General features: G+C 43.1%; 7 protein-coding genes, 2 long non-coding RNA genes and 2 pseudogenes across 22 annotated transcripts; 5 read left to right on the top strand and 6 right to left on the bottom strand.

Moving 5' to 3' along the window:
• Positions 1 to 26399: 26399 nt before the first annotated feature.
• PROCR (protein C receptor) lies at positions 26400 to 49339 on the bottom strand. Of its 3 annotated transcripts, none has more exons than XM_072800715.1 (5): positions 49006 to 49339; positions 30338 to 30486; positions 27992 to 28243; positions 27304 to 27582; positions 26400 to 27057 (listed from the first exon to the last, which is right to left on the bottom strand). In XM_072800715.1, the coding sequence occupies exons 2-5, from the start codon at positions 30414 to 30416 to the stop codon at positions 26942 to 26944; spliced, it is 726 nt and encodes a 241-aa protein (XP_072656816.1). In that variant the 5' UTR covers positions 30417 to 30486; positions 49006 to 49339; the 3' UTR covers positions 26400 to 26941. The 3 variants fall into 3 exon arrangements, with proteins under 3 accessions (XP_072656816.1, XP_072656817.1, XP_072656818.1); XM_072800716.1 differs by lacking the exon at positions 49006 to 49339 and adding an exon at positions 30688 to 30770; XM_072800717.1 differs by lacking the exon at positions 49006 to 49339 and adding an exon at positions 30607 to 30690.
• On the top strand, positions 48522 to 77503 carry EDEM2 (ER degradation enhancing alpha-mannosidase like protein 2). The gene is made up of 11 exons (XM_072800714.1): positions 48522 to 48726; positions 48922 to 49032; positions 50856 to 50895; positions 54549 to 54654; positions 60755 to 60880; positions 63386 to 63597; positions 65348 to 65489; positions 66771 to 66895; positions 71866 to 72010; positions 74960 to 75081; positions 76945 to 77503. Exons 1-11 carry the CDS (start codon positions 48620 to 48622, stop codon positions 77440 to 77442), a joined length of 1734 nt encoding a protein of 577 aa, XP_072656815.1. The 5' UTR covers positions 48522 to 48619; the 3' UTR covers positions 77443 to 77503.
• Positions 77504 to 84754: 7251 nt separating this feature from the next.
• LOC140618350 (uncharacterized) lies at positions 84755 to 100535 on the top strand. Its single transcript, XR_012018507.1, has 3 exons — positions 84755 to 84789; positions 89771 to 89871; positions 100405 to 100535. It is a non-coding gene; the product is annotated as an uncharacterized lncRNA (long non-coding RNA).
• On the top strand, positions 86638 to 87953 carry LOC140618347 (large ribosomal subunit protein eL21). Its single transcript, XM_072800652.1, has one exon. It carries the CDS (start codon positions 87407 to 87409, stop codon positions 87887 to 87889), a length of 483 nt encoding a protein of 160 aa, XP_072656753.1. The 5' UTR covers positions 86638 to 87406; the 3' UTR covers positions 87890 to 87953.
• Positions 88211 to 104497, bottom strand: LOC140618349 (uncharacterized). Its single transcript, XR_012018506.1, has 3 exons — positions 104361 to 104497; positions 94405 to 94916; positions 88211 to 88967 (listed from the first exon to the last, which is right to left on the bottom strand). It is a non-coding gene; the product is annotated as an uncharacterized lncRNA (long non-coding RNA).
• Positions 104498 to 104626: 129 nt separating this feature from the next.
• TRPC4AP (transient receptor potential cation channel subfamily C member 4 associated protein) lies at positions 104627 to 173714 on the top strand. Of its 2 annotated transcripts, none has more exons than XM_072800645.1 (19): positions 104627 to 105018; positions 117950 to 118078; positions 121366 to 121482; positions 128005 to 128062; positions 130297 to 130352; positions 132773 to 132901; positions 139422 to 139629; positions 146663 to 146848; positions 158017 to 158183; positions 162240 to 162371; positions 164356 to 164414; positions 166394 to 166495; positions 167576 to 167659; positions 168627 to 168717; positions 169737 to 169877; positions 170607 to 170715; positions 171342 to 171454; positions 172388 to 172594; positions 172805 to 173714. In XM_072800645.1, exons 1-19 carry the CDS (start codon positions 104851 to 104853, stop codon positions 172940 to 172942), a joined length of 2394 nt encoding a protein of 797 aa, XP_072656746.1. In that variant the 5' UTR covers positions 104627 to 104850; the 3' UTR covers positions 172943 to 173714. The 2 variants fall into 2 exon arrangements, with proteins under 2 accessions (XP_072656746.1, XP_072656744.1); XM_072800643.1 differs by having other exon boundaries at positions 104819 to 105018; positions 158041 to 158183.
• LOC140618851 (small ribosomal subunit protein uS14-like) lies at positions 128869 to 129530 on the bottom strand (annotated as a pseudogene).
• On the bottom strand, positions 173678 to 214380 carry MYH7B (myosin heavy chain 7B). 7 transcript variants are annotated; one of them, XM_072800636.1, is made up of 43 exons: positions 214249 to 214380; positions 212457 to 212571; positions 196429 to 196593; positions 195030 to 195136; positions 194705 to 194848; positions 194129 to 194285; positions 193797 to 193824; positions 192658 to 192754; positions 190425 to 190448; positions 190158 to 190250; positions 189969 to 190032; positions 188920 to 189018; positions 188316 to 188419; positions 188038 to 188176; positions 187616 to 187734; positions 187375 to 187524; positions 187044 to 187214; positions 185643 to 185822; positions 185422 to 185554; positions 185258 to 185334; positions 184741 to 184828; positions 184423 to 184540; positions 182738 to 182861; positions 182496 to 182632; positions 181549 to 181804; positions 180440 to 180682; positions 179699 to 179875; positions 179448 to 179593; positions 179015 to 179105; positions 178546 to 178935; positions 177790 to 177916; positions 177578 to 177696; positions 177290 to 177486; positions 176810 to 177159; positions 176519 to 176643; positions 176288 to 176403; positions 175433 to 175829; positions 175227 to 175352; positions 174955 to 175125; positions 174766 to 174870; positions 174588 to 174683; positions 173983 to 174120; positions 173678 to 173901 (listed from the first exon to the last, which is right to left on the bottom strand). In XM_072800636.1, exons 3-43 carry the CDS (start codon positions 196517 to 196519, stop codon positions 173890 to 173892), a joined length of 5826 nt encoding a protein of 1941 aa, XP_072656737.1. In that variant the 5' UTR covers positions 196520 to 196593; positions 212457 to 212571; positions 214249 to 214380; the 3' UTR covers positions 173678 to 173889. The 7 variants fall into 7 exon arrangements, with proteins under 7 accessions (XP_072656737.1, XP_072656738.1, XP_072656740.1 ...); XM_072800637.1 differs by having other exon boundaries at positions 214239 to 214298; XM_072800639.1 differs by lacking the exons at positions 212457 to 212571; positions 214249 to 214380 and adding an exon at positions 196838 to 196861.
• On the top strand, positions 214316 to 240773 carry GSS (glutathione synthetase). 3 transcript variants are annotated; one of them, XM_072800649.1, is made up of 13 exons: positions 214316 to 214421; positions 217293 to 217427; positions 222701 to 222846; positions 225513 to 225588; positions 225877 to 226016; positions 226701 to 226817; positions 230251 to 230331; positions 230432 to 230509; positions 233125 to 233191; positions 236547 to 236741; positions 237243 to 237324; positions 239059 to 239248; positions 240224 to 240773. In XM_072800649.1, exons 2-13 carry the CDS (start codon positions 217299 to 217301, stop codon positions 240345 to 240347), a joined length of 1425 nt encoding a protein of 474 aa, XP_072656750.1. In that variant the 5' UTR covers positions 214316 to 214421; positions 217293 to 217298; the 3' UTR covers positions 240348 to 240773. The 3 variants fall into 3 exon arrangements, with proteins under 3 accessions (XP_072656750.1, XP_072656751.1, XP_072656752.1); XM_072800650.1 differs by having other exon boundaries at positions 214392 to 214659; XM_072800651.1 differs by lacking the exon at positions 214316 to 214421 and adding an exon at positions 214832 to 214970.
• Positions 232000 to 232769, bottom strand: LOC140618348 (ubiquitin-conjugating enzyme E2 N-like; annotated as a pseudogene).
• Positions 240774 to 241196: 423 nt separating the features above from the next.
• ACSS2 (acyl-CoA synthetase short chain family member 2) lies at positions 241197 to 285773 on the bottom strand. 3 transcript variants are annotated; one of them, XM_072800646.1, is made up of 19 exons: positions 285506 to 285773; positions 280030 to 280225; positions 255467 to 255558; positions 255168 to 255271; positions 254835 to 254907; positions 254476 to 254551; positions 254202 to 254316; positions 253314 to 253352; positions 248534 to 248671; positions 247419 to 247589; positions 246980 to 247113; positions 246654 to 246786; positions 246516 to 246572; positions 246248 to 246328; positions 245011 to 245119; positions 243411 to 243479; positions 242896 to 243072; positions 242220 to 242294; positions 241197 to 242074 (listed from the first exon to the last, which is right to left on the bottom strand). In XM_072800646.1, exons 1-19 carry the CDS (start codon positions 285681 to 285683, stop codon positions 241947 to 241949), a joined length of 2145 nt encoding a protein of 714 aa, XP_072656747.1. In that variant the 5' UTR covers positions 285684 to 285773; the 3' UTR covers positions 241197 to 241946. The 3 variants fall into 3 exon arrangements, with proteins under 3 accessions (XP_072656747.1, XP_072656749.1, XP_072656748.1); XM_072800648.1 differs by lacking the exon at positions 285506 to 285773 and adding an exon at positions 284987 to 285005; XM_072800647.1 differs by lacking the exon at positions 253314 to 253352.
• Positions 285774 to 286424: the final 651 nt, after the last annotated feature.

The raw sequence follows: 286424 nt of genomic DNA, 5'->3' as shown, positions 1-286424 counted from the left end.
GACGCCCTGGGTAACCGAGGCGGGGGAGGGCGGTGGCCCCGGAGGAGAGAGTCTGGGAGGGTGGTCTTGAAAGGAGGGCAGGGGTGGGGGCGGGGATTGAGGAATAGATTTGAGGGGTGTTTGGGGGGAGCAGCCCGGGGAGACATTAGGTGAAATTAAGGTGAAGCTCAATCTCTCACCGCCCCCCTCAGTTGGAGAGAGATCAACTAGTTGGGAAGATCATCTTTCATCCAAAACAACCCATATGTATTGAACACTTTCTATATATACGTAGGGCTCTGGGCTACTTGGGACTTAAAAAAAAAAAAAAAGGCTGATTTCCTGAACTGTAGAGGTTTATAGCTTGGTGAGAAAACATAAGTGCAAAGAAACACAAGGGCAGCAAACACCAAGTGTCTAAAAGGATACAAGCAGGTGCTCCAGGGGTCAGGAGACATGTGATGGGGGACAGGGAAGTCAGGACAGGTGTTACCAATGGGGTGGAGGGACTCTAGCCAGGCCTTGAGGAAAGGCTGGATTTAAATAAGTAAAAGGGAATGGTGAGGGCCTGTCAGGTAGGAGGATGACCCTGTTCGGGATGTGTCTGGGGCAGTAGATAATTTCCCTGGAGCACAGGGATCCTATAGGAAAGTGCTAGGGAAGTCAAGGAAGTAGAAGACTATGAATTCTAGGATAATGAATTTGGGAAGAAAAATGGGGCTGGCGGTGGTTGAAGGCTTTTTAAAACAGGATGGTGGGGATCCCTCTGTGGCTCAGTGGTTTAGCACCTGCCTTCCACCCAGGGTGTGATCCTGGAGTCTCCGGATTGAGCCGTACGTACATCAGGATCCCTGCATGGAGCGTGCTTCTCCCTCTGCCTGTGTCTCTGCCTCTCTCTGTGTGTTTTTCATGCATAAATAAATTAACATCTTTAAAATAAAAAAATTAATTAACATCTTTAAAAGAAAGAAAGAAAGAAAAAGAAAGATGGTGTGTGGAAAATGGTGCTTTGTGGTTACCTGGTCATTTGGAGACGTGGAAAGGGAAGAAGCTTTAGAATCAGACCTATGTTCAAATATTGGCTCTGTTCCATTTTTACAAAGTGATGCTGATATTACTCCATAAGGTTGCTCTAAAGATGATGTGCTTGGTATTTAATAAATGTCCCTAAATATTAGTGCCCTTTTCAGTGTACAGAATAATGACCAGAGGAAGCAGAGAAATGAGTTGGGGATGACTACAATAGTTTAGATATAAAGAAATAATGATGACAGTAATAATTAACATTTATTAAATGCCTAGTATATACCAAACATTGGGCTAAGCCCTTTACTGTGTTATAGCTCACTTAATCCTCATAAACAAACCCTATGAAACAATACTATTATTACCTCCAATCTAGAATAAGGAGGTAGAGGCTCTGAATAAGTGCCAAATTTGCATAATTCATAAGTGGGAGAGCGGAAAGCAATCTGACCTCAGAACACATTTTTTCTAGGATAGAATGGGGGAAGAGATTTAAGAGATACTGGACCAAAAAGGAGGAAAGGAGTTTGGAGTGATGACAAGTCCAGGAAGATGGTAGTGTCTTCACAGAAATGGAGGTATCATAAGGAGAAAGATGGCAAAGAGTTTTAGGCTTGCTGAGACTGAGGCAACCATAAGATCCCTGAGATGGGTATAGGAATGAGTTCAGATGAGAGTGGAGAATGGATATTTTAGAAACCTCAAAGTCAATATGATAGTTGAAACTGAAAGATTGGAGAAAAAAAAGCAAAAGGCTGCAGACCCTGTGTTGAGACATATATATTCAGTCTAAAGAGTGCTCAAGACTGAGCAACTGGGGTTGTGGAGTATAAGGGAACAGGGAGGAGCCTTTCAAGGAGATGAAGAGGGCTTGGCAGTATCAGGGAAATCACAGAGATTGAAGACTGCATACACACCATTGACTTTCCTGCTCGCAGTCTAGCAGGGAGATAGGGACATAACTAGGCATGTGATTTCATGCTAAATTATGACAGAGATGGGAAGGAAGTGTTATGGAAACATTAAAGAAAGAGCAACAAATTACTCAACGTTGGAATCTTTGGGAGAGGGTACATTTCAGGAGGAAATACTACATTCATACTGGATATCAAGGATGGTAGACATGGGTGGCAGTAGGTAATTAATGATAAAGAAGGAAGAGATTGGTATAAGCAAATGGATGCTTATAGAATGTAATCCTGGGATCCCTGGGTGGCGCAGCGGTTTGGCGCCTGCCTTTGGCCCAGGGCGCGATCCTGGAGACCCGGGATCGAATCCCACGTCGGGCTCCCGGTGCATGGAGCCTGCTTCTCCCTCTGCCTGTGTCTCTGTCTCTCTCTCTCTCTGTGTGTGTGACTATCATTCATAAAAAAAAAAAAAAAAAAAAAGAATGTAATCCTAAGATAGCTTAAGATAGGTCTTTAGTAGAAAAGGTCTAGAGACCATTGTGAAACCAGACCAAGAGGAGGTTTAGAGGCTTCAGAGTAACACTGTAAGATGGACTACTTGGGCACTGACTGCTCTTTTTCCTTTTCTCATGGAAAAGGCACAGGACTTAGAGTCAAATACCAGGATTCAGTATTGGCTGTCAGCAGTTTGTAGTGCACCTTTGGGCAAGTCATTTAATCTCTTTAAGCCTCAGTTTCCTCATTTGTAAAGTAAAACTAGTGACCCTTCCCTCTCCGCTTTATTAGGAGGACTCCACAAATGGTTGGGATTCACTTTGTAAACTATATAGTTAACTGAGCAGATGTTAGGAGAAACTTAGATCTTGATCATTTTGTCAGGATGCATTATACCAGTACCAGAGCTTGCCATAGGGAAACTAGGTTCCTTCTCTCTTCACCTCCCATCTTATTTCTTTATTCAACACATATTTATTAAGTATCTTTTGGGTGCTAGCTGAGCTGGGGATATAAAGATTAGGTTACAGTTGCCTTTTTTAGAAAGATAGTCAACTGGGGAGATAGACACTTATATAGATAGCAAGAAGATAGCATGATATGTGTATAAGAGAAAAGAAAAGTATGATGAAAATAAAGAGGAGGGAACAGCTAGTTGTCTAGAGATGGCAGGAGGTGAGATGGGCCTTGGATGACCAGAAATTTGCTATTATAGAGTGCAAAAGGAACTGTATACCCAAAGGCACAGAGATCTATATCTATATATCTATATCTACATCTATAAGCCATGGTAAGGAGTTTGGGCTTTATGTTCTAGGCTAGCAATTCTCAGAGTGTGGTTGAAAACTTTTCAGGGGGTCTGTGAGATCAAAACTATTTTCCTAACAATACTAAGCATTGTTTGTCTTTTTAACTCTCATTCCCTCATGAGTGGACTGTGTGGTTTTCCTGAGGCTACAGAACAAATTGCAGAGGTAGACATGAGACTAAAACTACTTTCTAGTAAGTCAGATGGTAAACAGCTTTTCAAAAATATAAAGAACTACCACTCTTGGGACACCTGGGTGGCTCAATGGTTTGAGTGTCTGCCTTTAGCTTAGGGCGTGATCCCAGGATCTGGGATGTAGTCCCACATCTGGCTCCCTGCATGGAGCCTGCTTCTCCCTCTGCCTGTGTCTCTGCCTCTCTCTCTCTCTCTCTCTCTCTCTCTCTCTCTGTGTGTGTCTCTCATGAATAAATAAACCTTTTTTAAAAAAAAGAACTACCACTCTTCTCACTAATTTTTTTTTGTTTTGGAAATCAGCTATTTTTCATAAAAGTGTTATTTATGTCAACCGTTTGTTACTGTTATTGTTATTTTATTTTTAAGATTTTATTTATTTACTCATAGAGACAGAGAGAGAGAGGCAGAGACACAGGCAGAGGGAGAAGCAGGCTCCACGCAAAGAGCCGACATGGGACTCGATCCAGGGTCTCCAGGATCACGCCCTGGGCTGCAGGTGGCGCTAAACCGGGGCTACCCCTGTTATTGTTATTTTAAATGAATTAATATGTATATTTAAACATTTCTCAGCTTTGATTCCTAGTGTGGTAATGATCAATAGATTTAATTCACATAAACACAAGCTCTTTGGAGTCCTCAATAATTTTTAAGAGTGTAAAGGTAATCCTGAGACTAAAAGGTTTGAAAGCTCTGTTCTGGACCTCACCAAAGGGTTTTGAATAAAGGAGTGATATGATAACATTTCACCAAATTGTCCAACAGATATTTATTAAACACCCTGATGTGCCTGGAATGATTTGAGGTGCCAGGATAGAGCAGTAAATAAATCAAATCAAGCTCTCTGCTTTCACAGAACTACATTATACTAGTGTGACAGACAACAAACAAAATAATTAATATATAGTATATTAGATACTATATATTAGATACTAATAATTAATATATAGTATATTAGATACTATATATTAGATACTAATAATTAATATATAGTATATTAGATATTAGTAACTGTTGAGAAAAGCAGGGAACTAAGATATGAAAGCTGACAGGTGTGTGTGTGTGTGTGTGTGTGTGTGTGTGATTTTTGGATAGAGTGGCCAGGGAAAGTCTCAGTAAGTAAGAGGGTTTTCAATAAAGGCCCGAGGAATAAGAGAGTGGACTATGCAGGTAAGTGGGAGAAATGAACTCAGGCAGAGAGAACAGCAAGGGGAAAAGTTCTGAAGCAAGAGCATGCCTAGCAAGTTTGAGGAACAACATGGAGACCAGTGTGGTTGGAGTGGAAGAAGGACGAGAGTACTAGGAGATGAAGGTTATGAAAAGGAGGGTACATTACTTGAAATTAAAAAAAAAAACAATGGAAGGTTTTGAGAACAGAAGAGACATCTTCTGACTTACCTTTAAGAGAATCACTTTGGTTGCTGCACTGAGAGCGGGTTGAAAGGCCACAAGTAGAAGAGCTAACTGGCAGTCATTGCAATAGTCTTGATGCGGGATGATGGTGGCTTGGACCAGGGTCCAAGTGGGGATGGGAAATGTAGCTGGATTCTCGATAGATTTTGAAAGTTGAGTTGACAGAATGTGGCAACGGATGGATATGAGGTATGAGGAAAAATGACACCAAACATTTGAGTAACTGGAAGAGAGGAGTTGCTATTATCTGACACAAAGAAGACTGCAGGAGGGACAGGTTTGAAGAGAACTATCAAGAGCTTGGTTTTGGACACATGAAATGGGACATTTCTATTATACACTCAAGCGGATGTGGCAAGTAGGGGGTCATATGTGGGTCTGACTTCAGGAAAGAGGTCTAGACTGGAATATGGACTTGAGGGTTCTCAGAATAAAGATAGTATTTTTTTGTATATTTTTTATTGGAGTTCAATATGCCAACATATAGCATAACCCCAGTGCTCATCCCATCAAGTGCCCCCCTCAGTGCCCATCACCCAGTCACCCCATCCCCCTGCCCACCTCCCCTTCCACTACCCCTTGTTCGTTTCCCAGAGTTAGGTGTCTCTCATGGTCTGTCACCCTCACTGATATTTTCACTCATTTTCTCTCCTTTCCCCTTTATTCCCTTTCACTATTTTTTATATTCCCCAAATGAAGGAGGCCATGTAATGTTTGTCCTTCTCCGATTGACTTACGTCACTCAGCATAATACCTCTAGTTTTGGGGATTCCTGGGTGGCTCAGTGGTTTAGCGCCTGCCTTTGGCCCAGGGGCGATCCTGGAGTCCCGGGATCGAGTCCCGCGTCGCGCTCCTTGCGTGGAGCCTGCTTCTCCCTCCTCCTGTGTCTCTGCCTGCCTCTCTCTCTATGTCTATCATAAATAAATAAATATTTTTAAAAAATACCCTCTAGTTTTATCCACGTTGAAGCAAATGGTGGGTATTTGTCATTTCTAATGACTGAGTAATATTCCATTGTATATATGGACCACATCTTCTTTATCCATTCATCTTTTGTTGGACACCTCGGCTCCTTCCACAGTTTGGCTTTTATGGACATTACTGCTATGAACATTGGGGTGCAGGTGTCATGCCATTTCACTGCATCTGTATCTTTGGGGTAAATCCCCGGCAGTGCAATTGCTGGGTCATAGGGCAGACTTATTTTTAACTCTTTGAGGAAGCTCCACACAGTTTTCCAGAGTGGCTGCACCATTTCACATTCCCACCAACAGTGTAAGAGGGTTCCCTTTTCTCCGCATCCTCTCCAACATTTGTGGTTTCCTGCCTTGTTAATGTTCCCCATTCTCACTGGTGTGAGGTGGCATCTCATTGTGGTTTTGATTTGTATTTCCCTGATGGCAAGTGATGCAAAGCATTTTCTCATGTGCTTGTTGGCCATGTCTATGATGGAAAAATATTCCATACTCATGGATTGGAAGAATTAATATTGTGAAAATGTCAATGCTACCCAGGGCAATTTACACTTTAATGCAATCCCTATCAAAATACCATGGACTTTCTTTCTTTTTTTTTTTTTTTACCATGGACTTTCTTCAGACAGTTGGAAAAAATAATCTTAAGATTTGTGTGGAATCAGAAAAGATCCTGAATAGCCAGGGGAATATTGAAAAAGCAAACCAGAGCTGGGGGCATCACAATGCTGGATTTCAAGTTGTACTACAAAGCTGTGATCATCAAGACAGTATGGTACTGGCACAAAAACAGACACATAGATCAATGGAACAGAATAGAAACCCAGAAATGGGCCCTCAACTCAGGTTCAACTAATATTTGACAAAGCAGGAAAGACTATCCACTGGAAAAAGACAGTCTCTTCAATAAATGGTGCTGGGAAAATTGGACATCCACATGCAGAAGAATGAACCTAGACCACTCTCTTGTACCATACACAAAGATAAACTCAAAATGGATGAAAGATCTAAATGTGAGACAAGAATCCATCAAAATCCTAGAGGAGAACACAGGCAACATCCTTTTTGAACTTGGCCACAGCAACTTCTTGCAAGATACATCTATGAAGGCAAGGGAAACAAAAGCAAAAATGAATTATTGGGACTTAATCAAGATAAAAGCTTCTGCACAGCAAAAGAATCAGTCAACAAAACCAAAAGACAACCTACAGAATGGGAGAAGATATTTGCAAATGACATGTCAGGTAAAGGGCTAGTATCCATGATCTATAAAGAACTTATTAAACTCAACAGCAAAGAAACAATCCAACCATGAAATGGGCAAAAGACATGAACAGAAATTTCACTAAAGATAGTATTTAAAAGCTGAGGGATCAGAAGCAATTACCCAGGAAATGAGTGTTCTGGTGACTACATCCTGGGGGCAATTCTAATATGTCGAGGTTGGGAAAATGAAGAGGAATCAAAAAGACACTGAGAAGGAACAGGCAAAAAAAGAAAACCAGAATTGTGAAAAATCTTGGAGACCAAGTGAAGAAAGTGTTTTTTTTTTAAATTTTTATTTATTTATGATAGTCACACACACACACACACAGAGTCAGAGACACAGGCAGAGGAAGAAGCAGGCTCCATGCACCAAGAGCCCGACGTGGGATTAGATCCTGGGTCTCCCGGATCACGCCCTGGGCCAAATGCAGGTGCCAAACCACTGTGCCACCCAGGGATCCCAAGAAAGTGTTTTAAGGAGAAGAGAGTAATCAACTGTACTAAATGCTGCTTACAGATTGAAACATGAAGATTAAGAAATGGTAATTGGATTGACCAATGGTGAGCTATTGGCAATTTTGAGATGAGCAATTTCGGTGACTTGTAGGGGTCAAAAATCTGGAGTAAATTCAAGGGGTAAATTCACAGTAAAGGAATTGAAAAAGTTGAGTACAAACATCCTTCGCAAGGAATTTTGCTACAAAGGGAAGGAGAACATGTGGCAGCTGGAGGAGGAGTAGAGTCAGAAGAGGGTTGTTTTTGTTTGTTTTTGTGATGGCTGAGAAACTGGCTGAGAAAGATCCAGGAGAGAGGGGGAATCGCTGCTGCAGGAGAGACTGGAGAATTGCAGAAGCGAAGTCCATGAGTATGCAAGTGTACAAGTGGAGAGGTTGACTATAAGTTAGGAGAATTCATCCACAGTAAGAGGGGTGGAAGAGGGCCTTTAGGAGTATAAATTTGATACCAGTGTGGCGTAGGGATTAGAGGGGAACTTGCATTTGTTGGTTACTTACTTTTTATCCAGCATGTGGGGGATATTTTCCTCACAACAGTCCTCATGTATGAGGGAGGTGAATTATAAAGCTGTTGCAACAAGGCAAGAAAAGTTGAGGATTGAACTAATGTTCCTGAAGTCCAAGACACCGTGTTCTTTATGGTCCAGTGGAATTTTGTTTCTAGATCACATTAGTGATATCAGAATGCCTTCTACTCAATGACAAAGATTCTTTGCTTGACCAAACTTTCATCAGGCTTCTAAACCTCCTAGGCCCATCTGTGCACTTGTAAAAATATAGTCTTAGTAAGAACTTTGCTAACTCAATTTATCCAGAACCCCTCCCCCTTCAATATTCTGGTCACCTTGATATCTGATCAGGTCCCTCATCCTCTACCATCTCCCAGATGATGTCTGATCACCCTGGCCTGTCTTTAGCAAGAATCCTGTTAGGTCTGCTTAGCAGAATCCTCCTTATCCCTGATGTTTCTTCTTAGTAATTTTCCATCACCTGATCCCCACCCTGCTCCTTGACTATAAATCCCCCCTTTGCTCATGCTATATTCATATTTGAGCCTAATTTCTCTCCCCCACTGCAAAATTCTATTGCAGTGGACCCTATACCTATGATGATACTCCCTCTCCCACAAATAAAGTTTTCCCTGTGTCATTGAATTTTTTTTCTTTAACACTGGGTATGAAGAAACTAAACTGCTAGGCCAACCATAGGGTAGAGATCGCTGCTTCTCATAAGGCAGGAAACAGTTGAGCAAGAGTCTGCAGCACTGGTCAACCCTTGGTGTTGGAGTGCCCTACACGTGAAGCCAGACAAATTTCCCCAAGAGATAAAGACAAAAAGAAAATACAGGAATAAAAAAAAAGTGAACTTCTCATTTGGGATCTGAAAGGAAATACAGACATGAGGGTGGAGAGCACTATCCAGCTCAAGCAGTCTCCTTGGCTTCTCTCCTTCCTCTGAATTCCCACTATGGCAGCTAATATGTAATGAGGGCCCATTACTCACAACACAATTTATCTAGGTTACATCACTTAATCCTCACAACTGTCCTATGACGTGGATTCTAAGGAAGAGGTAAAAAGAAAACTGGTTAACCCAATGACACACCCAGAAAACAGGAAAACTAAGGAAAAATCCCAAACGTCTGACACAAGAGTTTATGTCTGTAACTCCTTGTACATTTGCTTATTCATTAATTATGTCAAAGATTCTATAAACATTACTAAGCAGCCATTCTGGAAGGTACTGGGGTGAGTAAGACAGTGTTCAGGTAAAAGAGCTAAGACTTGAGCACATATAAGATGTGACAAATAACCACAACACATTACAAATGTCATACAGGATTTCAGAAGAGGGCGAGGTTGCTCTGGCTGGGGAAAATCACAGAACTCAAGGAAGGCTTCACAAAGGAAGTAGCACTTGAGATGAGCTTATACAAGCAGATAATGTTTTAAAACTAATTGGTTTTCTTTTTAATATTTATTTATTAGAGAGAGAGAGGGAGCTTGCGAACAGGAGTTGGGGGAGGGGCAGAGGGACAGAGAAAATCAGCAGACTCCATGCCCAGCATGGAGCCTGACTCCGGTCTTGATCTCACAACCCTGAGATCACTACCTGAGTCAAAACCGAAAGTCAGACCCTTAACCACCTGAGCCACCCAGGCACCCCTAAACTAATTTTTTTGTCTGCAATATACACCGCACATTACCACGCATAAACAATGGAAGACCGTGTAAAGTTTCAGCTGTCAGAGATGGGAAGGTAAAGGCACAGAGGAAGGAAAGAGTCTGATTGTTCAGGATGCAAGGAAGGCCCAGTTCAATTTCCCACCTCTGTCTCAAAATCCAGTCTCAAGTCCAATGACTTAGGGGTATTTTCCCCTTACAAATGTATTCAGAATGATATACATTCAGTGAAACGCTGTGAGGCCATTTTTTAAAAAATGAATTACTTTATGAACTGATGGGAAATTATTTCCAAAATGTAATATTAAATGAGAAAAAAAAAAAAAAAAAAAAAGCCAGGTGCAGAATCCAGTGTAGAGCATGCCATTATTTGTGTGATAATGGGGAACAAATGTGTGTATGTGCGCTCTTGCCTGTTTACATGTAAAATATGGAAGGATACCCAAGGGCACTGATCACGGTAATTGCCTTCCTGGAGGGGAACTATGTGTCTGGAGGGCAAGATAATAGGGAAATTTGTCGCTGTCTACATTCTTGTGTCCTTTGACTTTTTAACCATGTGGATGTTTTACTTATTGAAAAATCAACAAATATGAGTTGAACTTTTAAAAAAGTAAGTATAATAGGGGCACCTCGGTAGCTCAGTGATTAAGTGTCTGCCTTTGGCTCAGATTGCGATCCCGAGGTCCTGGGATCGAGTCCTGTATCGGGCTCCCCAAAGGGAGGCTGCTTCTCCCTCTGCCTATGTCTCTGCCTCTCTCTCTGTGACTCTCATGAAGAAATAAATAAAATCTTAAAAAAAAACAAAAAAGTAAGTGTAATAGTCTCTAAAGGCCATTCTCTGAAAAGAGGGCATATATTATAATATGAAGGTAGAAATTAAAGCGATTCACTTAGGTGAGCAGTTTCAAGACTTCAGGACCTGATCTGCATGGCAAAAATTTTATATATATATAAACATATATATAAACATATATATATATATATCTCAAATAAACAAACAACAAAATAGGTCATATATTTACTATTAATTTTCTTAACATAAGACAGCTCTTAGAAACCAGTAAGAGAAGAGCCTATAACCCAGTTAAAAAATGGCAAAGGATAAAAATGTGCTTGATGTTAACAAAATATAAACGGAGTTATACTCTATTTTTTTAATGACCAACCTCATTTGTTTTTTTTTTTTTCTCATTTGTAATTAAAGAAAGGCAAATGAGAACAATGAGCTCTAGCTTTCTCACCAACAAGACTGCAAATATCAAAAAATTGAATGTTACAAAGTGTTAATGAGGGTATAATAAAAGTACCTTTGGAAGGGATATAAATTGGTACGCTTTCTTTGGAGTGCAAATTAGCAATGCCTGACGACCTTGAAAATGAGCATACCTTTTGGCCCATCAATTCTAATTTTGAGAATTGATCCCAGATAGATAATCCTCATACATATACAAGGACAAATGTACAAAATTATTCATTGCATCGGTTTTTGTAATCACAAGAGATCAAAATCACCCTAAATATTTTCCAATTGGAGAACCTGCTGCATCTAAACAGAGGATACTAGGTAGGTGTTGAAAAGAACAATGTGGATCCCTATTGCTGTTGTGACAAGATGATCTTAATTTAGCCCCTCATTATCTCTTATTTGGATAACAGGAATAGCTTCTCCACAGGTCTCACCACTTTCATCTTGTCCCCTTGCAGGACCTGCTACATAATTGGCGAGGCCCAGTGCAAAACGAAAATGCAGGGCCCTTGATTAACCAAAATGCTAAGAATTCCAGGAGAGTGACAGCAGAGCATTGGAACAAGGATGGGGGCCCTTCTAAGAGTGAGCCCCTGGCTGACTGCCGAGGTCAAGCACCACTTCAACACTGGCCACAAACATGCATGCTGCTCTTTCTGCCTAAACCAGCTTTCCACTACCCTCTCTTTTTCTAACTGATGCACTGTCTGCTTGTCAAGAAATAATTCAAATGTGACCTGCTTTGAGGTTTCCTTGACCCCTCTTACCCAAGACTCTCTTTCTTCATTGCTCCCCCAGCTCTTGCACAGAGCCTTATTCACTCTTCCTTAACAATGAATCACCACTATTTGTTTAAAAGTCTCTCCCCAAGCTTCTCCAGAGCTTGGCCTGTGGCTTATGATTTTGTGGTAACCCCAGCACCTCACCCATTAGCACATGGGGTTTGAGAGAATGAATGAATGGGAGTGGATAAATTTGGGTGGGTGCACTAAAAAATCAGTCACATCGCTTCCCAGTTACACCTTACCTGCATGTTGCTAAATCTGTCTGGACTCTAATCTCCCTGAGGGCAGCAGGCCCTGATGGCTGGCTCTTGCTTCTAAGAGTCATAATATAGTTTAAAGATGGTCCTCTGGAGTGATGGCAGTTGCCTGAGCCTGAAAGCCCTTGGAGGATCCCCCAAAGCGCCCACACCTACCTCTGAATCTCCTTATACAAGTTCAGGTATTTAAAATGGGGATCTATAAATAGAAAAAATAAAATAATAAATAAAATAAAATAAAATAAAATAAAATAAAATAAAATAAAATAAAATCGGGGTCTGATTTCATCAGGGCCAGCTGGCTCCATTAGTCAGTTCCAGGTTCCAAGAAACTGATAGTTTTAGATTGTCCCTAATCCTTTGCAAATCTGGCTTTCAAATGGAGGGATGCAATATCCCTATGATATATGAAGATTTTCCAAGAGGTAGTTATGCACTGGTACTTTTTTTTTTTTAAGATTTTATTTATTTATTTATGAGAGTCACAGAGAGAGAGGCAGAGGCATAAGCAGGAGAAGCAGGCTCCCTGTGGGAAGCTTGATGCAGGACTCTACCCCAGGACCCTGGGATCAAGACCTGAACCAAAGCAGATGCTCAACCACTGAGCCACCCAGGTGCCCCTGCACTGGTACTTTCAAGGGAATTAATTTCCATATCTTCAACTTCCATATGTACTCTACCTGAGGAAGTTCCTTGGAATGAGGCTCAAAGCTGGCTTCTCCTCCCCCCACCCACTTTTTTTTTTAAAGATTTTATTTATTTATTTATTTATTTATTTATTTATTTATTTGAGAGAAAGATTGTGTGTGACCATGAGTAGGGGAAGGGGCAGAGGGAGAAGTGGGCTCCCTGCTGAGTGGGGAGCTCACTGGCTACTGTGGAGCTCGATCCCAGGACCTGGGATCTGACCTGAGCCGAACCAGATGCTTAACTAACTGAGCCACCCAGGTGCCCCACAGGCTTTTCCTTCCTAACTGTAGTTCTACTAGTTTTCACAAGAAAGGTATATTCCTGGCCCATCCTGAATCTTAATACAGTACATTGCCTGAGGCAATAAAAAAAATCCTGGAGGTAACAAAGGGACTTTTAAAAATATCAGTTTCAGGGTACCTGAATGGCTTAGTAAGTTAAGCGTCTGCCTTCAGCTCAGACGAGGAGTCCTCGGCCCCTCCCTCAGTTTGTGTGTGTACGCTCTATCTCTCTCAAATAAATAAATAAATAAATAAATAAGTAAAATCTTTAAAAATATATCAGTTTCAGGAAAACATCTTGTAATTATAGGGTGACATCATTTATCAAAATTATTTTGGGTGGTATGTGAAAAAAAAGAGTGTGAGGACTACTTGTCCAAGGCAACACTACAGTGGCCTCTGGAGTGTTTTCTAGGAGATCCTGAAACTCCAGGCCTCTGAAACTGGGCCTCGATTTCACCAGGCCAGCCAGGTAAATAACTCCTATTGATTTGATCATAACTTTCACCACACAGTTGGTAGTCTACCTCTTGAAACACACTCTCCTCTTGGCTTTGGGATTATCACACTCTCCTCATCTTCCTCCCTACCTCTCTGGCTCCTCATCCCAAGCTTCCTGGTCTCGTTCCATCCCCTCCAACTGAACTTTTAAATCTAGGAGTTCCTCATGGCAGTGATAAGACTTCTTACCTCCTGTTCTTTTCTTCCTAAGAGATTTCACCCATTACCACAGTTTTTTTTTTTTAAGATTTATTTATTTATTCATGAGAGACACATACAGAGAGAGAGAGGCAGAAACACAGGCAGAGGGAGAAGCAGGCTCCATGCAGGGACCCCGACGTGGGACTCGATCCCGAAGGCAGGTGGTAAACCGCGGAGCCACCCAGGGATCCCCCATTACCACAGTTTTAAATACCATTTGCTTATTCCACATCTATACCTGAATGTCTCACAGGGTTTCCAAACTAAAAAAGGCCAAAGGCAAGCTCATGTTCTTCTCCCTCCCCCCCCTTTTTTAAGATTGTATTTATTTATTTATTTATTTATTTATTTATTTATTTATTTATTTGAGAGAGAGAGAGAGCAAGCGCATGAGTGGGAGGAGGGGCAGAGGGAGAGGGAGAGGACTCCCGCTGAGGAAGGAGCCCAAAGCAGGGCTGGATCCTAGGACCCTGGGATCATGACCTGAGCTGAGGGCAGATACTTAACCAACTGAGCCACCCAGGCATCCCCCCCCAAGCTCATGTCTTCCCATGCAAAATCCCATCTGCCCAGTTGGTGCCAAAGGCCTGAGAGGCATCCCAGATACCTCCAAGCCAATGAATAATCTACTCCTATGGATTACACTTCATGCCAGATTTCCCTGATCCTCCAGACGAGGCTACACACCCCTAGTCTACACTCCACTACAGCACCTCCTATTTCATGGTGCTTATCCAAATTGTAATTACATAATTATTTGTGTAATTATATCTCCCCCCCTACATCATAAGCTCCATATGCACAAGGATCATGTCTGTCTTTTTTCTTTTTCTGGCACATGATAAGATCTCAATAAACATTTTAAGTTAACAAATGTAAACAAACTCTCAGATTGGGACACAACTGTGTGATTGTCCTGGCAGTTTAGCACCTAATGCTGTGTGCACTGTAGGGGGCAGCAGAGTATAGGTAATGGAGAAAGTTCAGGCCTCCATAGGAAAAAAAGTAACTGGATACATCACTTAACCTTTCTGAGACTTTATTTCCTTCTCGGAAATCAGAGTTAATTATCTTTTTCTTGGACCAAAAGAGATAAGTAGATATCAAAGGGCTTTAGTGCTGTTCTAAGAGAAGGGAATGTTATTAGACTCAGTTATGATAAATATTTGTTGAATAAATGGAGGCAAAGAAAGAGGATCTTATTTACACTGTGGAACAGATGTGAGCAGAGACTTGACAGGTTCAGAAGGGAGAAAATGAAAGCTCAAGAAGACACTGGCTTACATCCAGAGCCAGCCAGAGGCAAAGCTGTGAAGTCAGCACAGTGTGTTCTTGGCGCGCTCTCAGCTCTGCTCCCGGATCGCTGTCCTCCCGCTGCCCGCTTCAGCCTCTCGTGCCCGGTGGCTGTGCTGGCCTGCAGGACTTTCTTTCCCTTCCCTCCTATCAGAGCACATCTGTCCTGAGTCCTGACCCCTCAGAGGCCTGCTCACTGCCATCTGCAATGACAGCTAGGTAACACAGTGAGTAGATCCTACTAAAGTGCTAACGGCAGGTAGTATGTTATTTTACCACTCCCAGTAATAGGAGGTGGATGTTCCTGAGACAGAAACATAAGTGGCTGATGATAAAACTTCAAGTTCTATGGAATCAGATGAAATGAAAAGTTAACAGGGATTATGGCAGGACTTAATCTTGGGCTCAAGAAAAGTAATTCTACAGATACAGAACCTGTTAGATGTGACTTGATAGTAATAGGAGGAGAAAAACTTTAAAAATTCATATATATATATACATATATATTTATATAAATTAATTGTAATTTACATTAGTAAAACTTACTTTTTGGTGTAGAATTCTGTGAGTTTTGACAAATACAGTCATATAACCACCACAACCAAAATACAAGATAGTCCATCATTCCCTAAAGATGTCCATGTGGTACCCTTTGGGAGTCAAGACCTTCTCCTGCCCTGAAGTCCTGCAACACTAATGTGTTCCCTATCCCTATGGTCCAATTTATCAGGTGTTCCTTGTATGAATTTCACTTTAATGTTGCATTTAAAAATTCTGTCTAACCTAAGGTGACAAGGATTTTTCTCTTTTGCTATCTTCTAAAAGTTTCATAGGTTCACGTTGAGGTCTATATCCATTTCAACTGAATTTTTATTTTTTATTTATTTTTAAATATTTTATTTAAATTCAATTTGCCAACATGTAGTATACCAACTGAATTTTTATTATTTTTTATTTTTTTCCCAACTGAATTTTTAAAATAGAAAATATGAGGACGAAAATGTCAAGGTTTACATTTTTGCATAAGAATGTCCAGTTACTCCAGCATCATTTATTGAAAAGACAATAATTCCCCATTGCACTTTTGTAAAATAATCAATTGGCCATATTTGTGCCAATCTATTTCTGGACTCTATTCTGTTCTATTGATCCATGTGTCTACCCTTTTGCCAATACCACACTCTCTTTATTAGTGTATAAGTGTAGTAAGTCTTGAAATCAGATAGGGTGAGTTCTCTACTTTTCCAAAACTGTTTTAGCTTTCTAGTTCTTTTGCATTTCCGTATACATTTTAGAATAAACTTATTGATATCTATTAAAAAAAACTCTGCTGGGATTTCATCTGGGGCTGTTTTGAATCTGTATTCCAATTTGGAGAGAATTGACATCCTAACAAAAACTGAACCATGTTCAATTAATAGAATAAATTGAGTAATAGAACAATTAATTATGTTCTATTACTCCATTTATTTAGGTCTTCCTTGATTTCCTTCATTGGTATTTTATAGTTATCAGCATAAAGATCCATCATATATTTTGTTATATTTATCCCTACGTATTTCATTACTTTGGTGCAGTTATAAATTATATTGTTTATTTTTTTATTTTTTTAATTTATTTTTTAAAAGATTTTATTTACTTATTCATGAGAGACAGAGAGGAGGCAGAGACATAGGCAGAGGGAGAGGCAGGCTCCATGCCTGGATCGCGCCGCGGGACTCGATCCTAGGACTCCAGGATCACACCCTGGGCCAAAGGCAGGCGCTGAACCGCTGAGCCACCCAGGGATCCCACATTCACTGATTTTTGATTGTTGCAATTTGGGACCAGTAAACTAGGGTGAAACCATAGGCAAGTCAGGAGAACAAAGGAGAGGAATGGTACTTTACAGAGAAAAGAGGAGGAAGTTGGGAGGGATTACTTTGAAGGAAAGTCCATTTGAGCAAAGTGAGAGTTCAGGGTGGTGATGGCTTCTCATTGGGGGAGTTGTGGCAGTTTCTTATTGGCCTGGTTATTCTTGGGCCAGGAGAAAATCTTCCAGCCTCTTGCCTGGAGCAGTAGAGCAGGCTTTCTCTTGCTGGGAATGCAAGATCTGTTTCTTCACGTTAGGATCCGCAATGGACAGTGTTGGTAATGGGTGAGTGCTCCCCCTGCTGGCCTCCCGGTCCATTTTTAAAAATAAATAAATTTGGGCAGCCCGGGTGGCTCAGCGGTTTAGCACCGCCTTCCGCCCAGAGTGTGATCCTGGAGACCCAGGATCGAGTCTCGCGTCGGGCTCCCTGCATGGAGCCTGCTTCTCCCTCTGCCTGTGTCTCTGCCTCTCTCTCTGTCTCTCGTGAATAAATAAATAGGATCTTTAAAAATAAATAAATATTTATTTATTATTTACTATAAATTTATTTATTTGTTTGTTTTATTTTTAAAATATTTTATTTATTTATTCATGAGAAACACAGAGAAGCAGACATAGGCCGAGTGAGAAGTAGGATCCCCGCCGGGAGGCCGATACAGGACTCCATCTGGGACCCTGGGATCACGCCCAGAACCGAAGGCAGTAGCTCAACCGCTAAACCACTCAGGCATCCCTATTTACTTATTTTTAAAGACTCCTTTTTTTTTTTTTTTTTTAATTTTAGAGGGAGAGAGTGAATGAGCAGGGGAGAGAGGCGGAGGGGGTGTGTGTGGAGAGAACCTAAGCAGACTGCGCACTGAGCATAGAGCCCTACCTGGGGATGGATCTCATAACCCAGAGATCAGGGCCTGAGCCAGAACCAAGAGTAAGACCCCGTTAGCCCACAGAATCACCCAGGTGACCCCCCTCCACCCCCTCCCATCATTTTGAATGAGATTTCCTTCATTCAGTTTCACAAGATTGGCCAGGAAATGAGAATAACATCTGCCCTTCTTTCCCGATGAACTTGTTGGGTGGATCAGCCAAATTTTTAACGAGATAATAGAATAAAAATATTTCTATAACTTTTCTAAACTTTTCTAAAACTGCATATAAAACTTTTTCTAAAAACTTTTTCTAAAATTGCAAGTGAAGGATTAGTAGTAGTAAGAACCTGAGATAGGATGAAATAACTTCCTTTCTCAAAAGTCTTTAGTTCATTCATTAATCTAGCCATTTGTTGTCTATCTTCTAAATCCCTGTGGCTGTTCTAGATATTAAGAATATGAAGTTGAACAAAGGTATTATTTCCCTAGACAAAGAAATGGATAACCTATAGTTAGCCTATATAATTAAGTATAACTTCTTAGCCTGCCATTTTTTTAAGATTTTATTTATTTATTAATAAGAGACAGAGAGAGAGAGAGAGAGAGAGAGAGAGAAGCAGGCTCCATGCAGGGAGCCCAATGTGGGACTCGATCCTGGGTCTCCAGGATCACACCCTGGGCTGAAGGCAGCGCTAAACCGCTGAGCCACCCGGGCTGCCCTCAGCCTACCATTCTTAATCTGATACCCAAGTGTTTCATCTCATCTCCCACATTTTCTTCCATAAACTTATTTCAGAGCAGCCCCATCAGACCATTTACCATTCCCCAAATATACAGTGTACTTTCACCCCTTGGACTTTGTGCAAGAACCCACTCATTATTCACTTACTGAACAAAGATGTACTGGGCTCTTTCCTTGAGTTAGGTATTATGCTCAGTGTCAGGAACATGTTAATAAATAAGATATTATTCTTCCCTCAAAGATCTTAGCCTAAGAGGGAGAAACCATCTTTCTCCTTTCCACCTAGTAAAATTCTCTTTCTTCAAGGCCCAAATGAAATATATGACCTCTCTGCAGCTTTCCCTGATCCTTTCCCTCAATACATAGCTCATAATTACTTTGTACCTTTTTCATTTCTTGTACATATCTTCCTCTAGACCATAAGCTCCTGGGCAGGGATCATGTTTTACCCCTTTCTGCATCCCTGAGAGCAGTTAGAACGCTTTGCATCAAATTAAGCCCCAGCAACAGTTAGCTGTATTGGGTACAAAACTCTAAACCTCAGGCTGCCTGACAGGAGGCATAAAATCAAAAGATAAACATTAAACTGAATTACAAGGTAGAGGAACACAGAAATACAAGCCACACAGAAGGAGATTTTTAGAATACACTGCAGAGCCACTTGTTTATATTTATTCCAGATTTGTTTAATTCTTGTGTAAACTCCAACATGACCTCCAGGAGTCTGTCAGGGGACAGGCCTAAGCCAAATATTCTGAGGTTATTCCGAGAACAAGGGCACTTTTAGGACACTTCTAGTTGCCCAAGTGCCAGCAGTCTGGACTTAGGGACTTAGAATCCTGGTTATCAGAGCAGGAAGGTATCTTAGAAATTACACATTCCCTTTCAGAAAGGAGCACTGACTTATCAACCAAGGTCGCACAGCTATGAACAAACATTCACATGGATAAGCATGAGCACATGAGCTTTCTTTCTTTCTTTTTTTTTTTATGATAGTCACACACAGAGAGAGAGAGAGAGAGGCAGAGACACAGGCAGAGGGAGAAGCATGCTCCATGCACCGGGACCCCGATGCGGGACTCGATCCCAGGTCCCCAGGATCGCGCCCTGGGCCAAAGGCAGGCGCCAAACCGCTGCGCCACCCAGGGATCCCCGCACATGAGCTTTCTATTCACTCTATTCACTCTCTATTTCTATTCTATTTCTATTCCGTGTTGTAGAATATCCTGGACATGAGGATCATACTTCTGGCCCTAAAGGGTCAAGACATACTCAGCCTACTGTTCTCCTGACTTTACCTCTCCTGCTTTTGGATATGGATATGAGCTTTCCAGAGAATCCCGTTACTCCTCCTTCAACTTGGGCCTCCTGCCCCCTCCCAGGGCATGGGGTCACAGGAATAGCTCAGGAACATGTTAGAAGTCCCAGGCTCTAGTTCCAGCTCTTGTTCATGGGTATGCTACTTGGTCCTTCCCAGCTTCAATTTTGCCATCAGGACAAGGGTGTTCAGGTCTAATATTTGATCATTTACCTCCTATTCCTCCCTGTGGACACAGTGGAAGGTCCATCACACTGTGGACTAATCTAACTCCAGAGGCTCTCTCACTCTCTCTTTCTAATAATTATTAGCATTTTTAGATGGCTGCTGATCTAAGCAGGTATTGTTTTCTTTCTTCATATTCAAGATTGTTTTCTTGTTACCCCTTTGTAATATTTTTATTGAAATGTAATTCATATGTCATAAAATTCATTCAAAGTATACAATTCAGTGGGTTTTTAAAAAGATTTATTTATTTATTTGTGTGAGAGAGAGCAAGCAGGGGGGAGGGGCAAAGGGAGAGGGAGAGAGAATCCCAAGCAGACTCCCCACTGAGCATGGAACTCAAGATGTGGGGCTCGATTCCATGACCCTGAGATCATGACCTGAGCTGAAACCGAGAGTCAGACACTCAACTGACTGAGCCACCCAGGTGCCCCTCAATTCAGTGTGTGTTTTTTTAAACTAAATTCAGAACTGTGCATCCATCACCACAATGTAAGTTTAGGATATTCTCATAACTCCAAAAAAGAAACTGTGTATCCTTTAGTCATGACTCTCATTCACCACTCCATTCCCCCAGCATTAGGCACTGCTAATCTACTTTCTGGATCTATGGATTGCCTCTTCTGGAAATTTCATGTAAGTGGAACATACAAGACAAGGTTCTTTGTGGTTGCTTTCTTCTTTGGTTTATAATGTTTTCAAGGTTCATTCATATTGTAACATATATTAGTACTTCATTCATTTTCAGGCAACATAATATTCTGTTGTACACACATACCATACCATTTTGTTTATCCATCCATCAATTAATAGACACTTGGATTGTTTTCACATTTTTCTGTTATGAATAATGCTGCTGTGAACATTCAAATACAAGTATATTTATAGACATCTGTGTCCTATTCTCTTGAGTATGAGAGTGGAACTGCTGAGTCTTATGGTAACTCTCTGATGAATTTTTAGGAACTGTCAAATGTATTCCAAAATGGCTACACCATTTGTACATTCCCACCAGCACTGTATGAGGGTTCTACTTTTTCCACATCCTTGTCAACACTTGTTACTATTGTCTGTCTTTTTTATTATAGCCATTCTGGATGGTGTGAATTAGTATCTCATTGCAATTTTGATTTGCATTTCCTTAATGATTAATAATGTTGAGCATCTTTTCATGTGCTTATTGCCCACTAGTATATCTTTGAGGAGTGTCAATTCAAATCCTTTGCCTATTTGTAATTGGGTTATTTGTCTTTTCATTGCTGTGTTGTAAGAGTCCTTTCTATATTTTGGATACTAGATCCTTATGAGATATGTAATTTACAAATATTTTCTTCTATCTTGTGGAGTGCCTTTTCACTTTATTAATAGTGCCCTGGGAAGCACAAAAGTATTTTATTTTGGTGAAGTCCAATTCATCTATTTTTCTTTCTTTTGTTGTTTGTGCTTTTTGTAACACAGCTAAGAAACTATTGCTTAATCTAAGACAAATATTTACACTTATGGATTTTTTACAGATTTTATTTTTAAGCAATCTCTACATCAAATGTGGAGGTTGAAGTCACTAACCGAAGAACAAGGGTTGCATGCTCTACCAACTGAGCCAGCTGGGTGTCCCAAGAATGTTATGGCTTTGGATCATATATTTAGGTCTTTGATCCATTTTTTAAAAGATTTTATTTATTCATTAGAAACACACACAGAGAGAGAGGCAGAGACATAGGCAGAGGGAGAAGCAGGCTCCATGCAGGGAGCCCGATGTGGGACTTGATCCCAGGACTCTGGGATCACACCCTGAGCCAGAGGCAGACGCTCAAACCACTGAGCCACCTAGGCATCCCAAGGCATCCCATTTTTTTCTTTGATCCATTTTTTAAAAAGTATTTTATTTATTTATTCATAGGGACACAGAAAGAGAATGAGAGGCAGAAGACACAGGCAGGGGGAGAAGCAGGCTCCATGCAAGAGCCTGATGTGGGACTCAATTCAGAGTCTCCAGGATCACGCCCTGAGCTGCAGGCGGCGCTAAACCGCTGCGCCACTGGGGCTACCCTCTTTGATCCATTTTTTTAAAAATATTTTATTTATTTGAGAGAAACAGGGAGAGAGTGAGAGAGTGAGCATAAACAGAGGAGGGGCAGAGGGAGAAGCAGGCTCCCCTCTCTTTTATTTTTTAAAGTAGGCCCCAGGGGTGTCAGGGTGGCTCAGTTAAGTGTCTGACTTTGGTTCAGGTCATGATCTTGGAGTCCTGGGATGTAGCCCTGCACTGGGCTCCCCACTCAGCGAGGGCCCTGCTTTTCCCTCTGTCCCTGATGCTCGCCCTGCCTGTGTTCACTCTCAATCTCTCTAATAAATAAGTAAAATCTTTGAAAAAAAAATAGGCTCCATACCTAGTGTAGAACCCAACATGGGGCTTGAATTCATGATCCTAAGATGAAGAATCAGATGTTTAATTAACTGAGCCACTCAGGTGCCCCTAGAATTCTCTTTTAAATTTCATTATTGGATTGTCCATTGCTAGTGCATAGAAATACAGTTGATTTTTAAAATTTTATTTATTTATTTATTCATGAGAGAGACAGAGAGAGAGACAGAGACACAGGCAGAGGGAGAAGCAGGCTCCATGCAGGGAGCCAGACATGGGACTTGATCCTGGATCTCCAGGATCACGGCCTGGGCCGAAGGTGGCGCTAAACTGCTGAGCCACCCAGGCTGCCCTACAGTTGATTTTTATATATTGATATTGATTTCTGCAACCTTACTAAACTGGTCTATCAGATCTAATAAACAAGGTTTTTTCTTGTGTAGATTCTTTAGGATTTTCTATATACAAGATCATGTCATTTCTGAATAGGTATACCTTCACTTTCTTCTTTCCAATCCAGATGCCTTTTATTTCTTTTCCTTGCCTGAGTCATCAGGCTAGAATCTCAAATATAATACATGTTGAAATTAAGTAGAAAAAGGAGAAATCCTTGTCTTGTTTCTGATTCTAGGGGGGAAAGTTTCAATATTTCATCAAGTATGATGTTAGCTGTGGGATTTTATTTTATTTTACTTTAAAGACCTTATTTATTTATTCATGAGAGACAGAGAAAGAGGCAGAAACATAGGCAGAGGAAGAAGCAGGCTCCCTGCGGGAAGCCTGGTGCAGTACTCGATCCCAGGACCCCAGGACCATGACCTGAGCCAAAGGCAGACGCTGAATCACTGAGCCACCCAGGTGCCCCAGCTATGGGATTTTAGGTAACTTTTATCAGGTTGAACAAGTTCCTCTATATTCCTAGTTTGTTGAGTGCTGTTATCATGATAAAGTATTGGATTTTATCAAATGCTTGTTCTGCATCTATTGAGATGATTGTATGGGTTTTGCCATTATTTTATTTATATGGTGTATTATACTAATTAACTTTCATATGTTGAACTAACTTGGCATCCCTGAGATAAATCTCACTTGATCAGTGTATAATCATTTTTATGTATTGCTAGGATTTAGTTAAGGATTTGTCTTCTGAGGTCTCTTTGTGGTTTTAGTGTCAAGATAAAACTGACTTCATAGAATGGCCTGGAAAGTATTTCTTCCTCTTTTATTTTTTGGAAGAGTTTATCAAGGATCGATGTTAATTCTCCTTTAAATGTAGTGGAATTCCCTAGTGAAGTAATTTGGGCCTGGGCTTTTCTTTGTAGGAAGTTCTAAAATGACTAATTCAATTTCTTTATTTATTACATATTTATTTAGAGTTTCTATTTCTTCTGCATCTGTGTCAAGCACTGTCTAGGAACTTGTTCATTTCATCCCAGTTATCTAATTTGCTAGGCATATAGTTGTTCGTAGTATTCCTTATAACCATTTTTATTTTTCTAATGTAATTTCTGTAACATTTTTGTAATTTGATCTCATTTTTTTAATCAGCAAGTCTACCTAAAGTCTTGATAATTTTATTGATCTTTTCAACAAAAAAGGTTTTATTGATTTTCTTTATTGTTTTTCTAGTCTCTATTTTATTTATTTTCTCTAATACTTATTATTTCCCTTTCTCTGCTTGATTAAGGTTTGGATTACTCCTCTTTTTCTGCCTTCTTTAGGTGGAAAGTAAGATTATTGACTTGAGATACTTCTTTTTAATATAGGTACTTACAGCTATACATTGCCCCCTAATCTTGCTACATCTCATAAAGTTTCCCTTTTCCCCTCTTGCGGCTAAGGCAAGGGCAACATGATTTAGGCTTGGTCATTTGGATGTTCCCACCAAGACTTTGAATCTTGAATAAATAGTATAAAAACACAGGGGACAGAGTAGAATTCATTTAGGATAGCAGCATGCAGTGGTGAGGGAGGTAGTGGTTCCAGCTGTGGTCTCCTTACCTAAACCATTCCTGTGCTGTGACTTTGGCTGAGATTCCTGGTTCTATTTTCTGAGCTTGATTAGCTAGCCTTCCTATCAAACTGAGGATTACTTGATAACCTCCCGATATGTTTATTTCTTTTTTAAGTTGGCAGAATTGGTTTTCATTGATGGAAACTAAGAATCTTGGCATACTGTTGTGATAAGGGTTGGGGAGAAGGAGAAAGCATAGGTCTTTCACTTTTCTCTTTGTAAAACTTTCTTTGTAAATTTCTGTGTTGTATTGCTTCTGTTATTTAAAAAGATGCTTTTTAAAATTGATAATCTAAAGCACAAGTGGGTGAAGGAAAGTGGTAGGATATAAAATTTGAAACTTTGGATGAGGCCAGATTGTACAAAGCCTTGAATATCATTTTGCGGATTCTTAATTTAGCTCACTAAGTATTGTGGAATTCACAAGGCAGAACAATGATGACATGATCAAATCTATGTTTGTTTGTTTGTTTATTGCCATGTAGATGAATAAGAACTCAGAGAAGTTAGAGACCAGGAGAATAGTTAGGAGGAGGCCACTGCCATAGTCCACGTACAAGATTGAGAAATTTTCTCAATCGAGAGAGAGAGAAAAAGAAAGGAAGAAAGAAAGAAAGATTGTCAGTCACAGGTTGGGTTTTCCAGAAGCAGATAGACAGTTTGAGGTAGAAGATACTAACTAGGAAAAGGAAGTAGGATTGAATAGAGGGAGAAGTCAAACTGAAATGTACATCTGACAGAGATCCAGCTTACCTGACAAGGAGCTCTGGAGTGAATACTGCTTATCAGAATTGTCCTGCAGTGGGCCAGAATGGCTGAACCTCTACACCCTTGCTTTCCTCAGTCACCAGATGAGGACAGCCCCAGGAGGAACATGACCTCCCGCAGGACTGTTCCCTGCAGGTGAGGCAGACACTAAAGGAAATGAAGCAGCTGGAGGCTATCTGCTGCCTCAACTCCCTGTAGTAAAATGGCTAGTCTTTCTTTGAAGGTAGAACCTCATGGTACACCCTCATGCCTGCCACAGAGAAAGAGACGAGTGACCATATCTTGAAAAAAAGCAAGACTGTGGAAATAGAGTATTCTAAAGATACTATATTCTGTAAGTGGGGATGAAGAGGGAGTAAATACAGGTTAACACTGAGGTCTCTACACTAATATGATTTGATAGTAATTCTGTTTAACTGATAGTAGACATAGAGGAGAGAGAATAGGTTTGGGGAGAAAGATAAGGAATCTAATTTAGAACATGTTGACTCAGAAATGTCTGCAAAATATTAAGGTGGAGATGATTTTCAAGAATCAATGCAAATGTGGGGGTCTGGAGGTCAGCAGCAGGTGCTACATTTATTGAGCATACATGTTATATTATTTGTGTATTTTTATTTCATACTCATAATGTCTCTATGAGGTAGGTGCTATTTTTATTATACCATTTTTGTATATTTTATTATACCCTTTGTTTATGAGGAAACTGAGACTTGAGGAAGTTAAATGCCTGACTCAAAGACGTAAAACTCATGTCTGATGACAAAATGCCTGCTTTCAAAGACAGGATTATACTGCTTCCCCATGAAAAACACAGATAGATGGCATATGAAGCCATGGGAATTAGTAGGTCATCCACAAAGGGTACAATTTAAATGGGAACAAGAAAAGCCAAAAAATGGAATTCTAAGGAAGCCACATTTCCAAGGTGAATTGAGTAAGACGACAAAGGCAAAAGGATCTACTGAGTGGCCAGAACAGTTTCTAAAAATTAGAAGTATGGTATCTCAGAAGTTAGGGTAAGAAAAGAGTTCTAGTCCACAAAGGGAAATGTTGCATATATCAGGTGGGATGAAGAGTTTACAATTGAAGGTCATTGATGATCTTAGAGCAGTTTATAGGGAAGTCAGGCTGTAGTGGTTTAGGAGTGAGCTAGAGCTGAGGAAGTAGAAGCAAAAGGTATAGGCTAATTTTCCAGAAGTTTTGCAAAGTAGAGGGGGAAAAAATAATGCCATATACATAAGTAAGGAATTTATTAATAATATTATTAAGTAATTGATAATTCTCTGTTCCCATATTATTTCTATTTTACACGTTCACCATTTCTCTGGATATCTCTGTCTACCTCTATTATACCAGCATCCCTTTCCAAGTCTGCCATGCCTGGAAGCATTGAATGTTGTTTATTTTGGTTGTGGATAGACTTCTTGTATTTATTAGGTGGTTTGAATGTCTCAGGTGATTCTGCCTTTGAAAGATGGGCCATAGACCTCCTCCACCCCCACCCAACTCCATCATCTGTTTTCCACAAAGATAAGAATTCGCTTCTCAGACCAATTCAGCAAAGCATGCAACTTCAACTCTGTCTACCTAACTTCCTCCCTCTCCTTCCCCGCCCCCAAATTCTTGGTGGGCAGATCAGGGAGAGGAGCTGCCACTCCAAACCTTCTGGGATATAACGTCCCAGATGGGGAATCTCTTTGGTTTTGCAGTAAGCTGAGATCTTTCCTTGCCAGCCTCATCAGTCCAGCTCTTTCTCAGAGGGGGCTGGAGAGTGATCAACACCGCCGTCCACCTGTGCACAGGAAGATGCCTACAGCCACACCAACGATGATGAAACTGCCCACCAGGACACCCAGGACCAGAGAGGTGTAGGAGCGTCCTGTTTGGCTCCCTGCAGAACATGCACAGAGTTAGCCTGAAGAAATACCTCTGAGATTCTTGTCCATGGTTTGAGTCAAACCCTAAAGGATTTCTACCCAAGGAAGAGGGCTAGTTCTCTTAAGTGACATAAGCTGTATATACTCTGTCTCAAACCCCCAGCCTTGGGCCTCCTGTTGCTCAAGGTATCCATCCTTTAGGTCTATCCATTTGCATGGAACCCACTCAATACACAGGCCCATTCCTGATCCCGTCATACCTTTTGAGTTTTTTGAAGCATTGTGTTCCTGCACGTACTGGACACAGGTGTCTTGCAGGAATTCTCGCAGTTCGTACCGAGTACGATTGTAGGAGTTGAGCTGATGCAGAGTGTAGGTGACCACTCTGGAGGGTACCTGGGGCCCTGCCACCCATAAGGCTTTCTCTGGCTGGAAACTCACAAAGGCGCTCTCATTCACAGCCACTTCAAAGAAGACGTGGGCTGGAGAGCCCTCAGGAGGCAGCTCACAGCCCAGGGAGCAGCGAATGGTCAGAGGAACTGTGGATGGGGAATTCAGGGTGAGAGTGCTGCGTAGGAAGGGCGCCAGGTGTGGGAGGAAGTCCACCAAAATGGGGTTTAGGGTGGATCAGGGACAGGGTCTAGCAACAGGTCAACCCCGAGGCCATGCAAGAAGAGGGCCTGACAGAGGGCCCGCAACTTGGGACACTCACTCCTCTTCAGGCTCCCACCCTGCGATCAGCGAAGGCAGGTGCCTGACACCTGGGCTCCTCAGAGCGGGCCAACCCACGAGGCGCCAGGCTATCCAAGAGACCCTCCTGGAACCCCGCCCCTTACATAAGGCCCCGCCCCGTTTCCCCAAGGCCCGCCCTCATCGAGTCCCTCCCACAGGCCTCCCCGCCCCTCGCCCGGGCCGCCCCCGCCCCCTCCGCGCGCGAGCGCCGCTCACAGTTCACGCGCCGCTCCTGGTGCACCAGCCGCACCAGCAGGTTGAACTCGTCCAGGTAGGTCTTCAGGCGGCGCTCTCTGCGCGCCCAGCTCTCGGGCTCCTCCAAGGGCTGCAGCTGGAGGATCGTGACGTTGGTGCCCTGGCCTTCCAGCACGTGCGTCGTTAGTCCCCCCAGCGACGCGTTGCCCCGGTGCCACACTTGATAGGGGTCGCGGAAGTAGGAGATCTGCAGCATGTGGAGGTTCCGAGGGCCTGAGGATAGGTGTCAGCGCGTCAGGCCTTGGGCTGGCGTGAAGCTCAGATAATAATCCCCTACCAAAGGCGGCCGCCCACCTTCTCGGCCATTCATGAACTATAAAGTGTTCTTCCACCCATCCTCCCATAACCCTGTCAGGAGAGCAGGACAGGGATTATTATCTCCGTTTTACAGATAAGGAAACTGAGGCTGGAAAGAGCAGAAGCCATTTGCCCCAGGGTAATCCAGTCAGTGGAAGAGCCACCCCGATCTTTCTCACCCCTAACTACCCCCATTTCCGGTTGGTCAACAAATCCTGACCTACAATAAAATCCCATTCCATCTCCTGTTCTCTCCTGTCCTCCGCCACTGCCTTACTTCAGGCCTCATGGGTTCTCATCTGGCCTGGGGTAGTAACGTCCTTCCTCATCCCTCTGCCCTCATTGTCAGTTTCACTCCTTCCAATCTGACCTCCATCTTCTCCCAGAAATAAGATTATGCCCTTCTCCTACTTAAAATGCTCCAGTGACACACTCCCCTATCACTAGTAATAGTAATAATAGCTGTTAAGTACTTATTATGAGCCAAACACTGTACCTACACACATTATTATCTTATTTGTGCTTTCCTCCCATTAGCTTAATGCAGTGGCTACTGTTATTAACCTCAGTCCGTAAGGGAGCAGGCTAAAATGTTTAGCAGAACCAAGGTTTGAGCACAGGCTGTGTGAGTCCAGCACTTTTAACCACTCAGCCATATTGTCTCCGCATAGGAGAGCTGTCCGCAGAATGACATCCAAAGCCTTTAGCTTGGCATTTGAGGCTGCAGGAGACCAGGTCCCATCCGCCTTCTCTGGCCTCTTCCTGTCCTTCGATATAGTAAAGTACTTGGAGTTCCTCATGCTGCCTTTTGGTTAAAATCAATAGCATGTCAGGGTTGCTCTGCCTCCAGGCAAACTTCTATTCGTGCTTTAAGACCCCATTCTGTTGCCCTCTCCTTGGAGAAGTTTTCCTAATGCCTCTCCTCTTTACCTTCCCAGATACAGTGGGTCTGTTTCAATGATTCCAGATTCCACATAACTGTCTCAAAATACACAGACTATTCCAGGCTCCCCTAGGCTATAGAATCATGTCTGATTATCTCTGCCTTCTACCCCTATTAAAGGCCTGGCACAGGATTGATGCCTCGAGAATCCATGAGGGAATGAGTCTGGCGTTGTCATTCTGTGTGTGCATGTGTGTGTTTGTGTGTGTGTATGTGTGTGCCTTGTCCTTTGTTTGCATATGAAAATTTATGCTCTCTGTCTGCAGATGTGAATAAGCAGATCTGCGTGGGTAACCCTAGATAAGGTTCTTAACTGCCCTGTGCCCAATTTCCTCACCTCTAAAATGGAGAGAATCATACTGCCCACCGTAGTAGAGATATCTTGGGGGTTAGATGAGTCAGTGCATGTATTAATGGTAGTGAGCGCTCCCAGAATACTGGTGAATTGCTCCCTTTTCACCAGTATGGGAAGACTGGAGCAGGAAGGGGAAGAGGACGTGGGTCCCTGTGCCATCACAGGGCAGGGCAATAATTCCTTTCTTTGCTTATACAGCTACCTGTGAGTTCTCCCATGGACCATGGCTTCTCTTCCCCAGACTTTCCCCCGCTGCCTGCCACCCGTCTTCCACCTTCTCTGATCTATTTTGCCTTGCTTCCCTCAGCCCTAGCCTCTCGGGTGGCTTCCCATTCCTTCCACCTGTCATCTCTTCCCAGAGTCTCTTCCCGTCTTCCCTGGACTCAGCAAATCCACATCACCCTCAGCACTCCCTCTCCAGACTCATCCCCTCTTCGCAGGGCTAATCCTCTTGCACTTTTTACCCGTCCCTTCCCATTTCTCCAGTCCTGTTTCCCCAGCCTCTTCCATCACCCCCCTCCCCAGGCCAAACTGTATCTCCTCACCTTGGCTTTGGGACACAAATCAGTCCCCAGGACCCTTCCTGCCCTATAGAGAGATCAGGCTGGCTGCAGGCACCAGCACTGCAGAAATATTCCTCTGGTCCTCCCCCTGTACCCAGGCTGCGAGTCTCCAGAACCATCCTGAGGAAGGAGATGTGCCCCTGACTCACCATCTGAGGCTTCCTGGCTACAAAAGGCCCAGCTGGGCAGGAGCAGCAGACACAGCAGTGGCAGCAATGTTGTCAACATCCTGGCGCTGAGGTTCTTACCCCACCTGGGATCCTGACTCGGCAGGCAGGGGGCTCAGGCTGGCTGCAGCCTAGAGGGGAAAGAAGTAAGGACTGTCTGGAAGGGGAGGAGGCTGAAAGGAGGAGGCTGGAAGGTGGCCAGGGGATAGGAGGAGGAAGAGGGCGGCAGGCTTATAAAGTGTTATTCCTACCCTGTCTCATTTCCTACTAGGGGGCTGGCCTCCCTCTTGCCCTTCCCCTGCCCCACCCTGCATCGGCCCTCATGCCCAGACCTGCTTTTCCCTTTTCTCTGGGCCTCTTCCAACAGGGAGCGGAAAAAGGGGGAGTCAAGTTCAGAGAGAAGTTCTGCCCTCGCTGAGTCAGGGGGGTGGGGCATCTGCTTTCAACTTAGAGTGGACTCTAGGGTGTAGATAGAGATCAGCAGGTTACTGATGAGGAAACTGAGGCCCAGAGAGGTGCAGAGACTTTCCCAAAGGAAGTTTATATGTCATGGTGGTAACAGATGGGGATTAGAGTTTAGTTTACCAGCATGCTGGCTACATTTTATCAGGATTTTAAGTAAATAGTAATTACACAATCAGGGATCTTACTCTCAGAAATACATAGTTACAAAATGAGTATAAAACAGCTCACTACAGTGCTGTTTGTAGTAGGAGAGAATTATGAACAATCTAAATCTCATCAGTGGATTTGTCACTTAAAGCAATATTTTTCAATCTGAGGTCACAATCTACTACTGGATAATGAAAACAGTTTAGCGGGGGTTTTGTTTTTGTTTTTATGAAATAGAACAATAAGGATTTTCAGTACCTCGTCTTGGATCAGAGTAAGCATTATTTCATGAAATATTTGTTCAGTTGTATACATGTGTGTTTCAGTTTTGTGCTTGTATGTTTCTGTGATGGATTTTGAACAGCAGTTTAAAATGTATTTCTTACTCTGGGAAGCAAGTGGGAAAATTTGGAAGTCACCCCCTGAAACTATGGTAATCCATATTGTGAATACTATAAAGTAGTTTAAAAAAAAAACCTCCCCTCCCTAATCTCCACTCTATTTTCATATTAATATTACCTGAAATTATATTATTTGTTCATGTACATGTTTATTATCTGAATGTCCCAGCAGAATATGAGCCCCAAGAGGTTGTCCATCTTGTTTGCTACTGTGCTTAGAATAGATCACATAATAAATAATAATAAATATAAATAATAATATCAGCTAACAGGTGACTGAATGAGATAGTTAAGATATGCATAAATCTCTAAGAGTAAGTTGCAGGATATTAGGTACATTAGGTTTAGAACCATTTATTTGTCAACCACATACATGACAGCTAAACAACCTATTTCTTTATGAGAGTAAAAGAATCTGAAAGGATGTACATCAAATATAGCAGTGATTTATCTCTAGTGATTTATTATCAGAGAGGAGCCTGAGGTTAAAAGTATATACGTGTGTATGTGTAGGGGGTGTTTGTGTGTGTGCACATCTGTATATGTGTGTATATGAGTGTGTGTATGCATGTGTATGTGCAAGTATGCATGTATATATGTGCAGTGTGTAAACATGTGTGTGCATACATGTCTAAATGTGTATGTAGGTGCTGTGTGTATGTGTTAGGGATGGCAATTCTGTGGAAGGCCTTTTCAGTCTATTTTGTGAAGGGTTTTATCACTCTATCTGTATTGTTTGAAAATTTTGCACCTAAAATGTGATGATATAGCTTATGTTGAATTAAAAATAAAAGTTTAAGTAATAAATTATGGTGGAAGAAGGTGGCATATCATCTGAGTTGATGTACTGACATGAGACATTGATAAGTGAGAAAGGGAAGTGTGGAATGATGCACAAGTATAATTCCATCTAGTTTTGGCTTAAAAGCTTACTTCCGTCCAAGTAATACATATAATTCCATTTTCATATTTTAAAAAAATCTATGTGTATATCTGTGTATTGGTATTTACATAGGAAGAATACGGGGTGGGGGTGCTCTCAATAGAGATTAGCTTTGGGAAATGGGATTGGGTAAAGGGCTGAGGTGGGAGTTTTACCTTCTTTGTTTTATACACTGTTCCTTGGGGGAAGAGTTGATGTCATAGTGGAATCAGGGCAAACCCTAGTCACATATCAGGCTCCCATTCTCTGAACCGAATATATGCAATTGTCCATGCTCACCTCTCGATCATTTTCGACGAGCTTAGAAATAACCAAGTCAGCTTGCCAAAATGGTCTAGTCGAAAGAAACATGGTGGGCCTTGTTTTCCTGGACTGGGACTCAGGAAAAGTAGATGGCCTTAAAATCACTGCCAGTTATACTGTCTTGGCTTTTACTAAAACAATTATTATAAAACATTCCATATTTGAAGAAGTTTTTTCATGCCTAAAGAATTTTATCACAAACATATTTGTCCTCACTACCCAACAGAAGAAATAAAATATTCTCTCATTGCCCCATCACCAAAGAAACCATTAATCAGAATTCACTAATTCTCATTTCCTTATTTCTGGATACTATATTACATGTGCATATATCCTTATACAATATGTAATGGTGGTTTGCATATTTTGAGCTTTGTATAAATAACATTGAAGTGCACTTATTCCTCCGCAACTTACTTTTTTCACCTAATATATTAATACAATTCATCCAAGTTGTTATATGTAGGTCCATTAATTTTCCCTGCTTTATGATGCCATCTTATGAATATACCACAATGTATTTATCCATTCTTCTGTTACAGTTTTTTCCCCATTTTTTGCTATTACAAAGTGTTGGTAATGACTTTCTTGTATGTTTTTTCTTTTCTTTTCTTTTAAAGATTTTATTTATTCATGAAAGACACACAGAGAGAGAGGCAGAGACATAAGCAGAGAGAGAAGCAAGCTCCCTGCAGGGAGCCTGATGTGGGACTTGATCTCAGGACTCCAGGATCATGCCCTGGGCTGAAGGCAGGCGCTCAACCGCTGAGCCACCCAGGTGTCCCTTGTGCATGTCTTCTTGGGCATATATAGGAGAGTTTTTGTAGGTGCAAACATGGGAGTAGAATTGCTGAGTCATAGGTATATTCATATTTAATTTTACTAAAAATTGCCAAAATGTTTTACAAAATGGTTGGGCCAATTTACATTCCCAAGAGCGCACAAGGATTTCCCTCACTCCATATCCTTGCCAACCCTTGGTATTGTCATATGGTTGGGTGTAAAATGGCACTTCATTTTGGTTTTACTGTGCTTTATCTGATTCCTAGTGAGTTTGCATATTTTTGCTTCTTTGAGACCCTGGAGGATGCCTTGGGATGGAGAGTAATAAAGTATATGATTGAACCTATTTATTTATTTATTTATTTATTTATTTGAACCAATTTAGAATTGAGTGCTGTCCCTCTGATCTATGCAGGTATGGCCTGCATCACTGGGGTTAACATGGTCCACACCACCATCCACAGAGCTAATCACGGACAGGTCTTTTCCACCAAGCTCAGATCTGTCACAGACAGAAATGACAACAAAATAGTTACATCCCAAGCACCCTCCATACATACCAGTACCCCAAAAATCAAAGAGTAGAGGTAACGATTATTATTATAGCCAACATTTATAGTGGACCAGGAACTGTGTTAAGCTCTTTACATAAATAATGTCACTTTATATGCCAGTCCTTCAAAGTAGGTTTCATTAATATCACCGTTTTACTAATAAACTGAGGCTCTAAGAGTGTGACTTACCTAAGGTCACGCAGCAAAAACTAAAATATGAACCCATGTTTCTCTGATGCCAAAGTTTGTGAATTCAACCACCACATTAGTGTCTCAAAAGTTTTCGGGGAATCACTCTCCATCAATACATTTTTTGGGGGATCCCTGGGTGGCTCAGCGGTTTAGCGTCAGCCTTCGGCCCGGGGCGTGATCCTAGAGTCCCGGGATCGAGTCCCACATCAGGCTCCCTGCATGGAGCCTGCTTCTCCCTCTGCCTGTGTCTGCCTCTCTCTCTCTGTGTGTGTCTCTCATGAATAAATAAATAAAATCTTTAAAAAAAATACATTTTTTAACACATACTTCCAACACTCCTGAATATTTATGTTATATACAATATAAAACATGCCAAAAATTCATACTGGGTGCTAGGCCTTTATCGTTTTCTCTGGGGCAGATAGCACCAGGCTCATTGTCTCCATGTTGCAGAGGAGATAACTCACGTCCAGAAAGGCTAAGTAACTTGCCCACCGTCACACATCGTGAAAGCGCAGAGGAGGGATTTGAACTCCAAAACAAAGAGGTACGGGTTTGGGTACAGGGAATGTGAAGAGAGTGTTGGGGGTGCAGAAGCTGGTGAGTGGGGCCAGCTTGAGGGCATCCCCCTTTCCCCTTCGACACTCAGGGTTGGGATGGGGAAGGGAAAAGACAGGTTGTAGAGTCAGAGCCTATACTAGGCAAGGCCTGGGTAGGCAAGGGGCAGAAAATCACAAAGCAGAGTGGGCATAGGGCCAGCAGCTAGATTTGACTGAGATCTAAAGAATGAAGGTCCTACTGAACAGAGAGATGTGAAGGAAGCCAGTGGTAGCATTTCCCACTCCGGAGAGTACATGCCACAGGAAGATAAGGGAGACAGGAAACTGAGTGGGGGCCACTGCGGGTGCAGCCCCAGTGGGTGACGAAAGGCTGGGTTGAGCCAGGGACTGGCGGTGTGCCCAGCTTGACCTCAGAAGCCCAGACCTCTCCCTCCCCTGTTAGCTACTGGACACAGGCAGTTTAACCAACCAGACCCAACTGATAACAACAGAGTGTGGTCCTTTCAGAGATCACCACCTGCTTAGGATTGGAATAGTAACATGTATTGAGAGCTTACAAATATGCTAGGTGCTGTATGAAGTAAGCAGAATATATACGTTTTGTTTTCACTAGGGCTCTGTGAAAAGTATAAAGAAATAGCCATTATTCGCATGCATTTTATAGATGAGGATACAGAGGCAATGAACGGACCGGACCGTCTGTTAGTTAAAGAAAGCATGTTTGGCTCATGACCCAAACATGCTTTCTTAACTAGTAGACCATCCTATAAGGATAAATGAAGTGACTCATTACCAAGTGCCAGAACACAGTATGTATTCAGTAGGTGGGAGAGATTTGGAAAGGGCTTGGCTTGGGTGGGGCAGCAAGCAGAAGTGACCCTGCAGCGGGAAGTGACCCTGAAGCAGGGCAGTTGACGTTAGGTATAATTCTGAAGGAGAGACAAGGAATAGATATGAATCTTCCTTAAAATTTTCCCCTGTAGACACTGACACACCCCAATTTAGGGAAGATGAAAAGAACCCTGTAACGTCAGAGTGATTCTAGCTCTTGCTGCCCCAGCAAGTGGTGGGAGCCTGGTATTCCTGGCTCAGCTCCTGTCTATCTTTCCAGCCTTATCTTTCCATGTACTCCAGTCTCAGCCAAATCTGCTCCTCCTGATTTCCTGAACAGAGAGCACACAAATATTTTTTCACTTTTTAAATCTCCTTTTTAGATAAACAGAAGTTCCTAATTTTTAAGATGGTCAATGTTATAAATCTTTTCCATTAGTTCATGTTTTTTCTGCCTTGTTTAAGAAATCCTTCTCTAAGGAGGATTTGGGTACAGGGAGTGTGAAGAAAGTATTAGGGGTGCAGAAGCTGATGAGTGGGGCCAGCTTGAGGGGCATCCCCCTTTCCCCTCTGGGATCATGAAAATGTTCTCCAGTTTATCTTCAAAAGCTTTATAGTTTTATCTTTTACCTTTAGGCGTACGATGTGAAGTACAGGTCAAGATTAGTTTCTTTTATGTGAATATCCAAGTTTCCCGACGGCACTTGTTAGAAATCTGCCCTTCCTCAATGATCGGCAGTGATATGTCTGACTTACAGTAAATGTGTTTATTCTGTTTCAATAGCCTATTTTTCTCTTCCTGCACCAGTGTTATGTTATCCTAATTAGTATAACTTTATAATAATACATCTTCATAGCCTGCAAATCAAGTCTCCCCACTTTGTTCCTCAAGAGTGTTTTGGCTGTGTTATGTTGAATTTCTATACATAAATTTTAGAATCACTTTATCATGTTGATAGGATTTTAGTTGGTATCATGTTAATGGGTTGGGGGTCTTCACAATGTCTTCACAATGTCTTCACAATGTTCACATCCAGTGCATTTATTTATATTTTCTTCGGTGACTCTCGGAGTTTTATAAGTTTATCTCTAGACATCTTGCCCACACTTTGATAGATTCACCCCCCCAGCCTTTCATATTTTAAAATGTTATTGAAAATAGTATTTAAAGAAATGCCATGGGGGCACCTGTGTGGCTCAGTGGTTGAGCGTCTGCCTTTGGCTCAGGTCATGATCCTGGGGTCCTGGGATCCAGTCCTACATTGGGCTTCCTGCAGGGAGCCGGCTTCTCCCTCTGCCTATATCTCTGCTTTTCTTTCTGTGTCTCTCATGAATAAATAAATTACATCTTTAAAAAAATAAATAAAAGAAATACCATGTTCTAATGGCTTATTGCTGGTATAGAAATATGATCATTTTATTGCATTGATTTTGTATCTAGAAACTTTAATAAACTCTCATATTTATCCCACTAATTGTAGATTCTTTCGAATTTTATGTGTGCATAGTCCTATCACTAGTAGATAGTGACTTTTATTTTTTCCTTTTTAATTTTTAGAGTTTCTTTTTATGGAGGGCAAGGGAGAGAGGGAGAGAGAGAATCCCAAGCACGCTCCATGCCCAGCGCAGTGCCTGATGTGGGGCTCAATCTCACAATCCTGAGATCCTAACTTGAAATTAAGAGTTAGATGCTCACTTGCCATCAGGGAAATACAAATCAAAACCACAATGAGATACCACCTCACACCAGTGAGAATGGGGAACATTAACAAGGCAGGAAACCACAACTGTTGGAGAGGATGCGGAGAAAAGGGAACCCTCTTACACTGTTGGTGGGAATGTGAACTGGTGCAGCCACTCTGGAAAACTGTGTGGAGGTTCCTCAAAGAGTTAAAAATAAGTCTGCCCTACGACCCAGCAATTGCACTGCTGGGGATTTACCCCAAAGATACAGATGCAATGAAACGCCGGGACACCTGCATCCCGATGTTTCTAGCAGCAATGTCCACAATAGCCAAACTGTGGAAGGAGCCTCGGTGTCCATCGAAAGATGAATGGATAAAGAAGATGTGGTCTAGGTATACAAGGGAACATTACTCAGCCATTAGAAACGACAAATATCCACCATTTGCTTCGACGTGGATGGAACTGGAGGGTATTATGTTGAGGGAAATAAGTCAATCGGAGAAGGACAAACATTATATGGTCTCATTCATTTGGGGAATATAAATAATGGTGAAAGGGAATAGAGGAGAAGGGAGAAGAAATGGGTAGGAAATATCAGAAAGGGAGACAGAACATTGAAGACTCCTAACTCTGGGAAGCGAACTAGGGGTGGTAGAAGGGGAGGAGGGCGGGGGTGGGGGTGACTGGGTGGCGGGCAGTGAGGGGGGCACTTGACAGGATGAGCTCTGGGTGTTATTCTGTATGTTGACAAATTGAACACCAATAAAAAACAAAATTATTATTTAAAAAAAATAAGAGTTAGATGCTTAATTGACTGAGGCACCCAGGTACTCCTAGAGTTTCTTTTTCTTAACTTATTGTTCTGGCTACAGCCTCTAGTACAACGTGAATATAAATTATTTTTTCAAGTATTCTTATGATTTTCCTGGTTTAAAAAGGAAAGCTTTCACCTTTTACCAAGATAATGTTTTCTGTATTTTTTTTTATAGGTACCCTTTACTGGATTAAGTAAGATTCCTTTTATTCCTAGTTTACTAAGTTTTTATCATAAATGTTTCAAGTTTTTCAAATCCTTTATCATAATCTAATGAAATGATCATGCAAGTTTCTATCTTTAACTTGTTAATGTGGCAAATGCATTAATTAAGTTTCTAGTGTTAAACTAGCCTTTGCATTAGTGAGATAAGAAACAACTTCTTTATGAGGTATTATCCTTTTTATGTATATTCTACTCTTTAGTTGTTTTTCTCCAGACTTCTCCAAATTCTCCCCGTTCCTTCAAAGCCCTGCTGTGACACCACCTCCTTCAACCTTCCCAGGTGCTAGAAATGATCTCTTATTCTTCATTCAAAACCAATAGTACTTTGTCTCCCGTTATAGCTACATTGTCACTTTCTAAATTCTTTTCTTTAAGATTTATTTATTTATTCATTCAGAATAAGAGAGAGAGAGAGAGAGAAGTGGGCTCCATGCAGGGACTCGATCCAGGGTGTCCAGGATCACGCCCTGGGCTGCAGGCAGCGCTAAACCGCAGCGCCACCGGGGCTGCCCACATTGTCACTTTCTATCTCTTGTCTTCTCCCCTTGACTATAAATCCTGGAAAGCATCGTTGTGCTCTCTTCTCAGCTTATTCCCTCCTTCCAGGACCCAGAACAGAGGTGGTATGAGTGTGACATAGGATGAGGACATGGGCTCAGGTAAAGCTGCCTGGGCTTGTATCTCAGCTTTGCCACTTGCCAGCTGTTAGATTTAGGGGACACCACTTGGCCTCTCTATCAGCAAAAGAGGAAGAATAATAGTACCTGCTTCACAGAGTTGTTGTGAGAAGGAAATGAGCTAGTATAAGTGAATTAGTATAGCTCTGGGCACATATTATTTATGTTAGCTTACTATGTAGTCATTGCCACTACTCACTATGCTTTGGTTGCTCTGAGCCTCTCACAAGTTATTTCTCAAAGCTTCTGTGAGCCATCTTCTCTTATTCCTCTATTTCCTCTAATGTGGTTCACATGCTGCTTCATTCTTTTATTCAATGGGCATTTATTGAGCACTTACTGTGTGCTAGGACCTGGGACATATAAGACCCCCACTCAGGAAGAAGACTATCAAGTAGGATATATATATATATATACATATATATATATATATATACAAGAAATAATAATACAGTAGGATAAGTACTAAGGGAGGTAGATACTGGGGCTGAGAAGTATTGGCATCATCTAAGTTATGAGAGTAGGGTCCTCTGATTTAGCCTGGGGGTCAGAGATGACTTCTCAGAGGAGACAATACCTAAACTGGTCCTACAAAACAAGTGAGTGGTGGGAGTGGGGAAAGGGCAGAAAGTATGGGGAAAAGTTGTTTCAGAGAGAGGGAGAATAAGGTGCAAATAATATAACATGAAAGGAGAAATAATATGATATGCTCGAGACACTGGTACTTAAGGATGGCCGAAACAGAACAAGTGTTGAGGAGGCAGATGTGATGTGAAGAGGTAGGCTAGAGTCTAATGAAGGTCTTTCCTACTATATTGAGGAACTGAGACTTTAACTTGAGGTGATTCTCATCCCCTTCTTTGTCCCCCCAACACCTATTAGAGTAGGTGCTACATACTTCCCTAACTTCTGCTCTTCATTGCCCTTAATTATTTCCATAATATTTGTCTGTTTAAGCATCTGTCCGCCACACCAAAAGCTGTAGGAGGGCAAGAAATGTGTTTTAACATTACTGCATCACCAGGCTAGCAGAGTAATTGGCACATACTAAGTCCTCAATAGATGTTTATTGGATAAATGAACAAATAAATAAGACATCCAGGGAAGGAGAGAAAATTGTAACTCGCAAAATGCCTGGCACATAATTGGCCCTTAGAAAATTATCTAATCGGGATCCCTGGGTGGCGCAGGCCCAGGGCGTGATCCTGGAGACCTGGGATCAAATCCCACGTCGGGCTCCCGGTGCATGGAGCCTGTTTCTCCCTCTGCCTGTGTCTCTGCCTCTCTCTCTCACTGTGTGCCTATCATAAAAAATTTTTTTAAAAAAGAAAATTATCTAATCTTTTTTGGGGGTGCCTGGGTGGTTCAATTAGTTGAGTGTCCGACTCTTGATTTCATCTCAGGTCATGATCTCAGGGTCATGAATCAAGCCCGGCATTAGCTCCCTGACTAGCAGGGAGTCTGCTTGAGGTTCTCTCCCTCTCCCTCTGCCACTCCCCACCCCCATCTTTTTCAAATAAATAAATCTTTAAAAAATGAATAAATATTTTTAAAAAGAAAATTATCTAACCTTTTTTGTGCCTCAGATTTCTCTTCTGGAAAATGGGGATAAAATAGAAATTATCTCAAAGGGGTATCATGGGTCTGTGAATTGCTTAATCGCAGATCTTATATTTAGAGTCAAGGATAATTCTCAGTATGTTAAAAATATCATTCTCATACAAATAGACAGTGAGCATGGGTCAAAGTTTCATTTAGCTCATTAATAAAGTGACTAGCAGGTTGACAAACCCAGTTCAAAAGAGAATATAAAAGCTGAAGGTTTTATAGTCAATGAAAAAGAAAAACATTGAAAAAATGAGGTTGCTAAATTATATACAAAATGGATTAATGTCTTATAGGATACTAAAACCATAGCCTATAGGATTGTCTTCACTATAGACAGAAAAGGAAATCATCACAACTTATTGCTTTACAGAATTGTAAAATGTCTGGGCTCTAATCAATTGTGTAAATAATGTTAAACTTCTCTTTAGGAGTGTCTCTAAGTAGACTTGCCAGTCAGTGCTTTATTATGACATTAAAAGGTGACACAAGGGTGTTAGCTGGCCAAGTGGGTAGAGCATGCAACTCTTGAACTCCAGGTTGTGAGTTCAAGCCCCATGTTGGGTATAGAGATTACTTAAAAATAAAATCTTCAGGAATGCTCGGTTGGCTCAGCAGTTGAGCATCTGCCTTCGGCTCAGGGTGTGATCCCGGGTCCCGGGTCCCAAGCCTGCATCACGCTCCCTGTGAGGAGCCTACTTCTTCCTCTGTCTATGTCTCTGCCTCTCTCTGTGTCTCTCATGAATACATAAATAAAATCTTAAAAAAAATAAAATATTTTTTATAAGTCACACAGTCATCTTTTTATTTCAGTGACATGTTTAAGATAGTTTTTCTTAACACTAATACGTTCAATTTAATAAATGCTATTGTCATTAAGATTCTCAATAAATGTTTGCTGAAAAGATTTTCATTTGATTAGACTTTTCCCTTCTCTCCAGAAGCAGAGTTTGGGGCCTATAGAGAAGGTTGGCTGAGGGTGGGAACACTGCAGGATACTTATGCTCTTCCCTCCCTCAACCTGGGGTAGTATCTGAGTGATTCTGTATCACCAAAGGGCAGAGAGAAGTGCCTGCTTTGGACATCAGTAGAGGAGATACCTCCCCCCATAAGGACATATTTTATTTGAAAGAACTGGATATTTCCAAAAGGCAGTGAAGTAGACACCATGGAAAAATCAGAAATGTGTTGAACCACTATCCATTTATTTTTCCCATTTTTTTTAGTTTAAAAAATTGTGGTAAAATACATATAACATAAAATCTACTCTTAAACCATTTTAAGGGTACAGTTCAGGAACGTTAAGTGCAGTCACATTGTGCAACCATTACAACCATCCATCTCCAGAACTCTTCATCTTGCAGAACTGAAACTCTGTACCTATTAAACCATAATCCATTCTCCTCGTCCCAAGCCCCTGGCAACTACCCTTCTACTTTCTGTCTATGCATTTGACTACTCTAGGTGCCTCATATAGGTGGTATCATGCTATATTTGTTCTTTTGTAGTTGGCTTATTTAACTTAGCATAGTGTCCTCAAAGTTCATCCATGTTGTAGCATCTGTCAGATTTTCCTTCCTTTTAAAGGGTGAATAATATTCCATTGTATTTATATCACATGCTGTTTATCCATTTGTGGGTCAGAGGACACTTGCACCACTTTCACCTTTTGCCTATTGCCTCCGTTAATTTTACAGTGTAGGATTATTTTTGTTTTAAATTGCACATGAAGGATGGATACCATTTTCAAGGCTTGGGATATCAAAGATTATAATCCGGCCCAGGACCTGGGGCTGACTGGATTATGAGACCATCTGCAGTCACTTCTTGATTCTAAACTTTTGTCTAAATACACCCAGGATGGCAAGGTTTCTGTAGGCAAATTTAGCCATAAGCCTGAGTTTACTTGGAACATGAGCACTGTAAAACATGTTCTGGGGCTCTGACCAAGGAATCACTGTTTTAAATGCATGGACATGCTGGATAGAGTGGAAATTCAAACATTTCTAAAAAGCAACAGATGGAAAATTTCCCAGGGATAAACCAGTTATTTCTTGGCAGTCCCAAAGTATGTAGTGTACAAGCTCTTCCCTGGGAGTCAGGAGAATCTGCTTGAACCGCATGGCCCCCAGATGCTAGAAAAGGAATTCCCAGATGCTTCCTTGCTAAAAGTAGTCAAGAGAACTGGGTGCCTTGACTTCCAGCTTCAGGGAATTGAATTTTTTACTCTGACTTTTCAGCAGAAAGAAAGGGAATGTTGAATGTAGAATCATATGAAGCTAAAGCCAGAGGACATTGCAGAAGTCAATCAAATCTCTGTTTTTTATTCTGAATTGGCCTTTTATCTATACATCTGTCATTAATTTCATCATAGACTGGGGCCAAATCTTAGTTCTTCCATTCATTCAATTTTTAAAACCTGTTTCCATTTTTTTAAAACCTGATAATTATGATAATAACACTGTCTCAGAGGATTGCAGTGAGGATTCATGGTATTAATACATGCACAGTACTAAGAACAGTGCCTGGAAGATAGTAAATTACTATATGAAATAATTCACCAGAGAACTACTTGCTATTGTCAATATATTTTGGCCATTTTCTTATTAGCATTCTTATGGTTATTATTCAGTTGGAAAATAGTCAAATTTCATTTAGAGTGTTGTCCTATAGTTTTATTCTGCTATGATTATTTCTGGGGGGAAATTCTGCAGTTGATATGTGTGGAATTTTGTCTTCCAATTTGTTTTTGCAATAACTCTGCATGAATCTGTTAATATTTTCCTTGTGTTGAGAGGCAGTTTCATTCTCTCACTTTCCAGATATGGAAACTGAATTGCCACAGGGGAAAACAACTTACCCAAGATCACATAGGAATAATGGCTAAACTAGTAATAGAACTAAGGGCTTCTTACCACTAATCAAAAGCTCATTCTGCTTGGCACAGAGACCAAGAACATTCACCTTGGGGATTGATACAATCTGAGCATCCTCAAACTCATTCACCCACAGGAAGACTTGAACACTCTATGATTCCAGATATTTTCCAATTGGCATTTTTCCTTTTTATCGAAATTGCAAGCACTTCAAGAGAAAGGACTGTGACCTGACTACTTTGGAATTTTCATTGTGCATGAATTTTCATTGTCATGCACTGTCCTTCAAACTCCTGAGGACAGAAACTATTGCCTATAATATCTTGGATTAATAAGGGCAGATGCTCTGATACTATATATAGAATACCTGGAAGACTCCAACAAAAGACTGCTAAAACTGATAAATTCAGTAAAGTCGCAGGATACAAAATCAATGTACAGAAATCTGTTGCATTTCTGTCACCAATAATGAAGCAGCAGAAAGAAACATTAAGGAATCAAACCCATTTAAAATTGCACCCAAGACAATAAGATACGTAAGAATAAACCTAACCAAAAAGGTGAAGGACCTGTATTCTGAAAACTATAAAACGCTGATGAAAGAAATTGAAGAGGACACAAAGAAATGGAAAGACATTTCATGCTTATGGGTTGGAAGAACAAATATTGTTAAACTGTCTATATTACCCAAAGCAATCTACACATTAATGCAATCCCTATCAAAATACCAACAACATTTTTCACAGAACTAGAACAAACAACCCTAAAATTTGTATGGAACCAGAAAAGACCCTGAATAGCCAAAGCAATCTTGAAAAAGAAATGCAAAGCTGGAGGCATCACAATTCTAGACTTCAAGCTATACTACAAAGCTGTAGTAATCAAAACAGTATGGTTCTAGCACAAAAACAGACATGTAGATCAATGGAACAGAATGGAAAACCCAGAAATGGACCTATAACTATATGGTCAATTAATCTTCAAAAAAAGTAGGAGACAATATCCAATGGGTAAAAGAATGTCTCCTTAAGAAACTGGACAGCGACATGCTTTCTTACAGTGTAAGAAATTAAGAGTAAAAAAAATTAAAAGTAAATCAAAATGGATTACAGGCAATAATTCTTTTTTAAGTAGACTGTATGGGAAAACTGGACAACAATATGCAAAAGAATGAAACTGGACCACATTCTTACTCCTATGGTGTAAGAAATTAAGATTATATTCAAAATGGAATACAGGCAATAACTTTTTTTTTTTAAAGTAGACTGTATGCCCAGTGTAGGGCTTGAACTCATGACTCCCAGAACAATAAGAATCACATGCTCTACTGACTGAGCCAACCAGGTGCCCCAGGCAGTGACTTTTTTGACATCAGCCATAGATATGTCTCCTGAGGCAAGGGAAACAAAAATAAACAATTGGGACTACATCAAAATAAAAGGCTTCTGTACAGTGTATACATATATACTATCATATAATATATATGGTATAATATAATAATAAAATGGGATATTGCTCAGCTATAACAAAGAATGAAATCTTGCCACTTGCAACAACATGGATGCAGCTAGAGTATTCTGCTAAGTGAAATAAGGCAGAGAAGACAAATACCATATGATTTCACTCATATGTAGGATTTAAGAAGCAAAACAAACGAGCAAAGGGGGGGAAAGGGGGGGGTGGTAAACCTAAAAACAGATTCTGAAATATAAAGAACTGATGGTTCCCTTAAGAGAAGTGGGTGAGGGGTTGAGTGAAATAGGTGATGGCGATTAAGAAGAGCACTTGTGATAAGCATCAGGTGTTGTATAGAAGTGTTGAATCACGGGGATCCCTGGGTGGCGCAGCGGTTTGGCGCCTGCCTTTGGCCCAGGGATCGAATCCCACGTCAGGCTCCCGGTGCATGGAGCCTGCTTCTCCCTCTGCCTATGTCTCTGCCTCTCTCTCTCTCTCTGTATGACTATCATAAATAAATTAAAAAAAAATAGAAGTGTTGAATCACTATATTGTACAGCTGAAGCTAATATTAAACTGTACATTAACTGTAATTTAAACAAAAACTTAAAAAGAAACATATGGGAAAAATAGGGGCAGTGTTCAATAAATGGAACTAATAAAGATATCCTTCCTTGTTTTTAAAGAGAAATAGAGGGGCAGGGAAGAAATTAATATGTGCCAGTCACTGTCCTGAGAAATTTCACTTCTATCCCATTTAATCCCCAAAATCTTTTAAGGCATTGTCAATTTCCATTTTTTGATCAGGAAATTAAGGTTCAGACAAGTTAGGCAACTTACTCTGAATCTCTTCACAATAAATGTTCAAGTTTGACACTTCTCTGGTGGACTATAACCTTCTAGAATCCAGTAAGATAATCACAGAGTAATAGGTAAGTCAGGAAGGAAGAGTCCTAATGCTTTCCAGAGACGTTTTTTCTCATGAGGGAGAAAATCAGCCACATAAATTGTGATAATATAAGTCATGGTTGTATTTTTCTGTATTTTTCTACAGTGTAGAAAATGCATATTTTCATCAAGCTAGAAAAAGAAAGGAAAATTATGAGTAGTTCAAACTTGCTCATAAAAATAAGAACTAGCATTACCAAATCCAGCAACCTGCCCCCTGCAAAAAAAAAGACCCCATCTTATCCACACTAGAATTTTGAATAAGAAACAGAAAAATCAGCTATAGGATGTATATGGGGAAGGATGATGAGGCCTCGGTAACTTTTATAGCACAGAAAAGCTCAGACCTAGAAAATGCTTAGTATGTGTGCTAGCCTGGAAAATAACCCCTAAAGATAATTCATTAGGTCCTAATCCCTGGAATTTGTACATGTCATACCATTCGGAAAAGGGGTTTTTGCAGATGTGATTGAGTTAAGGATCTTGAGATGGGGGGCAGTTATCTTGTATTACTCAGGTGGCGCCTAAAGGCGATCACAAGTGTCCTTATAAGAGACAAAGGGAGGGCATAGTGAGACACATCTACAGAGGAGAAGGCAGTGATGTGAAGGTGGAGGCAGAGATGGGAGTGCTATGGCTGCAGGCTAAAGAATACAGCAACTTTCTCTTCTCTAGGAGAAGCTGGAGAGAAAAGAAACATTCTTCCCTTGAGCCTCCAGAGGGAATGTAGCCCTGCCAACATCTTGATTTTGGCCCAGTGAAACTGATTTCAGACTTCTGGCCTCCAGAACTGAGAGAAAATCAATTTCTGTTGCTTTAAGCCACCAAGTTTGTGGTAATTTGTTACAGTAGTCACAAGAAATTAACGCAGCGCTCCTGTGCTGTTATCCAAGTCTTAGTTTACTATTGTCTCCTTTCCCTACCATCTGGCACTTCCAAGAAGAGTTTCCAAAAACATCTTTTTTTAAAAAAAATGTTTCCTCTGCCAGGCCCTATGACAAGCAATTTATATACAATAGCTCACTAAATCCTTATAATCCTATTAAGGAGGTACTAATATTATTCCTATTTTGCAGATGAGCAAAATGACACTCAGAAGAAAAACTGGTGGAACCATATTCTTAATAGGTTATGGAGCTAGTATTCCAACACAGGTTTGCTCAATATAAAGCCTGCACTTTATTTTTTAAAAAGATTTATTTGTGGGGGATCCCTGGGTGGCTCAGCGGTTTAACACCTACCTTCAGCCCAGGGCGTAGTCCTGGAGTCCGGGGATTAAGTCCCACCTAAGGCTCCCTGCATGGAGCCTGCTTCTCCCTCTGCCTGTGTCTCTGCCTCTCTCTCTCTCTGTGTCTCTCATGAATAAATAAATACATTTTTTTTAAAAAAGATTTATTTGTTTGAGAGACAGATTGTGAAAGAATGGGGAGAGGCAGAGGGAGAGACTGAATCGTCAAGCAGACTCCACACTGAGCACAGAGACTGCCGCTCAGTCTCAGGACCTGATTGTGACCTGAGCCACAACCAGGAGTCCGATGCTTAACAGCTGAGCCACCCAGTGCCCCTAAAGCCCGCACTTTAAATATCTATGCTGTACTACCTCAAGCTAAGGTTAAGTCAGAGTTTTAATTTTCATATCAATTGATGGTATTTTGGGACGTCTATCTGAGGGATATTTTCACCAAAGGAGATTAAACTCACCTTCATTCCAGTCTGAGGAACTTAGCTGCCATTTCTATCTGACTTTCCAGCAAAAAGGATGGCTAATCCTATATAGAAAGCTCTAGTTAAAATGATCTCAGATATCCATTTGCCCAAACTCCTCGTTTTTTAGGTGAGGAACTCTGGTCCAGATAAGAAGAGGGTCTTGCCCATGATTACACAGAGAGGCTTAAGTGGTAAAGTTGAAATTAAAGTCCAGATCTCACTTCAAACCCAGGATTGATTCTACTGCACATCACACTGCCCGCAAACTCATGGGTGTTTCTATGAGCTAAAGTGCTGACCAAACTTTGGGACTTGACAAAAGGAAAATGGAAAAATGGGTTTCAAACTTTCCCAAAGCTATAGTGCTCCAGGGTCTTCATTCTCATCTGGGATACTCTACAGGGCTGCAACCACTGAGATGGTCAAGGGGATTGGGAGGGGGAAACTTCTGCGCTTGGATGGAGACTGAAGGCACCATTATGAGGTGTCCTTATCCCCAATGCGAGGACAGGAAGGGCAAGAATTCATTAATTCCTAGAACTGAAAGGGATTTCTGGAAATCTCTGAGGTAGCAGCTTTGGACAAGTAAATGGAAATAAGTTGTACCTCACAGAATCATCAGGGAACTTGCCTTGGGAAATTTCATATGCCTAATAATGGTGAAGTCGGAACATTATTTCATCCAGTTTTTACATAGGGGCACTCAACAAATACTGAGTCCCTGCTGTCCTCTGTCTTTATGCTTACACGGAAAAAAAATAATGCATTTAAAGTGTTCAATACAGTCTTAGTACACAATAAGTGCTCAACAAATGCGGTTACTAAAACATTAATTAATAATAGTATCTGTAGTAGCCACTATCTTTCAGCCACGTTAATTTTCCACTTCAGAGACTGTAAGTCCCAAGATGCTCTTTGCCTGGCTTCTGCCTCCCATTATATTCTGGGACTTGTAGTCCGGAAGTGGGTGACTGATTCCTCAGCGCGCAGGCGCAGTGGCACGGATTCCCGGAACAACCGGCAGAGGCTCCCAGGATGAGCGGGTGGCGGTGGCTGCTGCTGCAGCGGCGGCGCTGACAGGACACGAGCTCTATGCCTTTCCGGCTGCTGGTCCCGCTCGGCCTCCTGTGCGCGCTGCTGCCCCTGCACTATGGTGCACCAGGCCCGGATGGCACCGCGCCCGACCCCGCTCACTACAGGTGAAGGGGGTCAGGCTCCTCGCCCTTGCAGAGTTGGGGAAGGGGAAGCGCAGACCCGGTCCCTTTCCTTACTCTCGGTCCCAGGACCCCCACCCTGATTTGCTCGGACCCCGCCACTGGGCTCAGGTGGTGCTTCCCACTTTCCGCCCTATTTCTTGTCCTTTCCCTTGCCTTATTTCTTGTACCCCGCACCAGGGAGCGAGTCAAGGCCATGTTCTACCACGCCTACGACAGCTACCTGGAGAATGCCTTTCCCTACGACGAGCTGCGACCTCTCACCTGTGACGGGCACGACACCTGGGGCAGGTAGTGCGAGTGGAGGAGCAAGGGGGCGGCTGGGGTGTGGCAGTCCGGTGCTAGGCGGGCGGGTCTGATGGGGCTGGTGGCTTCACGGTCTCCTCGCCAGTTCCGGAAAAGCTCCCAGCGGGGGTGAGGCCGCGTTCCTTCCAATTCAGGCCAGCACCGCCAGGATCCACCCAGCCTCCTGGAAAGTTGGATCCCACCGAGGAAAAAGCCTGGGTTAGGCTGGTGGACTGGACCTCTGGGCTCCAACCACGACAATAACAGGCGCCAGCAGTGGGGACTTGGACAAATGGACAAATCTCTGGAGCCCTAGGCTATCGAGGAAGGGCTCCAAGAAGTCAGAAGACCCAACCCCTTCATTTTATAATTGGGCAGACAGGCCCAGGAGGGGGTGTAACTCTTCCAAAATTGAAACTTAAGATCATTTGTTGTTAGTGTAACTGAAACACACTCACATTATTGACTGCTTCTTGAGATTTCAGCTCAAAATGTCACCTGAGCATCAGCTTCCTTAACTACCCACCCCCTACAGGTCACTGTCACAAATCACCTTATTTACTTACTTGCTTATTTATTTTCACTTCGCACTCTATCATTTTCACTTGAATGCTAGTTTGTCTTTCTCACCTCCCCTAGAATAAAAATTTATGAGATGGAATTCTCTGTCTTGTTCCTTGCTGAGCAAAGAATCATTGCATTTAGCTGAGGCTGACATTGATTAAACACTGTGCCAAACATTTTACTTGTGTCTTCTCATTTAATTCTCTTATCACCCCTAGGAGTTAAGTGCTTAAGTGCTGTTTTTCCCATATAACAAATGCGTATGCTGAGGACTGGAGAAGTTAAAATTTGTGTTGGTTTTCTTTTTTTTAAGCCAAAAAAAAAAAAAAAAAAAAAAGCAAATAGCTAGTTGAAGCAGTACAAAATCATATGCAATAAAGTCTCTCCCATGCTTTAGAATTCTAACCACTGTTGACTTTCTTGTGTATCCTCCCCAAAATATTTTCAGTTTATGCCATCATATAAGTAGGTATATGTGTATTTTTTAAATTAACTTTTTAAAGGCATAACTTACGTATAATAAAATGAACCCATTTAAAGCATATTGTAACCACTGTCACAGTCAAGATAGAGTACATTTCTGTCATGCTAAAAAGTTCTCTTGTGCCTTTTTACAATTAATCCTTCTGCTACCACTGGCCCAAACTGCTTGTCTGCTGTCTATATGACTCTTTGAAAATGCATTTAGAAACATACCCCAATGCCTATTCTATTTCTTGTCTTTTTCATTTAACTATATAATTTGAATATTTTAACATTAGCCTGTAGAACTCTTGATAACAACTTTTTTGACAACTTAATGGTTTTGTACTGTTTAAGTATACTATAATTTAGATAATCATTCTTCAAAACTGGTGTATGTTTGGGTTATTCCTAGCTTTTTTGCTATTCTGCACAATACAGCCATGAGGATTCTCAAACATACGGCTCTGTACACATTGTGATAAATTCTTAGATGTGGAAAAACTTGTGTCCTTGGCTATACTCTTATACTGCCTCCCTATGGCAGAAAAGAATGTTAGTGGATATAGGAGATGTGGTTCACCACAGAAGAGGTAAATCAGCCAATCCTCCCAGGTACATTAAACGGGTCAAAACTTCTTGGCAATTTTCACTATGGCTTCTCTGTTGTGACCGGAAGCTGGGATGGACAGAGGTATCACTGTGCCTCACTTAACTAGTTTTGGGGCACCTGATCTGGGGCAGCCTTAATATCTTGTGTTTGGTTTTCTTACTAAGCAGCTGGGATTTCTGTCCTTTTACAGTTTTTCTCTGACGCTAATTGATGCCCTCGACACTTTGCTGGTAAGTGTCTTGATGATTCCTTTTCCTCATCACCATTGTGTAATCAAGATCCTTCCTCTTTTGGCAGCTTGACTGTGGGTGAAAAACAAATTCTTCGCCTAGTCCTTTTATTTTCATCTCAGGATTCTGAACCATGAGTTTCTGGTTGCCCAGCCAGACAGAGGAAAAGGATGAGTAAATTCCAAATGTACTCAGGATCATTTACTCAGCAGACATTTATAGAGGACCTGTTATGAACACAGCACTGTGATAGGCCTGTATAACTTGTGGGCAATACAGAGACTTTGAGACCCTCCTTGTTTCAGAGGCTTATATTCTTTATTTTATTTTTAAACTTTATTTATTTATTCATGACACACACACACACACACACACACACAGACATAGGCAAAGGGAGAAGCAGACTCCATGCAGAGCCCGATGTGGGACTCGATCCCAGGACCCTGGGATCACACTCTGGGCTGAAGAGGCACTAAAGTTCTGAGCCACCCCGGCATCCCAGAGGCTTACATTCTAATTGGATATGTTCAGTGAAAAAAAAAATAGTAGCAGTAATTAGTTAGTATGTTATGTGGAGGCTTGTGATAAGCACTTTATAAATGTAATCTAGTTTAATCCTTCCAACAATTCCATGAAGTATGTTCCTTTACTCCTTAGCATGGGGAAATCTGATGCTTAGAAAGGTAAAATGGGTTGGCCGGGATCCACAGCTATGAAATGGCAGGGCTAAGACTTGAGCTTAATTCTGTATGACTCCAAGTCTTAACTCTCCTCCTTAAAAAGGTCACAAGAGAGAATTTAACAACTTTCTTCCTACTTTACTCTTTCTGGTTGTTTGTCACCCCTTCTCACTTTTATATATTAACAGCACTTACATGATTGTGATCACCTTGTAGATACAGTTTTGCTTTTTCTAAAAATGTTAATTTGTATGTACTTGTCCATCAGATATTTATTAAGGGCCCCCTGTATGCCAAGCACAGCGCTCAGCCCTGGAGTTATAGTGACAAGTTAAAATAGACATGGTCCCTGCTTTCCTGGAGTCTATGACTTTAGTGAGGGAGACAAAGAATCAATGAATAACCCTTAAGGACATATAATTACAAACTGAGGTGAGTGCTCCAAGGGAAGGGAACGTGGTTCTGTAAGTGGACATATAACAAAAGAAGCGGACCTAGACTGAGGAGGTCAGGGAAGACTTCCCTAAGGCTGTGAAATGACACTTCAAGTTGAGATCCGAAGGAGAAGCCAGTGTCGACTAGGGAAGTGGGAGAGGACAGAGGGTTCCAGGCAGAGAGAACAGCCGGCCTGCACGAGGGCCTCCTGGCAGGAGAGGCATGCCGTGCTGGGACTTCAGCAATAAGGCTGACACAGTGAATTGCAGACGCAGTGAATTGAAGGAGGGCCAATGTGTCTGGGATATGGAGAAGGAAATGCAGGAAGCAAAGTGGAGCTGGGGGCTTTGTGGGGTGCCAGATGATGGAAGCCCTTGTTCACTATGTTAAGGGTTTTGATTTCTAATTTGAGAGCAATGGAAAGCCTGAAACATTTTAAGTAGAGGGCAGGAAATGCAGAGATTTCTGTGTTGAGAAGATCACTAAGTGCAGCATGGAGAGATTTGTGTAATCATTCAGTGAGCATTCAGTTGAGTAATCGCTTCATAGACTGTGCTTGGCACCCTGGGGGAAGGCAGGAATGAGTGATGCTCCTTCCCAGGCAAAGATTCTCTGAACATAGCAAGCAATTGATGCCCTAAGAGTTGTGGGGGTAAAATTACTGGAGTCTTTTAAAGGATGAAGAGATTCATCTTAGCTGGAGGGACCAAAGGGTTCCTTCCTAGAGAAGTGACATTCGGACAACCAAAGCCAGGTTGGATTTGGAATGGGAAGACATAGGATGGAGGGCTTTCTGGGAGAGGGAGCAACATCTCTGAAGGCAAGAAATTGGAGAATCATGGTACAGTTTTCCTAAAGTAGATGAGGATAGCTTAGATGAAGATGAACAGTGAGAAACATGGTCAGAAAGGTAGGTTGAGGGGCATCTGAGTGGCTCTGTTGGTTCAGCACCTGCCTTCAGCTCAGGTCATGATCCCAGGGTCCTGGGATCTAGCCCTGTGTCAGGCTCCCTGCTCAGTAGGGAGTCTACTTCTTTCTCTCCCTCTGTCCCTCCCCCTGCTTGTGCTTTCTCTCTCTCTCTCTCTCTCATAAATAAATAAATAAATAAATAAATAAATAAATAAATAAATAAATAAATAAAATCTTTAACAAAGGAGAAAAAAGAAAAGTAGATTGAGTCCAAATCACTGAGTGGCTTGACTGCTGAGATAGTCAGGATTGTTTTGGATCCAAGTACCAGAGACCCAGTTCAAACTGATAGAGACAAGAAGGGAATTTACTGAGTCAAATAACTAAAAAGTCCAGGTAAGGGCTGGCCTCAGACTCAGCTGGATCCAGGCATACCAACAATGTCTTCAGGAATTTCTGTCTCTTATCTCTGCCTTCTTTGTTGGCTGTGTTCTCGGGCTCTCCTTATGTTGGCAGAGTAGCCAACTGTAGCTCCAGATTTACTTACCACTCAGTAACCTGTGTATGTGGGTAGAATCAGCCCTTTTGCATTAATTCCAGGAACTAAGTCTCATTGATCTGTCTTGGGTCGCACACTTATTCCTGAACCAGTCACTGGCCGAGGAATATAGTACAGTGGTCCAGATCAATTGCCTATTCTTGCAGCTGAGGGGGTAGGATCAGCCTCTGCCAAATTGCAGGAGCGACTGTGGAAGAAGAGTGATTCCTCAAGGGAGAATTAGGGTACTATATCAGAGTAAAAGGTGTCAGAATCGCATTTGGCTGATGGTTTAAATGAAAAGAGTTTAGTTTCCTCAAGTGAAAGCAAGTCTAGAGGTAATTTATAGTGTGGGGTTGGCTGTTCAACTGTGCCATCAGAGACCCGAGCTCTTTGTATGTTTCCGTTTTACCATCAGTAGAGTATTGGCTTTCATTTTCATGCTTAATACCTCAAGCTCTAAAATGGCTGCCACAGCTCCAGAAATCAAGTTTGCTTTCAAGGTAGAAAGAAGAGTAAACACCATGCCAGCAGTGTCTGTCCTTTTTTATTAGGAAAATAGAAGCTTTCCCAGAAGTGCCCCCACTAGACTTATCAAGGCTTAGCATTGGCTAGTAACACAGTCACCTCTAGCAGCAAAGAAGGCTGAGAAAGCAAGTATCCGGATTTCTAGCCTCTACAGTGGTAGGCTACCAGGGTAAAGGAGATTGGAAATCAGTGTTGGGCCAACCAACCTGCAGTGTTTTCCACAAGGATGAATGTGATCAGAGAAATTTAAAAACAACAGATACTACTGCATGTTGAGCTAGGATTTCTTCATGTGGTCTGCAGTCTATATTGTTTCCATTAAATAGGTACATAGTGACTCTTGAAGTGGTACCTAAGAATTTAACCAATCTCTTGGTATAGGGTTTCCGTGATTTCTAGATCTTAGTGTTTCCTTCTCCTGTCACCAGTTCTAGGACAGAAACTGTAGGTCTTAAGTTGATTAAGTGAGGGCCACACCAGTATAGGATCTCAGACTTGGTCCAACATCTTTGGTGCCTTCAAGCCTGAGAAAACCTCACTGTCAACTCTCTCTTCCCTTCCAGATTTTGGGGAATGTCTCAGAATTCCAAAGAGTGGTTGAAGTGCTCCAGGACAATGTAGACTTTGATATTGATGTGAATGCCTCTGTGTTTGAAACCAACATCCGAGGTAAGTGCCTTTGGAAGAAGAGAGAGTGTAGAGTTTTGCCTCTTTGTAAATGAAGAGGTGGTAAGTAGGATCTCAAGGGTTGACCCAGCCAGGGCACTTGACCCAAACTGGTGACTGACAGAGATCTTCTTCCCCCCTGGACAGTGGGGTGTAGAGGTCTCAGGATCCCCCATCAGTTTTGTACATTGAGCAGGGGACAGAGAATAGACTAGAAAGAGATTTACCAAAGAGACTCCCATATTTAACATATATTGGTGCGAGGCTTATAGCCATTAAAACAAGAAGGATGTAACCCTTGCCTTCTTGGAACTTATTGTTTAAGAAGTGCTATCCAGGGGATCCCTGGGTGGCTCAATGGTTGAGCGCCTGCCTTCCGCCCAGGGCGTGATCCTGGAGTCCCAGGATCGAGTCCCACATTGGGCTCCCTGCATGGAGCCTGCTTCTCCCTCTGCCTGTGTCTCTGCCTCTCTCTCTCTCTCTCTGTGTCTCTCATGAATAAATAAATAAAATCTAAAAAAAACTTAAAAAAAAAAAAAAAAGGAAGTGCTATCCAACAGAACTTTCTATGATGCTGAAAATATTTTGTATTCATGTTGTCCAGTGTTGTATCTACTAGCCACAGATGGCTATTGGACGTTTAAAATGTGTATACTGCAACTAAAGAACTGAATTAAAAAATATATATTTCATTTATTTATTCACAAGAGGCACAGAGAGAAAAGCAGAGACATAGGCAGAAGGAGAAGCAGGCTCCCTGCGGGGAGCCTAATGTGGGACTTGATCCTAGCACCCCAGGATCATGCCCTGAGCTGAAGGCACTCAACCACTGAGCCACCCAGGCATCCCAAGAACTGAATTTTTAATTTCATTTAATCTTAATGAATTTAAATTTAAATAGTGACAAGTAGGGGCTCCTGTGTTAAGCAGTCAGTTAAGCATCTGGCTCAGGTCATATTCTCAAGGTCATGAGATTGAGCCCTACATCATGCTTTGCACTCAGCAGGGAGTCTACTTAAGGCTCACCCTCTTCCCCTCCCCCACTCTTAAAATAAATAAATCTTTTACAAAAAGAAATAGTGACATGTGGTTCATAATTAGTACATTACACAGTGCAAGTCTCAGGCATTATTTTCCAAAGCTGGCTGTCCATCAGAACCACTTGTGACCTTTTAAAAAGTTGAAATGTCTAGGTTCCACTCTAAACCTAATGAGTTGGGATTTCTGGGTTGGGTCCTAGCATCAATATTTTTAGCAGGTTTCCAGTGACTCTTATGAAGCTAGTACAACCCTTATTTTCAGTGAACCCTGAGACCACCAGTGGCTTAACAAACTGTCACTTCTGGAGGCCAAGTTCTATTTTTCTCCTTTATTCTGCATGTGTTTTGCAATGAAACTTGTATTGCAGATATGTGATAACATTTTTACAAAGATTAGGGAGCAGAAGGACAGCATGATATAAAATCCTGGTTTTAGGATCAGACCGGAGTTTGAGGCTTTGCTCAGTGCTGTGTTTCACAGCTTCTGAGCCCAGTTTATCATCTGTGGGTTAAGATTCCCTTACACCTTTGTTGCTGATATGAATAAAATTATACCAGCTTTCTTTTGGTTGGCATTTGACCAGGATCTTTTTCTACTCTTCTGCTTCCAATCTTTCTGTATTTTTATGATCAGATAAATCTTTTGTAAATTGCATATTATATTTGTCTATCCATTCTGACAATCTTTTAACTGAAGTATTTAATCCATTTACATTTATTATAATTAGGTATTTGCATTCATTTCTGTGGTATTGTTTTGTGCTATTTGTCCCATCTTCTCTGTGTTCTTTTTCACTCTCCATTTTTGGTACCTTCTTCAGATTGATTTTTTTAATTCCATTTTTCTTTGATTAATGTAGAAATTATGCTCAGTATCTATCTTTTTAAGTAGTTTTCCTGGAAAAATTGACAAACATAACAAAGTTTAGAGTTAATGAAAATCTTTATTGTCCTGAATAATACCAAATCTGGTTCTGAGGATATACTGACCTGTATGCTATAGTTATGTATTTTAGTTTTTTGTTTTAAGCCCTTCATACATTATTGCTTTCTATATACAGTTGAGGTTTTGGATTTACTCATGTATTTGCCACTTCTTTGACCATCTTTCCTTCCTGTGTCTCAGACTTTACATCTATGATCCCTTTCCTTCTACCTGAAGTACTTTCTTTAGAATGTCCTCTAGTGCAGGTGTGCTCTTGGCAGATTTTCTCAGCATTTGTTTGTATGAAATGTCTTTATCTCACTGTCTTTTTGGGGTCTGTATGATTCTAAGTTGATGGGATTTTCTCTTAGCACACCAAAGAAATCTTTCCATTGTCTTCTCATTTTGTTGTCATTTTTAAGAAGTAATCTGTCAATCTAACTGTTACTATCTTGCAGATGACCAGTTTTTTTCCTCTTTTTTAAAATTTAAATTCAATTTACCAACATATAGTCTAATACCCAGTGCTCATCCCATCAAGTGGCCTCCTTAGTGTTTATCACCCAGTTACCCCAACCCGCCATCCACCTCCCCTTCCACAACCCTTTGTTTCCCACAGTTAGGAGTCTTTCATTTTTTGTCTCCCTCTCAAATTTTTCCCACTCAGTTCTCCTCCTTTCCCTTATAATACCTTTCACTAATTCTTATATTCCATGTATGAATGAAACCACATGATGATTGTCCTACTCCAATTGACTTATTTCACTTAGCATAATACCCTCCAGTTCCATCCATGTCAAAGCAAATAGTGGGTATTCATCTTTTCTGATGGCTGAGTAATATTCCATTGTATATATATACCACATCTTCTTTATCCATTCATTTGTTGAAGGACATCTTGGCTCCTTCCACAGTTTGACTATTTTGGACATTGCCACCACAAATGTTGGGGTGCAGGTGTCCCGGCGTTTCACTACATCGGTATCTTTGGGGTAAATATCCAGTAGTGCAATTTTTTTTTTTTTTTTTTTTTTTTTAATTTTTATTTATTTATGATAGTCACAGAGAGAGAGAGAGAGGCGCAGAGACACAGGCAGAGGGAGAAGCAGGCTCCATGCACCGGGAGCCCGATGCGGGATCCGATCCCGGGTCTCCAGGATCGCGCCCTGGGCCAAAGGCAGGCGCCAAACCGCTGCGCCACCCAGGGATCCTCCAGTAGTGCAATTGCTGGGTCATAGGGTAGCTCTATTTTTAACTTCTTGAGGAACCTCCACACTGTTTTCCAGAGTGGCTATACCAGTTCACATTTCTACCAACCGTGCAAGAGGGTTCCCCTTACTCCACATCATCTCCAACATTTGTTGTTTCCTGTCTTGTTAATTTTAGCCATTCTCACTGGTGTGAGTTGGTATCTCATTGCGGTTTTAATCTGTATTTCCCTGATGGCAAGTGATGTGGAGCATTTTTTTATGTACTTGTTGGCTATGTATATGTCTTCTTTGGAGAAATGTCTGTTTATGTCTTTTGCCCATTTCGTGACTGGATTGTTTGTTTCTTGGGTGTTGAGTTTGATAAGTTCTTTATAGATCTTGGATACTAGCTCTTTATCTGATATGTCATTTGCAAATATCTTCTCCCATTCTGTAGGTTGTCTTTTAGTTTTGTTGACTGTTTATTGTTTTTGGTTTTTGTTTTTGTTTGCTGTGCAGAAGCTTTTTATCTTGATTAAGTCCCAATAGTTCATTTTTGTTTTTGTTTCCTTGCCTTCGTAGATGTATCTTGCAAGAAGTTGGTGTGGCCAAGTTCAAAAAGGGTGCTGCCTGTGTTCTCCTCTAGGATTTTGATGGAATCTTGTCTCACATTTAGATCTTTCAACCATTTTGAGTTATCTTTATGTGTAGTGTAAGAGAATGATCCAGTTTCATTCTTTTGCATGTGGCTTCCCAATTTTCCCAACACCATTTATTAAAGAGACTGTCCTTTTTCCAGTGGATATTCTTTCCTTCTTTGTTGAATATTAGTTGACCATAGAGTTGAGGGTCCATTTCTGGGTTCTCTATTCTGTTCCATTGATCTATGTGTCTGTTTTTGTGCCACAACCATACTGTTTTGATCACAGCTTTGTAATACAGCTTGAAATCAGGCATTATAATGCCCCCAGCATTGGTTTTCGTTTTCAATATTCTTCTGGCTATTCGGGGTCTTTTCTGATTCCATACATATTTTAAGATTATTTGTTTCAACTCTGTGAAGAAAGTCCATGGTATTTTGATAGGGATTTAATTGAACATGTAAATTTCCCTGGATAGCATAGACATTTTCACAATATTTATTCTTCCAATCCATGAGCATGGAATGCTTGCTGCCCCCTCCTTTTAAAATCTTTTCGTTATGGAAGTTTTCAAAAATATATAAAAATAGAGAAAATAATATAATAAACTAGATATACTCATCACCCAGTTTCAACAATCATTATTATGTAGACTCTGCTCTTAAGCTCTTTTTTTTTCCCTTGGTGTTCTGCAGTTTTACTGTGGTATGCACAGATGTGGATTTATTTTTATTATCTTCTTGGGATTCCTGGATCTGAGAATCTGTGTCATTCACTAGTTTTTGAAAGTTCATAGCTATTTTCTTTTTAAGTATTGCCTCCCCCGCATTTTCTCCCTCTTCTCTTTTTAGAACTCCTGCCAGATAGATGTTGCACCTTCTTACTGTATCCTTCAAATCTCTTTGGTATATTTTAAAAATAATTTTGTCTCTTTATATTGCATTTTGAGTAATTGTTTATGGACTCTGTCTTCAAATCCACTAATACTCTCTTCAGATATATCTTATTTGCTATTAAACCTATCTATGTAATTTTTAATTCCAGTTATTATATTTTTCACTTTTAGAAATTCCATTTGGTTCTTTTATAAATAGGCTCGGTCATTTTTATAATTTCTTGCTACTGACTCATCTATTCCAAGTCTTTTATTTCTTTACATTTCCACATAATTATTTTGTAATCTGTGTCTGATGGTTCCAATATTTGATGTATTGATGTCTTGTTCTGCTATCATTTTTGCTGGTTTGTACTCCTAATGCTTTGTTTTTTTCATATGTTTTGTGATTTATGTAGATTTTAATGTACACTCATTACCCAGGCTTTATCTCTGGGCTCCTTTGGGGTCTAGATTGAAGGTGGGTTCTTCCAGGTAGAGTTTTGGCTTACTTTTGCCATTTGGCTAGAGGCACTACTTACCAAAAACTGCTTTATGCTAAAGGTTTGAGTTTTCCTAGACTACTCAATGTGAATTCAGGCATAAAACTTAGTATCATCCTGTAGTTACTAATTCTTAAGGAAATTTGCTCCCCTCTCCCCCTTCTTTTTACTTGTCATCAGGATTTGAGGCATGTGACTTTCCTTACTATATGCCAGAGGAGGTGTATAGGGTTTATTTTGAATCCTCCTTACACAGATTATACGATTCTTTCAGATCCCAACTTAATGGAGGTATCTTTTATCAGACTTTCCACTTTAGGCCGGTTCTGCCTTTGTTTCTTATTCCCCCTCTGACAGGAGGAAGGAGAAACTGAGGCTCAAGGTCACCAGTTTTTTTCAGTGAGAGGACCCTTCAGGATACCTGTATAGCCATGTTTCCAGATACAGAATATTTATGTCTTTTATAAGTTTTCAATATTGTGTCATATATTCAAAAAGATGCATTAATATAATGAAGAAAATAACTACTCTTCCCTCCAGCCCCCAGGTCTTGGAGGGATTGGGTGACCAAGTGGAGTAAGCATGGGCTTTGGACTCAGACAGACCTGGCTCTACCACCTACTTGATAGATGACCCAGGGCAAGTCACTTGGCATCTCTGAACCTCAGTATCTTCACTTGAAGAGGGGACAGTAGTACCTAGTGCTTACAATAGGAATGAAAATCAAATGATAGCCATTGTTCTCATGACTCACCAAGAGAAAAAAGTTTTGTAAACTTAACACTGTACCAATATATGGGATTAAGGGACTCTTTCACTAGGTGGCTCTGGCCCCTTCCCAGCAGCCACCCAACAGAGTATGGAGGTTTAATATACACCAGGGAGACTGGTCTTTGGGACTCTGACACTTGTGTTTTGTACTCTCTGTAGTGGTAGGAGGACTTCTGTCGGCCCACTTGCTATCAAAGAAGGCTGGGGTAGAAGTGGAAGCCGGATGGCCCTGCTCTGGACCTCTCCTGAGGATGGCAGAGGAGGCAGCCCGAAAACTCCTCCCAGGTAAAACCCACTCTGACATAGGGGAGAAAGGAAGTCTAGTAGGTTCTGCTTCTCTTGCTGGAGACAAGAGTGGCAGTGCTGAGTTATTTTCAGCTGTTCCTTAGCCAAGCATTCGCTATTTCCACCTCTGGCCACCCACCATAGAAATTAGGAGAGTTCTGGGCATTTTGAAGGCTTGCTGGGACCCTGGCCCAAGATGGATGAGCTGACCTCATTACTGTTGGCAGGGTGCCATTGAAGGCCAGCCTAGTGAGTGGAAGGCTCTTGATCTTACTTGAATAAGCCATTTTGCATCCTCCCAGGCCCACACACTGCTGGAATAAAAGGGTTCCAGAGAAGAGCCTCAATCTGTGCATTATTAGGAGCCCCTGTTCTGGACTAGCCCATGTCTTGACCAAGCCACTCTTCTCTCCCTGGTTCAATTTCCCTATCTATCAAAAGGGGAATCATGATTCCTGTTTGCCTTGCACATTGGCTTTTGGAGAGGCATAAAATGAGGTCAGAAAGAAGAAAGTGCTTTGGAGAACCTCAAACACAACTGAAAAGCAAGGGATTTGTTTTGTAGCTAAGCAGTGTCCAAGGCTGCAGGCCAAGCCTCAGTGGGTCTGGTGGGGCAGTAGCTGAGCTCAGCTGCATCAGCTGGATGCTGCATTCTCTTCAGGGCGTGGTGGAGACTCTGGGGCTGTTCACACCCAAACACATCACCCTAGGCTTTTTTTTTTTTTTTTAATTCATGAGAGACACAGAGAGAAAGGCAGAGACACAGGCAGAGGGAGAAGCAGGCCACCCACAGGGAGCCTGATATGAGACTCGATCCCAGGACTCTGGGATCACGTGCAGCCACTGAGCTACCCAGGTGCCCTTCACCCGAAGCTTTTACCAACATCTCAGCCATCACAGTTCTCCTTTTCTGGAGGAGAGTGGAGGAAAATGAGCGAGCCAGGTTCAGATCCACTCATGGCTTACGGCTCATAGCCTGAGTATCTCCTTACAAACATCATATCCTGTGTGATTCATCTGTATAGCACACTGCTTGGTTGCCTCCCCCCCTCTTTTTTTTTTGGTTATTAAAAATCATTTTGTATTGAGAAATATACATATTAGAAAGTACATAATGGAGCAAGCCCCAGTGTGTCTGCCACTCAGGTGAAGAAATAGAGTTTTGTCACTCTCTGTCCTTTTAACACTGTCTGACTTTTCTGAAATATTTCTTTAAGCCCTGTGGTTATGATTTGTATTCTCCTTGCTTGTCACTTGTGCCTGCCACATAGCAAGTTTGTCACTGACAATCAAGTGGCTGGACCTTGCAGTTCTTGGAAGTTTTGATAACTTTGTTCACAGTTTGGTGACGCACAGGCTGCTCTGGGGTTATTTGACCTTTTGGCCTAGAGAGGAAATCTCTGCCTCTGGCTATTTGTATAATTCCTTGCCTTGAATCAGAAGGCACCAGGGTGGAATGGGCAGAGCATAACAGAGTGGGCGCGTGGCAGGCATTCCCGTCCTTGCTCTGTTTGGCTCTCTCTGTATGACCTTTGAGTCACTTCCTTACAGACATGACTTTTCCTACCTATAAATTGGGGATTGGACCACTTCAGTAGTTTAGCGATTTTTATCCTTTAAAAATATTATAATAGTTTACCCCCTAAACTATTTAAAGCAGGGATCTCAAACTACCTCTTTTGGGACTGCTTAGAGTCTGCAGATAAGTTTCATTTGGTCATAATTGTGTTTGGAAAAGTATATGAGGGGGATTGGACAAAGGTGGTCAAAGACACAAACTTCCAGTTATAAATAAGTACTGGGGCTGTAACATACAACGTGATGACCATGGCTAACACTGCTATATGATATATTTGAAAGTTGCTGAGAGAGTAGATCCTAAAAGTTCCCATCACAAGGAAAAAAACAATTTTTTTCTCATTCTATCTATATGAGTTGATGGGTGTTAACTTACCGTGTTCATCATCTCACCATGTAGGTAAGTCAGGTCCTTATGCTGTACACCTTAAATTCATGCTGTGCTGTATGTCAGCGATATCTCAGTAAAACTCAAATTAAAAATAGTCACATGTATGAATGGCTTCTAACAGGGCATGCTCTTCGGTGTACCACAAGCCCCACCACTTCCTATGGCTTAAATCCTGTGTGCTTCACACTATTACCTGCCTGGCCTCTGAAGGCATCATGTAAAATACATAAAAGTGGAGCTTCTGTAGCTAAAGTGGACATGTTAGGTGTGGCATCCTAGAGCATAGCCCACTGCTTTCCTCCTCATCATGGGCAGGAGCCCGAGGGTCACATTTTGACCAGTGCTTGACAACATCTGGGTTAGTTGGCCACTAAGGACCTATAGTCATGGCATCTATCCTTTCCTGGCTCAGTGTCTAGCAGATCACCTAGGAGATAAAGAAGAGAGTGCTAGCTAAGGCCTCAGGTTTGGGCCTGTGTTGAACTATCCCTATATCCCTACTCCTGTGTGTGGGTCATTATTTTGTGATTATTCAGCATTTCAGACCCCCACTGGCATGCCATATGGAACGGTGAACTTGCTTCATGGTGTGAACCCAGGAGAAACCCCTGTCACCTGTACAGCAGGCATCGGGACCTTCATTGTGGAATTTGCCACCCTGAGCAGCCTCACGGGTGACCCCGTGTTCGAAGATGTGGCCAGAGTGGCCCTCATGCGCCTCTGGGAGAGCCGGTCGGATATTGGGCTGGTAGGTCGGCTGCCTCCCTTTCTGTCTGAGTCAAGTCAGGCACCTTAGCCCCTGCTTGTAAGACTCATGGCTCCTAGCAAGAAGTTGCAGTCCAGCCAAAGGATATTTAGGATGACCTCAGCAGTGGTCCAGGACTTAGCAGCAGGACACTGAAAGTCAACCAAGCCTCCAATTCAAGTTTTGGTGCAGGGTAAGAAAGCATGAGAGAGAGCATATTCTCTAGCAGGGAAAGGGGGCTCTGGTGAGGTTTGATTCCTTGAGCTACTCTGATTTCTAGGAAGTGGGTCAAATGCTTTATGCCCATGACTCAACATGGCAACCTTAGATCACCAGCCCATCTGGCCCTCACTTTTACTATTTATGTTTGTTAAACTATGTTTCTTAGAATCCTAATGCTGAGAGGTGTTGAATGGCTGGCTGTTCTATTAAAAAAGTAATTCCTAGTCAATGAAGTTTGAGGGATACTGCATATTGCAGTTGACCCTTGAGAAATGTGGTTTTGAACTGCATGGGTTCACTATACACAAATTTTTTACAATGCAGTACTATAAACATATTTTCTCTTCTATATGATCTTCATAATAACATTTTCTTTTCTCTGGCTTACTTTATTATAAGAATATACTACATAATACATATAACATACAAATATGTGTTGACTGTTTATGTCATCAATAAAGCTTGCACTCAAGAACAGGCTATTAGTAATTAAGTTTTTGGACAGTCAGAAGTTATCTACAGATTTTCGACTGTGTGGGGCTCAGCATCCCAGTCCGTCTATTGTGCAAGGGTCAACTGTAGTGTCTTTTTTTGGAGAGTCATAATGAACTTGGATAGGTTAAATGTTATGAAATCCAGTGGTAAATAAATCTATTCAACTTTGCTTGACTCAACATTTTCTAAACTTATTTGACCCCAGAGTTTCCCTTTCTTCTCCAATACCTATTATCCCATGGAAATTGAACACACTTTGAGCCAGATGATCTCTAAGGTTGGTTTCAGCTCTTAAATCAGATAATACAGTGAAACTAACAATAACTGAGCCAGAGCTGTCCAGGAAATAGCACTAGATTTAGTCAGAATTGGATTTGACCCCTGGCCTTGCTATATCGAAACTGTGTGACCTTGGACAAGTCACTCAACCTCTCTGATCCTCAGCTACTGGAGCAATGATGTTGATGTATTAATAGTTCCTTTGGTGAGTCATTATGACTTGGAAAGACTGAGTTGTCTGAAAGTGATTCAGGCAGGGACACATTTTATGCAAGTCTGCTTCTAAGCTTGAAGAGTAAAACCTGTATGAGGAATCCTTGAAAATCTCTCAATAAGATACCACTCTGGAGACCTATAGTAACTCCCTTGGTAGGTCTAACACAAGTAGATTTTTCTCACTGGAACCGCAGTAGACTCCATATTTTCTCAGCCCTTACCATTTCACTGGCCTGTCTTCTGACAGTGTCTCTTTCCCTCTGGGCCTTCTCTGGTATCTGGAGCCTGCTCTGCTTGCCTTAAGCTGGAAGTTCTAGGACTTAATGCTACTTGGAGCAGTTCTCAATCAGTGACTGATACTGATGAGAATTTGTGGCCTCCCAACCCCACACCCGATAGCTTACCTGTCTCCCTTGAGCACTAGGGTGCCTGCCTTGTATTTGACTGGCTAGTCAGGGGTATGAGGAGATGCCTATTTGGTCTTGAGCCCTCTTTTCGGACTCTCTCTCTCTCTCTCGATCTCTCTCCTTCTCCCTCCCAGGTTGGCAACCATATTGATGTACTCACCGGAAAGTGGGTGGCACAGGACTCAGGCATCGGGGCTGGTGTGGACTCCTACTTTGAGTACCTGGTGAAAGGAGCCATTTTGCTTCAGGATAAGAAACTCATGGCCATGTTCCTAGGTAAAAAGGGTGGGGTAAGGAGGCTTTTGCCAAGACTTTTTCTCATTGACATGTGGTTTATTTATAAACTTTCAATTGCTCCCAAGTGCCTACAGAATCAGTTCTGAGTACCTCAGTCTTCATTCAGAGCCAGCATGGACTTGCACTGCCTACTTGATGTTCATTATACCTCTTAAGGCCTTCCTGCAATAACCAAATGAACTATGCTGTGCTCTCTGTGTGTGGCCCTGTATTTCTTATTTCCTGGCCATTGCACATGTGTTTCCTTTGCCTAGAAAACCTCTTTTCCTGTCTTCATGTCTCCGAATTTTATTCACCCAGTAGAATTGTCACCTTGACCACAAAGTAGCTTGATCCCTCCTTAGAATTTAGGGCCTCTGCACCTTTTGTGCAGTCAGCTAACATCCACAGTTAACAGCTCTTCCTACTGAATACAGTGTCCATGCCTTATTCATTTTATTCTTCCCATAGTGCTTTGCATGAAGTAGGTAGTTGATTAATGTCTATTGAATAAAAGCATTTTACCCTTCAGGCCCTTGGACACTAACAGTAATGAAATTGAGGAATTTCTGGGTACTTAATAATAGTTATTATTATAGATACCATGCATTTATTCAGCAGATGTTTATTGAGTATGTTGATATGTCAAGTGCCATGCCAAGTGCCAAACATGGACTATTTTATTTAATCCTTACAACACTGTTTGAGATTGTCTTATTTATTTGCATGTGTATTTGGTACTTCACTTAGATGATAATTTATTGTGCATGTTTGTTATGCACTATCCTAGTGTTAAGGACTCTGCAGTGAACAAAACAAAGTCTTGGCCTTCATGGATTTATAATCTAGGGAGAGGTATAAGTCCAAGTTCCCACTTGAATGGAAGTGCCCTGGGACCTACATTTTGTCTTGTTTGCCACCCTCTAGGTACCTTGTCCCTAGCAGATGTGCAGTGAATATTGTTGAGTGAATGGATGAGTGAATAATCCCATGAGGTGTATACCATTACTTTCCCCACTTTAGAGATAATAAGACTGAGGCTTAAAAAGGAAAACCTTACCCAAGGTCACAGCTAGCAAGTGGTAAAGCTGGAGTTGGAATTTGAGTCTGGAAGTTTGGCTCTAGAACCCATGCCCCTTCTTCTGTGCCTTGTTTCTTCCTAGTCTCTTTGAAGCTACACCGTCATATGGTCTTTCAAAAGTTTAAGTCCGTGTTTCTCTTGTCAAGACCTGCCTTTCGTCTCTATAATCACTGATGTGTCTTATTGCATCTCCTCTACAGAATATAACAAAGCCATTCGGAATTACACTCGCTTCGATGACTGGTACCTGTGGGTGCAGATGTACAAGGGAACTGTGTCCATGCCAGTCTTCCAGTCCCTAGAGGCCTACTGGCCTGGTCTTCAGGTAGGAATGATCAGAGGGGTGGACATTCTTCTCTGGAACTGACAAAGCAGGCTCATTCTGATATATAAGTCAAATAAGGTATTTCAATTGCTTGAGTACTTGGGTTGGAGACAAAAGAGAGACAGAGTGAATCAGACAGACTTAAGATTCTGCCAAGCTGAATTTTCCAAAGGGAGCTTTAAGGTGTCAGGAACTGAGCTTCCAGTTTGCTGTGAAATGTGATACCAGTTAAAATAAACTAGAAAGTGTCTTTCAAGGCTGGGCAGTAACATCCATTGGCAACAACTGTTTGTCCACTGGACATTTCTGTCAAATCTCCTCATTCTTGACAGTAGGCCTGAGAAAGGGCCTGAAAGCAGCTGGGGCCACTCTGCAGGCTGTCATTATTGTTTTCCATTACATGATGAGATGGAGTCACAGCTGGGAGGGCGGGATCTTGGAGCCCATCTAACCAGCCCCCTATGTATACCACAATATTTTTATAAGCCAGTTTCTTTTTTTTTTATTTTAAGAAAAGGTAATATCGTATAGATGGTGGTAAATTTTAAAAGCACACAAAGGAATACAGTAAAAAATAAATCTTGGGCCCCCATCCTGAGACACCCCCCCCAGTCCAGCTCCTATTACCATTTTTCTGTATATTTTCTAGAAATCCATGTGCATAAACATATGCATATTTATATCTACATTTTTTTCTTTATGTAGATAGGAATATGTCATGTACTTTTTCACTAAATATGTCTTAGAGATCATTCTTTATTGATACATATAGGTCAGTTTTACTTTTTTAACAGATGCATATATTCCATTAAATTGATATACTGCAATTCATGTAACTAGTCCTACATTGTGTATTTTTAGCCAGCCTACTTATCTTACAGATGGGGAAATAGGCTCAGAGAAAACTTGTTGACAATATTTAAATATTGGTCCAGCTCTTCTAAGATATTCAAGTTTTATTGGTTGAGTGCCCACTAAAAGAATTGAAGAACTATGGAGTCCCTTATGTGTTTTTAATCTTATGAGTTTAAATAGTTGTATACCATTCCTTTTTCTCCTCAAACTCATATTTTCATTCTCCTCCTCCAATAGGATTTTATCCTAATTGTTATATTTTTTGCTGGATAAATTTTATGGACACCCTCTTATGTCTGTGTAATAAAATTCCTGTGTACCTAGAAATTTAAAATAACTTTAAATTTTCCTGTGACCGTATGCTCTGAGTATTAAATTTGTTTTCTTCTTGGTTATCATTAGTATGTAAATGATTAAAGCAACATTAATAGCTTATAGTTTTCAATAAATAAGAAACACAAAGGCAATTTAATCAGAAATACATTTCTTAATGAGATTTGGAGAACTTTTTTATTTTTAAGTTGTTTGTATATTTGTGTGTGAATAATACATATTGCTAAAATGGGACATGGTTATGTATCAAAAGTTTTATTCTTGTTTTGATTTTTTAGATGTCGGTGCTGAGGAGACTTATGCACATAAATAAGTAGATTTTGATTATTACAGTGTCATTACATTTTTTTTTTTTTAAGAGCATGAGGAAAGGAGAGGGAAGGGAGTAGGGAGAGGGAGAGAGAATCTTAAGCAGGCTCCATGCCTAATGTGGAGCTGGCGGGGTTCCATGTCATGACCTGAGCCAAAATCAAGAGTTGGACACTTAACCGACTAAGCTATCCAGGTACCCATCATTTGGTTCTTTATAATCATTGACTTAATAGATTGAACTGTATAAAACTGCCAGTATTCCACTCTTTGACCTACAAAAATGGCAATACTATACATACAGTTCATTCTTTATGTAATGAAAATCTTGTAATCTGTTATCAGAAATCATTTGTAATGATCCCTTTGCTGGCAATTTGTCCAGTTCCTCTTCCAGTTTTTTGAAGGCATAGTATTAGAAACCATCTGATATGCAAAAGAATTTATTATGCAGTGGTTAGAGTCATTCCTTTTTTCCAATAACTACACCTAAATGTAGTTAATTTAAATGTAACCTAGTTAGGTGCTCAGGAAGTCCTTATTCCCCAGAACAATGTTCCACAGGAAGGTTAGAGATTGCTGGTGGGTACACTTTGCAGGCAATAAAATGGCAGAAGGATAACTGTGAAAGAAACCATGAAAATAGATAGCTTGCCTTTGTGTTACAAGCATTTTTTTTCAGGCAGATCCAGTTCAGGAAAGTAGAGGATCTGGAAATCTATTGCCTTGAAACTATTTGTGACTACATTACTCTTGGGAAACTTTGTACAACTCAGACATATCATTGATCACACCCTTTGACCCTGTGAAATTCCATGTCTGTGCATGTTCCCCAAGAAAATAATTCAAGAGGGAAAGATGTGTCATGTATACAGATATTCCTAGCAGCAAAGTTCTTGACAAAGAAAACCTAGAAATGATCCAAATGCCTGAAGAGGTAGTGAATAAGAATTAAGAAAATATGAGTGAATGAAACATACCATTGAACCATAGTGAGAAATTAGAAATGATACTTATTTTTTTTAAGTTTGATTCTTCAAGTAGATTTAACAATAACAAAAATACACATGAAGACATTATGTGTAAACTGATTACAACTGTATAGAGTTTGTACATTAAGGAATAGAAGAAGACAAAGAGTTTGGTTTTGTACATCAAGGAATATAAGACAAAAATATAAATGGCTGATACTGTAAGATTAAGAAAGAGATTGTCTTCTCATTCCTGTATGTTTTAAAAAAAATACTTATATCACTGAATAGAATACAAATTGGAAAGATAGATATCAAAACTATGTTATCTGTGTGGTGAGGTTTAGGTGACTTTTTTATACCTTTATTATTCAAATTTCCTAAAATGAAAATTAAGAAAATAAAAGAGAGGGTGTGATTAGCAAGTGTTTCATCTCCATTGGTGTGGTACTTTTTCCTGACTTGACCAGGGATCATGGATTCATTCTCTGTGAGAGTATAACACAAATAGGGGCACCTGGGTGACTCAGTCAGTTGAACATCTGCCTTTGGCTCAGGTCATGAACCCAGAGTCCTGGGATCAAGCCCAAGCCCCGCGTTGGGCTCCCTGCTCAGCGAGGAGCCTGCTTCTCCCTCTCCCTCTCCCGTCCCCTACTTGTGCTTTCTCTCTGTGTCAAATAAATAAATAAAATCCTTAGAAAAAAAAATATATATACACACATATAACTAAGTTTATTGCACATCTAGCCAGTGCCTTGTAGTCTGGCTGGCACATAGAGGTGATAAATATTTATCAGAGAATAATTTAGGTGCTAGGCACTTTACACACAATTATCACAACACACTCAGGTGAACATTGCTTTATAGATGAAGAAAGGAGGCTCTGATATGTGCAATTTGTTCTTCATTTATTCAACAAATATTTGAATGCCTGCTGTATTCCAGGCCCTGCCCTTGTGCAGTTTATAGAATGAAACACAAAAGAAAAAATTAAGCAGACAAATGCATACAAATGCATAAAATAATAAGTTGCCCTGAAGGATACCAAATGAGAGGCTGAAAAAGAGTGTTGGATGGGGACTTAACTTGGGAAGACCTCTCAGAAGTGTGATACCAAAGCTGGTATCTCACAAATCAGAGATGGGGGATTATGTTCCAGACAGAGGAAATGTCATGTGTGAAGGTCCTGAGACAGGAAAGATTTGGGTGTTTCTCAGAAACAGAGAAGAGTGGTATGGCTGCAGTCTAAAGGAGGGAAGCCCCTGAGAAGCCCTGAGGTCTGGAGTATGTAGTAAGGCAGTCACTCTGGCTGCATCAGGGAGAGTACACTGGAGAGGGACAGGAGGGATGACGAGTGGTTAGAGCAGCTAGAAGACTGTGGGGATGATCCTAACATGAGATGCTGGTGACCAGACCAAGTAATGGTGCTGGAGGTACAGAGAGAGAAATCTTGCTGTTTTAGAAATGGAATTGACAGGAGTTGCTGATGGAACGGATGGGGGTGGGGGAAGGGAGCAGTCAAAGATGACCACCATTTGCTAAGTGCCATTTACAAAGAAGGGTGAGGTGACACTAGGGAGGCAACTTTGTGGGAAAGTGAGGGAGCCAAGAGCTTTGTTTGGGAAATGTTAAGTGTGTCCTATCCACGAGGCACCTGAAGGAGATGTCAAAAAGGTCAGCTATTTCTCTGCAAGCTTATGTTACTATTAATAGCTGTTTAGCAACAGCTGGTAAAATGACAAATGCGTATACTTTCCAACCCAGCAATCCTAATTCTGGACATTTGTCTAACAGGTAAATTTTGCACATATCTGAGGTGACATGTGTACAACGTTATTTACTACACTATTGATCTAACAAATAGCAAAACATCAGAACCCATCCAGCTGGCTGTTACTAAGGAACTAGTTAAATTGTGGTCCAAGCAGTGGAATACGGTGCAACTGTATAAATAGGAGGGGGAGCTTTTTATGCACTTACATGGAAAAATCAAAATCTACTGTTTAATGCATAAAAGAAAGTATAGAACCACATATTTAATAAACTATTTTTTATGTGGGGAAAATAATGTAGTCTCATACATATTTCTGTTTACAAATACAAATTGATTCAGGATATAGGGTAGGAGTGAGACTTAGTAAAATCAACCTTTTTCCTATTCTTAAAATTTTGAACCAGATAGCTGATTTACCTGTTTACTGGTTTAGTAGCCGGTCTTGACTGAGCAGAGACTTTGAATACAAACTAAACTCTGCCCCTCACAGTAACTTAGATGCTTTGTGTTTTGCATCGGAGAGATGAGGTTCAGAGAAGGTAAGTGTCTGGCGCAAGGCCGCACAATGAATAAATGGCTGACTCAGTTTGATCGCAGGCTTTTGTGATGCCAAAGCCTTTGCTGTCTCTTCCCTGAATTGTATGTGGGGTTTGGTAGGTGGAGTTTTTTTTGTATGTGGGTTTTTATGCCTGGTAGCTGCCTGCTTGACAACCACTTCTGTCCTCCAGAGCCTCATTGGGGACATTGACAATGCTATGAGGACCTTCCTCAACTACTACACTGTATGGAAGCAGTTTGGGGGGCTCCCAGAATTCTACAACATTCCTCAGGGATACACAGTAGAGAAGCGAGAGGGCTACCCTCTTCGGCCAGGTAAGCCACATCTCTGGCCCATCACAGCACCTGCAGTCTCTGGTTCTTGGAACCCCAAACCCTCATGTGTCTGTGAGGCTCCATAAATTACAAGTGTTCACAAGCTAATGCTTTTCCCCATCTGATGCTTTCAGTGGCTCTGGATGATTTTATTTATCCATATATTTTCAGATAAGGAAACTGAACCCTGGTGGGTTGAACTGGCTTGTCCAAGACTAAGTATAGGAGGTAGGACGGGAACCTGGGCCTCTTAACTAAATCTTAGGCTCCTTCAAACTCGGGCAACTGAGTGCAAAAGGAAGAGCCAGGTTGACTCCTTTTGGGTTCTTGCCATCAGAATTTCAGAAATGTAGACAAACTTCCTAAGTCACTGGGTCAGGTGAGTTAGGCTTCTGGGGTACAGAGTTTTAGAACTCGGAAATAGGCCTTAGGAATGAATCATCTGGTCTCATCCACCTCCCCAAGTGCAGCTCAGAAATCAAAGCACAGAGAAGGAAGGTATTCCACATTTGATAACTGTCTTAAAGTTCCCTTCCAGCTCTGACCCTCTGATTCACTGCAGGGAAGGTAAACACTGCAAGGAGAAGGGGAAGGGGATGGGGAGCAGAGGAAGGAAGCTTAGTCAGCACACATAGTCATCCCCCACTCTGAAATGGGTTACATTCCTATTGTTGGACTCTTCCCCCCTTCCCACCTGAATGCCTCTGAGCTGTGGGACAGGCCTTCTGGCGCCTTCTGCACATTCTGCCCTCCTCTACCCCACTTCCTTCCTCCTCTAGCTCAAGAGATTGTCCTGGGAGTTTTGGAGGGGGATCAGAAGAGGAAATAAAACAGCAGCTACAAAGAGTGTTAGTCACTTTGATTCCTCAAGGCTACTGTTCTCAGTATTTCTCATGCATTTATTCTCACAGCTTTTTCTTCTAAGAGAAAACTCTCAGAGGTGCCATACCCAGTATTACCAATAGATAAAATGAAGACGGTTTGGGACTAAATGTGGGATGTAGGCTTGTACATTCTCAGAGTTAGAAGGAACCTGAGAGGCCTTCTAATTGCAATTCCCCTGTCATTGCCCTGGCAAGCAGTTATCTGCTCTTGTTCACTTAGCACCAGTGACAGGGAGCTCACTGCTTCCAGAGCACCCTGTTCCATTTGCAGGATAGGCTGGCAGGAGGGCATCAGTGGAAAGTAAGGCAGCACAGCCAGGAATCCAGTAATGCCTTAGTCCAGTCATCCTTCCTACCCCACAGAAATAGTGATTGGCCAGTGTCCTCCTCTGTATGCTCGCTCTGGTATGTGTATCTGATCAGCAGTATTGAGGCACAGTACTTGGCCAAAGGTCTCTGAGGGCCTTTACCTCCCCACCTAAGTCCAAATCTAAGCCTTGGGCTGCCACCCTGTTCTAGAGAGTTGGCTGATATACAAGAAATTAATGCAATGGCAGCAGACATAGGCCCATATCTGAGGAAGAGAAAACAAGATGGCTAGCCCTGGGTGCACTGAGCCAGCCAGGTGCTAGCAGCAGAACAGGAGGCTTCCCCGGAGGACTCTTTTCTTTCTTTGAACATACACAGTGTTCACTTATCAGTAAATGTGCCCCAATCTGTATCTTTGAATATGAGCAGTTAAATTAGCAATTGTCCAGAGACCCATGAGATAAAGGGAGAGAAAGCTTGGAGAGAACTGGGAGACAGCCATAGATCTTTTTTTCCAAAAGTAAGAAATGGAGTTTGCAGTAATAAATCAACAGGAGAAAAGTGCTGATCGAGGTCCAGGAGGAAGCAGGGGAGGAGATTGGGAGGAAAGATTGGTCTAGGGAGGGAAACGTTCTCTCCTCTCTGAGAAAGACAGATGAAGAAATAGAAAAGTCTGTTGAGCTGTACCCTCCCCCCAGTTAGGCCACTCTGGAAGTTATATCTTTCTTTTCCATACTAGCTCTTCAGATATTTGAAAGCAATTAACACATCTTTCTGTTTTCTTTTCTCCAGAATAAACTTTCTCAGCAGATAGACTCCTGTTGGCTAATATTCATCCGAAAGTGGGCCCCATGTCTGAATGCCAGATTCCAATTGTGGTTGTAGAATTGAACAGGGCTATCACTGTGTTCCAGGCCCAGTGAACGGGTGGCTCTTTCTTTGTTAGATTGAAGATTGACTCTTGAATATCTTAACCGTCTTTTTGTCCATCCCATCTCAGAAAGGGCCTCATAATGACAGGCTCTTACTCTTAAGTTTTAGAATTAGGTTAGGCTGTGAGTGACAGAAAGTGAGTAGTAGCTTAATTAAGACAGACATTATGGGCGCCTGGGTGGCTCAGTCAGTTAAGTGTCTGCCTTTGACTCAGGTCATGATCCCGGAGTCCTGGGATCAAGCCTTATGCAGGGCTCCCTGTTTAAGGAGGAGTCTGTTTCTCCCTTTCCCTCTCCCCCTCCCTTCTGCTTATGCATGCTCTCTCCTTCTCTCTCTTTCTCTCTCAAATAAATAAATAAAATCTTTTAAAGAAAAAAGATAGACATTTATTTTTCCTTCACCTCTGGCCGTATATGGCTCTTTATGGTGTCAGGGACCTTAATCCCACACCTGGCTGCTGGGAAGAGTTGTCAGTCTGAACAGTTGTGTGCTTGGCTATAGTTAAGGATTCTGTTACTAAGGAAGAAGGGGGGCACAAATATTGGGAGACAGGGAGTAGCCTTTGCTACCTCCCTGTCCCAGAACCTGACTGCCTCTCTCTCCATTAGGATGGGAGTCTATAGACAGTTTTAATGCTGATCTCCACTAAGCTTCAGGCTTTGGGGATATTGGCTCTGGAAACTCAGCATTGAGGAAGCTGTCCCATATTCCTCCTTGTTGGGGCCTGGTGGATAAGGTATGGAGGGGAGGAGTCTCTCACTGCCCAAAGTGGGCCTTCCCTGCTCAGCTCCTGGATGAGAAGGGTCTGCCTCGGACTTTACAGAACTCATTGAGAGCGCAATGTACCTCTACCGTGCCACGGGGGATCCCACCCTCTTAGAACTCGGAAGAGATGCTGTGGAATCCATTGAAAAAATCAGCAAGGTGGAGTGTGGATTTGCTACAGTAAGTGTTTCCGTGGGCCCAAGAGCTGAGAAATGTCTCCCCCTGCTGCTAAAGAGCCTCTGGAATGTTAGTACTGAAGGGACCTCTGAGATGTACACATGACTTTATTTGACAAGGGTAAATTTTGTGAAAAGTTTTGTGGAAAGGCCTATAAGTTGAATTCTGGAAGGGAAACAGAGTCCCATAGCTGTATATTCAAACCTGGAGGTCCTTAATGAAATAGTCCTAGTAGTTTCACAGATGCTTACTGAATGTCTTTTGTTCGCCAGGTACTATGCTAGACCAAGGGTCCGAGCAATGAAAAAGACCAAGCCCCTGAGCTGACAATTTAGTAGGAAAAACAACGAACATGTATCTGAGAGACAGAAAGAAGGCCAGTATGGTTGGAGTGGAGTGAGCAAGGAGGGAAAGGAAAAGAGAAGTCCCAGAGGGAGGCAAGGGGTAAATCATATAGGTATTGCATTTTGTTCTGCTGAAAATGAGAAGCCTTGGTAGGATTGACTGCAGAGCAGTGACATGATCTGCCTTGTGTTTTAGAAAGATCACTCTGGCTGCTCTGTGGAAAAGGGATTGAGAGGGTCAAGGATAAGAGCCATGTCACATCCTTAGAGGGACCCAAGCAGGCAAGCTATAAATAAATCACCATTACAGACATGTAAAAACCAGATGTGTAAGAAAATTGTCTGGAAGAAAATTCACCAAAAAGTGTTTAGAAGATTTTTAGGGTATGGGATTAAAAACAGGTCCCCCCCCGCCAAAAAAAAAAATCCTTTTTCAAAATTTTATAAAGTGGTTATATTCTGTAAGTAGAATATATATACATCTATTTAAAGAAAAGTCCTACTTATGTAGAGGAAAAATAAAGCAATGATATGTTTTAGTGTCTAATATGTTGTATTTTGTGAAAAGCCAAAGTGGATAAGTCCACTGGGGACTTCGTAAGAACATTTGACTTATTTCCATGAAAATGAAAGCCCTCTGGAGCTCTTCCAAGGAAAATGATGGGAATAGGCGTCAGACTCCTTAGCCTTTGACAAATAATCACTCTTGGTACATCAAGTCCATATTTTAGTTCCATTTTTTTGGTGAAAAATAGATGTCCACTGAGTATTCATTTTAAGAGCATGTATTTCTAATTCTGAGATGAGAAAATAAGTGTAAGAAGTAAACTTATTCATCCATGACTATAAACTTAACATGAATTTTTCTTCATAAAGACTTCTAATTAGTTGTTACAGTGGCAAAAACTTGGTAACCACCTCAATGCCCATCAAGGGGGAGTAGTGAAGTAAATGATGCTACATTTTTTACAATGTCATTAAAGGGGATGAACACATCTGTGTATGTCACAACAAAGGTAGGATAAAGGGGAGAGAAATTGTCATGTGGCCTCGGGAGGTTAGGGAGGACCCTGTGATGAGATAGTATCTGAGCAGAGACCTCAAAGCAGTGAGGGAGCAAGCTGTCTGAAGGACAGAGTGCTCCAGGCCCAAAGAACAAGCAACGTGGAGCACCTGGGGTGGGAGTGCGCAGGCTTACCAACGAGGGAACAGCAAGGCCATTGGCTGGACTCTCCAGAACAAGGGAGAGAGCATGGAAGAGGGCAGAGAGAGAGCAAGGGACAGGCCACGAGGACCTGTAAGGACTTTGATTTTTAGTCTGCATTAAGTAGGATGTCCGCAGAGGGTTTTCACTGGAGGAGTGATAGCTGAGACTTAGTCTGTGACTGTACTTTAGGGTTCCAAGCCCTGGGGTTGGTGCTCAGCTGCTCAGTAGCAGGGCAGGAGTTCCTAACGCAGCCCCCTGGCCCTCCCCTTCCTGGGTGATGCTGGTTCTGACTCGCTTCCCTCTTCCTCGCGGCAGATCAAAGATCTGCGAGACCACAAACTGGACAACCGCATGGAGTCTTTCTTCCTGGCCGAGACTGTGAAATACCTCTACCTTCTGTTTGACCCCACCAACTTCATCCACAATAACGGCTCCACCTTCGATACGGTGATAACCCCCTATGGGGAGTGCATCCTGGGCGCAGGGGGTTACATCTTCAACACAGAGGCACACCCCATTGACCCCGCAGCTCTGCACTGCTGCCAGAGGCTGAAGGAAGAGCAGTGGGAAGTGGAAGACTTGATGAGGGAATTCTACTCTCTCAAGCGGAACAGGTCGAGGTTTCAGAAAAAAACGATGAGCTCGGGGCCATGGCAACCTCCAACAGGGGCAGGCACGTTCTCCTCACCTGAAAGCCAAGACCAGATGAGGGAGAAGCCTGCCAAGCAGAAGGTCCCGCTGCTCAGCTGCCCGAGTCAGCCCTTTACTTCCAAGTTGGCATTACTGGGACAGGTTTTCCTGGACTCCTCATAACCACTGGACGATTTTTTTTTCTTTTGTGTTTGAACTATGACAATAAATCTGCTTTTGACAATTGTGTCTTTTTATTTTACATATCAGATTGTCTCAAGAGATTTTGTTAAAGAAAAGATTCATGGCTTTAAAAAAAAAATTGTGAATCTAATTTCTTTTTCTCATACAGGTGGAGAAACAGCTAAACCCAAAGTCAGTCCACTCAACAGATACCAGGGGTTGATGGTTGGATCTCTCTTCCTTTCAAGGCTCCCCTCTTCCAGTATTTTGGGGGAGGGCCTTGTTATGAATGTGTTTATCATACTCTTACCCCAGCTGGTGTTTCTGCCCTTTAGCAAGAACCAGTCTTGTACACACTCACCAGCCCTCGCGCCAGCACAGGCATCCAGTGTGGAGGAGGCGAGGTTTTTATTCTTGGGAAAACTAAATTCTAGCAGAGAGAAATAAATTAGTAGATAGTGTAAAATCACATTGTGGCAAGTGCCATAAATATAATAGGATATATGCTAGAAAATAATGGGGAGAGGTAGTCTCCGTTAGGGTAGGCAAGGATGGCCTCTGTAGAAGTGAGTTTTCAAACATTTAATTATGAAAAATTGACAATAAACAAGTGTGGAGAACAGAATAACCCCTAATCCACGCTAGACCATCTTATCCATAAGTATTTCAGAATGAACCTCCAAAACACACCATAAAAATCAACAATTGTTTCTTAATAATCTCTGAGTCTCTATGTTCAATTTTTTTATTGTTTTACAGTTTGTTTGGATCAGGATCCAAACAGGATACATGTATTTGCAATCAGATGATCCATTTTTGAATTTTCTTCTGGTCTATAGGTGTTCTCTTATTTTTTAAAAAATGAGTTTTGTTGAGACATAATTTACATATAATAGATTGCACCCAGTTCATACATTTTCATGTTTTGGCAAACTTAGACACCCATATAATCACGACCACAATCAAGATACAGAGGAGGGCTCTCCCACAGACTTTTCTGGGATGATGGAATGTTCTAAAAGAACAATTAGAATTATTGTACTATCCCATAGAGTAGGCACTTCGTGTGCCTGTTGAACTCTAGAAATGTGGCTCTATGAGTGAGGAACTGAATTTATTAATTTTTAGCAAACTTTATGTTTTAGAAGTTATAGGCTCACATCAGTCTTAAGCAGAATGTATAGAGATTTCCTATGTACCCATTGCCCCCATGCCTGCATAGCCTCCCCCATTACGGACATCTCCTACCAGAATGGAAAATTGTTACAATCAATGATCCCGCACTGGCACATCATTATCATCCAGAGTCCATAGTTTACCTTAAAGTTCACTCTTGGTGGTGTAACATTCCTGGGTTTTGACAAATGTGTAATGACATGTATTCACCATTATAGTATACAGAGTAGATTCCCAGCCCTAATTTTCTCTGTGCTTTTTCCCTATTCACTCCTTTCTCCCCCCAACTCCTCGCAACCACTGATCTTTTTACTGTCTCCGTAGTTTTGCCTTTTCCAAAATATCCTGTAGTAGTATGTAGCCTTTTCAGATTGGCTTCTTTCACTTAGTAATATGCATTTAGGTTTCTTCCATGTCTCTTAGTGGTTTGATAGCTTGTTTCTTTTTAGAACATTGTCTGGATGTACCAGTTTATTAAACCATTCACCTACTGAAGCATCCTGGATGCTTCCAAGGTTTGGCAAATTATGAATAAGCTGCTGTAAACGTCTGTGTGCAGGTTTTGCATGGATGTAAATTTTCAACCCCTGTAGATAATTATCAAGGAACATAACTGTTGGATCATATGGTAAGAGTATGTTTAGTTTTGTAAGAAACCACCAGACTCTCTTCCAAAGGGGCTGTGCCATTTTGCAGTCCCTCCAGTAATGTATGACAGCATTTCTGTTTCTCCACATTCATACCAGAATTTGGCATTGTTAGTATTTTGAATTTGATTGAATTCAAATTCATTTGAATTTGATTCTGATTGGTATGTGGTAGTATCTCTTTGTTCTAGTTTGCATTTGCCTGATAACACATGATGTGGAGCTTGTTTTCATATGTTTTTTTTTGTTGTTTGTTTTTGCCAACTATGCATCTTCTTTGGTGAGGTATCTGTTAAGGTCTTTGGCCTGTCTTTTAATCAAGTTTATTATTACTCAGCTTTAAGAGTTCTTTGCATATTCTGGATAAAAGTTCTTTATCATATATGTCTTGCAAATACTTTGTCTGTGGCTTGTCCTTTCATTCTCTTGAACTACCTCTTATTTTTATTGAAATTCATTTGTTGAAGGAACCACATTGTTAGTCCTACAGAATTTCTTTCTTTTTTTTTTTTTTTCAGAATTTCTGAAATAAAGAGTTTTGCTAATTGCATCCCTGTGCTGGTCTCTGATATGTATCTCTGGGTTTTGTTTTTGTCTTCTTTTTCTTTTTTCTTGGTAAATTGATATTAAGACCTGGAGCCTTCATCAGATTCAGATTTTTAAAATTTTGTTTTTATTTTGCAAGAATGGTTCATAAGTGGTGTTGTATACTTCAGTTCAGTCAGGGGCACATATGTTTGATTGTCTTTATAACAGTTTTTTTTTTTTTTACTTTTTTCTGTTCAAGTATAATTACTATAGAGTGTTATATTAGTTTCACGTGTACAATATGATTCAACAATTCTATACATTTCTCAGTGTTCATCAAAATAAGCATACTCCTATATATTTTTATAAAGTTTTTAATCTTAATAACAGTATAGTTAACAGACAGTGTCATGTTAGTTTCAGTTGTACAATATAACAATTCAACCATTCTATATATTAGTCAGTGCTTATTAAAGTGCACTCCTTAATCCCCATCAGCTATTTCATCCATCACCCCACCCACCTCCTCTCTCGTAACCATCAGTTTGTTCTCTATAGTTAAGAGTCTGTTTCCTGGTTTGTCTTTGCCTCTTTCTCTTTCTTTTTTCCTTTGTTCATTTGTTTTGTTTCTTAAATTCCACACATGAGTGAAATCATAATGGTCTTTATCTTTCTCTGACTGACTCATTTTGCTTAGCATTATATTCTCTAGCTCCATATATATTGTTGCAAATGACAAGATCTCATTATTTTTTATAGCTAAATAATATTGTTTTATATACATATATATCTTATATATATCTCACATCTTTATACATTCATCAATCAATGAACACTTAGCTGCTTCTGTATTTGCTATTGCAAATAGTGCTGCAATAAACATTGGGGTGATTTAGTGTTTTTGTATTTTTTGGGTAAATGCCCAGTAGTACAATTACTAGATCATATAGTAGTTCTGTTTTTAACTTCTGAGGAAACTCCATACTGTTTTCCAGAGTGGCTGTACCAGTTTGCATTCCCACCAGCAGCGTAAGAGGGTTCCCCTTTCTCTATATTCTCACCAACATGTTTCCTGTGTTGTTAATTTTAGCCATTCTGAGGTGTGAGGTGATATCTCATTTTAGTTTTGATTTGTATTTCCTTGGTGATGAGTAATGTTGAGCATCTTTTCATGTGTCTAGGGGCATCTGTATGTCTTCCTCAGAGAAATGTCTGTTCATATCTTCTGCCTGTTTTTTAATTGGATTATTTGGGGTTTTTTTGGTGTTGAGTTGTACAAGTTCTTTATATATTTTTGATACTAAACCTTTATCAGATATGTTGTTTATGAATACCTTCTCCCATTCCATAGGTTTTCTTTCAGTTTTGTTGATTGTTTTGTTTCCTTTGCTGTGCAGGAGCTTTTTATTTTGATGTAGTCCTAATAATTTCTTTTTGCTTTTGTTTCCTTGCCTCAGGACACATATCTAGAAAGAAGTTTCTATGGTTGATGTCAGAAAAATTACTGTCTGTGCTCTCTTCTAGGGTTTTTATGGTTTCATGTCTCACATTTAGGTCCTTAATCCATTTTGAGTTTATTTTTGTGTATGGTATAAGAAAGTGGTCCAGTTTCATTCTTTTGCATGTTGCTGTCCAGTTTTCCCAACGTCTTTTGTTGAAGAGACTGTATTTCCCCAGTGCTTATTATTTCTTCCTTTGTCAAAAATTAATTAACCAGGGCAGCCCGGGTGGCTCGGTTTAGTGCTGCCTTCAGCCCAGGGCATGATCCTGGAGACCCGGGATCAAGTCCCATGTCAGGCTCTCTGTGTGGGGCCTGCTTCTCCCTCTGCCTGTGTCTCTGCCTCTCTCTGTGTCTCTCGTGAATAAATAAATAAAATCTTAAAAAAATTAATTAACCATATAACTGTGGCTTTATTTCTGGGTTTTCTATTCTGTTTCTTGACCTATGTGTCTATTTTTGTGCCAGTACCATACTGTTTTCATTATTACAGCTTTGTAATATAACTTGAAGTCTGGAATTGTAATACCTCCGGTTTTGTTTTCTTTCTTTTTCAAGATTGCTTTGGCTATTCAGGGTCGTTGTGGTTCCATACAAATTTTAGGATTATTTGTTCTAGTTCCATGAAAAATGCTGTTGGGGGATCCCTGGGTGGCGCAGCGGTTTAGCGCCTGCCTTTGGCCCAGGGCGCGATCCTGGAGACCCGGGATCGAATCCCACATCGGGCTCTCGGTGCATGGAGCCTGCTTCTCCCTCTGCCTATGTCTCTGCCTCTCTCTCTCTCTCTCTCTCTCTGTGACTATCATAAATAAATAAAAATAAAAATAAATGTTTTTAAATAAAAAAAATGCTGTTGGTATTTTGATAGGGATTGCATTAAATGTGTAGATTGCTTTGGGTAGTATAGACATTTTACAATATATTTCTTCCAATCCATGAACAAGGGTTGTGTTTTCATTTCTTTTTTTTTTTTTTTTAATTTTTATATTTATGATAGTCACAGAGAGAGAGAGAGAGACGCAGAGACACAGGCAGAGGGAGAAGCAGGCTCCATGCACCGGGAGCCCGATGTGGGATTCGATCCCGGGTCTCCAGGATCGCGCCCTGGGCCAAAGGCAGGCGCTAAACCGCTGCGCCACCCAGGGATCCCTGTTTTCATTTCTTTGTGGCATCTTCAATTTCTTTCATCAGTATATAGTTTTCAGAGTACTGGTCTCTCACCTCTTTGGTTAAGTTTATTCCTAGGTATTTTATTTTTGGTGCAGTTGTAAATGGGATTGTTTTCTTAAGTTCTCTTTCTGCTGCTTCTTATTAGTGTATAGAAATGCAACAGATTTCTGTACATTGATTTTGTATCCTGTGACTTTACTGAATTTATCAGTTCTAGTATTTTTTTGGTGGAGTCTTTAGGGTTTTCTATATACTAGTATATCTGCCAATAGTGAAAGTTTTACTTCTTTACCAATTTGAATGCCTTTTATTTCTTCCTGTTGTCTAATTGCTGTGGCTAGGACTTCCAGTACTATATTGAATAAAACTGGTGAGAGTGGACATCCTTATCTTGCTCCTGACCTGAGGGGGAAATGCTCAATGCTTCACCATTGAGTATGATGTTGGCTGTGTGTTTTTCATATAATGCCTTCATTATGCTGAGATATGTTTCCTCTAAACCTACTTTGTTAAGAGTTTTTAATCATGAATGAATGTTGTACTTTGTCAAATGCTTTTTCTGCATCTACTGTGTTCTCCAAGACAATTCTTAATATGTATAATTTTCTTTCCTCTCCTTTGCTCCACTTGGTTAGTTTCCATTACTGTCTTCCAGGTTGTTAATTTGTTCCTCTGCTTCCTCTAGCCTCCTATTTATGCCATCAAATGTATTTTTTTAAGATTTTATTTTTAAGAGAGTGGTCTAGTTTCATTCTTCTGCATGTGGATGTCCAATTTTCCCAGCACCATTTATTGAAGAGACTGTCTTTCTTCCAGTGGATAGTCTTTCCTTCTTTATCGAATATTAGTTGACCACTCTCTTGCACCATACACAAAGATAAACTCAAAATGGATGAAAGATCTAAATGTGAGACAAAATTCCATCAAAATCTAGAGGAGAACACAGGCAACACCCTTTTTGAATTCAGCCACAGTAACTTCTTACAAGATACATCCACGAAGGCAAAAGAAACAAAAGCAAAATGAACTATTGGGACTTCATCAAGATAAGAAGCTTTTGCACAGCAAAGGATACAGTCAACAAAACTAAAAGACAACCTACAGAATGGGAGAAGATATTTGCAAATGACGTATCAGATAAAGGGCTAGTTTCCAAGATCTATAAAGAATTTATTAAACTCAACACCATAGAAACAAACAATCCAATCATGAAATGGGCAAAAGACATGAACAGAAATCTCACAGAGGAAGACATAGACATGGCCAACATGCACATGAGAAAATGCTCTGCATCACTTGCCATCAGGGAAATACAAATCAAAACCACAATGAGATACCACCTCACACCAGTGAGAATGGGGAAAATTAACAAGGCAGGAAACCAAAAATGTTGGAGAGGATGCGGAGAAAAGGGAACCCTCTTACACTGTTGGTGGGAATGTGAACTGGTGCAGCCACGCTGGAAAACTGTGTGGAGGTTCCTCAAAGAGTTAAAAATAGACCTGCCCTACGACCCAGCAATTGCACTGCTGGGGATTTACCCCAAAGATACAGATGCAATGAAACGCCGGGACACCTGCACCCCGATGTTTCTAGCAGCAATGTCCACAATAGCCAAACTGTGGAAGGAGCCTCGGTGTCCAACGAAAGATGAATGGGTAAAGAAGATGTGGTTTATGTATACAATGGAATATTCCTCAGCCATTAGAAATGACAAATACCCACCATTTGCTTCAACGTGGTTGGAACTGGAGGGTATTATGCTGAGTGAAATGAGTCAATCGGAGAAGGACAAACATTATATGTTCTCATTCATTTGGGGAATATAAATAATAGTGAAAGGGAATAGAAGGGAAGGGAGAAGAAATGGGTAGGAAATATCAGAAAGGGAGACAGAACATAAAGACTCCTAACTCTGGGAAGCGAACTAGGGGTGGTGGAAGGGGAGGAGGGTGAGGGGTGGGGGTAAATGGGTGACGGGCACTGATTGGGGCACTTGACAGGATGAGCTCTGGGTGTTATTCTGTATGTTGGCAAATTGAACACCAATAAAAAATAAATTTATTATTAAAAAAAAACACTGCTAAATAAACCCTGTATGCAGCAGCCTGGAAAGAAAAAAAAAAGATTTTATTTTTAAGTAATCTCCACACTCAATGTGGGCTCAAACTCACAACCCTGAAACCAAGAGTTGCATGCTTCACCAACCGAACCAGCCAGGCACACCCATCATTTATTGTGTTTTTCATCTCTAATTGTTTGTTTTTTTTTCTTTTAATCTCTATGTTAAGGGTCTCATTGATGTCCTCCACTCTTTTCTCAAGTTTGGTGAGTATCCTTATGATCATTACTTTAAATTCTCCCTCAGGCATATTACCTATATTCATTTTGCTTTGGTCTCTTGCTGTGGTTTGGTTCTATTCTTTCATTTGGGAGATATTTCTCTGTCTCCTTATTTTGTCTGACCTTCTGTTAGGAAAGTCAGCTACTTCTCTTGGTCTTAATAGCCTTATAATGAAGTCTTGAAGTACCCTGGAGTGCATTGTCCCCTGTTCCCCAGGGCCTGGCACTTCAGGAGTGTCTACTATATGTGTATGTGCTTACCTGTTAAGTCTTGGCCTCTTTTCCCTTCAATCCAGTTGTCTGCAGAGGCTCTCTTTGCCTATTGTGGACAGTGTTTGGTCCCCAGCAGGAGTGAGGCGCGTGCAGTGGTCTGCTTGGGAGTTGAGACCTTCCCCCACTGCTGCAGGAACCGCGGTCCCACAATACCTGCGTTTTGGGAGATGTGATGTTGGCAAGGTTTGCCTTGGTCTTCAGTGTAGGACTGAGGCAAGCATGACTGGGAAGAGCAGATCGACTGAAGCATTGGCAAGTGGGCTTGGCATAAACAAATTAGGTAGCCAGTGTCTATACTGCACAGGTTCTCACATTGGCTGTTGTTTATGCTGGAGGGTGGGGGAGGGAAACCCACCTGACAGGTTCTTTGTTCGTGGAATCGCCTTGTGATCCCTGGCTTGCCCTCAGATGAGCAAATCATTCTCCCAGCCATATGCCCCTGGCGTTTTTTCAAACTGCTGGTTCCGCGCAATATCTGCTTGGGCTGTTTGTCCTCCTATCTCTTTAAGAGCAGAGACTCTGCTCCCTAAGGCCTCTTGGCTCTCCTACAGCCAAGCCTATGGACTTTTAAAATTCCAAGCTTTCAGTTGATTGGGTTCCTCAGGTTTTCAAAGGCAAATATCTTTTTTTTTTTTTTAAGATTTTATTTATTTATTCATAAGAGACAGAGACAGAGAGAGAGAGAGAGAAAGAAAGAGAGGCAGAGACACAGGCAGAAGGAGAAGCAGGCTCCATGCAGGGAGCCTGATGTGGGACTCGATTCCCCGGATCTCCAGGATCACGCCTGGAAGTCAGCACTAAACCGCTGAGCCACCCAGGCTGCCATTAGAAACGACAAATACCCACCATTTGCTTCGACGTGGGTGGAACTGGAGGGTATTATGCCGAGTGAAATAAGTCAGTCAGAGAAGGACAAACATTATATGGTCTCATTCATTTGGGGAATATAAAAAATAGTGAAAGGGAATAAAGGGGAAAGGAGAGAACATGAGTGGGAAGTATCAGAGAGGGAGACAGAACATGAGAGACTCCTAACTCTGGGAAACGAACAAGGGGTGGTGGAAAGGGAGGTGGGCGGGGGGGTGAGGGTGACTGGGTGACGGGCACTGAGGGGGGCACTTGATGGGATGAGCACTGGGTGTTTTGCTATATGTTGGCAAATTGAACTCCAAAAAAAAAAAAAAAAAGAAAGAAAGAAAAAGAAAAAGAAAAAGAAAAAGAAAAAGAAAAAGAAAAAGAAAAAGAAAAAAAAAAAAGGCAAATATCATGGGGATTTGTCCTCCACATTGGTGTGGCTCACTGGTGTGACAGTATGTTTTCTGCCCTTCTCCATACCACGGTGGATGACTCCAGTCCGTTTCATTCCCAGACTTCATCTTTGCCCTTTCAACCTTCTTAGATGTGGCCTCCTCTCAACCATTTAATTGTGGAGTTTGTTCTGCCAGTCATCAGGTTATTTTCTGGGTTATTTACACTGATGTGAATATTATTAGTTGTATCCCTGGGACAAGGTGAGTTTAAGGACCTCCTACTCTACCATCTTCTCAGGGGACACTTTTTATTACTCTTTTTTTTTTTTTTTCCAAAAACAAATGTTTTCCTTGGTTATTTCTGTCAACTGTATGTTTGTTTTCTGTTGTCCTAATTTGGGCTTTTATTTTATTTCCTCCCTCCTGCTTTTTTCAAGTGATTCTGATTAAGTTGCTTGTTATTCTGGCATAACCTAGTGCATGGGATATCTTCCATTTGCCCCTCTGGATGTACTCTCCCCTCTTCATCCCAAGAGGGTAAATTGTTCTCCATTCTTGCAATCCTTGTATGAACTACATCAATGGGCTGGCTTGTTTGATGTCTGGCTTCCAACCAGAATCACAGTGAGGTGTCCAAGCAGGAGATTGGAGGGAGAGAGTAGAGTGTGGTCAAGACATTTATTTATTCCCCTGTCTCCTTTTTGGCAGGGTTGCTTCAGGCTGGCTAGTTTCTCAGTTGAAGATCACTGTTTTTCTCTCAACTCTTTCTTTTCTTGTTAATGATAACCTTTCTAATTCCCTTGTTCCCTCAAGCTAGGGATGGTAATGACTATGCTATTACTAGCCCCAGATTGCTGAGTTATCCCTTGTGGTTTTCCTATGCTCTACCCATACCTTTATAAATAGTCTTTTTAGTAAATCCTCCTCTAAACTTCCTAATTTGAATGAGTCATCTGTTTTCTCTCAGGCACCTGACTAATACACCTAGAAACCTTTATGACTGGTATATGTTCTTAATTTAAAGTCTAAAGTTAGGCTTCCTTTCGGCCGGAACCGCCATCTTCCAGTAATTCGCCAAAATGACCAACACAAAGGGAAAGAGGAGAGGTACCCGCTATATGTTCTCTAGGCCTTTTAGAAAACATGGAGTTGTTCCTTTGGCCACATACATGCGAATCTATAAGAAAGGTGATATTGTGGACATCAAGGGAATGGGCACTGTTCAAAAAGGAATGCCCCACAAATGTTACCATGGCAAAACTGGAAGGGTCTACAATGTTACTCAGCATGCTGTTGGCATTGTTGTAAACAAACAAGTTAAGGGCAAGATTCTTGCCAAGAGAATTAATGTCCGCATTGAGCATATTAAACACTCAAAGAGCCGAGATAGCTTCCTGAAGCGTGTGAAGGAAAATGATCAGAAAAAGAAGGAAGCCAAAGAGAAAGGTACTTGGGTCCAACTGAAGCGCCAGCCTGCCCCACCCAGAGAAGCACACTTTGTGAGAACCAATGGAAAGGAGCCTGAACTGCTGGAACCCATTCCCTATGAATTCATGGCATGATAACTGTAAAAAAAATAAAAGACCTCACGATTGTAAAAAATAAATAAATAAATAAATAAATAAAGTCTAAAGTTAGGGGTGCCTGAGTGGTTCAGTCAGTTAAGCATCTGCCTTTGGCTCAGGTCATGATCCCAGGATCCTGCTCAGCAGAGGAGTCTGCTTCTCCCTCTCACTCTGCCTTTCCTTGTGTTCTCTCTCTTGCTCACTCTCTCAAATAAATTAATAAAATTAAAGTAGAAAGTTAATCATTAACATTATATTTCTCTTAAATAAGAAAAAAAATTAGATCAGCAAGGTTTCAGGATACAAGATCAATGCACAAAAATCAGTTTATTTCTATACAATTGCAATTAACAATACAGAAATGAAATCAAGAAAACAATCCCATTTACAACAGCATAAAAAAGGATAAATTACTTCGGAATAAATTTAACAAAAGAAGTATGAGAAGATTTACACAATGAATACTATGAAGTGTTGTTAAAACAAATTTTAAGAGACCTAAATAAATGGAAAAATATTTCCATGTCCATGGGTCAGAAGATGTAATAATATTAAGATGACATTACTATTATAGATTCACTGCAATCTCCATCAAAATCCCAGCTGCCTCTTTTAAGAGAAATCGATAAGCTGATTCTAAAATTCATATGGAAATTCAAAGGCCAAAAATATCTTAAAATAATCTTGACAAAGAAGAACAAAGTTGGAGGATTTACACATCCCGATTTCAAAACTTGCTACAAAGCAGACAGTAATCAAGACAGTGTGGTACTGGCAAAGGATAGACATATAAGTTGATGAAATAGAACCAAGAGTCTGGAAATAAACTCTTATATTTATGGTCAGTTCATTTTTGAAAAGGTGCCGAGACAATCTAATGGGGGAACACATCTTAAACAAAGGTTTTGGGGACAACTGGATACCTACCTGCAAAAGAAAGATGTTGGACCCTGTTTCACACCATATAAAAAAATTAACTCAATGACTCAAAGCCCTAAATAGGAGCTAAAACGATTCAATTCTTAGAAGAAAACATAGGCATTAATCTTTGTGCCTTTGGGTCAGGCAAGGGCTTCTTAGACGACAATGCAAGCAGCACATGCAAACCAAAAAAACAAAACAGATAGATTAGATTTCCTCAAATTAAAGACGTTTGTGATTCAAAGGACACTATCAATAATGTTAAAATACGGAATGGGAGAAAATATTTGCAGATCAAAATACCTGATGAGGGGCAGGTGTCGAGGTGGCTCAGACCTTTAAGCATCAGACTCTTCTTTTTTTTTTTCTTTTAAAGATTTTATTTATTTATTCATAGAGAAAGAGAGAGAGAGAGAGAGAGGCAGAGTCACAGGCAGAGGGAGAAGCAGGCTCCATGCAGGGAGCCTGACGTGGGACTCGATCCCAGGTCTCCAGGATCACACCCCAGGCTGCAGGCAGCTCCAAACCGCTGTGCCACTGGGGCTGCCCTAAGCATCAGACTCTTGATCTCAGCTCAAGTCTCCAACTCAGGATCATAAGTTAGGGCACCCTGTTGGGTTCCACACTGGGCATGGAGCCTACTTTAAAAAAAAAGTCTGATGAAGGTCTAGAATCCAGAATATGTAAAGAGCTCTTACAACCCAATAATAAAAAGACAACCCAATTTAAAAAATGAGCAAAGATGATGGACATTTCTCCAAAGAGGTATGCAGATAGTCCGTAAGCACAGGAAAAGATGCTCAACATAATTAGTAATAAGAGAAATGTAAATCAAGACCAAATGAGGTATCACTTCACTCCCACCAGGATGGCATCTTAGTCTGCTTGACTTTCTATAACAAAATAGCATAAACTGAAGGGCTTATAAACAATGAAATTTATTTCTCACACCTCTAGAATCTTGGAAATCCAAAATCAAGGTGCCAGCAGATTATGTCTGGGGAGAGCCTACTGCCTAAATTGCCATCTTTTCACTGTAATCTCACATGTCAAAAGAGGTAAGAGATCTCTTTGGGGCCTCTTTTATTAGGGCACTTATCCCATTAATGAGGGCTTTGCCCTCATGATCTAATTACTTCCCAAAGGATCTGCCTCTTAATACCATCACCTTAGGGGTTAGGATTTCAACATATGAATTTGGGAGGACATAGACATTCAGTCTGCTGCAGATGGCTATAATAAAAAACATGGACAAACAGATGTTATCAAGGATATGGAAAATTTGGAACCTTCATACATTGGTGGCAGGAATGTAAAATGGGGCAATTGGTTTGGAAAACAGTTTGGCAGTTCCTCAAAAAGTTAAACATAGAATAACCATATGACCCACCAATTTCACAATTTCACTCTTGGTGTATGTGTATATATATATATATATATATATATATATATATGATACCCAAGAGAAATGAAAACATATGTCCATATGAAAATTTGTTCACTAATGTTCACAGCAGCATTATTCGTAATAGCCAAAGGTGGAAGAAACTCTATGTCCCTCAACTGATCTGCAGATAAACAAAATGTAGTATATCCATACAATGAAATATTATTCAACCACATAAATAATTGAAGTGCTGATAAATATGGCAACATGAATAAACTTTAAAAATATATTTTAAGTGGAAGAAGCCAGATGCATATTGTGTTGTTCTTTTTTTATGAAGCCTCTAGCATAGACCAATCCATAGATACAGAAAGTTAATTGGTAGTTGCCAGGCACCAGGGGGAGAGGGCATGAGGATTTACTCCTAGTGGGATAGGTAGGGTTTTTTGTTTTGTTTTGTTTTGTATTGCTTTGTTTTGTCTACCATAAGTGGACTTTTTTGGAGGGTAATGAAAATGTTATATAATTAGATGGTGATGATTATTACACAGCTTTGTGAATATACTAAAACTCACTGAATGTACACTTTAATGGGGAAAATGTATGCACATGTATATCTTAATTTTTTAAAAGACAAAAAAAAAAAAAAGGAAAAGAGAACACAAATCACCTCACAAAGTGGCAGCGGTTTGCAGGCACAATGTGGTCTAAATCCATACTTGGAAAAAAAATTACCAAAAAAAGCCCCCACCCCAAACCATTCTGCATGCAGAAAGCAAGCTATTCTTGTTTACATATTTTTGAAAACAAACTTTCTTGCTATATTAACGTGCTGGGGTTTTAGAACAGTGTTCTTGAGACTTGGCTTATGATCCTTAGTAGGTCAAGGAATAAATTTAATGCATCACAACTAACTTTTACAATAATGATATAGAATGAATTAGAAAGTATCAGAGTGTGTCACATAGGTCTTTGGCAAGAACCAAGGACATTGGCACGATACTGAGACTAATTGCTTCATATTGTGGGAGAGAGACAGAGGAGATGTGAAAAATATACCCACTGGCTAAAAACAGATTGTTTTATTCAGCACACTGGCACATAACTTGATTTTCTGGTATATGATTGTCAATATGGCCATTGCCTGATAATGGGAGAATTAAGTATTTTAAAATTTTATATCATAATTTGAAATTAGTTGTAAACTGAAGTGTGGGAGAATTTTATTGATTTTTGACAACGTTGTCATGACTTTTTTTTTTTTTTAAGATTTTACTTATTTATTCATGAGAGACACACAGAGAGAGGCAGAGACATAGAAACAGAAGAGGCTCCCTGGAGGGAACCCAAAGCGGGACTTGATTCCAGGACCCTGGGATCACTATCTGAGCCAAAGGCAGACGCTCAACCACTGAGCCACCCAGGCGCCCCACATTGTCACGACTTTCAACTGATTTTGGTTAGGAATTTATAGCGTGGTTTTTCAGAAAGTGCATATCTGGAAAATGTTGACTGTTTGACAAATGTAGTTTTTTTAAAACTTTTATTTATTTATGATAGTCAGAGAGAGAGAGAGAGAGAGAGAGAGAGAGAGAGAGAGACAGGCAGAGGGAGAAGCAGGCTCCATGCACCGGGAGCCCGATATGGGTCTCGATCCCGGGTCTCCAGGATTGCGTCCTGAGCCAAAGGCAGGCGCCAAACCGCTGCGCCACCCAGGGATCCCCAAATGTAGTTTTTTAATTGAATTAGTTCAAATTGCCCTCAAATAGGTTGTTTTAACACTACAAAAAATGAGAATGAGAAAGTGAAAAATATGGGATGAGTGAACAGTGATATTAAGGAAATTATCGACATAATCAGCCAACAGTGATTTCATTTGTGCCTCATTAAAAAGAAAGTATATTTATTTTAAAGATTTATTTATTTATTCATTCAGAGAGAGAGAAAGAGGCAGAGACACAGGCAGAGGAAGAAGCAGGCTCCATGCAGGTAGCCCAGTATCACGCCTTGAGCTGCAGGCGGCGCCAAACCGCTGCACCACCGGGGCTGCCCTAAGACAGCTTTTATTTATTTATTTATTTTTAATTTTTATTTATTTATGATAGTCAGAGAGAGAGAGAGGCAGAGACATAGGCAGAGGGAGAAGCAGGCTCCATGCACTGGGAGCCTGATGTGGGATTCGATCCCGGGTCTCCAGGATTGTGCTCTGGGCCAAAGGCAGGCGCCAAACCGCTGCGCCACCCAGGGATACCTAAGACAGCTTTTAAAAAATAGTTTTATCAAGTGTGAAAACCAACAAAATGACATGTAATAATGTTTCGTTGTAATAATATTCTTGCAAATGAAAGCTTAATGCCATCAAAATTAAAAAGATACTTGGAAACATGACATACTGAATTAGTCCCTTCAGTATTTTCAAAAAAAGAAAAAATATATATAATGAGATGGGCAAATTTTCTGAGCCACGATAGAGCTCGAAAAAGCTTTATTATTATTGTATTATTATAAAATATTATTGTATTGTGTTGGGTTACATAATACATGCCAACAGTGAATATTGCTCACAGGGTTCCTGAAAAAAAAAATTATTCTTGCGGCATGTATTTTGGTCTGTTCAGTTTTTATGGTAAAACAATTGATAAAAATATAGCTTAGAAATAATATAATTTCTCCTCGAACCTGTACTGTTGTAGAACTTTAGAAGCAATGCTTATTAGGCTTTTACAATCTGGTATTGATTTTGTGATCCAAAAAAAAACTTGAGAAAGATAAGTTGAAAACTGCACAATAGTTTAGGCCTGTGGTGAATTTGATTAAGGCCATTTTAAGGAGGGTTTTGTTACATTTAGTTAGCCTCCTCACACAAACTAGACTTAAAATATTTGCAGAATTGAAAGGTATAATTTTGGTCACCAAAATTAGTCTGTAAAAAATGAAACTAGGGCAGCCCCGATGGCCCAGCGTTTTAGCGCCACCTGCAGCCCGGGGTATGATCCTGGAGACCGGGAATCGAGTCCCGAGTCGGGCTCCCTGCATGGGGCTTGCTTCTCCTGCCTGTGTCTCTGCCTCTCTCTCTCTCTCTCTCTCTCTGTCATGAATAAATGAATTAAAAAAAAGAGAGAGAGAAAAGAAACTATAATAAAGTTATTTAAGAATTATTTAGAAACATCTAAAAACAGTTACTTGGCATACTCTTTTATGTGTTGTAATTCCTTGGATGACAAAGACATTCTGCTGAAATTCTTGTATATATTGAAAAAAAAAATCAGTAGAGGTTGTTAATTTTGTTAAAGAAAGCTGAGAAAAATACCCAATTCCTTGGAAAAAAAAAAAACCACCCACAAAATGTTTTCAGGGATTAGAACTGATCATACCACTTAGTTTGTCATATCAAAGTTAGTTGGTTGTCTTAAAGGAAAGTCTAAAGCAGATTATAAGAATACAGGAGTGAAATTTGTATTTTTCTAACTGAAAAGTAATCTCATTGGACAATCTTTTCGAAGTTGTTTTCTGAGTAACAGTGTTGGGCCTCATTAACTGATATGATAAAATACAAAATACTTTGTATTTACTTATTTTATATGATATTTTTTAAAACATTCTTAGAGAATTAGAATATTCATGAGAAGACTGTTCCAATATTTCAAGGCTTTCTAAGTATTCCAAATGACATTATTTCTGTGGTAAGCAAGATTTTAATATATATGCCACTAGACCCGTGGTTCTCAAACGTGGTCCCCAGCAACATGAACATCTCCAGAGAACTTGCTACAAATGCCAAGTCTTGGGCTCCACCCACAAACCTTCTGAATCAGAAAATCGGGAGGTGGGAACAGCAATATGTGTTTTTGAAAGCCTTCCAGGTAGGGACATCTGGGTGGCTCAGTTGGTTAAGCATCTGCCTTTGGCTCAGGTCATGATCCTAGGGAGCCTGTTTCTTCCTCTGCCTCTGCCACTCACCCTACTTGTGCTCTCTCTCTCTCTCTCAAATAAATAAATAAAATCTTTAAAAAAAAATTCTTCCAAGTTAAAAAAAAAAAAAAAAGAAGAGAAGAGCCTTCTAGGTAATTCCGATATAAGCTCAAATATGGGAAACTAGGGTATGAGATTTTCCCAATATCATTGCAACAAATTGATGAGAACTTATTAATGAAAGCAGGTTGAATTAAGTGAAATAAAATTAAAGATTTTTGTTGCATCTCACCTCCTGTGTTGGTATTCATGTTCTTTTAGTCTCTCCAGTCATTCAGAGAATGTTACTTCTTTTTTCTGGTCTTTAGAAGAAATTGTGTATTGTTGGTATTATTTCTTCCTTAAAGTTGAGTAGATTTCACACCATTTGGGACTGGACTTTTCTTCATAAGAAGATTTCTATATTATAGTTTCAATTTCTTTAATAGTCATAGGATTATTCCAATTTTCAATTACTTCTTGTGTCCTTTTAGGTGTGGGTTGTTTTGTTTTGTTTTGTTTTCTAGAAATTTGTCTATTCCATCTAAATTTTCAAATGTATATACATAACATTGTTTATATCCTCTTATGCATCTTCTTAATGCTAAAGAATCAGATATGATGTTCCCCTTTTCTACTTTTGATGTTAATTCTTGGTTGGAATCTATTCTTTTTCTTCTTTACACGGTCTGTTCTAATTTGATTGATTGCTTTCCAGGACTGCAGCACAACAGTCAGTCTGCAATTTCTTTTGATGTACTGCAACTTAAAGAAAAAAAACAAAAACAATGGTTATATAAGATGTTAATATTAAGGAAAGCTGGGTGAGGATGTAAGGGAACTGTACTATCCTGGCAACTCTTCTATTAACCTAAAATTATTCCAAATAAAAATTTATTTAAATAAAAAACAGAAAAATGGTATCAATCATCCACTTATTCATCAAGTTCCACTCAGAAGGGTTTTGGGTTGTTTGTAAGACTCAATCCACCAGAGAATTAGAATTTGTTGCCTCGGAGGAGGTGCCAAAGAATTGTCCTAAAGGCTCTGAGCCAGTGGCTTTTACTTAGGTGTTTCTTTTTAAAAAGACATTCTTTTGGGTTGTTTCCAAAGAAAGATTTCAAAAAGAGATGGAGCCTTTGCAACTTTATTGGAGTAATTATACAATTCAAGGAAACAAGGCTTTGAATGTGTTTTGAACAGTATTTATGTTCAGAGGGGAAAATAGTAATGATTGCTTTATCCTTCTATCAGATGCAATCTGCCTAGGAAGGAAAGAAACCATTAGGACTAATAACAGAAAAATTACTACAAAGGTTTGTAAGCAAGGGTTAAATTGTGAGAGCCTGACAAGAAATCCTCCAGAGTTCTGAAAAGGGCAGCAACTCAGTCTTAAGGAAAATGTGGGATTTGCTGAGTGGGGGGATCCTACCCTTAGCATGACAGGGGGCTCTAAGGATCCTAGTCTTCCTGGAAGATGGAGGGCATGTGGAGGAACCATGGGATCTGGGGTTGAATGCTAAAAATGCCAGTTGGAAGCTGCTGAAATTTACATAATCACGGACAGAAATTTTACATGATAAAAATAACGTAATAATAATATTTGGGGGGCTTATTTTGTGCAGGGCCCATATTTTGCAACTTAGAACAATCCATTGAGGTATTTTCTCCATATGCACATAAGCAAATTGAAGCTTCAGAAAGTCAAGTACAGTAGTTCCCTTCTATCCTGGGTTTCACTTTTTGTGCCAGCTTAGTTACCGGTGGTCAACTATGATCTGGAAGCAGGTGATCATCCTTCTGAGTATTGTTAGAAGGTCAATAGTGGCCTGACAATATGTGACAGTGCTTCACTTCATCTCAACATGTAGGCATTTTATCATCTCACATCATCACAAAGAAGGGTGAGTACAGCACAATATAACGTGTTGAGAGAAAGACCACATTTATGTAACTTTTATTACAGAATGTTGTAATAATTGTTCTATTTTATTACTCGGTATTGTTGTTAATCTCTTAATATGCTTAATTTATAAGCTAAGTTTGTGACCACATACATTTATTTATGATTGCATATATTTCATTTGCTGTGAAAATTTGTTTATGAATCCCGTTTCATGACTCTTTGTCGACAAATTCTTGACACAGTGTCTGGAAGCACACATACTACTTCTTTCTTAATGTTATTTGTTTTTCTTTCTTCCCTTTGCATTTCTATAGTTTCTGATACATAGTAGTTGTTAAGTAAACTAACTTGGAGGCCAATCCAAGAATCCTGGGGCAGAATTTGTGTGTGTGTGTGTGTGTGTGTGCGCGCGCACACATTTTTTGGGGAAGAAACCATTCAAGCTTTTATCATAAAAGGGTCCTAAGCTTCTAAAAAGCTAAGAGCCACTGTTGTAGATTAAAGAATGACTGGCTCTGGAAATGAGGGGAAAATCTACACCTATGGGTATTGAAGCAGAGGTCTCGAGAGACTGTATTTAATGAGCTCAGATCAGATTACATAGCTGGACAAGTTCAAGTCTCACAGGGGCTATTTAAAATTAGGATTGTCCCGGGATCCCTGGGTGGTGCAGCAGTTTGGCGCCTGCCTTTGGCCCAGGTCGCGATCCTGGAGACCCGGGATCGAATCCCACGTCGGGCTCCCGGTGCATGGAGCCTGCTTCTCCCTCTGCCTATGTCTCTGCCTCTCTCTCTCTCTCTCTCTCTGTGTGACTATCATGAATAAATAAAAATTAAAAAAATAAAAATAAAATTAGGATTGTCCCAGAGGATATCAAAAGGACACAGGAACTGGCTTGAAAGGACCACCACTAGTCAAATTTGAGGCAATTTGAGCATTAAAAAGAATAATGAAAGAGAAATCAAAACATACATCCCCCAAACTTGTATAAAAATGTTCAAACTTGTATAAATTTGTATAAAGATTAGCTTTACTCATAATAGCCCTAAACTAGAAATAACCCAAATATCCACCAACAAGAGAATGGATAAACAAATTGTGTGTTTTCATACAATGAAATACTTCCCAGAAGTAAAAAGGACTGGACCACTGATACAATAGAATATGGATGAATCTCAAAAACATGCCAAGTGAAAGAAGCTAAATACAAAGACTGTATGTTTCTATTGACATGAAATTCTGGAACAGTCATAATGAACCTATGATGAAAATCAGAAGAGTGGTTGTCTGGAGGGCAGGAGTTGTCTGGCAAGGAGCATGATGAAACTTAATGGAGTGATAGAAATGTTCTATGACCATTGAGGTGTTGGTTACACGGGTATACACATTTGTCAAAATTCATCAAATCAAGCACTTAATACTGTGCATTTCACCATATGTAAATGATAAGGAAAATAAATTAACAAGAGTAAAGGACTGTAACACATTACAAAAAAAAAAAAAAAAGGCAGCCCCGGTGGCTCAGTGGTTTAGCGCCGCCTTCAGTTCAGGGCCTGATCCTGGAGACCCAGGATCGAATCGGGCTCCCTGCATGGAGCCTGCTTCTCCCTCTGCCTGTGTCTCTGCTTCTCTGCCTGCCTCTCTCTCTCTCTGCCTCTGAATAAAAACAAAACAAAACAAAACAAAAAAAACAACACATTACGCTGTGAGTTCATAGTGATACCCCAGATAAGAAATGGAAGAGCTGCTTTCCTTAGGAGAATACGATCTAATAAAAGGGAAAGAAATAATAAAATTACAAAATCACAATTTTGCCACCGCTAGCATGTAATCCAGGCAAGATTGCCAAAAGATGATAAAAACTACTGAGTGAAAGTTGGGGAACAGAATATTCTCAGTCTTGAAGGGCAGTTACTTATTAATTACAAAGTAGGAAATGTACCTTTTTTGTTTTTGTTTTTAGATTTTTTTTAAAGTAATCTCTACTCCCAACGTGGAACTCAAAACTTGCCACCCTGAGATCAAGAGTTGCATGCTTTACTGACTGAGCTGGCCAGGTGCCCTGAAAATGTACCTTTCCAGTAAAGACATTTGGTAGATAACCACATAAGCGAAGAGATCAAACTTGGCATTATCCATAATAGGATAAACTTATGTTATTTCCTCCCGATGTGAAGCAATAGGAAAGACATGTCATCACCTTTGTAGTATTCTTTCTAAAAAGTTGAGCCCTAATCTAATCATGGGAAAATAGCCAAGAAGATCCAGATGGTAGGACATTCAGCAAAGTTGGACTCTTAAGAATTTTCAATGCTATGAAGGACAGAAAAGATGGGGGACTCTCCTAGATTGAAGGACACTAAAGAGACAAGGCGTTCAAAAATCATGATCCTTGATTGAATCCTGGATTGAGGGGGGAGAGACTGTAAGGGAACATTCTGGGGGCAATTGCAGACATTCGAATATTAAATATAGGGTAATGTTATACCAACATTAACTTTCTTGGGTATGATGATGTCATGGTTATTAAGAGCATGGCCTTGTTCTTGGAGATATATGCTAAAATATATCTATATATATGTATACGTATGCAGATTGATAGGGAAAGAGAGAAAGAGTAGATATAATAAAACACAATGCTAACAATTGTTGAGTCTAAGCAAAGAAAATGTATGTGCATTGTATCACCCTTTCAACTTTCTGTAGATCTGAAAATTTTCCCCTAAAAAGCTGCAGGAAAATAAGAGAGTGCAAATAAAGTACTTGGCCAATGATAAATGCTCCAAAAAAGGGTAGGTCTTACACAAGAATATAAGCTCCATAAAAGCAGAGACTTTGGTTTTTTATTTAGCACAGTATTCCTAGCACCTACATCAGTGCCTGGCACTTACGATGGTACTCAATTAAAAAAAAAAAAAGATGGTACTTGATAAATAGTTTTTAAACAAATCACTGAGAGATTGTACATTAGAAATGTTAAGATTAAAAAAATATGACTGAAATACCACTCCAGGACAATGTAACTACATGGGACAGCTGTTTCTGTGGTCTGAGTATAGCTGTGTCAGTTGTTTTGATTAAAATGACTTTCCCAGGATTAAAAAATATTTTAAAAAATTGCCCCAGAAAAGCTTTCTGCCGAACTGAGTTTGGTAACTCATTTACAAGAAGTAATAGTCTCTGAGTAACATCAGCATGTTTGGTTAAACCATTTGGGATTACTATAAAAAAAAAAAAAAAAGTACCAGTTTAAGACCTTCATTTTTTTTAAGGCTGACCCAAATTGACATCAACTGGCTTCTTATAAGAGGGGTACTATGCCCTCTGGTGGTAAGAGATACACATCTAGTTTCTCCGAGAAAAGCCTGCAGAACAGAGATGAAGTGGAAAAAATGCCTTTACTCAGAGATTTCTGAAAACTTATCTCCTGACTTCCTAGACACATGGTGACCTTAAAGACTGAATTTAACGTGATAATTTTTGACTCCATGAATAGCCAGCTTTGGGGAATGCCTGGGCCGGGCTGGACCGAACAAGGTACAAATTTAGGAATGGCAGAGGTGACTTTTGGTAGTTGAGTCGAAGCTTAGGTGGAAAGACTTGTTCCCAGCATGGTGAGTGTCAAGAGAAACCTGAAGGGCCATTTGAACTGTGAAATTTGTCAGGATTCTATTTCCTCATTCATTCTGACAAGGATGAGCATACGTATACTCCACCACATACCTTGGGAAGAACTCTAGGCAGAACCCTGGGCTGTGATTGTCCAGGGAAGGCTGGGTTCCTGCCCAGACAGCTCACCAATGCCCAGTGTGTATCCCTGGAAATGCCTTTTCTTTTTTCTTAGTTTCTGACATTAAAAAAATTATTTTTCCTGAGTGTAAAAATAATTCATGGCTGATAAAGAATAAGTAAGTGGCATACATATGCAGTGGAATATTAGCCACAGAAAAGAATGAAATCTTGCCATTTGCAACGACATGGATGGAGCTAGAGAGTATTATGCTAAGTGAAATAAGTCAGTCAGGAAAGACAAATACCATATTATATCACTTATATGCAGAATTTAAGAAACAAAACAAAGGGGAAAAAAGAGAGAGAGAGAGAGAAAGTGAGAGAGAGAGAGAGAAAGAAATCAAGAAAAAGGCTCTTAATTACAGAAAACTAATGGTTACCAGAGGGGAGGAGGGGAGGGATGGGTTAAATAGATGATGTGGATTATGGGGAGTGCACTTGTGACAAGCACAGGGCGATGTACAGAAGTGCTGATTCACTGTATTGCACACCTGAAACTGTTACACTATATGTTAACTGGAATTTTTTTTTGCTTTTTTTTTTTTTTTTTACAAGATTTTTATTTGAGAACAAGAACAAGAGTGAGAGCGAAAGCAAGAGAGGGAGAACATGAGCAGGACAGATAAAGAAGCAGATTCACCACTGAGCAGGGAGCCTGAGGCAGGGCTCGATCCCAGAGTCCCGGGATTATGACTTGAGCTGAAGGCCCAACTAACTGGAATTTAAATAAAAACTCTAAAAAATGACACATGACCTATGTAAAAAATAATAAAAAATATTAATAAAGTAAAAATCACCTGAAATCTGTCTGCGTTGTGAAAAACATCATTGGCATTTTTATTTATTATTTATTTATTTATTTTTAAAGATTTTATTTATTTATTCATGATAGTCACACAGAGAGAGAGAGAGAGAGAGAGAGAGAGAGAGGCAGGGACACAGGCAGAGGGAGAAGCAGGCTCCATGCAGGGAGCCCGACGTGGGATTCGATTCCGGGTCTCTAGGATCGCGCCTCGGGCCAAAGGCAGGCACCAAACCGCTGCACCACCCAGGGATCCCCATCATTGGCATTTTTAAAAAATATTTTATTTATTTATTTAGAGTGAGCAGGAGAGAGAGGGAGAATCTGAAGCAGACTTCTCGCTAAGCCCAGAGCCCAGCTCGGGGCTCAATGTTATGACTGGGAGATCATGACCTGAGCCAAAACCAAAAGTCAGACACTTAACTGACTGAGCCACCCCCCACACCGCCCACCACATCCACCCACACTTGATATTTTTGATGTTTCTTTTAGGTAATTCTGTGCATATAAGCACACAGAGTAGGAATGTTGACTATTGACTTATACATTAATGGGATCATAATATGCCTATTCCTTTATAACTTGCTTTGTTTTTCTTTCAGTGGTGAGCATTTTCCTATCCAGTTATAAATATATACTCTTAAAAGTTTTTAAATGTTAAATTATGAAAGTTTTATATACTCATAATAAAATGCAAATAACAATATAAAATTAGGAAAATGAACATTCTTCCCCCACCTTCTAATCCCATTCCCCAGTGATAACTACTTTTAACTATTTTGTGCACAGTCTTCTAAATTTTGCAATATATACATAAATTATATAAGTAGATACTTTTTAACATAAATGGGATCACATGATACATGTTGGTCTTCAATGGGTTTTTTCATTTCATGACTGTGTCTTGAACATCTTCCCATGTCCATGTGTATGTAATAGCTGCAGAGTATTCTGTATAGATACATTTAGTCACCTTCTGATGATATTTAGATTGTTTTCAATATGTTGATATAACTGCCTGAGTATTCTTTTATTCATTTTTATTCTTTTTTTTTTTTTCATTTTTATTCTTTTTTTTCATTTTTATTTTATTTTTTTAAGCCTAATATAGGGCTTGATCTCATGACCCTGAGATCAAGACTTGAGCTGAGATCAAGAGTCAGATGCTTAACTGACTCTTAAGCCACCCAAGTTCCTCATCACTGGCTATTCTAGTAATATATCTTGGTATACCTCTTTCATTGTTGCTAGAACATAAATTCCTGGAAGCAGATCAAAGGATATGCATGCTTAATATTATTTGAAATCTTAGTATTTTATTTTGTAAACAATGATATTCAATGACGCTACTATATTTCAATTTTATTGAAATATTAGAATCTATTTAAACATTCTATTTTATGGTGACGTTTCTGTTTTTACAACCACAACACAATAAGCATTTTTGTATGTGATCATGATATCAAATAATATTAGAAGAGATGCCTAAAGGAGTAATTACTGAGTCAAAAAGTTTGAATTTCTTTTTTTTTTAAAGATTTTATTTATTCATGAAAGACAAACAGAGAGAAAAGCATAGATATAAGCAGAGGGAGAAGCAGGCCCTCTGGGGAGCCTGATGTGGGACTCTATCCCAGGACCCCGGGGATCATGACCTGAACCAAAGGCAGATGCTCAACCATGGAGCCACCGAGGTGCCCCCAAAAGATTGGACTTCCTTTAACTTAATTCACATTCCTAAAAATTGTTTTCCAGAAAGATATAGCAATTTATGTTCTGACCATTAACATTCTACTATTAGTAAAATTGAGGATGGGCATCTTTTTGCACATTTACTAGTCATTGACTTTTCTTCTGTGAATTGCCTGTTCATTTCTATTTTTCTATTGGGTTGTTAATTCATTGACCCAATAAACAAATATTTGATCACCTGTTGTGTTAAGTACTATTCTAGGTGCTGGAGATGAATATGACCATAAACAAAACAGACCAAAAATATACTCTAGTCAGAAGTAGGAGTGCAAAAAATAAACAACTGTATGTCAGGTGGAGATGGTACAAGCAAATAAAGCAGGTAATAAGATTAAGAGTGTAAGAAATGCTATTTTATATGGGTGGTCAGGGAAGGTCTCCCCTTGAACAGAAGCCTGGAGTACATGAGGAAGCAAGCTATTCAGAGCTTCCTGGGAATGAAAACTTATGGCAGAGGGCACAGTATGTTCTTTGTAAATTCTGGATATTAACTCTTTCCAAGAATATCTCTTGCCTCTCATGGTTGTTTATAGTGTCCTGTATGGAAGTTTTAATATTATTGAGCTCAAACTTGTCAAACTTTTCATATTCATGATTTCTGGGTTTTCTGATTAAGAAGAACTTTTCTACCCCCAAATAATAAAAGTATTTTCACAGATTCACTTCTATTATTTTTATGCTTTGATTTTTTAACAGCTTTGTTGAGGTATAATTCATGTATCACAACATTCACCCATTTTGAGTTCACAATCCAATGATTTTTAGTAAATTTAGAGTTGAATAATCATCACCACTATAGTTTTAGAACTGTACTTTCATTTCACTTTATATATAGCTTTTATCTATTTATTTGAGAGAGAGAGAGAGAGAATGAGAGTGTGCACACACACATGCACATGTGTGGGGAGAGGGGTAGAGGGAGAGAATCTTCAAGCCGATTTCTTGCTGAGTTCTGAACTGACTTCAGGCTCAATCTCACCATCCTGAGATCATGACCTGAGCCAAAATCATCAGTCAGGTGCTTAACCAAGTGAGCCACCCAGGTGCCCTCGTTATATATAGCTTTTAATATGTCTGAGATTCATTTTAGAATGTGGTGTGAAGCGAAAGACCTAAGCTTTTCTTTTTTTCCCTATTGATTTGAAATATCCTCTTTACCACATGCTCAACTTCCATGTATCCATGGACCAGTTTCTGGTCTTCCTGTTCCAGTGGTCAAAAAGAGACAGGGTTTTATTTGGTCCGTGGAGTTTTCAAAATTTGGGAACTTCACATAAAAACCCAGATATTTGGCTTTTCTGGAAAAACCAGAAGCTCCAGCAACTATCTGCTGGAAGCCAGTAGAGACCAATCATTTTAGATGGACATTGTTGCTTGCCCCTTTCCTTTCCTGGGAGGGGTCTTGTAACATAAACAGCAGGCATGTATGGGGCAAACTGGGATAATGGTCACCATGCCTGCTGTCCCAGCATAATTATTAATTGTGTCTCTTTTCTTTTAAAAGTGTTATGGTTTGGGTGATAAATAAGACACAATCTCCACCATTCCTCATTGCATTACACCGAGGCATTCTTTCATTAATGGTACAAGACCCCTTTCAGGAAAGGAAAAGGGGAGGCAACAATACAATTCTGACACAGAGGCTTGCCAAAAGAATGATTACATGGGCTCAGAGTAGAGAGAACATATTGTCTGGTGGGGAGAAATTAGGACAAGTTTCCTCTAACGAAGGATAAGAGGTCATAATTTACCGATCCCTTTCCATTATTTCACTTAACTTCACAACCTACCCACTTACACAACTTCGTCAATTTATTTCTGCATGGATTTTGTTGTCTTCTGCTGTAGCCTGCATTCCAAAACAGGGACCTAGTTAGTCTGTTTTGCTCACCACTGTATTCACAGTGACCGGTTCTGGCCGAGCACAGAGCAGGCCAGGCCCCTAGGAACTACTTACCGGCTGAACACGTTCCCAGGAGCTATTGATCGAAGGAACTAAAAGAAAATTAAGGGGCAGAGAGCCGAGGTCCCTCTGCACCGAGTCAGAGGCCGAGAGAGGCAGGCAGGAATCAGGCTAGGCAGCTTGATTCCTGGACTGGAGCCCAGGATTTTTCCTAGCCAATTGGCTGTAACCTCCCAAAACAGGCAAGAAATGGGAGAATGCGCACGCAGAACTTGTCTTTGACCTCGGGGCACCTCGCTGAAATGCTGGACCGAGCGGCTCCAAAAGCAAGTGCTCAGAAAACTCCACATCTGTCTTTCTCACCTGCCCCGCCAGCGAGCAAGACTACATTTCCCAGAAGGCCCCGCGGCGCGCACGGCCCCTGCCACGCGGCTTGCGCCTCCGCCGTCGGCCCACTGGGGGCGCTGCGGCGACCCCTCCGCCGTCCCGTAGAAATCTCCGCGGCCCCGGGGCCGCTTGCTTCCTGTTTGTCGGACGAGGAGACATGGCGGCGGCGCCGGCGGCTGCTGGGTCTGGGGCCGGCCGAGGGCGACGGGCAGCGGCAACGGTAGCGGCTTGGGGCGGATGGGGCGGCCGGCCGCGGCCTGGCAACATCCTGCTGCAGCTGCGGCAAGGCCAGCTGACCGGCCGGGGCCTGGTCCGGGCGGTGCAGGTACGAAGCCGGCCCGGAGGGGCGGGGCGGGGCGGACCGGGCGGGAGCTGGCGGGGGGCCGGAGAAGAGGCCTTTCCAGGCCGCCGCAGTATGGGCCCGACCCCTCTTGGCTGGCCGCGGGGCCTTCCTGCAGGCTGTCCGGATGCTGTCAGCCGCCGCGGGGCGGTGGGCAGCAGCCGGCTGGAGGGCCCGGTTAGGGGCCGTGCGGCACTGGGCTGCATCGGGCATCGATGGCGTGTACCAGCCCGGGGCCGGGCTCCTGGATCCTCCCAACCCTGCGCCACGTCTACACATCTGGGAGACCCTGGACGAGTTTGCTTTAGCTTCTAAGGGCCTCGAGTTTCTCCCCCGTGAATTGGGCGGTGGGTCATTATTGCAGCCCCCGAACGGTTCTCAAGCCTATCATAAATGTCATTCTCTCAGAGAGGCCTTTGCTTGACACTACCCCCCACCCCGGTTCCAAAATAGGTCCCCATTGTTATTCAGTCACAGCCCTGAATTCGTTTCGCTCACATTACTTTCTTAGTCTGTAATTACATATTTCTTTGTTGTCTACCCTTTTTCTCGCCTGTATCCCATGTTCGTCTGAGCTCCAAGGGGTGCAGGGACTGTATCTGTTTTGCCGACGTCGAACGTCATGGTTAAGAGCGAGGACTTTGGAGTCAGGCCTGGATTCAGAGCCTTGCTTGAACAAGTTACCTTTTGGTGCCTCGGTTTTCTCATTTGTAAAATGGAGCTGATAATTAGTAACCTGCCTCCTAAGGTGCAGTGAGGATCAATGGAGACATTTGTGTAAAGCGTTAAGTGCATTTTTGTTGCTTAGTAAGACTTGAAGGATAATCAGTTAATGCTGTACTTGGTATCTGGCTTATAATAGGGGCCCAATATATGATTAGTACTTTTTGAATGAATGAAGGACACTGCTTTAGGGTAAGGCAGGATGAAGAGACCTAGGGTCTTCGCTACCCCCCACCCCCTTCATTCCCAGAACTTAGGTTGCAAACACACCTGTAAAAAAATTAATTTAAAGACAGCTTTTGCATATAAAAACTTTTTGAAGGATACACAAAAAACTAATAAAGTGGTTGGTGGAGTGGGTGGCAATTGAGTAGATGGGGGAGGGATTGGGAGTGAGATTTTTCACACTATACTACTATATAGCCATTTCAATATTACTCCTATCATTAACAGGACAAAATAAAGATAAAAACTAGGTGGTCTCTGTGTTAGTGGGTTACAGATGAAGAACCAGTTCTGGGTGAGCAGTATTTTCCTGAACATCAGATAATCATAGTTGAGCAACTTTTTCCCCCTTGCGTTCTTCTCTATCTGCCTTCACATCCTGGAAAGACTTGCTCTTTAAACCAGAATGCTTTACCTAGCTGGGTTGTAGAGACAGGCAGAAAGGGAGCTAACTCACCTTCACTGAGTACCTACTTCAGATCAAAGATTGTGCAAGTATACAATGTCTTCATTTAATCTTCAGTCTTTTGAATGAGGTGTCAGGACTCCTCTCAACACAGATGAGGCTCAGAAAATTTAGGTGATCTACTAAACACCCATTTTTTTTTTTTTAAGATTTTATTTATTCATGCGAGATGCAGAGAAAGAAGCAGGCTCCTCATAGGGAGCCCAACTCGGGACTCCATCCCCAGACTGGGATCACGCCCTGAGCGGAAGGCAGTCGCTCAACTCCTGAGCCACCAGGTCCTACTCAACACGCATCTTGCAAATCCTTTACATTCTGAGGGCAGTAGGGAGCCACAGAAGTCATTTGCCGTAATAAATGAGGCAATTTAGGACACTTAATTTGTTTGGAGTGCTGGATGACTTGGAATGGGAGAGGATTGGAGAAGCTCACCAGATAGAAGGGTGCTAGAATATTCTTGAGCCTGGTTTAGGCTGATTATTGTGGTAATCAGTAGTTGTATGCAGGTGTGAAAGCTCTTTTAGAGGTAGGATGGAGAGATCTTCCTAAAACTCTCCTGATGATAAAGTGGGGAATTTCATCTTTCAAATGTATCCTTTCTTGGTAACTTTATCTCTTCCTTGCCCCCCACACTCCCTTTCCCCACATTAGAGGTAAATTCTTTCCTCAAAGGCATTTCCATATCACAGTAAGCAGGTCCATTATGGTATATAGTATACTGGGAGAGACCAGATTGGAAAAAAACCTTAAGTTGTGATGAACAAAAAACATGAAGTTTCCCATTTTACCCATTTTTAAAAAGATTTTATTTATTTATTCATGAAAGACAGAGAGAGAGAGAGAGAGAGAGAGAGACAGGTAGAAACAGGCAGAGGTAGAAGCAGGCTCTATGCAGGAAGCCCAGTGCGGGACTCGATTCTGGGATCACACCCTGAGTCAAAGGCAGACACTCAACCGCTGAACCCCCATCTTACCCATTTTTTACTTGTACAATTCAGTAGTGTTAAGCATATTCACATTGTTGTGAATCAGATCTCCAGGATTTTTTCACTTTGTTAGTCTGAAACTCTTCCCATTAAAAAAAACTCCCCTCCCACCCCCTTGGCAACTACTATTCTACTTTTTGTTTCTAGGAATTTGATGACTTTCTGTACTTCATAGAAGTGAAATCAAACAATATTTGTCTTTTTGTGACTAACTTATTCCGATTAGCTTAATGTCCTTTGTCCATATTGTGGCATGTAACAGGATTTCCTTGAAGAAGACCAGACTTTGAAGAAAGCTGGACTTGGATTGAACCCTAGTTCCATTACTTACTAGTTGAGTGACCTAGGTTATGTTATTTAAACTTCCTGAACCTCTGTTTCCTTATTTCTAAAAAGGGAATCTGATGTTCGTAGGGGTGTTCGGAAGAGTAAGTAACATCAGATGTCTAAAAAGCTTGGCCAGCGTGAGGCAGATAGTAGATGTTCAGTAATAGTTGCCGTCAACTTGTAGCTATTAGACTGGGCTTCTTAAGGGATTTTGTGTCTGCAGAGCCTGAAACAGTGTTAGGCCCTTGATATCCAGGACTCAGAAAATTGTTTGAATTGAAATACTGTTTGTGAGAGCTCAGTCTTCCTCCTCCTCAATCCTGTCTCTGCTCCTAAACTCATGGCTTTAAAGAGTTTTTAGAGTCAGATAGCCTAGGTTTGAATTCCAGCTCTGGTACATACTTGCTGTCTGTGTTTGGGCAAGTTACTTAATCTCTTTATGCCTTAGTTTCTTCATTTGTAAAGTAGGGCTAATTATGAGACCTAGTCTGTAAGATTGTAGTAAGGATCAAGTGAGTTTATACATATAAAGCACTTAAAATAGTGTTTTAAAACATAGTAAGCATGCTATAAAGGTTAGCGAATATTGTTTAACAAATACTCTATATCCTAAATGGATCCTAAATCTGATTTCCATCCAGATTTCTCTCGTTAGCTCCAGATGGGTATATTTAAATATCTTCTCAGCACCTCCACTTAAATATCTAGTGGGCATCTCAAACATAGTATGTCAAAATTCCTGATTCCTCTTCCACCAAACCTGATTCTCCCCAAGGCTTCCCCATTTCCCTAAATGGTTCTTAAGTCTGGGAGAAGATTGCAGACCACATGATTTAGAACAGACCTGTGCTGGGTGGATTTTAGTGTGTCTTACTTTTTCTCCCATTTAATTTGTCCTCTGTCAAGGTAATAAAAGTAATGCTGGTGTAATGCTTTAGTACTTATGGATCCTTTGTACATTTATCAGCACATTTGATCCTTTCGGTAAATTAGATCCTACAAATCCCTTGCTTGAGGTGCCTGGGTGGCTCAGTCAGTTAAGCGTCTGCCTTCACCTTAGGTCATGATCCCAGAGTCCTGGGATCTAGCCCCACATTAGGTTCCCTGCTCAGAGGGGAGTCTGCTTCTCCTTCTGCCCCTCCCTCCGGTGGTGTGCATGTGCTCTTTCTCTCTCTCTCGAATGAATGAATGAATGAATGAATGAATGAATGAATAAAATCAATCTTAAAACCCCGACAAATGCCTTGCTTAAAGCCTCCAGGGGCATCCCACGCAGTTAGAATCAAATCCATGTTCCTTACAGTGGATGCACCAGACCTGCATAATCAGTAGGAATCGAGGGAAAGGGATACAATAGGCAAGCCTTGGGCTCAACGCAGAGTAACTCACACAGGTCATGACCCACCACCCCTAGAGCTAGTGCTTTTGTTTGGCAGTATGATGACAAACTAAATTATGGCATCCTCATTCTCTTTCCCAAATCACAGTCATTGCTTTCTTTATGATTACTGGCATATCTAAATTCTACATGAGTGTTCACGCTTTTTCTTGAGATTGACGCCTTTTTTTTTTTTTCTTTTTCAGTAGGCACAGCTTGTTTTAGCCTCAGCCTATGCATTAGTATTTGTGAAACCTAAGGGTTTAAGTTAATATAGTCTTGCCTGTCAAGGGTAATTTGGGATTGAAAAACCCCAGGATAGGATAAATTCTCATAAATTAAAAATAATAAATACTATTCATTTTAACAGGAAGTTTTTATATTTACAAGCCATAAAATTCACTCCTAACTATATTGAAACAAAACAAATCCCATTAAAGTGGACACAGGGATCCCTGGGTGGCGCAGCGGTTTGGCGCCTGCCTTTGGCCCAGGGCGCGATCCTGGGGACCCGGGATCGAATCCCACGTCGGGCTTCCGGTGCATGGAGCCTGCTTCTCCCTCTGCCTGTGTCTCTGCCTCTCTGTCTCTCTCTGTGACTATCATAAATAAATAAAAATTTATAAAAAAAAATGGACACAGGTATTCCTTAGTTAATATTTGTTATTAGAATAATGTAACGAAGAATTTCATCTTCGTGAATTATTTTAATTTTTTAAACATTTTTATTTATTTATGATAGTCACAGAGAGAGACAGAGAGGCAGAGACACAGGCAGAGGGAGAAGCAGGCTCCATGCACCGGGAGCCCCGAATGTGGGATTCGATCCCGGGTCTCCAGGATCGCGCCCTGGGCCAAAGGCAGGCGCCAAACCGCTGCGCCACCCAGGGATCCCCGTGAATTATTTTTTAATACGGGTATTTATTTGCACTTAATATTATAAGACATAAGATATTTTACACTTAGGACTAAACAAATAAGATAAACATTTATGTTTATGGAATTCAGCCATTATTTATTTATTTATTTTAAAATATTTTATTTATTTATTCATGAGAAACACACAGAAAGAGAGAGAGGCAGAGACACAGAGGGAGAAGCAGCCTCCATGCAGGGAGCCTGACGTGGGACTCAATCCCAGGTCTCCAGGATCACGCCCTGGGCTGAAGGTGGCGATAAACCGCTGAGCTACCTGGGCTGCCCCAGCAATTAATTATTTAAAAAGAAAAGCAGTAAAGACAAAATAAGTCAATGAAAATTAAGTGCCTGGAAATGTCACATCCACTGAGCTGGTTGACAGCTTAGGCAGCATGATGTAAAAGATTATCACTGCTATAAACTGTCAAACCACAAGTACTCCAAGAGAAGAAACCCATACAACACCTGCCAGTAATTCAGCTTTGAAGATGACTGGCTTGGTGGTTCTTTCATCACAGTACTCAGCTGTTCACAATGAAAACATCCAAATGATTATTTTTAAATTGGAGTAAATACCTGTAAGACAGAATAGAAGTGGTAAAAGAAATTCCTTGTGTAGTTGAATATTTGGAATACGATAGGAAGGCACTTGGGTGGCTAAGTTAAGTGTCTGCTTTCTGTTCATGTCATGATCCCTGGGTCCTGGGATCAAGCCCCATGTCATGCTCCCTGCTCAGCTGGGAGCCTGCTTCTCCCTCTCCCTCTGCCCCTTCCCCCTGCTTGTGTGTGTGTGCACTCTCTCAAAAAAACAAATAAAATGTTTTTTTAAAAAAAGGGAATATGAGGGCAGCCTGGGTGGCTCAGCGGTTTAGTGCCACCTTCGGCCCGAGGCATGATCCTGGGGGATCGAGTCCCATGTCGGGCTCCCTGCATGGAGCCTGCTTCTCCCTCTGCCTGTGTCTATGCCTCTCTCTCTCTCTCTCCCTCTCTCTCTCTCTCTCTCTCTCTCATGAACTAAAAAAAAGGGGGGGGGGAAGCTCTCTGGCTGTCATGAGCCTTGTAACTAAAAATGGCCATGACTTGCCCCACTTTTCACCCCCAAATTCTACCCTCCCCACACAACCAATGTCCACACTGTAGCTATTTGTTTTGCAGGGGAAGGGTCCTACAGGAAACAAGATAGCCAGTATTTCTAAGTAACATGCTTTTAAGGCTATTTCTTGACTTTCTAATTTTAGACATTATTTGTTAGACATTATCTGTTTTCTTCCCTTGTAAAACTAGGATTTAATTCACAACACCTATGCCACATATTTCTTTTTCATCCTACTAATGTATATATCACAATTTGGGCTGTTGGTGTTAAGTATTTATATGATGATCACGATGATAACATTGTCTACAGTGGAGCCATAGAGTATAGTGTTTGCTTTGTATGTTATTTTGTTTCTCTTTGAGTTAAAAGCCACCATCCACCCCCCATTTTTTGAATTGAGATCTAAATATAGTAAAATGCATCCTTTTTAGTGTATACAGGCATACTTTTTGTTGTGCTTTGTCTACTGCACTTCAAGAATACTGTATTTTTACAAAATAGAAGATATTGGTGCCATTCTCCAACAGCATTTACTTGATGTCTCTGTCACATTTTGGTAATGTTCACAATATTTCAGACTTTGATCATTATTATAATGATCTGTGATCAGTGATTAAGACTGAAAGATCAGATAATGGTTAGCATTTTTTAGCAATAAAGCATTCTGTAATAAAGGCATGTACCTTTTTTAGACATAATGCTATCTCACATTTAATTGACTACAGTATAATGTAAGCATAACTTTTATATGCACTGGAAAACCAAAGAATCCATTTGATTATTGCAGTGGTCTGGAACTGAACCCACAATGTTTCTGAGGTATGCCTGTAGTTCTATGAGTTTTGATGAACCCAGTAGTGTGACCACCACTACAGTTAGGCCTTTTATAGACTGTAATTGCAATGGAACTGTACCGTAGGTAGCCTTTGAGTCTGGCTTCTTTCAGTAGAATAATCTCGTTCTTTTAAAATTTGCTTGCTTTTGTGTGCTTATAGTTTAGTACCAAATTCTAAAGCTTTCTTTTTGAAAAAAGAGATCCTTCTTGGAATTCTCCATCTTCCTCCAGTTTGGACTAGTTCCTTGCTAGGACAGCTATACATCTGAATTCTTGGGATTTCCCTTCACCAAATTCAAAGTGTTTTATGTTTTTCATGTTTTTTTTTTAAATTTTTATTTATTTATGATAGTCACAGAGAGAGAGAGGGGGGGGGGGCAGAGACACAGGCAGAGGGAGAAGCAGGCTCCATGCACCGGGAGCCCGACGTGGGATTCGATCCCGGGTCTCCAGGATCGCGCCCTGGGCCAAAGGCAGGCGCTAAACCGCTGCGCCACCCAGGGATCCCTTTTTTTCATGTTTTAGATATTTGTTTCATGAATCCTGTCTTGGGGGAGTGCATTCTCTAGTAGCCTCCTAAGAAAATGTACATGAGAGGTGGCTTTTTTTAAAGCTTGCATGTTTGAAAATGTCTTTTATTTTTATACTTGTATACTAAGTTTAGCTGGGTATAAAATTCTAAGTTGGAAGTTATTTTTCCCTTAAAATTTTAATGGTGTTATTCCATTGTCTTTAAGCATTTGGTGTAACTGTTCTGTTTCCCATTCCTTCATATATGACCTATTTTCCCACCTCTCACCCCTTGAAAGGATCATACTTTCTCTGGCATTTTGAAACTTAGTCATGGTGACAGTCTTTCTTTTTATTCATTGTGCTGGACATTTTGTGTAGATATACATTAAAATATGTAACAACTAAAAAATATATAACAACTGTAAAAAAAAAAAGTCATGCCTATCACCTGACATTAATTTCCTCTACAAAATGCACTAAATGGGGATGCCTGGGTGGCTCAGCAGTTTGGCTCCTGCCTTTGGCCCCGGGTGTGATCCTGGAGTACTGGGATCGAGTGCCCCATCAGGCTCCCTGCAAGGAGCCTATTTCTCCTTCTGCCTGTGTTTCTGCCTCTCTCTCTCATGAATAAATAAGTAAAATCTTTTTTTAAAAATACACTAAATGTTCTCTTGGGGGTCATCCTGTTTTCTTTAATTAAAAAAAATTTTAGGGTCTTCCTATTTTTAAAAGCCATTTTCTTTCCTGTGATTATGTTGGGCTATGATTGTTTTGGAGAACTTTATGGAATAGGGGAGAGTTGAGTTGGTTCTAAAGAATGAGTAGAATTTGCACAGAGTGGTGGAGATATTTCTGGCACTAAGAACAGCACTGAGAAAGTCCTCCCAATTGGCCATTAGAAGACAGGGAAGAGACAGTGAAATGTTTGTATGGGAGATACTGCAAGATAAGTGTAGATATGTTGGGAATGGAATGGGGAAGGTAATTAATATTTATTGAGCATCTGCTGATGCCATTGTTCAGAGATTTATTTATTAAATATTTGACCTACAAAAACCTTTATAGTAAGTAATACCATAATACCCACATATCTACTACCAAATTTATGATAGTACCAATATATTTAATGTCCCTTTCATCTCATTCCCTCCCTACCAGAGGTAATATATGTTTTGAATAGATAACATATGCACATACACATACAGGTTACAGAGAAAAATAAGTCTCCCTTGCAAATAGCCCACTACCCCCTCTGCTAGCACTTTCCAGTTTTGCCTCCAGAGGCAGCTATGGTTACTGATTTCTTGTGTATCTATATAGAGACATGTTAAATTTAGAAAAGTAAATGTTTCTATATATCTTTTTTTCTTATACAAGTGGTATCATACTGTATATACTATTGTGCATTTATCTTTTTTTGCTTGAAAATGTATCATAGAGATCCTTCCATAATCGGTACATACAAATTTATTTTGTTTCAGGCATTTAAAAAACTTCTTGTGTTGAAATATAACATAAAAATGCACAAAAAAATGTGTACAGCTCAATGAATAATAAAATCAAATATGTAGCAATCAACCAGATGACCTCTGTACCTCTAGTCTACTGCTCTACTTTTCTTTCTCTCCAAATGAAGTTAGTAGCCTGACTTCTAACATGTATTTAGGTATAGTTTTTATGCTTTATATAAATATTTGTTAGATTCATTCATGATGATAACGCTGTAGTTCAATAATTTTTATTGCTGTATGATATTCTGTTAACACACCACAGTTCATTCCACCTTTGATGAGTATCTGAGATCTTTCCAGTTTGGGGCTTTTATGAGTACCACCACTTATATGTGTATTCTTGTACATATCTCCTGACGCATATATGTGCAATTTCTTTTGGGTCTATACTTAGAGGTAGAATTGCTGGATTATAGGATATGCATGGGTTCAGCACCAGCAGCTATTACTGAACACTTTCCCAAGCGATTGTACTAGTTTATATTCTCACCAGCAATGTATGAGAGTTCCTGTTGTTTCATGTTCTCACTAATTCAAGCATGGTGTTGCCAGTCTTTTTAAATTTGGCCATTTTACTGTTGTGTGTTGGTATCTCCTTATAGTTTTGGTTTGTGTTTCCCTAATGACTAATGAAGTTAAGCAGAGGTCTGTTGGCCATTTGGACATCCTCTTTTGTGGATGGCCTGTTTAGATCTTTTGCACATTATTTTCTTTTTATTGATTTGAAATTCTTTTCATTTCCTGGATATGAGTCTTTATAGTGATGTTTTATAAATATTTCTCTAATTTGGTGGCTTGCCTTTTTAGTCTCTAAAAAGATATTTTGATGAACAGAAGTGCTTAATTTTAATATAGCTCATTGTATCACTGTTTTCCTTTATGTATAGCGCTTTTTTTTAAGTTTTATTTATTTTTTTAATTTTTATTTTTATTTATGATAGTCACACAGAGAGAGAGAGAGAGAGAGAGGCAGAGACATAGGCAGAGGGAGAAGCAGGCTCCATGCACCGGGAGCCCGACGTGGGATTCGATCCCGGGTCTCCAGGATCGCACCCTGGGCCAAAGGCAGGCGCCAAACCGCTGTGCCACCCAGGGATCCCTGCATATCAGTTTTTATCCTGCAACTTTGCTGAACTCCTTTATTAGCTCTAATAGGTTTTTTAAAAAAATATTTATTTATTATGTATGATAGACATAGAGAGAGAGAGAGGCAGAGACACAGGAGGAGGGAGAAGCAGGCTCCATGCCAGGAGCCGGATGCGGGACTCGATCCCGGGACTGCAGGATTGTGCCCTGGGCCAAAGGCAGGCGCCAAACCCCTGAGCCACCCAGGGATCGCCTCTAATAGGTTTTTTTTAATGTGGGTTCCATAATATATTCTATATACAAGATCATAGGATGGCAAATACAGTTTTATTTCTTTTCCATCTGGATGCCTTTGTTTCTTTTTCTTACCTAATTGCTCTGGTCTGAATCACTAGTACAGTGTTAAATAGAAGTGATGAGGATCAGCATCCTTGTCTTTTTTTCTGATCTTAGTGGGAAAGCATTCAGGCTTTCACTGTTCATCATGATGATAGCTGTGGATTTTTGGTAAATACCCTTTATCAGATTGATTACATTGATTAATTTTCATATGTTGAACCAACCTTGTATTCCTGCAATATACCTAGCTTGGCATAGTGTATAATCCTTTTTATATGTTGATTTGGTTTGGTAGTGTTTTGCTGGGGATTTTTGTATCTATATCCATCAGAGATATTGGTCTATAGTTTTATTGTGTTATCTTTGTCTAGTTTGAATATCAGGGTAATAGAATGAGTTAGGAAGTGTTTTATGGAAGAGTCTGTGAAGAATTTTTAGTTTCTCTTTAAATGTTTTGTAGAATTTACCAGTGAAAGGTCTAGACTTGGGCTTTTCTTTGTGGGTAGTTTTCTTTCCCTTTTTCTTGTTAAATCACTGATTCAGCTCTTAGGTCAGTTTCAGTTGTTTTTGTCTTTCTAGAAGTTTGTCCATTTCATCTAGGTTATGTAATTTGTTGGCATATAATTGTTCCTAGTACTTCTTTATGAACGTTTTTATTCTCATATGGTTGGTAGTAATGTCCCTTCTTTCATTCTTGAATTATTTCAGTCAGTATTGAGTTGGTCATTATAACTAAAGTTTTAATTTTATTGATTTTTTTTCAAAGAACCAACTTTTGGTTTTGTTGATTTTTCTTGATAATTTGTTTTCCATATCATTTATTTTTGCAATAGTATTTTTTCCCTTTGTTTCCTTATGCTTGTTTGGAGTTTGATTTATTCTTTTTTAGTTTCTCATGGTGGAGGTACAGATTATCTGAAATCTTTTTCTTTCCTTCTTTCTTTCTTTTCCTTTTTTTTTTTTTTAAGAGATTTTATTTATTTGTTCATGAGAGACACAGAGAGGCAGAGACGGGAGAAGCAGGCTCCCTGCAGGGAGCCCAATGCAAACTTGATCCCCAGACCCCAGGATCACATCCTGAGCTGAAGGCAGATGGTCAACTGCTGAGCCACCCAAGCATCCCTCTTTTTCATTTTTAATGTAAATGTCTATACCTGTAAAATTGTAAACACTGCTTTTACTGAGTCCCATGAAACCATGTTTTTTTCTTTTTTTTCCTTTCGAGGAAAGATGGTTTCCCATTGTTTTTGGACTTGCCTTGATTTGAACTAGCTTGAATGATAGGAAATTGCTGATATTCAGTCACTCTTTTACCTACAGAAATGATAATGCCCTTGATTCACTCACACAAATTACTCTCACAAACATTTCATTACCTCTCTATTACTTCTGTATTTTATTTTTACAATCTGAGAAAACAGGCTCAGGAAGGATGATGGTATTTGTCCCAAATCATAGGACTGATGTGCATCAGGATAGACTAAGATATTATTGAAGACTTGCATGTCTTGTAATAACAGTCATAAGGTGCTTTTGATGTGATTGAGAGTGTATATGAAAATAATTCACATCTGGCCCCTGGTTAATGATAAGTCCTAAGAGTGTTAGTGGAACTGCCATAATTGATTAATGAACCTGTTATTAGACTAGAAGGTTATTGCTCATTCCTTCAAACATTTACTGAGTCTCTGTTCTCTGCCTGGCATTCTTTGAGAGAGAGAAGGTGGGCATGATAAATACAGCCTGGTACCTACTCTGAAGGAGCTTGTGGTCTATAGGAGAAGGGGGATAAATCAATCAGTAGTTATGATACAAAAGAAAAATGTTAGACAAGGCTCCAGAGGAGGGCACTTATTCACTTAGAAAGGAGAGAAGAGAGGGGTTCCTAGGTTGCTCAGTCAGTTGAGGATTCAGCTCAGGCCCTGATCTCGGGGCTCTCAGGTCATGATCTCAGGATCATGGGATTGAACTCCATGTTGGGCTTCTCTCTCAGCATGGAGTCTGCTTGAGACTTTTTCCCCTTCCCTCCCCTTCTGCTCCTAGTGTGCATACGTGTATGCATGCACTCTCTCTCTCAAATAAAATCTTTAAAAAAAAGAGAAAAAGGGTGGGGGGAGAGGAGAAGACCCAACAAGGAAAATTTCTGGTTATGTAGCTTACACTTTGAAGAAGGAGCTTTCCAGGTAAAGACAGGGAGAGAACATTTTAGGCAAGGGAGAACACATGCAGAGAGACATAGAGAATAGGTGCATTTGGAGCCTGGAGTGTGCATGGGAAAGAGATGAAACGAGAGGAGAGTTGGTGATAGAATATAAAGGCTGCTGTGTCACCAGGCAAGGAGTTGGGCTTTTAGCTTATAGGCTGTTGAGCTTTTGAAAGTTTCTAGAAAGAGACCTTTGAATTTTTTGTCCTGGGTGTGTTTAGGAGGCAGCTGCTTTCCTTTGCCATGCATGCTAGTAGTTCTTTTGTCGCCGGTAAAATGTTCCTTTTTCTTTTTTTCTTTTGACTCACAGTTCACGGAGACATTTTTGGCAGAGAGGGACAAACAATCCAAATGGAGTGGAATTCCTCAGCTGCTTCTGAAGCTGTATGCAGCAAGCCACCTCCACAGTGACTTCATTGAGTGCCAAAACATCCTCAAGGTAATTCTTAGGGGCCTTGGAAGGGCTGCATTCAAAGCCTCCGGGTGACACAGATATCTTATTTTTTTTCCTTTAGTCTACTTTGTAAAATAGTCTGTTTTTAATGTGTAAGCTGTAGAAAATTTGGGAAGTTCAGGAAAAGTACAAAGAAGAAAACAAAACTCCACTATAATCCCGCCACTCAGAGATAATCACCATTAAGTTCTCTGTATATATCCTTCTGGACTTTATTACACTTATTTTGTGGCAGTGCTTGCTTAATTTGGGAGGCCAACACTAGGTGCTGGGATTGGGATGACATTCTTTTTTGAGCAGGATTTAAAAAACCCCATATTGCTAAAGGTTTAAGGAAGTGGCCTTGTGGTTGTTGATCGATTATGAACAGGATAAGAAGATAAAGGAACTGGGATTGATAGTTGGGAGAGAAATGGAAGAGTGCAGAGAGACATGCCAAGGCACTTGGTCTCAAAATTTGAGTGTGGGAAAATTGAACACCAATAAAAAAATAAATTTATTATTAAAAAAAAATTTGAGTGTGTATCACCTGGAAGGCTTGATAAAACAGAGTGCTGGGCCCCATGCACCCACCTGGGGTATCTGGTTCAGTAGGTCTAGAGTTACTGTATCCAGACTTTAGCTTTGGGGGGGTGAGTCCAAATTTGAATTAGATCACCAGTTCTAGCTACAGTTAAAACCCATACAAATTATAGTTGATTATAATGAAACTTCATAGAATGTTCATCAGAGGTAAAGTTTTGATTATTATACCATGTAAGTCATTCCAAAATATAGTAGGCAGCAAATAAGCTTTACCTTTAAGAAGAGATGTTTTGTCTGTACAACTTTTCTGTAAATTGAAAATCATTTCCTTTTTTTTGAAAATCATTTACAAATAAAAGTTTAATTAAAAAAAGATGTTTTGAAAAAAAAAGATGTTTTGTATTCTTATAAGTCTGAATGGGATAGAAATAATTGTAGTCTTTTACATTTCTTTGAAAACACTTTGCAAGGAATTATAAATTATTACACTTGATTCCTGCAAAATTTCTGAAATATGGGGTAGAAGAGAAATGAACATTTGTGAGTGCTTGCAGTGTGGTCACTATTTCTTTATTCATCCAGCACTTACTTATTTGAAGTCTGTGGACTAGGCATATTTAATTCTTGATATTTAAGTCTCTATGACATGCATGATATATTTGTTTTAGTCCAGAATACTTTTGATTGCAAGTGACAGTAACCCACTCAGACTAGCAAAAACGATCCTTTATTGTTCACATAACTGGAAAGCGTAGGTGTGAATTCAGGGGCTCAACAGGATTAAGCTGTTCATTTCTTATTTTGACATCATGTGTGGCCTCATGTTCCTCCACATGATTATAGTTCTAGGGTGACGTTTCTACAACTTGGGTCAGCCACCAAACGTGAGGGGGATGAGAGACTATTGACTAGGCCTGATCACCTGCTCCTGGGGCTAGCACTGAGGTGCTTGGTGGCAGCCCTCACACAACTCTGTGGAAAGTGGGGAGAGGCCTCTTCTCCCAAGGAAATGGGACTTTTACTTGGAGAAAAAGAGATAGTGGGCAGGCAAATTCAGAAGTCTTCTACAGTTCCCTTTTTCAGTTGAAAGAACAGTCTCAGCAATAACTCACTCAAAGCCTGTGGCTGTTACATGATGAGCCCAGATTTGTCTTACTCCTAAAACCAGCTTCCACTGTACCATGTTGCTAGCAGAAATTACATCCCAGTTTTTTTTTTTTTTAAGATTATTTATTTATTTGAGATAACACGTGTACAAGCAGGGGGGAAGGCAGAGGGAAAGGGAAAAGCAGACTCCTTGCCAAGCAGGAAGTGCAACGCAGGGCTCGATCCCAGGACCCTGAGATCATGACCTGAGCTGAAGACTGACACTTAACTGACTGGGCCACCCAGATGCCCTACATCCTAGTTTTATAGTTGAGAAAAATGAGACCCAGAGGAAGTGGTTCAATCTTTAGTAAGTAGTTCAGTCACTAATTACGTGAGCCTGGGCAACTTTGTGATTTTACTTGTCACCTATAAAATAGGTAAAACTATACTCACGTCATTGAATTACTTTAAGGATTAGATGGGCTAATGTATAAAAGCCCAGTGCCCAACATATAACAGGTTGTCTGCAAGAGTTCTGCTTTTTTTTTTTTTTAATTTTATTTATTTATTCATGAGAGACACACAGAGAGAGAAAGAGGCAGAGACACAGGCAGAAGGAGAAGCAGGCTCCACTCAGGGAGCCCGATGTGGGACTCGATCCCAGGTCCGTCCCCAGGATCACGCCCTAGGCTGAAGGCGGCACTAAACCGCTGAGCTACCTGGGCTGCCCTAGTTCTGCTTTTCTTGATGTGTGGTACCTAGACCAGCAGTATCAGGATCACTTGGGAGTTGTTATAAATGCCCCACTCCAGACCTATTAAATCAGAAATGCTGCAAGGGGTACTTAGCAGTTTGGGTTTTAACAAGTCCCTCAAGTGATTCTGATGTTCACCATTGTGTGAGATCCACTGCTCTAGCCTATTGTGTTCCATCTTCCCTCAAGGTCCCTGAAGAGAGAGCATGATGAGTAGCGTCCTGGATTCTTCCCACACTCTAGCTCCTATTTCACTCCATATAATTATTTTTTTCTTCAAACTCTGGAGCTTTTTTCTTTTTTTTTCTTTTTTCTTTTTTCTCTTTTCTCTTTCTCTTTCTGATTATTTATTCATGAGAGACACAGACTGAGAGAGAGAGGGAGAGACACAGGCAGAGGCAGAAGCAAGCTCCTTGCAGGGAGCCTGATGCGGGACCGGATCCTGGATCCCAGGATCACGACCTGAGCCGAAGGCAGGGGCCCAACCGCTGAACCACCCAGGCGTCCCTGGAGCCAGATATCTTAGATTTAAATCCTAACTCTGTCACTTACCAGCTGTGTGACCTTGACAGCTTTTTATCTCAGTTTGCTTATCTGTAAAATTAGGATGATAAATTACTGTTATCTCATAGGTTTGTGAGGATTAAAAGAGATCATACATGAAGTACTTAGAACCATACCTGGTACATAGTAAGTATTAAATTATTGTTACTATTAAAATTAAAATTTTGACCATCATACTAGCTTTTTTGTAAGATTATTTTTTTCTACAGTGGTTCATTGGGGGCTATCTTTGGGCTCGTGGGCATTCAGGTTGTGACTAAAATGCAAACCAACGTTTTGGTGTGTGGTTCCTCTTGAATACTAAAACTGAAAGTCTCTTTGTATACTTTTTTTGAACTAGGAAATTTCTCCTCTTCTCTCCATGGAGGCTATGGCATTTGTTACTGAAGAGAGGAAACTTACCCAAGAAACCACTTATCCAAATACTTATATTTTTGACCTGTTTGGAGGTGTTGATGTAAGTAGTTCATTATTACTACTGTTTAATGGCTTGAGTATTTAACTCTTGAAATTAGAGAAAGGAGACATTGCAGAATTTATAGCAAACACTTCAGAATTTTAATCTTTAGATGCTCAGGGACACTCACTTGTGTTGAAGCACCATAGCTTTTACATTAGAAGAATGATTTATTTGAGTTGATAATATATCCACCTTTTTTCTTTTTTTAAGGCTCAAAGTAAAAAGTGTGTCTCCTACTTCTCCCACCCCTTCTTCAGAGGCAGCTACGATTTCAAGTTTTTCTGTGTCCCTCCAGAGATGTTCTGTTTTAGCGTGCGTGCATGCGTGTGTGTGTATGTGTGTGTATGTGTAAATAACCCCCACTGTCCTCACCTTACATTTTTCTACCCACATAAAGGTGTCGTTCCCTATATACAGATATACTACTCTGTACCTTGCTCTTTCTGTGTAGTTCTCTAGCTTGGGGATAGATTCAGTATTTATAAATCTGCCTCATTATTTTAAATAGCTGTATAGTATTCTCTGGCATAATTATACTGTAGTCTATTTACCCAGGCCCCAATTGATGGGCATTTAGAGTTTTCTCACACCTTTCCTTTTACAACGAGGTTGCAGTAAATGTTTTTGTGCATGGGACTATATACCTATGGGATCAAAATATATGTGTGCTTTATTGTTTATAAACTCGTTGATTATATACCTGGGAAGTTTTATCGGCTTATATCTCCAGTAACAAAGTGTAATAGTGTCTGTTAATCCACATCATCACCAACACCATGTATATATGTGTGTTTTTATGGACTGTATTATCTAAGTCTTGCTTACCAGAAGAGTACACCAGTAATTATCACCAAATAAGTTCATCTTTGTCACTAGCACTCAAATCATGAAATGGAACATTACCAGCCCCCAGCAGCTTCCTTTACCAAATAGTACATTTTAAGTAAATTTTAAATATTAATTAAGTAGATATGAGAAAAAGTGTATTTCTAGAGTTTCTTTTTTTTTTTTTTTTTTTTTATTTCTAGAGTTTCTTAAGCTTTATTGAGATATGGTTCACATACTGTACAATCCACCCAGTTAAAGTTTACAATCCAGTGGTTTTTGGTGTATTCATAGATACACACAAGCATTACCACAATCAATTTTAGGATATTTTTATCACCCCAGGAAAAACTGTATGTTTTACCTATCACTCCCCTACACACCTCTATCATAGGCAGCTTTTATTCTACTTCCATCTCTATAGATATCTCTATTCTGGACGTTTCATCTGAATGGAATCATGTAATATGTGGTCTTCTGTTACTGACTCCTTTTACTTAGCTTACTGTTTTCAAGTTCATCTATGTTGTAGCATGTATCAGTGTTTTGTTCCTTTTATGGCTGAAGAATATTCCATTGCATGGATATACCACATTTTGTATATCTGTTTATCAGGTGATGGACTTTTGGACTTTTGTGCTTCTGTCCTTTAGCTGTTAAGAATAATGTTGCTCTTGGAATGCCTGCGTGGTTCAGTGGTTGAGCATCTGCCTTCAGCTCAGGACATGATTCTAGGATCCTGGGATTGAGTCCTGCATCAGGCTCCTGGCAGGGAGCCTGCTTCTCCCTCTGCCTATGTCTCTGTCTTTCTGTGTCTCTCATGAATAAATAAAATAAAATCTTAAAAAAAAAATGCTTTTCTTAACATTTACACCCCACTTCTGTGTGGACACATGTTTTTATTAATTTGGGGTGTATACCTGGAAGTGGGTTTGCGGGGGCACATGGTAACTCTTAAGTTTAATCTTTTTGAAGACCTTTTAGACTGTTTTCCAAAACAGCTGCACCATTTTACATGCCCACTTATGGTGTATGAGGGTTCTGACTTTTCCATATCCTTGTCAACATCTGTTATTATCTGTTTTTTATTATAGTCATCCTGATGGGTGTGAAGTGGTATCTCACTGTTCTTTTTTTTTTTTTTTTTTTTAAGATTATTTATTCATGAGAGACACACAGAGAGGCAGAGATATAGACAGAGGGAGAAGCATGCTCCCTGCGGGGAGCCTGAGGCAGGGCTCCATTCCAGGACCCCGGGATTACACCCTGAGCCGAAGGCAGGCGCTCAGCCACTGAGTCACTCAGGCGTCCCTCTCACTGTTCTTTTGATACGGATTGTCTTGATGGTTAATGCTGTTGAGCATCTTTTTATGTGCTTATAAGTCATCTGTATGTCTTCCTTGGAAAATATCTATCTCCTTTTCCCATTTTCCTTTAAAAAGATTTATTTATTGTAGAGAGTGCTGTACCATGTACCACGTGGTGGTTGGGGAGGGGTAGAGGGAGAGACTTAATGCAGACCCCTGCTGAGCGCGGGGCCTGACACACAGCTTGATTTCACAACCCTGAGATCATGCATGACCTGAGCCAAAATCAAGAGTTAGCCATTAAACTCACTTAACTGAATGAGCCACTCAGGCGCCTCTCCTTTTCCCATTTTTTAGTTGGATTGTCTTATTCATTCTGAGAGTACTTTATATAGTCTCTTCATAGTTTTTAAAATTTGCATTCTTCTATGAGTGGGATTGAATATCTTTTCATGTGTTTATAACTTGTTCTTTTTATGCCAGTTATCTCTTAGTAGCTTTTATATCCTTTTCTGTTTGATTATTGGGTCTTTCTTTTACTGATTTTCTTAGTTGTTTGGGCTGCCATAACAGACTGTCATAGACTGGGTAACTTATAAGCAATAAAAATCTATTTCTTATAGTTCTGGAGGCTGGGAATCCATGATCATGACACTGGCAGATTTGGTGTCTAGTGAAGGCCTTCTTCCAGGTTGCAGATTGCCAGCCTCTCCCTGTGTCCTCAGTGTAGTAGGAGGGGCTAGGAATCTCTCAGGAGCCTCTTTTAGAAGGACATAATCCTATTTATATGGGCACTGCCCTCCTAACCTAATCAGCTTCCAAAGACCCCCCACCTCCTAACGATACCACATTTGGCATTAGAATTTAACATGAATTTTGGGAGGACACAAACACTTAGATGGTAGCACTTTGTAATTACTCATTCTTAAAGGTCCTTTGTTATATGTGTTGTATTTTTCTCCCCAGATTTGAGAAATGAAATTAACCTATGGTTATGAATTTAACTTATGGTACTTCTAAATGTAGAGGGATTTACTTTTTAAGTTATCAGATTGCTTGGTCTTTCCTTTTATGGCTTCAAAGCTTTTCTTGCTTTTCCCTCTGTTGGATTATAAACTGTGTCTGTATTTCTTTGTAATATATTTAAAGTTTTTATCACATACATTTAAATTTTTGCACCATGTAATGAATGAGGGCCTGGGATCCTACATTTTCCCCCCAGATATCTGTCCTTACTCCTTGGGTGTTAATGGTCATTTTGTATCCTGATCTGGGTGGTGACTGTACAGGAATGATCACTTTGTAAAACCCGGAGTTGTACGCTTATTGTTTATACTCTGCGGTGGGTGTCATGTTTTATTGCAATTTAAAAACCATTTCCTGGGCAGACCCGGTGGCGCAGCAGTTTAGCTCCGCCTGCAGCCCAGGGCGTGATCCTTGAGACCCTGGATCGAGTCCCATGTCGGGCTCTTTGCGTGGAGCCTGCTTCACCCTCTGCCTGTGTCTCTGCCTCTCTCTCTCTGTGTGTCTCTATGAATAAATAAATAAAATATAAAAATAAATAAATAAATAGATAGATAGATAGATAAATAAATAAATAAATAAATAAAAACCATTTCCTTAAGATGCCATTTGTTGTGAAAGTAAAGATTGTTACACATTTGCACCCAGAGCATCAGCCTTAGCCTTTATTCCCCAATTGTTGCTCAGCATTGCCTCTCCTCAACAGCTCTAGTGGTCCTGTAGTGCATACTTAATGGCCAGCTTGAGGGACCCTTCACCTCTGAATGGCTCATCAGGGAAGTTATTTAATAGAAACCAGTATATTTATGGGAGGAAAAAAGAATAATGTGGGTCTCAGGCCTGATGTCTGTAGGCAGTGAAAATGTGACTTTCTGTTGCAGATGACTGTCATGGACAACTTTGCATCAAAGCTTCTGATTTTGTGAAGTTTTGGTCTGCTTTGGAGAAGATTAGCTTCTCTAGGAACTTCAGTCTGTTCATAACTAGGAGCTTTTGCTTCGGTCTTTTTGCCCTTCACTTACCTTAATTTGGGTGCATTTGTTCTTGTTGAACTCCCTTGTCATCTTGCTCCTGAAAGTATTTTTGAGACAGGGCTCTTTATTTCTTACTCCATCAGTCACTAGCAAGGCCCCAAAGTAACCTTCTCTTCAGTATGCTGCCCAAAGCTCAGCTGAATTGGAATAATTGGGCGTGCTGCTGGTTAGGCCACTCCTTTGTCAACCCTGACCTGACAATGAAAAGTGTATCTGAGAGTTTATAAAGTCAGATGCGTTATAGGGTCAAGTAGGTAACTTAATGGAGCGAGGGAGGCCCAAGTAAGATGATCAGATCAAATGCCTGCGGGGACTGTGGAGAAGTGGAGAGTGTGGCTCTGTTTATGGAGAAATGACTCTTTCATGACTATGGATTGCTGTTGCCCTGGGGGACGTGGGAAATCTAGATTCTTGAGTAAAATCTCCCAGCTTTTCAGTAGTTGTAGACCAAATGAAATGTCTGGGCCAGGTGTAATCCATAGCTTGGCGTTCAAGGACTTTTAATGTATTCCTTGACATAGTTCATCTTTCACTTGAAGTGAATTTATATTCTATACAGTTGAGCATCTTACACCTTTTGATGATTGTGAGAAGTGGGGCATCTCTTGAAAACTGTGTAGTATGCCTTAAACCTTAAAGATCATTACCCATTTTGCCTCGTTTACCTTTCTATAAATCTCTCATAAAGACGTAAGTCAAAATGAGATGAAACTTTGTATACGAAGATGCTTAGTGTGGCTTCATATATATAGTAGTTAAAAGTGTCCCATCAGAAGGAAGATAATTTTCTCTATAAGGTCGGTGGTGATATAGTTGATTTTCTCTTTTATTTTCTATTTTTTTAAAAGATTTTATTTATTTATTCATGAGAGACACACACACTCACAGAGGGGGGCGGGCAGAGACACAGGCAGAGGGAGAAGCAGGCTCCATGCAGGGAGCCCAACACGGGATTTGATCCCAGGTCTCCAGGATCACGCCTGGGCCGAAGGCGGCCCTAAACTGCTGAGCCACCCGGGCTGCCCCTATTTTCTGTTCTTTACTAAATTAGTTTTTACTCAAATCCTTATTTTTTCTTCTTCTGCTTGCTTTGGGTTTGTACATTTTTTTCCAGTGTCTTGATGTGGATGATTAGGTTATTGGTTTGAGATAATTCTTGTTTTTTATTTTTTTAAAAAATAGGTACTTAAAACTATAAATTTCCCTCTAAACACTGCCTTAGCTCTAAGTTCTACTGTATTCATCTCTCTCAAACTATTCTCCAGTTTTCTTTGTGATTTCTCCTTTGACTCATTTATTAATAAGGATCTTTTTTTATTTTCCACATTGGTAAATTTCCCAAGTTTCTTTCTGTTATTTTTAATTTGATTTCATTGCGGTCAGAGAATATACTTTGGTAATTTCAGTCCTTTTAATTTATTGAGGCTTGTTTTTTGATCTAATATAGGATTTATTCTGGAGAATGTTCCACGTGTGCTTGAGTTGAATATGTATTCTGTTACGAGGCAAAATGCCCTACAGATGTCTGTTAGAGTTTGTTGGTTTATAATGTTCAAGTCTTCCTATTTCTTTGGTGATGTGTAATTGTCCATTATTGTAGGTGGGATATTAAAGTGTTCGGTTATTTTTAAATTGTCTGTTTACTTTAGTTCTGTCAGCTTTGCTTCATGTATTTTAAGGCTCTCTTGTTAGATGTGTATGTTTATCATTGTTCCTACTGGATTGATCTTCTTTGTAATAAATTGTCCTTGTCTCAACAGAATGGGTTTTTAAGTGTATGTTTATTTTAAGAGTTTAAGCAGCAAAAACTACGTGTTGTGTTAAAAGTATATAAAATGAAAAATGAATGCATATCAGCCCCATCCCCCATAGAAATTCGTATTAACAGTTTATGGTATATTTTTTGAAATTCTGTTTTATTAACCTATGTCTGTAAAATAACACAAATGTTCTTTAAGCAAAAGAGGAATCATAGTGATAATGTTCTATAGTTTTTAAAAATTAAAGCCACATTGGATCCCAGAAATTACCTAGTTTAACGTGCTTATTTTTTAAAATGAGAAAGCTGAGGCCATGGAGGGACATTGACTTTCTCAAGATGACATGAGGACTAGGTGGCTGAGCTGTGACTGGTTTCCTGACCCTTGGTATAGTGCTCATTCCCACGAGCCTCACTGCCTTCTGGCCATGTTGGGAACAAGAGGGTCTTTTAGTACTGTGACAGATACATAGGCTGTCAGTCATCATGGCAAAGGTTGTTTTATAAGTTGTGCTTGGACTTAATTTTGCAGATTTTTATTGAAAATTTTTTTTCTTTTTCAAATATGTAGCTCCTTGTAGAAATTCTTATGAGGCCTACAATCTCTATCCGGGGACAGAAACTGAAAAGTAAGTATACTTGTGAGCCACTGGTCCTCACTTCCCAGCTTGCAGATGTGATGTGGTTCCGGGGGCTTCTTTCCCCTCCTAGCTCTACAGTGGTGGTCTGCTTTTCATTCAGTGGCAGTATGTGCTCTCCACCCCCAACTAAGCAGCTTGCTTTCTTCATTTTGTACTAGGTAGTGATATAGATCTGGGACTTTAAATGAAAAAGTATGAAAGCCACTGGGCTAAAAAAATTGCATGTTTGTAGTTCCTAATAGTCTGTGGGCCCAGCTTTTATGTTTTCTCTGGAAATTCTTATTTTTCCTATTTAGTTAATTGAGAGAGTAAAGAATAATCTGGTAAGATCATTTGTTTTATTTTCAAAAGCATATATATATTTTTTTGTTGTGGTAAAGGTGATATGTGCTCTTGGTAAAAAGTTTAGTCATTACCAAAAATGATAGAGATTAGAAAGTCAAAGTGTTTTGGTAGCATGTTATTTCTTAAGCTGGATGATGGTTCTATGGGCATTATTCTTTCATTCCTTTTTATAATTTATACTTGTTACAGTTATTATTTTTAGGTATTCAGTATTTAAAGAAGAAAAAAAAGTAAGAGCACTCTGGCACAAGCCAGAGATCACAAAAATACATACATACAGGCCAGAGATCACTTTTAACATTTGATGAATACCCTTCTACAAACATCACATACATATCTTTTTAATTGAAGTATTTTTATGTAAATACAAGGAGTTAGCATGAAGGTAGGTATCCTGGGTATCTGCAGGTAAGGTAGGTATCTTGGATGACCTATTCAAAGAAGTTCACTTAATCCAACTCGATGAAGCCTATGGCCTTCGAGTACTGACAGAAACACTGGTGGCCCATACTGAGGCTGTTTCCCAATCAGACTGTGTCGGTTTGAGTAGATACAGCAAGAAGGAGAACCCTAGCCAGACTTCCTATGATAGGTCCAGGAGAGCTGCTGGGGACCTACCTTGGTCCCTCGGGTATAACGAGGCAAATGGAAAAATACATATTTTTGTTTAATTTAAAATATTCCTGCCTTAACTCAAAACATATTATATAAGACCTCGTTTGTATGTGCAGCACTGGTTAAGAAGATTCATATTTGTCTTTCGATGTCTCAGCTTTGTACTCTATCTAAATTGGTTCTTCATGTTCCCTGTCTACCCTGATAGCAAGTAGCATCTTGTAAATACTTGTTGGTGTACTTACTCTCTCTGCCTCCTATTAAGTTTAGAGACTTTTTTTCTTTTGCTAACCACTGTGTATTCTTCATTTGCTCTAGAGTAGGTGCTGAATAAATATTTGATGAATGAGTAAATTGCAGTTCCCTTTGAAAATGAAAGGTCTAGAAATGCAGAGATACACTGATCTGGTATTCCAACCTGCTCTGAAGTCAAGAGATAAACCAAAAAGCCCCCACAGGTTGAAAGGTAGTGATAAGGGATATGGGACATCTGCATTGTCTCCAGATTATGCCAGATAACCCTTCTGGTCAAGCTGGCTTGGCAGGGCTGCCCATTGACCTCTCAGAGGGAGACCTAACATTTTAGAGTTTGTGGCAGTGTTGGAATGAATGGAAACAACTTTTAAAAGTAAAACTAATGCCGAGCAAAAACACTCTTTTGATAATTCATACTCAGTTTTATTCTCTTCAGGCTGAGGGGTCATAAAAATTACTTCCTTTTTGTTGTATTCCCCTGTTCCTGCTCACAGAAAAGTAGCTAGTTCTTTGTTGGAGTTTGTAGGTCAGGCATTAAAAGCCATTTCCCCAAAAGAAATAACAAAAAAGAAAACAAAAACACACTTGTGAGTCTTTAGTAAAAGTGATACCCTTGTTTGCTGCTAGTAGAACCACCAGTGGAAATTTATAATGTGCAATCAGGAAGTTTATACTTTGGATTCTAACATTTCTGCTTTTGGAAATGTATCATGGCTATTAAAAGATGACACCACAGTAGGTTCAAAGTATGAAGACTGTGGAGCTTAAGAAGAAAATGGCTACTGCATCAAACCCAAAGTCCGTATACAAATTGGTTTGTAGGTTCTGATAGGCATCCTGAAAATCTTTGGTAAACAAGATTTAGTACACCTCTTTGATAGAGGTATACTAAAAGGAAGATAATCATCTTGGAGGAGATTGTGAGGAACAGTTCTTAGGTTCAAAAATTTAATTACAACCATCTTTTCAGTGAGAAAAATAACCAATTATTCCCCTTTCACTTTCAGTAAGTGATGAAATGTCCAAGGATTGTTTGAGCATCCTGTATAATACGTGTGTCTGTGTAAGTACGCCTGTTCTTGGGGCCTCCTTTTTTGTCCCCACCACATTTGCAGCGCTTGAGAGGGGAAAGTTCAAGTGGGGGTGGTGGACATGAGAGCTATCCTCAGACATGCAAGAATTGGACTTATGTGGGCCTAAGAACCAGGACCAACAGGTAGAAATTGTAGGGAGGCAGAATTTCGTAGAAATTGTTAAGAGTTAGGGCTGCTCCAGCAGGTAGTGATCTCCTTTAGCCCTGGAGGTGTCCAAGCAGAGACTGAACAATCCTTTACCAAGTCGATACATACACTGGAAGAGTATGTGTAACCTTTAAGGTTCCTTTTAATTCCATTATTTATTTCCATTCCTTCATTTTCCTTGTTACAAAATAAAACCAGAACTAGAAGCCCCACCAGTGTATTAAGCAGGAAACTCTGCTTGTTTGACCCCTGAGAAGGAAAGAATGGTGAATAAAAGAAGCAATTTGGTAGAAAGGAAAAAGCCTAGCACTTAGTGCTAGAACTGGGTTTGGAGTTCTGGCTCCTGGCTCAGTACTTATTAATTCACCTCTCTGAGCTTTAGTTTCTTATCTGTAGAATGCAGTTAGTAATCTTATTAACATTGTAGGCTTGTTGTGAGGACTAAGTGAGATGATAGATGTGACAGCACTTTGTAAAGCAATATACAGGTGCTAGTTTTTGTAAAACACAGTACCTGTCTTTTAGGAACTTATGTGGTAACGTGTAAGCAGTGAATCATAATACACGCCAGAATGAAACAAGTGATCCTATAGAAGTGAAACCTGTATGTTATGAAAATACAATGGAACATTTAATTCCATGTCATTTCTTGCATCATTCAGAAAGAGATTTCAGGTGTTCTTGTAGTAATATGTAAAATCTACCAATATCATAAATCATAAATTTATAAGTAGAAGAAAGAAAAGTGTAGAACAAGGTGAGGGTATAACATGTATGCAGGAATTGGGCTGACCATGAAATCATCTGTAGTATGAATGGGGCACAAATTTGGGTTTAAACTTATTGGCCAAAAAATAAATAAATAAATAAATAAAATAAAAATAAACTTATTGGCCAAAAAAAATAAAAAATAAAAAATAAAAAATAAAAAAATAAACTTATTGGCCAACACAAATAGAGAAATAAGTTTCATTTTTTTTCTTTTTAAAAAAAATTTTTTTTTAATTTTTATTTATTTATGATAGTCACAGAGAGAGAGAGAGAGAGGCAGAGACACAGGCAGAGGGAGAAGCAGGCTTCATGCACCGGGAGCCCGATGTGGGATTCGATCCCGGGTCTCCAGGATCGCGCCCTGGGCCAAAGGCAGGCGCCAAACTGCTGAGCCACCCAGGGATCCCGGGAAATAAGTTTCAACACTTAACGCAATTCAGCATCTTTTAACAACACAGCACAACAGAAATACAGCATGAGCCTACTTAGATTAAATTTTCTTATAGCCACATTTTTTTTTAGAAAGAAAAGAAGTAGGAAGAAATAAGTTAATTTTAATAATATATTTTATTTATTATAGTATATCAAGGCTATTCCAACATGTGAACAATGTAATTATTAATGGGATATTTACCTTACTTTTTTGTACTAAGCTTTCAAAATCCACTCTGTTTCTTACATGTAGAGCACATCTCAGTTCAGACTAGCCACAATTCAGGTGCTCAGTAGCCACGGGTAGCTAGCAGGCAGAAAGGCATGGACAGACCTAGAAGATAAAAGTAAACTAATTGTTCAGCTAACACACAACTATTCTTGCAACTAAGGTCAGTAAGAACTTGTCCTTCTTTTAAAAGATGACCTATGTATGATATAAATACTCCCATCATTGGCAACTTCCATATAGCCATTAGTTTATGAGGCTGTTCGTTAATGGTACCTAATGTTAATTAGCAATATTCCATCAAAACACAGTTCATTAAAAAAAAAAAAGTAAAGGAAACAAAAATTGGAAGAACATAGAATAATATGGTTCAACTCTGTGCTGATCTGGCTTAATTCCAGGGAGTAGGCAGAAACCAAGAAATGTCTGAATGGTGCCTGTTTGGGGGTGGAAACTTGTGCGAATTGTGGCTAACCTGGAGTAGGCATGACCTGCCTGAAGACATTTACATTCCAAATTTAAAACATACTGCTGACCAAATAAAACTTGGCCTACTGGGTGCTAGTTTGTAGCTTCTCATTTAGTTACTAGGCAGACATTAGGTCAAGAACCTATGATGAACCAACCATGACCCACCCACCCCCATTCATTTGCACACAATGTTTTAGTGATTTAAGGCCTCTGCCAAGAGTTCCTGTTGTAGCTTGGACTTGCTTTTCCAATGTCTAGAAGGGGGAATACCTTGCTTTTCATGTTTTATTTTGTGATTATAACCTATTCTGCCTTTTCTCTCCTTTTTTCTTGTGATAGACGGAAGGAGTTACAAAGCGTTTGGCAGAGAAGAATGACTTTGTAATCTTCCTGTTTACATTGATGACGAGTAAGAAAACGTTCTTACAAACAGCAACCCTCATTGAAGATATTTTGGGTGTTAAAAAGGTGAGCTATGTTTTCCAGCAGGTGGATGACCAGACAGTGGAGGATGTCTCAGACAATTGGGATTCTCAAACCTGAATGATCTACAGAGCTCTTTTATTTATTTATTTATTTTTTAAATTTTTATTTATTTATGACAGTCACAGAGAGAGAGAGAGGCAGAGACACAGGCAGAGGGAGAAGCAGGCTCCATGCACCGGGAGCCTGATGTGGGATTCGATCCCGGGTCTCCAGGATCGCGCCCTGGGCCAAAGGCAGGCGCCAAACCGCTGCGCCACCCAGGGATCACACAGAGCTCTTTTAAAACAACATTCTTCCATATTCCTAGTATTAACTTTTTTCTATTTACTTAATATATTCAAGTACAAAACTAGGTTATATTCCTCCTTCTAATGGGTTTTAAATGACAATAAAACTTAAACAAGTATGTAAATTGAAATCAAAATAATGATAAGACTCAAAAGCTCAGATTGACTTTGTGAATTTAATGTGATGACTAACATTACTTTGCCAAAGTCAGATTGCCCCTCACTAATTATTTTGATGCAAGATCTTTGTAGCATACTTAAATTGTTATATGCTATGTGATGACTCCATTTTCTTACCAGTTTTCGATACTTGAATGCTGTGAAACGTTCATTCTTTAGGATATGTATTCCTGGGTGGTGATGTTTGACTTTCACTTATTAAGTCCACTTCTGTTTATTCTTATTAGTCTTCAACAGTTATAGTTTAATTGATACCAGCATAGAGGACGCAGATGTGAACACTGACATCCTGCCATTTGGTTGTAAGGTGGACATTCAAAAGATCCATAATATGCTTTAAAAACAACAACAACAAAAACAAAAAGGGCACCTGGCTGGCTCAGCAGAGCATGTGATTCTTGATCTTAGGGTCGTGAGTTCAAGCCCCATGTTGGGTGAAGAGCTTACTTACAAAAGAAAAAAAGAAAGAAAAATGAAAAACAAAACAAAAAACTGTGATTGAAATGAAACACTAAATTAAAAAATTATCATCAAGAACTTACCCCAAAAAACCACATCTATAGACCTCTGTTAGATAATCACTAAATTACATTTTTGAGCAATGCTTGTGAAGATGTGGAGCTTACTTTACTTCCCCAGTCTTAGTTCCACTGCTCTGTTGGTTGCAGGCTGGCAGATTTCTTCCTCTTACTACTGAGGAGGCAGGAGCAGCCTCTTAAGAGTTGCTGTTGCAGGGGAAAGGCTACCGACGTGCATTGTGGTTATCCCAGCTTTCATTTCTGTCTTTCTGCTGCATTTTCCCCAGGCCCTGCCTGTCATGCACAAGCAGAAGATGCACAAGTGGCCCATTGTCTATAGGAACACACTGGAGATGTGTGCAGGTCCCAGACAGATCCTTTGTACCCTCTGATGAAAAGGCTTTGTTATTTTTCCAATAATTGTATGTTCCAGCCAGTGTGTGAAAGGGAGCTTCCAGGGCGGAAACACCAGACTCCCTGGCAATCTGAGCATGAGAGTCTAGGATTGCTCCTTCATAACTTTAGCCACTTGTTCCTCGTGACCTGACATTCATTTCTCTGTGTGTTACCAAAAATAGTGAGGAATTCTGCTAGACATGGTTAACCTTGGTGCGGTTTGAAAGAGGGATAGACACGGTAAAGAAAATGGGAACCTAAGCCACAAACTGGGAAAAGATATATGTAACTCATTAATAAAGGATTGGTATTCAGAATTTATCAAGAGTTCTTACAAATCAACAAGAAAAAGACAAATAGCTCAGTAAAGAAAAAGGAGGGCAATGATATAAATGAGCATTTCACAAAAGAGATACGAATAATCCATAAACAGAATGTGCTTAACTTCATTGATGATCAGGGAAATGCAAATTAAGATTACAGTGAGAGAGAAAGAGCAAGTGTTGGTGAGAATGTATATCATTGACTTTTCCTTCTTTGGCTGGCTGGCTTTCTTTCCTTTTTTTTTTTTTTTTTTTTTTAAAGATTTTATTTATTTATTCATGAGAGACATACACACACACACAGACAGAGAGGCAGAGACACAGGCAGAGGGAGAAGTAGGCTCCATGCAGGGAGCCTGATGTGGGACCCGATCCCAGGACTCTGATCCCTGAGTCCTGAGCCAAAGGGAGATGCTCAACCGCTGAGCCACCCAGGTGTCCCCTTTCTTTTTTCTTTCTTTTCTTTCTTTCTCCAAGCCCAATGTGGGGCTTGAGTTCACAGTCCTGTGCTCAAGGCCTAAACTGAGATCAAGAGTCGGTTGCTTAACTGACAGAGCCATCCAGGCACCCCGAGAAGGTGTATCTTTGGAATCACTTATATACTGCTGATACCTTTTTGTTTTTGCAGAATCTCTTTATTTTTCCTTGTTTTCTGCTTGAATATGTGCATACCCTGTGACCCAGCACCTAGGGAAGCACTACCCTGAGGGCTGATGTGTCATTCTTGTGCCTGGGTCACCTGTGCCCAGGCATGTTTGTGGATAAACTCAATCCCAGCACAGTAGTTTTTAGAAATGAACATACTACATCAAAGCCAAGAGGTCACGAAATCAGTTTATTCATTGGGTCTGCCAGCTATAAAGAAAAGATCAAAGTGTGTCATGTAAGGGTATTGTTTCAGTTTTTGTTACATTATTTATATATTCACCTATGTATGTTTTATTGGGTTATAATAGAAATTTTTTCTTATTCTTGGACATTGTCAATGTAATTTGGAAGCCACTGCCCCAGAAAAACTTCTGCACATGTACATCAAGAAATGCACAAGAATGCTTATATTATTGTTTCAGAGTTAAAAACTGAAACCAAGTCCATAATCCATCAATAGGAGAATGGATAAATGTTCTCTAATCATATAGTGGATATTAGAGAGTAGTGGAAGTCAATAAGCTGTTACTACAGGCAACAACGTAGCTAAATCATAGAAATTGATAGAAGTCAGTTGCAGAAGACTATATAGTTGTTTGTTTTGTTTTTTTAGAGAGAGAGTGTAAGCAGGGGAGGGACGGAGGGAGAGGGAGAAAGAATCTTAAGGCTCCACAATCAGCATGGAGATACCAGTGCAGGGCTTGATCTCATGACCCTGAGATCATGACCTGAGCCAAAATCAAGAGTTGGATGCTTAACTGACTGAGCCACCCAGGCGCCTCTAGTATATCATTTTTATTAAGCTCTGAAATAAGCAAACTCATATAAGGCTAAATAAAATTCAGGACTGTGGTTACCTCTGGCAGAGAGACAGGAAGATGTGATAGGAAAGACACACACAGCTATTCATTTGGTTATACTTCATAATATATATTGTATGTATTAAGTGTTAAAATATAACACAAAGTGGGGTTGGAGGGCTATTGGACCTGGTTTGTGACCCATACACTAAGACAGGGCTAGAGGAACAAGGCTGAAAGTTACAGTTTCCTCTAATAACAATAACTAACATTTGTTGTGTCCTGGTGAAGGAGAAGGCAAAGGTGGAAGAAGCTATTCCCACATACCCCCTCCATAGCAAACTCCTGTTCTTCATTACCAGAAATAAGAGTGGAGGCCGTGGAGGCTTCTAGGAATAATTCACTTATTCAGCACACATATACTGAGACCCTTACTTTACCAAGTCTTATGTGCTGAGGCTCTGGAAAGAAAGTAAGACATACCTCTCCCTCAAGGCAATGTGAGTTTATTTGGAAATAGTTGGAGGAATAGGTAATTACAAGGTCCTGTGATAAGTGCAGTGATAAATACCTAGTCCAGTGAAAGTGAATTATTGAGATGTAGGGTAGTAGGTTTTATCTGAGGAATATAAGAATGTTTCAAAAGCAGAGAGGCTCATGTAATGCACAACATTTGCAGATTTTAAAGAAGAAAAAAAAAAGATATAACCAAGTAACAGAAAGCATTTTGTAGAATCCAGTAGTTATTCATGACAAAAGCTCGGAATAGAAGGAAAGTTCCTTAATATGATAACAAAACTTACAGCAAATATTAAACTTAATATTGAAACTTCGGAAATACTCTTCTTAAAGTAAAAAAAAAAATAAAATAACACCTGCTATTGCTTACTCTAGATAATTGGTTACCTGTGCACATACACAGTAATTGAGAGAATTACACAGTAATTCCTATAAGAATGTTTATTGCAATGTTGTTTAATAGTGAAAATTATAGTCTACCTAAACATACATATATACACATATATGTTCTTTTATGTGTATATATATATGTATATATAAATTTAAAAGAATCGTTAAATTCATTGTGGAGTAAAACAGTGAAGAATGAATGAATTAGCTACTTCTATCAGAGTAGTTAAATCCCAGTGTTAAGGGGCACATGCTGGCTCAGTCGATATGGCATGTGACTCTTGATCTTGGGGTCATGAGTTCAAGCTTCATATTGAGCCTAGAGCCTACTTAAAAATAAATACATGTTTTAGAAAAAAAAAAAAAAAACTTGTCTGAAGTGACCTAAATTTAAAAAAAAAAAATCCCAGTGTTGACTAAAAAGTAAGGTATAATATTAACTATATTCCCCATGCTGTACTTTTCATCCCCAGGACTTAATTATTTTATAACTAGAAGTTTGTACCTCTTAATCCCCTTGACCTATTTTGCCCATTTCCCCCAGTCTGCTTCATTCTGACAATCACCAGTTTGTTCTCTGTATTTGGGACTTTCTCTGTTTTGTTTGTTCATTTGTTTTGTAGATTCCACATATGAGTGAAATCATATAGTATTTGTCTCTCTCTGATTTCACTTAGTATTATACTCTCTAGATCCATCCATGTTGTGGGGCACCTAGGTGGCTCAGTGGTTGAGCATTTGCCTTTGGCTCAGGTCATGATCCCAGATCCTGGGATTGAGTCCTGCATTGGGCTCCCTACAGGGAGCCTGCTTCTCCCTCTGCCTATGTCTTTGCCTCTCTCTGTGTGTCTCTCATGAGTTTAAAAAAAAAAAAGAGAGAGAGAGATCTCCAACCATGTTGTTGCAAATAGCAAGATCTCATCTATGGCTAAATAATATTCCATTGTATATGTAAAACCATGTCTTTTTTATCCATCATGTATCAGTGAACACTTGGGTTGCTTCTGTATCTTGGCTTATTATAAATACTGCTGTAATAAACATAGGAGTGCATATATCTTTTCAAATTGTTGTTTTTGTTTGCTTTGGGTAAATACCCAGTAGTGGAATATCTGAATCATACAGTATTTCTATTTTTAATTTTTAGAGGAGCCTCCGTACTGTTTTCCATAGAGAGTGCATAGAGAGTGGTACATTGTGCCAACAGTGCACAAGGGTCCCTTTTTTTCCATATCCTAACACCTGTTATTTCCTGTCATTTAAATATTAGTCATTCTGACAGATATGAGGTGATATCGCTGTGGTTTTGATTTGCATTTCCCTGATGATCAGTGATGTTTAATAACTTTTCATGTGTCTGTTGGCCTTCTATATGTTTTCATTGGAAGAGTGTCTATTCAGGTCCTCTGTCCATTTTTAATCAGATTATTTTTGATGTTGAATTGTGTGAGTTCTTTATATATATTTTGAATATTAGCCCATCATCAGATATATCATTTGCAAATATCTTCTCCCATTCAGTTGGTTGCCTTTTTGTTTTATTGGTGGCTTCCTTTGCTTTAATACCATATATTTTTATGGAAATATTTATAAGAGCATGTATGGGAATAATAAATACAGTTCAAAATAATGATTACCTCTGGTGGGAGAGATGGGACTGCAACTAAGTAGGAATATACAAGGGCCTTCAGTTAGAAATGACAGATACCCACCATTTGCTTCAACGTGGATGGAACTGGAGGGTATTATGCTGAGTGAAGTAAGTCAGTCAGAGAAGGACAAACATTATATGTTCTCATTCATTTGGGGAATATAAATAATAGTGAAAGGGAAAATAAGGGAAGGGAGAAGAAATGTGTGGGAAATATCAGAAAGGGAGACAGAACGTAAAGACTGCTAACTCTGGGAAACGAACTAGGGGTGGTAGAAGGGGAGGAGGGCGGGGGGTGGGAGTGAATGGGTGACGGGCACTGGGTGTTATTCTGTATGTTAGTAAATTGAACACCAATAAAAAAATAAATTAAAAAAAAAATAAAAAAAATAAAAAAATAAAAAAATAATTTTATTTCTTAAAAAGAAAACATCTGTAGGAAGAATGGCAGTTTATGAGTGATAAAACTTGTGTGGTAGGCATTTCTTTTCTTTTTTAGATAGGCAGAATGACCCATATGAGCAGAGGTAGAGAAATAAGAACAGTGGTATTCAAAGGGGTTAACCCTCAACCAGTCCTAAAGGGTATGTTAGTCCCATTTGGCAGTTGAGCAAAGACTTAGAGAAGTTTCATAATTTACCTATGTTTGCACAGCTGTAGTTTGCAGAGCTGGGATTTGGACCTAAGTGGTTTGGCACCAAGTCCCATTCTTAGGGGAATGCAAAGGGAAGGACACATCCAGTCTCAAATGAACTGAACATGCGGATTGTTTCATTTGTGTCTCTTGTAGGAAATGATCCGACTAGATGAAGTCCCCAATCTGAGTTCTTTAGTATCCAATTTTGATCAGCAGCAGCTTGCTAATTTCTGCCGGATTCTAGCTGTTACCATTTCAGAGATGGATACAGGGAATGATGACAAGCACACCCTACTTGCCAAAAATGCTCAGCAGAAGAAGAGCTTGAGCTTGGGGCCTTCTGCAGCTGAAATCAACCAAGGTAAAGTCTCTTAAGTTTTCAAAATTTTGAGATTGTGGCTCTGAGACCCTTTCATAAATTATCTGCTCTTTCAGTATCCCTAGAGATTGATTTATGTGAGAGCTCCTAGGGTCCACTTAGAGTATGTAAATTTTGTGTATATCTGTTCATTATTTTAGGAGGCTAAGTCCATAACCTTTATCAGATTTTTGAATGGATTCAGAATCTCAAAAAAGTTAAGAACCAGGAGCACCTGGGTGACTCAGTTGGTTAAGCGTCTGACTCTTGATTTCAGCTCAGGTCATTATCTCAGGATCATGAGATCAAGTTCCATGTCTGGCTCTGCACTGGGCATGGAGTGTGCTTAAGATTCTCTCTTTCCCTCTCCTCCGCACCATCTCTCTCTCTCTCTTAAACAAACAAACAAAAAAAAAAACCTTGTTGATCAGAATTACAAATACACATACCTTTTGATCACTAAGCCTTTTCTGGGCCTTTATCCTATAGGTATATAGGATGTGATATATACAAGGTCATTTATTGCAAAATTGTAGTAACAAAAGACCAGAAACAAGACTATTTAATTTCTAGAATATTTATCTAATGGGAAATTTTATAATTTTTAAGAAAAAAGAATGAATATCTGTGTACTGATACAGGAAAATATCTCCAAGATATATTACTGTTAAAAAGGGAAATGCAGAGCTGTGTGTATAGTATGATACTTGGTGTGGTAAGCAGAGACGGGGGAATATTTGTTCACATATAGTATGCATAAACTGAAAGCAGGCACAAGAAACTGAAAATAGTTACCCGTTGGGGGTGGCTGGAAATGAGGTAGATGACAGCAGTGGAAGTAAGACTTCTTAATGTATTATTTTATATATTGTTTGATTTTAGAACCCTGTGAGTATGTTAATTACTTCCCTACCTATTGCTTTTTGGTAGCAAGAGAACTTTTTCTATTTCTATACTGGTCTAAGCAGATTTGGGGGAGATTTGGCATATATCTGTTTTCGTTGTAAGAGTATAGATGATCCACATTTGAACTAAAATATTTATGTGTCTTAAAAGCTCGTTCTTGAACATGAACAGCCTGCAACATATAGCTTTGTGCTATATGTTGGGTTAACTGAATAACCAAGGTGAAATAATGAAAACTTAGCATTAAAAAGCAGAAATAGAGAGTGATGATCATCCTGTGGCAGCCCTGAGGATGCTTTGAAAACAAATACTTCGTTTCTGAAGTCCAGTTGACTGGATATGTGATTTCTCGGGCTTAGCTCTGTAGAATTGCTAAGTGCTACACAGCAGCCTCCCTTCTAAATACTGAATATGAATCCTCTGTTAACTTGGTGAACATTCTGGTTTTAGTTATGAACACTAGATGGTCATGACTGTATTTCTAGGTTATTAATAAAATTTTACATGTTTTAGTCATATGTAAAAACAGAACTATATGAACTCTGTGGACCCAGGTTGGTGGTTCCCTCCAGGCTGGTTTTCCTTCCTGAATCCATAGATCCAAGGCCTACCTTGGTCTGTGTAGGCTTTTCTTCCCCTCCCTCCTTTCTTATGACTTTTAAGGAGTACTCATTTTAGTAAATCATAAAATATACATTCCTAAAAACGTGTGAATTTTGTTATGACTAAATTATACCTTAAAGCTGATTTAAACACATTGACAGGGATGCCTGGGTGGCTCAGCAGTTTGATGTCTGCCTTTGGCTCATGGTGCGAGTCCCACATGGGGCTCCCTGCATGGAGCCTGCTTCTCCCTCTGCCTCTGTCTATACCTCTCTCTCTTTCTGTCTCTCATGAATAAATAATAATATCTTTAAAAAATAAAAAATAGACAAACTGACAAAAGGTCACATTTGTAGCAAACATTGAGCTAACTGCATTACCTAGAAATGATTTTATTTACTCCTCCAAGCAGCCCTATGAAAAAGAGATTAGCATCACCATTGCATAGCTTGGGAAGCTGAGGGTCATAAAGGTTCGTCATTGGATACTTGTGTGTGCTGGGGGCACTGAGTCACTTTCATCTTAGTTTCCCATTTAAGGAATCTGTTCTGGAAGATTATTTTTATCCTGTTGGTATCAATTACCTTCACATACCTGTTTGTAAGCTGCCTTAAGTGAAACTAGCATTGCCCATCATTCTTGGAGGTTTTTTAGCTAGTTGGTCTTTTAGTTCACAGAGAGTTAACCCTAAACTCAGATTTCTTTAATTTGGGCATTTAAAAAAAATAGTCTTCATAAAATGTCTAAGTTCACTTGTATACCTATGTGGCTGACCCATGAGATAATCTATATGTGATGTCTGCTTGTAGCTTTTGGGTTAAAGCTTTAATAAATGTATTTTAGCACATGATGTACAGGGTCTGACCTTTCCCAGCTTTCTGACCATAACTTCTGTTTCCCTGCCCCCCACCCCACACACATTTTTCTCCAGCCACATGCCCTGGGAAGGTCAAGGTGAACATAATTAAATCACAAGTACAGTGAGAAAAGATCTTAGTTCTCAGTGTTGTCATGCCTTAATTGAACTCCAGTACTAAATAGTTTTAAATAGAGGCATGTGTAATAATCATCCCAGGCTGCTATAACAAGATACTGTAGACTGGGTGGCTTAAAAAACAGAAGTTCATTTTCTCACTATTCTGGATGCTAGAGGTTCGAGATCAAGATGCTGTTGGCATTGGTTTCCGGTGAGGCCTTTCTTTCTAGCTTGCAGTGGACTGGCCTTCGCACTGTGTCCTCAGGTGGTCTTTTCTCTGTATGTACAAAGAGAAAAAGACGCCTGGTGCCTCCTCCTCTTTTATAAAGACACCAGTCCTATTGGATTAGGGCCCACTGTTATGACCCCATTTAATTACCTCCCTAAAGGCCCTGCCTGTATCCAGATGCAGTCATATTATGAATTAGGGCTTCAACATAGGAATTTGAGAGAGGGGACACAATTTGGTCCATAATAGTATGGAAAGTGGACATGTTTTTGTTTTGTTTTGAATAAACTGTGGCTGTTTTCTTGCCCAGCAAAATAATGATTTATACTGTCTTCCTGGAGATCCTATAATAATAAAAATGTTTGAGCCCTTTTTGGATTTCTCAGAATTACCAGTTGTTCTTCTTTTCATTCAGATGGGAACAGATGGTTTCATTGGGGGGGAAAAAATCATTCAAAAATTTAGTCAGAGATGTAGATGAAGTCACAGGCCAGATAATTATCAATTTATAGGTGACCCTAAGCTAAGAGTTGCTTATTTTTGTAACACGTGAGCTAGGACAGAATTCAGAATCCTCTCAGCTGGAAAGTAGGGTCAAAACTGAGGAGGAAAGTTTACGGGAATATTTCAAAATACTGATGTTTTTACAAATATGAGGAGAGAAAAGGTTTGCTTTTGCAGAAATTCTCAGAAGTTGTAGGTGTTTCAGTTGTCAACCAGTATAACATTAACCATAGTGTGTGATCACTGTCAGTAAGGCTGTGCGAGTTACAAGGACACTGTGACACTGGGTACCAGTTCCCTGAGGTTGTGTATAATTTGATGAGCATAATTGGGCCAATGATTTTTTTTTTTCCTGGGGAGAGATCCCCTAGCTTTTCATCACTTTTTCAAGAGATGAATGATTCACAAAGGTGCAGGAATTTCCAGGGTGGGGGTGGGAATCCCAGAACCCTGAATGCTGGGGAGTTCACATCTGAGGGGCTGTGTTGAGTGTGCAGGGTAGGAAGACTAGGTCTTAGGAACTGTCTTGTGAGGAATAGAGAAACTGCAGCTATTTATCCTTGCAGAAAAGAGTTTGAGAGCAAAAATCCAGCTTTGGAAAGATTTTCATATAGAATCCACTCTTTATTTTTGGGGAAAAGTACTATGTATCTAAAGTTTCTTAAATATATATGGGTCTATCGTAGAAAGTTTGTTTTCTTCCTTGTGGCACCCTCTTATATTTTCTCACATGTCCCTCCAGAGAAATTCTGTACATGTCCAGTCAGGGGGATGGAGGAGGGAAAGAGATTGGCTTCTCCCTATCTGTATAGATGATAGTATAAAATAGGCACCATTCTGCCCTTTGTTTACTTTATCTTGCACAGCATTTTATTCCAGTACATATAGAATTATGTGATTCCTTTTTACAGCTAGAGTATTCTAATATTTGGGTATACCACAATTTATTTAACCAATCCCTGATAGATGGAAATTTGGCTTATTTTTAAATCTTTGTTCCTACAGATAATAGCCTTGTGTTTGGAGTATGATGTGCTAGATAGATATTTCCCTTTTAAGCTTTGATAGATGTTCACAGGTTAACCTTCTGAAGAACTTACTGGTTCATCTTCCCCCACTCTATACGCTGTTCCCAGTACAACACCTTTTTTAAACTTCTCAAGCCAATAAGTGAAAAATGATATCTCAAAACAAAAAAGCTATCTCCATGTATTTTTTCTAAATTGAAGTGAGTGTCACATAACCAAATAAACTGAACAATTCAGTGGCATTTAGTATGTCTACAGTTTGTGAAAGCACATCTCCATCTATTTTGAGAAATTTTCATTACCCCAAAAGGAAACTGTGTACACATTAAATAGCTGAAATTCACCATTCTCCCCAACCCTGGCAACTGCCTGCTTTCTTGTTGTCTAGATATTTTAGAAATGGAATCCTACAGTATGTGACTTTTGGTATCGTGCTGCTTTCACTGAGCATGATGTTTTTTAAGTTCATCCATGCTGTAGCACATCAGTGTTTCATTTCTTTTTATGGCTGAATAATATCCATTATTTGTACATACCACAATTTGTTTATTCATTCATCTGGTGATGGACATTTGAGTTTCCCCATTTTGGCAATTGTGGAGTAGTGCTGCTGTGAATATGTGTGTATGTGTATGTACTTGAGCACCTGTTTTCAGTGATTTGGGGGATATACTTAGGAGTAGAATTGCTGGGTCATGTGGTAATTCTATTTTCAACTTTTTAAAAAAAGGATTTTATTTATTTATTAGAGATTGTGCAGGAGCATAAGCAGAGGGGAGGGGCAGAGGGAGAAGCAGACTCCCCACTGAGCAGGGAGCCAGACATGGGGATTGTTCCCAGGACATTGTTCTCAGGATCATGACCTGAGCTGAAGGCAGACACTTAACTGACTGAGCTACCCAGGCGCCCTTGTGTCCAACTTTTTGAGGAAAAGCTAATTTTAATATAGTTTTAATTAGCTTTTTTAAAAAAATGAGGTCAGACATGATAGTCACTAATTTATAGAGGATGGAAAGGGGGTTAAGATTATTTGCTGAGCTCTGTGCTGGAACTGAATTTATATGACTTTGTATAATCATAACTAATTAGTTTGTTGTAATTGTAGTTTTATTTTTGAAAATCTTTAATATTCTTTTGAATATTACTTAAAATTTTTTCATTTAAATTCTTCACACAGAGACATGCGTATGACACATACGACATTATAATAATACCTGTTTGGGCAGCCTGGGTGGCTCAGCGGTTTAGCGCCGCCTCCAGTCCAGGGTGTGATCCTGGAGACCCGGAATCGAGTCCCATGTTGGGCTTCCTGCATGGAGCCTGTTTCTCCCTCTGCCTGTGTCTCTGCCTCTCTCTCTCAGTGTGTCTCTATGAATAAATAAAAAAAATCTTAAAAAAATAACCAAAACATTTAAAAAATAATAATAATACCTATTTACCCATCACCTAGCTTCACCTGTCAGTACCTCTTTATCTGTATCCCCATTCACTCTTCCCTACTCTACTTTGAATTATTTTGAAGTAAATCTCAGATATCATGAAATTTAACCTGCATATGTTGCAGTGTTTACACAAGATAGTGACTCTTGTTAAAAATAACCCTGACACCATATTATACCCCCCAAATTAATAGTAAAATCTTGCTGTTATGAAGTACCTATTAATTCAGTTAGATAATGCGGTCACATGGTTCAAAAAAAATCTACAGATTCGAAAAGGCATTCATTGAAAAGTTTCTCCATCACACTCTTATTTCCAGTGGCCTAATTCTCTTTGCCTGTGGCAACCACTGGTGTTTTCTGTCATTCCAGGAAAATTTAATACATGTATAAGCAAATACATAGAGATGTTAGTCCTTATTTTTAAAGAAGGTTAAATGATAGATCAAAGATCTACCACTTGCATTCCCCTGCCTCCTCAGTTTATTATGTTCTCTTATGCTGATCAGAATTTCCATTTTACTATTGTGACCAAAATGGGATTAGAGAAAATAAGAGTTGGGTGATTATTCAGTTTCGTTCTTTACCTTAAAAACAAAAAACAAAAAAAAAAACAAACAAAAAACCCCTCCTTTCTTCCTGCTAGTACATGTTTGTTACAGGAAAATCAAACTAGAGAGAAGTGGTTTTAATAGCGTTTATATCCTCTCTTACTCAGGAATGGCCACATAAACATCTTGTTGTAAAACCTTCATTGTTTATATGTATATTCTGTGCATATTTTAAAGAAGCAAATTTTTAAAGAAAATGGGTTTAAGCCAGTATTGTTTAGTAATTTTTTCTCTAGCAAGTAGATTTAAACATTTTTTTGAGTCACTCTATGTAAAGATATATGTCTTTGTTCTTAGTGTTTGTCGTATTCTATTGTAGTGGAATTTATTGTGTTTAACAGACATGCTGTTGATGATCATCTTTACCATTTTGCTGTTGCAGAAACCACATCAGTGAATATCTTTGTACATGTGATTGGTTATTTCTTTGCAGGAAATCCCCAGAAACGAACCTCCTGGCTCAAAGACATACAGGTTTAAGAAATTAAAGTGATTCCAATTTATATTTCCTCCAGTAGATGTAAGAGAGCCTATTTCCCTGCACCTGCTATTGAACTTGTTTCTGTAACTTAAGTACTATTTTACCTTGGCTTAGCATTTCATTTTGAAAGGAAACTCTGACTAGCTACTGTCAGATTAAAAATCATTCCTATCATGCAGGTAAGGAACAGGCCCTTTATTCAGAGCTTTAGAGCTGGTTTCTGTTTTGAAAATGCACTATTTTATTCTCTCTTTGGCAGCGGCCCTTCTCAGCATCCCTGGCTTTGTTGAGCGGCTTTGCAAGCTTGCAACTCGAAAGGTATCAGAGTCAACAGGCACAGCTAGTTTCCTTCAGGAGTTGGAGGAGTGGTACACATGGCTAGACAATGCTTTGGTGCTGGATGCCCTGATGCGAGTGGCTAATGAGGAATCCGAGCACAATCAAGGTACTTGGGGTCCGTTTTCTATGAGGTGGGGACCTTTCCCTTAGACTCCTTGGAGCCATTCTTGACCTCTTTTCCAAGGAGGATTAATTAAAATTTGCTCAAAGAAATTTCTTTAGGGAAGTCCTAGATCATAACTGTTAAGATACTTTTGAAAGCTGATGACAGAAACCTCTTTGAACTCTCTCAGTGGATATGAAAGCAGAGAGAAGGGACTGGCTGAATCCAATAACCAGACCATTTTTAGGAACTCAGAGAGTCCTTTCCATGTCTCCTCTTCATTCTCCATGGTTCTTTGGTGTTCTCTTCTCACTGTTCTAATGAGTAGGCTCTTAGTTTCATCAATAGCTTCGTGGTAAAGGGCTCTGGCCCATCTTGGGTCTGTTGCTCAACCCTGAAGCATTTGATCCTAGCCAGCAGGATGGGGTCAGATTGTACAAACCCAGGAATTCTCACTGTAAAAGTGAAGAGGAGTTCTATTTCAAGGATGGCAGGGTGTGAAGCTCTGTGGACCTCCCCATTGCAACTATAAACAAAACCTATAAACAACAACAAAAACCATCCATGTAGGGCAGCCCGGGTGGCTTAGCAGTTTAGCGCTGCCTTCCGCCCAGGGTGTGATCTTGGAAATCCGGGATTGAGTCCCACGTCGGGGTCCCTGCATGGCGCCTGCTTCTCCCTCTGCCTATGTCTTTGCCTCTCTCTTTCTCTGTGTCTCTCATGAATAAATAAACAAATAAAATCTTGTAAAAAATCCATTTAAATTCTATGGAAGTTGTTCTAAGAGCATACAGTAAACAAGGAAATCTTTAAGATAATCTGCTAAAATTCAGAACACTGAGAGTCTGTGACATTTGAAGTTTTGCTTGTTGGAGGTTCCACTGTAAGCAGATGTGGCCAAAAAGATAACCCTCAACAGGACATGATTCCCAAATAAGGAATATGATATTTCACTGTTGAGGAGGAGGGCAGACCTACCAGCTTTTCTCAGCCCCTCCAATTCCAAGTTGGAGAGGCTGAATTCTTGATGACTGTACCCTTCAGGTCAGGGGCTCCCCAATGCAACTTTATTAAGATATAATAGATTTATGGCATTGTATAAGTTTAAGTGTATAGCATGTTAATTTGATATATATTACAAAATAATTACGGTCATAGCATTAGCACCTTATCCCATCACATAATTATCATTCTTTTTTGTGGTGAGAACATTAAGATCCACTTTATTAGCATCATTCAAATAATATTAGCTATAACGACCATACTGTACATTGGATGCCCAGAACTTGTTAATCTTATAACTGAATGTTTGTACCCTTTGACCACTATTGTCCTATTTCTCCCAGCCTCTGATAACCAGCATTCTATTGTTTCTCTGAGTTAGCTTTTTTAGATTCCACATATAAGAGATATTATTATACTCTCCGACTTATTTCATTTAATTCACTTATTTCACATAATGCGAGGGGCTCCTTTCCCTTGCCCGCCCTCCCACCTCTGTGCTACACTCAGTACACAAGCTATGTTCTAGGCCTGGCAAGCAAGAATTTTCTGACCATTTTGCCCTTGCCCCAACTCACTGTAGGACAGAGATTCCATCCAGGGAGAGAGGGAAGTTGAGAAGACTAAGTGTCTGTTGACCCTCTCAGAGTAGTGGTGCCAAGATTTTGCCAAGAGGCAAGAACAGAAGGTAGGGAAGTTCAAACCTAAGAGTGTTCTCAGTAACAGTCTAGATTTTGGTGGCAAGCAAATAAAAGTAGGCTGTTCACTCTTAAATGAGAACAAAGTTAAACCATAGGCTGGGTAGTTTACCAGCAAGAACCAGACATACAACTTAGCAGAGCTCTTCTGAGGTCAAAATAAACCTCAGATTAAAAAACTACCTTTGCCCAATTTTAATTGGATTAGACTTTGGAGTTTTTTATGCCCCAAGGCATTGTCAAAAGTAGAGCATTCAGCCAGGAATAGTGGAGTCTGACAGCTGGGTTCCATACCAGATGAGGTAGAAATCTTAACAGAGAGATCAAGGAAAGTGCCATAGAAAGCCCTACTAAAACACTCATCCAGGGAGACTGTAAACACACTACAGCTGCACATTCTGAGGCAAAACAACAAAGACCTGACTAGCCCACCGAGAAATAGGTTTTATTGAAATAGGCTAGCCAGGTCACTGAACAAAGAAATAACAAGCCCTGAACAGAAGGAAGGGTAATCAGTATCCAGAGTTGCTGCATTGTTTACCTAAAATGTCAGTTTTTAATAAAGTTTATGAAATATGCAAAGAAACAAAAAAGCATGGCCCAGACACAGGAGAAAGCAGGCAACAGAAGTTGGCTGTGGGAGGGTCCAGATACCAGATTTAACAGAGACTTCAAAGCACTCGGTGTAAGGATGGTCAAAGAACTAAAGGAAGCTATGCTTAAAGAAGTAGGAGCAGCTTGAGAATCTGTGACAACATCAAATAGAGAATATCAGTAAAGAGATATAAAGGAGAGCTAAACGGAAGTTCTGTGGTTATTAAACTATAAATAACTAGAATGAAAAATTTGCTGAAAAGAGCAGGAAGAATATCTGAAGAAATAGTGGCTGAAAATTCCCCAAACTTGGAAAGCATTAATGTATCTATCTGAAAAGCCCAAAGAACCGCAAGTAGCCTAAACTCAAAAGATTTACACCCAGACACATCATTATAAAAATACTGAAAGACAAAGAGAAAATCTTGATAGTAACCAGAGAAAAACAACTCTTCATTTTCAAGAATGTCTCATAAGATTTATAGCTGACTTCCTGGAAATAGTAGAGGTCTGAAGGCCGTGGGATGCCATGTTCAGAGTGCTGAAGGAAAAACTCTCAACAGCAGAACTTCGTTTCACAAACACAGGTGAAATAAAGAAATTGCTAGATAAAAACTTAGAGAATTGGTTACTAATAGATTCACCTTATGAGAAATACCAGGGGAAATTCTTCAGACTGAAAGCAGTAACCTCAGACAATAATTTAAATATACACAAAACAGTAAAGAGCATTAGTAAAGGTAATTACATAATCATCAAAGACAGTATAAATACATATTTCTTCTCCTTTCCTTAACAAATTAAAAAAGTGTTTATGTAAAAACCATATGTTTATAATGTTGAATCTGTGACATAACAGAGTAATACACTTGACAGTAACAGCACAGAGAAACCAAAGTTGTGGGAGCTTGGGTGGGACTAAAGTTGTATTGCAATAAGGAAATTATACAAGATGGTAACTTGAATTAATAGGAATCAATGAAGAGAACCAAAATGGTAAATAAGAGGGTCAGTATAACAAATTCTAGTAATATTTACTTTCTTTTCTCAGCTTGGTGGACAGACATAAAATTATATAAAGTAATAATTACAACATTGTTGTATAACAATGTACGCAGTGTATGATACAATATGTTGTTGAATGGTTAGCGTCTGTAGATGTAGTATGCATGAACAGTAATAGCACAAAAGGGGAGAAGGAATAGAGCTGTAGAGGAACTCAGTATAAATCTGAAAAGATTTATCAAGTTAAGATGTATGTGGCAAACCCTATAGAAGCTGCAAAGAAAGTAACTTTAAAATACAGTGAGAAAGTCATTAAAGGAATTACAATGTTTATACCAGAAGATATTCACTTACTACAAAAGAAAGTGTTACAGGAGAAATAGAGGAATTAAAAACACATGAGATAGGTGGAAAACAAAAAGTAGAAAGGCAGAAGTAAATTCAACTGTTGTTAATAACCTTAAATATGAATGGAGAAAAGCAGTTCATCCCAAAAGCAGATTGCCATATTGGATTTTAAGAAAAGATCCAATTGTACGCAGCCTATAGGAGGCATACTTTTTCTTTTCTTTTTTCCCTTTTTTTCTTTTTTCTTCTTTTTAAGTAGGTTCCACACTCAATGTGGGGCTTAAACTCAAAACCTTAAGATCAGGAATTGCATGTTCTACTGACTGAGGGAGCCCCCACAAGGCATACTTTTTATTCAAAGATAAAAATAGGTTGAAGTAAGGGATAGAAAAAGATGCACCCTGCAAAGAGCAACCATAAGAAAGCTGGAGTGGCTAATACTAAAAGAGACTTTAAAACAAAAAAATGTCATCAGAGATGAAAAGGCTATTTTATAACAATAAAAGGGTGAGTCTGTTAAGATATAGCAGTTATAAACATAAAACATGTATCTGACAGCAGAGCCAAAAATAAATGAAGCAAAAACTAACATTTAAGAGAGCAATAATGAGTTAAACAGTAATAGTTGGAGACTAGAATGCCCACTTTCAATAATGGAGCAAACAGCTAGACAGAAGATCAAGAAGGAAATAGAAGACTTGAGCAGCACTGTAAACCACCTAGACTTAACTAGATGCATATAGAACATGCCACCCAACCCCTGTAGAATGCATATTCTTCTCATGTGCATATGGAACATTCCCCAGCAAAGACCATACACAAGGCCATCTAAAAGCCTCAGCAAAGGGAATGGGATTAAGATTCTACAGACCATGGGGCAGCCCAGGTGGCTCAGCAGTTTAGCGCCACCTTCAGCCCAGGGTGTGATCCTGGAGACCCGGGATCGAGTCCCACGTCGGGCTCTCTGCATGGAGCCTGCTTCTCCCTCTGCCTGTGTGTCTCTCTGCCTCTCTCTCTGTCTCTGTCTCTGTCTCTCTCTCTCTCTCTCCTGTGTATTATCATGAATAAATAAATCTTAAAAAAAAAAAAAAAAAGATTCTACAGACCATGTATTTCAACCCCAGTGGAGTGATATTAGCAATCAGATGTTAGAAACATGCGGAAATTCAGTGATAAACTTCTAAATAACCAATGGTTCTGAGACAAAATCACAAAGAACATTAAAAGGTATTTTAAGACGAATGAAAATGAGGACACAACATACTGAACTTAAGGAATGCAACTAAAACCTGCTAAGGGAGAAATATATAGCTATAAATGCCTACATTTTAAAAAACGGAAAAAATAAAATCCCAAGTCAGTGGCCTAATTTTTCTCAAGTTATTGAAAAAAGAATAGGCAAGCTATATTCTCAAAGCAAGCAGATAGAAAAAGTGATAGAATTGGAGTAGAAATTAATGAAATAGAGACTAGAAAAACAATAGAAAAAAGCTACAAAACCAGAAATTGGTTCTTTGCAGAGGTCCACAAAATTAACCTTTAACTTCACTGATTAAGAAAGAAAGAAAGAAAGAAAGAAAGAAAGAAAGAAAGAAAGAAAGAAAGAAAGAAAGAAAGAAGAAAAAAAATCTAAACCACTAAAACCAGGAATGGAAGAGAGGGTACATGACAACCTTACAAAGATAGAAGGGACTCAGGGAATACTGTACACAACTGTGTGCCAACAAATTAACAGCCTGGATAAAATGGACAGTGATGAGAAAGACGAAAACTCCTGCAGCTAACTTGAGAAGAAATAGAAAATCTGAACAGAAGAAATAGAAAATCTGAACAGAACTATGACAAGAGATTGAATTAGTAATGAGAAAGCTACCCCCCCTTCCCCCCCAAAAAAAGCCCTAGCCTACATGGCATCCCTGGTGATTCTACCAACCATTTAAAGAATTAACACCAGTATGTCACAGACTTCCACAAAATAGAGGAGGAGGAGACACTTCCTAACTCATTTTATGAAGTCATTATTAGCCTGATACCCAAACACGGCAAGAAAATCACAGACCAATATCTCTTATGAATATAGTTGTAGAAATCCTCAAGAATATACTAGTAAACCAAATATAGCAACATACAAGGATTATACACTTGACCACATATATATACACACGAGTAAGGAGGATTTATGCAGGGTTGATTCAGTATATGAAAATCAGTTGATATATATACCATATCAGTAGACAAAGGACAAAAACTTTGATCATTTCAGTAGATGCAGAAAAGCATCAGACAAAATCCCAACACCCGTTCATGATAAAAACACTCAAGCTAGGAATAGAAAGGAACTACCTCAACCTGTTGTTAAAGGGCATCTACAAAAACCTGCAGCCAGTATACTTCATGCCCAGACAATGAAACCTCCCCTACTAAGATCAGGCACAAGGGAAAGATACCTGTTCCTGCCACAGCAGCTCAGTGTTGTTTTAGGGGCTCTGACTAGACAGGCAGAAAAGAGACATGGAAGACATTGGATTAGGAAGAAGTTAAGCTGTCTCTTCACAGATGACATGATCTTACATAGGAAAAAAACTAAGGGGGGATCCCTGGGTGGCTCAGTGGTTTGGTGCCTGCCTTCAGCCCAGGGCATGATCCTGGAGTCCCAGGATCAAGTCCCACGTCGGGCTCCCTGCATGGAGCCTGCTTCTCCCTCTGCCTGTGTCCCTGCCTCTCTCCCTTTCTCTGTCTCTCTCTCTGTCTCTCTATGTGTGTGTCTCATGAATAAATGAATAAAATCTTTAAAAAACAAAACAAAACAAAAACCCTAAGGAATCCAGTAAAAAACCCCACTAAACTAATAAGTGAGTTCAACAGAGTTTCAGAATACAGTCAATATACAGAATTCAGTTGTATTTGTGTACAGTAGCAATGAACACACCAAAATGAAAATTAAAACATTTATAAGAGCATCAAAAAATAAATAAGGATAAACTTAACAAATGCAAAACTTACTCTGAAAATTACAAAACATTTTTAGTACTAAATTAAAGAGGACCTAAATAAATATAAAGTATCTCATGTAAATGGATAAGAAGACTCGGTATTGTTAAGGTAGCAGTACTCCATGTGTTGGCCTATTCGTCAGTCTACAGATTCAACACAGTCCCTATCAAAATCCCAACTGGCTTCTTTGCAAAAATGGACTAGCTGCAGACCATATATCTAATAATAGTAATAAGGGACTTGGGAAAGAACTCCTCTAGCTCAGTGGTAAAAAGACAGTACATTTCTAATGTTGGCAAAGGACCTGAATGGGTATTTCTCCCAAACAAATGTCCAGATAGCCAATAAATACATGTGAAAAGATGCTCAAAATCATTAACCATCAGGGAGATGCAAATTCAAACCATAATCAAATAGTATTTCATACCTCTAGGATGTCTGTCATTGAAAAGACAGATGATAACAAGTGTTGGCAAGGATATTGAGAAATCAGAACCCTCATTCTCTGTTGGTGGGCATGTAAAATGATACAGCTACTTTGGGAACAGTCTGACAATTTTCAAAGAGTTCCTCAAAAGGCTAAACAGAGTTACCATAGACCCAGAAATTCCAGTCCTAGTTATATTTTCAAGAGAAATGAAAAATGTTGACATAAAAACTTATACGTGAATACTCACAGCTGCAGAATATGGAAACAACCCAAATGTCCATCAGCTGTTAAATGGGTAACAGAATGTGGTCTGTTCATACACTAAAATGTTACTCAACAATTTAAAAAATGAAGTACTGATACGTGCTACAACCTGAATGAATCTTGAAATCATTGTGCTAAGTGAAAGAAGCCAGACACAAAAGGTCACGTACTATATGATTCCGTTCCTATGAAATGTCCTAAACAGGCAGTTCCGTAGGAGACAAAATACTTTATTTATTTATTTATTTTACTAATTTTATTTTTTATTGGTGTTCAATTTACCAACATAAAGAATAACAGTGCTCATCCTGTCAAGTGCCCCACCCAGTGCCCGTCACTCATTCACCCCCACCCCCCGCCCTCCTCCCCTTCTACCACCCCTAGTTCATTTCCCAGAGTTAGGAGTCTTTATGTTCTGTCTCCCTTTCTGATATTTCCCACACATTTCTTCTCCCTTCCCTTATATTCCCTTTCACTATTATTTATATTCCCCAAATGAATGAGAACATATAATGTTTGTCCTTCTCCTATTGACTTACTTCACACAGCATAATACCCTCCAGTTCCATCCACGTTGAAGCAAATGGTGGGTATTTGTCATTTCTAATGGCTGAGTAATATTCCATTGTATACATAAACCACATCTTCTTTATCCACTCATCTTTTGATGGACACCGAGGCTCCTTCCACAGTTTGGCTATTGTGGCCATTGCTGCTATAAACATCGGGGTGCAGGTGTCCCAGCGTTTCATTGCATCTGTATCTTTGGGGTAAATCCCCAACAGTGCAATTGCTGGGTCGTAGGGCAGGTCTATTTTTAACTCTATGAGGAACCTCCACACAGTTTTCCAGAGTGGCTGCACCAGTTCACATTCCCACCAACAGTGTAAGAGGGTTCCCTTTTCTCCGCATCCTCTCCAAAAAATACTTTAATGGATGTCTGGGAATGAGAGGTTTGGTGGCAAGTGGGTAGTCTGCCAGTGAGTATGGGATTTCTTTTTGGGGTGACAGAAATGCTCTAAAATCAGTTGTGGTGATGGCTGCATAACTGTGAATATGCTAAAAACCACTGAATTGTACACTTCAAGTGGGTGAGTTGTATATGAATTATAGTTCAAAGCTGTTTTAGGGGGGAAAATGAGGGATGCTTGGGTGGCTCAGTGGCTGAGCATCTGCCTTTGGCTCAGGGCTTGATCCCAGGGTCCTGGGATGGAGTCCTTCATCGAGCTCCCCACAGGGAGCCTGCTTCTCCCTCTGCCTATGTCTCTGCCTCTCTGTGTCTTTCATGAACAAGTAAATAAAATCTTAAAAAAAAAAAAAAAAATGAGTGCATGTGCCCCCGAGTGCAGTATAGACACACAGAGGGTGGAGACCCCTTGAATCAGTTTTGCGGAGCTGAAGACATGTGGAGGGAAGCACAGGCCTCTCAAAGTAGTTTGCCCATCCTCGTCCTTGGGAGTTAACCTTGTTGTTAAGCTCTGGCCATTGCTTTAAGAACTGCATTTTTTTTTTTTTGAAAATACTTATCCCAGAGACTTTCTCGTCAGGCCTGTGCAAAACCAGGCATGAAAGACGGGCAATGCCTCGGGGAAGAGTCCGAGCTGCCTGTGTTTCTCTTTCTCCACAGACGTTTATTACTGAGGAGGGCTTGTGTGCCATTCGCTGCGCCTGCTCCTCCCGTAGGCATCCTGTCCTGCAGTCGGCCCTAAGCCCCCTGAGCTAGGTGATGAGGACGCCGAGGCTCTCGAGGCCATGCAGCAAGTGTGCAGCGGAGGCAGGATCTACATGATAGCTCTTCAGATTCTCTCCACAAATCAGTTGACTCTTAAACTGTTCTGGGAGCTGGGCCAAGGAGTCCCAACATGGAAATTGAGTAATTATGATTTTTCTCCCAACATGCAGGAAAATATGTGTTTTTTGAGATAAAATTTTCTCAGCTCGGTTTTCTCCAGTAGATTTTTCTTCAATCTTTGCCCACTGCCACTTTTAGTTGCAGATTAAAAAGAAAAAAAAACAAGTAGCAAGCAAGCATTCACAGAAAAACTCAAGTGTTTTACTTCCATTTAACGTATACTTATGTATTCTTTAAACATGTCAGGCATTGTTTTCAGCACTTTGAATATATTAAATCCTTTCATCTTTGTAACATGGGTAAGAGATCGGTACTGTTGCTATTTTCCCAGTTTTACAGGTGAGGATGGATACTGAAGCATGGTGACATCCTCCAGTTTACCCAAGGCCACTCAGCTGGTGAACAGTAGAGCTGGGGTTCAGACCTAGCCAGCTGGTTGGGGTCTATGCTCTTCATGCCTGGGCTGCGCTGCCCTTCAGTCTGACTTTACTCAACAGCTGGTCGTCTCCTGGAGTTTATATTAGTGACATAATATGGCTGGAAAAAATAATTCCATATCTGTAGGGCAGAGTAGCTTGGGTTCTTGTGTCATGGTATCACCCTGCAGAAGTCACCAGACTTTTTGCATGCACCTTGCCCAAATATTATTTGATAACCTCTGCTCTGTTCCATATAGTTTTTCTGGCCCTTTGCAAAAGGCCTCTAGGGCAGCAGTTCCAGTGGGAGCTTGGAAGGATCTTAGTAGTTACTGCTGCTTCATCCTTTCAGTGTAAAGATGAGGAAAACTGAGGGGAAGTAAACCCTAAGGTCTCCTGACTCTGCTAGGTCTCTGTTAAAATAATAGGGACCTAAGAGGAAGGCTTCCCCCAAGAACCAGGTGGTGGGTGTTTCTTGTGTTCTCATTTACTCCACACAGCTACCCTGTAGACAGACACCCTGGCTGTCCATGGTGGTACTACTGTTACTTCCCTTCTGCAGGGCAGTCTGAGGCCTCATGAGGAGATGACTTGCCCAGTGTCACATGGCCAGCAAGTTGAAACTCCAGAGCCCTCAGTCCTCACACTTTGCTCTGCCACCTTCCCATGAATACACCTCACTGGCGTGTGCATGGCTCATTGAGACTTGTTTGTTAACTGGGTAGTAGAATAAATGTGATGGTTTACTGCTGCCCAAAACACGATGCCTGGCACATCGCAAGTGTCCCAGAAATATTACTTTGCTGCTGCCATTGTTATTAATAATGAAACTGAGTAAAATGAAAGTCTGCTGGTAGATAATGCGTTCATCTGTATCACTGATAGCAATTGTAGTGCCAACTCTGCCTTAGAAAGTTGAACCTTAGATGGTTCTTTGAAAAAGAGAATAGTCTTGGAAAATGGTCCTTCTCAGTCTTTCAGTGCTTCCTCATAGAATCTAGGCAGAGGAACCAAGTGCTTAGAGTCATTTGTGGCCTGAAGAGAGTTTGGCACAGTTTGCTGTTTAGGTAACTGTCTGGGCACTTAGGTGGGGGGCACTCTCTGATGGTGGTGGGAGAAGGGATAGATCGCATTACTGTGTTGGCTGTATCACAGCATTTTGCTATGTTAAAGTTGATGAAATAGAATGAAACCGCAGTTAGTTTTTCCCCTTTTTTGTTGAGGTATAATTGACATACAGCATTACATTAGCGTCCAATGTACAACGTAATGATTTGATATTTGTATATAATGCCAAATGATCACTGTAGTAAGTCTAGTTAACATGTCACCATACATACTGAATTATTTTTCTTGTGATATACGAAGTCAGTTTTTCTAAGTTTCTAAGCTCACCTGACCCCTATCGGCCTGGAGGGGTTTTTGTGGCTTTCAAAGTCTCTATCATGGGTTCAGGGGCCAGCCTGATGGCTCTGTTACTTCAAGTCTGTCCAGAGTGGTTTTGAGGGGGTAGAAACATGTTTCTTAACAAGCAGTGACTCAATCCTCTCTCTCGGTGGCTGTCTCAGCCTCCATTGTGTTCCCTCCCCCAGGGGCTTCTGAGGAGAATGGCCTCCCTCACACTTCCACCAGGACCCAGCTGCCACAGTCAATGAAGATTATGCATGAAATCATGTACAAACTGGAAGTGCTGTATGTTCTCTGCGTGCTGCTGATGGGACGTCAACGAAACCAGGTGGGCCCCTCCCACCATGCCTCAGAACAGGGGGAATGGGGAGCAAATGCTTTCTGGGCACTTGTGGCATGCCAAGTACTCCATTAGGCCACCTCTCAGGACGGCTGTCTCTAGTCCAGCAAAACATAGGGCTCGTTTTCCTTCTCTCTGTTTTACACATCAGGAAACTAGTCTCATTCCAGAGTCCGCAGTCTTTTCCACTGTACCTTGCTGTGGGCAGCATTTCTGGGCAGAACATTGGTGCCCAGGGCAGCAGCTGGTGACTTGGCCATATTACCTATCTTGTTAATGTGAAGAATAAAGGGTCAGAAGATTACCACCCTGTAGATGCACTAGAAGAGTTGCCAATCTGATGGGGGTTTAGGGTGATGGACCAGAGCCCAGAGCTGGGGCAGGTTATAAAAACTAGACAAGGATGGGGGCTCCAAATGTGCTGGGGTTCCCTGAGCCTTGAAACAGTTCCAAGAGGGAGGAGCAATGACCTATAATCTACAAAAAGAGAAAGGGCTCTGGAAGTATATAGTGCTCCTTTTCAAGATAAGGGAGAAATAGTTTTCTCCACTAGCTAATTGTCCTGTGGATGAAAAAAATGGTGGTGGCTGGTGGTGGTGGTGGGGCGCTCAACAGTTCTTAAGCTCCTTTTTGAGTCAGACTCTGGACCATCACAATAGTTCTGTGAGACAGAGGCAGTTACTGCCATTTTGGTTAGGATAGCCAGGGAGAAGACTCACTGAAAAGATGATATCCCGTAGGGGGATGTTCTGAAGAACATGAGGGTGCTGGGCATGCTGATCCCCAAGGCAGCCTGCCAGGTAGAGGGAGCAAACCCTGAAGTGAGAGCGTGCCTGGAGGGTTGGTGGAACAGTAGGGAAGAGGGGTCATGGACTGGAAATAAGCAGCAAGGGGGGCAGGGAAGGACTGCCGGGGCCAGATAGTGTCAGGCTTTCATAAGCTGTTTTAAGGACATTAGTGTTTACTCTGAGTGATGAGGAAGTCATCCCTCTGGCTGCTGTGTGAAAGAGATGACAGTAGCCAGGACCAGCATGTTGGTGGAGGGGAGTGGTGAGAAGTGCTTACATTCTGAATATATTCTGAAAGTAGAACAAGTAGAATTTGCCAAGTTTGGATGTGGGCATGAGAAAGGGGTTATGGGTAACTTCTTTAACTCCTTCTAAGGTTTTTGGCCCAAGCAGGTTGGGGGATGGATGGGCCATTTATTGAGATGGTTAAGATTGTGAGTTAGGGAGTTGGGGTAGGGGACAGAGGTATAGAGAGAAAGAAAGGCAAGGAATACTGTTTGAACAAGTTAGGTTTGAAGTATTTGTTAGAATCGGCACCTGGATTACCCATACCTGGAGTTAGGCGAGAGTTCCGGCCTGGAGATAGAACTTGGGGTTGTCAAGTTGCAGCTGGTATTTAAAACCAGGACCCTGGATGAGATCCCACCCTGACCTCCACAGTATCAAAGCACCTTCCTTCAGTATAGAATATATTTGTTATAAAAGAAATAATAGTCACTGTACTTTACATGTGTTGAGTGCTTTTACCTTTTTTGAGGCACTTCACAGTTATTCATATTTGAATTTTCAGGTATTTGGTAAGTTATGAAACAGGTGGTGACTCTCTTCTCTCTTGATGCTTGAAAAAACCAAGGTACAAAAAGGACTATGCTCTCAGGCTCCAGGCATCGGTAGAACCAAGATTTAAACTCCGTCACCCTGACTCTGCTTTCTGTACTCTACCCCATGACTGTCCCCTACTCCCTGAGCTTTCCTGTTCCAAGTCTTTATGAATTAGTCACTGTGGTCTGTAGTTAAACTGTATGATTACAGCCACTGCTTCCTTGGAAGGACTGTAGGCTGGGCTCAGGATCCTGTCCACCTGAGAACCAGTGTAAAGCTGGCACAGCCGCCTTTGCACAGTCAGCATTAACTCGTTCCTGCTGTGTGACCGGCACTGTGGGGATATGGTTTCATGGACCTCGCTGAGATGGGGACAGCAAGGGGAAGGGTTTCCCTGGCCAGGTCTCCCAGAAGGCTCCTTCTTAGAGTGTTTATTATTGTGCATTCAGACCAAGTTCTCTGACCAGTCTTGGTATGGTTGAAATCACTATACTGGAAACTCTCCCTAGAAGTCAGAGGCTCCATTTCTCTGGTGCTAAAGTAAATAATCCATGCAGTACTTCCTATACATCAGGCCCTGAGCTTCCCCCACATTACCTCATTGAATCCTTTCAACAGCTTTGTTATCCCTCATCTTTTGTCAAGGGACTCAGGCTCAAAGAAGAACGCTACCCAGAATCCCATCTTTTTTAAGTTCTGGTCTCTTGAGATATATGCACACCTGTGGTGGGTCTGAAAAAGTCAGGCTTTAGGATTAGAATACCTGAATTAGGGTGACATTTCCACCACTTGCCCGAGTTGGTCCTGCTCAACTTCCCCTTCCCCTTGTAAAATGGGAATTAATAAGCGCTGGCGCTGTGCTCAGGACTTTACATACCTTTTCTGACCTTATCCTTACAGTAGCCCTGAGAAGTAGTAATAGCTTTGTTTTCTGTAAAAAAAATATTTTTGATAGGTAAATAATTCATAGTTCTATATTAAAATGTATAAATAGGTATCAAGCCTTTCTCTCCTCTGATCCTGAACAGTTTGGTTCTCCTAGGAAGCATCTAAATTTTACCAGTTATTCATGTATCCTTCTAGAGACATATTATGCTTATAACAGCAAATATATTCCCCTTTTTTTTTTAATGCAGTCATGTACTTATATACATATTTGCTTTCTTAATGTTGAATCTTGGTAAATGTTCACTATGTGTGAAAAAAAACGCAATTCTTTTTTTACTGGTACCTTATACCCCTCTGAATGGATATACCATAATTTATGCAACTAATCCCCATTAATGTGAGTATAGGTTATATCTATTTTGTATTGCAAATAATGCTGCCATAAGCAACTTTGTATATATGTCATTTAGTACATATGTGGATCTGCTTGAGAATAAATTCCTAAAAGTAGAATCACTCATCAAAGGGAATATGCATTTGTAATTTTTAGAGGTATTACTGAAATGTCCTCCTCCTTCTAGTGTTACCTCCAATATGCCCCCTCACCAGCTGTGTATGAGCATGCCTGAGGCCCAGCTCACCAACACAGTAGTATTATCTTTGCTAATCTGAAAAAGTGAAAAAGTGGTTGTGATTCGAATTTCTCTTAGTATTTTAAGTGCAGCTGAGCACTTACCATATATTGAAGAATATCTTGTATTTTCCGGTCAGTGTCTTTTGCCCACTTTTTCCTAAGGGTAGTCTTTTTGTTTCAGAGATTTGTAGGATTCCTTATGGAGGAAATTCGCTTTTTACCTGTGATGTCAGATTACCAGTATCTTCTCCATTTTCCTATTTGACTTAGGACTTATTGTGAATTTTGCCATAGAGAATTTTTAAAGTTTTATATGGTTGAATTGAATGGTTTTCTGTCTTGGCTTCTAGATTTACCTAATATACTTAATACTTTAAAAAGTCTTTCTCAAGTGTGATCTTTCTTCTTTTTTTTTTTTTTTTTAGTCTTTGCATAGATTTTCCTAGGCTATTGAGCATTTAAATTTTTAAAATATGTTTATCTTGCCTCCAGTTGAAATTTATCCTACTCTGAAGGATGAGAGGGTTATTTTTATTTTTTTAATGATAGGAGGAGAGAACAAGCTAGGATTAAGAAATTTGATTGAGGTTACAAATTTTGTATGTGCTAGAGCTGGGAGTCAAACCTAGGGCTTTCTGAATCCAAACTTGTGTTCTTAAGAAAGGACCCATCGTATAGTGGGACTCCTAGGAGTATTGTGGGGATCCGTGAGCAGAGAATAAAAGTGTATCTGTGCATAGTGGGAGTGTGGTGAGAGAGGGGTAGGCTCAGTGGGTTATTTTCTTTAAATCTCAACAGTCCCTACTGATCATTTTCTTTCCTAAAGATTATTTTGTACATGCCAAGCATAAGGCTTTGATGGATCTTGGCAGCACATTTGTCATAATGCTTTTGCCTTCCCACTCTATCCAGGTTCACAGAATGATTGCTGAGTTCAAGCTGATCCCTGGGCTCAATAATTTGTTCGACAAGCTGATTTGGAGGAAGCACTCAGCATCTGCCCTTGTCCTCCATGGTCACAACCAGAACTGTGACTGTAGCCCGGTGAGCAGGGGAATGACAACAGATGGGCTTTACTTGCCAGGGGTAGTTGTTTCAAGATCTGCTGTTGACCCTTTGAAATCTCATTTTCTGAAAGAGCAGAAACTGAAAGTTTATATAAAGTCTGTATAATTTTATTTTTATATATTTGTTTATAATTTATTTCTGAAGTCTGTATAATCCTGTAAGTGGAAGCTGCTTGGAGAAGGGTCTGACCCACCCCTCTACCTGTGCAGAAATCCCTTCTGAGGCCCTTGGGCCAGCTTTCTCTTGTATACCTCTGGAATGGGGTGCTCACTTTCCTCCAGGCAGGGCCCTGCCACCCCGTGACCTAGTAGCAAGTTTCCTTCATTCTGTACTCTACCCCATTAATATCATCCATCCACTGGTAGTAGTTTTGCCCTCTGAAACCATGCACCACCAATGTCCTGCAGCCAGAAAGGGATGCTTTGTGTGTGTGTGTGGGGGGGGGGGGGGTAGTTAGGGGCTCACTGCAAGCTGCTCTGCTAGTGCCATGGGGAGAGCACAGAATAGAGTCAGGAGGCCTCTGTGCTGCTTGGCTTGTTGGGAGAGCTTAAACAAGTCACTGAATCTCTGAGCCTGTTTCTTTTTTCTTTTCTTTTTTTTTTTTTTTTTAAGATTTTATTTATTTATTAATGAGAGAGAGAGCACAGCAGAGACACAGGCAGAGGGAGAAGCAGGCTCCATGCAGGGAGCCCGATGTGGGACTCGATCCCAGGTCCCCAGGATCACGCCCTGGGCTGAAGGCGGTGCTAAGCCGCTGAGCCACCTGGGCTGCCCTCTGAGCCTGTTTCTTGCAAAAGGAAGGTCCCACTCCCTTGCCTGCTGTCCTCATAGGCCGTGTGGAGGCTCAGTAATCACCTCAAAAAAGGGACAGTATCCTGGGGCTTTATAGTGCGGCACAGCCGTCAGTGCTGTGGGGCCTCCCTGGTCTCTGGGCCATGTCCTGTGAACTTTCTGCAGTGCCCTGTCTGCCAGCTTACTGTCTTCCTCTTTAGCCTTGTTAGATTTTGCTTCTCAGCCCCTCCATCTGAGTTGTTAATTTCAAGTGAACATATTGTGCATTTTGAAACATCTGGCTCTTTGTGAAAAACTACTTGGTGTTATTCATTATGTTAATGTTCTGTTGCATTCTATCTCTTTCATTACTTGTAACATCTTTTTTATGGTCTCAGATTGCTCATGGGGTGCTAATACTTGTATTTGAGTCATCAGACTCAACTCAGGGTGGAATGTGGCCTCATGTTCTGTAATGTAGCCTGGGTCCTGGAAGTATTTCTTTAGAGCACTTGGCTTTTGTCTGCCTGGTACTTTAGGGGTAAGTCCCAGGGCAAGTGCTCATCATGTTGAGTGCCTTGGCCCTGGAGATGTGAGCCCAGAATCCTTTTCCTGGGGCCTCCCTTCCACCACCACCAGCACCCTGGCAAAGACAGGTGTCCTTGCTAGCTCCCTGGGCTGGTAAGTTTCGGAGTTTCTTAAACCTTCTTTCACTGAGTGTATATACTTCCTGGACTTTACATGGGCTCAGGTTTTCTTTCTAGTCCCTGCACAGCATTAAAACTCAAACCCTGGATGAGTGAGTGTCATTTCCACTTCTCCATCCTACCCAGAGCTGCCAGCCATCAACCATCTGCTCTCGTGCTTCTAGCTCTGGGCTCAGTCCTTTCTTCAATTCCAATTCCTGCGCATTTTCCTTTGTTATGAACTTAACCTCCCATGTAAAAGAATTTCCATGATTTTTTTACCCAAGATGTCCGCAGAGTAGGGGTTAGCAGGAAGGATCCACATTAGCTTAATCTGCCGTTGGCCAGATGTGGAAGTCAGTAGAGGGTTTCTGACTAGAAAAGTCCTCCTTGTACATGAGGACACAGGCTCAGAGAAGCAAAGCCACACACCCAGGCTCTCACTGTAGTGTTCTGGCTTCTATTGTGGTGATGATTTTAACAATGATGCACATATGTTTTAGGACATTACCTTGAAGATACAGTTCTTGAGGCTTCTCCAGAGTTTCAGCGATCACCATGAGTAAGTATAAGCTGTTCCTGGAAGGAGGGTTGTTGCGCCAGCTCCTCTCATCTCTGTGTCCCCTCGACCTCCACTCCGGAGGACCTGGGAGCCACAGGAGCTGCTGCCACTGCGGTTACCGCGTGTGGCCACACTTGCACAATGCTGTACCGAGAGCTGCTGTTGGCGCAGCTCTCCCCATGTGCCGGGCTCCATGCTGAGCTTCCTCTGAGCCCTCATGGCCACACGAGGAAGTGAGTATGGGTGTTGCTGGCCCCTTGTGACCCTGGGAGTCAATACATCTCTCAACTGTCTGCCCTCCTAAACCGGGAGCGGACAGCTTGGCTCTTCACGGGGACCTCAGGTGGGCAGAGTGGGCTGAGTGTTTGCTTATCGGACAGGTGGACTGTTCTTCACCCACACAAGGAGATGTACCCTCTCTCATTTTTTAGAAACACATTCTGCCCTCTCATGTTGTATTTTTCAGCCTTCAGTGGTGAATGTACAGGAGAATGATTCTCTGGTATAGGGGGAATAGTGTAGGGGAGGAGTGCATAGCAGCTGACCCTAGATCTTGACACTGGGGAGACAGCGTGGTGGGGACTTTGGTGAGCTGGAACACACAGGCAGTTACTGCTCAGCTCTTGCCAACTGTTGGTATACAGGAAACTGGGCTCACTATTGCACAGCTTCTGAGTTTTTCCCCCAAAGGAAGCTAGAAATTAAGATTTACGTGAAAGGTCCTGATTTTAAACATTGGCTTAAATTCTTTTGTAACATTATATAAACTACCAGAACGTGGGTGCCTGAGGACAAATATGGCCAGGCGCCTCTACTTTGCTACTTCCGTCTGGATCATGTTGACCTTCCTCTTTCAGAGGTTCTCTGTCTGAAGGACTTAAGCTCCAGGAAGTAATGTGAACCCTCTGAAAAATGGCACCAGTATGTTCTGACTGTGGACTTTTTTTCTGAGGAAGTGGGTCCCTAACTTTCATCAGACTCTTGAATCTGAGCACTTGTAAGTGCTGGGCATATGTGCTAGCATTTGTATGGGCTAGGCTCTGGGGAGACAGTGATGGGTGAAAGCCATGACCCCCACTCTAATGAAGGGTACAGTCCTGGAAGGGAGAAGGATAGTTATCAGAGAATTACACCACTGAATGTATAGTGACAGATAGGGATAGTATTCTGGTAGAGGGAGCGTGGTTCTGTGAGAGAACATTTGACAGGGGTCATGAACTGGCCAGAGTGTGGTTAGGAGCTCTCTCTGCAGAAGTAACTTGTTGGCTGAGACCTTGACGGTTGGTAGTGAAATTGGGTGAAAAGGAAGAATGAGAGGCTGACTGTTCCAGAAGAATCCCCAGTAGGAGGGAGCGCCATGTGTTCAGGAAGGCCAGTGTGGCAGGTGATGTGAATGAAGGTGGGCTTGGCTCAGAGTGAGACTGCAATGGTGGTTGGTTTCAGCCAGAGGGCCTTGTGGGTCATGTTTGTGGGCCCGGATTGTGTGTGTTCTAAGGCTTGTGAAATTGTGGGGGCATTTTGACTTGAGAGTAACATGGTCAGGGGGTCCTTTTTCTAAAGATCTCTCTGAGTGCTATGTGTTGAGAGACCATTTGGGAACCTTGTTCTGTCCACGTGGCTGGAGTGATGCGAGGCCTAGAGGTGAGGGAGGCAGGCCCCCTGGTGGCAGTGCTGTAATAGGGCCAGGTGTGAAGCAAAATGATGAGTTGGATTTGGATTTCATTGAGTTGGAAGTGCCTTTGAGAAGTCAAATAGAAATGTTCAGTGGCAAACAAAAGGCCCGGAAATGTTGAGGGAAGGGGTCTTGTTAGTGAGAGGGGCAGAGGATGGAGCCAGGGAGGCTCCCTGAGCCTGAGCCTCAGAGGCAGGTGGGGTCAGGGGAGGACACTTGGGAGAGAGACTCTGATTCTCACCACAGGAAATGAGAAGGTGGCTGGCCCGGTGCCTGTCCTTTATCCCTTTCAACCCATTTGTTTCAGGAACAAGTACCTGCTGCTCAATAACCAGGAGCTGAACGAACTCAGTGCCATCTCTCTCAAAGCCAACATCCCTGAGGTGGAAGCCGTCCTTAACACTGACAGGTAGGTGAAGTGCAGCTCTGGCCCACAGCCTACCCTGGCTGCATGCCTGCAGGTGTGGTACTTGTCCTTTCTCATTCACATGTAGCTGTATCCTGAGGGTTCCTGTGTGTCAGGCACTGTCCTCACATCACCTGCATTACCTCATTGGGTCCCACGGCAGCCCCAGGAAGGAAGCGCCATCATTACCTCAACTTTACAGAACGGGGAGCAGGGCCTTGTAGAGGTCACCTGCCAGAGGTTATGTGTGCTCTGCCCACTCCTTTGTCAGTCACCTTTGCTGATATGCTTCTTCCTTGTCCGGTACCAAGTCCCATTAGCTGGGTTATGTCACCTGAACAGCAGAGAGGTCACAGGCTCACGGGGGTCAGGGCAGGGAGGGCTGTATCCAGCAACAGAAGTCATAATTCTCAGCCTCTTTTTTTTTTTTAAAGCAGGAGAAATCTGTTCAGATGAAACTGCACAGTTCATAATGTCTATAGAGGATAAACGTAGAGCCATTCTATTGAAGAGGGAACTTAAGGGCCCAGACTCCTGCCTGCTTGGCCCTCTTCCCCCCCCCATGATGCAGCCCGAGTCATTTCCTCATCAGATGTCTTTATCAGACCAGGAAGCTGAGACCCAGGGACACAGGGGCTTGTCGGAAGCCAGCTGGAACTGAACGTGGGGCCCAGGGTACTCCGTCTCACCCTGCTGGCACAGACTTTACCCCATCTGGCAGACTCTGCTGTGGTGTTTCAGACTCCCTTTGGTGTAACCAGCCCCCCTCCAGCAGTTCTGAGCACTGACTTTGGGTTTTTCTGGCCTCTCATCGCTTGCTAGTGGGTCTGGGAGGGAAAGCTGGCCTGAGATGTGGTGTGAATCCACTTGGCTATTCACTTCTAAGACTGCAGGCATCTTTGGGGTGCTCTGGGCCCAGATAGAGGTGGGGGAGGATATCCTGCTGGCTTGGAAATGTCCCCAGGCTTTTTTACCCATTTAAAGCAGCAGAGAAACCCAACCCCAGGACAACAGTCCTTCAGCCAAGTGGGACTGGGCCCTGTCAGCCTCAGGTCTGCCACCAGTGTCCCTGTTTTGTTCCAGGAGTTTGGTGTGTGATGGGAAGAGGGGCTTATTAACTCGTCTGCTGCAGGTCATGAAGAAGGAGCCAGCTGAGTCCTCTTTCAGGTAGGTCTGGGGACAGGCACCTGCCACTCCTGAGGGGCCCAGAAACTAAGTGTTTCTCAGGTGATTAGAAATACCTCATTTGAGTTACCAGCTTCCACCCTGGACATCTGACTACTATGGGGGAAAGGGGGTCTGACTCAGTAGGTATGTGAGCTGCTGCTGCATACCAACAACATATTTCAAGAACTGACCGGGCATTCACCAAGTGCTCCTCTGTGCTGGCATTGGACAGGTGGTAGGAAGCTACAGCCCCTGCCCATGGGAGTTCCCTGGGTTGCGGCAAACAAGCATGAAAAGAAACCTGTTTGAATGCACTGTGAAAAGGAGCAGAGCTGGGATCTGCCCTAGGAGCTGAGGGTGCAAAGGAAATCCCCTTTCCCAGCTGGAGGCTGGTGGGGTGGGCATGGACAGGAGGGCTTCTCAGAGCTCCTCCAGCTCACCTAAGAGGAGCCGTGAAGGCTATGGACAGAAGCAGTGGGTAAGGAAGGCATTCTCTCAGGCCTGGGGTGTGATGCATCAGTAGGCTCTGTGCCCTCATAGGACCCCTGTCACCTCAGCCTGACTTGTCCAGACTTCCCCTCACTGATCCCAGCCTTACCCTCTATGGCCACTTCTTCCCATCCAAAGTCAGTTTGGTGTCCCATCTACATATGTCTGTCTGGTTCCCTCAGGCCTTCCCAGCCTCGCTTTCCATTGTCCCTCTCTCCTTCTGAAGGGTCAAAGCCTAGAGTGACTTACTGTAGCCAGCCCTTTGATCCTAGATCCACCTTCTCTGAGACACATCTTCTTCCACACAGAACCAAATAGAGGACTGTTCCCCACTGAACTGTCTGCCCTGTGAGGACCTATCCTTGCTGTGTCCCTGATGCCTAGTATGAGGCCTGCCACCTAGATGTTCAGTAAATGTTGAATAAGTCCAAAGGCAGCAGACATCTCCCAGCCCCAGGGGTCAACATTTGGGTCGCAGGTTTTGGCAAGCCCGGGCTGTGGAGAGTTTCCTCCGAGGGACCACCTCCTATGCAGACCAGATGTTCCTGCTGAAGCGAGGCCTTCTGGAGGTAATGGCCTGGAGGAGCCAGGGTGTTGGGTGTCCCATTCCCCCCGCAGCCCCATGCATTGCTCTCCTTCTTGAGACCTAGACAGGTGGTCAGGCACAGACCAAATCTCTTTATTTTAAAATGCTAATCCAGATTGCCCTAGGACTTCCCCTGAGTTTCCAGCTGTGGGTCCTATAGGTGCTTAAAACGGGTGATGGAGCTGAGGGTGGCCATGGAAGAGGGGGAAGAGTCTGTTGTTACCCAATAAGGCCTTTTGACCCTGAGGATATTTTGCTGTTGACCAAAAGTTAATTTCCCTTTTGTAAAATGGCCTTCAGAAAGAGCAAAATTTGCTAAAGACAGGGAACAAAAGGGCCAAAGATATAATTGGTTTTAAAAAAAATTAAGGATACAAACAAACTGACCCATGAATTGTAAATGGAATTGATCCAAATTAGCGTAACTGCAGGAAAATGAAAATAAAAAATGGAAACAGTTGAACTGTTACAGAAAACTTTATTAAGTTAAAATGGCTTTATGTTCCTGACAAAAATTCATTGATTTTAGTATAAACTTTTTTATTCATAAATATGCAGACAAACCATGGGGTCAAAATGTGTCCTCTGCCCTTAAACCCTGTGCTTCGGTTATTCGAATGGCCTCAGTGCTTAGGCAGTGGCCTGTGTCCTATCTGGAGACAGCTCCCCTCGCCTGCAAGCAGGAGAGCCCTGGGCAAGCAGGAGAGGTCCTTACTGCCTACCCCAGCCCGCCCCAACCTCCTAGTGAGGTGCCATAGGCCTGCCCTCGCACCTCCCAGCATCCCCAGATGAGACTCTGGACAGGGGAACAAGTTCCATCAACTGACGCGGATGCCTACTGGAAGCAGGTGTCATGTGGTTGAAGCTCCGTGCCTGGCCTTGGTGGGAGGCAGGCAGTGGGCATCTTGGATGAGCACAGCCTGGGGGTAGCAGCCACATCTGCCTGTTGGCCCCAGGGCTCAGCCACCTTCCTGCCTTGATCCTGTCCTCTCCCACCCCCAGCACATCCTGTACTGCATTGTGGACAGCGAGTGCAAATCGAGGGATGTGCTCCAGAGTTACTTTGACCTTCTTGGGGAGCTAATGAAGTTCAACGTTGATGCATTCAAGAGATTCAACAAATATATCAACACTGATGCAAAGGTAAGATTAACCCAGACTCCGTGGGGTTTGCTGTGTTGTTCAGAAGTTATCTTGGAGGGATGCCTGGGTGGTTCAGTTGGTTAAGGGGCTGGCTCCTGGGATCCAGCTCCAAGTCAGGCTCCCTGCTCAGCAGGGAGCTTGCTTCTCCCTCCCCTCCACACCCCGCGTGCTCACTCACTCCCTCTCTCAAATGAATGAGAATACTTTAAATAGTAGTAGCAATAGTAATCTTAGAGGCCTGGCCCTTGCCTGTCTTCAGGTGCTGGTTTTAAATTGGAAAATACTGGTGAGTCAGTGGGCAGTCCTCACCGAATAGCCATTCACCCCTGCTCTGTGCCGTGACTACGCTAGACCCTGGGTGTACAGGGGTGACCGTCACAGTTGCTGTGGGCCAGTGAGATGGTGCAAGCAGGCATGTGATGTGGTGGGTGCCAGGACTGGGCCTGGTGTGTTAGCTTTATGGAGCATTTGACAGAAACCCAGCTCGGACCAGTTGAAGTGAAAATGAGAGGAATCCAGTCCCCATCAGTGGAGAAAACACTGCACTTGGTGTCCCATGGGGCTGGAGGGCAGCCTACCCAGGTTGTCTGGGCCTTGGTCTTATCAGAAGCAACTGGGCCTGGTAAATGGGGGCCCCTCGAGACAAGTGCACAGCCTGGGCCACAGCTGCCTGCAGCGGGACCCCCCCCCATCCCCCACCGCCCATCTGAGGCTCGGGCTCCTTTCCAGTTCCAGGTGTTCCTGAAGCAGATCAACAGCTCACTGGTGGACTCCAACATGCTGGTGCGCTGTGTCACTCTGTCGCTGGACCGATTCGAAAACCAGGTGGACATGAAAGGTAAGAAAAATCCCTAATGCCAGGGCGAATCAACCCAAGGTGGCCCCACTGGTGTCAAACACTCAGCATCTGGCAAGGAGACAAATGGCTAGAGGCAGCTGCCCCAAATGCCCACGTGGCCGAGGTCAAGGTTGTGGCTCCCTGGGAGATTTTCCTGGCTTTTGACTTTTCTCTGTCTTCTGTGCTTCCTTTCATGAGACGTACATTTTAATAAAAGTGAAGAAACTATTTTTGCAAGTAAAATGAAAACACCTCCCACCCACCCCCCACACCACCCCATCCTGCCTGGAATCTTCTGGAGTGAGAGGCCTAGGTGGTGAGCTGAGGGGAGGGCAGGCCTCATGAGGCAGCCCTTGCACTGACTATGGGAAGAGGTGGCGGTCAGCTCCTAGTGGGACTTCCTGAGACCATGGGCTCAGCCTGGGAGGCAGCACAGCTGGAGACATGTGTTCCCGCTGCAGCTACCCTCTCCTGTGGTCTCTTTCACAGTGGGGGCTCCCAGCTCCAGAGTCCGGGCCCCAGCAGTGGGAGGGGTCCTGGCTGGAAGCCTGAATAGCAGATCGCTGGGCCTGAGCCATAGACCAGCTTCCAAGCCTGCCAGCACACCTCTGCTTCTCTGTCCCCAGTTGCCGAGGTCCTGTCTGAGTGCCGCCTGCTTGCCTACATATCCCAGGTGCCCACGCAGATGTCCTTCCTCTTCCGCCTCATCAACATCATCCACGTGCAGACTCTGACCCAGGTGAGATGCTCTGTGGCCCCACACTGGGAAAGAGAGATTGGAGACCGTTTCCCTCATCCCAGAGCCCAACGGTTGATCTTTCCCACCTTCACCCTAGAAGCATATCTTGATCCATCTGTTGGTTCCTGGGAAACCCTGCCAGCTATTCTGACGATTTTTTCCTGACAGGGATCAGTGCCCCATTTTATAGACAGGGCCTAAGGAGGGAACAAGTCTCCGGGGTCACGGATGGGTCAGGATTGGCACTGCACTGCATTCTTGACTCCCAATCCAGTGCTCTTGGTGCCCCTTCCAGGCTTTGGAGTTGGACTTGATATTGCCTCCCACCCCCTCCCTAACTAATCATGGCTATCCCTTCTGTGTCTTCACTCTCTTTTCTAAAATGGGGGTGATGCTGTAGGCTCAGAGGTGGTTCTCTGTTCCTTCAGCTAACATACACTGCGGCTGGGCACTGGGCTGGGGCTGTAGTGAACCAGAGAGCGCGAGCCCCTTCCCTTGAGCCGCCCCCAGCCTAGTTCCGAGCACAAGTTAGGGAGTGAGGTAGCCGCACCTAAGGCAGGCACCCCGCCCTACCCTGGGGATCGAAGCTCCAGGAACCAGAGCTCCCAGGAGGAAGCAATGCCTGAGCTGACTCTGGAAGAGGAGCGGCCTCTCACTGGACCAACGATGATGACCCCACCAGCGTGGGGATGGGTGGTGGGTGGCAGAGGGACAGGAAGGTGGTCAGGGCGGCCCACTGGCGGCCTTCCTTCCCCCGTCCTCTCAGGTGTGTGCCGGGGCAGCTTGGGGCGTGCGTGGCCTGTGAGCTCTGCCAGGGCCCCACAGGGTTGGGGCGTGGGCCACCCTTCTCCCTGCCGCGTGACACCCCAGGTCCACTGGGGGCCACTGGGGCTGCCTACCCGCACCTAACCTGGATGGCCCGGTGCCCTGCAGGAGAACGTCAGCTGCCTCAACACCAGCCTGGTGATCCTGATGCTGGCCCGCCGGAAAGAGCGGCTGCCCCTGTACCTGCGGCTGCTGCAGCGGATGGAACACAGCAAGAAGTACCCCGGCTTCCTGCTTAACAACTTCCACAACCTGCTGCGCTTCTGGCAGCAGCATTACCTGCACAAGGACAAGGACAGCACCTGCCTGGAGAACGTGAGTTCTCCCTCAGCCCTAGCAGTTGGTGCATGTGCTGTGGGCACACAGCCCCAGGGCCCCTCCGAGGGGCATCCAGGGTGCGTGGTCCCCGCCTGGGCCATGTTGTGGGCAGCTCTTTGTCCCCTTACCGAGGCCCTCCCCACGGGGTGCTGGGTTCAACCTGGGTCCTCCAGGCGCTCCCCCACCAGCCCCACTCTCTTTGCGCAGAGCTCCTGCATCAGCTTCTCATACTGGAAAGAGACCGTGTCCATCCTGTTGAACCCAGACCGCCAGTCACCCTCTGCCCTTGTCAGCTACATTGAGGAGCCCTACATGGACATAGACAGGGACTTCACCGAGGAGTGACCTTAGGCCAGGCCTCGGGAGGCTGCCGGGCCAGGGCCAGTGTGGGTGAGCGTGGGTACGTGTGCCACACGCCGTGCCCTGTCCACGCCCCCACCCCCCCTCTCGCCTCCCCGCTACTCTGCCTGCCCCAGGTCTTCAGGTCCAGGCTTGGTGGGAGGGAGCATCTAGAAGCCCCAGGTCCTTGGGGAGCCTCGGTTCCCTCACGATCGCCATAAGGACAGGGATGCTGTGCCCACCCTTTCTTCAGAACCCTGGGGCCCTGGCCCACCCAGAGGTAAGGGAACTCTTAAAAATAGCTCTGTCTGAGCTCTTGCCCAGTCTCTTGGCTGTCAGTCCTGGGGTGGGGAGGGAGATATGGGCACCCTCCTCCAATCTGTGAGCCAAGCTTGCTCCGGCCTTTGGACCCAGGCAAAGGCTTCTGAGCCCCTCCTCCCCACCAGGCAGGGGTGGGGGCTACCAGAGGACGCTGCCTTCCCCCACCTCTGCCCATTTGTCCCTCCCTCCCTTGTTTTCCTTTAGCACCTCTGGTTCTGTTTGCTCACTGGCCGCTGTGTTCATCCCAGGGGGTTCCCCTAGAAGTGAGGGCCTTTTTCTTCCATCCCTTGCGGCACAGGGTGGCTGTGCCCTGCCCCAGAGCAGCGTCTCCTGCCTGAGCCCACACACACAGGAGCCTGGCTAGGAGCACACCCTGGGCCCCTCCTTGTGTTGCCAATTTATTAACAACAAATAAACCGATTAAATGGAGACTATTAAAGAACTTTATTTTAAATGACTGATGTGGCCCTGACTTTTGTCCAAGGACCATGTGTTCCTTTCTTCTCCTGAACCTCAAAGAAGGAGAAGGCAGCCAGCTGGAGCTGCAGACGCGAGCATTTATTCTGGGGACAGCGGGGCTTGGGGCTGACTGCGTGAAGAGGCGGTGTCTGCAGAGCCCAGGAACTCAGGCATCACTCCTTGTGCTGAGGGGATAGGAGTGGCTGAGCTGCACACCCCCCCTTCCCCCCAGGCAGAGGGCAGGGGCGCCCCATGCAGCCCCTCACCTTGGGCCCCAGGGCATCCCGGGTCCGTGCCCGCAGCTTGTTGGCCTGGGTTTCTGCCATGTCTGCCCGCTCCTCTGCATCATCCAGCTCGTGCTGGGCCTTGCGGTACTTGGCCAGGTTGGTACTGGCCTGCTGTTCCTGGGGGCACAGGCAGGCCCAGTCACCCTTCGGTAACTGAGACAGGCTCAGTCTGGTCCCCCCGAACCTCCAGAGGGGGCTGGCTTCTCCTGGTCCTCAACTGCTGCCGCCACCACCTCCTGCTCCCGTTTTTCCCCTTCACCAGTACCCATGGCAGGAAGGAGGGGGTGTGAGTGCTTCTTCCAGAGGTGCACAGAGGGGGAAGCCATGGCAGGGGCGGGGTCGCCCCAGACACAGAGCTGGGTTCTGTCTCCAGCCAAAGCGGTTAGTGAATTGTCCCTCTTCGCACTGGGACAGTCAGGTCACTGTCCTTTAGGGACAGCCTGCCTACACACAGAGCCACCCATGGCCGAGAGACGGAGTGGGGCTGACCACCGCTGCCATCTCTGACTATGGAGCCTGGGAGTGACACTGCAGTTGAGTCACAAACTTCCAGACTCTGGCTGCCCAGATTCCAGGCCACTCACCGCCTCCTCAAACTGCCGTTTGTAGCTCTTGACTTTGCTCTGCAGCTTCTCCACTAGGTCCTGCATGCGGGCCAGGTTCTTCCTGTCCTCCTCAGCCTAGGCAGGCAAGAGCGATTCAGGCCTCACACCAACCATGCCGGCTCTGGGGTCACCCCTTGAGATGGACCTAGCCACCCACCTGGTACACGAGCTCCTTGACCCGGCGCTCATGTTTCCGCACCCCTTTGAGGGCCTCAGCATGCTTCTTCTGCTCTGCATCAAGCTCGGCCTCCAGCTCCCTCACCTATGAGCACCAGAGATGGGCCCACTGCCCGGAGCCTGGGCTGGCCCACCCTGCAAGGGAAAGGACTGGAAGGAATGCACACACCTTGGCCTCCAGCTTCTGCACCTGCTTCTTCCCACCACGGAGGGCAGCTTGTTCCGCCTCCTCAAGCCGGGCCTGTAGCTCCCGTACCGTCTGCTCCAGGGTCTTCTTCATCCGTTCCAGGTGTGCGCTCGTGTCCTGCTCCTTCTTCAGTTCCTCCGCCATCATGGCCGCCTGTGGGTGGAGCGCGAGTTGGTGGGGGAGGTGGCATGGTCAGGAGGTGAAAGTCTAGGTGAACTCCACTCCAGCACCCCATGGCCCCAGCTCGGACTCACATCGGTGATGGCCTTTTTGGCCTTCTCCTCGGCTTCCCGCCTCTCCTGGGCAGCCTCCTCCACCTCCCCACTCAGCTGGGTCAGATCCACCTCTAGCTTCTTTTTCTGGTTCAGGAGGCCTGTGTTCTGGGGGGGAAGCAGGGCCTCAGAGTCGGCCTGCTGCCCTGAGTCAGCCCTCAGCCTCCCTGTACCCTTCTGGGCCCCACCTGCGAGTGCAGGAGGTTAAGGCGCTCGGTGGCCTCCAGCAGCTCCTGCTCAGCCAGCCGCCGGCTGCGCTCGCCCTGCTCCAGCGCAGCCCGCAGCTCCTCCAGCTCTGCGGCCAATAGTGCCGCCCGCCGCTCTAGGGCCTGTGCCTGTTCCCGGAGCTCAGCCACCAGCCGCTGCTCCTCGTCCCGCCCCGCCTGTTCCTCCTTGAGTTGGGCCTGCAGCAGCCGTGTGGCTGCCTGGGCCTCCATGGCCTGGCGGGTGGCATGGCCCAGCTGCAGCTCCAGGTCGTTGAGGTCGCCCTCCATCTTCTTCTTGAGCCGCAGCGCCTCATTGCGGGCCCTGGTCTCTGCATCCAGGGATGCCTGCAGGGACTCCACTGCCCGCTGATGGTTGCGCCTGTGGGAAGGAGGAAGGGCAGGAAGGGTCTCGGCCTAGGAGAAGGGGGCAGGTACAGGCACTGGACCTGCTCTTACAGATGCCCAAGGAATGCTGCAGACGGGAACCCATTGTGGAAGTGACCTGTCCCCACCCCATACCAGCACCCCCAAGTAAGTTCATTGACAAAAGTGAAACTCCAGCCAGACGCAGGCTGAACCTGGGATCTACCTGCATTATGGAACCTTGAGCAAGTCCTTTAGCTTCTGAAGTTCACTCTAGACTGGGGACGATAGTCTTGCCCTTGACAGGCCCAGAGGAGGGGCAAACTTTTAAGTGTCGGCAGGCACAGAGGGGCCTGGCAAACACTGCTAGCCTGCCTTTCTCCTGCCCTCAGGCAGCTGGGATGGGAGAGGTGTCCACCCCCAGAGGAGGAGTGGAGCCCCGAGTGTGGTGGATAGGGAGGACTCTAGCCAAACCTCAAGTTAGTGCACTCCTCATCTTTCTCGGCCAGTTTCCGGTCCACCTCAGCCTTGACCTGGGATAGCTCCAGCTGGATCCTCAGAGTCTTGGTCTCCTCCAGCTCTAGAGCTCCCTGGAGTGCAGAACAGGGAGGATTGCAGGGAGGGGTTGCAGAGCATGCGTCACAGAAGAACAGAGGCCTGGGGAGCAGGCCAGTGGCCACCCCAACCCTCTGGTCAGCCCCTAACCTCCGCCTCCTCCAGTGCGGCCTGGAGTTCACTCTTCTCCCCTTCCAGAGCCTTTTTGGCTTTCTCCAGTTCCTGGATGCTCTTCCCGCTGAGGCTGACTTGGTCTGTGAGGTCACTGATCTCCTCTGCAGAGTGAACAGCACAATGAGGTGCGATGCCCCAGCCTTCAGCTCCAACCCAGGTCATTTCATTCACTCCTTATTCCAGGGGAACCCCGCTGGGGCACTGCTGCTGACCCCAGCAACACAGCTCTCTGACCCGAAGCAGGGGCAGGGTAGGAGGGCAGCGTACCCTGCAGGTTCTTGTTCTCCCGCTTGAGCGTCTCCAAGGCCTCCAGCGCCTCCTCATGGCTGTGCCGCAGCCGGAAAAGCTCAGTGCCCAGGCCGCGGGCCTCCCTCTGGGCAGCCTCCAGCTCCCGCTGCGTCTCCTCCTCCTGCCTCCGCCGCTCCTCCAGTGCCCGCTCCAAGTGCCGCTGCTTCTTGTCTAGTGCAGCAGCCGCTGAGGTGGCCCGCTCCAGCTCAAGGGTCACGTCCTCTGACTCCGTCTGCAGTCGCAGCTTGGCCTTCTCCAGGGAGGAGCACTTGGCATGAGCAGCCTCCACTCCCTCCTCTGCTTCCTGCAGCCGCAGTGCCAGCTTCTTTCTAGGCCACGGGAGCCGATGGTGGGAGGCTGGCAGCAGTCCCCAGATCTGCCCCCCCACCTGCCCCCTGATGGCTCCGAGGCTTGGGCACCACCCCTTCGTGGTGTCGGGCCTGTGGGCAAGACACTCACTTGGCCTCCTCCAGCTCCTCGGTCCTCTGGATGGCGTCTGCTTCATACTTGCTCCGCCACTGGGCCACCTCGGCATTGGCCTTGGACAGTAGCCGCTGCAGCTCAGCCTGGGCCTCTGCCTCCTCCTCGTGCTGCTCTCGCAAGAGGTCACAGTCGTGCCGCAGAGCCTGGACAGCATGGGCCAGCGCACTCTTGGCCTGCAGGGACCTTGGGAACCTCAGCACAGGGCTAGGCCAGTGGCCCTAGTGCCCACCCTGCCTGCTTGGGGGCAGCCCGTGACTGGCCCACCTTGCTCTCCTCTTCCAGCTGCCGCCGCAGTTCCTCTAGGCTCTGGGTGGCAGAGGCCTTCCCCCGGCTCAGCTGGCTAATCAGAGACTCCTTCTCCTCCAGCAGGCGGCTCAGCTCCCCTGCACACGAAGGAGTGAGCCCGCAGGTCATTTGGCCCCTGAGAGGGGTGGCCCCAAGGCCCTGGGGTGGCCCAGCTGAGCCCCTGGCCTCACCACTCTCGGTCTGCAGCCGGCCCCGCTGAGTGCTGGCATCCACCAGCTGCCGCTGCAGCTCTTCCACCTTGACCTTGGCCTCACTCAGCTGATCCTCATAGGTCCGGCACAGCTTCTCCGCACTGGCCTGGGACCCAGGATCAGGAGTCAGAACACATTTGCCCATCACCAGCAGTGTCCCAGGCTGCCAGTCGGAGGCTGGGACCCTGGGGTTGGGAACTAGGAGGCTAGACACGGGCCCGGGAAGCAAATGGAAAAGCAGAACCCCCAATTCAGGGTCAGAGAGTCTGCTGGACCACGGTTTATTTTATTTTTTTATTTTTTTGGACCACGGTTTAAAAAGATGGGTGTCAGAAGTGAGAGGGCCAGGGTGAGTCTGGGATCCTAGAGTCAGAGGTCAGCTGTCAGAACTGGTGGTACAAAGGTCAGGGGGTCAAGGTTGGGTGCTGGGTTTGCGACAAACAAGATAGAGATCAAGGACTGAGACATTAAAATTAGATGCTAGGTCACAAATGACCTGGAGTCAGGGCACAGAGTTTATTAGGAGTTAGGGTTTGAGGTCAGGACTGGCGTGGGGCTAGGGCTGCAGGACAGGTGAGTAGGTCAGGGGACAGGATCAGGTCCAGGGTCAGCGCTGGCAGGGGGTGGTCAGTGGGTGGGGTCACCACCGGAGTAGAATCAGCTCAGAGTCAAGCTGGTATGGGATGGGAGCTCAGCAGGCGGGGTTGGAGGCTGGGTCAGGAAGGGGGCGGACACCTTGCCACGGGCCAGAGTCTCCACGTTGGCGCCCAGATCATCCACCTCCATGCGGAGCTCGCTCTTCTCCTTCTCCAGCTTCTGCCGCACCCGCTGCAGACTGTCCACCTGCTCGCCCAGCTCAGCCGCGCTCTCGGCCTGCTTGCGGCGCAGGGCAGCCACGGTGGCCTCGTGCCGCAGCGCTGCTTCCTCCAGCTCCCGCCGCAGCCGGCCCAGCTCGGCCTCCCGCTTGCGGCACCCCTCCCGCTGCCCCGCCGACGCCCCGCCAGCCTCCTCCAGCCGCTCGCTCAGCTCCTCCAGCTCCCGGGCCACTTCGGCCCTCTGCTTCTCCACGCGGGCCCGGGCCGCCCGCTCGGCCTCCAGCTCCTCTTCCAGCTCCTCTGCCCTAGCCTGGGGATGGGCAGATGGCAGCAGTCACCTCCATGGGCCTCTGGCCCTGGCCGTTCCCACCCCCGTGCCCCATACACACCTGCAGTTCCTTGATCTTCTTCTGTAGCTGCGCCCCAAGGAGCTGTTCATCCTCCACCCGCAGGTTCAGCTGACTTAACTCCGAGTCCTTCCTGGAGGTCGTGCGAGGTGTGAGCCAGGGCAGGGCCGACCTTCCATCAACCTTCCTGGACGTCCCCCCACCTCCCAGCCCTCCCACCTCCCTGCTCCCTGCCTGGGGCACCAAGCCCTAAGGGGCCTCACCCCACCCCCGCCATCCCTCTCAAATCCCCAGCCTGGAGCCTGCCTACACCCTAGTGATCCCCGCCTCCATCCTCCATCCTCCATATTCAACTTCCACAGGGATGCAGAAGTGACCATAGAGTCCAGAGGTAGAAATGGGGCACAGGCTTCGGAGACTGCCTGCAGGCCAGGGGGTCAGGTCTGCTGCCCGCCCCCCCCAACCCCATCCCTACTTCTTGAGCTTCTCCTCCAGCTGCTGTTTGTCCTGGGCAGCGTCTGTCACCGACTCCTGCGTCAGTTTCAGGTCACCCTCAAGCTTGCGCTTAGCCCGCTCTGTGTCCATGCGCAGCTTCTTCTCTTGCTCCAGGGAGCACTCCAGCTGTGAAGCCAGAGGGGTGGGCAGGCTCAGCCACCAGGCATGGCAAGCCATCGTCCCAGCTGCTCCAGCCCCACTACACAGGCCTCTACTGTGGCCGGGACTCACATCTTCCACTTGCTGCTCCAGCCGGAGCTTGGCCTTGGCCAGTGCGCTCACACGGTCCTCCTCGGCCTGCAGGTCACCCAGGGCCTGCTGGTGGGCCTCCTGCAATGCCTTCTTTTCCTTGGTCAGTCGGGCCACTGACTCGTCCAGGGCCGCCATCTCCTCTGTCAGGTTCTTCACCTGTGCCAGGGTCATCGTGAGGATGCCCCTCCCACACTGTGGTCCGAGAAGCCACCACACCAGGTCACAGTATCCGCCCCTTCCAACTAGAGGGCCTGGAGCAACTCACTTCACCCTGAGCTTCAATTATCAATAGATGCCAGTTTCCTTCAGTGTAACATGTTCTAGACAATCCTGGCTTCCCCTGGGAGCACCTGAGCAAGCAGCCCACTCCCAGCCTCCTTTCCCCTCCCAGTGCCCCAGCAGCACATGGCATCAGAGGCCTCTAGGGGCTGCGGAGCTGGGAAAGCAGCTTCCTACCCCTCAAGAGGCTTGCTGGCCAGGATGGATGACAAATGCCAGCATCTGCAGAGCACTGCCATGTGCAAAGCCCGGGGTGAGTGCTAGCAGAAGCTGGTTACACACTGAATTCCCCCACCACTCTAACAAGGTAAGTACTGCTATGAACCCCATTGGGCAGATGAGCAAACTGAGGCCCACAGAGAGGAAGCAAGCTGCCCAAGGCCACCCAGCAGGCATGCCCTCGAGCCGGGAGAGAGAGAGAAGCCCCAGCCAGGCCCACACCTTGTTCTCTGTGGCTTGTTTCTCCTTCTCCGCCTTGGCCAGCGTCAGCTCCAGGTCATCAATGTCCTTCTTGAGCTCCGTGCACTCATCCTCCAGCTTGCGCCGGCGGGCAGCCAGGTCGGCGTTCACCTCCTCCTCATCCTCCAGCCGCTCACTCAGCTCCTTCACCTTCGCCTCCAGCTGCACCTTGGACTTGATCAGCAAGTGGCAGCGCTCCTCCGCATCTGCCAAGTTGTCCTGCTCCTGGAGAGGGACGTGGGGAATGAGCCAGCCAAGGGACCCCAGGCTAGGACCTGGAGCAGGAGGTTCATGTGCCTGGGCAGAGGTCTGACAGCCATGCGAACTGGGCTCTGGGGAACAGGAATGCCTGTGACCTTCCTGCTTGTGGCCCCAGGGGGCTCAAGGGTGGTAGAATGAGAGTGGGCTTGAGGAGATGGGAGGGCAGGGGCAGAAGTGGTACCCTGGAGAGGGGAACCTCCATCACACAGGCTGGGGACAACCCAGAGGGACATCCCAACAAAGGCTCTAGGGGAGAAGCTCTAGGCTGAGGCCTTCTCTCCCACCTCAACCTGTTTCCTCACCACCTGGCTGCCTCACACCCCCCTGCACTAGCAGCTGAATTTGGTGACCACACCCTGCCTTCCCACCACCATGTCTCCAGAGCCACCATGAGGCCTGGCACACAGGTGAGACTCAAGGTTTGCGGCAGGAAGGAATGGCTCTGTGGCTTGGGGAGATTCCAGACCCCAGGTCCCTGCCACCTGGGTTCCCGCAAGCAGGGAGCAGGGGTGTGTCTCAGGGAGGGCAGGGGAGAGGGGGCTCCACCGTGGCTCCAGCAGGGAGCCCAGAGAGCACTGGTTCAGGAGCATCAGGACACATGGACAGACTCTGGGGCGGGGGGGGGGTGGGTCGCTAAGCATGGACGTGAGCACACCAGCCATCTGGGACTGGGAAGAAAGATCCAGATCCAGAGCACCCACGGTGTACCAGGTACCCCCTGGCCGGGGAGGGGGTGATTATGTATTTCCTCAATGCAGCCTGGGGTTCTCTGGGGTGCCAGGGGGCACAGGTCACCAGGGGAAACCCCTCTCTTCCCTTCTCCCACTCACTGCCTGCAGCTGCAGGGCCAGGTCGTTCTTCTCCTGGGTGACACTGACGTGTGTCTCCTCTAGCTCCTGGCGCTTGGCCTCCGCCGTGGCCAGCGCCCCTCGCAGTCCCCGCAGCTCTGCTCGCAGGGCTGCCAGCTCCTCCTCTGCCTGCGCTGAGCGCAGCAATGGCTTCATCTTGAAAAAGAGCTTCATCCATGACCAGTTCTTGACAGCGTTGAAGGCACGGATATTCCACTGGATGGTAAACAGCGCGTCCCTGGGGAGGGAAAGCCACGAGTGGCTGGGAGGCTTGGGGCTATCCCCTCAGAGGGCACCTGCCCTGGGCGAGGCTCCTACTCAACACTTAAGCATGTGATCTCTTTTCATCTTCCCAGCAGCCCTTCCAAGGGGGTCTAATGCCTCTGCTTTATAGGTGAGGTTGAGAGAGAAAGAGGCTGAAGGGCAGATGGCCTGCCTCCAGGCCAAGGGCTCACAAGCCCTAAATGTCCTGGTGCCCTTGCAAGTGTCCTGAAGATACCAGGAATGTACCCAGATACACTGTGGGCCCTGGGGCAGTCTTAGTTGGTCTCAGACTCACACGGCCCTTCTGCTGCTGCTGGAGATAATCACAGTGCCCACCTCCATGGGAGCACTTTAACCAACATAATGCAAATAATGCCTCTTGCCTGGGACCTGGCACTTAGAGTCTTGGAAAACATTGCAGGTCATTATTATCGTTTGGGCCACACTCTGGGTAGCCTGCAGTGGAGAGAAAGGTGCTCTTGCCCCACTTTTTGAGGGGAGGAAATGCAAACTGGCCCGTGAGGTGCATAAAACAGAACCTTGCCCCTTTAGAGCCACCTGGCCAGCCCCGGGGGATAAGCTGACCCAGATGACAGAGAAGGTGAGTGTGGCGAGCCTGGGGGTCCTGCCCCCATTCCTGGCCCCTGCTCCCATCCCACACACACCTGCCCCCAAGCAGGCGCTGGTATTCGAGGCGCATGAGGCGGCCCCGGCTCCGTGCCTGCAGCAGTGTCAAAACCTTGGCCAGACGCTGGTCACGAAGCTCCTCCAGAACACCAAGGAGCCCAGCTTTGAAGAACACCTGGGGTTAGGAGACGTACCAGGTGTAAATCCCAACTGCCTGCGTGGCTCCTGTCCACTGTGACCACCCACACCTCGGCCAGCCCTCAGTCCTATGTGCCCTGACCTTGGTGTGGCCAAACTGGTACTGGGTATGGTCAATGTCCAGGGAACCCAGGAGCTTCTCTGTGGCCTTCCTGCTGTCCATGAAGGTGTCATCCGGGATGGCACTGGGGTTCAGGATGCGGTACCTGGGAGAGCAGGGAAGCACTGGTGAGGAGGAGGCCAGACAGGGAAGCTTAGCAGAGGCTAGACAGAGGCTCCGGGGGGGGGGGGGGGGCCCAGCTGAACAAGCCAGCAGGGGAGCATGGTGGCAACAGTGGGGGAGAGGTTGTGTGTGAGCACATTCTGCTTAAAAACTATGGGTTGCATTTAAATGCATTCTTTTAGTTCTCTAAGAGATTGTGTTTACAACAGGCATGCCGCACTTTCAAGAATATAAAGGTGATACAGTATGGTGTATCAAAGCTCAAGGAACATTTGAGGAGAATCTGAAACAAGAACAAGGGTTCCTAGCATGCCCACGGCCAGGGGTCTGGGTGGTGGCCACACTATGAAGGCCAGAGAAATCCGAAGAGCCCTCCTGAGGGGGCTGGTGAACAAAGCACAGCTCACTAGGCTATGGGCTATTTCACAGCCATAACACAACGAGTGATGCTACGTGTCCCTATACATTTGTCCAAACCCACACAATGTCCACCACCATGAGCAAACTCTAAACTACAGACTTTGAGTGGTTATGGTGTGTCATCAGCTGTAACAAATGTCCCACTCTGGTGGAGGATGCTGATCCTGGGGGAGGCCTATGCATGTGGGGCGGGGGTTACAGGTACATCGGAAATCTAGGTACTTCCCCCTTCATTTTGCTATGAACCTAAAATTGCTCTAAAAAAAATCAATTAAAAGAAGAAAAAGGTGATGGTTCAGACTTATGTCTGCTGACAAGGAGCATTCTCTTTCTTTTACATGAGAAAAACTCACAAAACAAGGGTTGGAGGAGAGAGGTTGACAGTGTGCACACACACGAGAAAGTACGTGTGTAAGCATGCCCGCCACACTTGTGTCTGTGTGTAGGGATCGGTCAGTGTGGATGACCATGGGGACTTCAGGAGAGAGAGGGAACTGTTGGCGCCTAGAACTTAACAAAATCAAACTTGGGGAGGGGAGGGAGCGCACTGGCTGGTATCACATGAAGTCTAGTCTATGGGGGCCCCTCACTCAACTCCCAAATCCACACTTAGCTCGGTGTGCCCCTCTTCGACTTCTCTTCTCTGACATCTGCTGAAGACATTTCAGACTTGACTTGTTCAAAGTGGAACTCAATCCACTATCCCTCTACCCCCCCCCCAAAAAAAAAACCAAAACCAAAACAAAACAAAAAAACCCCGTCTTGGTATCTCAGTAAATCTACCACCAACTCCCCAGTTGCTCAGGCTCAAAACCTGGGATCATCCTTGTCTTTTTCTTATTCCCTATCCAATCTACCAACATGGCCTATTGGCTACACCTCAAACACTTACCCCAAGCCACCCAGTACGCTCCCATCTCAGCTGTCCCCATCTCCCCCAGAGAAGCCTGCCCAGTCATCTCCCTGGTCCCGGTGTTCCCCTCAGGAACTGAATCTCAGTCCTGGGACCCTGGATCCATTTGGCTTGGTGTGTGCCCTTCCCATTCCCTCAGACCGCTGCCTCCACCTAGGGAGGAGCAAGGGGGCTTTGGGTAACAGGGAGGCATGGGCAGGGAGACACCCACCGCTGCCTGAAGTCGGCATAGAGCAGCCTGTTGGGGAATCCTTGGCGACAGATCCGGATCCCCTCCAGAACCCCATTGCAGCGCAGCTGGTGTAGCACTAAGAAGGCATCCATGACCCCTGGACATGGGGACGGTTAGAGGGTAAGGTTAGAGGGCCATGAACACCCCACCATGCCCCAGAGACAGACCACCAGCCCACACATGAGCTTCCTATGAGACTGGTGTGGGCCGGAGGAGAGGGAAGACCCAGCTTCTAAGTCTGCCCTATCCCCTCCCTCTGATGCCCCCACACCACCCACCCAGCCTTGGGGTGACTACCTGGGGTCTTGTTCTCATTGGGGACAATGCAACGGACAAAGTGGGGCTGTGTGGCCCGCAGGTTGGTCATCAGCTTGTTGAGGTTCTCCTGGGGGTGGGAGGAGAAGGCACAAGAGGGGCAAGAAGCAGAATTGGAAACCATAGCGGATCAGCCTGCTAAGGACTGGAGAGCCAGGCGTCTGAGCATGCCTCTGCACACCTGTCCTTTCACTCAGTTCCTTGTGCCCCTCTTCCCTCTTCTGCTTGACTGGGTCCCTCTCACTGTCACCGAAGCCTTCACTCCCCCCGCCCCATCTCCATTCTCTCCCATCAGTCCCCCCACCCAGTGGCCCCACAGCTCCCTGCCCAGGCAGCGTGGGGACGGGAAGCAGCACAGACTTGCTGTGATGTTCACGTGGAGAGGAGTTAAACATCACTGCAAGTCTTAACGGCCGCCCGCCCAGGGTGCAAGGGACAGAGCAGGGTCAGGGATGGAGCCCAGCGGGGGAGGGCCTGCTTGGGCCGGCCTGGGCCTCACCTTGTGCAGCTGGGACACAGTCTGGAAAGACGCTGCCTTCTTACGCTTCTCCTTCACCCCAGACTTGGGGGGCTCGGCTAGGAGAGAGAGGGGACCCGGTCACTCCAGGGGACGTCACTCTGGGAGGACCCGACAGGATGGCGACATTGTCCTTCTGTACTCACTGGAGCAGGAGCCTGCGTAGTTCTCATAGAGGGTAGCCAAGAGCTTGTTCTGTGACTTTTGGAAGATAGGGACCACCGTCTCATTCAGCGGGTCCTTGTTTTTCTCCAGCCAGCCCACGATGCTGTAAGGCACCTTGCAGAGACCAGACAGGTGCTGAGCAGGGAAGGGGGGTTGTGCACTAAGAGCAGGGAGGAGGGCTGGGATTCTGACAGGCACCTACCACGCCTGCGTAGTGGACCACCTCAAAGTGGGCCTGGTATTTGCGCTTCTTGTCAGGCCGTGGCTGCTGGAAATTGGGTGATTTCCCGGCGTGATTGTCATACAGCTTTGCCCGAAAGCTGGCGTCTGAGGCCTTGGGGAACATGCACTCCTCCTCCAGGATGGACAGGATGCCCAGTGGCTGGGGACAGGGAACAAGCCTGAAAGGCTGCCCTGAGGCCAACCCCATCCTGGCTGGGCCAGATCCCCATATCCTAGAGCCCCTTCTTCTGGAAGCCTCCCCATACCCCTAACCCCCTGCTGGGAGGAACAGAAACCAGACAGGTACCCAGGAGTCCTGTCTTCTAAAAGAGAAGTTTGTGGTTTGGCTGCCAGGCCCCTTCTCCAGCTCTGGGCTGTCCTCTGTGCTCCCAGGGGCCCAAACCCAAACTAGCACCTGTTGCCACTCACGTCCCGACGTCTGTGCTCATTCTCTCTCTCTCTCTCTCTCTCTCTCTCACACACACACACACACACACACACACACAGTATAATTTAAAAAAAAAAAAAAAAAAGGGCAGTTTAAATTTTGGCTTCCTCACTTACTACCAGGGGGCCCTTAGGCCTCAACTCCCTAACCTGCAAAGTGACAAAATGAATACTTTCAGTGCTGATTTCACAGCAAAAAGCTACTGAGCACCCAAATGTGCAGATAACAGAAATGCATAAAAATCACCTGCTGCATGAACTATTGCTGCTTATTCAACAACGTTCAACATTCAAAACACATTTTCAGAGAAAAACTAAGATGAGAAACAAATGTGGGTCTATGGAAAAAATGTACGCCCAGGATAAAGGGTTTGGAGACTCACCAAGGTGCCCAGATACAGGCTGTACGAGGCACAGATTTAGTGGGAAACATTTTTTTCCCTCTTCTGATTTTTCAAATTTTCTTTGATTTCTTTCTTCTCGTCTTTGTACAATGGGGACATAGGTGTGACCAATCAAATAAAGAAGCCAGTGGACCCAGTCCTGCTGCCCCCAGGGCAGTTCTGAAGGTCCTAGGAAACTGTGGCTGCAGTGGAGCCTCAGGAACTGCAGTCGTGCGTGCCCATGGGGCTGCTGTCAACAGTGCTGGGGTGCACGCTCACACAAACTCACCAACACACATTCACACCACCTCCAACACACATTCACATCACCTCCAACAAACCTACTCACATCCATGCACGCTGCCATTCACACACACAAATGGAAATACAGTCATAGCCACACTCAGATACACAAGCTCACATCAAAGCACAATCACACACGCACATGTATGCTTGCACACATTCTCTCACCAGCCAGCACACATTTCCTCCTGCCCCCTCACCACACCCACACTCCTCTTTCCTTGCAGTGACTTTGGCCCAGGCCTCACCTTCTCGATGAGGTCAATGCAGGGCTGCAGGTCCAGGCCAAAGTCGATGAAGACCCAGTCGATGCCCTCCCGTTTGTACTCCTCCTGCTCCAGCACAAACATATGCTGGTTGAAGAACTGCTGTAGCTTCTCGTTGGTGAAGTTGATGCACAGCTGCTCGAAGCTGTTAAACTGCAAAGGGAGGTGCAGGGCTCAGCGGTCGGGGACAGGGAGACCCACAGAGGATCGGCAATGTGCATGACTTCACCCCCACCTCCAGGCAGAAGCCCAGGGCTCCTACCCCTCCCCACCCTGGGAAGAACAGAGCCCAGGGGCGTAAGCCTGCTCTTACCTCAAAGATCTCAAAACCAGCGATGTCCAGGACTCCGATGAAGAACTGACGGGGCAGCTTGGTGTCCAGGGTCTGGTTGATCCGAGACACCAGCCACCGGAACAGTCGGTCATAGGTGGCCTTGGCCAGAGCCCCCACGGCAAACACCACCTGGAGGTGTGGAGAGGCTGGGCTGGGACCTGACAGGGAGGGGTCCCTGCCCCAGCTGTCCCCAGGTGGGCTTGGCCCACAAGCAGCTCACCTGCTCCACACTCTGGCCCTTGGTCACATATTCATTCCCCACACGCACTCGGGGGTGCAGAAGGCCTTTGAGGAGGTCCCCACTGCTGACCCCCATGAGGTAGGCAGCCTTGTCAGCACCTGGCAGGGCAGACGACTGGGTTGAGGAGGAGGAGGCTAAGAATAGGCACACTTGGGGGCTCTATGGGCCTCTGCCTGGGGTCAGGAGACAGAGGCTGGGAGAGGTTGAGTTCAGGGCAGGTGAAAGATATGGCTGGGGAGGGTGGTGAGGGTCTGGGGTTGAAAAGTCAGGGGTTACAATCAGAGCCAGGTAAGACTGAGGCCAAAGGCTGTGGACAAGGGTTAGGGGTAATGGTCATGGACAAGGCACGGGAATCAGGGTCAAGGTGATGACCAGGTCAGACCAGGGTCAGGACCCCTCACTCTCAGTGCCGTCGGCCTCAGCCTGTTCCTCCCGCTGTTTCTGCTTGAACTTCATGTTGCCAAAGTGCAGGAGGGCCCCCACGATCTTATAGCAGGCACCCTTCTCATCTCCACTGAAGCCCAGGATGTCCATGGCATGCTGTGGCAAGGGAAGAAGCATTAGAGAGGTCCAGAGGCCGGCTAAGGGAAGGGCACGGGAGCCACTCCAATCTCTACCCAGCCTCACACATCCCTGCGCCATAGGCACCCGCTCGGCCCCTCTCCCACCACAGATGTACATCAGTGGCCATGAGCTCTTCCCCATCGTCCATGTTGTCCACGGTGATGACACCCTGGCTGCAGAAGTGGTAGTCATAGGGGTTCATAGACAGAAGCAGCATATCTGGGGGATACGGAGGAGCAGAGTGGGTTTGTCTGTGTTCACTCAGCTGTTGTCCCAGCCCCCATCCCAGCACAGTAGGTCCTGGGGCCACCCTGCAGGAGACTCTAGGGCCCTCCCAGGACTCCCCGTAGCTGAGTTTCTCACCCCCTCCCCCATGCTCGTGGCTTTTTTTCTTTGTGGTTCTCTGAGGAATGAGCCCAGGCCCCATGCCGGGTGACAGGGCACAGGGAGGACCACACTCTGCCCTTTTAGGGCTTGCAAGAGAGGGGAACTGCTGGGCCGAGACAGAGCCAATGCTTCCCCCTTGGTGCTGGATGAGGCCTCTCCAGACCCAGGACACCAGAAGGGACAACCTTGCCAGGGCAGTGACACCAAGGGGCCTGTTCTCCAGTACAAGGAGAGAGCTCAACAATAACCAGAAGTCCTGGCTAATAAGCAAGGGGAGAGTCCCAGTCCCCCCGCGGGCTCTGACTCCCACTCTATCCATCCCTGACCCTCACCCTGTAGCTCTGGCTTCTTCCCCGAAAGGATCTGGTAGTAGACGTGGTAACCACGCTCACCAGGCAGCTGGAAGATCACTCGGGACTTCTCCAGGAGATCTGGGAGAAAGAGGGGCACTGGCCTACCATCCCCTGTACCTCCCCAGAGTGGGTCACCCCATCTAGGGCTGAGGGGGCAGGGAGGAGGTACCCGTGAGGGCCAAGGGTGTGGAGAGAGGCACCGTGTCCACACAAGTGCCAGACGTACTGAAGGGTGTGTCTCTATCAGCGTATGCGCAGTCATGGGAATTTGTGTCTGTAGGTCTGTGTGTCTGTTGGGGGGGTCTGCATTTGTCCTTTTTTTCATCTGTGTTTTCATTCCTTCACCCACAGAACACGCTCCTTCCCTCCAGAGCAGACCTGGTGTGTTGGTGTGTGAGTTTGCAAAGTAGTCAGTCAGGGAGTGAATTAAAAGGCTCCCTGGTCACACACCTGCACTTATCATCAAGGTCTGGCCATGCATCCCAAGGTGGGGAATGGTCAGTGTGGGGCCTCTCTGCACATGCAGCCTAGGACCTGGTGTCTGAACAGTGCAGCTCAGTCAGGTGGGATGGGCAACAACCCCCAAGAGACAGGAGGGTAGGCTTCCAAGAAGGACAGGGACTCTATGTGTACATGAGTCTGGGGCCGGGGGGGCAGAAAAGGACTGAGATGGGGTAAGGACTGAATCACAAAGCTCCTGACTGGCCCGATAAGGATCTGCGTCTCCATTTTAAGGTAATAGAATCTAGAAAAGGTTTTTAAGCAGAAACACAATGTGATCACATTAGTGTCTGAGAAAATATTGCTCTGGCTATAAGATCAAGCAGAGGAACAGAGGCTGGGAGGCCATGTGGAGGCTGGTGGAACGTTACAGGTGAGAGTAAGGTGGCAGAGGCTGGGCAGTGGCCAGGGGATGGACAGAAACAGGTGAGAGCCCCAGGGACTTGAGGATGGATCCTCAATCCAAGCAGAAAGATCCAGGTCTCTGTCCCCCATCCCCACCTTTTCCCACCTTCCCCTAGACTCACAGCTGTCGATATCTGCAGATGCCAGCTTCCCAGAGGGACCAAAGTGAATGCGGATGAACTTGCCCTATGGGCAAAGGAGTACACTCAGCTGAGGTCCAGCCACCTGGGGGCACTAGTTGCTGAAAGCTCCCACCACCTCCAACTCCCTGCTGCTAACCCCCACCCACCTCTCCCATGGTGGACACTCACAAAGCGGGATGAGTTGTCATTCCGCAGGGTCTTGGCATTGCCAAAAGCCTCCATAGCAGGGTTAGCCTCAATGATTTGATCCTCGAGGGTGCCCTGGTAACAGCAGGGTGAAGGGCCCGTCAGCCCTGGTGCCACTGAGGGGGGGACCAAGGTGCCCAGTGGTCCTGGATATCAGCCTATCTTGGACCTCTGGTGGGGAAAAGGAAAGGGGGCTCCCCAGGGCTTCATTATCATTGCTTGCCCTACTCACACTGACCCCATACTTACCCCAGTCTTCGTAGCCAGAAATTGCTGGAGAGAGAAGGAAGACAATGTTAGAACATATGAGGTCTCATGAGGCCGGCGGATGGGGTGGCAGTGGTTAGCAGGACAGTGAATGTTAGTCACCCAAATGTGTAGCCCCCAACCCCACTCCCAGAACCTGTCAGCACTGTTAGGAGAAATGCTAGAAAGTGGGAGAAGACCTGGCCCTAGTCAGGAGCCTGAGGCAAGGGACTATGTCTCGGGATCTCCTCCTTGTAGCCTTTCCCCTCCCCCAGTTGTCTCTGGCCTCTTCTATATCCCTTCATTTTCCAAACTCCAAGAAGTGGCCCCTGCCCCAAAGCCCTAGATCTTCTTGACTAAAATCTACTCCCCTTTAGAGCCCAGCTCAAATGCCCACTTCTAAGGAAGGCTTCCCTGTGCTCTGATGCTAGAAGAGTCCTCTTGCTGCTCAAACCTTCTCACCCCTCACTTCCCCGGGTGAGAGTCCTTCACCCTTTTCCTTTGTATTGTATGAGCTGCACCTGCGTACTATTAGACACGATGGCCCTGCCAGGTGCAGATTATTGGTCCTAATTTGCAAATGAGGACAGTATGACTCAGAGCAGGGGCATGATCTCCAGGCCGTGTGGTGAGTGAGGGGCAGGGTGGGCACTGGGCCCAGGCATCCTGCCTCCTATGCCACCATAGCCACTGCAGGTCTCGTCTAGAGGGACTTGCTGGATGGCGAGGATCTCCCTCCCCTCCTCTCTTGGACTCATCCTTGTTTTCTGTCCATGTCCCCTTCCTTCCCACCCTGGCTCCCTACAGCCTGGGGAGGAAGGGAGACAAAGGAAGGAATGGATTCTGGAATGCCCAGTGCCAGGCCACCAGAGTACTAAGGTTATTCACTCACCTCCAGGGAGCCCAAGACTTAAAAATCCCCCCAGAGACATGGCTGGAGGGACAGAGGCCGGGGGGAAATGGCAAGAGCCCTCCTCCTGAGCTCTGCCCCACACACTCATGTCCAGGCCTTTTGGACAGGGCTCTCTATGGCAGACGTAGTCAAATTTGGGGCTGAGAGAAGTGGAGGGGCTGATGAGGCTTTTAAGTCCCAGCATCCAGGGACCCTGTGAGCCAGCCTTTCTTTCCACCTCCCTTGCCTGACACCCCCATGCTCCACTGTGCAGGTTTCCTTTCTGCCCCACCCTTCCCAGCTGCACCCCTGCCAGCTCTGACCTCTCCCGTTACTGGACCAAGCCCCAACTTTCTGCAGCATCCTCAGAGGCACTGTGGGGGGTTCCAAAATGGGGTGAGGGAGGGAGGGAGCAAAGAGCACCAAAAAGTCAACAGCAAAAACAAAACAACAAAAACAACCACCACAACAACAAAAAAACAAAACTGAAAGGAAAAACAAAAACAAAAGCAAGAAAATCAAATGGGGAAAAAGGAAAAAGCAAAAAGAAAAACAACTTTAAAATGGAAAAAAGCAACGAAAAAGAAGAAAGAAAAATGCCCCAGAATAAAGCAAGGCTTAACAGGACCAGGAGTGGGGGCTGGGTGGGAGGTGGCCTTGGGCTTCTGGAAAGAAAAAGCAGCCCATTTTGGGGTGGAGGGGCACACCCAGAACTCTGAAGAGCTGGCTTTGGGGGCTAGGAATGAATGTTATACCAGAAAACAAAAACAAAACAAAATATTGGTTCCCCATTATTTCAGAAATTTCAAAAATCCGTACAGAAATCACAGGGTGAGAAATTTCCCCCTGACCCTGGCTGTTGGGAATGCCAAGTGCCCTTGGCTCTGGTTAGATTCCATATAAGCCTGCTTTTTGATTGACAGGTAATTGTGTCTTTAGAGCATGAAAACCAAGAAAATAATCACTTCATAGTAAAAGCAGCCTATTTGGTAAACTTTTTGAAAATACAAAAGTCAGGATGGAAGGTAAAATTACAGAAGAAGTTTAGGAACAACTATGGTCCAGCCCCTCTGTGTTACAGATAGGGCCATTGAGGCAGGCCCAGAATTGGGTCCCATGGTATGGACGAGGCGGTCACAACCTCTCTCCTGGTCAAGTCTTGCTCAGGCCAGAGTCCACCACCAGGGTGGGAGGCTCAGGCAGGGCTAGAGGCTCTGGGGAATCAATTTTTAAAAAAAGAATTAAAAAAAAAAAAAAAAAAAGAGAGAGAGAGAGAAAGAAAAAAAGAAATAGTGAGAAGCAGTGGGAAGAGTGGGGAGCGGCGCCCGTGTGGGCGAGTCTTACGGCCTTCTTGCCCGGCCCGTCTCCCAGGGCAGCGACGATGGCAAAGTACTGAATGACCCGCTTGGTGTTAACCGTCTTACCGGCCCCCGACTCTCCGCTTAGACGACACAAACAGGAGTCACCAAAGCCCATCTGGCCACTCTAATCGCCCCCACTCCCCAACACCCCACCCCTCAAGCAGGGCCACTCTTTCCCCCACCCAGCTCCCAACTCACGACCCCCAACTCAAAACCCTCCAGAGACAGATCAACCCTCAGAGGTGCGGAGTTGTTTACAAAGCAAGCCAGGACAGAACATCCATGTGAGATGAGAACACACGTGATGACGCCACTGTCTACTGAGCACTAACTTCCTGCCAGACACTGGGCCAATTGCTTTACCTGTCCTGGCTCATTTAAGCCCTTAGAATCCTTGTAAGGCAGGCACCATTATCACCCCTATTTTATGGGTAAGGAAATGCGACTCAGGGAAGTTACATAAATGTCCCTGCTGTGTGCCAGGCACATACATTAACTCACTGAATCCTTACAGCTCTGCATGGTAGGTAGGTAGGATTGTTCTGCTCTATGAGACTCAGGGGCCCAAGGGTACCAGCAGGAAGTAGACATGTGAGAATTTGAACCCAGATCCTTCTGATTTTACAGGCCTTGCTTTTAACCACCCGGCTGCATACACACACACACACACACACACACTCTCTCTCTCTCTCTCTCACACAATGTCCACACTGACTTGGCTGGACATGAAACTGGCATGTAAGAATTCCACCACTTTCTCATGGGGGCAAATGAAAAATCAAAGCAAGATTCAGAGACAAGGAGATTGTAAGGAGGAAAGAGAGAGTAATCTCCTCCCTCCCAATGAGCCAGAATCATAATTCCCCAAAGATCAAGGGGACTAGGGGAGTATCACAGCTGGTTATCACCCTGGTGCTTCCCTTCCCTGGTCACCAGGACACAATGCATCTCCCCCGGGCTGGGGGCAGAGAAAACGCTCTAATTTAGCTTCAGCAGGATGCCAGCTCCAGGTGGTAAAATAAAAGCCCTGCCCTAAGCATTTCGGGGAAATTATTTTAGTTGCACTCCCCTCCTGCCAGGTGGCCAGCACTTCCCACCACACCCCCAGAGCCCCACACTCACGTGATCAGCATGGACTGGTTCTCTCGGTCTGGAGGAAAGGGGAGGAGACAGAGAAGTTAGCCAAGGTGAGGAACCAGCCACAGGTGGAACACTGAGTATCCATGGCACTGGGGCAGCCCCTCCACCACCCAGGGCCAGAAACCAGAAGGACCAGGTGGGATGTCCAGACTGTGGCCAGCTCCCACTTGGAAAGATGGGTCGCTATGCTGGACACTCCAGCAGGATCAAAAGGAAAGCAGTACACGTGGAGGGAAAGGGGTCCTTTACAGAGGCCTCACTGGAGCAGGAGAAGAGGTCTTGGGTGAGGGGAGAGGAATCAAGGCGGCTCTTACTGCGCAGCATGTCATTGTAGGCGTTATCTGCCACTGCATATATGTGGGGTGGGGCCTCCGAGCGGCGCTTTCCCTTGTAAGCAGCCACCACGGAGGCCGTGTAGACCGGGAGCCATTTGTAGGGGTTGATGGTGACACAGAAGAGGCCCGAGTACGTCTGAGGAGAGAATGTAAAGTGGATTATTGGAGGCCAAGTTCCCATCCTCTGGCCCCAGCCCTCACGAAACCGTGACCCTTGCCACATGCGCCAAGGAACCACTTAAAGTGCCCCGCCACACCCTCTGTGGCTCTCCTAGCCCGCAGCCCTGCTCCGGCCCCCCGCAGCCCGGGGCCCCACCTCCACATTGCCGCGCCAAGCCTCCCAGCGGCAGCCCCACCCCTACACTCCTGGAGCCGAACCGCCCCCAGCCCCGCCCCAGCGCGGGGCCCCGCCTTCCAGGGCCGTGACGTCACCCTACCCCCGCTGGCCCCGCCCCTCCCCCGGGCCCAGGGCCCTCGCGCAGGGCCTCTTCCCCTAGCCCCGCCCCTGCCGCTATGGCCCCACCCCCGCCACACACAGCCTGGCCCGCGGCTCACGTAGATCATCCAGCGAGCGTAACGCTGGCGCAAGTTGTGCAGTACTGCTGCCTCGTTGAGGTGCGTCATCATGGCCATGTCCTCCAGCAAGTCAAAGCGGGGAGGGTTCATGGGCTGCAGCTCTGCTTCGCGCACCATCAGCATCTGTCCGGGAGACCATATCGTGGGAGACCTTAACGTGGGGTGGGGTAGTAGGCGGGCAGGAACCTACTGACCTCAGCCTCTTACCCCTGTGCCCTCCCAGACCCCCTTTCATTCCGTGCCCGCTAGCGAGGAGCTGCACCCCCGGGGACAGAGAAGTTCGTCTCAAAGAGGGGAGCCAAACCTTCTGGTCTTTGGTCTCCACGTTGACTCTGCCCCCAGTAGCCTCCGACTTGATCTCCGCCTCCACATAGGCATCCTGTTCATCAGGTACCCAGACCCTCTTCCTCCCTGGTTAGGGGAGAACATTGGGGTTTGAGAAGGGCTGAGGCACATCCAGGGGTGGGGGGCCAAGCTAGGGTTCTCAAGCCATGTCCATAGAGCTGTGCCCCTCCCATGAGCCCCTTGGTCAGGATGCAGAGAATACAGAGAAGATCCTTCCAAATCCAGGTTCCTGGAAGCGCAGAGCTGGGAGAGTCCATAGGGATCTCTTCAGAGGATTCCCTGACTGAGGTAACAGTCCCTCACCACCCTGGATTAGCACTTGGGTTCAGATTCCTGCCTTTGCCATATCTACCCTGCGACCTTGGGAAAATCCCTCGTTCTCTCCGTCAAAGGCAAAATGTTATGGTCATCTCCTGACATTCCACATGGAGCAGCCCACAAAACCAGGCACATAGTCCTGGGGGGGGGGGTTTGCCTCCCCCCATTTCGCTGCAGACTCAAACCTACTGCTCCTACTTCTGTCTTGTGTGCATTCCTGCCTGGCCAGTTGGCCCCCAAACTTTAGGGAGCCCATGTTTCATGGTGGCTAAAGGCACAGACTCAGACTGCAGACCGCCAGATTCCATTCCCTATCCTGCTACCACCACCAAGTATCTTAGTCAGGACCAGCTACATAACTTGTAGGCCCTGGGGTTAAAGTGCAGGCCCCTGGTTAAAAAAAATTATTACAAATTTCAAAATGGTGATAGCAGAGTGTTAAATCAAACATGAGGCCCTTCTAAGGATGATGCCCTGTGCAACTGCAGAGGGTGCATGCCCATGAAACTGGCCTTGGCCTTGGTCCCCACCTCCCCAGGTTACTGAGATGGCACATGGAAAGTCATCCACTCTGGGCCTGGCACAAAATAAGCACTTGATACACATTGCCTATTGTTATTATTGTCCTATGAGCAAGCCAGGTCATAAATAGTAGTCTTTATTCCTGTCTTTGGCTTTGGCTCTATGGAAAGCACTAAAAATAACTCTAGCACAGGTTTTATGGACACTAGCCTACATACATACCAATCACTCCCACCTTAGGGGCCTCGGGCTCCAGCCACAGACACTGCTCCAGCAGACAAGGAATACTGTCCCATTTTACAGAGGAGCAAACTGAGGCTTGCTCGCAAACATGCAGTGATGTGCACAGGGTCTCTGAGAATGTACTGTTAGGACCCCAGACTCTGAGGGAAAGGGCCAGGGCTAAGGCTGTCAGGCCAGAGTGCTCCCTCAGCCCCGAGCTCAGTGCCAGCCCTCCCCAGTCCCGGTCTGAGTCCATAAGGGCCACACTGTGGCTGGACCATTCTGTCTTCACTTACCATCCCACGGGACAGTGTGCACCTTCATCAGGTCCTGATAGCCCTGGCGGAGGTAGCGGGCAGACTCCCCAAGTTCACTCACATCCATCATGGCAGTGGCACTGAGAGGTGGAGGACGAGGGACTAAAAATCTTGGAGGTTCAAGGCAGTCCAAGGCATCAGGCACTGGAAGACGGCAGTGATGGAGGAACTGAGGGACCAGGAGCCCAAAACTGGGACATGATTCATATGGCCTAATACTCAGTGGAGTCCCCATCTCAGCCTCCCTGATGAGCCCCCAACACACACACACACACACACACACACACACACACACACACCAGTGCATCCTTTCCCACAGATACAGAGACTCGTGCCCACCCATGGGGACCCTCACCCTTTGGTTCCAACCTCAACCCTGATCACCCACCTCAGCACCACGGTGAGGGCTGGGAGCTGGGCTACCCCTTTTATTGCCACAGTCAAGGTCAGCGGAGGAGAGCTATGTCAGCAATCTCCACGTGTCACAGCCCCCCCAGCCTGGCCACAGGACACAAAAGGCAAATTCCCTTTTATCTCTACCAGCACAGCCCCTGGGCTATTTTTACCTCCCATTGTCATGGGATCACAAAGGCGGAGAGAGACACTCTTACTAAGAGATAGGGAGGCTGGGATTCAGAGACCAAGGGGGCAGGGACAAAGCCATGAGAGATCTGGGAAGACTGAGGAGCTCAGAGAGAGAAACTGAGTCAGTCACAGGGAGTCTGATCCACCCAGAAAAACACTCACACCCTCAGAAACAGAGAGCAAGGAGACTCAGAGAGAGGAAACTATGGAATGCCTTCTGGGACTATTTGGCACAATTCTCTTCATACATCCAGGGAAACTGAGGCCCAGAGAAAAGAAAGCACTGGCAAGTCTCACAGATAAGCAGTAGCAGAGATCAGATCAAAAAGAGAAGCACAGAAAGTGAGACATCCCTCTCCAGTACTTGCATTGCGTCTCTTTCCTCCCTACCTCTGTCCCCATCTCCCCAGGGTCCCCTGGGGAAATCACACATGAAGAAAACTAGAGCAGGGACCACAGGCTTAAAGGAATAATTTGGCTGAAGAGAAAGCAAAATGAGGAAATTCAGAACACCTAGAAGACATTCAAGATTCACAGGAAACCAACTTCTCACTGTTAGCCCTATCCTGCACCCCACTCTTAACAGGGGTTGGATGTGCTGGCATTCAGTCTGTCTGGTACGGGCTTCGGAATACATCAGGGCGCTTCCAGGCTCTCCTGTCTATCACCCCATTCAGGCCTTTGTGATACCACAGAATTTCAGAGTCAGAGAATCCAAGGATCCTGGAACCTGAGACAGTGGACGTGTAGAAGTACGCAGGTCCAGAGCCAGGATGCCAGCTAGATGTCAGGCTGAGCTCACGCAGAGAAATCCTCTGTACCAACTGACTACCAATTCCAAATACGCAGATATATCTATATTCTATAAAAGATATAGAAATAATTTCAAAGATACATTTCAACTGTATATAGTTCAAAACAGGTAAAACTAATGTAGGAGGATAAAAGTGGTAGTCCTTTGAGGGAGAGTAATGAATGGATGAGGCACGAGAGAAGCTTCTGGAATGCAGGAAACACTATATACTGAGCACAGCGGTAGCTACACAAGTGTGTTCACTCTGTAAAACTAAATGAGCTGTACATTTAAGATGTCCATACTTCAGTGCATGTATGTGACACAAATTTTGCAAAAAGTGCATGGCCAAATTTGGCAATGTCTATTAAAATTACTTATGCTCTGATCCTTTTAGGAATCAATCCTACAGATACTTCTCCATGTTATGAAATGATACAGGTCTCCTTTGGGTGACATTTAGGTTGTTCCCAGTCTTTTTGCCATTATAATCAGGGCTACAGTGAATATTGTCACATACAGTCTGAGTTTTTGCAAAATAAACACACCCAATTCAAGAAACAAATTACCGACACCTACTCCTTTTTTTTTTTTTTTCAGATTTTATTTATTCCTGAGAGACACACAGAGAAGAGGCAGAGACACAAGCAGAAGGAGAGAAGCAGGCTCCCTGTGGGGAGCCTGATGTGGGACTCGATCCCAGGTCCAGGATCACACCCTGGGCTGAAGGCAGGCGCTAAACCACTGAGACACCAGGTGTCCCAGCACCTACTCTTTCAATCACTACTCTTTTACCTACCATCCTGACTTTTAACGTCACAGATTAGTCTCCAAAAATTTTTTTTTAAGATTTTATTCATTTATTCATGAGAGACACAGAGAGCGAGGCAGAGACATAGGCAGAGAGAGAAGCAGATTCCCTGTGGGGAGCCCTGATGTAGGACTCGATCCTAGGACTCTGGGATCACTTCCTGAGCCAAAGGCAGACATCTGCTCAACTACTGAGACACCCAGGTGCCCCTATTTTACAAAATTTCTATGAATGGAATCCTATATTATGCATTCCTTTCTTCTTTCTTCTTCTTCTTCTTCTTCTTTTTTTTTTTTTTTTTTGTGAGGATATCACTCTGTTTTAATTCTCTTCATAGAACTTAGGTTGTTTCTTGCCTGCCTCCCCACAACTAATGGGCAAGAGCTTGGTCTATACCCCCAGCACCTCACAGAACACCTGCACATAGTAGAAAGTCAATAAATCTGTGCTGAGTAAGAGTATGAACCAAACTTGATAGTTTAAGATGATAGGGTTTTGATCTCCTTATGGGGTCAGAGGCTAAGGGACTATGCCTGAGCAATTTATAGAAAGTCCAGAGGGTGGGAAAAACCCTGCTCACTGTTTGAAGATGCTCAGAAGGAAGGGCTTCTTTCCTAATACCTGAGCAATAGAATTAGCCCAGAGAACCAGAACCTCTAACGAGCCTAGCTTATACCAAACATGATGTGAGTCTGAATTCTAGAATTACCTGCTCAGTGTCTAAACCTGGGGCTAAGAAACCAACCAAAAGAGAAGCACCTAGGTGGCTCAGCAGTTGAGTGTCTGCGTTCGGCTCAGGTTGTGATCCTGGGGTTCTGGAATCAAGTCCTGCATTGGGCTCCCTGCATGGAGCCTGCTTCTCCCTCTGCCTATGTATGTCTCCACCTCTCTTCCTGTGTCTCTCATGAATAAATAAAGATAATCTTTAAAAAAAGAAATTAAAAAACAACAACAACCAAAAGAAATGGGTTTTGAATTGCCCTCTAAGTTTGCTTCTACTGCACAGGGCACACCATCCTGCTGCAGTGAGCTTACAGACAAAAATGACAAAACACCGGGGAGACCCAAGACACACCTGAGAGAGGCACCAACTGCCACAGTCTGCAAGGACTTAAATTTGGGACCAACCTTACATATGTGAAGAGCCATCCTGGAGCAGAGGAAGTCCATGTGATTTGTGGTGGCCTCAAGAGCAGGCCAATGGGGTAGTTACAAGGGAGCAGTTTGGATATACACACAGAAAAAGGGGCTTTCTCACCCTCAGAGCCAGTCAGCCATGGAAGAGGCTGCCTGGAAGAAAATGAGCAACAGCGTTCCTGCCAAACAGCAATGGGGAATCATGCAGGGCTTGAAGCTTTGGATTGGGTAATCTCAGAGATCTGCTCCAACTTCAGGACCCTAGGATTCTAGAACCTCCAGAAGCTTCATTTCTTCATAACCACCCTCACATCCCAACTAACCCACCCAGAGTAACCAGTGTAGACAGTCCAAAGTCCTTCTTCCTGCCTCTTCTTCCCAGGATTACGAGTACAGAGTCAAGACATGGGTGCACCTCAGTTTGTAATCCTGAGTGTTAGAATCCAGGAGCAGAAGACTTGAGGCAAATATGACAAAATGTACACAATGCTTTGTTAATTGTTCTCTGTACTTTCCTGTATCTTTTATTACCTTCCCCCTTTTTCATCTCCAATTAGACAGCAGGGCATAAGAAATTAGGAGTATCAGGGCTGAAAGAGAAATCATCTCATCTAGACCTTCAGGTGAGCTGAGGGCACAGAGGCCCTGATAGGGACAGAGGGAGCCCAGGCCAGACTCTGGGATTCCACTCCCAAGGTTAGCTCTCTAGCCCGGCACATGGAAACCCATAAAGGAAAAAGCAGCTACTGTGAGGACTGGCATGAGGACAGCTAGGTCACCTGCAGCCTGGCCTACAGTGTGTCTACCTTCCTGGGCTGCAGGGCCTTTGACTGGAAATCGCTCTGAGAACTGCAATCTTCAAGGGATTTAATGAAGGTGCTGATGGTGCAAGAAAGTTCAGCCTCAGTGCTCCCAGGCCCCTAGACCCTGAAGAGGAAGGGCAGGATCCAGGGTAGACAGTAAAGTGGCCAAAGACAGAGACAGGCAGTCTTAGGATATAGGGGCGTGGGGGCCAAACTGGGCATCAGGGTCAAGGTGCTCCCAGTTTCTGTCAAAGGCCTCAGATCAGCAGTTGCCAGGAGTCCTGGAGCTCACAGCTTAGTAGCAGCCAGAACTGGAGGCAGCTACTGAGCCAGGGCTATTTGGGGGAGACTCCCATGAGCAATGAGCTGATAGGACAAAGCCCAAAAGGGACATCATACCTCCAGCCTCTCTTCTTCTAGCCCAAAATGCCACTGGAGGAGCTGAGTGTTAGAAAAAGCAAGGGCAGACAGGGAGACAGAGAAGATGTGATTTGGGAGCCATACCTGGCCAGAAATGTATCGGTCACCAGTGCACCTCAGTGCCTGGAAGTCCTTCTTTGATAAAGATGCTGAAGGACTCTTCAAATGTTAGTTCATCTGGGAGAGACACATGAATCCAATTCGACAGGCATCTGGCAGCTTCTGTGTCCAGGATGGGAACACAATACTCCTTGTCCAGGAAAGGAGAGACGCCCAAAAGAGGTGTCAGAGTGGAGGCGTCTGAAGGACAATAAGCAAGTCTGACACCTAGACGGGCCAGGAGAGGGGCATGACGACCAGACCCCTTCCCTCACAGAGCAGCAGTCAATAAACCAGCAAATATGTTTTCCAGGGTAATTAAAGATGGTGGCATGGGCTCTGAAGGTACTATAGTAATGCAGTGGAGGGTCATGGGGGTGTACACTACTCAGATTGGTCAGGAAGGGCCTCTCTGAAGAGATGATGCTTCACAGTGAGACATGAAGGATGGGAAGGAGCCATGCAAAGAGCCAGAGGAAGAATATTCTGAGCAGAAGGAACAGTTAATACAAAAGCTGTGAGGTAGAAAATAGCTTGGTGTGTTTGAGGCCCTGTCACAAGGCTAGTGCAGCTGGAGCGGGGAGCAGAGATGGGGGGAGGGTTTTACAAGGTGAGGTGACAGAGGTAGGCAGGGACTGGGTCACCGAGAGTCTTGTAGGACTTGGAAGGGACCCTGGACCTCACAGCAGGTACAGCGGGAAGCTGTCAGGGCAGGAGAGTACGTGGTTCAAGTGTGAATGCTGACCGCCCCGGCTGCCATCTAGAGAATGGGCTGGAGGCAGCAAGGAGGCCCTGGTCATCCAGATGGGAGGAGGGCACCGAAGGCAGAGGGGAGGGGACGCAGAACAGGAGCCCAAACTCCAAGGCCGGAGCAGCCCCCCAGGGAGGCCAGGCCGATCAGAGCAGTTGAGACTAGACTGTGAAGGGCTTCAGAAGCCAGATCAGGGTTTGGCGCTTTCTCCTACAGGAGCTGGGGAACCATCAAAGGCGTTTGTACTTTATGTTTCTCATCAAAGAGCTCTGAGCAAGGACATCTGACAGCGTGGTCAGATTTATGTGTTCACAAGATCCCTGTGGCAGCTGGTGCGGAGGAAGGACCTAAGGGATGACACCGGTGGCAGGAAGACTGGCTTAGGAGGCGGCTGCCATAACGGTCCAGACGAAAAGCAGTGAGGCCCCAAAGACCTGGGGGCTGCCCTGCTTGTCCAAGGCTTGTCCCCCTCCTGGGGCCCTGGCAGCTGCAGAGGCCCCGAGTGGGCCCCAGCTCTGATGCTTGCGCAGAAAATAGGATAAGGGCTGCCAAGAGGCATCAGGGCTGTTTATCCGGAGGAGAGATGCCTCAGCGTGGATTTAGGGCTAAAAGGTTACTGGGGGGGGGGAGAGTGGGGGGGACCAGCTGTCCCCCATCTTCACAAAGGACACACAAGGGAGGGGACTGTGGCTTCTGCTGCAGCAACAGGGAGGGAGGTTAGACACGTGAGGGGAAATGTCCTGATAGGCATCAGAGGACGAAAGGACCCTTCAGAGATCATGCAAACCAACTCTCGCACTGAACAGCTAGGGAAACTGAGGCACAAAGGAAGAGACAGATCCTTGTCTGAGGCCACATAGTGAATGAGACCTATGGCTAGAGCCAACAGCACAAACTGCCCCTTCCAGAGACCCCAGGGGCCTCCCGGATCCCTCCCAAGCATACCTCAGACTGCTCTAGAAGAATCTGGGATGTGTTTGCCCAGAGAGAAGTGTGCGTGGGAAGCCCTCTTGGAGATAAAGGGATGGACAGAAAGACTTGTGCTGGACTCAAGCAGTCTGGAGCTCTGGTTTGCTGCATCCTTGAGTTCAATCTCTGCCCTAGGCCCTCACTGTCTCTGCCCACGCCCCCACCACCCCCACCAGTCTCAGTGTTGTCTGCATTTGGTGGGGGTCTCTTGTAATTCTCATAGCCTTGGTCCTTCTGGGTCACCCTGTCTTTCTCTGCCCTCTGAGACTCCGTATTTCTTTGTCTTGGCCTCTGACTCAGTGTCCCTAGGGCTGAGCTGGACTGGACCAAACTCCCACCTACTCTACCTCACTGGTAGAGTGCCCCCATGTAGACAATGCTCGGGCTCAGTGCCCAGGCTGGAACAGGTGACAGCAGCTGTGGATCTATCTATAGCTCCCTTGCCCTTCAATTGTTCCCAACTTCAAACAAGGGCTGGGGCCTGGATTATACAGGCACCCCCCACCAGCCTTGCTGAAATAGATCCCAGGGGGCCGGGGATGAATGAGGCTCATGGGGGCCATGTCATGATCTCTTATAAGTATCTACCTCTGTTTGGACTTGTAGCTCTAGGCTGTGAGGCTTTTCAGCTCAGAGGCTGTGTGAGGAGAGGACCAGTGGCTAAGGGAGCAGAGTGTGTGCAAACAGCAGACCTGTACGTGGGTAGGTGAGCATGTGTGACAGGTGTGTTTCCCTCCTCCTGCTTTGGGTGACAAACACCCAGGAGCACAGGATGCCAGTTCCACAAGGGCAGAGACCTAATCTTTTCCACTTTCTGCCTGAACTGGGCCATGGCGAGTGTTCAACATATATTTCTTACCTTGGCCTTTACAGAGAGGGACGGCATGCTATGTAGTGAGAGGACCCAAGTATGAGAGGCAGTGTAGGGTAGTGATGAAAAATACCTTCAGTAAAGTCAAACTGCCTGAGAATCTGCCAATTACCAGCTATGAAATCTTGGGAAATTAACCTCTTAACAATGGAAATTTGTTACAAAAAAAAAAAAAAAAAAGTACCTACCAACCACACAGGATTCTGATGAGTATTTTGAGTTGTAACATCTGAAGTGCTTAGAATAGTGCATGCCACAGAGGAGAGACTCAGTAAGTTTTACTATTTCCAAGATACATCATTAAGTGAAAGAAGTGAGGAAAAGAATAGATGGATATGGTATCACTCTGTAAAAATGGGGGGAGAGAAGAATCATATATTTGTGTGCCCACCTATGAAGGGACCACCTTTGCTGGTAAGAGTGGTTGCCTCTGGAGAGCGGAATAAGTGGCTGAGGGCTAGGGAAGGGAGGGACGCCATTTTTTTTCCCTTATTTACCCTTTTATACCTTTGAATTTTGAATCATGGGTATTAATTACCTATTTCTTAAGGATTTGCTAAGTGAATATGGGTCACTTCCTTGAACATGATCCTTGAAAAAGAATGCTCCTATTCTGTGCCAATGGGGAAGGCCTGGGTGAGGGCCGGGCTTCAGGGTGCAGGCTCATTGCCCTCACCCCTAGGTCTGAGTCTCTGGGACACCCTCTTACCCCCAGCCCAATAGCAGGCAAGGTATATCCATGCAAAACCATCCCAGAGGGGTGCCTAGGTGGCTCAGTGGCTGAGTGTCTGCCTTCAGTTCAGGGCATGATCCCAGGGTTCTAGGATTGAGTCCCATATTGGGCTCCCCACGGGAAGCCTGCTTCTCCCTCTGCCTATGTCTCTACCTCTCTCTCTGTGTCTCTCATGAGTAAATAAATTAAATTTTTAAAAAATAGCAAAAAGTAGACCAGAGGGAGGTTTCCCAGTTTCTAGACCAAGCAGCAGCAGAGGTGGAAGGGGCAGTGGAAACAGGCTTCTGCCCTCTTCCCTGGCCCCAGCCCCCAACTCTTAAGGCAAGCTATTCTTGGAGGCCAGATAATGCCAGCAGTTGTTGCTGCCCATATCAGCTTCCAGAACCACCAGCACTGAGAGGCCCAGTGCTCCCCCCACCCCTGGTGTGTTGGCCTCCCTGTCAGGTGTGGGACTCTTGCCGCTTTATCCCCTGCACCACACAGGCCGCACATGTTCTGGCCACCACAGGTAAGGAAGGGGACTGGGTAGTAGGCTCCTCCAAGACTCCCGTTGCCTGGCAGAGTGCAGGGTATCCCCCTAGGAGTCACAGTGCAGATAGACACTCTGGCCCAAACCCCTGATCTAAACTATGCTTAGACTATGAATGGAAGGGGTGGGGTCTATGGACACAGGCTAGACAGGAGAGCTAGGGTGAGGGGAGGGCGGAAATGGTAGCAGGGAGAGAGCCTGGGAGGGCCAGTATATGGAGGAGGGAAAAAGCCAAAAATAGGTCTGGAGAAGAGATGCCAGAAGAGGGTCTGATAGCACCGGCTCTGGAATCAGACTGTCCAGGTCTGCTTCTATTTGTTATGTGTCTACTTACTTTTCTTCTTGGAGCTTTTATCAATTTCCATGATAAAATGGGCATAACCTTATTTCTTGTGGTTGTTATGCAGAGTCAACGATAGAATACATGTAAAAAGCTTAGCCTGTGACTGACATAGCTAAGCACATCTAGATGTCTGGTGATTTTATCCTTAGCTCCATAAGAGCAGGAATGCTTCTTTTTTCAGCTCTGAACCTGCAGGGACTAGACTGGCACACATTAGGACTGCCTCCTCAAATCCTTGCTCTGCCATTCACAAGCTAAGTGACCCAAAGAAAGTTACTTAACCTCTCTGAGCTTTGGGTTCCTTCTCTGCAAAATGAATAGGTGAAGAATACCTGCCCTATAATGTTGCTGAGAGCAACAATAAACTGAAATGCTTATCCCATGGTAAGAGGTCAATAATGTGAACATAGGAACCCTGTGACTATGGGTATGTTAGGGTAGTATGGTGGACAAGCTTTGGGTGTGCCACTCTGGGGATGGAATTTGAAGCAGTGCCCATGGCAGCCAACATTCTGGAGGAGACATTCTAGTGGGACCACCATGTGGGAACAAAGTCCCAGAATCTCCTAAGACCATAGCCATACTACCTCCAAAATCTTGTGCCACAGCCCAGGCTTTCCCTAAGAATCTTAGGATCAGAACAGGCTTATTCCAGCCAGGGTCAGCTTCCCACTTAGTTGAGTACAACAAACACCCTCTGATGTCCCCCAGATCGGGACTGGTTCTGGTCTTGCTCCTAACGCCCAGGGGTCTGTCTAGTAGAAGAGACAGAAATGGAGGAGGCACGTTAATAACAATAGGCACAGGGCCTCCTAGGGGAGGAGCACTTAGCCCAAACTGGTAGAGCAGAGAACAAGGGAAGAACATCTGTCCTTCTCCAAAGGCCAATTAGAGGTGGAGTGGGAGGTTAGGGTGGGGTGAGTGCACCTCTATCCTTACCCTTACAATCATCATCAGTCAGCTCAGGAGGTAAAGGATAGAGAGAAGCTCAAAGAGTGAAATTCAGAATCCAACCCAGTGGGTCTGCCCCGGATCTTCTGAGGTATTATGGTGACTCTACATTCCTCCACATCTTAGAGTGTACTGCCCACCTCTCTGTGGAGCTGGATTGCAAACTTAAGGGCAAGAGGCCTCCTTGCACATAGCCCTCAGATTTTTTTATATGGGTTGAAAATGCTGTTGTTACAAATATCTCTACTTGTCTTGCCACTGAGGACCTTAAATTTGGGCCTTAAATTTCATTTTTTAATGGAAATTCTTTTAGGTAACTATATATTCACAAGCAATTATAAGAAATAATACAGAAAGATCGCCTCTATTGATACTGATACAATCCCCAAGCTTATTCAGGTTTTCCCAGCTTTACATATACGTGTGTGTCTGTATGTGTGTGTGTGTATTCAGTTCTATATGATTTTATCACCTGTGTAGGTTCACAGATTCACCCCCACAGTCTATATTCTGAACAGTTTCAGCAACAAAAAGGTGTTACCCTTTTATAACTACACTTTCCTCCTTCCCATTGTTAACCCTGCAACCTCCAATCTGTTCTCCATTTCGAAAACTGTCAATTCATAAATGTTATATAAGTGAAATCATACAGTATGTAACTTTTAAGATTGGCTTTTTTCCACTCAGCATAATACCCTAGAGATTAATCTACATCAATAGATTGATGTCGCCTACATCAATAATTTGTTTCTTTTTGTTACTGAGTAGTATTCCATATCACAGATGTACCACAGTTTATTTAAACTTTTACCTGTCGAGGGATATCTGGACACCCCTCCTGGACAGCCCTCAGTTGGAGGAGCTGTCTCATCACCTGTGTCCTATGGGGCTAAGGGCACCCATATCCTCCAAATTCTTGTTCCATCTGTCTAGGAGCTTCTTGAGACCCGGAAATGGGCAGATTCCATCCTGCATCCCCAACAGCTAGCATAGGACTTTGTACAGAAGAGGTGCCCATATGTGTGTGCCAAATGGGCTGTGTCCACCGGGATAGGGACACCTGCCTCTCAAGAACCACCTTCTCCAGGGCCTCTCACTTTGCTTCCTGCTGTCCCCTTCACACCAGGCTCAGTGGATACCATGACTTGTGTTTCTCATTCACCCAAGCTTGGGCTTTGCTCTCCTGGGTTTATCTGAGCTAGGCTAATAATACGTTACAGTGCTTACAAGTTCTGGAGTCAGACTGAGTGAAAACTCTCAGTTGCTTTGTCTCTTTGGTTCCCTGTTTGTCATCTATAAGGCAAGAATAATAACAGCACCTACTCCATTGGAATTAAATGAGATAATAATCATTTAAAAAGGCACAAGGCCTCACATAGGAAGCATTTAATACACAGTCATTACTATTCATTATCCTTATCATCACCCCCAAACTCAGGACCATAAACAAGAGAAATACATACCACCAATATAAACACAATGAGAAGGTTCCCAAAAAAGGTCATTCCTAAGGCTGTGGGACCCCATTCTCATCCTTACAAAATTCCCTCCTGGCTTCTCTTTCTCTCTGCAGCTCCTTCCCTTCTTGGTGAAAGTTCAGGGAGATGGAAGGGCAAGACTATAGCCTCTTCCTGAAGAAAGGGTCCCATCATTGATGTCAAGGTGAAAAACGCCTTCTCTCATATATATATGGCGTTGTCAGGCTCACCCAGCACTTCCCAGCTCCAGAGTCTCCCTATAAACAGCCAGCACAGTGTAGGCCCAGAACCCTGCCACCATCTAGCCACAAGCAGAATCACAAGGGTAATTCCTCAAAGCCCTGCATCCATTTTGCTTTAATACACCTATGCATTCAACTATGTACATATTTACTGAAAAATAAACTTTGCTATTAATCTGGGAAACTTCAAAGAAATACCATGTCATACCCACTAGACTGGCAAAAACAAAAAAGCCTGACAATACTGAGTCTTAGTGAAGATGTAATTCCAATCCAACAATCTAGCAATTCTAATATATTACTGGCAAGAGTGCAAATTTATAAAACCACTTAAAAGAGATATTTTGTATTATCTAGGAAATCTGAATATGCTCATGATCTTTAACACACTGTACAAGGAGGCAGTGTGTTAAAGGCATATTAGACGGTTTACCATTTGTAATAATAAAATACAAGAGACAAACCAATAGACCATTCACAGGGGCGAAGGTAAACGAAATGTGGCTTTTATGCAGTGAACCTATGGAGCAGTGAAAATGAATGAACTAGTCACTCTTATCAACATGGATGAGTTTCCCAACATAAGGCTGAATGAGAAAACAAGCTGAATGATAATATATACAATGTTACCAGTTAAAGTCCAAAAAACAGGAAAAATAGCATCAAGTATTTAGAGACACATATACCTAGTATAAGGATTAAAAATGCATTGGATCTACCTCACACCATATATAAAAATTAATTAAAAATTAACCAAAGATGTACATGTAAGAGTGAAAACTGTAAAACTCTAGGAAGACATAGATATAAATCCTCATGATTTCTGATTAGGCAATGGTTTTTTAGATATGACAGAGCACAAGCAACCAAAGAAAAAACAGATGAATTGGACTTCTTCAAAATTAAAAAAAAATGTTTTTCAAAGGACACTATCAAGAATTTGAAAAGACAACCTACGGAATGGGAGAAACTACTCCTGATAAGAGACTAATGTCCAGAATATATAAAGAATTCTTACAACTCAATAATAAAAATATGACCTAATTTCAAAATAGAAACTCTCTTTTATTAAGTGAAAGAGAAACTGAGTCAAAGAGTAGTCTAGGAGTAGAATGATGGTTACCAAGGGTTGGTTGGGAGTAGAGAAAGGGGAATTGTTTAATGGGTTCAGTTTGGAGATGCTAAGACATTCCAGAGATGGATGATGGTGATACCTGCACAACAATGTGAATATACTTGATGCCACTGAACCATACTTAAGTGGTTAAAATGGCAAATTTTAAATACCTTTCATTATAATAAATTTTTTAAGTTAAAAACAATAGGTAAAAGATGGGAATAGACAAAGGAGATATAAAAACAGCTGAGAAGCACTGCTCAATATCATCAGTCATTAGGGAAATGCAAACTGAAACCACAATATGACACTACCTCACACCCACTGGGATGGTCATCATCAGACAGATAAGAACGAGAGGTAAGGATGTAAAAATTGGAAGTCTCAGACACTGCTGGTGGGAGTGCAAAATAGTGTAGCCATTTTGAAAAATGCTCTGGCAGTTCCTCAAGAAGTTAAACATAGAGCTACCCTGTGAACTAACAAGTCCATGCCCAGGTCTATTCCCAAGAGAATTAAATACAGCTGCATAAAAACTTGTATATGAATGTTCATAATAGCATCATTTATAATAACAAAAAGGAGAAACGGCCAAAATGCTCACCAACTGACAGCCGAACTAAATGTGGTATCTCCACACAATGGAATACTAATCAGGCATAAAAGGAATAAGATATTGGTATAAGCTACAGCATGGATAAACCTTGAGAACATAATGGTAGGGCACCTGGGTGGCTCAGTGGTTGAGCGTCTGCCTTTGGCTCAGGTCATGATCCTGGGGTCCTGGGATCAGCCCTTCATCAGGCTCCAACCTCAGCAGGGAGTCTGCTTCTCCTTCTCTCTTTGCCCCTCCCACCACTAGTGCTCGGTCTCAAATAAATGAAAAAAATTCTTAAAAAAAACAAAAGTGATCTCTATACCCATTGCGGGGCTTGAACTCACAACCCTGAAATCAAGAGGCACATTCTCTACTGACCAAGCCAGCCAAGCACCTCTCCCCATGGGTGAAATGAGAGCTGGATTAGAAGCTTGTTAGTAGAAAATGTCTAAGTGTCCTGGGGCGATGGGAAGGAGTGTGCCTTCCCTTTATCAGCCCACAGTTTCAAGAATTCCTTATGCACAATGAGAACACAGACCTGGAGTCAGCCCTGGTGCCATCAATCATCACAAGTGGGCCTAAAGTAAAGCCCAGCTGAGTCTCTATTTCTTCTCAGTAAAATAGGGACAGTAACTTCTCCCTCCCAGGTTTATGGTGGGGGGTGTAAATGAGATAACACATATAAGGTGTCCGAGATAGGCCTGGCACACAGTAAATCCTCAACACATGGGACAGTCCTCACTGTGATTCCACAGGCATTTCCTGAGCAGCACTGCTGGGCCAGACCTGTGCTAGGGGGCTAGAAGACAGAGGAATTCCACTGAGTGACCAAGTGATGGCCCCCAGCCAGGTGGGGAGACAGCCTCATGAACAATACCAGGCAGGGTGATGTTATTGCTAAAAAGAGACAGCAGCCACGTGTACACATGCAGACCATGTGCACTGTAAACCCCAGGGCGACAGATATGTTCCAATCAAGAGGCCCAATACAGGCTTGGCGAGAGGCCCTCATGAGGTGGGGGAGGTGGGATGGAAGACACATACAAAGTGAAGGGACTGGACTCCCTTCACACTGCAGTGTAGCCCTCCTGGTCTTGTTTCACCTAATTCAGACTCAAATGTTCCCACAAGCCCCAAGAGCAGAAACTCAAAAGTCCGCTTTGGGAAGCCTGAGCTCATGGTACACACCTAAGTGCATGTGTGGGGGCACAGTGGCTAACAGTGGGAAGCTGCATGATCTCTGGCAAGCCAGGACACTTCTGCAAGCCTGCAAGTCCCCCAGCTATAACATGGAGATAACAGTACTGATCTCACAGGGTTGTGGTAAAAAGTGAGACAACAACTGTGAAGCCATTAACCAAGTAGCTGGCACCTGGTGAACAGATTATTTAATAAAGATTTGCTATAGTTAAAAAAAAAGATTTGTTATAGTTAGGGGAAAAAATAGATTCCATTTTCAATGGGAGGGCAATGGGATTCAGGGCAGTGAGAACCCTTGCTCATAGTTACATGGCCAGTTTAGGAGTCAAGATCTGAACCCACATCTGACACATCAAAGGCTCACTGCATCATAATCTTCCTCTGCTCCAGAATCTTCAGCAGGCCCGCTGCAGTCCACTAAATGGAATCTACCCTTGCCATGGAGTGGGGAACTAGCAAAGGCTTGAGGCTAGAGAGACCTCAGGAAAAACTCCCCATCCCTGGGTTCCTTGATCTGGGACCCCCAAGTGGGCCCAAGGAGACCTGTGAATTCCTCCACATGGTTTGCAAAAAGTTTGTGTCTAGGAACACCTGGGTGGCTCAGCGGTTGAGCATCTATCTGCCTTTGGCTCAGGGCATGATTCTGGGGTTGGGGATTGAGTCCCACATTGGGCTGCTCTGAGGAAGCCTGCTTCTCCCTCTGCCTGTGTCTCTGCCTCTCTCTCTGTGTCTCTCCTGAATAAACAAATGAAATCTTAAAAAAAAAAAAAAAAGCTTGTGTCTAATGGAGATTCTCGAAGGAGTGTATCACCTCAAAAGTAACAAACTTCTGACTTGACCTCACGTGGCACGTTTTCTTATCTACCCAAAGAAGATGCAGTATCTACCTTGAAAGGCTATGAAGGGATTAAAGAAAGTAGTTTATGAAAAGTATGTGAAACATCCTAAGTTTTCACCTAATGTTGGTTACCCTGCCTTCCTCTCCCCAGCTTATTGCTATCATTTAGCAAATGTCATTGAGCATCTACTATGTGGCAGATACCACTCCAGGTGGTAAAGTGGTAAACAAGACAGATGTGCCTGTTCTCGTGGAGCTCACATGATGGAGAGAATCAGACTAAATTAATAATTTCAGACACTAGTAAGTGCAATGAAGAAAATCATAGAATAATGTGATAGAGATTGATGGGGCAGGGGTGGCATCTGCAGAGGAAACATGGGAATGACAAGAAGGAACCAATTATGCCAAGATTCAAGGGCAAAGCATCAGGGCAGAAGGAGCAGGAAAGACAGTCTCACTTGAAAGACCCTTGGCTGGGCAGCCCGGGTGGCTCAGTGGTTTAGTGCCGCCTTTAGCCCAGGGAGTGATCCTGGAGACCCACATCGGGCTCCCTGCCTGTCTCTCTCTCTCTCTCTCCCTCTGTCTCTCATGAATAAATAAATAAATAAAATCTTAAAAAAAAGAAAGATCTTTGGCCAAGAGCCCCTAACTCCCAATTGCACCACAAACTGAAAAAGTCACGTAACTTCTGAGGCTCAGCTGCCATGTCTACAAAATGGGAAGAAATGCACCTTACCTGCCACAATGTGGGGGCCTCCACCAAAGGGCTGTTAAGGTCTGGGATCTTCCCCAACTTTCACCAATAGACACCTGATATTCATCATTTTGGCACCCATCTTGGAGGCGGGGACCTGCACAGATAACCCTGGGTCATGATTTTTAATTTTTAAATTTCATGCTGCACAAATAGTTTCCTTGGTTCCTGGTTAACATGGTGGACTTTACCTGCACCTGGGGCCTATTATCATAACTGCTGCTTTAGACTCTCCCTCAGTTATAAAGGCAAACAAGGGAAGGGCATCATGGAAACACTGTTATGCCCATAATCAGACCAGCTATTGCATCCCTCCCACCAACAAGATTGGAGGACTCAGTTTGTCCTGTAGACAGAGAATGTACAAGCTTTATTTAAGGAGCTGGAAACATCATGGCCCCTGGGTTGGGCTTCTGATTTATGATCATTTGTAGTTCTCCTTCCTAAATGTCTCTTTAGCATGTCCCCTTCTTTCCATCTCCTGAGCCACTACCTCACACCTTAATACCCTCTGAGCATGCTCTCTGGCCTTAGTATCCCCTCTTACAAACCATTTGCCACACTGTAGCCAGCACCTAAAGACCAGGTCTTTCCTCTACTCAAAATCTTTAGATAGCTCCCCATCACTCCCTGGACAAATGCCAAGCTCCTTAACCTGGCATTCAAGGCTCCCTCTCCAAGGCTGAGCTCCTAACAGTCTGCTCAACCCCCAGGCCCTCCTCAGTATCTATACCAAACTCCTCACTGTCTCTAAAAAGAGCATAGCTACACTCAGAATTATTTGCCTTTGCTGTTTCTGTCCCTGCTACTTGGAACACTGTCCTCCTTCCTGCCTCTTACCTCCACCCTTACTTCTTTCACTGCTTATGCATCCCTACCTACTCCTCAAGACCCCCAAAGCCTTCCCTGATTCCCCAGAAAAGTACTGTTTACCAGTCTACCTTCTTAGTCAGATGTGAAAAGTTGGGGTTCTTAGTTATGATTAATTTCCCAGAGCCCAGACAGGAATTCAGGTTAAACTTAAAATTCATATGAAGTGCTTCACATTGAGAAGATCCTATTACAACCCAGAAAGAAGGAACAATTAAAAGAACTGGAAGGCTGCCAAGAGGCAAGGTGGGAATAGGAATCAAGAATCTGCCTTCTCAAAAAAATCGCCCCAGATACTGATGCAAATGATTTGGACATTTTGAGACAGTATGTTATCCTCAAACATTCCCAACCTAAAAACAGTTGGAAAAGGGGCACCTAGATGGCTCAGTCAGTGGAGCCAGTGACTTTTGATCTTAGTTTTGCGGGTTCCGACCCCACGTTGGATGTATACTTAAAAATAAAATCTTAAAAAATAAAATAAAATCTTTTTTAAAAAATTGCCGGAAAGAGGAAAATCCTTTCTTTGGCCTCTATAGCTTTCCCAGCAGTTTCCCTCAAAGTTAGGTGGTCTTTTCTGGGTGGAAAACAGAAGCCTGGGTTCCAACACTGGCTCAGCCGGGAACGTGCTAAGGTACCCTGCCTGCGTTGGTCTCGGCCCCTTTCTGGACCTCCCTTATCACACTTGTCCCCATAGTGTGTCCCCGAGGTAGTGACTGTCCCATTCTGGGTATCAGTTTCCCCATCTTACAATGGACGTCACCAGTTCTGACGCCCTACAAGTTCTGCAAACCCTGAACTCCGAGCGGACACAGCCTAACTCCTCCCATCCTTCCCAAGGTTCTGTCCATCTGGGACCAGACGACGAACCCCTATAGACCAGGCTGCCCTTACACGGACTGACCCTTCCCAGCCGCCGTCCAGCTCCACAGGCACCGCTCTCCTCCCCGCCCCGCTCTTTAGCCCCCACTGGCGCGGTCTGCGCAAGCGCATTGGGTCACATCGAGGCCCCGCCCCCTGGACCTCGGGTAACAGCGCGAGGGGCTTGAGTACCGCGGAAGGCAGGACGACGAACTAGTAGGTTGGGGAGCGGCAACGGCGGCCGGCAAGGGCCACGTTTCCTCGGGAGGACAGATGTGAGGGAGGGGTCTGGCCAGTGATTGGAACCCTGAAGGCGGAGAGATGTTGCAAGTCAAACTCCTCGTAGAGAAGGGGAAACTGGTGTCCACCGAGGGGGTTGGGCTGGTGCCTGTGGACCCCAGATTTCCCAGATCTCCGTACTCCAGAGCAGGCCGGTGTCGGGGACAGGGTGCTGGTAAGCCAGAGCCCGAGTTTAAAAAAAAAAAAGAGAAACTGGGAACGATTAGAACCAAACTTTGTCTAGAGTGAGAGCGAACGGGCCCGTGACGTGGGGCAAGCCTGAGCAGGAGACGAGCGTCGCTGCCCCAGGCCTCGCGCAGGCACTGGCCTCGCCCTTGGGATAAAGTCCGCCCAGGTTTTCTAGCGGGATTTTTAAGACTTTTGTTGATCTGGCCGCAGTCTGTCATTCATTCATTTAACATTCACTGAACACAGTAGTAGGCGCTGGAAGGAGAGAAGTGAGCAAGACACACAACTATTCCTACGGTATGGAGGGTTGGGGTGGGGGGGAGGACTAATGGTCTGTAGAAGCCCTGGGCGGAGAGCAGGGACAGCTTCTGACACTCAGTCATGAAGGCTGGTCAGGAGTGATGGGGAGTGTTCCAAAAAGAGAAGCCTCCAGCGCGTGCCTAGCCTGGGAGCCGTAGAGAGGCAGGTGTATCCTGGGCACTGAAGATTACCTCTCTCTCAGTCTACTTGGTGCCCAGGGAAGAGATGATGGTAGCCAGAACTAAGCTGCTGCCAGTGGAGGTAGAGAGAAATCAAGGGATTCAAAGCATTCTATATTCATAGAAAACTACAGAATTTGGGGAGACAGGGATGTTGGAGAGAAGTATGTACAAGGCTTGAGTGCTTGGGTGGGATTCATCAGAGGAGCAGATTTGTGAGGGAGCCAACAAATTCTATGCTGGTTCTGCAGAGACAACCCCCCCCCCCCCCGCAAGCAGTTGGTTATTACAGTTTGGAGGTCAGCAAAGTACCACTGTGAAGGTATAGATTTGAGTGCCCTCAGCAAAACAAAGCCACAAGGTTGAGACTGTAGAATGAGAAAAACAAAGGGCTCAATCAGCACTTAACATAGTGATTATGTCTTCTCTGTGTGTGTGTGTCCTCAGTACCTAGTCTAGGGCCTGGCATTAGATACCATTCAGTAGACAAGAGCCCAGCAGCAGGCAGGGATATTGGAATCCCAGAACTGGGAAGAGATAGGGGCTAATGGAGGCTTCTGTTGCTCTAATGACAGAATCGTAGATTCGTGTCCCGACTTTGCCACCCAGCTGCTGTGTGACCTCCTGATAAGTCTTCCACCTGTAATGTGGGTATAGCCAAAAAAGAAGTCCCTATGTTTAGAGTTCCAAACTCTGCTAAGAAACTACACACAGACTTTTCTCATTTAATCCACAAGGCAACCTTATTTATGAAGGAAGTAATATTATAGGCTCAAACCCAGATCTGACTGATCTCAGAGCTTTATTATGACCCTGTGACTGCTGTTATCTATGTTGTCAGGACCCTCTTGAACTCACATAGTCATTTTCTTTTGAAACGTTGTGCTGAGGCCAACAGACTTTCATGATTGGTTTGGCACCAGTTCTGTTATAGGGAGAGGGAGGTGGAGCTAAATGTGATGGAGGTTACTTGTTGTTCTCTAGCTCCCTTTTTGGGGTGAAATGGGTAGCCATGTTCTTTTCCTAAAATCAAGTAACAAAAGGACAAAACAAAATGATTGATTAGGGCATCCAGATTTTTATTCAGATCTTCTTAAATCCCTGAGGCCTGCTGCAAAATCAGTGAGTAAAAAAAAAGTGGTTCATACTTGTGTGTCTCCAGACAGCCAGTTGGACTCCTCCTCCTATTACACTGAGCATTTGTGTTTGGTTGTTTCTATCCTGCCAGTGTAATTTCTTAAAATATTTTGTCTTGGTGCGGTGACCATAGATGTCCGTACAAGTAAAGTAATTATGTCCTGCTAGTGAGTTTGCTTCTGGTTAGTATAAGGAAGGAGTTTACCTTATCTGCATTTCATAGTATTCTACAAAATCCTCCTTCTACCCACCCTTCCCACATTATTTATTTGAGATCTACCAGCATGGGTCGTGAGCTAGAAGGGAAATTTAGAAAACATTTTTTGTTCCACTCCCAGTGTGGAGCCCAACGCAAGGCTTGAACTGATGACCCACGGATCAAGACGTGAGCTGAGATCAAGAATCAGACGACTTAACCGATTGAGCCACTCGGGTGCCCCAGAAGGGAAATTAATAATCTATTGTAGTGGTTTTAAATTTGGTAAAAATACAGAGCATCAGCTCTTCTCTCCCCTCAGACCTCTTGCATGAGAATCTCTGATTGAGGCTTAGAAATCTGTATTCTTTACCAGGGCCCCAAGAATATTCAACCAAGTTTGGAAACCACTGGTCTACTCTGTACCCCTAGGAAATCTACAGCTGCAGGGAAGGAACTTACCCAATCACATATGACATTGGTGCCTCTTTCTCCAATGAAAAGCAGTGGGCTGGGAGTCCTGAGATCTGGGTTCAAATGCAGATTTTACTAGTCATTGCCTTGGGCAAATCATTTCACCTCTCCTAGATTCTACTTCCTTACTGTGAGAATAATGCCATTCTTGTATTAGGAACCATAAGAGAGAGTGGCAGTCTAAGTGCTTTGTTAAGCTTTCCATTTTTCTTGCACTTGTGGAAGTTAAGAGCTGCCATCCAGTGTTCACTGCCTGTACCACAGTGCCAGTTTCATTGGTTGCCTGGCCCCAGGCCATCTATCACCAAGCCTTCCCCTCCCCTTCTGTTGCAGGTTAGGATGGCCACCGGCTGGGGGAGCCTCTTGCAGGAGGAGCAGCAGCTGGAGGAGCTGGCGCGGCAGGCTGTGGACCGGGCCCTGGCAGAGGGAGTATTGCTGAGGACCTCACAGGAGCCCAGCTCCTCTGATGTAAGTCCCTGACTTCTCCCCATGCACGGACCACACTGCTCTGGATCCTGATGCTCACTATCTGGTCCCTGCTGTGCTAACGGCTGCTCCTCTCAGTCCGAGACATCTCTTTCACTTTATTTTATTCTTACCAATAACTAAAATTGATCTCTAGATATATGTATAAAAAGTCGCCTGCTAGAGTAACCAAACTGAAGTCTGGGGTTTCAAGTGTGACTTAGGCAAGATACATAACCTCTCTCAGCTGCGGTTTCTTCAGATAACAAAAGAGATAATAATGGGACCTACCTTATCAAGTTTATAAGAGAATAAGAAGATAATTTACGTGAAGCACTTTGCCCAGGGAACTATTATTTTTTAAGACCCCCTAATCACACTGCAGGGGGTATATCCATACAATTGGTTTGTGTATATCCTTCTCTGTGCATTTATATACATATATGGGTATATAAAGAAATATATGCTTTTCTTTATTAAGTTTATTTTTTTAGTAACCTCCACATTCAATGTGGGGCTCAAACCCACAACCCCCAGATCAAGAGTCAGGCACCTCAAAATATATGGTATTCTAAAAAACAAATCGGATCATACAGATAATGCAGACTATTCTGTGATGTGTTTTTTTTCATTTAACAATCTGTTTTAGAACTCTCTTCAACTCCCTCCAGTAAAATTAGCTTCATTCTGATACATGGTGTTCCAGGTATGGCTGGATCACAGTTCAACTTTCCTCTATTTAGGTGATTTCTGATGTTTTATGGTTACAAACAGCACTCCAGGGAACAGCTACATACATGTCTGTTTGGGGACCTTTATGAGTATTTCTGTAGGGTGGGTAGATGAAAGTAGGACTGCTGAGTCCAAATCACATCTTTTAAAAGTCTCATCCTTTAAAAAAGAAAAAAGTCTTTATTTTGTGACTAGGTAAGACATTTTCATGGTTCACAATTAAGAGGGCAGAGTTTACAGTTTAACTCTCCCTCCCACATTCACCTGTCCTCTTGACCTGAAGGCAGGTTCTTGTTTATTCTTTCATATAGTTTACAAAAAACAAAAAAAAAAGTATGTATTTCTTTTTCCCACTTTTTACACAAAGAAGTATCCTAGACAACCTCTTTTGTGCCTTGCTTCTTTTTACTTAGTAGCATACCCTATGACAATCCATATGAATAACCAGAGAGCTGCCATTATCTTTCTTTGCCAACCTGCATCCTTTTTCTTCTCTGTGTGCCCAGAACCTAGTTAAAGGGCCTAGTGGAAAGTCCAGACTCAGTAAATGTTTTCCTAGGCCTGAGTGAATGAGAATGGCTGTCACCTAAGGTAGGCCGATATTGTAGAAGGTCTGCCTCTGGCTTTAGGAATATGATTGCTTGCTTCATGAACCTTAACTTCTGGGAACTGCTTGTCTTAACCCAGGATTAAGCATATTTCCCTTCCAAGATTTTTTGTTTTATTAATCAATAGGTATTACATGAATGTCCAACATTTGCTCTTACTGGAAGTTAATGGAGCCCAAAAAAGGTACAGTCCTCAATGAGATTCCCAATACAGAGAAAACAAAACAAAACAAAACAAAAAAAAAAACAGGAAATATGAGTGTGTGTGTGTGTGTGTGTGTGTGGTGTGAAAGAAAGAGATAGAGAGAGAGATTGCATTCCAAATCTTTAACAGGTGCCTGTTCTATGCAGGCCATTCTGCGCACTGAGGACACAGAGGCCCTGGCCTCTAAAGTGCATGATCTATTTGGAGAATGTGCCATAAGACAAAATGAAGTAATGTCAGTTCTATGAGGAAACATAGATAGCCTGCTGCACAACATTAGCTATCATTTACTGAGTATTTACTGTGTGCCAGGCACTATTCTAAACACTTAAGAATCACTAACTTATTTAAGTCTCACCACAGCAGAGATGAGGAAACCAAGACCCAGAAAGGTTAAGTAACTGGCCCAAGGTGATGTGAATGGTTGTGTAATTGGCAAAGCCAGAATTCAAACCCAAAGAGTTTGCTTCCTGTGTCCATGCTCTGAGTTTCCTGATTCTCTCAGGAAATTGTATGGGACACCTAGAAAAAGTAGCAACTTATTAGTTGTATTTGAGCTAGATCTTATAAAAAATAGAGAGGGCAAAGAACAGCATAGCGGACGCCTTGAATTTGGAAAAGGCAGAAATATTCCAACAGAATGCAGCTGAATGTGGGACAGAAGGCAGGCCAAAGTCATATAACCAAGAGACTTTGATACTGGGAGGAAGAGGAATGTGAACTTTATCCTATAGGTCGAGGCAACAGACTAGCCACGTGCAGACTGAATAGTAGGCTCCTGAAGATTTAGGGAGTTAATTTAAAAAAAAAAATACATGAACAGGGTACAAAATTTAAAAGATATTCAGTGTAGAGTAAGTCTCCTCCCTCCAGCCACTGTTTCCCTCCCCAGGAACAAGCATTGTTAATAGTTTTTTCCACTAGTGTGTCTTTAAAAAGTTAGAGCCAATGTTTTTTTTTAATCAAGAAATTAAAAAAATAATCTAGATATCCAGTTTACCTTGAAAAGTCAGATCACGGGGCAGCCCGGGTGGCTTAGCAGTTTAGGGCCACCTTTGGCCCAGGGCGTGATCCTGAAGACCCGGGATCGAGTCCCACGTCGGGCTCCTGAATGGAGCCTGCTTCTCCCTCTGCCTGTGTCTCTGCCTCTCTCTCTCTCTCTCTCTCTCTCTCTCTCACACTCTCTCTCTCTCTCTCATGAATAAATAGGTAAAATCTTAAAAAAAAAAAAAAGAGAGAGAGAGAAGTCAGATCACCTAATAACCCTGCCCACTTTGCTACATGGCAACACTTGGCTAGTGGAGTTCTGGCCTCTTAAGTGAGATGGGAGCTCTTCTTCCTATCACTGTTTCTCTGACTCTGAATCAGAGTATTTCTTGTCATGCATGTGCTACAGTTGTTCTCATAGTAGAAAACTATTACTTTGTGTCTGTGTCTCTATAAAAAAAGAAAAAACTGTGTTTCAGCCTTTGGCCAATGCATAGCAGAAGTCAAGAGTTGCATGCTTAACCCAACTGAGCCACCCAGGTGATCCAGAGGGAAATCTTTCTTTAAAAAAAAAAAAAAATTATTTATTTATTCATGAGAGACACAGAGAGAGGCAGAAACATAGGCAGAGGGAGACACAGGCTCCACGCAGGAAGCCCGATGCAGGACTCGATCCTGGTACTCCAGGATCACACCCTGAGCCAAAGGAAGACGCTCAACCATTGGGCCACCCAGGCATCCCAACCCGGAGGGAAATCTTATTAGAAAAAATCTTTAGGAGTTTTTCAGGCCAAATGAGACTTGTTGGAAGAGGCAGAGTTCTGAGTTTTAGAGCCAAGGAAATGCCCTTATAGTCATCACACATGCACTCAGGGTATTAGATCACTCCTTCTGTAGTCTGCAGTAATTCCCAGTCTAACACATAAAAGCTTCAATCTAGAAAAACCTTACTCTTCCAAATATCTTTCCCCAGTTTTGTCTTCTGAGATTCTGAGGAAGGCAATTATCTACCAAAATTTTAAATAGATTTACCCTAATTACCTGATATTTCTACTTTTATAAATTCACAATTTGTGGACTTTCTCATACACAAAATACCTAGAATGTATATTCTAGGATATTGATTGAAGCATTGATTATGGGACGCCTGGGTGGTTCAGCAGTTGAGCAGCTGCCTTTGACTCAGGGTATGATCCCATCATCCCAGGATCAAGTCCCGTGTCGGGCTTCCTGCATGGAGCCTGCTTTTCCCTCTGCCTATGTCTCTGCCTCTCTCTGTGTATCTCTCATGAATAAATAAATAAAATCTTTAAAAAAAAACTTGAAAAGAAGCATTAATTATAAAGGGGGGGAAGGAAATCACCTAAATGTTCATAATACAAAGCTAGATTCAATAAATTATTTTATATCCAAAGAATGGAATACTTAAAAAGAATGAGAATTCTTTATTTGAACACATATGGAAATGACTCTGAAATATTTATAAAGCAAAGGGCAGAACAATATATGTGTCATGTGCTTCTGTGTATATAAAGAAAGAAAAAACATATGTCTACATATAGTCTAAAGGACTTGTGAGATACTAGTATACCATTGGACTCTGGGGAGAATTGAGTCACTGGGCCCAGAGTGAGAGTGAGACATACTTTTCACTATGTATCTTTCTGTCTCTTTTGAATTTTGTATCACATGTTTGTATTATCTGTTCAAAATAATAATATCTTTAAATAAATATATAAATGCCAAGCTCTAATGCCATAAACTCATACTACCATAATGGCAAATTATTATAATAATAATTATTAAATTATTATGTTAACCCAGAGGTTAAACTCAGAAATTCTTCATAATATTGTCATAAGGTCATCTCATCATCTCTTACCCAAATTCTAGCTCATTTGTTGTTGTGAATCTCAGAAGGCATTATCCCTTTCTAGAAATAGTGTTCCAGATGGTTTGGATTTCCCAGTTCTGCCAAAGTTCAAAGAACTTTGCATTCTGAGGAATGCAGCCTAACTCTAGGCCTGGAAACCTGAGTCACCATCTCCAACACTTGGGGTGGTGGTGGGGGAACCATTTCTAACTTCTAAGGGGTCAAGGTTCACTTCTGCTGCAGCCCTACCAGCAGGACTCTCCCTCTCCCCCAACCACAAGGCAAGGGGACAGGTGTGAGCTCCTGGCATGAGGAAGGTCCTGGGTTTAGATAATCAACTGACTAGGAGCTGTGTTTTTGTGTGTGTATGTGTGTGTTGTTTAACAACCACCTTGGTTCAAATCCCTGTGCCATATATATATATATCTGCAGCTTAATATAATTTTGGACATGTTACTTAATCTAAGACTCAATTCCTTATCTATTTATTAAAAATAGTAATAATATCTGCCTCACATAGTTAAATGATGCATCCATGTAAGGTATTTAAAATAGTGCCTTGCACACAGTAGGTGCTCAATGACTTTTTACTTATTTTTTGTTTGTTTTTGTTTGTGGCTGTTTTGCTTCTAATTTTTCTGTAAAGAGATAAAATATTACAGAGTCTAAAATTTCCCTTTATACCCCTTCATCATCTTGTTTGTTCCCTCCCTTTCCAGAGGTAACCACTATTTTGTAGTTTGTGTGTCCTTAATAAATGTCACTTAAATGTCCTTAATAAATGTCACCACACTTTCCATGGGGTTATGTTTGCAGGAAGACAACCCATTCACAGGTGTTCTACCCCTGCCCACTCTTTCTCCTCGATCAGGTGGTAAGCTATGCCCCATTCACGCTCTTCCCCTCACTGGTCCCCAGTGCCCTGCTGGAGCAGGCCTATGCTGTGCAGATGGACTTCAACATGCTGGTGGATGCTGTCAGCCAGAATGCTGCCTTTCTGGAGCAGACTCTCTCCAGGTACTGGGTCATGGGGCATTAGGGGCCAGGATGTTGGAATCATGGGATTAGAAGACTGGGGAGCCATGAAGTATTGCTCTGGCAGTTGACTTGGTTGGGGTGGGGGACAGGTACCCCCCAGAAAAACAAAAAGTAGTAGAAGTTAAGCATCTGGCTTCTAATCCTGACTCTAATACTCACTTATTTATATGGCCTCAAGAAAGTCCCTTTCTTTCACTGGCCTCAATTTCTTCATCCGTAAAGTGGTGAGGTTGATCTAAATCTAAGATCCTTTCCAACACTGACATTCTGTGATTCTCTGATCCATGTCCCCCTGCTTTGAAGACTGAGATTTCTATTTGGAATTACGGAAGGTCAGTGTCATTTTAGAGAAAACAAAGAACAGAGAAGATTATTAAAGTCAGATTTCTTCTTTTCCTAAGCATTGTCTCTTTCTTATTACCTCAGGCCCCTTATCTCTGGGTGAGATGGGGTATAGACTGGGCCACACTCAGGGCATGAGGATACAGGACCCTTGAAATGGCTTACCCCATCCATCCCTTCTCTGTCTCTTCTCCCTTGATCTTTTTTTCCTCTTCAGACCCTGAGGCAAGGGAAACTTCTTTACTTTAGAATTAAATTCTTTATTTTAGAATTAAATATATATAAATATATATATATATATATTTGTATTACAGGTATGTATATATACTATATAGAGACTAGACATACATACTTGCATGTCTGATTAATTTCTAAAAGAAAGCAATTATTTTGTTACAGATAAATCTTTCTTTCTTAAGATTTTATTTTTAAGTAATCTCTACACCCCGTGTGGGGCTCAAACTCAAAACCAAGAGACCAAGAGTTGTATGCTCCACCAACTGAGCCAGCCAGGTGCCCCAGAGACAAAATCTTTTAAAAATGTGCATGTTGGGGGGCACCTGGGTGGCTCAGTTGGTTAAGCATCTGACTCTTGATTTTGGCTCAGGTCATGATCCCAGGGTTGTGAGATCAAGCCTGGCATTGGGCTCCATGCTGCATTTGGAGCCTGCTTAAGATTCTCTCTCTTCTTCTCCCTCTGTGACTCCCCTCCTCTGCTTGTGCTCTCTCTAAAAAAAAGTGCACATTGATAAGAGGGTGAACATGAGAAGGGATCTTATAGTAAGAGGTGTGGAAACCATTGACTTGGAGCTAAAAACCCAATGAGAAAAAAAAAACAAAAAAACAATGAGTTACGAATGTACAAACCCTACCACCACTTTCCCCTCAGATCTTTTTTGGGGTGGGTCTGGCTTTTGTTTTTTGTTTTTGTTTTTGTTTTTGGGGGGGGTCTGGCTTTTGTACCTGTGATTCTGGATTGTGGGATTTACGAGCAGCCTGATTTATGACCTGTGCCCTAAAGATGCAATTATGTGGAGACCGTCCCTGCAATCCATCTCTGCAATCCTGCCTTCCCTGTTTCTCTGTCCTCTGAAATACAAACCTTAGCTTGTAAGGAAATAGAGCTCCAGGAACACATGTGCTAGAATAGCAGCCTAGGGTGTGGGGTTGAAGGGGTGCACCTCTTTAGAAAAGGGAAAAATATGTCTCAGCTTCCTGGAGGCTGAAGCCCAGCTGGGAGCTCTCCTCACTAAGGGCTGGGAAAGGCCCTGTGAGAGAACTGGCTGAGGAACAGAGGAACTACCTGGCAGGCCTGTGCTATACGGGTTCAGTGGGGTTCTTGTAACAAGGTGAGCCTGTGATTCAGGCTTAAGCTGGCATGCAGAGACCACCCTGAATCTTGACAGACAACTGTAGTGTTGGTTACCAATGGGTGTCTTTTCCCGAGGTTCCAGAAAACCATACTGGGTTCCTACATCATGTCACAAGTCCCAGCAGCACACTGGGCCATGATGATGAGGTAGCACAGACATAGTCTCTACCGTCAAGTAGAGATGACACTAATCATCACAGAAATCAAATGGAAAATAACAACTGTAATCTGTGCTGTAGAGGAGAGGTCCACAGTGCTCTGAGAGCACATAGCAGGGGGATCTGATCCAAATAGGGACAGCTGCTCTGAGGGAGTCACATCATATGAGGACTGGCTGAAGAAAAATAAATGGATATTTAGTGTGAGTCAGAAGACTCTTTGGAGCACAGGACATAAGTGCTGTCTTTTAATCTCTGAGAGTTGCTGTGTAAGTGGTGGAAAAGACTTGACCTTGGAGGTCCCAGATTATAGGAGAAGCTACAGAGACTTAATGTTAGGTCTACCAGAAGGCTTACTAACCATCAGAGCTATACAAAGATGGAATGGTTCTATCACATGCCATTTCCTAGTTTCTCTTGAGCCCAGGCATTATTCACAGCTCAGTATGTGTCATATCTCAAGTATCCTTCACCACAGCTCTATAATTCTTTTCCTCTTCATCTTTCATTTTCTTCTTTTACAGATGAGCAAACAGACAGAGAGGGGTAATAGTTCTCTTAGGTTGCCTAGTAATGAGTGGTAGAGCTGGGATTTGAACCTAGCTCATTTGGCTCTAGAGCTGGGTTCTAAACCACTGTTCTCTACCAGGTTGATGTGGGTGTTCAAGTTTGGGTCAGTAGACCCAGAGATTCAGGAGGCAATGGACAAGGGTGGAACTACCTGACCTTTAAGCTCCCAAATAGCCTAGAAAATGCTCTTTTTCCTCCTCCAGCACCATCAAAAGGGACAACTTCACTGCTCATCTCTTTGACATCCACAAGCAAGTCCTGAAAGAGGGCATTGCCCAGGTAACTGTTCCCCACTGCACCCCAATCCAAGACTCATCCCTCCCTTTTTTGACCAGAAGAATTTGGTCCAGACCTTGAGATTATGGGACTCTGCCTCTCATTGATCCCCACTGGGTTTGTACATCAGTGACCAATCCTGGGATGACCAAAAGAATGATTCCACTGGGTTTTGGAGCATCAGCCAGCAACTCTGATCTCTATGTAGAATTCATGTTATCTGTCTGTTCCATGACTAGGCCCTCACTCAGCCCCTGGGCAGATGTATTCAGCCTTCAGTTTTCCCCACAGACTGTGTTCCTGGGTCTGAATCGCTCAGACTACATGTTCCAGCGCAACGCAGATGGCTCCCCAGCCCTGAAACAGATTGAAATCAACACTATCTCTGCCAGCTTTGGGGGCCTGGCCTCCCGCACCCCAGCTGTGCACCGGTGGGTCCCTTGGGCAATGCTGGGCACACTGGTGGGTTGAAAGCCTGATAGGCCTACAGGCAGGGGCAGGGATCTCCCAATTGTGAATGTGCCTTCCTGGGCCCTGGGTCATGTGTTTTCCCCCACAGCAGTTTCCACTTATAATTTGGTCTTAGTATGTCAAGGAGAGAAGGGACTTCATGGTTCATCTAGTGCCACCCCTTCATTGTACAAGTTAGTGTTCTAGTATGAGGAAACAGTATCTGAGGTGAGAAAGAGCTTTGAAGGCCTGAAAAGAGGTCAGAATCCATGGCAGAGTGGGATCAGAGGCTTCCCATTGGAAGGCTAGACCCTAGTAGCAACCACTTCTGGCCAGCAGTGATGCACCATGTTGCTGTAATTGCAGATGGTCTGCAGCAGGATTCCAGGTAGCAGGCATCTGGGGCTCAGGTAAAGGAGTTCCAGCCCAATGGGAAGCTGGTATAGAGTAGAAACACAGGGTCTCGGGGCTCTGGGTACATACACAGGGCCAGGGTTTGGGCAGTCCAGTATATTCCATCCTGAGGTGGATCCTATGGGAGCATGATGATAAGCTGTTTTTTAGTGTTCAGCTAATTCTCAAAGTGATGTTCCTGTGTCTGTGAGTCACAGGCAGAGGTCTTCCAGATCCATCCAATTACTGAACAGACATCTCTCTTCCAACAGACATGTTCTCAATGTCCTGAATAAGACCAAAGAAGCTGCCAAGATCCTCTCCAATAATCCCAGCAAGGGACTGGCACTGGGGATCACCAGAGCCTGGGAGCTCTACGGCTCAGCCAAGTAAGGGGAGAAAAAGTGACAGCAGATTCATTCAGGGCTGCAGCACCTGCTTCTTTGCCTGACATAATTAGGAAATGAAGGATTTTTTTTTCTCGAAATAGAAGTTTACACTTTTAAGCACCAAAATTATGTTAATGGACGTTTTGGGCTATCTTCTAAAATAAAATGTAGGCTATAATTTAATCTTTTCTTGTTGGCTAGAGGTCATCATTATCTGTCAGTGATTGCATTACCGTCACCAACTGCGTCTTGATGTAACATAGTGCAGAGGAGTTGCCTAGACTTAGAGAGGTGTCGGAGGCTGTTTGCCTGCACTAATGGCCCCAACTGTTAGGCTTTAAGCTCTTATTCCCTTTCTTCACAGCTTTTCTGTTTTCCTACTATCAGCTCTTACTTTATACTGCTGTCATTGTGCTTGGATTTGGAATCCTCCATTTCTATCCCCAGACCTTTCTGATTTGCTGTGGTTTGGGAAAGCAAATGGTCTGGATTGTTATGTGCTGTCTAATGAGTGTGAGGGCCTCTTTGATGAGTAAATGCATAAGCTTTGATTTAGGGATTTTGTAGTATCTGTTTTAACTGCTTAGAGGCATTTTTTGCTTCCTTGCTATTTCTCAACCATGTTCCAGATGTGTAAGGATGCCTGGTAGGTGACTTCTGGATAAATGAGGGGCCACTGTACCAACAGTTATTGCAATGTTTACATAGCCTTAATAGTTAACCCTTAATGAGCACTCCCTAGTGCCATGCTTTGTGCTAAGCACTTTATATGCAGGATCTCCTTAGAGGCTTCTATCAAACATTCCGAGGTAGATAGCACCCATCTCCCCTATTTTACAGATAAGGAAACTGAGGTTTAGAGAAGTGAAGTGAATTGTTCAAGGTCAAATGGCGAGTTGCTGGTAGAGCCTAGAGTCCACTTCCTCTAGAATTTGCATTCTTTTTTTTTAAATATTTTTTTGAAGATTTTATTTATTTATTCATGACAGACACAGAGAGAGAGAGAGAGAGAGAGAGAGAGAGAGAGAGAGAGGCAGAGACACAGGCAGAGGGGGAAGCAGGCTCCATGCAGGGAGCCCAATGCAGGACTTGATCCCAGGTCTCCAGGATCATCCCGGCTGAAGGTAGCGCTAAACCGCTGGGCTGCCCTAGAATTTGCATTCTTAATCACTTCATTGTCTCTCAGAGAGCCACTCTGGGCTTGCTTAATCCTCACCAAGACTCAAGAAACCTTGGACTCTGAATATTTAGAAGGCATCAGATGGATACCTTCTCAAGTAGAACTCTTGGCTAAGTTGTATTTTAAGAGATGGAAGCCAGGAAGGGGTCAGCCAGGGAGCTGCTGACAGACAAATACTGCAGAGGGTTTCTCCAACCAGGCTGTGAAAGACATGCAAAGATTCATGTGCCCAGTACTAGGTAGGCGCTGATGGGTAGGAGCTGTGTGTAGACACCTAAGCTGGGACTAGCTTCCCTTATTTTGAAAGTAAGATAGGCACTCCTGCTGACCCAGCATGTGATCTTTGCTAAGTCCATTCTCTTCTCTGAGCAGCAGTTTCCTCATCTGTAAAATGGGGACGATAGTAACAATACCTAAAGGGGTGGGAGTGAGAATTAAATGAAATCATGGCTTTGAAAAATGCTTGTAAAAACTGAGGGCTCAAAGAGGTAGAATACTTGCCCTAAGTCATACAGCTAGTAAGTTTAGAATTCATGTCTATCTATCTCTAAAGCCTGCTTTCTCTCTACTACACTGTTCTGCCTCCAAGAGGAATGGTCCCATAGTATAGATTGGAAAAGTGAGGCTCAAGCATTTATAGAGCAGGTGAATTTTCATCAGTTATCCCATAATTTTTGAGACCTTTTAAAGAAGCCTAGAAAATGATTTATGATTCCTATTTAGCATTTATTCAAACTCTTTCAAAACATTAGTGCCTGTGGTTAGAATTAGTAGGGATAAGAAAGGAGGATTCTTGGTATAAAATGTTGGGGGCTATGATCAAGTCCTTGCTGCCAGCCAGCACACTACTGCCACTTTACCTTCCTTAGCTGACAACTTTCCTAGTCCTGCTACCAAAAGACTATTCGGAACTGAAGGCAGGAGGTAGAATATGTTTTCTGAGTCTGGCTGTGATTATTTGGCAGAAGGCAGGCTGACTTAACCAGGGAATGCAGCTTCACTTTAACCTACAGCCTACAGGCTCCCTCCTCCGCCTCTTCTTGGAGGTGGGCCAGTCTGGGCCAGATGCCACTTTCCCACCCATGGGCAGAGCAAATCAGGCTGCATTATGAAAAGCAAGGCCCTTGGCCCTTGGGACTCTCTCAGGGCAAGAAGACTTATGAGAGCACCATTTCTAGCTTATCTCTCAGACACCGAACTCAAAGCCAAGACTCAGCTTAATGTCATGTCTGACCTTAAGACATTTTAGGCAAGGCAAGAGAGGAGGCATACTAGGACCTGTACTTCAGCCAAGTGGAAAGAAGTCAGGCACTGTAAAGAGGTACAGAAAACAGACAAACAGACCAGAGGCCAAGTACAGGAGGAAGGAATCCACACTTAGATTCCTAAGCCAAAATCTAGCCATCCAAGAGTCCCAGCAAGAATCTATGGGCACATAGCAATACTGCTACAGCAAAAATGGAATTTGGTTCTCCATTACTGCTGAGTATTGCCCCTCAAGATCACCTGGTGGGAGACTGGACCTGTCTTTAACTACTAAAAATAACCTGATTAGTAGCCAAACATTTCTCTGGCATTAGCTTCTCCCTGAGTTCTTGAGCTCCTGCTTCTTTAAGTATGTGGATAGCAGAGAAGAAAAGGTCACGTAAGCCTTGGTGACCCCATTAATACTGTGTAACCAAATGTGTCCCTATGTACATCACAGAAATGTTGGGAGGCCTCAAGAGACAATGCTTTATTTATAATTGGTGCTCTAGGGTTCTGTAGGATTCCACTGAGCTATTCTAATGTATCATACAAGAAACACACACTCTTTTTTTTATATGCTTTACAGTCTGTATGAGGGTCATTAGCCTCCAACTTCTAGCATTGTTCTTCTATAAAATATTCTTCAGTACTTTCACTTGTTTATTCTTCCAGAAAGATTTTAAAAATCATTAACTTAAGTTTTTAGAAAAAGCCCTCTTGGGTTTTTTAGATGATTTGAAACCTAAATTTTAATTTGCACAAACATCATTATAATATTTTATCTACCTACTAGAGAAGGAGCAGGAACATCTCCATATTTTCAAATTTTCTAGTTTCAGGAAATGTGCTGTATCCTCAGGTATTGCCTGAGACCCTCCAGATTTGAGAGAATACCTGCTCTTTCAGGGAAGCTATGTTCTCATTCTCACCCTGAAGGGGGTGCGATGGAGGGAGGAAGACAAGCTTTGTAGCCATTTCAATCAACTGTGTTTTCTCTTTCCCCAGTGCTCTGGTGCTACTGATTGCTCAAGAGAAGGAAAGGAACATATTTGACCAGCGTGCTATAGAGAATGAGCTACTAGCCAGGTAAGTAAAGGAGGGGAGATCTCCAGATATGGCTCCATGATTGTGCACAGCCATTCAGAACATAGCATCTATTCCCTCTGACTTTGGCCATCTTTCCCAGGAATATCCATGTAATCCGTCGAAGGTTTGAAGATGTTTCTGAAAAGGGGTCTCTGGACCAAGACCGAAGGCTGTTTATGTAAGTGTTCAAGGAGTATTCCCCAAGGATCTGAGGGAGGGCTGCTTTAGGAAACTCATCCTGAGCACTGGGTGTTATACTATGTGTTGGCAAATTATTTATTTATTTATTTACTTATTTATTTATTTATTTAATTTATTATAGTCAGAGAGAGAGAGAGGCAGAGACACAGGCAGAGGGAGAAGCAGGCTCCATGCACCGGGAGCCCGACGTGGGATTCGATCCCGGGTCTCCAGGATCGCGCCCTGGGCCAAAGGCAGGCACTAAACCGCTGCGCTACCCAGGGATCAGGCAAATTGATTTTAAATAAAAATTAGGAAACTCATCCTGTCAACCATTTCCCCCAGTAATCTTTTCTTCTGGGAGATGCAATGGTTTGCTTCCTTCTCTGAATTTTAGGGGCAAAATAACCCATCATCTCAGGAAAGTTTGGAGAAGGCTGGTCATGTTCAGCTTCTAAAGGGCTATCAGAGCTACTGACATTCTTGATAAGGGCCTTCTTAAAATAACCTTGGTTTTCATATGCCTCTGGGCTCCTAAAAGTTTTCTTGCTCCTTTTGGTAGCTGGTCTAGTCAGGCGTGGGCAGCTTGGCTGGGTAGTTAGGGAGGAAGAGGAATAGCTCATTCATTCTGATTGTTCTGGGAGCTGCTCTCTGAGCTCAGGCAAGACCTCAAGGGGCCTGGATTTGTGTTCCATGCCACGCCCTGAGCTTCCTTCCAGGGGACTTCCACAAAGTGACTTTAGTACCACTTAGTTGGGTAGCATTGCTTGCAACACACATATTTAGACCTTTATAGGTTGTTTTTTTTTTTTTATTTCTTTTAAATTAAGAACCTCCATGAAATTTCACAATACCACTTGATATTTTCAAAATAGTGCTTTTATAACAAAGTCATTAATTTACTTTCTAGGTATATCAGACAATATCAAGTAAAGAAAAGGGAAAGAAATTTTAAAAGTCTGTGTATTTTTTTTAGAATAACAAAATATATTTTACTAAAACATAAGATTTACAGAAGTTTCCAGACAAGCCATACAAAATGGTCAGCAGTTTTTTCTTTAGTATATGTGCTGCCGAAGCGAGCACGGTCAGCAGTTTTTTCTTGAAGGAAAGATTCTACACTTGACAGCAAAGTCACAATGTTATTAGTGAGGATTGTGATGTTGTGATGTTTGTTTAATGTTCCCATTTTGGTTCAGACAATCAAGCTTGTCCATCTACAGCATCTAAATAAGTTATACTTGGCTAGAGAGCATATTCTAAATAACTGATTAACTGCTTTTAACCAATGCAACTTGATCACCATAAAAGGGAGGAAGGAGCCTATAAAATTAAAATAAACCTATCTTCCCCCCTCAAAAAAAAAATAAAAATAAAGAAACCCTGCAGCAAAGAGGGGCCACTGCTTTTAAATATTTCACAACAATCCAAGTGGTGCTTCTAGCCTCTGCTCATACTTTACAACAATGAATCAAGACAAGACATAGATTTGTCTTTTAATCATAGATAATGTGCATTTAATCACCAAAGGACTGAAGATGTCTGGGCTTTTATCATGCAATATTTCCAAGACTGTCCATTAAATGCAAACACAAAAGGAAGAAGTCTTGGCAGAACAGGAGAAGTGATGTACACTTGATGATCAGATCGATTTTAAATATTATTCATGGCATATAGCCTAGTCCATGCTCTAGCTCTATGGCTTGGGCTTTGTTGGTCTTCCACTGCTCTACTACATCATTTGCTAATGGATTATCTAGATTGGGAGCACTTAACAAAGCCTGGATTCATAGTGGAACTGTGTGGATCTGCAGTGCTAGGGACCACTTATCTTTCAAAATATCTAAACATATTCTTCCCAACTTATCTATATTAGGATGATAAATTTTGATCATGAAACATACTTTAGAGGCTGCTGTCGGGTATTCTTCTAGAAGGAATAGTTCAAGTTTAAGAAGTCTTAAACCTGCCTCAAAGGTGGTATCCTGGGGGCCAGCAATGAGCACTTGAAAATCATGGGCATTGTTCTCAACTGGTTCTGCTCTAAAGTCAGGAACTAGTTCTGCCAGCAAATGCTGGGTTTCATCGATAATCCTATGGGGCAGCCTGACCATCTTGTCAGATCCTGAGTTTGGCTTCTAGTCTTGACTCAAGGCAGTGTGTATCTTAACTAGACTCATACTTTTGCATCTGCACACCCTCACACCCACCATTTCAAAAAATCTCAGCCTGGTTTCAGCTACTTTAAGTAGTATAAAAATGTGTTTTGCTAGGTATGACATGATTCTGAGACTCAGTAATTTTTAGCCCATTAAAAAAAAATTATCCGATTTGATTCTATTTGCCTTCTTATTTCCCTCTGGCCTTCCTAGAATAATTCTAGATCGGGAATATTCTAAAGCATTTCTTATTGCATACCTTCATGTTTTTAGTGATAGAAGTGGTGGTATGGGTATCTATTTTCATTGCTTCCAATGAACTTTGGGGTAGGCAACCTGTGCAGACTGACTTTCAAAGAAGCCAAGCTCATTTTGATGCACCCTGAAGTACCCTGAACCAATGAACATACCAGTTATAATTTAACACAGCAGCTTTCTCCATCCTGTGTTCTAGGGACGGCCAGGAAGTTGCTGTGGTTTACTTCCGGGATGGCTACATGCCGAGTCAGTACAGTCCACAGGTTGGTATTTTGTTAGACCATTCTCTGCCTCCTAGGACTCACCGTCATTCCTCAGAGACCCAGCTCAGGCATCACAGAAACCTGGGTTTTTCCCTGAGCCCAGTTCTTCCTCAGGGAAACTGGTGTACCTCCCTGTTCTCTCACAACCTTTTTGTTACCTCTTACTCTCTACAAACACAATTGTCTTCTAGAATCTGAATCCTCAGGAATCCATGTTGCTTCAACCATTCACACTGTTTCTAGAAATATGCTGACAAATGCTTAACAGTCATGGTTATCAGAAGGAAAGCCCCAATTTGTAGCATTTGCTGATTTCTATGGTGTACTCCCCTCATCGCTAATTTCAAGCTACCCACCTTAACATTTCTGGACACAGAATTGAAAAGAGATTGGTACAATCAGCTCTGGCTAACTAATGCAAACCAATTTCATCATACCACTGACCATTTCCTTCCTGCCAACTCTTACCTCTCTCTTATCTGTGTAGGAAAGTTTTTCTATCCATTTATGTTAATGACAGTAATGATATCACTTTATCTTGCTATCATACCGTGTAGTTTCAAAATTACTTTCCATATCCATTATTTCATTTAATCCTTACAACTACCATCTGAGGTGTATAATTATCCCCATTATACAGACGGAGAAACTAAGGTTTGGAGAGATGCAGGGGCTTGTGTTAGATCCCACAGGAGGTTCCCAGGATTTCTGATTCTCAGTCTAGTAGCATTTCCAGTATATCATTCTGGAATATATCACCTCCCTCTGCCCCTAATCCACAGCATGCAGAAGCTAAGAAGCCCTGGTTTCACTTAGGAGAAAGAAGTTGGAAAATATCGTGAGCAGTATACTAGGGATCATGATCCTTTGGCTCTGCTTCTGTGTGACCATGGGCATGTTCCTGACCCTTTCTGGGCTCAATTATTTAAGCTGAGGAAACTATACTTAAAAATTGAGGAAGCTCCTTCCAGACATCTAATTCTTTGAATATAGGATTCTAATTCTTTGAATATAGGATTCTCCGTAAGGAATACCTATATAGGGAGCAGCTCCACAGAGGTGGAAGCTGTGTAGAAGGTACTTTCCTCTAGAAAGTGGTTAGAGTGGCAGGAACTTGCTGACTGGAGAAGAAAAAACTGTCCATTGGGAAAACAGATCCAGGCTCCAGGGGATTTGAGAGAAAGGGGCAAAGAAAACTTTAAAAAGAGAGAAGTTGAACTAATGGGGAAAGAAGTTGAACTAACAGTTGAACTAACAGGACTAACGGATGAAATTTGTGCATCAGGAGGAGGACATTTTTAGGGAATTGAGAAACTCAGATCAGGTTTAGAATATGAAGATAAAACTTCAAGGCTTAGTGACTTGGTAGGTGACCTCAGGAAAGCCCTTGCTCATTTCTGAATTTTGCTTCCCTGTTTCTAATATAATGGAGTACTTCTCTGGGTTTATCTCTGATGTTCTGGGCACCTGTAACTCTGCCTAGACTATCAGAGGTGGCTGAGATTATTAATCGAGACTGGCAAAGGTGCTGCAGGTGGAATGATTGTATCAAAGGGAGGACGGCATGGGTAGGGTGGGTGTTGTTCCTCAGGCAGTTGCCTTCATCCTGCTGTGGGCAGTTTGATGTGGTCTGGAGTCCGGGACAGTCTGTCCTCCCAGATATGGGGTCTAGAGCTGGGAGGTGTGGTCGTCTGCTGTTTACCTGCCTCTCACACCCCAAACTCCTAGCACATCAGACCATTCATCCTGTAATTAAGCACCTGCAGGCCTTTACTCATATTATTCTGCTAATCTGAGTATGCCTTTGCTATCGAGTCTGACCTGACTACTCAGATTTCACTTCTTTAAACAACAATAACAAATAATTACTGAGCATTTACAAAGCCCCAAGCACTGTGTTAGATACTGGTGATACAATAGGAAGTAAGACAGACAAGGGCCAGAGCTCACATTTTGGTCAGGGAGACAGTCATCAGGAAGTAAGCAAAAGTAGGAAAAAAAATTTTTTCTAGTTGAGGGAAACTCTTTGAATAAAACAATAGGGTGAAGATAGAGAATTATGGGGAAGCCTACATTAAATAGGGTGGTTTGAGCTGAGACTTAAGGATAAAAAGGATCCAACCATCCATTGGAAAAGCCACTGTTGGGGATTTACCCCAAAGATACAGATGCAACGCCGGGACACCTGCACCCCGATGTTTATAGCAGCAGTGGCCACAATAGCCAAACTGTGGAAGGAGCCTCGGTGTCCATCGAAAGATGAATGGATAAAGAAGATGTGGTTTATGTATACAATGGAATATTACTCAGCCTTTAGAAATGACAAATACCCACCATTTGCTTCAACGTGGATGGAACTGGAGGGTATTATGCTGAGTGAAGTAAGTCAATCGGAGAAGGACAGACATTATATGTTCTCATTCATTTGGGGAATATAAATAATAGTGAAAGGGAATATAAGGGAAGGGAGAAGAAATGTGTGGGAAATATCAGAAAGGGAGACAGAACATAAAGACTCCTAACTCTGGGAAACGAACTAGGGGTGGTAGAAGGGGAGGAGGGCGGGGGGTGGGAGTGAATGGGTGACGGGCACTGGGAGTTATTCTGTATGTTGGTAAATTGAACACCAATAAAAAATAAATTTAAAAAAAAGGAAAAGAATTCTAGGCAGAGGGGAAAGCAGGAAAAGCAAAGGTAGAAATGATGTTTTTGTGTTTGGCCTGTGTGGTGGACTGTGAGAGTGGGATGGATGGATGTCAAGAAATTGACATGGTTGAAAATGGGACAGGAGGCAGATCCTGCAGTGTCTTGTAGTCTATGGTAAGAAGTTAGAATTTTATTTGGAATACAGTAGGTAGCTGAACTCACACAGAAGTGTCCCACCTCTTTCAAACCTCTTCATCCATTTTTCTATACCCTTGTACCTTTTATTTCCCTCTTTTTAAGATTTTATTTATTTATTCATGAAAGACACACACACACACAGAGAGGCAGAGACAGAGGCAGAGGGAGAAGCAGGCTCCATGCAGACAGCCCGATGTGGGACTTGATCCTAAGACCCCGGGATCATGCCCTGAGCTGAAGGCAGACACTCAACCACTGAGCCTCCCAGGTGTCCCTGTTATTTCCCTCTTAATTATAGTCTGTAACATTGTGCTAAATTTAGTGAGCTCCCCAAGGGCAAGAATCCTACATATCGGAAGAATCCACATCTGCCTCACAAAGATGTTGCAGTGACCCTGGGAATAATGAATGTGAAGATAGAAAGCATGATACCTGGCATCTAATGGATGCTCAGTAGAGATCAGCCAAAGTGAAATAAAGTAGAATTCCTTTTGTTTTCTTCCCTCTGCAGAACTGGGAAGCACGCTTACTGCTGGAGAGGTCATGTGCTGTCAAGTGCCCAGATATTGCCACCCAGCTGGCTGGGACTAAGAAGGTGCAGCAGGAGCTGAGCAGAATGGGTGTACTAGAGATGTTGCTCCCTGGCCAGCCTGAGACTGTGGCCCGCCTCCGTGCCACCTTTGCTGGCCTCTACTCACTGGACATGGTGTGTGAACAGCCTCTTTCTCCTACCACAGGCCTCCCAGGTGCCAGGAACCCAGAACCCAATGTGTTGGGGAAGCTGGACCTGGTAGTGGGCTAGACTTGGGTCAGTGATGCTCCGTGAGAACCCCTAGAGCCCTGGGGGGCGGGGGCTGGAATCCATTGTAAGATCCGTCAGCAAAGGTAGAGATGGGGGTAAGAGGTGGAAAGGGGAAGAAGGAGCTGAGGTAGACAACAAGAATTGGGGAGAATCTTTACGGGCTTTCCAGGTCTTCTGTTGTGGAGCCCTGCACTCTTGCACTGGAGAACAAGAGAAAGCTTGTTCTCATTGTACTTGCTGCTGGGTTTGTTAAGGGTCACATCCAGATAGTAGCATCTGTTCTGAAGGGGCTATCACTCTTCCCCCTCCTGCTGTTCCTCTGATGCTGCTCTGTACAACCAGCAGGACTGCAGCTCTTGCCTTTGGCTTAAAATTGCTGGTGACTGCTTTCTTGCCTCCTGCCAGGGTGAAGAAGGGGACCAGGCCATTGCTGAGGCCATTGTTGCCCCTAGCCAGTTTGTGCTAAAGCCCCAGAGAGAGGGTGGAGGTAGGTGGTGGTTTTGCCTTTGTAAGGCTGTTCATTGGAAGGGGGCTAGCAGGCTGTTACCAACGCTGATTGGCACTTGCTATGGGCATAGTCCCAGGCTCAGGGGACACAGGAGGAACTGACACAGGCCCTCATCTTGGACAATGTCCCAGGAGACCCTGTGATCAAGTGCTGTTGAGTGCACAGGAACCTGATTAATCATAACTGGAGGGTTGGACAAGTTTAGTCTGAAGTGCCTGTGACTAGATTGTGGGAAAGTGGGTAGAGCAAAATAGAAGGTGGGATATTTTACTGCATGTTTGAACTCCTTGAGAGCAGGGTCATGTCTGCCTCACAGACCCAGAGGAGATGAGTTTTGATGTTGGTCCTAAAGGATAAGTAGGAGTTTACCAGGTGGGAAAGGAGGAAGAGCATTCCATACAGAAGGAGCAGCCTCAAGTAGAGGCACTAACCCATGGAAGTGTATGTTGGAGATTAACAAGCAACTGGTAAGGCTGGAGTGCAGCATGGGAGATGGGAAGAGGCAGGGATTTGGGCTAGAAAAGATGGTTTGGGACATCATTATAAAGGACACTGGAAATATGTAGGAAATTGGATTTTTATCCTGAAGGTACTGAGAATCTGTTAGGTTTTTTTTTGTTTTTTGTTTTTTTTTAGATTTTATTTATTTATTCATGAGAGACACAGAGAGAGGCAGAGGGAAAAGCAGACTCCCTACGGGGAGCCTGATACAGGACTTGATCCCGGGACCCCAGGATCATGACCTGAGCTGAAGGCAGATGCTCAACCACTGAGCCACCCAGGCATCCCCCATTAGAGAGTTTTAAGGAGGGAAGGGACACACAATTGATTCAGGATCCATGTTTCAGCCATAGTGGAGCTTGTCCTGGGTGAGGGGAGATATTGGTCACAGAGACCATAGAGGAGGCTGGTATAATTGTCCAGAAGAGCAATGCAGAGGCCTAGGCTAGGGCTATACAGACTGAAGAGACATGTCTGAGTTAGTGACAGGTCTGGAGAGTGAGTTAAATATGACTCAGGGGTATCTTTCACTTGATAGGGAGAAGGAAGATCTGGGAGGGGCAGGTTCAAGCAGAAGTAATGAATTCTGTTTGGACATGCTGAGTTTCTTTTGGGAGCCCATGGGATATCCATGCGATATTTAGAATAGTGAGCTTAAGTTAAAGATTTGGGAGTTAACAAGTCATAGAATATAGAATATAGATAACAAGTCATAGAATATAGAGTTAACAAGTCATAATATAGAGTTAACAAGTCATAGAATATAGAATAGCGAGCTTAAGTTAAAGATTTGGGAGTTAACAAGTCATAGAATATAGAATATAGTCATAGAATATAGTCAAGAATACTTCTTCTGTAGTCTTAGAAGAGATCTTCCTGGAAAAAAAAGTTTGTACATGGAGGAGAGAACAAGGGTGGCGGATGGATTCTTTGGGAATCTCAACATTTAAGAGGAGCAGGAGCCAGTCAGGGAGGCTAGGAAGGAAAGCCATAGACAGGAGGAGAACCAGGGCAAGACAGTGTGGTAGAAGGTGTGTTTGTGTGATAAGGGCTGTCCTGTTAAAGTGACATTCCCTCCTTGGGATCCAGGCCTGCCTTGGCTTCCCTGAGCTGGTGTCAGGAACTGAAGCTGCTGACTTGACCACAGAAGTGGGGGCATAGAATGGAGAAGGTAGCCAGAGCGTCTAGGGTGACTGACCAGTGCCATTGCAGGTAACAACTTATATGGGGAAGAGATGGTACAGGCCCTGGAGCGGCTGAAGGACAGCGAGGAGAGAGCCTCCTACATCCTCATGGAAAAGATTAAACCTGAGCCTTTTGGAAATTGCCTGTTACGGCCTGGCAGCCCTGTCCAAGTTGTCCAGTGCATCTCAGAGCTAGGCATCTTTGGGGTCTATGTCAGGTAAGCCAGTCAAGAGGGTCTCCTCCTTGCCTGAGGGTCAACCAGACAAGCCTGGAGGGAGCAAAGGACAGGGAGCAGGACTCTTGGGCTTTAGTCCCAACTCTGCTGATCCCTAGCCATGTTACCTGTTTCCTTATCTAATAAACAAAGCAAAGGACACAAGACCTGACCACCTCACAGAGCTATCAAATGAAGCCCAGATGAGGAGTGCTTTGCAACTATAAAGGAAATTCCAAGTAGTATCAAGATGGATGAGAAAGTAACTCTGGACTAGGAGGAGACCCCAGGGAAGAAGAGAATTTGGGTCCAGTTTCCAAGCTCCCAGGGATTCTGAGGAAAGGTGGGACAGGCCAGCTAGAGGATAATCAGTGTCTTTGAAAGGTTGAGTGGTCCCTGGGTGTGGATTTGAGCTCTAAAGAATTAGGAAGAGAAAACTACTTGGGAATTTGTAAGGAATTGTTCCTGGTCAATTAAACCACTCCCTGCACTTCAAGATTAAGCAAGGTAGGAATACCAGATCCTACTATGCTCCCAACCATAGCCTTCTCTATATATAATATTTCCCTCTAACCACTTGCAGCATCTCTGCCTGCCACTTCCCCCTAAACCTATCACCACAGCCATCTTGAGAGAGATAGACAAGGAAACTTACAGCTACAGAACATGAAATATGAGCCTGGCATCATGCTAAGTGCTTTTCCTGCTTTATTTAGTCCTCGTGACCATCTTGCAAAGTGAGAGGTATTATCTCTATTTTAAATTGAGGAAATTGATATTTAGAAAGGCCGAGTGACTTGCTCAAAATCACAGAGCTAGTAATTTCTTTCCCAGCAAGGATACAAACCCAAATCTGATTCTAAAATCCTAGCACTTTCTTGGGTATAGTCAGCCACTCATCCACTGCTCAGGTGAGACCAGGGAGGGTCTTGGGGCTGTGTTGGTAATGAGCTGTGTCTCCTGCCCCTATTTCTATAGGCAGGGGAAGACACTTGTGATGAATAAGCATGTGGGACATCTGCTTCGAACCAAAGCCATCGAGCATGCAGATGGTGGTGTGGCAGCAGGAGTGGCAGTCCTGGACAACCCATACCCTGTGTGAGGGCACAGCCAGGCCTTGCCCAGACTTTGCTCAAGAGACCATCTCTCCTTCATACTTGTCATTCCTCTCCTAGCCCCTCTGAGGGGCTTCCCTCCCTGTACCTTGACAAGGCTGGTCTCTTCAGTTCACAGAAGGGTGAATGCTGAGTACCTTCCCCCAGCCCTCCCATCTAAGGACCAGAAAAGCTGTGTTTCCCTTAGGTGAGATCTAGAGGCCCCTAAATCCTCAGAGTGTGAGTATAGCTGAAAAGAAGCTGATTTGAGGTAATGGTCCATAACCCTGCCACCCTCCTGTCAGCCCCTCATTAGCCTTTCCAGCAGTTTCCAGTGTTTGACTTAGGATAGGACTGAGAGGTAGGAGGAGTGCAGTGACGGGGCATAGCCTTTCCCCACCTCTGCCTTAAATAAAATTACATTGCCGATTCTATGATTCCTTGGTTTATACATTTGGTGGGGGAGGAGCTATAATCTGGGTCAGCACATTTAAGGTGGATGAGAGCAGGGGAAATAACTTGGCTATAATCAGAGCCTCCATAGCTCCAGACCCTAGGATAGAACCCTGAAGTTCCAGTCCTTAGTGACTCACTAATGCTCCCACAGGATCATAGGAAACAATGCAACCATGATGAGACATCACGGGTGAACTGGCTTCGGTTGCTTTCCTGCTTAATTCAGGAGCTTGCCAAAGTGCCTATGAGTGAAACCCTGCCTAGATCTGCCCAAACCAAAAGTTCTGGAAGGATATTGGTGTATTCCTGAGAAAAACCACTCGCCTCCCCATCCCCCACACAAATCAGAGCAACTAGTAAGCATATAGTCTGTAAGATACTTAAGAAAATAAGTCACCGCCTTCTTAAAGTCACAGACTTTATTCCTACAACCACAGAGCCTGAGCATGACTATGGCAAGAAAAGAAGAGTTTCATCTGAGAGTGTCTCTTATGGGCATGATTGTTCATGGAAGGGTGGGAACAGAGGACAAGGAAGATAAGCTCTTCTGGCCTTGGAACAAAACATTTACTCCAGCAAAGAAGCAGGTAATCTGAAAACCCTCTAGAAATAACCTGTCTGTATATCCCCTGAAGCAAGTGGGCAGACAAGCACTGCCATCTGGCACAAAAGGGAATTCAGATCCAGAAAAGCAGCAGCAAAGTATTCAAAAAAATAATAATCAGTTGTTTTGAGACTCACAAACAGGAGTTTCTAAGGGCAAATGTATACCCAAGATAAATACTGGTGCTTCCTGAGAGAGCTGACATAGATTACAAAGCTGCCTCCCTGTTTCAGTCAACCTTCACTTGCCCTCTGCATACTTAATTTGGGTAAGGGATGTGGCCTTCAAGTTCCTGTTCTGGGCTCCAAGGGCTCCTATAGTCTAGGGGCACAGCAACCTGAGGCTAACCTGTGCCACATCTCATCTATCTGGCAGCCACAGGAAGTCGCCTCCACCCAAGAGCAAAGCTGGTCCTCGGTCCCAGACAGCTGGTCAAGGGTGGCATGGGTCAGCACTGGCCCTCAGCACTCCTGGATAGGGGCAGGGAGAGTGGACAAAACTTTGGAAAGCCAAGCAGGGGAAGCCTGGGTAAAGGGTAAGGTCTTGTTTACTGGATGGTCAGGCAGCGATGGTTGAAGAGCTGGCAGATGACAGTTGGGTCAGCCACAGTAGATGTGTCCCCCAGGTCGTGGTCATTCTGAGCAATCTTCCGAAGCACCCGCCTCATGATTTTCCCTGGGGGACCACAGCCTTCTGGTTACCTGGTAATAACACTGACCCACTCCAGCCCTGCCAAAAAGGCTTCCATCCACACACACTACACCACCAGTAGGCCTTGCCCAATCCCAAACCCAATCCCTTGAGGCCTCTGAGAACATACCTGAGCGGGTTTTAGGCAAGCCAGGTGCATTCTGGATATAATCCGGAGTGGCAATGGGGCCAATCTTTTCTCTAACTGTAACCAACAAATCATTAAGCATTTCTTCAGTACCCTTAACCAGGCTCCCAAAAACCAAGGTAGAGATGGCTTTGTTTCCCATCTATTTCCCTTTCAAGTCCCTGACCACAGAGTCATTCTTAGAGTCACTGCCTGTCTTTCTCTCTTTTTAACACATTGTCTTTTACTATCTCATTTTATCTTCATCTATTTTCATGGAACTCAAACTCTAAGTATCAGCCTGCTAGAGTTTAAATCCCACTTTACTACCAGTGTGGCCTTGGGCAAGGGATTTAACTTCTCTGAACCTTAATTTCTTCATCTTTAGGATGAGAGTAACAATAGGATCTATTTCACAGCATGATTATAGGGATTAAATGAATTAATGCATTTAAAGCACTTAGCCCAGTGGTGGCACAGAGAATTCTATAAATGTCAGCCATTAGTATCCTAGTAGAGAGACTAGTGGAGACTGAGTGGCAAGAGGACATTAAGCCCCTATGGTCCCCTGGGATCTGTTTGTAGTTTGCAGCTTGCTCTTGCTTCTCCCCAACAACTTGCTGTGGTAACTGGGCCATGAGGACAGACCCTATAGTCCCTGCTTAAGGAGGCTCCTCACTCTGCTTCTTGAGCTCCTCGGTGAGGGTGGGGCTGAAGGTGTAGCCATCGCACAGGGTGACAAAGCAGTAGAGGCATTCGCCCTTCACAGGATGAGGGTGGCCGACCACAGCTGCCTCTGCAATAGCCTCATGTTCCACAAGTGCTGATTCCACCTCTGCTGTGCTCAGCAGATGTCCTTATCAAGGGAAAGGAAGCGCCATCAGAGAGAGCCCAACTTCTACCCCAGCCCCTGTTCCATCTAAGCCTATAGGGCAGTCCTAGGCTGGTCAAGTGGGGAAGCCCCTTCATTTATGCCTCACACGACCTGCTTCAGTTGTCCCACCCTCCCCGTTCGCCTCCTCTAGGCACATTCCAGTGTTTATCACTCTTCTTCCAAAACCTGTACCCAGAACCTAATGCCACACTCCAAGCATGGTTTGGCCAGACGACATCCTGGCTGTCTTGGAAGGCTTTGGCTGGGACTTTGCTGAGAGAGGATGCTGATAAGAAGGGAAAATGGTCCCTGGCCCTCACCTGATACATTCAGCATGTCATCAATCCTGCCAGTGATCCAGTAATAGCCATCCTGGTCCCGCCGGCAGCCTGGAAAGAGAAGAAATGCACAATATAATAAATATCCCACAGTAGGATATATGATCCACGTTACCAAACTGCTACACCCACTAATAGCCCCCTAATAAGTCTTCCTGCTTCTACACTTGCCCCCGTAGTAGCCAGGCTCCAAGATAGCTATGCTGATTTCCACTTTCTGATATGCAGACTCCTGTGTAGTTCTCTTTCTCATTGTACTAGGGTTAGTCTGTGTGATCAACAGAATTTGGCAGAAGTGACGGTATGTCATTTCTGAGATTACACTATAGAAAAGATACCATGGTTATTCTCTCAGATGAGTTGCTCTGGGGGAAGTCAGCTGCCATATGTCATGAGTAGCCCTATGAAAAGGCCCACATGGTGAAGAATTGAGGTGTCCTGCCAACAGCCACACGAGTGAGCTTGAAGTATGGCCTCCAGGCTCAGTCAAACCTTCAAATGACTGCAGCCCCAACCAGCAGCTTCAATGAAGCCCATGAGAGACTCTAAATGAGAACTACTGGCAAAGCCACTCACAAAGTCCTGATCCTCAGGAATTTTAATTTGTTGTTTTAAGCTGCCAAGTTTGGGGGTAATTTTTTCCATTGGTAATAGATAACTAATATACTCACCTAAAGTCTATTCTCCGTAAATCGAAGTTATTTTCCAAACAATAAATTTGTTCTTATCACTTCTCTGCTTACAGGCCCAAAAGGTCTCCCCCACTGTACACTGGATAAAATCCAAAGTCCTTATCATGGCCCACAAGGCCCCACATTATCTACCTCTCCAACTTCACGTAACATTCTTCCCTTTGTTCACTACATGTCAGCCACACAGGCTTCAGTCTGTTCCTCAGATATTTCAAGCTGGTGTCTCTGTACAGAATACTCACTCTTACTCCAGATTTTCCCATGCCTCCCCTCCTCACCCTGGAGGGCTCTGGTCAAATATCACTTCCAAAAAGCCGCCTCTCACCATCCCACGTATGGTGGCCATTCCTGCAGACATTCTTTATACTGTTACCCTGTGTATTTTTCTTAATAGCATTTGTCACTAAGGTAAGCTTATTTACTCATTTGCTGAATCTATTGTCTGTCTCCCCTACCAGAATATAAGCCCCATGCTTACCTTATTCATGGCACTATCCCTTGAGTTTAGATCTGTGCCAGACATAGTAGGTGCTCAATAAATAGCTGTGGCTGAATGGACTGGTGGATAGAGTCATGGGCAAATATAGGTTCTAGACATCAGGATCCATATGACAGTAATTCACACTGCTACATGCCCATTTCTTTTAGCACAGGAACAATGGAAGCAAGAACCATCCTCATATATCAGGTGGTACCATGCTGAGACCCTCCATGCAACACTCATTCCTGTTCTTATAGTCTTCTTTAAATCTCTACCTGGATATTAGTCACTGACACATAGAATATGTTCCTCTGTTTTTCTTCACCCCTAACCAATTCTTCCTAAAAATGGAAAGGGAAAGTACATGTCGAGATGGGAGATATGGGAAGGGGAGATAGCCAGGGCTCACCATCTCCTGTCACATAGTAACCAGGGAACTTCTTAAAATAGGTCGCCTCAAAGCGTTCATGGTTCCCATAGACTGTGCGCATGATTCCAGGCCAGGGCTGCTTGAACACCTAGGGAGTGAGAGAGGCACAGTGGTCATATCTGCTACACTGTCAAACTGGAAGACAATCACAGTTTTGCCCAACCTGAGGATAAATGGCCTGAATGCCCTTCCTGAGAAGTAGGACAAAGTACAGGCTTTGGAGATAGACAATCCAGGCTAAGAATCCCAGCTCTGCCACTTACTAACTGTGTGACTTCAGGTTAGTAACTTTACCTTTCTAAGCTTCAGATACTCTTCTGTAAATCAGAGAAAATAATCTCAACCTCTCAAAGTTACTTGTGAGGACTGAATTAATGGTATGTGGAAGTTGTCTAGTACAATGTTCTGTTAGTGATAAGCATTTAGTAAATTTGAGTCTCCTCAGGAAACCAAGTCCAGTGTGATACAAATGAAAAAAATCAAATAAAAATGAATAAGTAATTATTGCCCCACTCAATAACATCCTGTGGCAGTAGATTGATGAGATGGATGAAATTCTAGGCTAAGAGTCAGAAAGCCTGGATTTAAGTCCTTATTACTAACTTGCTCCTAGTAAAAGTAAAGTGGGATGGAGGGCGGGGGCTGTACTTCCTACAAGTACTAGTACAAAAATCATAACAGCTAACATTTGTTAAACACTGTTAGGTTCTGCCTTCACACGGATTATCTAATTTAATTGATCCAGCAACTTGAGATACAGGTACTATATAACCCTGTTTTACAAATGAAACTTAGGTTCAACGGGGTTAGGCAACCTATCTGAGGTCACAGAAGAGGAGGAGCTAGGATTTAAATCCAAGCAGGCTGACTCTGGAGCCTATATGATTTTCTACTATGTTATGAAGACTCCTTTCACACTAGAATGTTTGTCAAAGGAAGAGTTAGCACTAAGTCTTCTGGATCCAAAAAGGCATCATCAGGAATCTTTGAGCAGAGCCCTTAAGAGCCAAAGTGGGCCAAAAGGCAGACAAGCAGGCTAAGTATCCAGAAGGATTTCCTCCAGGGTTTCACAGAGGATAAACCCTCAACCATGGAGCTTTAGCCATAAGCACCTACCAGTGGAAATAAGGTTCTAAACTCTGAAGCAAAGTACAGCATCCCTTGTTGTACTCTTTCCTCCCAACTCCTCAAAGACATCCAAGGGTCAGAGCCTCACCAGGTAACCTTCAGCTTCACCTTCCAACTCTTCCCCAGACTCATTCAAAATTGCAGGAGCTACACCAAAGAATGGAAAGGTCTAGAAGCAAACAGGAAACAGGACTTAAGGAGAAGAATGAGGCAACTGTGACTCAATTCTACCTCTCTTAAGGACCCCCAGAGCCCCAGGTTCTTCACACATATATTAGTCTAGTCCCCCACCCTCCACCTAGGCCAGAGACTCTACTCCTGCCTAGCATAGGATCAGCCAAAGGAGCTTCACTCACAGCAGAACCAGGTTTCATTGGTGTGGCACCAGGGAGGGGAGTCAGCATATGGCCACCCTGTAGAAGTCAGAGATTGGGGGTTTGAGTCAGTCTTCCCACACTGTCCCTGAGCCCCAGCCTTCTGAATCCTTTACTCACTGTCTCTGTCTGCCAGAAGGTGTCCACGATGGAACAGCGCTGAGCACCCACCACTCGGTGGTACCACAGCCAGGCCTCAGGGTTAATGGGTTCACCCACTGTGCCTAGCACCTGTAAGGATGCCCGGCTATGCCTTGGGCAGGGGAGTGGGGAGGAAGAAAGGCTCTGAGGACACTGAGAACCAGGAAGACATGCCCAGGCTCTTCTGCCCCCTCCCCTATTCTACACCAAGGAGTTGGAACAATGGAATGGAAAAGTCTGTACACAAAGGCCAGCACCTAGCTCTGAAGGACACCCATAGGGCAGCAACTGGGAGGGGGTCTCACCTGGTAACAGGCTCATCTCCAAACTTCATAAGCAGGCGGATAGCTGTGGGTGCTGTGTAGAACTTGGTCACCTTGTACTTGTCCACGATGTTCCATAGGCGGCTCACATCCGGGTATGTGGGAATCCCCTCAAACTGACCCCAGTGAAGGCTAATCATTCCCAGTCCTTCCCAACAGTCCTTCAATTCCCTTACCATACCCTCAGGCTCAGTATTTTGCCCTTTTGGACATAGCCATGTCTTCATTCCCTTACAGATAAGCCAAGAGACCTTCTTCCTCAGTATATACAACCCCCTCAGAACTCCTCTTTCCCCAGGGAACAGGTCATTGTGTAAGCCCCCTGTCTCTAGATCAAGTGGCCTTGGAAGACTGTCACCTAGGATCATCTTGTCCACCCCTAACTAGGCCAAGTAGCCATGAGTCCCAGCTCCCTTCTCACCAAAACACTGGTGGCACCATTGGCCAGTGGCCCATAGGTGACGTAGGAATGGCCGGTAATCCAGCCAATGTCTGCTGTGCACCAGAATACATCCTCCGCGTGGAAGTCAAACACGTACTTGAAGGTCGTAGCCACATAGAGCATGTAGCCCCCAACAGTGTGTACCACACCCTGGAGGAAGAATTTAACCTTGTGGGCCTTGGGCTCATTTCCACAGACCAACAAATGTATGCTGGGTAGAGCTAGAAGAAGATCCTCCTGAGATTCTGGCCCTGCCAGCACCCCTTTCATATAGTATGCATCTCTATTCTAACCCATTTTCTCCATGTTCCCATCTCACACACCATATACATGCAGAGTCAGTCATCATTCATATCCACACCCTAAGATGGGCTACTTGAATCACTCTTATACACATGAACACTTCTAGAGCATTCACATCTAAGAGTGTCTTTGTTGTATATTTATGCACACATAGTCAATTACACATTGACAGAGTGAGAGTGAGAAAAAAAATAATCTTCTTTGCTTAGTCTACCAATACCCCATCCCTTGGAAAGAGAGGCAAAAAATATGCTTCGAAAGCCTCACTGAGAGATACTCAAACATACAGAGAGTAAGAATTTAGGGATGATGTGAGTGGAAGATAGGGTGATATATCTTTTAAGTCAATACAGGAGTCAGAGTTTTGTTTCTGGCCCCCACACTGTGCCCTGGGAAGAATGAGATGTTAGTAGTGTGGCTTGTGAAAGGAACTGAACTCTAAGAGCTTCTAGCCTAGGGCCCCAAGAAGGGTCCTAGCCTACCCCTGGCCTTGAGTTCACAGTGCAGCTCTCCTTCAATCAAACCACGTGGGCATGGGCAAGAACACTGAAGTTAGACATATGAACTGATCCTTTTTTCCTTTTCTGGGGTGTGAAAGCCCCCACCTGAATTGTCTCACCCTGGAGCCTCACAATCTAGTGGCTGAGGATTTATGTCTTAATTTGATTTAGAAAAGGTAATGTGACAGTTTTGAAACTCAGGATTATTAAGTAAAAGTCATATCATCATATGCTTTTTCAGAAATTCACTTCTTAGGGTTAAGAACACAGTATACACACACACACACTTGCCTTGGGTTTCCCTGTGGAGCCACTGGTGTACAGAATGAAGAGTGGGTCCTCTGCATCACACCACTCAGGCTCACACTCATCCTCTGCCTCTTGCATGAGTTCATGCCACCACAAATCAACTCCTTGATTCCAGGAGATCTGCAGGGTTAAGAAGACAGGAATGGGCAGGAAAGAACTGTGAACAGCTCAAGAGAGGAACAGAGACACACCTACCTGACACCTGGGGTTGGGGGAAGTGCTGTCAGGTAGAGTTGCTGGGAGGAGGGAGGGAAATGTGAGGGTGGAATGTGACAGAGAACAGGAGCAGAACAGCAGGCTTCTTGGGTTAGCTTCAGAACAGCTAACACCCTGCTCCAGAGCATCCCTTACATAGTGTCAGTATGAGGATGGCACCTTGGTTGGTCCCTTATCATTCTTCAGTTCTTAGCTTAAATGTCACCTTTGTAGAGGGCTTCTTTCCCTGAACAATATCTGGTAGATTCCCAACCCCCCCCCCCCGCTATTATTCTTGATCACTGTACCATATTTCCTTCCCATACAGCACATATTTCCAGTTATTTAGTTGTTTGCTTCACTACTGTCTCCTCAACTAGATAGTGACCTCTATGAGTGCAGTGCATGCTGTCTTTTTCTTTTCTTTTCTTTTTTTTTTTTTTTTTTTTTTATCCCCAACACCTAGCAAAATGCCTGGCACTTAATACACACCCTGTAAATTTTTGTTGGATGAATGAATACACACACACAGGCCTACATACAAACATATGTACTTAGGAAGCTAGTGGCTTATCAGCAGGGATGCGGACACCACCCAATTCAGAAATGCAAAATTAGTCAGAGCCTGCAGGTGAAGCGGGCGCCTGGCCCTGTTAGTATTGAAAATAGTCAACAGCTTTTAATCCAAGCACCTTTTCCTGAATGTCTAGACCTCATCCACATCTGCAGGTTCCTACCTGCAGCTCTACCCCCACTTTCACACTACTGGCAACCAATAGGTTTCCTATAGAGATATTTGCTTAAGGCTCCATTCAGCAGAAAACCTACTTTAAGTTGGTGGAAAAGGACCAATATGACTTCTTCTCCCGGTAGAAGGATGTCCTCCTATACTAGAGTATTTTTGATTACTACTTCTGGATCTGTCCTCCTGAAATTTTTCTAACCTCTCCTTGAAGTTATTTTACTTTCCTAGTTTTTTTTTAATAATAAATTTATTTTTTATTGGTGTTCAACTTGCCAACATACAGAATAGCACCCAATGCTCATCCCGTCAAGTGCCCCCCTCAGTGCCCGTCACCCATTCACCCCCACCCCCCGCCCTCCTCCCCTTCCACCACCCCTAGTTCGTTTCCCAGAGTTAGGAGTCTTTATGTTACCTTCCTAGTTATATCACCTCTTTGAACAGCCAGTTTTCAGAGTCTACTCTGTACTGAAGGAAGGTGGGATTCCCTGAACTTGTCCAAAAATTGCACTGGATCTCAGTCCCAGTTCGGCCACTTCCTAGCTATATATGACCATGGGCAAGTCACTTTACCTCAAGTTGGTCCTTTTTAAAATGAGGATAGTCATTCTTTCCTTAATGGTCTCACAGGATTTGGGGAACATCAAAAGAAAAGGGATTAGATAGTAAATATCATAACTTGAATTGTCCTGTGGGGTGGGAAAGAATGATGTCAGGAGGATAGAAGTGAGTTCAGTTCCACTGAACTCCTCTGGGAAATAAATTCAAGGGTGTGAAAATAGGAACTGTTTTGGGTTTGCTTTAGCCATCACAAAACCCTTTCATATTCATTAGTTTCTTGTATGTTCAATGGCCCTGGCTGGCAGGTAGACATGATAATGTAAGAGAAACACCCTACTCCCTATTCCCATTATATGGCTATATGCTAAATTATTCTGTATATATTTGGTTGCAAAAAAAGAAATCCCAAAGTGTTAAACATATACCTTGATAAATTATAAAATGACTCCAATCACTCTCTTCTTTCTGTACTATCTACCCCTTAATTTAGAGAATTTGAAGTGTCTGTCACATAAACATTATTAAGAATGACAAACCCAGGGGATCCTGGGTGGCTAAGTCAGTTAAGGGTCAGACTCTTGGTTTTGGCTCAGATCATGATCTCATGGGTCATGGGATCAATATTGAGCCCCACGTCAGGCTCAGCATGGAGCCTGCTCCAAGATTCTCTCCCTTTGCTACTCTTCCTACTCACAGGCTCTCTCTTTCCCCGTCTCTCATTCTCAAATAAATAAAAAAATCTTAAAAAAAGAAAAGAAAAAAAGAATGACAAGTCCAGACCAAGGCACCATTAAAAAGAAGAAGAAAAAGAAAGAAGAGAAAGAGGTTGCCCAAGAGCTAAAAAATACTAAAACACACTTTTTTTTTTTTTTTTTTTAGCAGAATAGACATACGGATCTATACATACATTGACACATCAATACTTTTTTTCCTGCCAAATGATCTACTTGAGGGCCTTAATGTATTTAAAAAGAGTATCAATATTGCTTTGGGGAAATGGTCCTCAGTACTGATTTGAATTGTCATAGAAAAGGCACTAGGTACATATAAGGGCAAAGCATAGTTATGCTGTGGCAATAAGGGTATTCTCGTAATCTTAAAAAACTATTTCCCTTGTGGGTATGTGGGCGAGAAGGGCCAGTACCCCAGGTGTGGAACTGATAACTAGCACCAGGAAGCAGGTTGAGCTCAATTAATGGTGCAAACATTAGTTATGAATTGGGTGTGTGTCTATGAGGGCCCCACAGCTTTGAACCAGGAAGATTTAATTTACTGAAATAAGAATAGAGTTGGTCTTTGTCCTTGGAACAGGATATCCTCAGGGAGGGCAACTGCCAGGTGTGAGATCGGAATATGAGGAAGCCCATAGGTGACATGATTGAGGAGAGTACCTCCAAATTGTGCCAGGCCTTCCCTTGATGAATGCTTAAGGATGTTGGGATGAGGAGCTCTCCCAAGACTTCTGCAGTTTTGACTGCAATTATCAGACCAATAAACCTGGACTTTGTAAGCCTATTCCTACGGTCTTTGGGTTTTTTGGTAACTGATTATTTTCACCTCCAAGAAACAAAAATCCAGGAGCCTGTGGCTAAAGGTTTCTAGTATTAAGAACTATAGGAGTTTGGTGGGATCCCTGGGTGGCGCAGCGGTTTGGCGCCTGCCTTTGGCCCAGGGCGCGATCCTGGAGACCCGGGATCGAATCCCACATCGGGCTCCCGGTGCATGGAGCCTGTTTCTCCCTCTGCCTGTGTCTCTGCCTCTCTCGCTCTCTCTGTGTGACTATCATAAATAAATAAAAATTAAAAAAAAAAAAAAAAGAACTATAGGAGTTTGGGACACCTGGGTGGCTCAGCATTTGAGTGTCTGCCTTCTGCTCAGGGCATGATCCTGGAGTTCCAGGATTGAGTCCCACATCGGGTTCCCCGTGTGGAGCCTGCTTCTCCCTCTCCCTGTGTCTCTGCCTCTGTGTGTGTGTGTGTCTCTCTCATAAATGATAAATAAAATCTTTAAAAAAAAGAATTATGGGAGTTTATTTCTTTTCTGGTTTCCCTTTTAGAAATGCCAGGCTGTCTGCTATGTTAAAAGAAATAAAAGCTAACATTAATAGGGTAGTTACTTTGTACCAAATACCTTATAGACAAAACCCTATCAGGTAGGTACAGTTATTATCCTTTTTCTACAGATGGGGAAACTGAGGCAAGAGAACTTAAGTAGTTGGTCCAAGCTTCTACAGTAGCATTTGAAAAGCTAGGATTTGAACCCAAGTAGTCTGGCTCCAGAGTCTATATTCTAACCACTGAGTTTGTTATGTTACATCTTTCAAGAGTAATCTTAGGTCTCTGCCTGACTTAAAAGGAAAGTAATGTTCCTTGGGAATCAAATCTGTCTCCACCATGCTATGAGAACAGAGAAAAAAGATAATATTTACTGAAGAGGTTAATCATAGAAGATTCAGAGTAAGACACCCTTATGAGGATGGCAAAAATCAGAGGAATAATGGGTTTTATGTTCTGTTTTAATAAAGGAAGTAGTTTTCTTTTAAGCATGTATTATCATCTCTCCATTGTTGATAAGGAAACTGAAACTCAGAGAGGAGAAGCGACTTGTTCAAGGACATACAGCTAAAAATCTGTCTCTGGACTCCAAGCCCAGCCTTTCTCTATTCTAATCTGCTTTGAGCCCCCACTTAAGAATCTCACATCTTAGAACCACCTACAAAGTAATTTTTATTCAACCTAGCATTTAATTATATCAGAGAGTTTATGTGCTGTTTATAAATCTCAAAGTAATATATAAATGTATTTAGGGATCTTCTTCTCTATTGTCCTATATAAAATTGAGGTTTTCCTTTGTGATATATATCTAAGTCCCCAACTTGATGGTGAATTCTCAAGGTCAAGTTCTGTACCTCCTCTACTCACTCTACTCTTATCTTCTAGGGCTCTGCTCCACCTAAGTACACAGTAAAAACTTTCTGACAAGTTACTTGGTCCTCTCTCCCACAAAGGTCCTAAACAGCAGAGTGCAATGGGATGCCTTGTTGCTAGCTCTCTGAGGTTCATGCTCTATGCCAGTTCAGAGAGATAGCAACAGGCATTTTGTTTCATGACCCTTCAGAGTAACTTAGATAGCAAAGGACCCAGGGGCAGAAAGAAAGGGGTTAGGTCTGGCAGCCACCTCAATGGGGAAAACAGGCAAAGAGCAGATGGAAACACAGACAAGCACGCAGAGAAGCAGTACCCAAGGCAGTGCAGAGGTGGATACCTGGGGCCAGATGCGCTTGGGTTTCTCTTTCAGCTTACCCTGTTAAGAGCCCATTGAAAGGGTGGTGAGCAGGGTCTGATTATAGGGTAGTAAGAGGGAAGGGTCAGTGTGTCCCAAGTCTCTGCTGCCTTTTCTGTAGGCTCCCCTCTTACTGGTCCTCCTAGCCTACATTTTCTTGATCTTGTTCCCAATCTCTATACACTTAGAACCCCTAATGCTCACTGGAATCTCTAATCTCCCTAGGCTAGACTACAGTCTCTCTAGCCCTGTGACCACTTGGGGCCCCCTCAAGTCACAGAATCTCAGGAACCCTTTTCCTTCTGGACCCTGGAGCTTTCATCCTTCATGGCCCTCAGACCTTTGGGCTTTTCCACCATTTTCACTAAAAGTGCTGGATCCAAAGCTAATAAGGGCTATATCTTGAGGGCCAAATCCTGGTCCTTCCATGGCGGGGGGCGGGGGGGGGGGACCACAAAAGTAGCCCATTCCAAGACAGATACCAGTACACATAGTCACCCAAATCATCCCCTCCCTCCCTCCCTTTCTTCCTTCCTTTCTTTTTCCTTACTTTTTTTAAAATTGAAGATAGTTGATTAAGTCAGCCCATTTCTAACCCAAGCCCAAGCCCTGAGGGTCCCCTGTGCCCATCAGGATACCCCAATCAGCATAGAGTCCCCTTACAATCTCTCATGCTAGGTTCCCAAGGATGAGGGGCTCCCTATTGACACTCGAGGTCAAAGTCCCCCAGCTCCCTACCAGCCCTGCCAGAGGAGGCATTCCTAGGATTGCTCCCAGATGCTCTCAACATTATGATAAGGAAATGAAGCACATAAAGAACTTCCTGGGCCAATTTCAACCTGGAGGAAAGCATAGGAGTACCAGACTCACCTGCACATTTGGGCATGGCCTCTTAATGGGGGGGGATTGGCTGGGAGAGTCACCTGTGCCCAGCTCTGCCCGCCCCAGGTGCTTGACCACAATGCAGCATCTCACTCGGAAACCCCTAGAAGAAGGAGAAACCTGAAATGGTAGCTGGTTGGCTCAGAGAGAATTTGGCAGGACCCACCCATGTCCATCTAGGATAGAAGGGACAAAGGGAATCTGGTACAGGGGAAAATACCAGTTAACCCAGAGCAGTAGCCAACCAACCAAACACACTTACTTCTCCCGACACTTCTCCAGCGCCTCATCAGCCAGTTCCTTCAGGTTCACAAGCTTTTCCCCCCTGTAGAAGGCATCTTTGGGGAGCAATAAACATTCCAGGCCTTAGGAAGGCACCACACTCCTAGTCCCTTATCCCTAGTGAGCACAGTGTTCATGGAGCCCTTCCTGAGGTAGGTCTCTTGACTCTGGCTCTTCCAATTGATTTGAGCTGACAGAGGGTCAGGTGAGATGGAATCAGGAGATAAGGGTAGGCAGTCCCTACCCTCTATGCTGAGCAGTCGCAAATATCAACTAGCTGATTAGAGACCAAAACTTCAGGTGTGGAAGTTCTGGAAAAGGGGTGAGAGAATTAGTCACCTGTAGTAATAAGAAGGCTGCAACTGGAATCCAGGATCCGTTCACATAGAGACTCTGCAGAGAAGCCTGCAAACTAGGAAAAGGAAGAAAAACTGAGGGAGAGGAGGACCTAGGAATTAAATAAACCAGGAAAGGAGACATTCATAAAACCTTCAGGATTTCTAGGTTATGGTTCTAGAAGAAACTGGATAACTGATATGGAACTTATGACACAAATCTAAACTTCTTAGTCTGGTTCTTAAGGTCCTCTAGCATCCAGGCCCAACCTACTTCTCCAGAGCCCCATCCCTTCCCATCCCCTACTAGGTATCTTTTTCCAGTCCAAATTCCTACCACAATAGAGTGCAGAGCCCCAAGGCGGGCACAGGCCAACATGGCCACCACGAGTTCTGGTATCATGGGCATGTAGATGGCCACTCGGTCACCCTTCCGAATGCCTGCAAATAAAGGACACAGATCATGCACCATGGACACTTCCTGCTGCTACCTGCTTCTTCTTGTTCAGCTACTGCCCTTCCTCCCCACAGCTGACCCTATTACTACATTCCATCCATTCCTTGTCTACTTCCCCCAAGTCCTCAAATACCCCAAGACAGGACCCTCCAGCCCCCTTCTCATACCCCCATACTCACCCTGTTTTTGGAGAACATTGCTGAATCGACACACTTGGACCAGAAGCTCACGATATGTGATCTGGGTGGTCTCCTCTGGTTCATTGCCCTCCCTGAGATACATCAGAAAGAATTAGCCATTAGGGAATATAACCTCTTCCCCCAAACAAAAAATAGGAACAGTCATCATATCCATTCAGGAACACCAAGACTCCTTATGAATGTCCTGTGAGGGTGAGCTGTCTACTATAACACCTTGAACTGACTGGTCAGATACTTTGGCCTTTTAAGGCATACTTTATACACAAGCTGTGTGTCATTGGAAAATGCACTGTCCATCTGTGAGCCTCATTTAGGTTGGTAAAATGGGATGATGGTCCTTTCTCTTCCATCCTAGGGATGTATTAAAAGAGAGGGCAGCCTGGGTGGCTCAGCAATTTAGCGCTTGCCTTCAGCCCAGGGGGTGATCCTGGAGATCTGGGATCGAGTCCCGCGTCAGGCTCTTTGCATGGAGCCTGCTTCTCCCTCTGCTTGTGTCTCTACCCTCTCTGTGTGTCTCTCATGAATAAATAAATAAAATCTTAAAAAAAAAAAGATGATATTACAGATGTGATTCTTCTGGAGCACAGTGTCAAGACTGCATTGGTGTTATTCAAAGTGAGATTTCCAGGTCACTTGTACCTAGGGAACTTCAAAGACAGAGCCCCAATTCAGACCTACTGAATCAGAATCACAGCATCCACGAATCTGCCTCTTTATTACAAGCTATAAAGATTCAAGTATAGGGGATCCCTGGGTGGCTCAGCGGTTTAGCGCCTGCCTTCGGCCCAGGGCGTAATCCTGGAGTCCTGGAATCCAGTCTCACATCAAGCTCCCTGCATGGAGCCTGCTTCTCCCTCTGCCTGTGTCTCTGCCTCTCTCTCTCTCTCTCTCTCTCTCTCCCCCTCTGCCTACGTCTCTGCCTCTCTCTCTCTCTCATGAATAAATAAATAAAATCTTAAAAAAAGATTCAAGTATAAAGATTATACTTGTATAATATATACACAAGTATATATACAAATATACACAAGTATAACGATTCAGCTGCCAATTCTTTTTTTTTTAAGATTTATTTATCTATTAGAGAGAGAGAGAGAGAGATCATGAGCAAGAGGGGTAGAGGAAGAAATAATCTCAAGCTGACTCTGCTCAGTGTGGAGCTGACACGGCTTTATCTCATGACCCCAAGGTCACAACGTGAGCCAAAACCAAGAGTCGGATGCTCAACTGACTGTGCGTTCCAGGCACACCTCTGATACACATTTAAAGTTTTAGGGGCAACTGACTGGCTCAGTTGGTTAAGCGTCTGACTCTTGATTTCAGCTCAGGTCATAATCTCAAGGTTATGAGTCTGAGCCCCACGTCAAGCTCTGTGCTGGGTGGGGAGCCTGCTTAAGATTCTCTCTTGCCCTCTCCCTCTGCCCCTTCCTCTTCCTTCTAAAAAAAATAAAAAATAAAGTTCAAAATCACTACACTTTATCAACTGAGTTCTGTCTACCTTTTCAGCTTCACCTCGCATTCCTTCCTAGGCTTCAGCCTAGTTTCCTTCATGTTTGCTTCCTCGACAACTACTATGTGTTGTATATATGTATAGAAATAAGCACTGATAAGCAAGATCCCTGATAACATGGAGCTTATATTCCAATGACAATGCAAAAAGTATATAAGTAACACAGCCAAATAATTTCAGATCATAAGCATTATCAAGGATATAAAGAATGATATAATGAATGACTGACTGGAAATACTTTTGAAAAAAATATCTTAAGGAACTTTCAAGACTATATGTGAAGATTTAATGACCCCCAGCGTGTTTTTTCAATTTTATGATTTTTTTAAGTAATACATATATACAAATGGTACCACAAAAAAAGATATGTAATGAAAAGTATCCCTCCCACCTCTATTCCCTAACCCCATGCCTTGATTGGCAACCACTGTTGGTACTATGTTGTGTAATTTTCCAGAAATAGTCAATATGCTGACAGGACCACCCCTAATAGGTTAGAGACTGCAGGGCAACTGAACTAATGTGGAGTGACCAAGGTAATTACTTTAGAAGAAGACTATACTATTAGAATCTTTCATAAGATCCTTCAGATATCACTGAAGATGGAAATTTAAAAACTGAATTAAAAATTTTGAATTTTAATACTGTTCAGAAGAGAGATAAGCACCTCAGTCCCTAACCAAGCATGGATGGGAAGAGGTAGGAAACAGCTGTTTTAACCATGGAACAGATCTATTATATAAGCATTATATATATGTATTTATTTATATATTTTTGTTTTCTCTATACAAATGATGGTATACAGTACACACTATTCTGTATCGTGTTTTTTAATTGAGTATAATATACATCTAATAAACTACATGAATCTTAAGTATACAGCTCAATCATCTTGCTTTTTTAAAAATTCAACAATATACCTTGATAAAATTCTCCATCAAGACTTAAAGTACTGTTCATTTTCTTAAAAAAAAAAAAAGATTTATTTATTTATTCATGAGAGACACAGAGAGAGAGGCAGAGACACCAGTAGAGGGAGAAGTAGGTTCCCCACAGGGAAGCCTGATCAGGGACTCAATCCCAGGACTCCAGGATCACGCCCTGAGCCAAAGGCAGACGCTTTAACTGCTGACCAACCAGGCGTCCCAGTACTGTTCATTTTCTTTGTCATCTGCATAATGTTCCACAGTTTGTATGTGCCATAGTTTATCTAACAAATAAATGTTTCAGTAAATATCTTTATTCAAATGTCATTTTACTCACTTGCAAATATATCTGTAGAATGAATTATTAGAAATGAAATTGTTGGAAGAAAAAGAAATTGTTGGGTCAAAGGATATCCGCATTTTAAATATTGATAAACATTAGAGGACAACTACTTTAAATAATGGTCATAGAAGGCCTCCCTCTGGGGAGGTGATACTGAGCTAAAAGACCCAAGTAATGAGAAGTAGTCAACTATATGAATTCTTGAGAAGAGTATCCTGGGCAGAGAGAACATCAAGATTTGGAAAGGCACTCAGGCAGTAAAGAGCTTGGCCTATTCAAAGAACAGTAAGGAAGCTAGAATGAAGAAAGTTAAGAATGAGAGTTAAGAAGCAGCTAGATCACATGGGGCCTTGTAGGCAATGGTAAAAAGTTTGAATTTTATTTTAACTAGGTTCCTCCTGGCTTCCTACACACAAAAGCTGACCTCTATGCTTTTGATGATGCCATTGCACCTGCTCAGAATGCCTTCCCCTTTCCTTCTGGCACCAGTACCAGCCCATCCTAAATACTGCAGGCCATTGCGCTCCCTTACTACCCAGAGTATTCAAGGAGATAACTAAAGCCCAGAGAGATGTAGTAGCTTGGCCAAGGTCAAACAATAATAAGTGGCAGAGCCAAGAATAGATCCTCAAGTCTTCTCATTTCAAGGCGGGACTCTTTTGCCTCATCATGTGAAGGACAGGGACAAGCAGGGAAAATTAGGCCTTGGAGGTTACACAGAAGATTACACAGAAAGAAGCCTCTTTCCAGCTCCTGGCTTGATGAGTCAGTTACTATCCTTTCCTTGGCTTGGCCCTCCTAGGGCTTAGAGGAGCCAAGCACAGAGAGCTCTCTAAAGTGAAAAGGAACACAGAGAAAGGAAGCTGGCAAGTGGCCCTGAATACCAGAGGCAAAAAGCCATTTCCTTAACTGGCCCACTGGTGAGTGCCACAGAAACTTCAGAACATCTTCAGTTATGGCTAAATGCCAACATATACCACACACCCATGCAAAAATGTCCCCACATGTGTGCCACATACCAGCTCACCTGTGCATACTTATATGTGCAAAATGACATATGCTAATATACAAAACATTGTAGGCATAAAAGCTGCCCATTTGCACAGAGAGGTACAAATAAGGAGAAATATATGAACCCAGGACTCAAACATGGACCTATCTACAAGTATATGCACCACATTTACATACCCACCTATGTGCACAGCTTGCCCTTCCCCAAACTCCAGCAGATCATTGTTTTATTTTCTTCACATAACTTTCCATTATTTGAAATTATCTCATGTATTTTATTTGCTTGTATATTACCTGTGTCTTTCATTGGAATATAAGCTCCACAGTAACAGAGAACTTGTCTGTTTTGTTCATTACTACATCCCTCGAATCTAGAATAGAGTCTGGTACATAGAAAGTACACAGGAACAGATAAGCACAAGCCTACACAAGAACTGCCTACTTGAGCCCACTTCTAGTTATACACACATTCACACACACCCACAGTGTACATGCCTCTCCAAGTTCTGGGCTCAAGCTATGCATAATTGATATAGGCATCTTACTTCTTCCAGTGTCTTCTTTCTCTGACATATACACCAGGTTCGGCTCCTGCCTCATTAGGAGGAGGAGGTGAATAGAATACTGGCCTACTGCAAGCTCCCAAGCCCTCTAGGATGTTAAGAATTCTTAAAAGAACATTCAGTTTAGTCTCCTAACTCCAAAAGGATCCAAAGAGACCATTTAATGTGCTCGAAGTCACATGGTGAGTTTGGCACGGAAGATCTCACTTTCCTTGTGATCTATTGATACTACCTTGTATTACATTTATTGGGGCTTTATATTTCCCATTACATCTCGGGTTCTTGGAGGGCAGGGATCATGTCTTCTTCTTCTCAATTTCCTCCAAGTTCAGCTGGCACAATAAATACTTAAGGTTCATCATTGAATTGCAGAAAACCTGGTAATTGATTAATGATAGGGAAGACTGGGACTCCCCTCTTTATATGAGGGACAGTCATTGGATTGGAGATTTTAATTCCCTAGACTAACAGAAAAGTAAGGTACAGGATTGGAGGAAAGAGCTGGGGGGGGGGGTGGGAATAGGTGGGAAAAAAACTAGATTCTTCACAGAAACAGAGGGCAAGATCTAAACTGGTGGGTTAGACCCTCCAGAGGAGAAAAACCCAAATAAGAAAAAGAGTCAAACCTATTATCAGAGGATATAGTGGACTGAGCTGTTTAGCCTGAAGAAGAGAAGATAATGAGATACATGATAACTAAGTCTCAATATCTGTATCTTTGTTGCCTCCACTCTGGTTCAGACCCCCTTCATCTCTTGCCTGGATGGTCAAGACCCAAACTGGTCTCCCACTTCATTCTTACCCTCTTCCAATCCATATATCATCCAGAATAATCTATTAACAACAAACCAGATTACATCACCTTCTGTTTAAAATACTTTAGTGGCTCTCATCACATGTAGAAGAAATTCCAGACTTCTATGCATTGTATCTTCTCCAACTCATCTTGTGCCATTGTCCCATTCTACTCAATAGGCTCCAAACACATTATCAGTCTTCTGACTGATAGAATATGCCATGTTCTTCCCCCAGTTCTTCAAATGGTTTGCTCTATGTCATGTTTCAGATCACTCTAAGTAGCATCAGACCTTCCTGTTATTCTTCATCACAACACTGTCTCTCCTACTAGACTGTAAGCTTCCTGAAGGCACAGACCAAGTTGGTCTTATTCACTGCTGAATCCCCAGTGTCTTGCAAAAAACCCTGTATATGGTCAGTGCTCAGTAAATATTTGCTGAATAAATGAATGAACCTGAAGGATTGTTATGGGAAAGAAGTAGACTCGTGTTACCTAACTATAAATGAAGAGGTTGGGCAGCCTGGGTGGCTCAGGGGTTTGGCGCCGCCTTCGGCCCAGGGTATGATCCTGGAGACCCAGGATCGAGTCCCATATCGGGCTCCCTGCATGGAGCCTACTTCTCCCTCTGCCTGTGTCTCTGCCTTGCTCTGTGTCTCTCATGAATAAATAAATAAAATCTTAAGAAAAAATAAATGAAGAGGTGGGTCAATTGGGAGAGTTCAATGTAAGGAAAGCCTTTCTAACTGTCAGAACTGTCCAATGATAGAAGGTACTCCTTCAGGAGCTTCCTAACTGTGAAGATATCATATAGAATCTGGGATATGCAGGGATACCAAAGAGAAGACTCCAAGACATAGTTGGGACCAGGCAAGGCCAATGTGTCTCAAAGCATGGTCAGGCAGTGTTAATAATGCAAATTGCAAGGCCCCACCCCACATAGCTGCAGTACAGGACTGCACAGATTGAGCCAGGGAAACCCTGACACCTACTAGATCATTCTCCAGGGAGTGGGGGCCTTATAATTCTCATTTTATAAGCAACCCATGTGATTCATGTTTTCTGAAATTTGGTATGACCTTTAAGGCTGTTCCAACTTTGAAATTCTTTATGTAAAATTAAGAAATCATGTGAAATCATGTATTCTATTATTCATAAAGCACTGCACAAATATAAGGCACTCAGATGTAAGTATAACCTCAAGTCACTTTCCCTTTCACCAAGGGAGCAGGGAGTAGAAGCAACATAGCTTTACCAATTAGCAGACTAATGTCCCCTCTGGGCACTCCTGCCTTAGTCATGGTGAAGAGGGAGAAGGGCTGGAGGAGGAGGTGGGAGGAGGCACACTCCAAAGACTGAATCATAAAAAGGAATGACGTATTGGCACATGCTACACTTGTGAACCTTTATGAGATTATGCTAAGTGAAAGAAGCTAGAAAAAATCATCATGTTGTATGATTCCATTTACATGAAATGTCCAGAATAGTCAGAGCCATACAGACAGAAAATAGATTAGTGGTTGCCTAGGGCTACAGTGGGAAAGGCTGGAGGAAAATGAGGAGTTACTGCTAATGAATATGGAGTTTCTTTTTGGGGTGGTAAAAATGTTCTAAAAATTGGCTGTGATGATGATTGCACAACTCTGCATATAACAAAAATCACTGACTTGTATACTTCAAATGGGTAAACTACATGGTATGAATTATATCTCAAATATTATTTTATTTTTTAAAGATTTTATTTATTCATGAGAGACAGAGAGAGAGGCAGAGACACAGCCAGAGGGAGAAGCAGGCTCCATGCAGGGAGTCTGATATGGGACTCGATCCTGAGACTTCAGGATCATGCCCTGGGCTGAAGGCAGACACTCAACCACTGAGCCACCCAGGCACCCCTATCTCAAATTTTAAAATTCTGTGATTTTGATTAGAATTGTAATAACATACAGATTAATCTGGAGAAACAGCCATCTTTACAAATCTTCTTTTCCAGAAAGTTTGCCTCTTAGCACTATTCATTTATTCATTCATACTGTTCATTCGTTCATTCATTCATTCTGTCTCTATTTGCCTAAAGATGTGGCACTTACTTATTTTAACATTATAGTCATATATATACATCTGTTTCCTTCACTGGATTGTAAGTTCCTTAAAGGTACACAAGATATATTTTTTCTCCTCAGTACTAAGTTCAAAATTTGACACACAGAGGGTATTAAATACATAATTATGAAATGAATGGGTAAAAGAATGAATGAATGAACGAATGAACAAAGTTCTCTGCTCACATGACCAGCCAGATCCAAGCTGATCAGAGTGAGGAAACATGGAAAGAAAAAGACCACAGAGGATAGTAACAAAATAGACATGCTAGACAGGCAGGGGGAAATGGTAGACACAGAGGGAGAAGAGTATAAAACTTGTGGAATAGGATTTGGAAAAATATCAAGATAAATTTATTGAGCCTCTACAATGGGCTCAGATCTGGAATCTGCTATGGGAGAGACTGCAATAAGACCCTGGAGTTGAGATTCAGATTATAGGACTTATACTTTGCAGTCTAGGCTATTATTGCATCCTGTCCTCCTGCCAGCTATTTTCAGGCTTTGATCCAGGAACCTTGTGCCTGTTTCCCTTGGTCAAAGTGACTTTGGTGCCAGTTGGATTCTGCAGTTCTCTGTTGACAAGGCAGACCTGGGTCGGTATAGAAGGTAACCCTTTCCCTCTGCTTACATGCCTACTTATAGGAGGGAAATCATATATACTCTACCATACTGTGTCCCATGCTAGCCTTAAACAAAAAGGTGAATGAGGACAGTTCTCTCAGATTCTTTATTATCACAGAATTTGGAATACTGCCTAAAATAGAAATATGACTAGAGCAAAAAAAGAAAGTGGAAAAAATAACCAAGAGCACTATTTTTTTTTCCAAGAGCACTATTTTATACGTACATCAGGTGTCTCGTGTATGCAAAAATATTTATTACAATTGTTCTTTGTTATTTAGATAGAATAGCATGGTTGAAATCATTAGTGTTCAAGATAGGGTACTCCATTCCTGCAGGTAGTTGAGGAGGAAAAGTTTTAAGAAAGTAAGTGTCCAGATTCTCAACTTCCATATATAATCTTTCTTAACATTGATCTGAGTTGGTTCTTCTTTCCCACTTTCTCTTTCACAAATACACTCCTCTCACTTCATTTTAAAAAAAAGGTTGGGGGGACGTCTGGGTGGCTCAGCGGTTGAGCACCTGCCTTCAGCCCAGGGCATGGATCTGGAGTCCCGGGAGTACCACGTCGGGCTCCCTGCATGGAACCTGCTTCTCTCCCTGCCTGTGTCTCTGCCTGTCTCTCTGTTTCTCTCTGTCTCTCATGAATGAATAAAATCTTAAAAAAAAAATGGGGTGCAAAGGTGACTCAGTCAGTTGGGTGACTGCCTTCAGCTCAGGTGGTGATCCCAGGGTCCTGGGATCAAGCCTCCAGGCCCCACATCAGTCAGACTCCCTGCTCAGCGAGTAGTCCATTTCTCCCTCTGCTCCTCCCCCCACTTGTGCTCATGTGTGCTCTCTAAGAAAATCTTTAAAAAATTGTTTAAAATACCATCTTTCTCTCCTATCCCAAACATTGTGCCTATACAATGCTAAAGTTAAAAACAAAACAAAACCCTCAGATTCTAATTCAATAGGCTAGTGGGGTCCAGTAATCTGGATTATTAACAAGATCCTCAGATAATTATTTGGAGCCACCAGACCTATATTTATTGTTTACCTCTAATTCAATGTATGAATTTGCACAAATTTCTCCCCCCCTCTGAGCTCAGCTTCCTTCTCTGTAAAGTATTAGAGGGGAGGAAGGAGGAGAGAGAAGATTGGTATTAGGCTGGATAATTTCTAATATATCTTAAGACTCCTTGATTCTTATTTCTTCCTTTCAGAGCCAGGAGAATGGGCCCTAAAAGTTAGTTTCAGAGAAAAGAGGTTTTATTTACATAGGGGGCAGGGCGCAGGGCGGGGAACAAACTTAGCTGAGTTGGAGATCAAATAGAATTAAATAAATAAAAGTAATAAAAGTAAGGGGCACCTGGGTGGCTCCAGTCATGATCTCAAGGTCATGGGATTGAGTCCCACATTGAGTTCTGCACTCAGCATGCAGTCTGCTTGAGATCCCCCCTCTCCCTTTCCCTCTGCCCCTCCCTCTACTTATGTGCTCACTCTCTCTGTCTAAAATAAATAAATTTTTTAAAAAGTAAAAAAAAAAAAAACAAAAAACTGACATGCCTGTCTCACATGGTATTGGTGTAGATCCTTAAACGAGTATGGAATAAAACTACATTAAGAGGATAATCCTTTACCTGATCCTCACAGCTATTCTAACAATAGGTAGAAAAGGTATAATTATCCCCATTTTAAAGATCAAGAAATCCAGAGGAAGTGGCTTGCCAAGACTACACAGTGGGATTAAGGAAAATCTATAACCAGGTCCCAGTTTTCTGACTTCCAGCCTACAAATTTGTTCAACTATACTAATTTGGAGTGTACCTAAGTGGACATGAAGCCTCTCTCCTAAGAATCTCCAGGAGCACTGTGAAAAGGAGAGGACACTTTCACCCACTTTGAACTTTAGCCCATGGCCAAATCATTCACACCACAATCTCTCCAATATCCTGAGAACTTTCTGAAAAGACCCAAAACCTCTGACAAGGAAGTCTGCATATGTCTACCTTCGCAGTCCATGGCAGTGCTCAAATATCACAGAAGCACTTATACATTCATTTGCTCTTAGACACATGACCCTCATTCCCTAAAATAAGGCAAAGACATTGTCTCCAACATTTTCTTCATAAATAAAATTCCAGTTCACAGGCAAAAATCTTGCCCCACCCTCCCAGAATGTGAGCTCCATAAGGACAAGGACCAGATCTCTTTTGTTTATTGCTATGTCTAAGCATCTAATACATGCCTGGCACATATCATAAATATCTATACATTAATTTTTTTTAAACCTGCTGCTAGAAGCTAACAGATCACCCATGGAGCATAGCTATCCATAAGTTGGATCCTTACCTAACAGCACATACAAAAATTAACTCAAAGTGAAACGAGGGCCTAAATATAAGACCTAAAACAATACAAGTTTTAGAAGAAAACAAAAGAAAAATTTCACAGACACGACACCAAAAACGCAGGAAACAAAAGAAAAAATAGACATTGGACTTCATAAAAGTTTTAAAATTTCATGTATCAAAAAATACTATTCCAGACAGTCCGGGTGGCTCAGCGGTTTAGCACTGCCTTCATCCCAGGGTGTGATCCTGGAGACCCAGGATCGAGTCCCATGTTGAGCTCCTTGCATGGGGTCTGCTTCTCCCTCTGCCTGTGTGTGTGTGTGTCTCTCTCTCTGTGTCTCTCATGAATAAATAAATAAAATCTTTAAAAAAATACTATTCCTATAGTAAAAAGGCAACTCACAGCACTGGGAGAAAATATTGGCAAATCATGTATCTCATAAGGGATTAATATCCAAAATATATAGGTAACTCCTGAAGATCAACAACAAAAAAACAATCAACACAATTAAAAAATGAGCAAAGGACTTGAATAGACATTTTCCCAAAGAAGACAGACAAATGGCGAATAAAACATGAAACATCCCTAATCATTAGAGAAATGCCAATCAAAACTATAATGAGGTAGTATTAACAAGTGTATGAGGGCAGTACTCTCAGATCCTTTATTATCACAAGCTCCCTAAAGCCTAATGCATAAAATTCATACTGTTCAGCCTTGTCCTAGGTTCCTCCAGGGTCTGGGCCAACCTTAACTGATCAAATTTCAGCCATGCTGTTCTTCTAGGCCCATCTTCAGCTCCAGCTGAAGTTCTCTCAGCCCTTGGGCAGGAATGCTGCAATGACAGGGAAATGAATGGACAGGGCAAGAGCTCAGAAATTTTGAGCTTCAAGTCAAGCTTTGCTACTTTTCTCAACACTATACTTTTTATAAATTATTTCATTTCTCTGGGCCTTAGGTGCTTCAACTGTAAATGAGGGAAATATTTCAGTAAATGTACTTTCTAGAAATAGGTTTTATTATTCATTCTGGCTGAGAGCAAGAAAGAGGGTTGGAAAATGAGAATTGGGAAAAGCTTCACAAAGAAGATAGCATCTCAGATGATTATGAAAGAATAAGCAGGATTTAGACTAGCTCAGATAAGGAACAGCAATCCAGAGACAAGGAAAAAACATTAATTAGCTTAGGTATAGAAGCAGAAAAGCACAGGCCAGTCTACAGGCCAATACCAATCCTAAATATTTTCCTCATAAAGCTACATTTATTTGATATAAAGGACTATATTTTGTCCTATATGTTCTGACTATTGTCATGCAGTTAAATTATCTTTATTCTTAATTGAGTGATAGTGATATAAGGTGATATTTGCAGTTCAAAAAAATTCTTATTTCATCAAATTTTAAATTGCAAACTCTTGGGGTGCCTGGGTGGCTCAGTGGTTGAGCATTTGCTTTTGGCTCAGGTCATGATCCCGGGATCCTGGGATCAAGTCCTGCATCAGACCTACTACAGGGAGCGTGCTTCTCCCTCTATGTCTCTGCCTCTCTGTGTCTCTCATGAATAAATGAATATTTTTTTCAAAAATTGCAAACTCTTCAGGAGGTCCCTTCAGAGACATTGGTGAAATCTCTAAAAATCTGAATCATTTGGTATAAAAATATTTTTTTAAGATTTTATTTATTTATTCATAGAGATGCAGGGATAGAGAGAGAGAGAGGCAGAGACACAAGCAGGCTCCATGCAGAGAGCCCAACGTGGGACTCGATCCAGGGTCTCCAGATCACGCCCCAGGCTGCAGGCGGCGCTAAACCACTGCGCCACCGGGGCTGCCCCTGGTATAAAATTAAATAGCTATCAAATCAGTTAGACCTTAAGCTACATTTTATAGACTGTAACATTGAAAAGATAGAATGTTGAGGTCTTGAAAGTCAAATAAAGATGATTCTGGATTGAAGGAGCTTTATCTTACCTGGATCCTGGTGAGTTGCTGCAAGCAAGGTGCTACATTCAAACAGGAATGTGCATGGGCCGCTCTCAAGCAGCCTTATGGATCTTGGCCAGAGTCAAGTTAACCCTCCACACTTTATGTTTGTTCCAGAACTCTTATCTGCAAATCAGCTTCAGCTCTTGGTTGAGGGGATTTCCTGAAGGGTTTCCATGGAGTCACACAGGTTTTGCGACAAACCCAGCTCCTGACCACTGTTGTGTTGGCTCTATTCTCCCATCTTTACCTAAGCACAGACCCCGTAACTGAGAAAGAGCTGTACTTGTAATTTTTCTATAAATTTAGGCATATTTCAAAACTTTAAAGATTTATAATATAGAGAAACATAATATATAGAGTCCCAAAATGCTTTAATTTTATTCTGTAAGAAAAGCCATAAAGGCCACTGGATTAAAGGCCCGCTCCCTCACCTCAAAACTTTTTACCTACTAAATCCCAAGCCATGAAGGAATGGAAATGATGTTTGCCAGAGTGGCCACCTTGACAATCAGTGCCTACTGCTTGTCATATCATAAATGGAAGGGAATGAGAAGGTATTCCTTACTTTCATAAGCTTAAAATCCTTAATTAGAAAGATCCAAACCACCCATTATCTAAGACCAATCTTGGGAGACAATGATCAAAGAAAGCAAGAAAACGCAGTGTAGAAAAACACCAAAGGAATGCAAAAAGAAATAAGTGGGGTAAATCATGACATATTTCCTAGAAATAGTGGATTTTGAGCCAAGTTTGAGATAAGAGGGTAAGTGTTCATGGGAGGGAAAGAAGGGAATTTTGGAAAGGATAGAAGTCATATTTGGCTATCAGTCTTGAATCTCTCTGCCTAACAATGCCCTTGGACATGTGTGATATATGTGAGTATTAGTATCATTGCACAGTAATAAGTCTTTGCAGTATGTTTTTTCATCTTTCATCTCAGTTAGTCCTCACGGCAATTTTTTGAGATAGGCAGAACAAGATTTTCTATCCCATTTGAAAGGTCAGGAAACTGAGGCTCAGAATGGTGTCATAACTTGCCAAAGATCACAAAGCAATGGTTAGGACCTCTGACTGCAGATCCTCAGGTTAGGCTTTTTTGTTTTTGTTTTTAAATATATCTGATCAAGAGATTGATCTTTTCAAAATGTAACTCTGATAGGTCATATTTCTAATTGAAATTCTTTATTGGCGCCTTAGCACTTGTCAAACTGCGATTTTATATCTCTGTGTATGAAACACAAATTCCTGATCCTCCCCCAAATGTTTCTCCCAGTCTTCTTTCTTCTTCAACTAATGAAATTCCATTTTTCCTGTTGTTCAGACAAAAAATCTTTGAAATATTTTTTTAAAGATTTATTTATTTATTTGAGAGAGACAGAGCATGTGCATGTCAGAAGGAGAGAATCTCAAGTAGACTCCCCACTGAGCCAAGAGCCTGATGTGGGGCTCCATCCCATGATATGTGAGATCACAACCTGAGCCAAAACCAAGACTTGGAGGCTTAACCCACTGAGCCACCGAACTGCCCTAAAAACCCTTTAAGATATTCTTGACTCCGCTCTCTCCTATCCCACATCAAGTTCATCAGCAAATCCTATTGGCTCTGCCTTCAAAATATTCCAAAATCTGACCATTTTTCATGACCTCAACCTTCATCTCCATTTTCATATTTTGCCTGAACTGTCAGTGCCTTATTGTCCGTTTGCCTTTGCCTGATGCCCCTAACACACTGTTCTCAAGGTAGTATGCAGATTACATCTAGTAGATATTCAGTATAAAACTGTTTGGTGAGTGGATAAATGAACACATCTCAGCTAAGGAAAGGATGTTATTTCTTTGAGGTTTGCCCTTTAATGTCTTTAGCCCTTATAAATTATAAATTGTAGTCAACATTTCTAAAGCTATCCCTAAATTCTCAAAATAAACTGGCTAGACAAGTGGCAAATTGAATCCTGATTTGTCACTTGTGGCAAAAACACAAAGGCTGTGTACATAAGCATAGTGTCTACAACAGAGAATGTAAGTGTTCTGTCCAGAACAAGTTACAACTGCTACATGACTATCTAAGTCACTTCCACCCTCTAAGCCTCAACTTCCTCATCTGTTAAGTATTGTTGTAAACCATACCCAGGTTCAAAAAAACAAGGGAACAAATACAGTATAAAGGAAATATAGTTTATTATTATTATAATAAATAGAAAAGTCTTAGGTATTATAGGAGATTGTAAGTTGGTTAGTAGAATATGGCTGTCAATGGGACTAATATAATCTTAGATATGTAAAGTTAAAACAAAGAATAGTAACAGTTCCCTGTCCAAGGCAGACCATAGCTAGATATTGACCAACTAGAGTATGTCCAGAGGAGACTGACATGATGATAAAGGAATTGTCCAGGAAACCATATAATATATGGAATCTGGGAATGTGGACTCAGTATTACCTCATCCACAAAATAAGGACACTAGACCAGATCAGGGTTTTTCAAACACAGCTTTACAAATCCCTAGATGTTCTACATATATACCTTACAAGGATCTCAGTGACAAGGTGAAGGAGCCAAAAGAATGTGGTTCTGGTCCTCTCATTCATGTTTGAACCAGGTCAGCTCTACTCTTGCCTATTTTAGGTATAGGGCTCTTGGTAATAATGATAAAAATAGCTAACACCGTTTGCCAAGCACTAAACCCTTTACATAGATTATTCCAATTATTCTTCATAACAATCTATGTCATAGGAACCATATTATTCCCATTTTACAGATAGGAAAACAGGTTTAAAGAGGTGAGGCAGGGTGCTTGTGTGGTTCAGTCAGTTGGGTGGCTGCTTTGGGCTCAGGTCATGATCCCAGGGTCCTGGGACAGAGATCCGTGTTGGGCTCCCTGCTCAGTGAAGAGCTGCTTCCCTCTTCCTCTACCCCTCCCCATGCTCATGCTCTCTCTCTCTCTCTCTCTCAAATAAATAAATAAAATCTTTAAAAAATAAAGAGGGAGGCAACTTGCCCAAATAATAAGTATTAGAGTAGGGATTGAAATCCAAGCAGAGTCCAGAGCCTACTTTTGTTAATCACTATACATATAATTTTTATTTGAACGAAAAGAATCTAATGCCTTAAAAATACTGAAAATTACTGAATTAGATGATCTTCAAGGAATCTTGTAGATTTAAATTTCTATAATTCCACACTCAGCCTAGTAAAGGGATATAATAACCAGCCTCAAATATCTGAGATGTTTTATGGAAAAAAATAGGATTATTCTATGTAGCTCCAGAAAATAGAACTAAAGCCAAAAGAAGAAGATAGAGTGGAGAGAAAGTTATAGGGAAAGAATATACATAAGAACTTTGTAGCAGAGCTGCCCAACAATGGGACAGATAGTGAGTGAACTCCATGGTCTTGGTAGTGTTCCACAATCAGAATGATCACATATGGGTACTGCTGGGGATGGAGATATTAGAGCTACAATTCCTGCTTTGTTTAGGAAGTGAACTAAATGACCTCAAAGGATTAGAACTGAGAGTCTCAAAACTCTCATACAGAGGTTCAAGGTATCAGACACTGAGGATCATTATCAGTGCACAATTTCTCTCATACCAAATCCAAGAAGGAAGGCTATCCTCAGCTGCATGCCTTTTGTACTTATAGTTGTAAATGTGAGACTGCCCTAAAGCAAGAACCCAGGCTCCCACCAGACTACCTGCTACCTTCATGGGACAGGAAGCCACCACTGGGTTCCTCCCCTACCTCCAACCTTTCCCAGCTACCCTGTCACTGCAGTTCCCTTATATTTGTGACAGCAATTCTAAAGGTCAGTGCTAGAAGTAATTTATTCATCCCCTATGGATTTACAGCTGGGAAAAAGAAAGTTCAGAAAAGGGCATTATCTAAAGCCATTCTCATCATTTACTAAACACACCGGTATAAGAAGACCTAGACACAAACTCATGAAGTTGACAGGAGCTCAGTACACTCAATCAGGCTTCAAGACAGTCTCCATTTATTATATACTTATTATTACACATGTTAGCATATACGAAAATAATATATTAATTTGTAACATGTGATTTATTATACATTTATAATTCATATCCCTACTTCTAAAAAGTGACTAATGACTTGGACAATACAGCCTACTTGTCTCATTTTCACCACCTTAGGGAAGAATTCTTTAAGGTATCAAGGGTCATGAAACTCAGGAACAGGGGAGAGAAACAGATTAGAGAGCCACATTAAATGTGAAATCCTCCAGCTCTCCTCCACAATCAGTCCACCAGATTCAAATGGAGAAAGACTGTTCCTATCAACAGTTATTTCCCCATATGCCTCTATTAGCATAAAGCTTAGGCTACCAGCACTAGTACTGCCCCAGACAAGGGAGCAGACTCTCTACCTTAGCCCTTTAAACCTTCTAAAATCCCGCCTTTATTTCACCATTTCAAGAGAAGCCCAGCCCACCTACTGAGTCATCATAAAGTCCCTATAGGTTGAATTAGAACTTCTAAAAACCACTTCCTCTTCAGAGATAATCATAGACTCCTCAACTATTAGAGCCAGAAGGACCTTGCAGAGTATCTAGTTAATCCTCCACCAGTCACAAAAAGGGAAGGCCCAGAGAAGGGAAGAGATGGTCTGAGGCCATCTTCTTTTTCAAATGAGTGTTTTTCCATACCATGTATATTTTAATCAGTAAATATAGTATTGTGAAACCAGTGAAGACACGGATGGAGGACAAAAAAGTCCTTCCCTTCCCTTCCCATATCACTAAAAGGAACTCCAGGACATGGACCTAGGTAATTAGTAGAGTCCTTGGCTATGAATGCTAGGACAGTACAATGTAGGTCTGGCTTTCCATATCACCTTGACAATCTTTGCCCTATCAGAACATAGGCTTGTCTCACCTTTCCCTCTTCTCAAATATATATACACATACCTCACAGGTATCTGGAGAATTCTAAATATCACACTCTGGAATTCATACATGGGAGCAAACGGGATTCTGAAAGCAGAGTTTCTGTCCAAAGGTCACCCTAAAGTCATCTGCCTCTCTGGTTTCTAAGGATGGATTAATTACAGCCAGAGCCTATAGAGAGATGACAATGATTCAGCTGAGGATAAAGGGTGAGATGGCACAGAGATGAGGATAGCCAGGTGTAACCAAAAACAAACGGTGGAAGGAATGGACTGTAGTGTCTCTTTAACTACCCAGTCCCTACTCCTTGCACTACCCCTAACATCCTTCACTGATCCTTCATCCTTCACTTATCTCTCCCTGAATGTCTATTCCAGTAACTTTGTCACTGATCACTTTCTCACACATGTATACTAATGTATACTGTTAGCCCCTACTAACACCTCTATGGCCACACTAGGAGGAAGAAAGTACAAGAGAGGTTGAAACCAGTTTTGTTTGGAGGGCAAATTTAGCCTTTGGATCAGATGAGCATGTACCTTTGAAAAAGGTAAAGCGTTATATAGACTAAAGGGACTGTTGACTCTTCTCTCTCAACTTTCTGTCTCTCCACCATCTATCTATACATGCAGTTACCTATGTTGGTTTTCTTTCCTCCAAACCACTTTAAAATTTCATTTTTCTGTTCCATTCCCACTACCAGCATCCCAATTCAGGCACTTCTTCTGAATAACAAACTCCCAGCAATCTGGCTTCACATTTCCATTTCCATATGTATCCACATTAATCTTCTTAAACCCAGTTATGACCACATCATTCCCCTGCACTTAATCCTTCCATAGGTCTCAAAAAAATAGTCAAAATCTTCCATTCCTGGACCTCATCCACTGTTGAAGACAATCTTGATTCCTCTTTGTCTCATTCTCCAGACCCAATCCAAGCTAGCAAATTCCATGGGCTCTTCACTCAAAATAGATCCAGATTTTGACTACTTCTAACTACTTCAAAATACTACTATGGTATAAATCACCAACATTTCTCATTTAATTTCTACAATAGCCTCCTAATTGTCCTCCCTGCTTCTACTCTTGCCTTCTGTCTATTCTCAACACAAATGACAGAAAGATTCTAAATATACATCAAATGGTCATCACTTTTGTGCTCAGGATTGTCCAGGGGTTCCCTATTTCACTATAAATAAAACCCAAAAGTCTATATTGACTATCAAGGTCCTACATGATCTAGTGACCGGTCGACCCCATTCCCAATTCTCTTTCTCTAGTTCACACTGCTTCAGCTACACTAATTTCCCAGCTAGTCTTCAACCAAGCAGCAGCACACTCGTACCTCAGGGCTTTTACACTTGCTCTTCCATTACTTGGAATATTTCTCCTTCCCAACCCAACTATCTGCATGATATACTCCATTTCCTTCCTAAATGTCTGCTCAAATGTCACTTTATTAGACAGTTCTTCCCTTATCAATCCCTACTCTTTGTTGTCATTCCCTTTTCCTTAATGCCACTCTGTAGTTTTCTATAGCACTTATTACTACCTGTCATATATTTATTGGCTTGTTTATTGTCTGTCTCCTCAAGCTGAAATATAACCTCCATGAAGACATAGATATTGTTCAGAATAGTTCCTGATATGTAGTGAGTTCATAGTAAGTATTTATTGAATGAATTATTCCCTATATGTACTCTTTACTCCAGAAAAATTTGGTCTTCTTACTGTCCCAACATAATAGTAATGATGGCTAATATTTTTTTAGTGCTTTCAATGTGCCAGGAATTGGAAAACATCAGTTTGTTACACTATTCAATCAATAACTCCATGAGATGGAAACTTTTATCCACATGTCATAGTTGAGTACAAAATCATAAGCTATTTAGTGTCAGAAACAGGACTCAGATTAGGTTGACACCAAAACTTATTCTTCTAATTTTTATCATAATGCCTCCCTACATGCTTTATCCCTTCTGTAAACTATTTGTGTAAGTGGCTCTTTGCAATTTGGCCCATAATTGCTTTCCAGCTGATTTATATAGGCCTATTTGGTCTTCCAAACAGAATGTCAATTCTATGAGACCAAGATCTGGGCCATTGAAACATGGTAACACATTTTATCTTATATTTGTAAGCAAATTAACCTAATGTTAATTCAAATTAATTTGACTAATATGACAAATTTCTCTTTTCAACTGTCACAGCCTATTGTTGGATAACTAGAATAATGAAGCAGGATCATATGGTGAAAAGAACAGCTGACTAGGAGTGAGGATATCTGGAGATTAGTCTCAGCTCTGTCTCCAAGGAGGTATACAACCCTTAAGTAAATCATTTAGCCTCACTTTAATCTATCCATCTGTAAAGAGAACTGGCCTAGATGGAGTCTAAATGGTCACTTCAAGTTCTAAAAATACTATTATTCCATGAACACCTACAATGTCAATGTCAAGCCAAAAGTAAAAGGCCAAATTCTTCTTTAATAATGGTTCTATTTTGGTTCTAAGAGCACTATTTTATCTGTGCATTATTTCAGAACATGCCACAAAACAAGCAATGAGCTATAAATGTGGTTTGCTAATGCCACTAGAACTATATAAATGACATAGTTTAGGTTGAAAGGAATGTAATACTGCAGCACCATAAGAAGTATATCAATTGGAGCAAATCACGGAAAAGATGTCACTTTAAAAAGCATTAACAGGGTGCCTGTGTGGCTCAGTCAGTTAAGCAGCCAACTTCTGATTTCAGATCAAGTCATGATCTCAGCGTCCTGGGATCAAGCCCCATGTTGGGCTCCACACTTAGCCTACTTCAGGACTCTCTCTCTCCCTCTGCCCCTCCCTCTGCTGCTCACACACAGGAATACACTCTCTCTCTCAAATAAATAAGTCTTAAAAAAAAAAAGCATTAATAAAAATTAGAACAGGAAGAAGGTAGACTCCAAAACAAAAGACTGTAGAGGAAAAAGAAGACTTCATAGAATAAATGATATGATAGAGAGTTTGAAAAATATTGAGTACAACATAAAGGCAAATAAAATGGTTGGCAATTTTTAACTTCAGAGAAAACAAAAACCTATGCATAAAAAGAAATGCAATCATAATATATTACTCTTCTGTAAACATTTATTTTAAATTAACTTAAAAACAGAGCTAGGTAGATGAGAGAAAGAAGTTGGAGAAATACATAAGAACCAAATTCTCATCAATCATACTAGGAAGTCATACTTTTTAAAGTATGCAATATAAGCATATTATTTTAAAATATAGAGAAAAAAGGGAAAGAACCATAAATCTGGCCTATTTTCACTTTTTTATAACAAATGTGACTTTTTTGTAGCTTGGTTTTACTTTATTATCAACATAAAATAATTGAATAATAATGGCCTAAGTAGTACTTGTCTCCCATTCCCTTACCTCTATTTCCATAATACCTAATATATGACTGACCATCCAATAATTTAAAAAGTTCTTGTTGGTTGAGTGGCCAATGTAAAAATGGGGTGAAGATGTCTTGTAGAGTTACAGAATTTTGCACTAGAAAAAAAATTTAGAAATTATATAATCCAGTGCTTCCTTAATTGGTATTCCATGGAATTCTGCTTCTTGTAATGTTAATAGCACACTGCAAAAAAGTGTTTGGAGCTCAAATAAATTTGAGTAATCTCATGTATAAAAAAATTAATCAGGTGCCTTCACTGTAGGAATTCTTAGGAGGCTTTACTGTTAATATACACTGGGAATCCCACAAGGGCAATGTATTATGTAGTGTTTCTTGGACTTGTTTCATGAATGAAGCCCCTGCTAATATCTATAGTAAGGAATGGTTTCTGGAGCACTCTTTAGAAAACACTGATCTAGTCTACTACCCTCATTTTACAAATGGGGAAAGAGAGTCTCTCTAGATTTGTTCAGGTCTGGATAGCAGAGAAATTAGAAGGAAAGGCTTCAGGATTCTGCAGCTATCTCCAGTGCTTGAACAACTCTAGCCTATGTTTCCTCAGCCTTTCATCACGTACCTGAATTACTTCAAACTAGGAAACAATGTCAGACACAAGTATCTCCTTTATAGATCTTTAAAGATTTTTCTGATCCCTAAGGAACTTAGGAAGTGAACCCAAGTGTTAGCTGGAGCTCAAGCCATAAAGTCCCAGGAAAAGAGCTAAAGAAAGTTTCAACAAACATAAAAGGCTAAGTTTCAGTGGCAAAGTAACCCCAAATTGAGCAATGGCAATATGAATAGACCACTCACATTTGTAGTGTATTCCAATAAGTATATAAATGCTTTTATAACATCATCTGATTCTCATAACAATCTAATGAAAAAAGACAAGGATGGAATTATCATCCCCATAATGGAAGAGGAAATGGACTCTCAGAGAGTTAAATGCCTTGCCTGTGTTATACAGCAAGCAAATGGGCTCACATTAGGGCTCATAACAATCTATCATACAAATTGGACAAATTTTGATTGGTACCAGTAAAACATCCAAGCTGGGCAGCCCAGGTGGCCCAGGAGTTTAGCACCACCTTCAGCCCGGGGCCTGATCCTGGGGTCCCAGGATCAAGTTCCATGTTAGGCTCCCTGCATGGAGCCTGCTTCTCCCTCTGCGTGTGTGTGTGTGTGTGTGTGTGTGTGTGTGTGTGTGTGTGTGTGTGTGTCTCATGAATGAATAAATAAAATCTTAAAAAAAACCAAACATCCAAGCTGTTCCTACTGGCTCACTTAAAAAGAAACAGATCAGAGGCACCTGTGTGGCTCAGTTGTTGAGCGTCAGCCTTTGGCTCGAGTTGTGGTCCCGGGGTCCTGGGATCGAGTCCCGCATCAGACTCCCAGAACTCCAGAACCAGGGAGCCTGGTTCTCTCTCCGCCTATGTCTCTGCCTCTCTTTGTGTGTCTCTTATGAATAAATAAATAAATAATCTTTAAAAAAGAAAAAAAGAGGGACTCCTAGGTGGCTCAGTGGCTGAGCATCTGCCTTTGGCTCAGGTGTGATCCTGGAGTCCTGGGATCAAGTCCTGCATCAGGTTCCCCATGGGGAGCCTGCTTCTCCCTCTGCTTATGTCTCTGCCTTTCTGTGTCTCTCATGAATAAATAAATAAATAAATAATCTTTAAAGAAAGAAAAAAGAAACAGATCAGTTCTCAAAGTGCTCATGGGTGGTGGCAGAAACAACACCCCGATTACTGGAACTTTAAGGTCCTATTTGGGTTCAGTATAGTAATACCACCTAGAAGTTATGTTGCTGGAAGGAGGAGGTCTTAAAAAGTTCTCACTGTAAGGGGGCACCTGGGTGGCTGGGTAGGTTAAGCGACTGACTCTTGATACCAGGTATCGGTTCCAGGGTGGTGCATTCAAGCCCTACATTAGATTCTGCTAGTGTAGAGCCCATTTAAAAAAAAAAAAAGTTGGGCAGCCTGGGTGGCTCAGCAGTTTGGCGCCGCCTTCAGCCCAGGGCCTTATCCTGGAGAACAGGGATCGAGTCCCATATCGGGCTCCCTGCATGGAGCCTGCTTCTCCCTCTACCTGTGTCTCTGCCTCTCTCTCTCTCTCTCATGAATAAATAAATAAATTCTTTAAAAAAAAAAGTTGGGGGGATCCCTGGGTGGCGCAGCGGTTTGGTGCCTGCCTTTGGCCCAGGGCGCGATCCTGGAGACCCGGGATCGAATCCCACACCGGGCTCCGGGTGCATGGAGCCTGCTTCTCCCTCTGACTGTGTCTCTGCCTCTCTCTCTCTCTCTGTGACTATCATAAATAAATAAAAATTAAAAAAAAAAAAAGTTGGGGCATCTGAGTGGCACAGTCAGTTAAATGTCTGACTCTTGGTTTCAGCTCAGGGCACGATCTCAAGGTTGTGAGATCAAGCCCTGCATCAGACTTTGTGCTCAGCATAGAGACTGCTTAAGTTTCTCCCTCTCTCTCTCTGCCCCTCCCCCACCATGCTCATGGCTCACTCCCTAATAAATAAGTAAATCTTAAAAAAAAAAAAAAAAGTTCAGGGGTGCCTGGGTGGCTCAGTCGGTTAAGCCCGTGGGTCCTGGGATCAAGTTCCACATTGGGCTCCCTGCTGAGCAGGGAGCCTTTTTTCTTGTCCCTCTGCCCCATACTCATGCTTGCTCACTCTCTCTCTCTAGTGCTCTTTCTCTCTCAAATAAGTAAAATCTTAAAAAAAAAAAAAAGTTCCCCCTGGGGAGGCACCATGATGTAGAGTTACCAGCAAGGAGTCAAACAGATTAGATTTGGGTTTGAACCCTGGCTCTACTACTTACTTACCCTCTTTATTCACTATTGTAACCCTCTGTGCTTCACTTCTTCACCTATATTACAAAGCTGCTGAAAGCTAATGTAAAGAATTAGAAGGATAGCATAGTGTCACAGTTATGAGTGTAAATTCTTTAACTCTACTACCTGGGTTTGAATCTCAGCCCTACTTCTTATTAGCTATATGACTTTGGATAAGTCACTTAACACTTAGAATTTATTTTCACATATGTAAAATGAGGAAAACAGTGCATTCTTGGTTGTTGTTAAGAATCAAATAAGGTATTTGTTAAGCATTTGAGCACAGTGTCTAACACTATAGGGGAATGTCGTTGAAAAGATATGACCACTGATTTACCTGACAGACCCATGAGTTGGACCTGTAGGAGGCTTCTTACTCCCTTCCATGTCCTTGGAAGGTGCGTTCTACTTGCTTTTCCTGTTCCCAGAGGCTATTTCAAGGACAAAGCTTTGCAATATGGTGATGTGGTGTTGAAAACACCTGCACAGTACTGAGCCCACTTAGGACCTCTTTACAGACTTTTAAGATTTGGAGGGCAAGTGCAGCAATCCATTCATCTTACTGCTGCCCCAAAACAAGCCTTGTATATAAGTTTTCTTTGCTTATTAAAACTGCCACCTACCAACCTGGAGTGGCCTGCCTCTTTCTTCAGTCTCTCTCTGCCCTCTGTTTATGGGAGCTGGTTTCAAATTACACCTGGGAAACTCCAGAAAGAACTGTGAACTAAGAGGTACTACATAGCTCACTCACAGACAATGATGACGACAGTGGTCCTGGTAGGGAAAAACTCAATATCCATTTCCTCCCAAAGCAAAATGAGAAAGAATGCTACTCAGTCCTGTTTGCTTCCATTTACCCTCTCCCCTCTTTTCTCTCCAACTACAAGCCAAGAATACTAGACTAGAAATCAGGACACTTGGTTCTGAATGTTGGTTCAGTCACATACTAGTTGTGTGATTTTACGGAAGTCACTTAACTCACTTGAGGTATTTTTCCTCATCTGAAATTAACAATACCTTACTTACTCTTCCAGGTTGTTGCAAGCATCAAATAAGTTAATAGATTTTAAAGTACTTTGTGAACTGTGAAACACTATATAAATGTGAAGGGTGACTTTATCTGTCAGACTTCAAGATAGATGTTTTTACCAGTAAAAAGCAACTTTATCTCCAAGTTTTTTCTCGTGGACAATTCGATCTAGTACGTTGTAGCAGATATTAGTAGTTGCTCCTTTCATCCACTCAATGAAGACTTTTCCTTTAGTCACATCAAAATTGTACTGGAGGAATGGGCCAGGACACGAGGTCTTCCAGTAAAATTCCTTGGCAATGTCTCCCCAAAACTCTGCAACAGAAAGGAAAGCCCAGAAATCACTAAGATTCTCAGACATATTTATCCTCAGATGGCTTACTAGTCTATGACAGGAATAAGTCACAACTTCTCTGCCCTCCACTGTAGGACTTACCACCTAGATCTCTCCTCTATCGTCTAATCTTATCACCTACTACTTTCCTAACCTACCTTCTATTCCCATGAGCTAAATCTTGACTCAAATTTCTTCCTTCCCTCCTCAAAACTGCCATTCCATTTTTCATCATCTTTTAAAAAATATTTTATTTATTTATTTGACAGAGCGAGAGCACAAGCAGTTGAAGTGGCAGGCAGAAGGAGAGGGAGAAGCAGGTTCCCTGCTAAGCAAGAGGCCCAATGTGGGGCTCAATCCCAGGACCCTGGGATCATGACCCAAGCTAAAGACAGCCACTTAACTGAGCCACTGAGGTGCCCCCCATTTTTCATCATCTATTCAAATCATAGCCACCCAGTGCTATCATTGTGATAGCACTTAGTATATTGCTAGTATATCACTAGCTATACTAGCAAGTAGCTAGTATCACTAGCTACTGTGATAGTAGCTTAGTATATTGTAGTCAATCAGTAAATTTTTTTAACAAATTAGTAAGTGAAAGGAAGAAATTCTTTACCCACAGAGTCTTCCAACATATGTAATATCTTTCTCTTAATTTGTTCATTCACTCCCGGCAATTATTTAATGAATATCTCTTTCTCCTACTACCTCTTGCCCAAGTGTTACTTGCTATGTGCCAAATGTTGCTTTAAGCTTTTTATATGTATTATCTCATTTAGTCTTGACCACAACCAGAAAAGGTAGGCTTCATTTTCATCCTCATTTCATTGATTTAAAAGTCAAGAGAAATTAAATAATTTGCCCTAAGTTAAACAGTTACAAAGTCAAGATGTGAACTGCCCTGAGAATGATAATTTTGCTAAAATCTAAAAGACAAATAAAAATTTTTCTTCATTTCCTCACCAGGAACAGAGTCCCATCAGATAGAAAGGAACCATGGGTATGTGTTAAAAGAAACTCCTTGAGGCTGAAGTACTAAAAGTAAGAGAAAGAATAGCAGGAATTGATGCACAAACTGGGCAGATCATGCAATCCTTCTGGGCATGATAAGGAATTTGATATTTATCCTAAGAGGAATGGAAAGCCATTGTAGGATTTCAAGGAGAGGGCCATGATCAGATTAATAATCTTAAAATATTCCCCTGGCTGTTCTGGAGACAATGTATTCAACAGGTAAAACATGTAATTGCAGAGTACTTAGGATATTGTCAGTACAAAATCAGGAGCTAGAAGGGAAGGAGAGACACACTTAGAATCATAAGAATGAAAGGAACTTTAGAGACTATCACCCCTTCATTTCACCAATAACAAACCAAATTCATAGAGGCAAGTAAAGTGACTTGCTCAAGGTTACGTGATTCAGTTTATACAATCTACTTGTTAAGATAAGACTAACACATGAAATACTTTAGAACATGCAAGACAGGATATAGTTGAAACCTAAATCACATGGTGTACAACTTGCAAACAATTTAGGGAATCCAAATTAAATCAATCCTAAGGTGCCATTATATACCTATAAAACTAGCAAAGATTTAAAAAAAAAGAGTGGTGGGGCAGCCCCGGTGGCTTAGCGGTTTAGCGCCACCTTTGGCCCAGGGTGAAGGGTGATCCTGGAGACCCAGGACCGAGTCCCACGTCAGGCTCCCTGCATGGAGCCTACTTCTCCCTCTGCCTCTCTTTCTCTCTCTTTCTCTCTCTCTCTCTGTCTCTAATAAATAAATAAATAAGATCTTAAAAAAAAGAGTGGCTCTGTAAAAGAGATACTCTTATATGATAATGGCATTGTAAGAAATTGTCATAATCTTACTGGATACCAGAGCAATGACTAATGAGAGCCATAAAACTTTTTATATCCTTTCATCTGCTAACTTAATTTTGGGGAACACACTACAAAAAAATGTCAAAGGAAAAATAAAGTGATTGCTAAAGAGATGTTTATAGTAACACTATAACATTGAAATTGGAAACAACCCAGGAGCCCAACAATTAAAAAAAAAACTGATAAAAACTAGTAATACTACTAGTAGTATCACTGAATACTAAATGGCCACTAAAGAGAGAGAAAATGGGAGGTGGCATTTTAGTGAATACCATTCCTGTACCAGTCATGGAGCTAATCTCATTGAATCTTTTTTTCAAAGAGATTTTATTTTTAAATAATCTCTACATCCAAGGTGTCTCACACTCAAAACCCTGAGATCAAGAGTTGCATGCTCTACTGAGCGAGCCAGTCCAACGCCCCTCATTAAATCTTTTTTTTTAATATTAAAACACTCATAATTGAAGAATTTTTATTTCATGTACTATGAGTTAGCATGAAGGTAGGTATCTTGGATATCTGTCAGTAAGGTAGGTATCTTGGATGACCCATTCAAAGTTTGCCTAATCCAATTTAATTAAGTCTGTATCCCTCACATATAAACAGAAACACTGGCAGCCCATATTAAGGCTGTATTTCCCAATTAGACCACGCTGGTTTGAGCATAGGTGGCAAGAAGAACCCTGGCCAAACCTCCTAAGATGGCTCCAGGAGGGCTGCTGGTGACCCATCTTGCTCTCTCAGATGCAATGAAGCAAAAGGCCTCAATGAATCTTTATATGGCCCTATGAAGTACACATTAATTATCCTACTCTTATGAGAAAACCAAAGAAAACCAAAGCTCAGGAAACATAGGAAACTCTCCCAAGGACCACATAGCTAGAAACCAGTATACACAATCAGGTTGGTTGTTACAACTACATCAAGTACATGTATATACTCAAAAACATTTTTAAGTGATAATAGTAGGCATAGATTAGGTAAAACTATTTATGAACCACATTTATGTGTATCAATAAGAATGAAGAAAACTGAGTATTATGAGCATTTAGTTTTGTTTTGGGGGGTTTTGTTTTGTTTTGGTGGAGGTGTTGAAATCTGGAGGTTTTGCTGACACATATTCTAACTACAGAAGAAGTTCAGAAGATTAAAAGATGAGCATGGACTGAATGATCAGGGAGTTGTGTAGAATTGGTGGAATTTGACTAGGTAGAGAGGAGCAGAAAGAAATAGGCAAAGGCAAGGAGATAGGAAAAAAACCTTTGTGTATCCAGTATATCAATGAGAATGACTTGTCTAGAATAAAAGGTGTGGTAGGGAATAGCAAGAGGTAAGAATAGAGAAGTGAGGTAAAGCTAATTATCCAGACCTTGAAAGAAAGGTAGAATTTTAATCTGAAATTGGAGGAACCATGGAACTTGAAAGTTTTTGAAGTGACATATGAAAGTAGTATTTCCAGAATATCAATATAATAGTTTTTATTTTAGATAACTCTAAAGAGAGATTGAAGGTGGATGAGCCCAGGGGACAGGAGAACCAATTAGGAGGCTGCTTCCTTGAATTAAAAGGTTCTGCGGGAAAGGAAGAAAAGGTAATCAGAGACATTTTGAAAGAGTATTTAACAGAATTTTGTGAAATTCTGTCTGTTCAGACTGTGGGGTCAGGGAAAATGAAGAGTATAGCTATCAGGAGTATAGATTCTGTAGTCCAGACTACCTTAGTTCAAATCCCAGATCCACTGCTATGTAGCTTTGTGACCTTGTGCAAGTTAACCTCCCAATGCTTGTTTTCTTCTTTATATAATGGGGATATCAGTCTCTACATCAAATCAAACAGGATGTGTGCTGAGTATGCAGTAAATAATCTTAAATGAGATATGTAGATAGAAAAGAATCTATCTATGGTTGATAGATCTTTTTAGAGGAGAAGATGATGAAAGAGATTTAGTTTGGGATACTGCCATTGACAGGGATTAGAAAATTAAGATGAAAGCAGATTTGGGAGAGAAAATTGGTAAATCCCAGTCACAGTCATGTTAAATATGGTCTAACATCAAGGTGTGTGAATAAAATGGTCTACAGACCTATGAAATTTGGGATCAACGCATAAGTGGGATCCTGGGCACAGGGGTAAATATATAGAAGTTATTATTATAGAAATAGACATAAAACAAATGAACTCATGATGGGGAAAAAATATAGAGAAGGAAGAGAAGTGAAAACAGGTCTGAGGATTCAAACTTGGACACTGCCTGTAACAGTCAACCACTCCACGCTTGATTCAATCCTGTCTTGCATTACTCAGTAATTGTTTTGTCCACGTTGTTCTTATTGTTATCACACTAACCACCATTTATTGAATGCCTACTGTGCATCAGGCACTCAATAACGTAACACTCATCACCTGCTTTAGACCTCAAACAAACCTAGAGGCAAGTATTATCTGCATCTTGCAGACAAGAAAAGGAATCACAGGTTTAAAACTCTGCTTAAGACCACACAGTGAATGAGCGGTAGACACAGGATCTAAATCTAGATTTTTCTGGGTTTGATTCATTGCCCACGCTCATCCCACTATCAAACACAGTGCTGCCTCCCAACTCCTTGACCCCTTACCCGGACTGAGGGCAAGAGCAAAGAATTTTCCTCACACATTCTTAAAGACAGAGGCCTATCTCAAAATTTCTGAGTTATGAAAATCCCAGCCTAACTTCTTTTTTTTAAACGTGGCATTTTAGTGACTTGTTCAGTCTTACGTTGCGTAATTTTCACTGGGATTTATGAAACATGAAAAGCAGATCTGGGACTCCGTTACTAATTTAGGGGACCCCAGGATGGGAACCAGACCGGCTACTGACCCTCAACAGTTGAGACTAAGTCACACGGTAAAAGGTGTGAGGAGGCAACAGTTGAATTGGCGTGCAAGTGAGCAAAGAAAGTTGTGTGGCTCTTCTTCCCTCAAGGCGCCCCTTCACCTCTGAGAACCCATCCTCTCGTGTTTGGAACTCTCCTTTTCTCGTGGAACTTTCGCTCTCCTCAAGGAAGCCCCATCTCCTCACGAAATTTCCAAGTTGCCAAGGAACTCAACTCCTAGAGAACCCTCAGCTCCTCACAGAACCTTCCTCCTCCCCACAGAAGCCCCGAGTCCTCCCGGAACTCCTTTTCTATCTCCTCCAAGAACCTCATCTCTTCACGGAGTTGGGAAATCCCAACTCCGCCAAGGAACCCCTATCTTTTTTTTTTTTTTTTTTTTAAGGAACCCCTATCTCCACACGAAACCCTCGTTCCCCACGCACAGCGCCCATTTCCTCACTCGTCTGGAAACCCCACTTCTCCCCTCACTGACCCTGCCCAGGGCCGTCCGGGCCCCGCCTCACCTCGCGGCTGCTCCACCGAGCGCCGGTGCAGCTCGCGGTAGCGCTGCAGCGACGGGACGTGCGCGGAACGACTGACCTCGGGCGGCGGAGACCAACTCCGCACCCGGTTCCGGGTTCCAGCCTCCTCCCGCTCCCCGCTCCCGCTGCCGCTCCGGCTCCGCTCCTCCGGAAGCCCCATAGCGTCAAGCTCCAAGAGCTGTAAGAGCCTTCACCGTCGCTCCTAGCGCCTGGGCGAGGAAAACAGGCTGGCCGAGGGGCGGGGCCTTATGCGAGAAGGAGAGAGCAGGCGGGCGGGGGCGGGGCGGAGGCAGACCCGGCAGTGGACGGCTTGGAGGGGCGGGGCCACGCCCGATATGGGCGGGACCAGGGCTAGCAAATAGGGAGAAGTCGAATATTGCTTGAGGGCTAGGGGCGGGGCTGACTGCGGAAGGGGTGGAGCCGTAGAGTGAGCAGAAGGGGCGGAGCCGGGAGTGACAAGAGAGGTGGAATTTTGGAGTGACAGAGGAGGGGAAGGGCCAGGCGTGACAGTAGAGGAGGTGGGTCCTCTCGTCATGGAGTGACGGGGAGTGGCGAGGCTGGATGTGACAGGAGAGGAGGGTGGATCATGGAGTGACCGTGGTCGGGTGGGGTCTTGGAGTGACAGATGAGAAGTTGGGTTAGGGCGGGGCTCGAGCCGGAAAGAACTGGGCAACGGAGAGGAGTTGGATCAGGCCCATAATGGAGCCGCCCCGTGATCTGATTGCACAAGCCTGTCACCCCACCGAGTTGGAAAGCCGGGTGGAGTAGGGTCCTTTGTGGGTGACAGCCTTCCCCTCTGAGAACTATTCCCCAATTCTGAGTAAACCCTTCCCCTCTGTCCCCAGGAAAAACTCCTCCCACATTGCTGAGGGCACGGCCTGGGGACAGGATGCCCTCTCTG

The sequence above is a fragment of the Canis lupus genome, chromosome 26 (genome assembly GCF_048164855.1).
Source record: "Canis lupus baileyi chromosome 26, mCanLup2.hap1, whole genome shotgun sequence".
Taxonomy (NCBI): domain Eukaryota; kingdom Metazoa; phylum Chordata; class Mammalia; order Carnivora; family Canidae; genus Canis; species Canis lupus.
Note: the sequence above shows the minus strand (reverse complement) of the source record. Positions and strands in the feature narration are given on the sequence as shown.

What these genes read in the sequence shown, in the direction of transcription:
- ACSS2 (XM_072800646.1), bottom strand. Translation starts at nt 285,683, where the DNA reads ATGGGGCTTCCGGAGGAGCGGAGCCGGAGCGGCAGCGGGAGCGGGGAG. An exon ending in GATAAAGTTGCTTTTTACTG is followed by an intron (nt 255,559 to 280,029) that starts GTAAAAACATCT and finishes GATGTATCTCAG; the next exon opens with GGAGGGCAATGAACCAGAGG. An exon ending in GGAGATGAGCCTGTTACCAG is followed by an intron (nt 246,787 to 246,979) that starts GTGAGACCCCCT and finishes CCCCTGCCCAAG; the next exon opens with GCATAGCCGGGCATCCTTAC.
- PROCR (XM_072800715.1), bottom strand. Translation starts at nt 30,416, where the DNA reads ATGTTGACAACATTGCTGCCACTGCTGTGTCTGCTGCTCCTGCCCAGC. An exon ending in TAGCCAGGAAGCCTCAGATG is followed by an intron (nt 28,244 to 30,337) that starts GTGAGTCAGGGG and finishes ACCTATCCTCAG; the next exon opens with GCCCTCGGAACCTCCACATG. An exon ending in TGCTTCAAAAAACTCAAAAG is followed by an intron (nt 27,058 to 27,303) that starts GTATGACGGGAT and finishes CATGTTCTGCAG; the next exon opens with GGAGCCAAACAGGACGCTCC.
- MYH7B (XM_072800636.1), bottom strand. Translation starts at nt 196,519, where the DNA reads ATGATGGATGTGAGTGAACTTGGGGAGTCTGCCCGCTACCTCCGCCAG. An exon ending in CTACAATGACATGCTGCGCA is followed by an intron (nt 193,825 to 194,128) that starts GTAAGAGCCGCC and finishes CCTTTCCTCCAG; the next exon opens with ACCGAGAGAACCAGTCCATG. An exon ending in GGAGAACAAGAACCTGCAGG is followed by an intron (nt 176,644 to 176,809) that starts GTACGCTGCCCT and finishes TTCACTCTGCAG; the next exon opens with AGGAGATCAGTGACCTCACA.
- EDEM2 (XM_072800714.1), top strand. Translation starts at nt 48,620, where the DNA reads ATGCCTTTCCGGCTGCTGGTCCCGCTCGGCCTCCTGTGCGCGCTGCTG. An exon ending in AGCCCGAAAACTCCTCCCAG is followed by an intron (nt 60,881 to 63,385) that starts GTAAAACCCACT and finishes GTGATTATTCAG; the next exon opens with CATTTCAGACCCCCACTGGC. An exon ending in GCCGGTCGGATATTGGGCTG is followed by an intron (nt 63,598 to 65,347) that starts GTAGGTCGGCTG and finishes TCTCCCTCCCAG; the next exon opens with GTTGGCAACCATATTGATGT.
- GSS (XM_072800649.1), top strand. Translation starts at nt 217,299, where the DNA reads ATGGCCACCGGCTGGGGGAGCCTCTTGCAGGAGGAGCAGCAGCTGGAG. An exon ending in CGAGTCAGTACAGTCCACAG is followed by an intron (nt 233,192 to 236,546) that starts GTTGGTATTTTG and finishes TTCCCTCTGCAG; the next exon opens with AACTGGGAAGCACGCTTACT. An exon ending in ATCTTTGGGGTCTATGTCAG is followed by an intron (nt 239,249 to 240,223) that starts GTAAGCCAGTCA and finishes CTATTTCTATAG; the next exon opens with GCAGGGGAAGACACTTGTGA.
- TRPC4AP (XM_072800645.1), top strand. Translation starts at nt 104,851, where the DNA reads ATGGCGGCGGCGCCGGCGGCTGCTGGGTCTGGGGCCGGCCGAGGGCGA. An exon ending in ACCTGTTTGGAGGTGTTGAT is followed by an intron (nt 121,483 to 128,004) that starts GTAAGTAGTTCA and finishes TCAAATATGTAG; the next exon opens with CTCCTTGTAGAAATTCTTAT. An exon ending in TGAAGCGAGGCCTTCTGGAG is followed by an intron (nt 168,718 to 169,736) that starts GTAATGGCCTGG and finishes TCCCACCCCCAG; the next exon opens with CACATCCTGTACTGCATTGT.
- LOC140618347 (XM_072800652.1), top strand. Translation starts at nt 87,407, where the DNA reads ATGACCAACACAAAGGGAAAGAGGAGAGGTACCCGCTATATGTTCTCT.